This window comes from Mus caroli, unplaced genomic scaffold (assembly GCF_978045245.1).
Source record: "Mus caroli unplaced genomic scaffold, Mus_caroli_1 scaffold_16, whole genome shotgun sequence".
In the NCBI taxonomy this organism is placed as follows: domain Eukaryota; kingdom Metazoa; phylum Chordata; class Mammalia; order Rodentia; family Muridae; genus Mus; species Mus caroli.
In genome coordinates this window covers 41,230,726-41,519,083 of record NW_028227271.1, presented here as the reverse complement: position 1 = coordinate 41,519,083, position 288,358 = coordinate 41,230,726, and the positions used below count along the sequence as shown (strand labels likewise).

At 38.2% G+C, this 288,358-nt stretch overlaps 1 long non-coding RNA gene and 1 pseudogene across 3 annotated transcripts; one reads left to right on the top strand and one right to left on the bottom strand.

Annotated features, from left to right (window-relative positions):
* Nucleotides 1-98,950: 98,950 nt before the first annotated feature.
* Nucleotides 98,951-286,192, bottom strand: LOC110311057 (uncharacterized). Of its 3 annotated transcripts, XR_015045551.1 has the most exons (5): nucleotides 285,951-286,192; nucleotides 280,719-280,819; nucleotides 269,420-269,536; nucleotides 118,688-118,820; nucleotides 98,951-100,005 (listed from the first exon to the last, which is right to left on the bottom strand). It is a non-coding gene; the product is annotated as an uncharacterized LOC110311057 (long non-coding RNA). The 3 variants fall into 3 exon arrangements; XR_015045550.1 differs by lacking the exon at nucleotides 280,719-280,819; XR_003834997.1 differs by lacking the exons at nucleotides 98,951-100,005; nucleotides 118,688-118,820; nucleotides 269,420-269,536 and adding exons at nucleotides 262,971-265,681; nucleotides 280,019-280,058.
* On the top strand, nucleotides 199,013-199,126 carry LOC115029494 (small nucleolar RNA SNORA17; annotated as a pseudogene).
* Nucleotides 286,193-288,358: the final 2,166 nt, after the last annotated feature.

Sequence of the window (288,358 nt, the reverse complement as noted above, 5' to 3'; positions counted from 1 at the left end):
CCTTCTCCTCCTCTCTTCCCCCCCCTCTCTCCACGTGACCATGGCCAGACCTGTCTTTCTACCTTCTCTCTTTCTCTCTGCCTTTCTACAATAAAACTCTAAAACCATGGACCATCTCTGCTCATCAAGACCTGGCATGCTTAAACAATGGAATAGGCCTTCCCCTAAAAAGCTAAAAGGCCTTCCTGCACTCCAACCAAGGGCTCTAGCCTGCATGTGACCGAGCTGCCCCCAGGACCCTCACTTTGTTCTCAGCTCTTCTGCAGTGTCCAGTGCCCTTCGATGCCCAAGAGCTAGACCCTGTCATCTCTGGTCTCCATGAGGCCCAGAGACCCTGGATTGCTCCCTCTCTACCCCGTGGACTGGGGTTCCATGGTTTCTCACAGCCAGACGCTCACCTGGGTGTTGTAGAGAGCATGCAGCAGTCCCTCCGTATCTACCTGACGGGATGCGGGTTCTCTCCCACCCCCCACCCCCCTTTATTTCCCCACATCCGTTGCCTGACATATAACTTTCAATGTGGTGGTTTGAACATGACATACTCACCCCACCTCCAAGATATACACAGAGTCTTAAGTATGAATGCATGCCACCATTTTTAGAGACTTAGGTTACTTCAAGAAGTAGGACAAAAATTGGAGAATTAAGTGGGAGCATGCCTTTCTAGCTTCTGTCTGATATCTAGAATCTTCCTTACTCTTTTTGATTGCTGGCCAACATGTTGCCTGCCCATGATGGACTGATAAATCTAAACTGTGAGCCAGTGTAAGTTTTTCCACCATTACATTATTTCTTGTCAGCTATTTGGTCATAGTCATGCATAAAACAGCTGACTCACCTACTCCAAGTTCACATGTTAAAAATCTTCATCAGTGTGATGAGAATCTAAGTGCTTTGGGGTATGCCTCATGATGCTAGAGATCCTGTGAATGGGAGTGGAGGGTTTACAAGAGGTCAGACATTTACTGGCTTCTCTACTTATTATTTGATGAAACTGACAGAAGTTGGCAATCTGTTCACTCAAGCAAGACCCTCACATAACCCTAATGTGATTGTGCCCTGCTCTTGGACTTGAAGATTTCAGAAAACTGAGAAATTACTTTTTGTTATTTGTAAGTCATTAATCCATGCTATAGTCATCCTGACATATTGTGTTCACCTTCATTCCATCATAGAGAAGTATCTCCCGGAGGCTATGCACATTTCCTTTATCCTGGTTGAATAAGGAGGAAAGGGTGTTTTGAGGACACAGCTTGAGACTTTTAATAAATAGCATAAGTATCAAATCTCAATATTGTAATTTAACAATTTATGACCTTGGCAAGTTCCATAGAACTTTCTGCAACTTGCTTTCTTCTGTGAACTGAGGATAATGGAGCTTTTCCAGGAAATGCTGAAGAGATAGATGTAAAAGTGTTCTGGAGAATCACATTTGCATATTTCTTGGATTGATGCTTCATTATCAACTGCTCTTGTACAACTTGAAGGGATCCACTCAGTATTCCGTATCTCTATGAAAGTCAGACTTGCAAGGACTCTTGAATTTATACAGTTTTGAGAACTATGCTGAGACATGTTGAGCTCAACTCCAAGATACTGGATAACATGAAGAAGTTAAAAGCAGCGGAGACACGTTGGACCTGTGTGGGCTTTCTCATTATGGGTTAACAAAGAATGAGAAAAATAAGAGACAAATAAGCTGATTATGTAGGTCTTTTTAGAGGGCTCAAGGACACAATCTGACACACTATAAAAGACTTTGTGAGGTATAAAGTGCAGAGACTACTACTGTTGTCCCAGGTTGACAGGTAAAGGTACTAATTCTGACAGGGTCTATGTTTAACACCTGCTTGATACACAGATGTTTCATCCTAACAACACCCATGAGAATGTGGTTCATCTATGTTGTGCTTTCTGAACCTTAAAGTACTTTCCTAAGTATAGCTTTAGAGAAATGGTCTAGTATTTTGTACTGGGACAAATTAATTCCACAGTAATCAAGATATGTCATTTCATCCCTATACATCTTCAAAATTGATTAAAATCTTTATTCGACTTAATACTTTCAAGATGGTTTTAAAATTATGATAACTTCTCTCTTATTGGGAAACCAACAAAGAAACAAACAACCCTGAAGCTAGACCACGCTAACTGTGGGTAGACTATGCAGCAAGTTGGTAGCAAGTCCAAGGCTTAGACCTGGTTCTTGTACCAAGGGTTTGTCCTTCCTTCCAGCTGCCCTCCTGCATCCCCAGCCACACATGCCAGGAGTCTCAGTGCATATTTAAAATGATCTTCCCTCTGAGAGGCTCTGTAATAAAATGACAAGGCTTCTCAGCAGAAAGACACTTCACATAATGGCAAGTCTTACTCCCACTGGCAGTTCTTTTTGCTCTGTTAACTTAGTTCTTGTGGAGAGAAAAGAAAAAGGTTGCAATCAGCAATTTTGCCACAGGAGTGGAGCCAGTCCCCTTAGCCAGCTGTGACCAAATGATCCATTATTCATGTGCCACACAGGTCCCTTCATTCCTCACCTGCCTAAGACCGACTCTCATTTCCATCAGTCCTTACAGAAATGTTACCACACAGAGCAAGCCTGTCAGCCTAGTTCTGTCTAACAAGCACTACTCCTTCTTTGACTCTGGTCTGAGGCAGAGGAAAGAAAATCTCATCCATTTCAGTGTCACCTGAGATATCGTTTTTGCTGTTCTTAGCTGAAGATATCTCATTGTGATCCAAAATTTGAGATTTTTATTGTGTGATTTGACCTGTAAGGATGTTAAAAAACAAAACAAACAAAAAACTAGCAAAGGTGATGGTGGGCAGTTCTCAACTCTAGCTGAGCTGGCAGATGTGAGTTTTGCAGGTGCCATACCTGGAAAGAAAATAGAAGAAAGTTCCTCTCCACAAAAAGAATATCCCAGGTAACCGTAAAGCTGTGCAGAAAAAAAAAAAACTCTTTGGGCTGAGAGGTTTCTTAGGCTTAGGAGAGAGAGAGAGAGAGAGAGAGAGAGAGAGAGAGAGAGAGAGAGAGAGAGAGAGAGAGAGAGAGAGAGTGTTAGTTCATCAAGTATAGATTGTTTGTAAAGTTCTGATGTAGGGCCACACAGAACTCTAGCCTCTGTAATCCCATGACAATCATCTTCCAAAGAAGGATTGATTATGGGCCAGCTGGGTGAAATACTTTGATTAAGACCCTACAGCTAACTTCTAGCTCTAAATCCTTTGCTCTTTCTGCAAGTGTGGCTACCAGGGCTTGCAAATATTTGAAAAGGGTTTGTGATATGTTTGCATAAAAGTAATAGCAGTGTTGTGTTTTGTTTTGTCATTGTTGTTGGGATATCTTACTATACTGGGCATTCCTAGGAGCTGTTCAGGTCAATGCAATTAGTAATCAAGAAGAATAAGGACTGTGATAATACAAATTTGTTGGCTTCAAAATAGATGGCCTTTGAGTCTAAAGCCTGGGTGCCTGAAAGATTAATCACTGTTGATAGGCAGTTTGTGAGTTCTGTCATAAGCTCTTATAGATGGCTCTAAATGTGCAGAGATGGCCCAACTTAAGTTGATACAGAAAACAATCAGAAGAGGGTGTAAGAGCAAGCAGTGGCATTAGGAATGCAGAATATGAACATGGAGAGAGAGAGAGAGAGAGAGAGAGAGAGAGAGAGAGAGAGAGAGAGAGAGAGAGAGAGAGAGAGAGAGAACTTCAACCATGACTAGCTGACAATATTAGCATGTCAAGAAAGAGACATTTATTTGCAACCTCATATGTGTTTCTTCAGCTGTGAACTCATCATAGATGTAGGCACCAAACAAACAATGCCAAAATCTCTTTCCTTGCTGGCCACAAAATTTCGATGTAGCACCACATGTGAATATTTGAATTTCTTTTTTATGTATAAGTTTGTATATATTTATGGACATATGCATACACACATAAATGTAAACATTATATGATTAGTTAGTAACATATAATGTATGTGAGTTTGTACAATTAGAACGGGGATAGTGTGTCTTTTCTCAACCAATACCTCTGTAATATTTCTTAAGTGCGAAGTTGAAGAATCCATTAAGTTACTGCTAAGAGGTAAAAGCTGAATCAAGTGGATTTAACCTTTGCTTTAATCTTCCCTTCTGATAGCTTGATTGGATTGAGAGTGGTCAGTCTCCCGGGAAAGTTCCTATTTGAAAAGGCCTTTACACAGCAATAGTCAGCAACCCCTTAGATTGCATGGTTTCTCTTCTTAAAGATTAATAGTGAATCCAGAATGGAAGTTTGAGGTTCTGGCTACATCTTTGATTCTGCCTCTTATTTGCCAAGACCTTCAGAGTTCAGTATAAGGTAACATGAATATATCCCAACAATAGTTTATTTTTAGCAATATAGTAATACCAGATAGAAAGTTCTGCCACTCACCAATTAATTGTGGGTATAGGTATCGTTAAAGTAGCTACATTTCTAGGCATCTTTAGTGAATTAATACTCTAAGTAAAATACTTTATTCAATCTCACATGAATAATTATATTCTCTTATAGTGTGATAGGGAAGAAGAAAAGGATGTATATATAGCATATGACAGTCTCTTACCCATGGAAGTCAACTCATTAATTATATTTATATCTGTGTATGTTTCTGTCATCTATCAGTAATCTATTTATTATCTATAATGTACATGCAGTTATGGTTGGCTAAGAGTCTATCGTCTGTGTTTCAAAGGTAAAGTAATAACTTAATAATAATAATATCATAATCAAGAAGTCTAAGAATGATAGATGCAGGTAGATTGTGAATAGGCAAAATATTGTTTTAAATATCAATCTTACATTTGTAAATTTAAAGATAGGATCTACATAGCACATAGTACTACAAGCATCATATGCAGGCTGAAGAGATGGCTTGGTGAATATGAATACTTCCTATAGAGGCACAAAGACCTGAGTTTGATTCTGCAGTGCCCACACAAAAAGTGGGACACTATTCTAGGAGACAGAGACAGTAGGGTCGATGTAGCTCGTTAGACAGGTGCTTAGATATAGGTTTGAAAGACTTTGCCTTGAGGGAATAAGGACTGTGATAGAACAGGACACCTAGTATCTCCCTCTGGCCTCTGAATAAATGCACCCTTCTCCCACCATGCATATTTCTCAAAAATATAATACAAATAAATAAATAAAAAATAAAAAATCATAGAATTTGACCATGACACAATTTGTAATTTCTAGACTACTTTAAATAATTTTCTTATAAGTTTCAAATATCTAACTTAATTGATCATTGACCTCTAAAAGGATATAACTAATGAGATTGGCAAATTCAACAACTCTTACTATAGAAAATAATAATGATTCTAATGTTTACCTAAGAAGAAGGATCAAAACCATGTAAAGTGGAATAAGTTATTCTGAATTATGGAGTCATTTAAACTCCTTCAATAGGTGCCAGACAAAGGCTCATGGCTGAGTCAAATTCTAGACTCTGTTGTACACATTGTCAAATATTTTCTCTACTTTTATCTTTAATTTTGCTAATTTATGTGTTGGGTGCCTTCTTTGTTTATTCATTCGTATATTCATTCACTGATATTTCTAACTCAATTTTGGGGACATTGAGCTCATTTTTTCCTTAAAAATGTGTTTATTGTTTGTTCTCTATTTTGCTAATAGCTTCCAGCTAATCCTAATGATGTTGGTTCTAACACCTAGTGAGAACTTTGGCTCTGAGGATATTTTCTCATTCCTGCATCCAAACCTTTTGGTTGATGATTCATCTGTGATGTGTCTTGACTCTTAATCATACTTTGGATCCTTTCATTTCTCATAGAGATGACAGATGTTCAGCTATAAGATATACAATGTGGTGGTGGCTGGGTAGATGGCCCACTCTATAAAGGGCTTATCACACAAAAGCACAAGGACCTGAGTGTGTTCCTTAGCACCCACAATATACAACAATATTCTGTATTGTTTGTGTTGGGAAAGTGGAAACAAGGTATCCTTATGTCTTGCTGGTCAGTTAGTATAGCTAATCAGCAAGGTGCACTATTCAGACGGAGACTTTCAGAAAGCAAGGCAAAAAGCAAAAGAGGATCATATCAGACAACAACTTTTGGCTTCTACATGTGGAGCCGTTGGGGACCACTGATGTGAAGGCTCTGCTTACAGAAGCCATGATTTGATACATGCTATGGCTTGGGCAACTAAGATATTTTAGAAGTCCCTGACATCATTCTAGTATGGAAGAAAATTCATTTCTCTCTTTAATTTATATTTTCAGCCCAGCCACTTTTGCTTGAAGGGCAGAAAAGACAAAACAGTAAAATAAAGCAAAATAAAACAAAACAAAAAACTCAAAACGCAAAAATAAAAACAAAAAACCTTAAACAAACAGACAAACAAACAAACAACTGGCACATTTATGTGGCTCTAAAATTCCAAAGATGAAAAAGCAAAACTGAAAAAGAAAGTGGATAGACACAAAAGATGTGAAGTAGAAAAAACTTCTGATACCGCAACTATCAGTCGTTTCCAATGAGAAGAACACAACTGTCACTATAGCACAGTAGCCTTGGCATCTCTTTAAAAAGAAATAAACATAAGAATATCCTCTAGTCAGACTTGGTTCCCCTTTCCAATTTCCCATCCTTCAACCAATCTCATACAATATTGTCATTAATTTATCCAGTAACACTAATGAGACCTATTACTTCATAGGGCTTAGCTCTGAGGAATATGAATCCTTCAAAGGGATCATGGCAAAAGAAGAAAGAAATTATTAGCACCAGGGCGACTCCAATTTTGTCAATGTGACTCTGAAGAAAATGTAGTCCCCAAGTTGTTGGGGCTTCTTATTTGCCAAAACAAACAAACAAAAACGATCGAAACAAATAAACAAAACCCAAAAGAATCCACACAGATAAATAAAAACAAAACAAAACAAAACAAAAAAAAAAAACAAAAACTAGAGGTCTATGGTTTTATATAGGATCTACTTTATTTTATTTTTATTTTTAAGGTTACAATGGACTTTCTCCATATTGCTAAAATCTAGTTTACATAAACAACAAAATTTCTAGTTGCTGGAAATAGTCTTGAGTCTCTTAGGTTGTGAGCACTCTTTTGAACCAAAATCCTTATAAGGATCTCCACAGATGGATTTCTCTTGGTTTTAGTAACCAATTATGAAAGAATTCTTGGTAAACACCAATTATTAAATAATACCTGAACCACTAGGTCTTCTCACATATTATAATTTAGAGAGAGCTAAAATGATGGGCATTTAAATGAATAAGTGTTGAGCTATAATTCTTCTTATTTCCAGAAGCATCCAGAATATTTACCCAGCTGTGATGGTCCTAGGATTGACAGATGTATTCCTGCCTTTGATCTTTCCTAATCCAAATCAGAGAATTTTTAATAATTCAGCAGAAGGAAGAGAAAATTGACAGCTGTCATGTTTGCTGATGCGCAGATGTCTTTGACACATAGGGACTCTATTCAACAGAGGGTGAGAAGTAGACTTCTTAATCTCTTGTCAAATCATTTTTTTACCTCAATTTTTTCCTTTTATTTATGAAACAAAGGTTTTTTAAACTATTTTGTACTGAGTGAGTCATTGCTTTATACCAAATTGTCGGCCATATTTGGGATTTGGTACACACTAAGACATAGAAAGGCAGGAAACTGTGTTATGAACTGAACTTTGAGTGAATGTTTTCAAAAGCATTCCTTCCTACTAAAATAAAGTGCTTTGAAAAGGCAGAGCTGTATGGTGGAGAAGTCAGCATGTTAGAATCCTTGTCTAGTAGGAGTCTAAGTGTTGGATCATAGAAGAAGGGGCTGGTTGGACAGGTATTTAGTGAAGTAAATAAGTGATGACCTAGGAGAGGGACGTGCTTAGCTCTGAACAGGAAGTGACAATAGGCCTTTTTTATTCTTGAGAGCAGTAAGGAATAAGTTGACCAGGTCCTGTATAGATTGATGGCTTATGCCAAAACAATTGACATGTGCTTAAAAAATTATGGAGCAAAACAGGACCCAGTGGACACATCTTATAAGAAAGAAGAAAAAAATTGGGCTACTGGTTTGATTACTGTTCTACTGGTATGAAGGGACATTATTACCAAGGGAACATATAGAAGAAATCATTTGACTGGGGGCTTGTTTGCAGTTTAGGATGGTTAGTCCATGATAATAAATTATTATACTATAATGATTTATAATATAATAACATTATAATATATCAAACAAAGATGATTCTGGCTAATGATAATTTCTCTAATTGAGATGTTGATAAAATTCATATATGTAAGATTTACAATCATACAGGGGGCCATGAAAGGGAAGGAGGGGGACTAAATGAGGGAGAGAGGAGAAACAAGAGAAGATGATGGAATCTATGAGACATGAAGGCACAAGGAAATATTTGGGTACAGTGGAGGCAAGGAAAGAGGCAGTGTGTCTGGTAGGAGGTAGTGAACAACTGTCTAATGATATACATGGACAAAAATGCCATAATGAAAATCTATCACATACTCACTAAATATGAATTAAAGGAAACATTATGGTTGTTTTCAACAAAGACAATGCTGTTCTCCAGGGATTATTGGTATGATCTGCTGAATAGATATACATATTGGATGTGAACATTGCTTACAACATCCAGTGGTAAGAGTTTTTAAAAGCTGCTGAATGTGTCAGATGTTCAGAGCAGATCATTCCCTGCCCTGAACATACACATAAAGAATTATGTGTTTTAAAACATCAATAATGTCAAGGCTGTGAAATCTCAGGTGAAAGTGAACATCAAAAGAAGCTATAATTAATGGGGTTGGGAGCACAAACAGGGCAGCAGCAGGTAGTAGGAACAGAATTGAAGCTGGCAGGCACAGGTATGGCTTTGTTAGAAAACATGCACACATGGATTTTTACTGCAATACAAAAATTATACCTTGAGTATTGGCTTCATTCTTCCTAATCACTCAGTGGCCAATGGTGGCTTCCCATTGTCTATTGCTGCTTAATCAGTCTGACATAGCAACCCTAGCTGTGCATTACCTACCAGAACATAAGCACCAAAAATGTTTGTTGAATAAATAAGTATGTACCAACTTATTTAGAGAAGATGAACTTTGTATTATTATAGTAACTAATGTGCTACTATGCTGTGCCAGATACTTCTTCCAGTATTATATAGCAAAAGCTTTGCAAGGAAATTATTAATGGTAACTTACAAAGGCAAAAGGAGGTGTTGGGTTTAGGCCACTGTCAAGAAATTAAAATGACAAGTGATTATTGGGCACTATTTCCTGTCTCCTTTTATTACTTTGGCATTATTTTGCATCTAAAATGAAATATAAGGAAATTCTATCAGTATGATTGAATGAGGTTATGAGAGAGAGAGAGAGAGAGAGAGAGAGAGAGAGAGAGAGAGAGAGAGAGAGAGAGAGAGGAAGGAGAGAGAAAGAGAGAGATCCCTAAAGCACACAATGATTCTGTCTTAATGAATGCCAATCAATTACAAAGCCAGTGGGTGAATTTCCACTACATCAAGGGTCCATATTTCTTCTCTTATACTTATTCTTCTTTAACACATAGGTTCTGTCCTCAAGGATGTCTCATGGTCCAGTGTGTCAGCTGCAGCTTCAACACAGACACCAGAAGGAAAGACTAGTGAGACAGTGCATCATGTCATAGCTCCCACTTCTTTCAGCTCCTGCTTTTAGTAGTTCTACTAAAATTTCCACCTGACTACTTTTGCTTTCATGTATTTGATCATATTTCTACAGAGGAAAACTGCCACAATCACATATTTGTTTTTTTGATGAGGATTCTGCAACCAAGAATGGAAAGCACGTGCTACAGAGATCTTTGGTGAGTGGACATTCCCAGAAGAAGATCAAGGTGGCAGCTTTTCTGCTAGTCAGTTTTGGAATTAGCAGCCCTCTAAGGTGCCCACTTTGCGCGACTGACCACAATCCCTTCATAGTGTGATTCTGAATAAGGAACGCTAGTCAGTTGCTCCTTTCTTCAATTCTTGGCCTGATTTTCTTCTGTGTCTCTTCATTTTCACACTCCTTCCCTTCCCTATCCCACCCCTTTCCTTTTTCTTTTACTTCTTCTAATCTACTTTTGTCTTCTTGCTCCTATAAAGAAATTCTATGAACTGTGGCACAGATGACTATCACAACACCCTTGTACAACTTCTTTGTCCATTTTTCTGTCTTCAACACTCATTTCTCCTAATTTTTTCAATGGTTCACATAAGTTTCCCAGATGCCATAAAACTTCCACTTCTTATGACTGACTTTAAGTACCCTGGGGTCATAATGTCTACTTGCAATCACATATACACCTATACAGTCATCTCTTTGTTCCTCATTCATTTCCCTGTTTATTGAACACACCTGATATGCCAGATGTCGTCATAGGTTGAGAAAGTTTTCTAAAGACTATACAAAGTGAAACAGACTTGGTTCTCATGATATGCTTTCAGTCAAGGAGCTATCTACAAATCATATGGCCATCACATATTCATAGTTGGGGATTTGGGTAAAACATGCAAAGAAAAGAATGCTAAGAGAAAAGTAAACTCTCTAGATGGGAGAGGTCCAGGAGTATTTGTTACTTAGGATGAAAATAAAGAGATCAAACAGATCTACACAAGCATAGGTGAAGAAGAAATGAGAAGACTATCAGTGCAGATCAATGTTCCCCTCTCTGCTGCTAGGTCTTCTTAGATCAGTAGTAGAGACAAAAATGTCCATTTTAAACAAATTGTACCAGGGTAAAGTACACTGACATTAAGCACAGATAATTAAGGTGGTTTCAGGTACCATTGAGTTGAGCAAGGAAAATAAAATATTTTGTTGGAGGAAGGGGTGTATCTTAAATGTAAGGAATGGCTGGTGGAGGACTGTAAACAAGGGGGAGCGGATAAAAGTATGTTTTCTGTAATCAGATCATCTGGGTTAGGTTGGTCTGTGTGTGTGTGTGTGTGTGTGTGTGTGTGTGTGTGTGTGTGATAATGTGTTTCAGGTCATTCTCTATAAAAGCCAGACTGCTGAAGGTAAACTTGACTTTGAAGCTTAAGGGAAGAATTCAAGGAGGAGAAACATTTAAGCAGAAGCCATTTGTGAATGTGATATTTCCTGGAACTGCTTAGACTCCCTTGGGAGTAAAGAATGGTATCCATCCCTATATTCAGAGAACAAACCAGATTTATGTTTGCACCAGTTCTCCAACACCTTAGAGTCTCATTTTCCTTCCCATGTCCTGAAAGTTGTGATAATTGCTCTGAGGAACATGATGACAACCCAGGGGGCATTTTTACAGTGAGCATGTCTGTGGCTTGCATATCAAGTAACTTTTCTTTTATTGTTCCCACTAGAATATGGAAATCTCCAGTAGGAACAGTTTGATCACCAAGAAATCCATCTTAGATGGAAACCTAATAGATTAGACGATATCTTGTCTGAACAGTACTTACAAAGTCTTGAAGCATTCTTAAGTGGAAAGAGTATATACCGCTGTTAAACTGCACTTTAAATGTTCTGGATGATTTTTGAATTACTCAAAGTAGCATTCTTGTGCTGTAGAATGTTCCTGAAATCTCACTTTTTCCCCCCTGGTATAGCAGAAGAAGGGTTAATTGAACTGGGCCTGGGGCAATGGGGGATTCTATGGTAGAAGTAAGTCTGATAAGGAACTTCTTTAGAAAGAATCTTCAGAAAGGCTTCCCAAATTCAGCTTCCTTCCTATTGTTTCAGTATTTCAACGACATCTAGCTAGTTAACATGTGTTGGCTTGTAAAGCCAGTACCTCTTCTTTTGCTCACATCATATTACTTTTGACCTGTTAGGTATTCCCATCTACACTGGTAACAGTCTCCTACCTTGAACCCATCCATGAACTCTTTTAAACAGCCAGCTTAAAGAAAAACAACAAAATGCTCACTAGAAAAGCCACACATTCTCTGCTTTGCTAAGCTCCATTTTTTAAACATTTGAAAGCAATAAAAAAAGAATTATTTCCAACATCATAGAACTGATTATTCTAGGGAACCAAACAGGTTGTAAAAGCTGACGGGATCTGCTTCCATGAAGAGCAATCTAAGTGATAATGAAAGATTGTTTCACGGAGGAGGGATGACTGGGGCATTACAGTGATGGAACCACTCATTACTGGGGCAATGTTTTCTCAGCTGCAAGAAGGCTATCCTTATTTGGCTTTCTTTCATTCTCCATCTCAAAGAGTATTACACAACCCCGTGTTTATTGCTGAAATTACATTTTGTTTGTAAAGTGCCAAGTAAGAAACAAGTAGCAAGCAGAAGAGGCAAAATTTTCACTTCATAAAGAATTGAAACTAAATTATCTTGATAAAGATTATATCTACTTCTAGTGGGCCATGGGAAGTCACATGAAGAACTTTGAAACAGGAGAAATAAAGAGACATCAGTTGCATAAAGCTTTGCTCCAGGAACTACATGGGCTGGCAGAGACAAATGTGTTTGCCTTCTGATGAGGGGCATACTAATTATTTACCATATATCTTCGATGGTATAAAAACATAACAAGAGAAGCAGAAATCATGGGTAGATAAAGCTATGATTTATGGTAATTGATGCTTGGCATAGAGAAAAAGTACTAGCTTGTACTGTAGTATGCAAAGTTCTGTAAATCTTACCCTAAATTGTGATATGTCATTCATATATTCTTGAAATGATCAGAGGGATAATTTATATCATGCCTTTAATGCACAGACATATTTTGTAGGGAAAGAATCAGAGCCTGGCTCTAGTATTGGATTGTTTCTACCTGCTCAGCCTTACACTTGAGCTTGGGAAGCCAGAGTAGCATGACTTATCTGCTGTGTTTCAGTGCATCTGTAGAAAAATATATTAGGTTTCTTCTAGATTGGCCATGCAAACCTAAAATATGATGGATGAGAAAAAACTCACTGTTGCCAAGACATGCAGAAGAGTCACAGGAAGTGGGGGGGGGCATGCATCATTCACAAAGATATAAAAGCTTAAAAACAGAAAGACAACTGAAATAGAAAATCCTGGTACTTCATCAAAGAATATCAAAAGAACCAAGTGGCATTTACATGACCCTGGGAAAGCAACCCACTGTCTCTGATCTTTGGTAGCCTGTCCAGCTCAGGGGCTTCAGAGATGCTTAGCTTTTAGAGTGCTTGTACTTATTGAATGAGACATGGCATTCAAAGCATCTGCTCCTCAATGCACTGTTTTTTTTCTAGTTCTTTGGCTTGTGTTTTTAAAACCCATTTGATCATCATGAGAACTAACTAGGATAGAATGACGCTGGATCTACCCATCAGGAAACTGAGAAGAAACTCGTTGTCAATTTTGAGTTTCAGCCATCCTTACTAAGGATGTTGACACAGAGCTGCTGTCTTTAGTAATATCTCATCATGACAGTTCTCTATCACAGAAGCCATCCCATCCTCATGAATGTCTCTTTAACTTTTCTATTAGCTTATTAATGGGATTGGGGAGATGGATATCATTTAATAGGACATTTCTCTGTCTCTGTGTAAAGCTTGACATTCATAAATTAAAGAGGCCGTTCATTTGCATCCTGCTGAGGAGGCCACATGTCTGGCTCTGATGAGATGATTTGTAATCATAAGTCTTCCATTGCTATTACATCTGTTAAGTGATGGGAGAAAAAGGAACCCCTGAGATAACTGGGGGAGCAGAGAAGGAAGAGAAAACACGGGAGAGGCAAGTCTGTGATAAAAAAGCTTGCAAAATTCTGATTCTGATAGAGACAGACTGATAGAATGCAAAATGACAGTATGAACCTGAGTCCTGTAGGAAGGATGGATAGAGAACCAGTGTTTTCAGAGAATCACATTTCTTTAGATTAAGGGCTTTGGGGGTGATTGGCAGGATAGGAAGTATTAAAATGAGCTTCAGAATCTGCGGTGTCTCCCTTGTTCTGCCTCCCTGTGATATGTGGGGTATTGACTTCAATGGACTTCATGGAAGATGGGAACTATTAATGCAAGCATATTAAGCCATTGGTCAAGAACTGTAATGGTAGAATGGTTTGTGTTATTTTTATAAGATACAAATCTTGCTGGGGAAATCAGGAATTGTACCAAAAAGGATCTGCCTATCTTATGTCTGTTCACTAGAAGTACAGCTTGCAATAGATTATTTAGGACATATGCTTACAGAAAACAGAAGATATGCAAAACAGAGCTAGAGAGGCAATTGCATGGAGATATCCCTTCAAATTAGACCAAAGACTTTATTCTCTAGAGGCTTCAGCCTTAAACTGCATGGCTTCTTACTCATATGACCACCTCCTAGACATTCTAAAGGAAGGGTCTCTCTGAAAGAGCTTTCTGCATCAGGAAGTTCATGAACATCCTTAGTAGCCAGGGGAAAGTGGGAACTGACAGGTGGGTTATCCAGTAGTATAAAGTGGAATTGGATGGACTACACAAAATGTCTGATATCATGTTATTTGAAGTGATTCCGTCACTCCTGTTGTTTTGGAGGATGTTAGGGCAGTGCACTGAGAAACAAAAGCTTGTGCCAAGGCCCCCAAAGAGCCAGAGGAATTGATCTGCTTTAATAGAGCAACCATTTGGTATAGGTGAGATGAGATAGTGGGTAGTGTAATAGAACATAGTTACTGTAGGCTTGGGAAGGAATGATGCAGACTGGAATAAAAACATCTTGCTGCTGCTTCCCAGTTATGTGACTCTCAAGACCTTAATTCTGTCTTCTTCAGGGGCCTCCTCTATCGAATGGGTATGATAAGCCTTCTTTTCAAAGGTGCTTTGAGAATCAGATAACACAAAAGTAAACAATTGTGTTTGCAACCCAGGCCATGATAGTTTTCAACAAATGCCTGTCACCTTAATTAATACAGAGATGGACATATGGTTCATTTTAAAGATACAACATTCCACTCAAATGGGTTTGGATTTCATAAAGATGATGATGATGATGACGATGATAACGATGACAGTGATGGTGGTGGTGGTGATGGTGGTGATGGTAGGGGTTGTGGTGGTAATGACAATGGTGATGGTGATGATGATGACACCGACAGTAATAACATCATCAGCCTGAGAGGTTAGAACTACAATGTAAAATGAGAAAGCATGGGTGCATTAAAAAAATCAGTCAATCTGTAATGTGTAGCTTACCCTGTGAAGGACCAATTGGTGGGGGAAGGAGGAAGAGGGGAAGGGCAGGAGAATCTGCATTGGGCAAGACGTATGGAGGGTTTGAACTTGTCCAAATGTATGAACTCAAAAAAAAAAAAAAAAAAAAAAACCCTGAGCCAAAGTGGGAGAGAACTGAGTTTCACTAATCATGCTGCATACCTAGATTCTATACAGGGCAGATGAGCCACTTCAACTGCTTACAGAGCAAACTTTGTACAATAGCACTGTGTTTTGGATTAGGCATCCCAGTGGAGAAGGAGCTCTTTGAGATACTACCGGGTCCTGGTACTGATGATTCTATGATGCTTGTAAGTCTGCTCTGCCTGTGTCTGCTGAGTTTCTGTGTACTCAAATTCATTAACAAGGAGACAAAGGAGGGGCATGGGCATATTTTACTTTTGCCATTCTCTGGAAGAGTTTTTCAGGGACACTATCGAGCATAATGTAATCATTGTTTCTGCTGAAAGCCCATATCTACCCAGACTGACCTTGGCTCCAGTCCCTGATGAAAACAGGAAACGTGCTGATTTAAGTTGTATCATAAAGGTCCTGTCGTGCAGCTCTGCTATGGAGGAAATCAATAGACATAGTTCAATATATAGACACAAATAAACACAGCCTGCTCTCCTGTGCTGAGTTCTCACCAGCCTTCGGATGTAAAATGATATAAAAAGCCCATTTTCTAGATCAAACTGAGTTGAGATTCTGTAGTGTCATGTCTCTTCCAGCTGGGACATTCTGTGACTTCCCAAATGATAAATCTAAGAGAACATAATAGTGGTAACATTTATGGGGCAGCCATTCTGTGGAACTTACATAGAACGTCTTCCTTAGGTTTCATGGTCACATTATTCCATAGATACTACTGGAATCCCATTTAACAGAAAGTGATACTGAGTATTGATGAAGGGATACAGAAAAGTACATATAAGACAGAAAAGACTCAGATGACCTTTAAGGTCAGGAAAAGACCTGAACTTAATTTTTTTCTGTCCTTTTTATCTTTGTCATCTTATTAATCTTTGAACATCTTACTTCAGTGGTCCAGTTGGCCATTTAGTTTTCCTATTTCTTTTGGTTTCTAGTGAATAGCCACAATGTTTGTTCTTCCTGTGTGTCTACAGAGGCACAATCTTTTTTTTTTTGATTTTTAATATTTTTATTACATATTTTCCTCAATTACATTTCCAATGCTATCCCAAAAGTCCCCCATAGCGCCCCCCACTTCCCTACCCACCCATTCCCATTCTTTTGGCCCTGGCATTCCCCTATATTGGGGCATATAAAGTTTGCAAGTCCAATGGGCCTCTCTTTCCATTGATGGCCGACTAGGCCATCTTTCGATACATATGCAGCTAGAGACAAGAGCTCCGGGGTTCTGGTTAGTACATCATGTTGTTCCAACAATAGGGTTGCAGATCCCTTTAGCTCCTTGGGTACTTTCTCTAGCTTCTCCATTGGGAGCCCTGTGATACATCCAATAGCTGACTGTGAACATCCACTCCTGTGTTTGCTAGGCCCCGGCATCGTCTCACAAGAGACAGCTATATTTGGGTCCTTTCAGCAAAATCTTACTAGTGTATGCAATGGTGTCAGCATTTAGAAGCTGTTTATGGGACGGATCCCTGGATACAGCAGTCTCTAAATGGTCCATCCTTTCATCACAGCTATGAACTTTGTCTCTGTAACTCCTTCCCTGGGTGTTTTGTTCCCAATTCTAAGAAGGTGCACAGTGTCCACACTTTGGTCTTCATTCTTCTTGAGTTTCATGCGTTTAGCAAATTGTATCTTATATCTTGGGTATCCTAAGTTTTGGGCTAATATCCACTTATCAATGAATACATATTGTGTGAGTTCTTTTGTGATTGTGTTACTTCACTCAAGATGATGCCCTCCAGGTCCATCCATTTGGCTAGGAATTTCATAAATTCATTCTTTTTAATAGCTGAGTAGTACTCCATTGTGTAAATGTACCATAATTTCTGTATCCATTCCTCTGTTGAGGGACATCTGGGTTCTTTCCAGCTTCTGGCTATTATAAATAGGGCTGCTATGAACATAGTGGAGCATGTGTCCTTTTTACCGGTTGGGACATCTTCTGGATATATGCCCAGGAGAGGTATTGCTGGATCCTCCGGTAGTACTATGTCCAATTTTCTGAGGAACCACCAGACTGATTTCCAGAGTGGTTGTACAAGCTTGCAATCCCACCAACAATGGAGGAGTGTTCCTCTTTCTCCACATCCTCGCCAGCATCTGCTGTCACCTGAATTTTTGATCTTAGCCATTCTGACTGGTGTGAGGTGGAATCTCAGGGTTGTTTTGAGTTGCATTTCCCTGATGATTAAGGATGTTGAACATTTTTTCAGGTGTTTCTCTGCCATTCGGTATTCCAGAGGCACAATCTTGATCACTTGTATACTCTTCTGCTCAGAGTGGGAGAATTTATCAACCTCCATCACAGAAATTGTGTGAGCAAGTGCAGTTTCATACTTGTGTCTTCCTCTTACACCATTAATCTAAAAGATTCAGGGCAAGTGCCCAGAACTGAGTTTTTCTCTATTGAATAAATTCTTGTGGAGTCAATGAAATGTTGCCAACATTATTCCTGTGGCTGAACAAAGGTAACATTAAAGATTTAATCTAGAAGTATAGTTAGTGCATTGAAAAGGACGAAAAAACACCTAGAAGGATGGTACCGTGTATGATATCATAGTTAGTCCATGGGTGAGAAAACTGTTTAGACGCATGGTCTTTCATAAGTGTACACGCACATTTGGAAGAATGGTAGCACTTGCAAAGAGGTAGAATTGCCATACGTAAGGAAACCACTTAGATATATAATTCTTGGTAAGTATACATGCGCATTTGTGTTACAGTTCAATTGCTATGCAATGAGAACCTATTATAGATTCAGCATTTTACTTGGAGTTGTGATATAGCTTTAGGTAGGTGCAATTTGATCCATATGGAAGATGTTACCTAACAGGAAATAAAACAAGCACATAATATTCATATATGCCATTTGATAAGTTGCATATGACATGTTTGAATATTGGAACATGCATTTCGTTAGGTAAAAAGATATTCATGTAGATACATGGAACCTATAATTTATTAATCCAAATATTTTGAAAATAATTTTTTCCAGTGCAGGAAGACCTTTAAAAATTATTTCATCTCCTAGATTGGGGACAAGAGTCATTTGATTATAGAACTTTGTTGGAATAAATTCAGAAAGACTGAGTTTTATACATGCTGTGCTCACAGAAGTTACCAGGCAGGTGGCCTTGAGCACATTATTCAACATGTTTAATCTCATTTATAAAATAGATAATTATGCCAAACGCATAAAGTTTTATAAGGATTGAAACCTATTGCTCACAAAAGCTTACTTTAGTAGATTAGAAAGTCCTCAGTACCTGTCTGCTATTGTTATAAAGGCCTGGGCTTAGAGTTTGCTGTCAACCTGTGACTACTGATAGTTTTCTGCTTGAGACCTGGTGGTGACAAACTCCCTGAAGGTTCTTTGTGTCATTGTCTTTCTCAGACAACTCATGGATTCCCAGTGAAGAGCAGTAGAGTAGTAGGTTCTATTGCTTGTCTGCCACCCATAAGCATAAAGCTAGAACAGTAGGTGAACTAGGAACATCTTTCTGCAGAGAGACAGAAATATCCTTACATAACGCCTTTTACCAGGATAAGGTGAAAAAAACTTACTATGGTTTTTCTTGGATGACAGATGAGCAGATCCAGTACAACTTTTAGACATGGGGTAAATAGATGTTCTTAGCTTGTTGGGTTGCATGGATGACACAAGGAACATAGATGCTGAGATTCCCAATGGAAACTAGGAATTAGCATCTGCTTGCTATGACCAGAGAGGTGAGCTGGCTTCCAAAGTGATTCAGTGTCTCCTTAGCCATTTCCTTGCCAACAGAATCTCAGTTTTATGGATAATTGAAGTACTTACATGTGATTGAAATACCTGATGAATATTGCATGAAGAAACTGTCCTACAGAATGCCATGGAAGATATTAAAGCTCGAATTAGACTCAAGTCTAAGAAGAATGAGTCTGTCTGTGACAATAAGGCAGTTACAGATGGGGAGGGAAATAGCATAGAGCAAAGTCACGTAGGCTAGAGAAGGCAGAACAACTTGCTTATTCAACATGTGTTTTATACTTTAATGCATGAACATTGTGATAATCAACCTTAAGTCATTAAAATTGTTCTAGTATAGCTGCAGGGCAAAGTCACTTCACTTAATAAACAGCACTGACAATATATTTTGGGATCTCCTACTGTGTGGCTACCCTATGCTGTGAGCAATAGACATGTAGAGATGGAAAGAGTGTGGAGAGAGAACCTCCTATAGAAGTTAGGGGGAGAGAGAGAGAGAGAAGAGAGAGAGAGAGAGAGAGAGAGAGAGAGAGAGAGAGAGAGAGAGAGAGAGAAGAGGAGAGGAGAGTGAGTTTTCTGGAAAAGATGATATCCTGTTTCCTCTACCAAGGAGTTTTCTTATTCACAGCATTACACTCTTGAAGCTCCCTATTCTAGCATGGAATACCTATTACAGCCATCTGTATAAATAATATATGTTAAGATGCTTTTCTGTGCCACAAATATTGACCTTGTTCAATAATTGATGGTGAAGTTCACTGCTACTGTTGAACTGTGCAGAGATAGGTTTGTGCCCTGTCATTGCTCTTTATCTGTGATTCCCCCCCCCTTATGTTTCAAATTTTCCTAAATTTCTTGACGAAAGAAGACTTTCCCTCAGAGTTCTTATGTGATGTTAGAAACTGTACTCAGGCAGATGTGGCAGAGATAAACAGAGAATTCCCAACTCTCTATGACGAAAAAAAAATGCCAAGTTTATTTTCCTTAAAGAATTTTGAGGTCATATGTCCTCTTTCTCTGTAATTTTTCAAAATTTTATTATAAGCAGAAGATCACATAACACAAGTATGATATAATGAGCATTTACCATGTGCCTAGTTGCCACTCAAGGGATTAATAATTTATTTGTATTACTTCGTTCAATGCTCAGAAGCATTTATTGATTGAAGAATTGCAATCATTTGTATATGACAGATAAGAAAACCTGATATATAGGGAGGTTAGCAATGTGTGTAATATGCCTAGTGGCTGCTGTGGAAAACAAAATTGTATACCCTAGATAATACAATAAACTTCCCCCATCTTTGCATATCCATAAATGAGAAATTCTGAATGCCCCTATCTCTCATACTTATTTGAATGAATAGACATTTACCATTCCCTTATATGATGGTTTGAATGTAAAATCTCTCGCATCGTCCCCAGATGGCAGCACGGATTGGGTAGGTTTAGATGGTGTAGGCACACTGGAGGAAGTGTACCACTAGGAGCGGGCTTTGGGAGTAAAGGGATAGCACTGTGTTCTTCTTGATGATGATGGTAGAGAATGTGAATTCTCAATACCCTGAACTAGTTGCTATGTCTGCCTGCTGTCATGCATTTCCAGACATGGCATTTTTAACCCAATAAACTCTTTCTTAAGTTGTCTTGGTCACAGTGTTTTATCACAGCCACAGGAAAGTACAGGGAAAACACTTAGAAACCATTCCACCTAAGCTTTGTCTCCAGACATTGTTTATAGTTACTGATTTAATGACGTGTCTTTTAGTTAAGCTCGATATGGAGTCAATTGTAAGAGTGATAGCAGCTTTCCACATTACATCAATCTATCAATTTGCAATGTGATTTTGAGGTGTTTCCCCTATAATGTTCCCCTCAGTGCTTTTAATGTAGACCAGGCCTTGTGATTTAGTTTCGTTCATGGCATACAAAGAAGTGATATTTTACTTACAGCACATCTTTATCTCAGACTGTCTTGTGAATTTCCACCTTCTTCCTTCAACTTTGCTCTTACCATGACAACTAGTTAGGACTAATTACTTAATAAAGGGATGGGGCATGCTCATAGAAGCATCTAATTCTTCTAGAGAGTTATTATAGATTAGCTAGTCTGTTACTGCTCAAATGTGCAGAAGAGCCCAAAATGATCATCAGAGCCTCCAGGTGTCTTATAAATGTATGTGAATGAAGTAAGTCCAGCTGAGACTCAGGACAATATCTGTGGCCTCAGGAGCAACAATGAATTTTGATTTCTGTTTGTGAGGCAAGAGTTAAACAGTATTTCTAGCCAGCAGAAAAATGAAAATCCTGCTGTAGTTATATCTGTTCAGTAGAAATTGTTGATGATAAATTTTATCTAAGAAAAACTTTCCATGAAAAATATCACCACCAAAAAATGGGTCTGAAAAGTTAAGGAAAGAGATCTCTTATGACATTCTTTAAGAAGATAGGGAGCAATGACCAACGAAATTAATGATTCTATTAAACTCCAACTTGGCACAAAAGAGAGTTTAGTGGATTTATTTACAGGGGTGTGAATGACTCAAGAGTAGATGCAATACTGAAAATATGATGCCAGTGTGGATGATGGAGCAAAACAGCTGTGTCCATAGAGCGTTTTCCAGGACATCCAGCAAGTCAATGTGCCAGAGTCTCTTGTAAGCAGCTTAGCTGGTCAAAGTGTCTCTTTTGCAAGCAATAGTTTACCTTGGGAAGAAGCCTTGTGAATCTATTTTATTTCAGATTTCAGGCCCAATAGATGAGTTTTATTTACTGGTCATATCTCTTGAGCCACCTCCTAGTAATAGGGAATATTTCAAAACAAAAGGAATTACTATATAATACCACTGAATCTTGAAGAACATTATAACACAATGAAACAATTCCATTTGCTTAAAATAGTTGGTTTGAGAACCCGCCCTTCATAAATAGCGTGTCATGGTTTTTCTGTAGAACATAAAGATCCCTATACTTTTCTGCCTTTCAGATATTTTCCCTGTAATTTCATTTAAAGTTAAATTTACTTCAAAATTTCATGAAGGCAAAGTCAAGAAACAACACAGAAATAAAACTAGGGGCAATCATACACATGTGGGCAGATGGGAACCAAGGTTAGGATCACTAGTTCAATAATTGAACAAGTATTCATAATTGCCAAGAGTGAGGAATTCAGCACAAGCAGACAAAATTTTAGCTTCCAGGAATTGTGACTTCTAAGAAAAGAGATATACAAGCAGCACAAGCTTACAGTTACAAATAGGATAACTTGAAACAATGGTATGTACATTTTAGCACCTAGAGAGAATAATTACAGAAGGAAACTGACTCCTCTGAAGTTGGATTGGGTGGGATGTTCCAGAAGGGTTCCTGGGATGTGATGCTGAACTGCTGAATGAGAAGCAGCCAGGAGCTGGGCGTGGTGGCGCATGCCTTTAATACCAGTACTTGGGAGGCAGAGGCAGGCAGATTTCTGAGTTCAAGGCCAGCCTGGTCTACAAAGTGAGATCCAGGACAGCCAGGGCTATACAGAGAAACCCTGTCTCGAAAAACAAAGCAAACAAACAAAAATTAAAACCAAAAACAACCAAAAAAGAGAAGCAACCAGCCCTAGGTTGGGTAAGGAGTGAGGGAATATTACAACTTCATGTTCATAGCATAAAAATGAGAAGACATGTAGAGTAGGACTTGTGAAGAAATGAGGTTGGGAAAGTTAGCCATGTTGTTGTTGACAGAATACTAAGAAGGTAGGATTTTATTTTCAGTGTGATGGGAATTCACTGATTTGCTGTCGTTTTACAGAATATCAGAGGACATTTAATTCTCAAGTATTAAATTGAAAAAAGAAAGTATCTTATGTGAATAGAAAGATTTCTTTGTAAGTTTCATGGCAGTTCACCTAAGGGGAAAAATCATAAAAATTTATAGAACTGAGTGAGAAATTCTTATAAAATTAAGTAAAAATATTTCACACTGCCACAGAGCCGAAAAAAAGCAAAGGAATGATCAGCATATCATTATAGTAAACACATACAAACACACACTCAAACTTAGTAGATTCGATGGAAATTCAACTGTTATCACCTAAGATTTTAGACACAGTGACAACTTTCTTTCATTTTTATACTCTCGTATTCTGCAAGAAATAAACTTATAAGAAATATCCAGGGCATGTTCATACTTATTTATCCACATGTATTTAGCTCAATAGAAGTTGAAAAATCACCTTCTGCATGTAATTCCCTTTTCCTTGATGCCAATTTATTTATTCAACTAACATCTTACTGAATCTTTAACATTGGCTAAATGCTTTTCTAGAAAATGAAATTCAACTAAACACACACACATGCACACACACATGCACACACACACAGGCTAAGCCTGGTTGAAAGGTCTATGATGCTAGTCATTCTGGAAGACAAGGCAGGAAGGTCACAAATTCAAGGCTGGTCTGGGTTACAGAGTGAGTCTGAAGTTAGGAGGAGTAACATAATAAAACCTTCTCTCAAATGAAGAGCCAAAACATGTCTGAAGATGTCATATAGTGGCAGAACAGTTGCCTACCCATTCAAAACCTTACGTTTAATGTCCAGTACAAAAAAATGGGACAAAAATATTCTTGGTCCTAATTGAGTTCATATTTCATTTGAAAACACAATCTAGAATCAAGAGTAGAGTATAGGAAATTTTGATTGATGATAGGAAGTAGCGGAAAAGACAAGCTTTTGTTGAGAAGGCTCGCCAGTTATATAGTTAAAATCAGAAGCACAGTCCCATGGATGTAAATAATGAACCAAATATTTTAATAGTTCTCCAATGTCCCTTTTGCTAATCTAACTTTAAAAGTCTGCCTTTAAGAACTGCATATATATCCATGGGACTCAATGCTTTTTTTTTTTTTTTGAAATTTGGATACTTCTATTGCTTTTAATTTTGGCTTATTGTATATAATTTTATGTAACTCTTTACAGATAGGTACATTTTTCTTATTTCCTTTATAATAGTATTAGTCCAGATTCTCAAAACTTGCACAAGGATGCCTTCCACCAGCAAGTCATAATACATATTCCAAACAACAGTGTTTGGAAAAGATATGCTGATGAGCACTTATGTGGGGCTCTTGCTTCATGAAAGTGAAAAAAAAGGTTTCTACCGCCGGAAGACTTACTACACCTCTATTTTTAATAAGAATTGCTGCATGACCCACCACACCTAAAATCAGCATTTTTAAGAGGTGAAGTTGACACCCAGAGGAAGCTAGACATTTGGCTAGGTCTTTAGAAAATTAGTGACAGAGTCTGGGTGATGTCCCAAACTATCTAACTCATAGTTCCCAAACATTTGGTTCTACTAATTCAATATATTTTTCTCAAGCAGATATAAGACTGTATATTGTCCAAGGTAATTTCTTATATAAGGAGCAACATTACTTTCCCATGCAGTTGCTCCAAGTGTGTCTTCCAAGGTGTGATTTACTCTCCTATGAGCATGGTCCAGAGACAGCCACCTATATAATTCAGCACCGAGGAGAGCTCCTGCAAATATGTGACCTCTGATGTTCCTCAGGTGTCAGAACTTCTTAGTGGCTGTTCTCAAGGGAAAATTTTACAAGCCTTAAGATATTTAATATATTAATGTAAACCCTTATCTTTTACAATAGTGGCCTATGCCTTGTCTCAGAAACTATTGGCGTCATCTATGCCAAAAAACTAAGTTCTAGCAAATTTCACATAGGTAGAAATTCTGGGTGCTGTCCCCAGGTTTGAGATATTAAAACCTCCTCAGCATTTCCCCCACCCATTGGTAAAGCCACTGAGGGAAAACTTGGAAGAGATCTGTTGTATATAACGGTGATGCCACATGGAACTGTTTAGGTAGCTGGGCAATAAAGGGGCCACTGCTTTTCTGGTTCTCATGAGAATCCCCCAACCCCCCACACATAAGCCGCTGTATTACATTATTCTCATTTGTTTACTTTATCCTAACAAGCACAGAAGTTGTATTCAGTCCTTTGAAACTGCAGTTCACAACAGACTCTGCTGTGCTCCTCAAGTTTCCCCTTTTTAATTTATATCTCTTTTTTTTCTAATGAATCTCTTCTCTTAGTATCTATCTTTTTGCAGTTTTCCCCTGGACATACATCAAGTATATCTTACATTTCTTATTTTTCCATTTCTGCTGAAGGAGATGTTCCTATGTTTTTATATCCTCTCTCACCTTCAAGGACTTGTTGTTGTTGTTGTTGTTGTTGCTATGTAACAATTATCTGCTGTTTCCACTGCAGCATCACCTTCTCCACTTGTGTAGAATTCAACCCTTCTTTCTGTCACAGTGCTTTGCTTTTCCATGTCAGTCAATAAATTATCCCCTCCCCTCTTCTTCTTTGCTTTCTCATCATTATTTTCTTTCTCCTTTATCTTTATTTGTCACCACATTATGAGAAAGCTCAACCTATATGAGCTTCATTGGCTTTCTCTCTGAGAATACTTTTTCTCTTGAGGTTTGATGTATATCCTGCTTTTCTGTCTGGAAATTCCCTTCACAAAGGTCAAAATTATCCCACCAGTGTTTTTTCTGCACTGTACTCTTAACTTCTCATGAATTTTTGATCTGTCTCTCATTTCTTTCCTGATGAAATTGCACACTTCCAAGCTACTAGGATTCAGGATTTCCTACCTTTTTGTTTTGTTGTTGATTTTTTCTCTCTTTGGCTTTATGATGCTTAAAAGTCAATATTTCCTAGGGATCTCACTTCCCTCTGGGTCTGATAAGTTTATTCTTTTTCCAATTAGGATACCCACAACAGCTTCAGACATAATTGAAGATCTACTAGGGTTCAAATTTGAGCAATTTATGTGACATTGCTCTTTTTCCTTTTTGTTTAAATTTTTTAAACTTACTTTATCTCCTGCTCACTGCCCACTCCTGCTCAGCTCTCCCACGGTATTGCCACCTCCCCCCTCCCATTCTCCTCTGAATAAGTAGAGACCTCCTGGGTATCCACCTACCATGGTGCTTCAAGTCTCTTCAAGGATATGTATTTCTTCTCCCACTGAGACCAGACAAGGACTGCCAGCTAAAACAACATATCCCATGTATAGACAACAACTTTTGGAATAGCCTCCATTTTAGTTGTTCAGAATCCACATGAAGAGTGAGCTGCACATCTGCCACATATGTTTGGGAAGGTCTCCGTCCAGTCCCTGTATGTTCTTTGGTTGGTAGTTCAGACTCTGAAAGCCCCCTGGGGACCCTGGACCAACCAAGACTCTTTTGGTCTTCCTATGCAGTTACTGTCTCCTTCAGGACCTGCAATCATTCCTCTTATTCTTTTATAAGAGTCCCCAACCTCCATCCACTGTTTGGCTGTTGGTGTCTGTATCTATCTGAGTCAGCTGCTGGGTGGAGTGTCTCAAAGGACAACATGCTCCTGTCTGTAAGCATAACAGAGTATCATTTATAGTGTTAGGAATTGGTTCTTGCCCATGGGATAAGTCTGAAGTTGGGCCTATTATTGGTTGGCCATTTCCCCAGTCTCAACTCTATCCCCTGTATCTGTATTTCTGATAGACAGGATAAATTTTGGGTTGAAAATTTTGTAGATTGGTTGATATCTTTATTGTTCCACGGGTGTTTTTGCCTAGCTACAGGAGGTAGCTTGTTCAGGTTCCATATCCCCTGTGTAGTGAGTTACAGCTAAGGTCAACACCATTGATTCTTGGGCACTTCCCTTATACCCAGTCTCTCTGTCTCATCCTGGAGATGTCCCCCACTTTCTATCCCTCATCAGTTGCAGATTTCCATCTAGCCATCTCTCTTTTCCTTCCCCTTACCTAATTCTAAACAATCCATTCACCACCCTACCTTCTCCCTCCCGTTTCCCTCCTTTCATGACTATTTTATTCCTCGTCTAAGTGAGATTCAACTTCCTCACATGGGCCCTCCTTGTTTCGCTTTTTTGGGTTGGTGGAGTGAAACATGGTATCTGTATTTCATGGCTAATAGCCACTTATAAGTGAGTACACACCACGTATGTCCTTTTGGGATTGGCTTACCTCACTCAGCATGATATTCTCAAGTTCCATCCATTTGCCTGCAAAATTCATGATATCTTTGTTTTTAATAGCTGAATAATATTACATTGTATAGAGGTACCACATTTTCTTTATCCATTCTTCAGGTCAGGGGCATCTAAATTGTTTCCATTTTGTGGTTACTACAAATAAAGCTGCTGTGAACATAGTTGAGCTCCAAATTCTTGCTAGCATATGCCATCTCAAGGGTATTTCCCACTTTCTCCTCTATGAGCTTTAGTGTATCTGGTTTTATGCTGAGATCCTTGATCCACTTGGACTTGAGTTTTGTGCAGAGTGATAAGTATGGATATATTTTCATTCTTCTACATGTAGACATCCAGTTAGTCCAGCACTATTTGTTGATGTACTAGTTGCTTTTATTTTTCCATTGTATAGTTTTAGCTTTATAAAAAAATCAAGTGTCCTGATGTGTGTGGGTTTATTTTGGGGTCTTCATTCAATTTATTGATTAATCTGTCTGTTTTCATACCAGTACCATGCAGATTTTTCTCCCTATTGCTCTGTAATATAGCTTGAGATCTGGGATGGTGATTCCTCCTAAAATTCTTTTATTGTTCAGGACTATATTGGATATCCTGTGTTTTTTTTTTTGTTTGTTTGTTTGTTTGTTTTCTATATGAAGTCGAGATTCCACTCTCAATGTCTATAAAAAATATGTTGGAATTTTGATGGGGATTGCATTGAATATGTAGATTGCTTTTAGTAAGATGGCTATTTTTACTATGTTAATCCAACCTATGAGTATGGGAGATCTTCCATCTTCTGGTATCTTTTAATATTTCTCCAGGAACATGAAATTCTTGTCAAACAGAGATGTTTCAATTGGTTGGTTAGAGTTACACCAAGATATTTTATATTATTTGTGGCTATTATTAAGGGAATTTTCCCCCTTATTTCTTTTTCAGCCTGTTTCTAATTTGTATAAAGGAGGGCTAGCTAATTCTTTGAGTTAATTTTGTACTAAGCCACTTTGCTGAAGGTGTTTATCAGCTGACAGAGTTCTCTGGTAGAATTTTGAGCATTGTTTATGTATACTATCATATCATCCATAAATAGGGATAGTTTGATTTCTTCCTTTCCAAACTGTATCCCCTTGATCTTCTTTAGTTGTCTTATTACTCTGTCTAGTAGTATATTGACTAGATAGAGAGATACTGGGCAGGCTTGTCTCATCCCTGGTTTCAGTAGGAATGCTTTAAGTTTCTCTCCATTTAGTTTGATGCTGGCTATTAGCTTTGTGTATATTGCTTTGATTATGTTTAGGTATGTGCCCTGTACCCCTGATTTGTCTAATATCTTTAACATGAAGGGGTGTTGGATATATTAAAGACTTTTTCAGTGTCTAGTCAGACAATCATATTATGTTTTTCAGTTTGTTTATATGGTGAATTATGTTGGTAGGTTTTTGTATACGGAACCATTCCTGCATCCCTGAGACGAAGCCTACTTGATCTTGATGAATGATGCCTTTTATTTGTTCCTGGATTCTGTTTGCCAGTATTTTCTTACTTTTTGCATCAATGTTCATAAGAGCAAATAGTCTGAAGTTCTGTTGTTGTTGTTGTTGAGTCTTTGTGTGGATTAGGTGTCAGGGTGACTTTAGTCTCATATTATGAGTTTGGCAACATTCCTTCTCTGTTCCTTCTGTGTTTCTTCTTTGTAATAGTTTGAAGACTATTTGTATTGGCTCTTCCTTGAAATTCTGGTAGAATTTTGCATTAAAACCCTGGCCCTGGGCATTTTTGAGACTTTTAATGACTACTTCTATTTATTTAAGTGTTATGGGGCTGTTTAAATAGTTTACCCTTTCATGATTTAACTTTGGTAAGTGGTATCTGTCTAGAAAATTGTCCATTTCTTTGAGAGTTTTCAATTTTTTTGGAGTACAGTTTTTTTATTTAAGACCTAATGATTCTTTGAATTTTTTCAGTATCATCTGTTATGTCTTCCTTTCATTACTGATTTTTGTTATTTGGAAACTGTCTGTCTCTTGGTTAGTTTGGCTAAGGGTTTGCCTATCTTGTTAATTTTCTCGAAGAACCAGCTCTTAGTTTCATTGATTTTTTTTTGTATTGTTTTCTTTGTTTCTAACTGATTGATTTCAGCCCTGATTTTGATTATTTCGTGCCTTCTACTCCTCTATGGTGTGCTTGCTACTTCTTTTTTTTTTCCCCTAGAACTTTCACATGTACTTTTAAATTGCTGATATGAGAACTTTCTAATTTCTTTATGGAGGCACTTAGAGCTATGAACTTTTCTCCTAGCAGTGCTTTCATTGTGTCCCATAATTTTGGGTATGCTGTGTCTCTATATTCATTGAATTCAAGAAAACCTATAATTTCTTTATTTCTTCCCTGATCCAGAGATCATTGAGTAAAGGGTTGTTCAATTTCAATGAGTGTGTAGGCTTTCTGGTGTTTCTGTTGTTGAAGTCCAGCTTTAATTCATGGTGATCTGATAAGATACAAGGCATTATGTCAGTTTTCTTTTTTCTGTTGACCTTTGCTTTATGGACAACTATATGGTCAATTTTGGAGAATGATACATGAGGTGCCGAGAAGATGCTATATTCTCTTGTGTTTTGATGAAATATTCTATAGATGTCTCTTAGGATCCTTAGATTAATAATGCCTGTCAGTTTCATTATTTCTCTATTTATTAGTTTCTGTCTGGATATCCTGTCAGTTGGTGAGAGTGGAGTATTGGGGTCTGCCCCTATTAATGTGTGGGTTTCAATATGAGATTTTAGCTTTAGCAATGTTTCTTTTACAAATGTGAGTGCCCTTGTATTTGGGTCATAGGTGGTCAGAACTTAGATAACATCTTCAGAAATTTTTTCCTTTGGTGATTGTAAACTCTCCTTCTCTGTCTATTTTTTGACTAATTTTGGTTGAAAGTGTATTTTATTATTTATTAGAATGGCTATTGCAGCAGCTTTTTTCTTGGGTCCATTTGCTTGGAAAACTTTTTTACAGCCCTTTGGTCTGAGCTAATGGCTGTCTTTATGACTGAGGTACATTTGTTTCTCTCTCTCTTTCTCCCTTCCTTTCCTTTCCTTTCTTTTCTTTTCTTTTTTCTTTCTTTTCTTTTCTTTTCTTCTCTCTCTCTCTCTCTCTCTCTCTCTCTCTCTCTCTCTCTCTCTCTTTCTTTCCTTCTTTCTCTCTTTTGAGACAGGGTTTCTCTGTGTAGCGCTGGCTGTCCTGGAACTCACTCCGTAGACCAGACTGGCCTCTAACTCTGAAATCCACCTGCCTCTGCCTCCCAAGTGCTGGGATTAAAGGCATGCGCCACCACTGCCCAGCGAGGTATTGTTCTTTGTATGCAGCAGAATGATAGATCCTGTTTTCTTAGTTTGTGTTTTTACTGGGAAATTGATTCAATTGATGTTGAGAGATATAAATGACCAGCGATTATAACTTTCTTTTATTTTAATGTTGGAGGTTTCTTCTTTGGTTGGAATTTTCCTTCTAGTATTTTCTGTATGGCTGGATTTATGGATGGTTATTGATTGAATTTGGATTTGTCTTGAAATATCTTATTTTCTCCATCTATGATGATTGAGAGTTTTGCTCAAGTAGTAGTCTAGGTTGGCACCTGTGTTTTTTTTTTTTTTTTCTTTTTTTAGTGGTTTCAAAACATCAGTCCAAGCCCTTCTAGCTTTTAGGATCTCAGTTGAAAAGTAGGGTATAACTATGATAAATCAGGCCTTGTATGTTACCTGACCTTTTCCCCTTGCCATTTTTAATATTTTTTTTGTTCTGTAGATTTTGTGTTTTGATTATTATGTACTGTGAACATTTTCTTTTCTGGTCCAGTCTAGTTGATGTTCTATAAGCTTTTTATATGTTTATAGGCATCTCTTTCTTTAGGTTGAGAAAGTTTTCTTCTATGATTTTGTTGAGAATATTTTCTGGGCCTTGGAGCTGGGACTCTTCACCTTCTTCTATTCCTATTATTCTTAGGTTGGGTCTTTTCATGTTACTTCATATTTCCTGGATGTATTGTACCAGAATTTTTTTACACTTATCATTTTCTTTGACTGATGCTATCAATCTTCTATTGTATTTTCTATGCCTGATAATCTCTCTTCTATCTCCTGTATCTCTTGATGCTTATATCTGTTATTCCTGTTCTCTTCCCTAGGTTTTCCATCTCCAGGATTCCCTCAGTGTGTGTGTGTGTGTCTGTCTGTCTGTCTTTTTTTTTATTGCCCTCATTTCCACTTTCATGTCTTGCACAGTTGTATTTGTTCCTTCACCTGTTTAATTGTATTTTCTTGTATGTTTTTAAGGGATTTACTTACTTTCTCTTTAAAGATCTCTGTTTGATTCTTTTTGTCCTGTATTTCTTTAAGGGAACTATTCATTCCTCTTTAAAGGCCTCTATCATCCTTATAAGATTGGTCATTTTCTCATGTTTTGGTTGTGTTTGGATATCTAGGACTTGCTGTAGTGGGCAGTGGTGCTTTGTAGGTGTCATATTACCATGACTTGTGTTGATTATGTTCTTTTGAGGGCCTTTAGTCATCTGGATGTTCTTGATGTAGTAGCTATTGGGGGCAGGTTAAACCTCAATGGTCCTTGTGTGGCAGGCCTCTGATGGCTATCTTTGTGCTGTATGGTTCTGGACCTGCAAGTCTGTATGTTTCAGGAGATTCAGGTCTGATGAAGGTGGGCAGAGGGGAGGCAGAAGTATGGAAGTCTCCCTAGCAGGCTGCTCAGGGCAGCTCAGCTTGCCCCAGAGGGTTTATAGAAGAAGGCAGATAGGTGAGGGAATGGAAGCTTACCTGCATGATTCAGGAGTCTGTTGGAGGTGGAGGGGAGGAACTGGGAGGATGGGGTCCCCCTGGGATGGCAGGCTGTTTAGGGTAGCCTGGCTTGGCCCAGACAGTTCATCAATCAGGGAAGGTAGGTCTCTTTTTTGCTTTTTTTATCATAATTTTCAGAGTATAATACTCAACCTTGTGACAATAAAATGTTACAACCTCTCCAAAGCTTTCTCCTAATCCTTGGTAAGGATTATAAGATGATAAGAATTTTATCCTTGAGCCTTATGTTTTGTTTATACCTATAATTTGAAGTAATTTTATTGTAACCATATAAACACTATAGGACATATAGTTGTCCTTACCCACTAACACCTTCCTGAATGGGAAAGAGAAACAGGAAGGAAGTGACCATTTTTCCTGGAAGCTTGTGGAGTGCTGCAATTAAATATAACCAGCAGAGCCTGCATCTGTTAGGGACTCCAATATAAATTTCAGCTTACTCGTTTGTACAAGGCCTATGCATCAGCTCTGAATATGGCTCCTGCCATTTTCTACTTTTTTCATTTTTTTTTTTTGAAAATGATAAATCAGACTCATCACAGTATTCAATTAATTTCACACAGTTGGTTCCTCAGGGGGTTTGTTCCCAATGTCCTCTAGCTGATGATCAATCATGCTCCTTTGGCCGTCCCTAAGGCCAGAGGCAGCAGGCCCATGACATGCTCCAGGTTGTCGAACAGAATGTGTTCCCTTCTAAGCAGGAAAGGTTCCAGTGACCTTTGATGGCATTTGAGAGAAGTCATTTGCTCTGGCTTTTCTGAGGCCATATTGATCTCTGCCCAGGATTCAATTTTAGACAAACAGGCGACATAATTTATGTAAACTGGGCAGGTAATTAAACTCTCCTCCCAGCCAAAAAGGTCAGAGAAGAATATTTAAAGTTTCATTTCTAAGTGGAAGGAGAGAGAGAGGGAGAGAGAGAGGGAGAGAGAGAGAGAGAGAGAGACAGAGACAGAGACAGAGACAGAGACAGAGACAGAGAGACAGAGACAGAGAGAGAGTGTGTGTGTTATTAAGTTATTAGGCCCTGATTGTTTTGCTTGAAGAAACTAGAAAAGGAAAGAGTACTCATTAAATACAAGGATTACATAGTTAGGATGAAAGATAAAAAGACATGCTACATTGTGATAAAACTTCAAAGACATTTTCCAAGTGATTTTAGAACAATATCAGCCTTAAAAGTTGCAAGTTTGACACCAATATTTACCTTATCTCTCCCTGAAACATTTGAGAATAATTTTCAAGCATGATACTTTCCAATAATTCAGTGTTCATTTTCTATAAACAGTACTGTTCGGCTCCATAATCACAAAGCACCTATCAAGATCGGAAGTTAACACTGATCCATTGCTGCAATTTAATCTTCATTCTCCACTTAAATTGCTCCAATGTCCTAATAACGTGCTTTTTGCCAAAGAATGCATTTTAATGTTGTACTCTGATGTTATCTTAAGTCAGTCTGGAGCAATTCTTCAGCCTTCCTTTGACTTTCATGACTTTGACTTTACTGAAAATGTATCAGACAGGTATTTAGTAGAAAATCTGCAGTTTCTTCATGATTAAACTCTGTTCTTCACATTTGGTAGGAAAATCACTGACAGGACACTGAGTCTTTTGACATTTTATCTGCTCTGTTCTCACATTATCTCTGTCCCATTTTTTGTGATCAGTGTCCTTACTAGTACTTTCTAGACTTCATCTATTATAAAATTATTCTTTTCTTTTTGTGGTTAAAAAAATGTATTGAAGTAGATACTACATATAAAATTACATAAATGTTCTATATTCACCAATCCTTCACTTTATCCTTTCCTAGGTTTGTGTTAGGATGAGAACTTGATTTCTTGTTTTACTAAGCAAGTTATAATTCATTGTTCTCATTAGGTTTTGCCACTCTAGTTATCTTTTATTGACTTGACCCTTCAAGTTCACACATGCCTTGTCCGTGTACCCTTATCTATCTTTGATGACTCTTTTCCATGCTAATGAAGGCACATGTTCCAGGCTTATCTGTGCTTTCCTTTCCTTCTCCCAGAGCTTTTCTTCTCCTCCCTTGGGATTAGCTGTAGATCCCACACCCCTATCAGAGGAAAAGTGATATTTAGAAGCCAAGATGTCAATGCAATCTATATTACAATATGTATTCCTTTTCATTTAATTTACTCTTCATAGTTGCTCTATATGGGTCAATCTAAGGACATTCTGATAGGTTGTTTGTATGTTTCAAGTCAAGTCTCACTATGCAACTCTGGCTAACTTGAAACTTGTTATAGAGACCAGATTGGCTTCAAATTCAGAGAGTTCTGCCTGCCTCTGCCTCCTTTAATCACAGGCATTAATGAAATTAAAATACATTACCATGCCTTGACATAATATTCCATATTTGTGTATTCTAGATATGCTTATGTACACCTTTACATCTATTGAAAAACTATGAAATTATGTTAACATTTTTAGCTTCACAGCTGTACCACAGGATTCATTCTGGTTTTCTCCCCCTTTGTTATCTTCCATTCTCAAGGATAGAAATCCTAGCTTTAATTATCCTTAATATGTTTAGATATTTGATTATTCTCTTTCTGTGAAACCAAACTCCCCTCACTTCTCCATCATTCTTTTTGGAAAGACCACCTACCCATCCTGCAAGGTGGTGATACTCTCCAAAGACTGGCTGTCATTACTATCCTGCCGTGTTTTGTGGACAGCACCCTCATGTACATGGTACCTGACACACCTTCCTACTACCATTGTGACTCTCACCACAGCATGGTTGCTGTTTTTCTCCTCATGTGGACTCCAATATTGCAGACTCAGCTTCTTGTGGGTCTATTTCTTAGTTGGATACATTGTTTCCTGTGCAAAGCTCCAAAACACTGATACTTGTGTTTAATAAGTATCTTGTGTTCGTATCCACAGCGTTGCTATATACTTTTAATACTGTGGTTAGGAAATAGTTGTATTTGGCTGTCTTGCATGGCAGACACTGTCCTAACTCTGCTCAGCTTTTATTCACTGTAGTGGATAACTTCATTTGACTCCTTTTTTTTTTTTACCACAGACCTGTGTTCTAGTTAATCTCTTCACTTTTGCAATGAATTATTTGGGAAGAAAACAGGAAGAAAAAGGCTATGATAAATGTGTTTAAGGATTATGGTTATTTGGTAAATAGTTAACTGGACCATGAATAGTTCTGACATGCTTGACAGAAATTGGGTTTAAGAAACCATCTTCTTTTTAAGTTTAAAAAGTTTATATATCTTCTTTCTTCTGTATTTATCATTTAATAGAAGAAGACATTGTAGCAGTTTTTCTAGAGTTTGTGGATCCTATTCATGTGCATACGCAAAATGTTTGTTGATGCTTAGTTATGCTTAGTGATATCAGATAGTGGATTCTAGCCCAAGCACCCTTATAATTGTCTCCATTTTAAGGACATCAAGATTTGGCTACTTCTGCACAATGTGGGAGGCAGGGCATTAAATCTTAAGGATGCTCCAAGAGTGAATCTTTCTCCTGGGGCTCTTCATGGCATTGGGTGAGACTTCATTAGTTCTGCCTTGGAGCAGGAGACCTGTTCTACTTCTTCCTCCTAACCAGACTTGCCCCCTCATCCCATAGGCCTGTAGCATAGGTCTGCTGCAACATCCATTTTGACAGGACTTTCTTGTTAGTGAAACAGTAAAGAGACCATGGAGAAAAGTCCAGGCTTTAGATAACAACATTCTTTCATAAATGTAGCCTATGCTATATGTCTAGGACTACGCTAAGTCTAAAGAGAATGAAGATGGATGATACAAGGTTTCTGTCCCCATAGACCTCATTGTGTTACAAAAATTCATATACATATCTGTAAAAAATGATAGAGAAGAATTACTTAAACATTTTAACTTTATTTTTTTTCACTAAATGTTTAGAAGCTTAAAGATAAAGGTGACAATTCACAAATATATAGTAAGTTACAGAAAAGTGGAACCAGGACTTGAAAATGATGACTTTTCATAATAGAATAAAAGTTCTTATGTATGTGTAATGCCACTGTAGAATAAGGAAGAGATTAGGGCATGAAACACACCTGTAAGGAAAACTTAATGATTTTGTTACTTGAATTCAGAACAAATCACTAACACCATGTATATCCTCATTTTCACATTAGAATTGGGATATTGATGCTGACAGACCACTTTTCCCAGTTGTGGAGGTAGCTGTGAAATGTTTGACACATGAAGAAATAACACGCACACCAAGAATTTTAAGTCATGGTCAATCATATGGTTTGACTCTTCTCCCCCAGTAAAAGACTCACTCATTAAGGGAACTTTCAAAAAGATTAATCATATTTAACTCAGAGAAATTAAATAGTGACAGGTGGGAACAATTATTCTTACCATAGTGGGGACAAAAGGGCCTCTAAAATAGACTTGTTTATGACCATATTTCAATGAAAAGAAAGATGGCAGAAATGCCCACACCCATTGCATGATACACTGTCTGTCCGCAAGTAGAAGAACAAAATCCTATGAGAGCTTTAACAGTGGGAACTTTATTGAAAGATCACTGTTTTCACTCAATAAACATGCTAGTCTGGAATAAATTATAAATTTACATAAATTTAATGATGTCTGCCATAGTCTTCTACTGTAGAGTTATTATTTTCCTACTTTCTGTACTTGGTATTTTTTTTGGAGTTACTGTGAGGTCATGAAATAAAGTCCCTCTCCTACCAGAGAAAAGGTATATCTACTTGGCCCTTTACTTTAAATATCTTCCATACTCATTACATCAGAACAACAAAGGGACAAGGCAAGAACATGAGAGGTAGCTCTGATCCAATCATATACCTTGTACATGGGTAGTGAAGTACATAATGCATTCAGTTAATATATATCATTACTGTACATCAGGCTGGGTGTATAGCTTACTGGTAGAGAACTTATCGAATGTATATGGGCTTTGGATTTGATCTCTGATATCACAAATGAACAAGCATATATAAATCGTTCTAATTTAACAGAAACAATACTGCAAAAGGGGAAGAAAAGACAAAAAAGGAAGACCAACTTGAGTACCATCTCAGAGATGATGTAATATTTGCACGGAAGTCTGAGATGACTGACATAACAAATGGCAGTTATAATAACAGAGGATTTTAGTGTCCAGGGATTCATTGTTTGAACCAGCCTCTGTTTCACACTTCTAATATGCATTTCACTAATTTTAACTCTTCCTAGTTACATGAGGTTCTGGATCCTTAGAGATCAAGGCTTTGCAAATACTGATTTGAACAAGGGATTAACTAAACTTGTCAGACTCAGTCCATGCCTAAGCAATACTTTGGGAACTTAAAGAGTTCATTAGCAATAGGTGACCAAACTGAGGGCTACAGAACAGCAGAGACATAGGGTAAATAATCAACTCATGATAGAAACAATGATGTATTTGGCAAGAAAGATGAACAGGCCAAACTTTTATTCATGCAACTAAATCTTTCTATTCTCCATATACACATATCTTTCCTTGCTTTCATGTCTGTCACAGTACTTGAAAGATATTGTATTGTTCTTTCAAAAGTACTATCTATTTTGTTACTCTTAGTTATATAAGTAACAGTGTTCAGGTCTGGACAACTTCCACATCTCCATAGCTAACATGGTTCCAATATTTTCTCAGCAGTTCAGCACCATTTATTGAGTGCTGCAGTTGAAAATGTAAGTGGTTATTAAAAAAAAAAACCCAAAAGAGAAGTTTTTTAAAATGAGTGCATCAAACTAGTTCCTTAGTTTCACACAAGTGTCATCGATATTGAGATGATTTCCATTTCACTTAAACAACAGTCATCATTTTGTTGTTGTTTAAACTGGAGACAAACTGTCTGAAAACCCACAATAGCACTATGAAATCAAGGAAGGAATGCAAAGAGACCCTACTGACTTGGCTGACTGGAAGTACGTCAGAACAGATTTGCCACTGGGAAGACCGATAGCTACACTGTCTTCTCAGTGTTATTGAAACACTGAGTAAATGAAAACTATAATTATAACTTCCAATATGCAACTCCCACCGTTACCCCTTCACTTACCACCATCATGAGTCCTCTTCATGTTCATCGGACTGCATATCAATTAGTATGGCTGAAATATTTGGTTATGACATGTTCAGACTCTAGCTATGGATTCCCAACCTTCTCTTCGCTGTAATTTCTCCTAACATTCATGTTTTTCTTTGATATTATTCTGTTTCTAGTACAGAATTGCATACTCTAAAATGATCATAGTCCCTACTATTTAAGTCTATCTAGGGTATGCTTATTTGTAGTCTTTCAAGGTGTTTTGACCTCAAGTTGTAATAATATAAATGGTGATGATAACTAGAGAACTGCATTTTAGGAAGAATAATCATATATACCATTGTCTTAGTTGAGGTCTTTATTGCTGCTACAGAAACCCTAGGAACAGAAAGTAAGTAGGAGAGGGAAGGGTTTGTTCAGCTTAAACTTCCAGATCATAGTCCATCAATGGGGAAAGTCAGAAGAAGAACTTAAGCAGGGAAAGAAGCTGGAGGCAAGAGCTGATGCAGAAGCCATGGAGAAGTGTTGCTTGCTGGTCTACTTCATACAGCTTTTTCTGCATGCTTTCTAATAGGACCCAGGACCACCAGCCCAGGAATGACATCACCCACAATGGGCTGGGGCCAATTCCCACTGATCACTAATTGAGAAAATGCCTTAAAGCTGGTTCCTCACTGAATCTCCTTTCACTCTGATGACCTTAGCTTGTGTCAAGTTAACACAAGTTGGTTAACCAGTACAACCATCTCTGGGCTAAGGGAAAGTTTCAGGTACATTAGGTTATAAGAACAGTTATACTATGAGAACCAGCACATAAAATACATGGATAAACTCTCATCTCAGGTTTTAAAAGATATAGAAAGTTTCAATAACGATGCTTTTACCAATGTACAAGAATATAGTCAAAAGAAGGAGACTCCAAACAAGGGAGTGTTAAAGAAATGGTTTAGAGCAAATACCACATGATGATTCATATGGTTATGAAAATATTTTGTCCAACTCTAGTGGTCCCTTTCCTGGTCCGTATAGGATTCTTCAAAGCTACCCATCTCCATTTTGTTTCACATCAGACACACCTGGATTATTTTGGACTATGTAGTTATCTGTTCCCTGAAGTCTGTGATAGTTGGACTTTGAACTGTAACCCACAGGCTCAAGAGTTAAAATCTAGCTCCATAGCTGATGATAATATTTGGGAGATTAGGAAACTGCAAGAGGCAGAGGAGGCCTAGACAGAACAAACAGTTCATTGAAGCATCAGCCTTGGGACATCTTGTCACCTGCCATTTCCTGCCTGCCTGTCTCTGCCTGTCCCATAGCCTGTCCACTATGAGGTGAAGAAATCCTCCTTGTATTGAAAGTTCATGGAGTCAATGATCCACAAACTAAACCTTCAGTCTGTGCACTACAATCAATTTATTTTCCTTTAAGTTCTTCATGGAAGCTAATTTGTCACAAAGACTCAAATTCTTATTAGCAAAGAATCATATTTCATTGACCTAGGATTGACCTTGGCCTGTTATTTTTTTTTAAATGTTCCTCTGGAGCCTTGATCCATTAAAATTATTGACTAGAAGAAGAAAATAACATTTAATATTCACTGTATATCCATTTTCCTGTTGTTTCTTAGGTAAACAGGTGATTTCCTATGAAGTAGAATTAACTAAGGTCAATTTACTCTTGTGAACTGAAATACTGTGAAGTAGGTAGAATAACAGATTGCTTAAAATCACTTAGTAATGACCTTGGCTATGGTGCATTCTTAAAGCATGAAGATCTTTTAGAATCAGGGACTGACAGACAGGATCTGGGTAGGGAAGAGATGACACATTCAATAGGGCATGTCAAAAAATGTTTGAATAGCTACTTGCAAGTATTCTAGAAATGTGGGATAAAGCCTTTAGGAACATTGATGACAGTAGGAGCCTTAGCACTCACAGGCCTATGGAGCTAAATAAAGGATCATCAGCTGGAAGCCAGAAACACGAGAGCATTAGAACTCTCAGTTAAAGGGTGCTCTCCGTCCTTGTCCACTCTGAATAAATGAAGGCAAGGAGATGTGTTCCTTGACTTTGTCCTTGTGCCTCTTTCTAATGTCTTACTGATGACCTCAATTTATGAAAACTCACCCAAATTCAAAAGTTATGATATTCCATTGATAAAGTCCAAGTAGTTACATCCCATGACTTCCTGATCTGGATGCAGATGGCGAGTGAGGGATGGTAGATCGGGCAGGGAAAGTTGAAGACAACCACACAGAGACCAAGAAACTTCTCATGTATTTGCCCTTCCTCTGCCCAAGACCTATTGCTGATGCTTACACTGATCTCAGCAAGAACTATGAAAATTCTTTTGTTAATGACAAATGACCAGTAGAAGGAACATTTAATTGGTCACTTCCAAATGACTTGGTGTTGTTTAGTTTTATTAAATCTTCCAGTTATTATTGTAGCCAATATACAATGGAAAAAATAGCATGTCAGAAAAGTTAAATCATTCAATGCAAATGTACCTGCTGTAGACAGTCCTGGAAAGGAAATTAGCTGGCTGGCTAGAGGTTTAAGCTTTTCCCCTGACACAGTCCTCTTAAGCCAAATGTAAGTAATAGAATGTTGATTGACCCTTCTCTCTACCTAGGTCAAAATCCAGACTGACTTGACATCTGTTGTTATGTTACAAGGATGGAGAAGTTCATATTTTCCCGCCTGACAGAATTACATGTTAGAGATATTTCAGCCATTCATGGCAAAATGGCCACACAGCTGTCTCAGCTTTAAAAAGAAAAGCTGTAATTCATTATTCATCAATTTATTCATTTATTTTTTCTACATACTCATGTATTCAGCAGTGATTGACTTTGTTCTAAATCAGGGCAATATGTCTATAAATAATCAAAAGTCATTAATCGCAAGGCCAAAACACTGGACAATAAAGCCAGGAAGTAGTGGTAAGTGTTAACGAAGAGAATGAAAATGTGTGCTGAACTGAAGATTAACAGGGAGCTATGTTAATTGGGTAATCAGGACAAGCTCTTCTGAGGACTTCTTTTCTTTTGTTGGTTTTCTGAGACAGGTATGAAAGGACATATCTGGCCCTTCTAAGTATTTTTAAATGCTAGCTGAGATTTCTCAGGTCTGACTCAAGGAGCCGGCTAAAATGTATTAAGTGTAAGGGAGTTCCCAGAGGATCAGACAGAAAACTGAAGAAGCAAAATCACAGTGAATTAGCAAATCATTCCAAGACATGAAATGGGAAAACATGCAGAGGTTAGATCATAGGGGATTCCATCATGTATGCAAGGTCACAAAAAAATGTAGAAAGGCTTGGAGCAGAATAGAATGAAGAGATTCATACTTTGAGAGTAATTCTCTGGCTGTCTCCTGGAAAATAGAAGAAAAAATGGGATCAAAAATACCTGTTACAGGTTTGTTTGTTTATTTACTCATTCATTCATTCACATTATATCCTGATCACTACCCCTCTTCCAGTCCCCCCTCATACAATCACTCCTAAATTCCCCTTTCCCCTTCTCCTCTGAGAAGAAGGAGTCCCCTCTACCCCCAGGGTATCCCTTTACCCTGGCCCATCAAATCTCTGCAGGGTTAGGTGCATAGTCTCTCACTGAGTCCAGACATGGCAGCCAAGTTAGGGGAACAGGATCCACAGATAGGTAACAACTTTAGGGATCCACCCCACTCCAGTTGTTGTGGGACCCACATGAAGACTGAGCTGCACATCTGCTGCATATGTGCAGGGGCCTAGTTCCTGCCTGTGTATACTCATTGGTTGGTGGTTCAGGCTCTGAGAGCCTCCAAGTGTCCAGGTTTGTTGACTCTGTTAATCTTCCCAAGTAGAGTAAAAGATACAAGAGGGGTGAATGAGGCTGGTGGTAAACAGAAGTAGGTGAAGGCTACAAAGTGGAAGGTAAAGGATTCAACCAGACTTGTTGGTCAATGCATTGTGAGACATCAAGGAGACTGGAATAAAGTAGAAGACCCTCAGTGTGAGAAAAACCAAGGAAAGAATAGATTTGGAGATAAGAATTTGAACAAAACCCCAGAATTTTGTTTTGGCCACCTGAAGCTGGGACTACGAACTGAAACTGGAGTGGAGGAAAAAGCTGAAAGTTGCATGCAGATTTCTCAATGCCAAGACTAAGGACACATTTTGAGCTCTCGCACACAGACTATGAAGAAGCAATAGAACTAGATGGGCTCCCCAAGGAGGAGATTCACTAGAGGAGACGCAGAGTCCTGAACACAGTTCAGTGTGGTGAGGCTGAGCAGTTTATTAGCCAACTGCCAGCAAGGAGAACATCAATCACCTCATGTATGTGTCACTGCCCCTCCATATCAGGACACAGAGGCCTATGTACATGCTAAAGGAATTAGTCGTCTGTCAAATTTACAAGTACCAAGACATCTTTCTTTCTGTCTCGAACTATATTGTGAGCTATAAGGTAGAGTAAAATTCATCTTCCATTTTTTGAACAAAAGTTATACCTATAAATACACAGTCATTTGTGAAGGATTCTAGAATATATCTATTGCTTGTCATTGTTTACAGCATTTAAAAATTAGGAGTCACTTATTTATTTTACATTTTGAAAACGTTTTCTTGAATCTGCTGGCTTAATAGAAGTAGGGAAAACCAGGTAATAGGCAGAATCAAAGGGTTTGCATGTGATAGACATGTAGTGTAGATTACTTTCCAGATGTCACCGTTTCCTATACTTCTTTATTCTGAGATGTTCATTTTTGTCAGTCTAGTTAGATAGTCTCAGACTATTTTGTTATGTTGTCTTCTTTTACTCTGTCTCAGAGGACAATGAATGTCAACTTTGAGGTTTAGGGACTTTGTTGTGAATTCTCACTTTGCCACTTCTTAGATATATAATGTTCCAAATATCACTTAGCTTTCTTGGATTTTTGTTTCTTGTGGAATGAATTAAGATGATACCACTCCACACTGGCTGGTTATTGGTATGGCTTCTCTGTTCCTATTCTATTCTTCATTCCCTTCCTACAACAATAGAGATAGATAGCTCTATCCCACTCAGGCTATTGTGGCTTACATTGTCTCTAGATTCCCACATCAGGTCATGACAGGATTAAGGTTTTGCTAATCAGTAAAAACTAGTGCATTATATTTATCAGTCATTGAGAATTGGATTAGAGCTACTTACATGATGCAATCAGACCATCTAAAACCATAAAATGTAACTCTATTGAGTCTTTTCTGAAATCAAAGAACTAGCTGTATTGGATGCTATAGTTATTCATGGAGTTAGAATCATCAGAGTTTCTGAGAATGGGACCTATCTAAAGGATCAAGGTTGAGACAAGGTTGGAAGTGTCATCCAAGTCCTTGTTTGAAGTATGTCTAAGTCTCTCTATTTTAGCCTGGACTTTTATGCAAGTCAATAAATATTCTTCTTTGTCTTTGTCAGAGTTATATTTTCTGTCAATTGCAAGTGTTAAGAGTTTAAAGTGATGATTTGAAAAGGTAATAGTGGGAATATGATTAACAATAAGACATAAGTATGGGAGAGCTGGCCCTGAAACTTGTATGCTCTGCAGTGGCATGGGTGAGGAAGAGATGCCATCCTCTTACCCCTTATCACCCACAGCATGCAGAAGAGCTGTCCCTGATGTCACGAAAATTGGAAATCTGGTCCTGCCTCTCACCAGCTGCAGCATTTGGGAGTGTGAGTCCAGTATCTTGCCTGGGTATCAGAGTAGAGCTAGCCATGCTGGTATGGGCATAAAAGAAAGAACAGGAGAGCTGGCTCTTTCCCTTGTTGGTATTAGGTGACCTAGCTTGAGTTGTACTGAAGAGCTTGCCATGGGGGTGTGGATGCAGAGGAGCTGTCAGGCTGACCAACTTAGATACCACCCAGGTCAAGATCCAGGGATTTGATTTGACATGTGCCCATCTATAAACTGCTGGAACATATAAAGGGGCCAGTTTTACAAATCTTTATGAACACTACAACAACAGGATATCTGAGAATAGTCCAGGTGAGGGTGATATTGTTAGTGCAGTAGAAGCTAGAGGCCTAGAACCAGACCAATGACTCAGTGCAATGAATATTTGCCAATAAAGTCGTGTGGACAAAACCAAGTCCTTGTTTGAAGTATGTCTAAGTCTCTCTATTTTAGCCTGGATTTTCATCCAAGTCAATACATATTCTTCTTTGTCTTTGTCAGAGTTAGATTTTCTGTCTATAGTGTGACACACCATGACACACTCACTATAGCTTCTACGAGGAGATTTTTTTTTCTTTTGGGAGGGAAGGTTGCAAAGGAGGAATTTGGGTATGGAGGAACAGGGAGATGGGTGGGATTGGGGTATATTATGTGAAATTCACAATGAATCAATAACAGGTTAAATAAAACATCATTCTGACTACAACTAATCCCACTGGGCTCCCAGTAAGCAGCAGCCACTATGGTGGTTTTATGTTTTTTGAGATTTTCTAATAAGCAGCAGCCACTACAGTGGTTTTGTTTTTTTTGAGCTTTTCTAAATTCTATTCTCTCTCATTATAATGTTTGATCTCAAATATTAGAAACTGTAAAAAGATTTAAGCAGAATAAGGTAAAATAAATTTTCAAAACTCTTAATGCATCAAATGAAAATGCCAGGTACTCTGACTGAGAACACACACACACACACACACACACACACACAAACATATCATACAAATGTATAAGCTTCCCTAAGGCAAAACAGTACAAAAATAATATATCCTATCAGCTTAATTTAATAGAGTGTCCACAGTAGATTATGTTAATTCCAACAGTAATTTTTAATATTTGTAATGTAATATATTACTTGATAAGATTGTGAAAACTTCTGACAGCTTATTAGCCAGTGCCATTAAAACCAAATGTCAACTTTATCAACTGCTGTCAGTGAAATTAGCAATGAAACAGTCTCTAAGGAATGGAAGTTCAATTTGTGTTGGGTAATAGCATGAATAATCATTTGGATTTATATAGCACCTTTTCTCTGAAGAGTTAAAAGAGTTTATATGCTCCCTTGAATGGAGAGAATGGCCAAGCTTACTGTTCTTGTGTGGTTTGTAATCACACTGCAGTCTTCAGTTTATGAAGCCAGCTCTTTCAACAGGCTTTCCGTTCTCCTTCTGTAGCTTTGCAGATGTTTGTGATATTATGCCATCAAGTAAGAAGAGATATCTAAGTAGAGTAAAACAGTCATAGAAAGCAGATGATGTAGGCTTTGAGAATTGCCTAGTGGGCAGAAATCCTGTGCATAGGTTTGAAGACCTGAGTTTGATTTCTGGGTCTTATAAAGTGGCAGGAGAAAACTGACTCCCTCTGATCTCTATGTATGTACGACTATAATCACACACATGGACACACATACATAAACCAATATACAAGACCCAAAGAATAGGGATGCAAACTGCGAAATGCTACCTTCTGTAAATGTTATGACAACCACAATAAAGACCTAAAGGCCAGAAAATTTTTCTGGAATAGAAGCTCTCCAGGCTTCATCCCTTACCATGGAGTTATTGTTAGGACATAGCATCTTAGGAAGGGAGACTGGAAGATTGGCCTCTGTTAGATTTCCTATGCTCTAATGGATGGACCCACGTTTATGCATAGATGGGAACCACTAATTGAATGTAGAAGTTGTCCAAAAATTTTAATATGAGGTTGGTAGGGGTTGTGCTGAGGAAACAAGAGGGCAATTAGAGGGGGTAGTGAGGGCCAAATATGATCATATTTTATTGTACATATATATGAAATCCTCAAATATAAGGAGAGAAATAACAGAATGCACTACTATCCTTGCTTATTACACCTACAAAGGGAGCTGGAACTTTGTTATATACAGTTACTCACAAAGAAAAGCTATGCACCTTTATTTATGAAGCTAAACATATACTTAAAATGTATTTTGAATAAATGAATATCACCAACTTATTTATCAAGTCTGGAAAAGATCCCACTCAAAGTTTGCCTTGTTGAGAGCATTTTGGCTCTGTGAGTGATGTCTTTGCCTATTACTCCAGTCGTTCACTCCCCCTTCTAGATAGGAAATTGTATCTGTTACTTGGGAAATCATGTTTCCTGATCTGTAGCCTTTAAAATTTTTTAGCAATGATTCCCAACCTAATTCCCAAGGTGAGAATATGTATAGCAATGAAATTTGAAGACATGCTAAGGTAGTATGATTCTGATATGCATGGAAATGATTATTAACCCTCCTCTACAACAAACAAAACAGAAAATAAAACAATAGGATGTTAATATTTAATGAATATTTGATGAAGGAAAGACCTAAGAACAAAAAATGCCTAGATAATTTCTGATGAAATGGGTACATAAATATATACTACAAAGTGGAAGGCTCCTAGAGTCTTTATCATTGATACATAGCATTTCTTTCACTCTTTATTATGGAACTTTGTTGACTCTTATTAACATGATAAGCTGCCCCTGCTTTATAGGTTGTTACTTTGAGACAATAATATAGGAATAGTAGACTCTTAGCTTACATGCAGATTGGGCTTTAAAAAGATTCTGATTACTGCTATGATGTATTTCCATAAATACCACTGTTTAACTAGCATAGCTGTTTTAGATAAATATTAAGAAGGAAGTAAAGTCGTGCTGATTTCCTCTTGGAATCTCTAGAGGAAAGTCTATTCTCTTTCTTTTGCCTGCTTCAGAGGGCAACCTTTCCTTGGATCAGGTCCTGTTTCTCATTCCTCAAATCAGCTAGTCTGCATGCCTAGTCACAGCTGGCAAAAGACCTTATTTCCAGGTTTTCTTGTGATTAGAATTGGATTGTATAGATGATCAAGTACGAAACTCCATCTGAAGGCCCTGAGAGTTTGACTGTGCTCATCTTTGCTGAGGGCATCATCTCACCTACCATAGGGTAAGGTCAGTCCAAAATCCCCACAAAGCTGTGACATTTACCCTCAAAACTACCTAAGACCAGACTGACCATATCTGTCACTATTTATGAAAGATGGAAGTAAATTTACATACTAGCCAGATCAATGTTCTTGTTTAGTTTTACATATAAAACAAAATTCTCACTGAATGTTTGATACTGAAGTACACAAAGAACATATATTATCCAGCATGTTCAGAGTTGGTGATGCTTATTAATTTTATAATTACCAATGCTCAAAACTCCACTTCACATAAATGCATAGTATAAAATAGTAAAAATATGGGTAGAGTCATACTATATATTAGTAAAAATTCTATCCTAACCGTGGAACATAGACCCAAGGCTGTTGTGAAACTGTGTGATACAGTACAGGAAAACACTGTCAGAAATATCTCAGGTTCAACTTGCATTTAATTTTGAGCCAGTTGTAATTATTGTGATGCAGGAGAGCCATCAGTTTCACAAATTACACATTCAGAAAGTTGTTATTATTGACAGAAATTTGTGACTTCCATATTTAGGAACAACCTCATGTGGGATAATGAACTATGGTGTGAGAAACTAGGCCCAGCCTGTCAGAATCAACATGAGATTTTAAACATCATACTACATAACACAGGGAAAACACATATTAATACAGTTTTAATCAAACCGATGTTTAGAGCATCTTAAATTGAATTTCAATGATTTTGTGTGTGTGTGTGTGTGTGTGAATGAGTGAATATGTAAAAATTTTCTGAGTTGGAGATATTATTCTAAGAACATGCATATGTTCACATTAACTAAAATTCATTGGCTGTGACTCTCAGAAAATTACAAGTTTTTAAAAGTCCATCTCAGAATTCTAATGAGTGAAAAACCTTTCATATAACCATCTTAAAACCTCAATTAGAAAACATGTTGAGTTTGCTTGAGAATGTTGCTTTACTTTGTAGACAAACTTTCTCATGAGTCTAGTATTTGTGAATATCAAACTTAGAGAACATGGATCTGGCCATATAAATTCAATCAAACATTCAATCCACATACTTTGTTACTTGAGGATGTATTGGAAAAATATTTGTTAGGACTTCCTTGCTGTCTTCATAAATAAAGTTTTCAGAAGTATCACCCAAGATACCATTATTGGTGGTTGAATCATGGGAAGGTTTGAGTAGCCATATTTAAATAATATTAACAATGATGCCAACTCACAAGGGAAAGGAGGAGTCTGACATGGTGGTTTAATAGTTCTATCTGTTATTTGGGAGGTTCTATAGAAAGAGTACATTTGGGAGAGAAAAATATATAACATAAAATGAGCTGATGGAATTGAAATGCTGGGGGGGGGGTGGATTCCAAACCCAGAGAATGAATTAGAAAGGTGAAATCCAATATTTAGGATGATGACAAAATGTTTGCATGAAAACACATTAAGTATGGAGTTAATCATTTTTATTTGTAGATTTCAAATATATAGAGTCAACTAAATGCAGATAAAATGCTTAAATACAAATTGCATCTGTATACACCATCAACTAACTTTTTGTCTTGCTATTTCTTAATGAAATGTCACAAATATTTGCATACCATTTTTGTTACATTAGTATTATATGCAATCTAGAGATATTTTAAGTTTGAAAGAGAATATGAAGAGTATATGTGGATGTTCACAGTGTGTGTGTGTGTGTAGGAGATTTGAATGTATGGCCTGGGAACCTATGGAATATTCTAGAAACAATCTCCCATGGATGCTTCAAAGTCTTATGAACTAACATCTCTGAATGTCAAGAAAGCTCAAAAACTTATTTGAGAAGAAAGACTGAATAATCAGTTATGTATTTGCTGAAGAAATGATAATGTTTTTCTCTGGGCAATTAGATTTAAGATCTCTAAGGTCTTACAAGTCCAGACATTCTAGCCAAATAAGGCTCCCTTGTTCTTAAAAATGGGGAATGACTATAAAAATCTGAGAACATAACTCTTGCCACATTCTTTCTTGTGGCCTTTGTTAGTCTCAAATGCTTTACATTGAACTAGATATTTGGTAAATAGTTCTTAAAAATATATATTTGTCGTTAAATGCCAACATACGGTCAATGTCTATATAGCTTTTATAAAATAGGCAAAGTATTAATTTTATCATACAGGTAATAAGATTTAGTCAGAGGGAATTAAAATATACAGGCATAAGTGGGCACTGGGTACATGGTGATACTTTAGTCCCCTTACCATAGTCTCTCCTCTTAATTTCCTCTTAACTTAATTTCCTATAGTGTGTTGGGCTTGACATTCACAGCTGTCAGGAATATCAAGATTTTTGTTGTTCTTGTTTATCATGAGCCACTTTTGCTGCTTTAACCCTTTACACTCTTATAACACCAAGACAAATGCCTGACCCTGGCAAGCACTTGTCAAGTAAATATCAATGAGAAATGTATAAAACCATTTAGTGGGCTCTCAGGAGTTTCCCTAAGTGAATCAGAGGAAACAGAGAAAGGGATGTCTAGCTGCCCATTAGCACACACTTTGAAGAGTCACAGATGTGATACCTTATAAAGTAGATTTGCATTCATTAAAGGTCACTTTCTGCTGAGTATTTGCACTTAACATGTAAGACATGAGAAGACCTCTCTACCTCGTTCCTCCAATTTGTCTGCTCCATGATCAATATTGAAGTCTAGACAAAGACAACTGTAGAATCTTATCACTGCTTAATTCTCCATAAGATTGACTGGACTTCCTGGACATCTGGAGTTAGCAGCAGTGAGCTGTGTGCAGGAGTGACAAATGTCCTTATGACACATGAAGATTCAGTTATGGAACAGAATGCTTCCTGCTATTTTTATTGGCTATTTGACTGAGATCTTCCAGAGAAAAGTTTGTTTCTTACCAAATAAAAGAAATGCTACAGGACTGACTCATGGAGTTCAGTTCTTGAGAAAAGTCAGGGATGCATTTATCACATCACACTCTGATAATGGTCTTGAATCATCCTCTTCCTGCTAGGATCCCTATCTTCCATGGAGCCCCTTGCCTTCCATCTAAAATGCTGCTCAGTTTCGGTCATGTGTAGTAAAGCTATCTTTATGCTAGAGGTTTACAACCCCCCCCCTTGGATAGTCTCTGTGGGGATACACAGCCAAGTTGTCCATTCTGCCTCCTGATTCTTACAAGCCCTTACTATATTTTCTTTTAAACATAGGGCTTCAAGAGGCCCAGGCTCTACCCATTCCTTAAACTGTAGCCTGATGCTGATCATTTACCTTTGATTCTCCTGCCTCTAACACCAACTAACTGCTGGAATTCTAGATGTGTACCACCAAGCACAAGTGTCCTCTTGTTTTGTCTGTAGTACCTGTAAATGTGCCTCCATGTCACCTTAACTACGTTTTAATTCAGAGCTAGGTTTTACATATTTAATTTCTTTCCCTCTTAATATTAATTTCTGTATTTGTGCAGACTAGTTTCTTTGGGCCCCATCTTTAAGTACATATGGATATTTCTCTTATTTAGTGAAAGTGTATTTATAATGGCCTATATTTCAGACATTGTTCTAGCTAACCTTTTGCAGATACAATGCAACGAGAGGGAAATCTCTTTCATGGATCTGTTGATTTATTTGAAGGAGAAAAAAATAAGCATATGAATTAAATAAGCAAGACAAGAAGCTTAAAGATAGACCTCTGTGGTGGGCATCAGTGGAGCAGAGAGTTGACCAGCAAAAGAGAATGTGATCAGGTAAATAAAGGATAAAAAATCTAAAGGACAAAGGCATGGCAAATGAAATCAAGGAGAAATAATTTGCTTTTCATGTTTGAGGAAATTTATGAGGCCAGTATGGCACAGCCAGGAGTAGGAGAGAAGCTGGAGTTGTAACTCAGGGTTCTGATCTGATTCAACTATGTAAATTCCCTGAATCTTGTCCAAGGCTACACAACTATGAAACAGGAAAGCTCACTTTCAAAGCCAGGCAAGCCTGAGATTCTTTCTCAAATTTCATCATTTGCAAATGGCATAAGTAGATTAATATCTTTCATGTAAAGTAGGTACACCATTGCCTATATGGTTTGAGTATGAGTGTTCTCGATAGGCTCATGTGTTGAATTCTAGATACTTAGCTGATGGGGTTACTGTGGGAAGTGGTAGAGATTTAGGAGGTGAGGTATAGCTAGGGCAAGTTCACTTAGAATGAGCCCTTGGGGTTATCTTGTTCCTGGACCCTTTCTGTCTACTCCTCTGCTTCTTGCCTTTTGTAAGGTTGCCTTGCTGCCACAAGTGACTGATATTTTCTTATGTGTGTGGGGCTACAAGGCTGTGTGAATTTCTGAAACTGTGGGTCAAATGAATATTTCCTCCCTGAAAGTGTTAATGTTAATTGTACTATTATAATGACAAAGAAGATAGCTACTTTGTTGCCAAGAGAAGCAAAAAACTAAAATGCACGCAAAGCCACACACATACACACATAGACATACAAACCCATGCACACATGTATGCATATATGCACATGCATACAAGCATACATGTGCACATGCACATTCATGTACATACACTGTCATATTCTCTTCAAGCTCTTATGCAAAAATAAAATAGTTTGAGTGATTTAAAGAACATAAGTTTATTTTTCATAGATCTTAAGGCAGGTAGATCCAAGATCAGTTTACTCTACCCAGGTAGGGATGAATTCCTGCTCTGCAAATTGACACATTTCCTGTACTCTTTATATCTTCAGGTGTGGAGAGAAGAAAAACAGAAAGCAGGAACTTACATATCTTTATGGAAAGGCACTAATTTCTTTCCTGAGGGTTCTACTTTCATGAATCTTCTGATCTCAAGATTGTACTAGCTATCAAAGACTCAACTTCTTAATGTCATTAAAATGGAGGTGAGAATTTCTACAAGTCAACTTTCAAGAGATACCAACATTTAATTTCCAATATATTAAATGGCTAGAATATTTCCATGTTTGTAGACAGTACTCAAAATTTGGCTACAATTAATAATCTAGCAGGAAAACTATATTATTGCCCATTTAGCATCCCCATTTGGTTATGCATCTTAAAGTCAACTGGAAAACCATTCTCATAAGTTCTCCATTCTTCTCTTTACTCAGTGTCTTCTCTCTGCATACATGGTATTGTATTGCCTGCCATTAACTTTTCCAAGTTGACTCCATCTTTTCCTTTAATTCCCAAGCTTAGTTAACTACCAAGCTTCCATATGTCTGTTTGGGGGCAAACATGTCTTTTAAGTTAGCCTAGAACTGTCTGGATTTTGGTTATGAGAGCTGCTTAGCCTGGGTAAATAAAAAGGTTGGTCAATTTATGCTTGTCTTCAAAATAGCTTTCAAATAATGTTACTTCTCTTCATTCCTAATTTAATTTACTTCCCCTCCCACACTAAGACCATTGCTAGTAGTTTTCAAGTAGCTCCCAGTTTCTACTTTGGGCCTCTTTATTTTATTATGGATTATACTCAGAATAACATTTTGCATGATGACAAATTTGATTATGTAATTACCTAATTACTGTCATTTAAACAACTTCAATGACTTCCAGTTTTTCTGTATTATAAAACAAAATCTTTAATTGGTTAGTGTTTCTCTACTATGCCCAACTTCCTTCTTTTCAAAGAGCCATCTTATTTGACGAGCCTTTTCTATCTCCGCAGCAACTAAACGTTTTTTTCTAACATGACCGTCTCTCCTTGTTAGGTCGTGCATCTCTTTTGAGACCAATATTCTCATTTAGCTTCCCAGTTCCAATCTGAGCACTTAATCCTGATATAGTATTGTGGGCTTCACTCTGAAATACCTCCTACACGGTTTTCTTTGAATACTTGTTTCCCAACTAGGGTCACTGTTTTGGTAGCCAGTGGGAAATTCCGGAGGTAGGGACTCGACACTGGGGACAGGGCTTTGAAGGTGATAGGTCTACCCTGTTTCTAGTCCCATTATTTTGTTTCCTGCCTATACCAGGGACACAACTCCCAGGACACAGATAAAGCCACAATTACTGCCATGTTTTTCCCACCATGAATGATTGAAATCTTTGTAAAACCACTGGTTCAAGTAACCTTTCCTCTCTTAAACTGCTTCTGTCAGGTATAAGAAAATAATTGACACAGGTTTCCAGGACCTTTGACATACATTCACTAAGATTTTCTATTACAAGATCTAAAACCCATCCGAGTTTCTTAAAAACATATCTAATTGAATTTTTGAGTAGTTTTTTTCTCTTGATAGATTTGAGAACTCATAAGAGTGAAGATCAGAACTACCTTACATTCAAATAAGTCTGCATTCTTTCCCCATGCATAGTTATCAAATAGTAGCATTTGAGTGAACACTGATGAAACCTTAGCTTTGTCACACTATGGACCTGGATGTTGCTGACATGCTCCACAAGCATGTCACTCAGCTCAAGCTGCCACTGCACATACACCTCATGGCCACTTTATAACTGTGTGGGTTTTATCTTAATTTTCACTATATAAAAAGTAAAATGGCTTGAGATCAAATCCTGGGCCAATCAGGATACGAAAAATCCCCAAGTTGGAGTGGTTTAAACAAAGTTTTGCTCTCTATTCATCTGTACTACCCAGCAGGTCCAAGGGAACTCTTACATTTGTCATGACCCCTGGATTTCTGGGGTTTGCTGCTTTCATTCTGGCCCTCAGCCACTTCCCAGAGGAGTAATATTCCAAAGAAGCTTATATTTAACCAAGTCTTAGACTAGTTAGGATAGTCTGGAAGGGACACCTAGCACTTATATCCAGATGACCATCTAGAATAGTGACATGACAATGTCCAGCTATGGTGATAGTAGAAGAGTATGATCCTTTTATGTTAATGGAAAGAAAACAGATCAGGATGTAAGAATTAAGTAAGTTGCCTGATATAGCTGTCTCCAGAGAGGCTCTGTGCCAGTACCTGACACATACAGAGGTGGATGCTCTCAGCCAACCATTGGACTGAACACAGGGTACCTAATGGAGGAGAAAGGAAGAAGGAGCTGAAGGGGTTTGCAGCTACATAGGAGAAACAACAATATGAACCAACCAGTACTCCCAGAGTGCCCAGGGACTAAACCACCAACCAAAGAGTATGCATGGAGGGACCCATGGCTCCAGCTGCATATATAGCAGAATATGGCCTAGTAAGACATCAATGGGAGGAGAGGTCCTTGGTCCTGTGAGTGCTCAATGTCCCAGTGTAGGGGAAATGCCAGGACAGGGAAGTGGGAGTAGGTGGTTTGGTGAACAAAGGGAGGGGGGATGGGATAGGGTGTTTTCGGAGGGGAAATAAGGAAAGGGGATAACATTTGAAATGAAAATAAAGAAAATATCTAATAAAAAGGGAGTTAGGTAGGTAATTTGCAAAAAAAATGCATTTAGGGCTATTGGGATAGATCGCTTGAAAATTAAACATTACTGTCTTTCATTGAAGCATGTGGTTTCCTAGTCAATGGATACCCAGGGTTTTAACAAACCTGAATGAACCTTTAACATGAATAATATTTTGTCAGATGGCAGATAACTGGAATATGTCTTTCAGGACACTAGAATTAGGTATTTACCTATTAATTTAATGAATGGTATATTTGGTCAAAAGATTATTGGTCTTTATATTGATTGAGCTGGGATGCAGTGGTAAATTCTACTGATACTCTGTGAGAGCCCAGTTGTTTATTATTGATGCCAGGGCAGTGTCTCCAATACTGGGGAAGATTGTGTCAATCTTCCATCACAGCCTCATTTTGAGAGGCATAGGAGAAACAGCAATGTTTTACAAAGTGTGTGTGTGTGTTCACAAGTGGATGGGCATACATGTGTGTTCAAGTTTGTGCGCCCATGCATATACATATGTGTGGAGACAAAGGATGAAGTCAAGTGTCTTCCTCTATCATTGTCTACCTTATTTACTGAGGCAGGGTCTCTCACTTGATCTCAGAGCTCAGAAACTTGACTAGTCTTGCTATCTGGCTCACCCAACGATCCTTGATCCCTGCCTCCTGAACACTGAGATGGTAAATAGACTATCACACTCTCCAGGCAATTATGTTGTTATTGGGGATCTGAACTTATGCTTCTGATTTACCCATTCAGCCATCTTTCCAGCTGAGTGTCTATCTGTGGCAGTAACTGAATAGGTGTAGAAACACTATGTGATCATTGAAGGACTATAGAAACATATACCTTGCATCATTATGCACTAGTTACTAAAAGAAATAAAACTGAATCCTACATAGACACTAGACGAGAGGCTCAGAATAACCTTTTTTTTGAGTATTCATCTAAGTGTGCCTCTGTTGATTTGTATTCCTGGAAAGAGGAACATGAAGGCCACTGTGTTTAAGACATATTGATGCTATTCTCCATTTGCATATTATGGATTGCCACCAACAGGCATTGAGTGGAAATCTTTATGAAAAAAAAATGGTACTGTCACAGAAGGCTGTGCTGTAACAGTTTTTTTTTTTTTAAACCCTCTTTTCTGAATATTTCAGCCTTAGTCTCTAGACTGGGGGAATTGAATTTCAAGAAAGCAACTTTAAATTGCCATGCAAAAAACAACAACAAAACACATGACAAGTAGATCTTGTTTAGTCCTGATGCATGCAAGCCAACTGTAAAATCCCATCGAGAGAACTGAATAATTAGGACCATTTGAATACAGACAGCACATGAGATGAAATTAAGAGTTGTTTGTTGGGTCTTTTAGGTGCATTACTGTCATGGTGCCTAGGGAAACTGTATAAAAAAACATGACCTTATCAGTCAGGAATTCAGGCTGAAGTATTTGCACCCAAAATGACCTGGCATCTGGGATTTGCTTTAAGCCATCAAAACAAGTAATAAAATAAACAATCAAGACTGAAGAGATGGAGTTTCATAGATCAAAGATGATATTGGGAAAATCCTTGCTACCAAAGATGGGTACCTGAGACACGGGGATTTATCGGGGATATCTGTGCTGCTTTTAAAACTTGCATAATACAAGAGATGAAAGAAGTCTAAGAAATTGCCTTGTAAGATGAAGTCATTCCTGGGATGTGGAGGAGCATCAGGAAAGTCCTTTTGAACAATGAGTACTTTTGGAACCTTCCCATAGGAGGTTTTTGCCAAGAGGGGGATGGCTGTCTTCCACTGAGAATCTGTTCCTTTTGTGAGTAGAAATGAGGGTTATATCCAGATCGGGGTGGTTGTTTTGTTGTTGTTGTTTATATGTCTGCATGTTTTGTTGAACTCTGAAATGGTACCAGCAGATACCATTTCATGTACCATTCTCTACACAAAGCATTTTCAGCACCAGTGCCTCAGATGGTGAGTGATGCAGAGGAGATGGTCACAGCACAAGTGTTCTTCAGGAAAAATGTAACTTACTCTAATAACTAGACAAAGAAATAGTAAGAGTCAGTAGAAACAGGCAACTAACCTCACTGCAAGTGATTGGAAAGTCAAGGTTTGTTCTAGTCTATCTCTTCCTTATCTTCTATTCTGGCTCAGACTCTTGAAGGCTTTTATATCCAATATGCAAGTATATCCACACATCTCTTTTTGACTCACAACTATTCTTTTGTCAAGTGATGTAAACAAACGGCTCACCAAAGCTGTCCAAAAAGCCTTGGTGATTATAAGGAAAGCTAATAATAGGAATTACAACCAGTGTTGTGAAGTGGATTGCTGATGATTCGTTCTTCTATTGATTGGTTCTATCATTTATTCATTCAGCTAAATCTGAATGTATCTATCCAAAGCACTAGAGTAGGCACAGGGACTCCAAGGTACGTCACTCAAGGAATTTGCAATTCAGTGTATCAAGCACTTGATACCTTGTTATAAATAAAGACTGAAGAGAGAAATTGGTGATTGTGGTAGAGTTTGTTAAATCATATACTGAAGAAAAGACAGATATTCATAACACTATTCTGCAAATTTTTTTCTGTCTTTGGTAATTGTTGCCATTTTATGTTCTTTCTTTCCTAGCTTGGATCTATAAGGATATGTCATCCTTCAACTAGGCTACAATTGTTTTCTATGTGTATGTGTCATCTAATTTCCCACACTCAGGAGGGCCAACTCTTCTCTATTCTTCAATACCTAATTTATGCATCACACCTCTCAGTGTGTCTGTGGCATACATTTCCTTGATTCCTAGAGGGAAAAGATACTCTTTTACAGACATCTGTCATAGTATTTAAGATGGGGTGGTTGTTTTATTGTTGTTGTTTATATGTCTGTATGTTTTGTTGAACTCTGAAATGGTACCAGCCAATACCATTTCATGTACCATTCTCTACACAAAGCATTTTCAGCACCAGTGCCTCAGATGGTGAGTGATGCAGAGGAGATGGTCGATAAATATTTATTAAACAAATGAGCGAATGAGGGAGCCACGGCAGCGGAAGCTCTCTGTTGTAAAGGATTGGTCCTTTTATCCCCTGAGAGCAATATACAGCAGTTCCTTCCATCAGAGTCATGGGATTTCAAAGTTGGAAGATATTTTGGAGATCATTTATTCCAAATCATAACTCAGTATATAATGCAAGGAACTGGGCTTTCTTGATATGCACTGAATAAATTTCCTTATTCTGTGTTGGTCCAGAAAGAGAAATTGTGTGGCCAAAGTATATGATAGAGCCAGACAGGGAGAAGACTATGAAAAGTTAAACATTTCACAAAGAGAATTATCTGCCTGGGACAAAGGGTCATATTCTTCTTTAATGTCCATAGTATGTAATACTACATGCTCCTTTCCCAGTTTTGTATTCCTGTCACTTGCTTTAGTTTTTAAGCTCTTCCATGGTACTTATTAATTTATAATCTGCCATTCATTCCATCTAATCACTTATCAGATACATTCCTTATTATCATCTGGCTTCTGACTCCATGTTCCCTTCTCTACACAAACATATATCTCACTCATTTGCTATGTTTGCAGCAAATACTTAGCCATATGCAGTGCTCATTAGACCTCCTAATTATATTTATGAAGAAATTGTAAATGAAGGATCTAGATATTGCCCTACTGTGGATGAACAGTTTGTGCCATGTGTCCTTCCTTATACATGTTCCACACTGCTGAAGTGCTTTGTATTCTATTCACTGAGAGGACACTGCTGAGAGCACTCTTGGATGCCAGGCAAAGAGCAAAGAGCTATAAAGTTTCCCAGTGCTCACTGACAGCTTCTATTCTTATCTCATCATGAACTGCCAACAAACAGGTCATAGGCTGGACCACATTCAGAGGAACACGATTTACAAGGCTGGACTCCAGAGTTCCTGGCCCAGATTTGAATGTTCTCTGTCGTCTTTACTAACCCCGTGAGTTTGAACCAGTTTTCCTAACACTGGTAGCTTTCAGTTCACTCCCATTCAAAATGGAGGCACTTAAAGGCAACTAACGAAATGTTGCTTCAGATACAACATGGGTTCCTGCATACGGATGGCTAAGAACACACACAGCTGGCACAGTCAGTGCTTGCTAAATGTCAGCTCTTATTATTACCGCTTGACATTTCCTCAGTCAGGAACACACTCTTCACATCCGGGCTCATGAATTTCAAAGCTTCAGTGTCATCCAAGGATGCCATCCTGGGAAACCCAGCAAGCTGTGAGGGAGACCAAAGGACCAGTATACCTTTTCAGGCCATGGGCAACTCTTCTTTCTTTTGATGTTTCTGATAATTAACAATGGGGGTTATTTTCTTCTTCTAGCCAGAAAAAGAAAGAAGACCTAAGATAAAAAGGGGTATCCTACTTGAATGAAGTTTTGGTTGGTTTGCTCTATCTTCTCATGAAGTTTGCACTTTTATGTGGCATTGAACATGTCCTGAAAGACATGAGAATGTGAGGAAAAGGAGCATCTAGCTCAGTGTCTGGTGATGTCAGAATCTCAGCATTTGCTATAACATCCTGTCTTGCATCAGCACCTCAGTGGAGCAGGTTTGATTCCTTCCCTTCCCTTCCCTTCCCTTCCCTTCCCTTCCCTTCCCTTCCCTTCCCTTCCCTTCCCTTCCCTTCCCTTCCCTTCCCTTCCCTTCCCTTCCCTTCCCTTCCCTTCCCTTCCCTTCCCTTCCCTTCCCTTCCCTCCCCTCCCCTCCCCTCCCCTCCCCTCCCCTCCCCTCCCCTCCCCTCCCCTCCCCTCCCCTCCCCTCCCCTCCCCTCCCCTCCCCTCCCCTCCCCTTCCCTTCCCTCCCCTCCCCTCCCCTCCCCTCCCCTCCCCTCCCCTCCCCTCCCCTCCCCTCCCCTCCCCTCCCCTCCCCTCCCCTCCCCTCCCCTCCCCTCCCCTCCCCTTCCCCTCCTCTCTTTTCTTTTCTTTTCTTTTTTCTTCTTTTTTCATTTTTCTTTTCTCTTCTTCCTCTCTTCCTCTCTTTCTTTCTTTCTTTCTTTCTTTCTTTCTTTCTTTCTTTCTTTCTTTCTTTCTTTTATTCTTTCTCTCTTTCTCTTTCTCTCTCTCTTTCTTTCTTTCTTTCTTTCTTTCTTTCTTTCTTTCTTTCTTTCTTTCTTTCTTTCTTTTTCTTTCTTTGAATTCCTAGCAGTAATGTCCCATAAAGATGTCCCATAAAGATATATCCTCTTGGATGTGGAACATATCTAATTTATAAAATATTTATTTTTGCTAAGTGGAATCATGTATTAAAAACTGCAAGAAATCTCCCCAGGATATCTGGTAAATATATTACTTTCCCACATTAAACCTGCTGAACAAATTATAACAAATAGGAGTTAGATAATAGATAGGAAGCATAGACTTGGAGAGATGGATCAGTCTAGTTAAAGGCTATACATTATGTTGTAATTTGGTTAGCTGATTTAACTAACATGTGAGAAATAGTAATAAATTATTTGCATCCATATCACATATATACATTACCATCTCTTGTATACCACATTCCAGATACTTTTCAAGGTTTTCTTATGCTTTAAATAATTTGTCTGCACTAAATGCACTGAGAGATATCAATGCTATTCCTATTTTCAGAAACCACTACAACAACCTAAAATGAAAGCAGGTTAATTCTCCAAGGTTATTCAGTTTACAAGTGTCAGGACTAGACTTTCTTTTATTTTTCTATTCCATTTTTGGGTATTTCATATAATATGTGTTCATCATATTCTTCCTTTTCCCCTATTTCCTCCAAGATATCTCCAGTATACCTCTCTGCCCGCTCAACTTCATGATCATTCTCTCTTCTTTAAAAATATGCCCAAACCAAACAAAATACAGTACAATTTGCCACCACTCCTTCACAAGGACCCAAAACAATGGAATATGATTTGTGTTGAACATAAGACCTGACCTGTAGTACAGTTCATATACACATCATTGAGGAAAGCTTATTTTTCCTGTGTCAGCAGTTATCAATTGCAAATAACCTCCTGTACAGGGGTAGATTTTTGTGTCCACTTGCCTTTCTAGAAGGTGATATTTTATCTAACTTGAGCTTGTACATATCTTGTGCATGATTTCACAGTCTCTGTGAGTTCACAGGTCCACAAGCTCTGTTGGATCTGGACAATGTTGTTTTTACATAATTGCCCAAGGCCTCTGGCTCTTACAATCTTTTCACCTCCTCTTCTGCATAGATCCCTAATCTTTGAGAGGAGGGGTGTGCTATAGATATTGTACTTAGTGTTGAGCACCCTGGTGTCACTTATTTTCTGTACACTGTACAGTTTTGTGCAGTTGTGTCTGTGTTAATTACCACCTACTACAAAAAGCCTCTTTTGATGATGGTTGATTTATTGGTTATAACTGTATATGATTAGGACTCATCTTATTGTTATAGAACTGAAATTTAAACTCTGTTGCTAAGTTCTGTATTCTCTACTACTATGATCTATAAGGTGGTCATAGATTTATCTCAAGCAAAGTCTACCAAGAGAAGCATGATGAGTACATTCATTTGATGGTCATCTAGAAGGCATGGACTATTTGATATGTATGTTGTGTAGCTCTGGATTGGTAGCTTCCCATTCATACCATAGTTTGCGGTTCTCATAAATGCTACCTGATGAAAAAAGTCTATTCACTGGTGTTATATCAAGGTGCAGGCTTTTCTGCTTCTAATCACTCACTGTTCCTCAGCTCCTTTTCACTGACTCAGCTTGATTATGCCATCTTTTCTTTTCCCAGAACCTTCTGCCATTCACAGATGCTCCCATTCCTTTCTCGATTTCTCATGCATCAAGATGGAAGGAACAGTCTGAGTTGTTTCTACAAGAATGACAGTAAATCCACCATGCACAGTCCTGGGGCAGTGGACAACACTGGCCATTCTCAAACCAAACAAAATTCGTGGATACTACTTACAGGAGGATTGTTTCTTAGCTCTTTATACAATCCTGATGGGAAAGTTTAAAATCAGTGAAAATTCAAAAATTGAAAAGCAACTGAAAGATGACACCAAATCACAGTCCTGTAGAATTCTGGGACTGTGTTATGTGACATACATGTGCATCCCAGATATCCAGCACTGCTGTATCCTAAACACATTTTCTTATCAAATAAAGGTTCCTTAATACTCTCCCTGTTCTGTGTGTATTCCAAAGACAACCAATGCTCATGTAGTAATGTTGAGTTTTAGATTTTTCTCACTTGATTCTTATTAGACTGTACTGATTCAAAATAAATCCACTAATTTTCTACTTTAACTACTTTCTACTTTCTTCTTCAATAGGGAACACATTTCTGTTTTTCTGTTCCTTTTTCTGAAAACACAACAGAGTTTCATATCAAGAAGCTTTTTTTTTTTTTTCTGGGGGTATTTTTGGCATCAGGATTTCTCCCCAGGCACTAAACCCCAAAGAATACACCATCCAAAAACATTGTTAGGTAGCAGCAATTCTATGATTCAGTTCTGCCTGACACAGGGTAGTCAGGACTTCCTCATAATTTTGATAAAGATTAGCCTTGACACTGCCTATTTTTCAAGTCACCTTCAAATTGAAAGGCAATAACAAATCTCTAGGTGTGATTAAGAACCTTTTAATAGGGCAAAGTTTAGCAGGAACACACAGTCTGCATAAAACCATAAATAGTAGTGGTTTTTCAACTTTTAAAATTTCAGATTGCTAATCAACTCCTTGCCCAAGGATGGAAGGTGTACTATTTGTGTATGTGCCAGTTAAACTGTGCCAAACGTTAGGCACACACAAGACTTATCCTTCTGCAAAGTAAATATGGCTTGGTATTGGTTATCACTCCAACTACAAAGAGTTCTAAACTGAGTACTATTGATTCAGGTAAAAGAGATAAAACCCAAAGGACTTAGTGTGCATGTTCTTTTGCTTGAGGCAACTTCCTTCCTTCCCAATGCACATTTCACAGCATCATAAAATGGTCAATGGGAATCCCACATGACCACGACAGTTACTGTCATTGCCAATAACAACAACCTCTGAGAGGCTGTGGGGGAGAAGTAGGTACAGTATTTGCTTTGTGCAAGGAACAGAGGCTGGGGAGCCAGACAGGTTGATTTCTTCAAATAGTATTAGTGTTGCTGCCTCTTTTCCACTCTGAAACCTGAATAATACAATCCTGAAGCTATGTTAGTATCCACAAATATAGGATAGTCACATTTTCCTGTTGAACTCAGCTTTCTATGATTGCAAAAATGTCTTTGAAGATAACTCTAATGGGCCCAATTTAAAGTCAATTCTGCCTCTGTTTAAAGCTGCTAGTACCATATCGGGTGTCTTTTGATGTATACATGGCGTACCTTTTTCGTGACTTCAATTCCACAGCTTTGATATCTTTGTAAATGTGTTTCACAAAAAGCCCACCAGTGGGTCATTTTTAAAACTTTTCTTTAAAATCTAGCCTGATAAGTTTTGTCAATGAACTTGGAAGAACAGTAGATTTATGGGTAATTTCATTATTAATAAATCCATGCATAAACCCTTGTCTTGATATTCACTACAACTTGTCATAGCTTCTCATTTTTCCTTTTATATTATCATCTTGATTAATCAAATATTTTTAATGACTATTTTGTTTCTAAAATCTTTTGTAGGTATTTTTTCTGTCACTCTGTTTACCTCTTTAAAATTTTAATATAAGCAGCATCTAAACAAGGAAAATACCTACTGTGGAAAAACTGTAGGTTCTTTTTCTATGGAAATTCTGTGGAGCACAAGCCTCTTTTTGTTGCTGTGGTATATGCATGTGTTGTCTAGATATGAGCGTATAAATGTGCTTGCTTATTTGTGCCTATCTGAAGGCTGAACCAGAGAATCAGGTGACTTCTTTTGTTCTCACATTATTACCTTGAGACAGGGTATTCTGTGGTATCCAATGCTCAGCATCTTTGACTGTGCTGACTGGTCAGAATCTCCGAGGACCAACATGTACTGTTTTCTATGCCGGAGTTACAAGAACATGCATCTATGTTCAGCTTTTACATATTTACTGGGAACTGAACCCATGTCCTCATACTTATAGAATAAGCACTCTAATATACTAAGCATCATCCCCAGACCATATATCTAAAAGTTGTATTTGAAAAATCCTCATGTCTCCTTATCATCTCTGGTAGTTGAGGATCCTCTGCATTGCTATAAGTCAGATATTAAACATGTACATTTCTGTTTTCTTCACTGAAGACCACTGGAATACAAAAGGCCAAGCTTTTGCCTATGTCCTGGATTTGCAAGTGCCTTCTGAGAACAAATGATAGGTTTTCAGTTCATCTTAGACATGATTTTCTCTCTTTAGAATTCTGTATTTCAGTATTCTGAGCCCCCCAGTTTAGGAATGACTTTACGATTGTGTTATTTTTATAATTCATCATTTTAAGTGGGGCAATGATTGCCACTCCTCTTTCAGAAGCAAACATTGTGACTACAATTGCACATCTGAGATGCAAAGGCTTATCTCAAGGTTAGAGGGCAGGGTTGGATTGCGCAGTTTACATTCCCACTGGGCCCTGGGCAAGTGATTTAACCACTGAACCTTTGTTAATTCTCTTGTAAAATAGGATTAATGATTCACTGTGTCTTTAAGGTCATTGTGAGGATATAAAATAATGAATGCATAATATTCCACATGATGCCTGAACATAATGATTTTTTAAAGGTTAGTTACTATTATGACTTGGATATGCTTTGAGTTTATTCCCTAAGGGTTTGCATGTTGGGAGCCTGGTCTTCAGTGTGTTCATTGCCTTAGGAAAATGTGAGAATCTAATAGGAACACAGTGGGAGGTATTCTGTTTCTTCCTGTCTGGTGACCTGAATTCTTCCTCTCCTAGGTTCTCAATTATGTCATTGGCCTTGAAGTTTTAACTGGAGCCAAATATGGTAGACTGATGCCCTTAAAACTGCCAAACTATGAGTTAAGGAAGTCTCTATTCTTATAAAGAAGTATATCTTAAGTACTTTGCTATATTGTTAGAGCAACAGAGAGTAGACCAGCATACCTTTTATTAGACAGTATTGATTATGCTAGATGAGAGCCCAGACATCATCAATTTTGAATCAGATATCACTTAGGAACATTGTGACTTTGAATAATTTGTTTAACTTCTTTATAGCCATTGCTTCATTGTGAAATGTAGCATTAGTGATAATATGTCATAAGTGGTTATGTTTTCATGGCATAGAGGATAAGGCTTGCTTTATGAGGGGTCCAAATGAGAACAATATTGACCTGTAAATGCTGGCTAAAGTACAGTTGTAACTAAAGTTTAGGTCATGAGTGTGAAGCTGAGATCACATCTCTGGGAAATTTAATTGATTGCAAAGCATTATTTTCATTCTCTTCATATGAAAATGGATGGCTCATAGTGGCACATCAGATGATATGGTGCCATGTTATTTTACTTACTGTGTCAGGGTTGTACATAGGCTTCTGGATCTTAAGCAAGTTTCAAAAATAAAAAGGTGTACATGCTAGTGTCATCAGCTGCTAATACATGCTGAGAGATCTATCAGTTGATTTTCATTGTCAATCTGAGTGTACTTAGAATAACCTAGGAGACACTATCTATGAGTTTATTTTTGTGAGCCTTTGTAGAAAGTTGTAACTGAGGAGAAAAGATCTACTCTGAAAGTGTGCGATACCGTCCCATAGGTGAGGACCCTAATATGCAAATTTATCTGGAATTACAGAAAACCTAGAATAGCAATAACTATTCTCAACAATAAAAGAACCTCTGGTAGAATCATCATCCCTGACCTCAAGCTATATTACAGAGCAATTGTGATAAAAAACCAAACCAAAACAAAACAAAACAAAACAAAACTGCATGGTATGGGTACAGTGACAGACAGGTAGATCATTGAAATAGAATTGAAGACCCAGAAATGAATCCCCACACCTATGGTCACTTAATCTTTGACAAAGTAGCTAAAAGCATCCAGTGGAAAAATCACAGCATTTTCAACAAATGGCGCTGGCTCAACTGGTAGTTAGCATGAAGAAGAATGCAAATTGATCCATTCTTATCTCCTTGTACAAAGCTCAAGTCTAAGCAGATGAACAACCTCCACATAAAACCAGAGACACTGAAACTTATAGAGGAGAAAGTGGGGAAGAGCCTTGAAGATATGGGCACAGGGGAAAAATTCCTGAACAGAACAGCAATGGCTTGTGTTGTAAGATCAAGAATCGACAAATGGGACCTCATAAAATTGCAAAGCTTCTGTAAGGCAAAAGACACTGTCAGTAAGACAAAAAGGCTACCAACAGATTGGGAAAAGATCTTTACCAATCCTACATCAGATAGAGGGCCAATATCCAATATATACAAAGAACTCAAGAAGTTAGTCTCCAGAGACCCAAATAACCCTATTGAAAAATGGCAAATAGAGCTAAGTAGAGAATGATCAACTGAGGAAACTTGAATGCCTCAAAAACACCTAAAGAAATGTTCAAAATCCTTAATAATCAGGGAAATTCAAATAAAACAATCCTGAAATTCCACCTTACACCAGTCAGAATGGCTAAGGGCAAAAACTCAGGTGACAGCAGATGCTGGCAAGGATGTGGAGAAAGAGGAACACTCCTCCATTGCCGGTGGGGTTGCAAGCTTGTACAACTACTCTAGAAATCAGTTTGGTGGTCCCTCAGAAAATTGGACTTATTACTACCAGAAGATCCAGGAATACCATCCTGAACATATACCTAGAAGGTACTCCAACATGTAATAAGGACACATGCTCCACCATATTCATGCAGCCTTATTTATAATAGCCAGAAGCTGGAAAAACCCAGATGTCCCTCAACAGAAGAATATATACAGAAAATGTGGTACATTTACACAATAGAATACTACTCAGCTATTAAAAACAATGAATTTATGAGATTCTTAGACGACATACTGATAGATCTGGAGGATATCATCCTAATTGAGGTAACCCAATCATGAAAGAACACACATGATATGCACTCACTGATAAGTAGATATTAGCTCAGAAGCTCCGAATACCCAAGTTGAAATTTGCAAACCACATGAAACTCAAGAAGATGGAACACCAAAATGTAGATACTTTGATCCTTCTTAGATGGGGAAACCAAATAACCATGGGAGGAGTTACAGAGACAAAGTGTAAAACAGAGACTAAAGAAAAGAGTATCCAGAGACTACCCAACCTGGGGATCCATCCCATTAACAACCCCCAAACCCAGCCACTCTTGTGGATGCCAACAAAAGCTTTCTGACAGGAGCCTGATATAGCTGTCTCCTGAGAGACTCTACCAGTGCCTGACAAATACTGAAGTGGATGCTCACAGCCATCCATTGGACTGAGCTGTGCCACAGTTCTCCATACCCTAATCCCACAGGGAGAGAGCTGGTCTCCCAAGAGTGCTGACACACATGAGAGCACAGGTGAGACCACCACTCCTGTTCAAAAACCTGGACTAAGATGGACCCGCCTGGAGTCCTCAGGACACAGGAACTGAGGAGTAGCTTGGAACAGGATTTTTCCAGTTTCCATCTGTGTCTCAGAGCAGACAGTGTGCCACACCTCTCCATACCAAATGCCCCCCAGAGAGAACTGGTTTCCCAGGTGTGCTGACACACAGGCTTATAGTAGAGAAAAGTCTCAGTCAGAGACAGCAAGACCAGCTAACACCAGAGATAACCAGATGGAGGGAGGTAAGGACAAGAACATAAACAACAGAAACCAAGACATCTTCAAGGCATCATCAGAACCCAGTTCTCCCACCAGTGTGAGCTCTGGATACCCCAATACAGTAGAAAAGCAAGAATATGATGTAAAATCACACTCATGATGATAATAGAGGACTTTAGGAAGGACATAAATAACTCCCTTAAAGAAATACAGGAGAACACAGATAAAGAGCTTGAAGCCCTTAAAGAGGAAACTCAAAAATCCATTAAAGAATTACAGGAAAATACAACCAAACAGGTGAAGGAATTGGGCAAAATTATTCAGGATCCAAAAATAGAAATAGAAACAATAAAGAAATCACAACCCTGGAGATAGAAAATCTAGGAAAGAGATCAGGAGTCATTGATCAAGCTTCACCATCAGAATACAAGAGTTAGAAGAGAGACTCTCAGGTACAGAAGATACCATAGAACACATTGACATAACAGTCAAAGAAGATGCAAAATGCAAGAAGATCCTAACTCAAAACATCCAGGAAACCCAGGACACAATGAAAAGACCAATCCTAAGGTTAAAAAGTATAGAAGAGAGTGAAGATTACCACCTTAAACGATCAGTAAATATCTTCACTAAAAGTATAGAAGAAAACTTCCCTAACCTAAAAGAAAGAGATGCCCATGAACATCCAAGAAGCCTACAGAACTCCAAATAGACTGGGCCAGAAAAGAAATTCCTCCTGACACATAATAATTAGAACAACAAATGCACTAAATAAAGATAGAATATTGAAAGCAGTAAGGGATAAAGGTCAAGTAACATATAAAGGCAGACCTATCAGAATTATGTCAGACTTCTCACCAGAGGCTTTGAAAGCTAGAGGATCCTGGGCAGATGTTATACAGACCCTAAAAGAACACAAATGCTAGCCCAGGCTACTACACCCAGCAAAACTCTCAATTTCCATCGATGGAAAAATAATAAATTCCATGACAAAGCCAAATTTACACAATATCATTCCATAAGTCCAGTCCTACAAAGGATAGTAGACAGAAAACTACAACACAAGAAGGGAAACTATACCCAAGAAGAGCAAAAAAGAAATATTCTTTCAACAAACCCAAAAGAAGACAGCCACACAAACATAATTCTACCTCTAACAACAAAAATAACAGGAAGCAACAATCACTATCCCTTAATATCTCTTAACATCAATGGACTCTATTCACTAATAAAAAGACATAGACTAACAGACTGGCTATGTAAACAGTGATAAAGTAATATCCAATATATACAAAGAACTCAAGAAGTTAGCCTCCAGAGACCCAAATAACCCTATTGAAAAATGGTAAATCGAGCTAAGTAGATAATTATCAACTGAGGAAATCTGAATGTCTGAGAAACACCTAAAGAAATGTTCAATATTCTTATTATATTATCAGGGAAATGCAAGTCAAAACAACCCTGAGATTCCACCTAATACCAGTCAGAATGGCTAAGGTCAAAAACTCAGGTGACAGCAGATGCTGTCAAGGATGTGGAGAAAGAGGAACGCTCCTCTATTGCTGGTGGGACTACAAGCAGGTACAACCATTGTGGAAATTAGTCTGGCGGTTCCTCAGAAAATTGGGCATATTACTACCTGAGGAAACAGTTACACCACTCCTGGCCATGTACCCAGAAGTTGCTCTAACATGTAATAAGGACATATGCTTCACTATGTTCATAGCAGCCATATTTTAATAACCGGAAGCTGGAAAGAACCCAGATTCCCTCAACAGAGGAATGGATATGGAAAATGTAGTACATTTACACAATTGAATACTACTCATCTATTAAAAACAATGACTTCATGAATTTTGCAGGCAAATGGATGAATCTATAAACTATTATCTTGAGTGAGGTAACTCAGTACAAAAGACCACACATGGTATGTACCCACTGAATCAATAGATATGAGGCAAAGAACATAGAATACCCATGATATAATTCACGGACCACATGAAGCTCAAGAGGAAGGAAGACCAAATAGTGGATGGTTCAGTCCTACATAGAAGGAGGAACAAAATAATTGAAGGAAGTAGAGAGTAGGAGGAACTCGGTAGGAAGAGACGGTAGGGGGAAGAGCAGAATAATCAGGTATAGGAGGAGATGGAGGAGATGTACAGAGGGTCAGAAATTGAACAGAGGTGTGTAGTAATAGGGGATGGGGAACTAGGGGTAGCAACCAGAATGTCCCAGATGCCAGGAAAGCAAGAGCCTCCCACCACCTCTCTAGGGATGACATTAGCTGAAAACCCCAAAAGGGGAGGGAGAACCTGTAGAAACTATCCAGAGCTTAGGCATGGTCCCCGGTTGAGGGATGGGGCCACCCGCGCATCTCCAAAATTCCAACCCAGAATTGTTCCTTTCTAAAGGTAATACAGGGACAAAGAGTGGAGCAGAGACTGGAGGAAAGGCCACCGAGAGATTGCTCCACCTGGGGATCTATCCCACATGCAGATACCAAACCCATACACTATTGCTGATGCCAAGAAGTGCTTGCTGACAAGAGCCTGGTACAGCTGTCTCCTGATAGGCTCTGCCAGATGCAGATGCTTGCAGCCAACCATCAGACTAAGCACAGGGACCCCAAATGAAGGAGTTTGGGCAAAGTATGAAGGAGCTCAATGGGCCTTATCTGGCATCAATGGGAGGGGAGACCCTTGGTCATGTGAAGATCTGATGCCCCAGTGTAGAGGAATACTAGGGTGGTAAGGCAGGAGTGCATGGGTGGGTGAGCACCCTTATAGAAGTAAGTTAAGGTCAGATGGGATGGTGGGTTTGCAGAGGGGAAACAGGGAAAGGGAATAACATTTGAAATGTAAACAAATAAAATATTCAATTAAAATAATCCCTTGCTTTTTTAAAAACAGAAATGATATTATATAGTAGCTGTCATGTTTTTATTTTAAATATTCTTGCCCTAATAAAATCTTGAAAATCTTATAAAATCAAAATTAAAAATCAGAGCATTTAAATTTATTTTTTTAATTATAATATGATATATTGTCCTCCATCCTTTCCTTCTTTCTTACAAACTCTCCTATATACTCTTCCTTGGTCATCTTTTCAAATTCATGGCCTCTTTTTCACTAATTGTTTTATATATATGATATATTTGTCATGAATGTAATTTAAGGCATGTATAACTATATAAAGGCATAACCTGCTTAGTCTATATGATGTTACTTGTACATATGTTCTCAGAGACGGCCATTTGGTATTGGGTAACCAATCAGTGAACCCTAAAACCAAAGCCTGCGATCCACTAAATAAAAAAAGGTGAATATTTGAAAACTTCACCTTGGAGGTATTATGGATTTAATTGATGCTTAACTGTGTTCTCTCCTCTTGATTTGAAATATCACAGTTACCAAGTGCCTACATGTCAAAAATCCCAACTCTCCTCTCATATTTCAGCACAGTAAATGCAGTTACAAGAGACTGCTGATGTTTCAGAAATGCTAAAAAACTTGTTACACATTGATCCATTAGTAACACTTGTCCTATTATTCCAAATCGGAGAAACTGGATCACAAAAGAAAGAATTTAAATGACTTGTTGGAGATCAACGTATAAATTAATGTTTATTTCAGAGTCTAATGTATTCCAGGTGAATGTGTTGTCTTATTGTCCTGCAGGCAGGGCAAATGTAAAGAAAGGGAATAAATCTCTTCCCTTCTCCATCACACTTGCACTGGACCCAGAATCCATACCAGAAAATTTCTATCGTTCTGGGTGGACCTACTACTCTATAGCTATTCCATAGCTAGGCCGTTTTCTTTCCAGAGGCCACCTTGATTTTCACCCTTCGTTCTCACCATGGTTTCAGGAGAAGCACAGAAGATATTTTGTGTGTCTATGCTGCACCTCAAAGGCTCTCTATTTGTCCCGTCATCAGCACAGACTGTTCATCTACTTTGAGCATACTTTGTGGTTTTCTCCTGTGGAACTTGCAGCCCCCGGTAATAAAGCTAGCGTTCAAGGAGGAGTAGAGTGAATGTGACTCTTTCAATGAATCTCAGAAGCACAGCCCTTGCTGGTCTCCTGAGGTTGACAGCTGCATTTTTCTGGAAGCACTCTGGACTGTCTGTGTTTTATTCATGTGGGCCTCACACGATGAGATAGATTTAATCAATGGAAGTCAACTACCACACATTAGATCCTAGAAGTTTCTGTTCTTGGCACTTTCTGCACTCTGAGAATTGTTGATTTTTTTCAAACAGGAGTGTCAACATTTGTTTGGTTAAATGTTTTGTCCTTGAGGGAGCAAGTTATAACTGACCCTCCTAGGGATGAGTCAGCTGAGCTTGACTAGGACAAAGTTTCTCCATAAGGTCTAAACAAGCGCTGGAGAAAGAGGAGGTGGGGCTCGGTTAGATTTGGTTTTTTCTCTCAGGTAAAATATTATGTGGAAACTGAAGTAAATCTATTAAAGGAATTGGGGTGACAATGTTGCATACCTTTTGACTTATTACATTCATTCTTACTGTCAATAAATGCTCCAAAAATTCTGAAGCTTTTAAAAAAAAAAAAGAAAGAAACATGTGGAGTTGAAGATCAGAGATGATAATTACTTCACTTTAGAGGCAATGTTCAAATACTTTTTGGCTGTTCCTTCTTGTTTTGTTCTGCTGTGTCAAATAAGTCTCCACTCCATGGAACAAAAAATGTAAAAGTTCTAGTTAAGGAAAGGATTTGGCTCACAATTTCCTTGAATTCTTTGGTTAAACTGAATAAGAACTTTGAGTCTTAGTTGAGTCACTGTCGTCTGAAGACTCCCCGTATTCATTATTATAAATACATCAATTAGAGAGACCCAATGCCTGTAAGAACAAAATAAAAATATGATCCTCTGGTGATCTCTGTAACCTTTAACATCTACGGTTCTTATTGAAACAATTACCCCATCTGTGATGAAAATAGTAACTATCTATTATCTTCATATCTTCTGGATGCTCAAATACAATAGAAATGTGCAACACAAAGAGACACTTGTTTGTGCAAATACATATAGTCCTACAACCCAAGAAGTATAGACTTCAACTAATAATATTTCTAATGAATGATTTGTTCCCACATATTTTGATTATATGCACAGGGAAAGGAATAGCGATTTTCTTCTAAATTCTGTCACAAATAGCACAAGATCATCCTGGATAGGGCCAATGAGATTTCAAACTCTTAAGAAACATGTTTCTGTTTACCTGCTGCTACTGTTATAACAGTTTATAAATATCCCTGACTAAGCACACATACCAATGGGTGTTTGAGTTCATTGAATATATATCATTGGGTCCAAGTTTTAAAATACTGAGACATCTCTGGAGAGTCTTTGATATGGTCTGTCCTCTGGCTATTCTGAGTAATGTCAGTTTCTCTACTTGTCCTACACTGTCTATGGTGCCCTCTTCTGTATCCTCACTCTAGAAAATTTCTTGTTTTATCACAGTTCTTTAGGTGTCTAAATCTTATTTTATTGTTCCAGTCAAAAATCAGTTCCCTAGTTTGGAGTGCCCTCCTACCAAAGAAACATTCCTTCCAAAGTAGCTCTTTCTATGACAGTCACCATCTATTATCTCCTCAGCACCATGCCTTGCCTGTAATTATGGCAATTATGTATATCTTCTCTCACTTTATAAAATATATTTCAATGGCAAAGAAACTATCTGGTTAACTGCTTCAATTCAGCAGAATACTCTTATATATACTGCTGTTTTAATATTAGGGTTAGGGTTAGGGTTAGGATTAGCATTATTCCATCATTATTATTATCATAGAACTATCACATTTAGGACAAAAATTGTGTTCAACCTTGCTGTACATGTTTTATAAAGCATAGTATATGGTACATGATCAACGACTCCCACTTGCACTATGAGTTTTTGGAAAGTAGTTGGGCAGTTAATTAGGTAAGGAATATGTCTTGAGTGTTCACTTCAACAGCACATATGCTAAAAAGTATGTATCTCAGATTGGAAATCAGGAATATTTGGTTCCTATTTCAGATCCAGTTGTGCAGTAGATCAAATATTCCTGAATGGAGTAGGAAAGTTACAAGCTATCAGCATATGTTTTGTTATGTCAGATAACGGAATACTTTCAGACAAAATTTATTTCCAGAGATTTGCAAAGGTGCTCAGAGTCAATTAGTGTTTCAAAGCATTAACACATAAAAAGAGTTTGTTGTTCCATGAGAAAAAGTTGTTCAAGTAAGCAAAACCTCCCAAAGCTATGGGTAGCTCCTGCTGCAAATGTTTGCTTGTCTCCACAAAGAGTGCGTAAGATGTCCTGGCTTGCCAGTTAATATCTATGATCCTAACCCTCTCTGAAGACAAGTGTTCTGATGTATAAAATATAGAATATGATATCAGTACTTTATATCCAAGTGAAAAAGTTAATAAATTATTTTAAAGTACAATGATCAAAGCATATGTTATCATGTCAATGAAACAACAGCCTAACATATGGCATGAGGGCTGAGGCATTGCATGAAATATATAAAGAGCTGGGCTGAACCTTTCCAGATCCCCTAAGACAGAGATATAACTGTTCCTGACTTTGTCTCCATTTCAGACCTTGTGAAGTGATACAATAACGGTTGTCTTGCTTCCATTCCAAAGGCACATAAATGCTACTTTCTGTAGGGGCAGCACTATGCAAAAGTGAGAACTTTGAGAGGTTGTCTGAAATTAAGTGGGGGCTCTTCCCTGCCCAAGTGGAAGTCCCTTGAGAAGTAGTCAGAAAGTCTTCTTTTTGTCAACTTGCAAAATGATATCCATATGATCCTAGAACTCCTGATCTGTTTATATATATGAATGAACAGATATTGATGGCAAGAATGAAGGGAGACTGGGACGAAGTGCATTTTGGCAACTACTATCTATCAGATTGCATCACATGATGACATTTCTTTATCATGCCATGTTAGTTTGTTTTCTCTATTGCTGTGGTAAAATTTAAAAAGCTACAAAAACATAAGAGATAAAGAGCTCTGTTTCCAGATGATATGTTCCTTTATAGCTTCTTTTGCATAGGGTAAAGAGCCAAAGGGAGGGTGAGTTTTCACACTACATGGACAGATAGTCAGAAGGGAAGCTGGGCTATAAAACCCCAAGGCCCACTTCCTCCTCACGTGATGCCTCACCCACCTGAGGCTTTATAACCTTCCCAAATAGCTGCAACCAAATTTTCAAACGTGTGAGCCCTAGGGAATGATACAAAACCAAGACATTACTTGGTTTGCAAAACAAGTCAGAAAAATGAAGGCTAAGAGGGTTTACATATTCTAGGCAAAGAACATCATGGGTACATAGGCTTACAGGATTCCCACTAGAACTTAGGATCCTATGAAGCAACACTAAAGAGGCTTGCTTCATTTGCCAAGGAAGACTTTATGCCCTCCTTCATCACCAACTTAAGATTATGAGTAACATTCCATCGTCCTTTCTTCTGGAACACACTCATCCTTGCCTGCATGCTATCTCACAACCATGGAGACCACTTCCATGGTTAACTGGAGAAGGGGAGAAAGTGTGTCTTCATCTGGATTCCTGTCTTATGTGTCCTTCACAACTATGGTCTGTGGTCTGCTTATGTAGTAATAAAATAACCTTAAACTGAATTCCATCCAACATTCTCAGCAATCTTGAGACCCAAACGTATCACCTGTGGTTTGGCTTAGGCATGGGTTGCTGTGGCAGCACCAGTCCTGACCATTTATCTTTCATTGCATTACATGAATAATTCTTGTCCATGTTTCAGGAACTTGGCTAGCCAGCTCTCTTAGGGTGGTGTGAAAGGGGAGATCTATTCTGTAAATAAAAAGTATAATTCTAAGAAAGAAGGACTTCTTTCAAGTTGCTTCGAAATTAAAGGGATGGACATACAGCTGCAGAGAGCCTTTGAAGATTCAAATCTCAGTAAGAATCCAGTCCTAGTGGAATTCAGTGCTTGCTGATTTTCAAATGTTCCTTTTTTTCTTCTTCTTTGTTGGCAAATGGGCTGGAATTGATGACTAAGCAGTTCTTTTATCATCAAGGACTATTATTTTCTCACAATGACCTCAGAGTAACCATGGCATTTATGACCTTATTCATACAGGCTCTCTGCCCAGAAACATAAGGGAATGAATCTTTCCTTAAAATGAAAAGTATTACTGACTTCAGGGTATTCCAGTTCCTAAGATAGGTTAGACTTTTTTTCTGTTAATGCCACATTTTAAATACATGTGGGTTTCCCTTACTCTCTGGCATTCCCTATCAAATGGCTTGTCTCTTTATTGGCCTTCACAAGACTAGGAAAAGACAAAGTATGGCTTTCCAAGTGTTTCTGAAAGTTTTTCCTCTGAGCCTGCTAGGGAATAGAAAGGTCAGGCTGAAGTTCTGTCTGACTACCCTCAATGAGAGTTCCTAGTTATTCAGGATTTGGTAGCTTTCTCAACAAAGTTATTATTATTATTTTGTACTACTCTAGGTAAGAAAAGCACAGTCAAGATATATGTCTTCTGAGGTCTTGATAAACTTGTCTTCGTCACTTGTATATGACATAATTTTAGACATAATGCTAACAGTCAGTGTGAGCTTTACACGCCCCAGTTTTCTATATGTATAAACAGAGTAAATGTAGTTCCTTTAAGGTATGATGAAGATCACACCAAATAGTGATAAAGAGAAGGGAAGTAGGTTAAACCGTGTACCTCTTAGATTCATTTGTTGAAGTCTACTCTCCAATGTCATGGGATTTGGAGGTAGCATGTCCTGGAGCTGATAATGTCATGGAAATGGAGTTCTCAGAAATGGATTAAAGACCTTATAAGAGATCTCTGAGAGTCCCCTTCCTTCTTCCTTCATGTGAAGGCATAAAGAGAAGTGAGCAGTGTCTGTGTTCTACTGTGTTTGTACTAGAAGCCAAGTGTTTCAGTGATGTAATTTTGGTCTTCTCACCATGAATAGTAGTAAGTTTCTATTATTGATGTGTTACTCAGGCTATGGTATTAGAATACAAGTTACAATACAAGTTACCTGAGGATAACTGGATTTTTAAAAGGATGTAGCGAAACCAGCTTTAATGGGAATAGGAAGCATTTGTTGCTCTTACAGAGAACCTGGGTTCAGTTGCCAGCACCATCATCAGCATCTGTTGTCTCCAGTTCCAGAGATCACACCACCTTCTCCTGACATCTGCATGTGCTATACACACATGGTACACATATAAACTGGCACATGTGCATATACTTGATAGACAGATATATGAGAGAGAGAGAGGGAGAGAGAGAGAGAGAGAGTAAAACCCTTGAGCCAGTTTACAAAAGTAATGATTCCTGCATTCCTGCTTCTGGTTTAGGAAGAATACTCCTTCCTTACTAAATAGAACTCAGGAGCAATACCTGTCCAGTATATGCTAGTGCCACTCCCATTGTTTATGATAGTTAGTGTGATCAGAATGGGTAAAGGCATCATAGGACTTAAACACACTGAGGAAATAAGCAGACACATTACCTTTTAAGATCACACCACACTGTAGTGTTCACTGGGCATGACTCTTCCTCTGTCTATTCATTATTTTCTGTTGGGATAGACTATCCGGATAAAAAGTAACTAAGAGAGAAAGGGTTTATTTTGACTTATAGTTCTATAGGAGATATGATCCTTCATAATGAGGAAACATAGCAACAAGTTGCCTTGGTCATGTTGTTCCTTCAGTGCAATGAAACCCTTACTGAGACCACTGTTATTTCCTATTCCATTTTTTGTTTCTGTTTTTTTTTTTTAAACTAGCTTCTCAATCATCATCTGGAAAGAAAACATTCTGAGCAACATCATTAAAAACAGCTCTGATAAAGCACGGTCACTACCACGTATCATAAAGCAGATACAAGCTATTTTACATTCACTGAGGTATGATACAGTACTGTCCTACATCTATAATACTAGAGGATACAGGTGCTTTCATGTGCCTGTTCTATATGTTCAACATAAGAGTTATTGCAGAACAGAAGTATTAAGTCTATAGCAAAAATACATGCAAGATTCTTAGAGCAGGTTGTAATGTGTGCTAGAAGCTCATGGAAGGTAAACTGAGGCTCAGTGAAGTGTAATGGTAACTTAAGGAAACCTCATGTGTCCAGGACCTGAACATAGAGGTTTCCTACCAGAGGCTTCTGTTTCTCACCTCTGAGCCTCAGTGCTTCTCTACACCTTTAGAAAACACAACCTGTTGAATATTTCTTTAGGTACTTCACAACCATTTGTTATTCCTCAGTTGAGAATTCTTTGTTTAGCTCTGTACCCCATTTTTAAATAAGGTTATTTGTTTCTCCAGAGTCTAACTTTTAAAAAATTGGATATTTTATTTATTTAGATTTCAAATGTTATCCCCTTTCCTGGTTTCCCCTCAAAAAAACAAAAACAAAAAACAAAAAATAACAACAACAACAAAAAAACCCTTCCCCTATCTCTTTCCCCCTCCCCCTGCTCACCAACTTACCCACTCCCACTTCCTGGCCCTGGCATTCCCCCACACTAGGGCATGGAACCTTCATAGGACAAAGGGTCTCTCCCCCCATTGATGTTCAACTAGGCCATCCTCTGCTGCATATGCAGCTGGAGCCATGAATCCCACCATGTGTGCTCTTTGGTGGGTTTGTTCCTGGGAGCTCTGGGGTTACTGGATTCTCAGGAGAGAGCTATATCAGGCTCTTGCCAGTGCCTGACAAATACACAAATAGATGCTCAGAGCCAACCAATGGACTGAGCACAGGGTCCCCAATGGAGGAGCTGGAGAAAGGCCCCAAGGACCTGAGTGGGTTTGCAGCTGCCCCATAGGAGAAACCACAGTATGAACCTACCACTACCCCCTGGGCTCCCAGAGAATAAACCACCATCCAAAATGTACACATGGCTCCATCCCCATATATAGTAGAGGATGGCCTTGTAGGACATCAATGGAAGGAGAGGTCCTTGGTCCTGTGAAGGAAGGTTCGATGCCCCAATGTAGGAGAATGCCAGGACATGGAAGCTGGAATGGGAGGGTTGGTTCACAGAGGGAGAGCGGATGGGATTGAGGGTTTTCGTAGGGGAAACGAGGAAAAGGGATAACATTTAAAATGTAAAGAAAGAAAATATCTAATAATAAGAAGAACACAACCTGAATGCTCAGCTATCTCCACCTTTGTGGATAAAAACAGATGGGCTTAGGAAATAGGAATGACCCAACCTCATGTAGCTCTGAACACTCAGAGCCCTGTGATTCAAGATATGTTCCATTATATGCAGACTGATTCTTGGGTCCTGACCTGGGTTCACAGCTGTTTCCCCTACTTGAACATAGACCAGAGGGCATATCTGAGGGTGAAGGAGTGACAAAAATCAATTCTAGTGCCTACTTTTCATGACATCCAAGTAGTCAGCTTCCTACTTGTGCCTTAGACTCATCACTTATGAAATTGGGATATGGTTTTTATAATCCCCTATTTACCTTCCAGTGCTATCAAACCTTTCCCCCCAGGGTTCAGTTGTATATAACTTCTCATCTAGCAAAAGTTAATACTTAAAAATGTATTGATTCCAGCATCTACCACAGCTCAATGGCCACGTTAAAGAACTAGTGAGCTAATTAGATTAATCTGAAAACAGATACGGGGTTTAATAAAATTCCTTTACTTCCTGCCTTAGGTAGGAGAAGTATTCTGAACATATTATCTGAGAAGGTGATGCCTGGATTCAGGGCCACAAAAAGGGAGCAAAACCCTCCTACAGTATGAAGTCACTAGGTAGGCAGTCTGTCCAGTGATATCAATCTCAATTTCTGGTACTATGATTCAGCTATCTCTAAATGGTTTACACCTGTTGTTACTATATGTGAGGCTAAGGCTTGGATACTCAGCACCAAAACAAGAATGGTTGCCTAGATACAGAACAAAGACACAGTATCCATAGTCACTTGGGTCAGGGTTGTGGAGTGCTTAGCCACATATCAACTCAAAGAGTCTACAGGTACACTAGAGTAAAAGTTAAATGAAAGAACAAAACAAAAAGCCTAGACTCTTACTTTTAAAGGAACATAACTTACCTATAAGCTACCTTTTTTTTTTTTTAAATCTCCTATCTTCTAGCCAAAGATGTGCAAAGCCCCTATTGAAATGTTCCCTGGAATGGGAAATTTACTGTTCCTGAACACCCTCCAAAGTCTAAACAACTCTGACTTCCCTATAACAGTTTCCACTGAGGTAGCACTCCCACTCCGATCATTTGTCCATGTCTATGTCAATTCTTCTCAATAGCTGTAAGATATCTGCTAAATATGCTGGCATTCACCTGTAATTTCAGCACTAGGGAGGTAAAGGCAGGGGAATCAAGAGTTCAAGGCCACTCTCAACTATATAGAGAGTTTGAAAACAGCTTCTGCTGCTAAGGAACCAATTTCAAATACTAAAAACTATATATATGTATGTACATATGTACATATCTCTTCTTCCATATACTTTTGCAATATTTTACAATATTTCTCATCTGAAGAATATCAAATTTTACAAAGATCATTGTCAGTGAGAAAGACTAAATCTAGTTTAATAATTCAATCAATCATCAAACATAAATGTTTAGGAACATGACACAATTAAGATATTACAGAGGACTAGGAATTGAGCAAGAATGCTTTTCTTTCTAAAAGTTGTGTCATCTACTGTCTGTGAGTTGCAGTGAGTAATTAAAATTCCCAAATTCATTCTCTGGTCTTTAAGATGGTACATTCGGCAGTCTTACTGTGATTTTTATAAGACTCAGATACAGCAATGTACATAATGCTTGTTGCAAGCTGAAAATACAATATGTCTACTGATTATCTCTACTAGAGGAGGAAGGAAGATGGCAAACTGTCCTGTTAGGGAGAAAGTAATCATCATTAAAATAACTACTGCAACATGCTAAGACGGGTAGGCTATATGCCAAGGGAGAGCCAAGGCAATGCTAGGAATTTCCCTATAGTTCCTTCTAGAGAAGGAAAGCAACAATTACATTTTTATTTTTGAATATTTCATACATGTGTACATTGTACCTCACCACCCAATTGATCCTGTCTTCCTTAGCACATCACTCTTTCAATATTTTCATAACCTATTTAAAAATGTATTTTATAATCCTCTTAGTCCTATCAGTAATGCTTATATACTTGTGGGTGTATAGTCATTTAGGCATGGACAACTGACCTGTGTCTACCCCTTTCCCCAAAGTAAGTCTTCTTCTTCCAATAGCTATCAACTTGTAGTAGCACTTCAGCAAATGGTGGGATTTGGAAAGCCGTGATCTTGTGAAAATCTTGTAAAAACAGATCCAGTGAATTCATGTGTGTAAGAGCATGACATGCCCAGAAGATAGCATTTCACAGCACCCATCATCATCCCCCAGTTCCCAGATTTGTACTAGTCCCTCTTTCACAATGGTTTCTGACTTTGGTAGATAACAGGATATTGGTACAAATATTCCAGTTTATAGCACTTACAATCACATATTCTTAGCAGTCTGAACAGTAATGTGCTTCTGCATCAGCCACTTCCCCTTCTAGTAAGGAAATTCTCTGATCAAGGTTAGAATAGCATGATTATACAGTGATATTCAGAAGGCAGTTTGTCAACGTAACCAATTAGCAAAACATTAATAGGACCTATGATTTTCAGAGCTATGGGTTTTGATCATGATCACAAAATGAGGCATGAATTTCCTTCTGTTGAACAGGCCTCAAGAGTGGTATATCTGGGTCCTCAGGTAGTACTATGTCCGATTTTCTGAGGAGCCACCAAACTGATTTCCAGAGTAGTTGTATCAGCTTGCAATCCTACCATCAATGGAGGAGTATTCCTCTTTCTCCACATCCTCAACACTATCTGCTATTGCCTGAGTTTTTTTTTAATATTTTTTTTATTACGTATTTTCCTCAATTACATTTCCAATGCTATTCCAAAAGTCCCCCATACCCTAACCCCCACTCCCCTACCCACCCATTCCCTCTTTTTGGCCCTGGCGTTCCCCTGTAATGGGGCATATAAAGTTTGCAAGTCCAATGGGCCTCTCCAGTGATGGCCGACTAAGCCAACTTTTGATACATATGCAGCTAGAGTCAAGAGCTCCGTGGGTACTGGTTAGTTCATAATGTTGTTCCACCTATAGGGTTGCAAATCCCTTTAGCTCCTTGGGTATTTTCTCTAGCTCCTCCATTGGGGGCCCTGTGATCCATCCAATAGATGACTGTGAGCTTCCACTTACATGTTTGCTAGGCCCTGGAGTTTTTTATTTTAGCCATTCTCACTTGTTTGAGGTGGAATCTCGGGGTTGTTTTGATTAGCATTTCTCTGATGACTAAGAATGTTGAATAATTCTTTAGGTGCTTCTTGGTCATTCAACATTCCTCAGTTGAAAATTCTTTGTTTAGCTTTGTACTGCACTTTTTAATAATGTTATTTGGTTCTCTGGAGTCTAACTTCTTGAGTTCTTTGCATATATTGGATATAGGATTGGTGAAGATCTTTTCCCAATCTGTTGGTTGCCCTTTTGTCTTATTGACAGTGCCATTTGCCTTACAGAAGCTTTGCAATTTTATGAGTCAATTCTTGATCTTAGAGCATAAGCTATTGGTGTTCTGTTCAAGAAAATTTCCCTTGTGCCAATGTGTCTAAGGATCTTCCCCAGTTTCTTTTCTATTAGTTTCAGTGTATCTGGTTTTATGTGGAGGTCCTTGATCCACTTGGACTGGAGCTTTGTACAAGGAGATAAGAATGTGTCTAATTTCATTTTTCTACATGCTAACTGCCAGTTGAGCTAGCACCATTTGTTGAAAATACTGCCTTTTTTACACTGGATGGTTTTAGCTCCTTTGTCAAAAATCAAGTGACTATATGTGTGTGGGTTCATTTCTGGGTCTTCAAGTCTATCCCATTGATTATTCTGCATATCTCTGTAACAATACCATGCAGTTTTTAAAAAATCACGATTGCTGTGTAATAATGCTTGAGGTCATGGATGATGATTCCCCCAGCGGTTCTTATTGTTGAGAATAGTTTTTATTCCTGGGCATATGCCCAGAATATGCTTCAACATGTAATAAGGACACATGCTCCACTATGTTCATAGCAGCCTTATTTATAATATCCAGGAGCTGGAAAGAACCCAAATGTCCTTAAAAAGAGGAATGGATACAGAAAATGTGGAACATTTACAAAATGGAGTACTACTCAGCTATTAAAAATGATGGATTTATGGAATCATTAGGCAAATAGACAGAACTAGAAACTATCATCCCGAGTGAAGTAACCCCATCACAAAAGAACACACATGCTATGCACTCACTGATAAATGGATATTAGCCCAAAAGCTCCATATAACCAGCATATAATTTATAGACCACATGGAGCTCAAGAAGAAGGAAGACCAAAGTGTGGGTGCTAAAATACTCACAGGAGCAAATATGGAGATAAAGTGTGGAGCAGAGACTCAAAGAAAGGCCATCCAAGAACTGTCCTACCTAAAGATTCATCCCATATACAGATACCAAACCCAGACACTATTGTGGATGCCAAGAAGTACATGCTGAAAGGAACCCAATATAGCTGTCTCCTGAGAGGCCCTGCCAGAGTCTTACAAATACAGAGGTGGGTGTTTGCAGCCAACCATTGGACTGAGTGTACGATCCCCAATGGAGGAGTTAGAGAAAGGACTGAAGGAGTTGAAGGGATTTGCAACCACATAGAACAAACAATATCAACCAACCAGACCCCCCCCCCCCAAGAGCTCCCAGAAACTACACCATCGACTAAGGAGTACACATGGCTCAAGCTGTAAATGTAGCAGAGGATGGCCTTGTCAGGCATCAATGGGAGGAGATGTCTGTGGTCCTATGAAGGCTCGACAGAAGCTCCAGTGTAGAGGGATCGAGGTCAGGGAGGTGGGAGTTGGTGGATGGATGGAGAAACACCCTCAGAAGCAGTGGAATAGAGGATGTGATAGGGTATTTCCGGGAAGGAGAGAAACCAGGAAATGTAAATAAAGAAAATATCAAAAAAAATAATGGAACTCAAATTTAGTCAAGAGAGTGGTTGGTAAACCTGTAAACATTATTACTACTATTGCATCACAAAGAACATCTTGCTTTGCAGTTTGGCAATTATCCTGCCAGGTTCATACCTGAGTAAGACAATTGATTTGTTTTGTTCATTTGTTGGGTTTTGGGAGTTTTTGCATGTTTCCAGGACCAAAATATCTAGCATTATGAGAACTAGGCAGCAGTAGTTTCCTGATCAACTGAGGTTGGTTTCTCTATGTCCTGCAGTCAAATTATATGAAGTTGTCAGCAGTTGAGGCTTACTGTGTAGTTTCTGTGGGTAACTTAGAATAATGAAAATAGTAGGTATTGTTTTAAATGGCTCTGGAGCTCTCCTGATGGATAACTAATAGGAAAATAACCTATACCTGAAATGAGATTTTCATGTAATAACCCATAACTTAGAGCAGCTCTATTCATCCATGAGGAGCGCCTGTGTTTTAATTTTTTGTTATATTTTTGTTATCTTATAGTATAGAGAAATCTGCATAAAGTAAATACACTAAAATTTATTCCATAAAGGAACTAGAAGCAAAGAATGGCTTAAATGTAAATGTATCATTGTATGTCTGTCTCTATATATATCTATGCATTTGCTGGTTGACAATCATGTACTCTAAGCAGAGGTTGTATTTATTTCCATGACATGTCTTAAGCTCTGCCTGTCTAGGATGACAGGGTGATTGGCAGATGACTAGATGTACTTTTGAGATTACAAAGGGTGGCTTTATTAATGGTAACAGGATAGTGTATGTGTATTGAGATACCAGCTTTATGTAGTCATACACATATAAGAAAATTATCATTGGAATTAACCTAGGCAGGGTTCTCTTTTAGTTGCAAAGATTAGGGGGTATAGCAATGTTGGAGTTGTGTCATTGGGGGAACACTTTGATATTTCAAAATAATTTAATCCCTTCTGGCATGTTTCCTCCCTCTGCCTCCTACTTGTAGATTAAGATGTTACTGGTCAGCTGTTTCTACCCCTATGCCTTTGTTTTGCTATCATGGAATCTAACCCTCTTAAACCATAAAACAGTTAATAATTTTTTAAAGTTTCCTTACCAGGCTGTTTTATCATAGCAATAAAAAGGTAACTAAGACACTGACCCATTCCAGAACTTTGTTTGTAAAATAGGTCCAATAACAGCAATTTCAAAGCTGCGTTATAAGTATTGATGAGGCAATACAGGCAGAAATCTCAAATTCAACCATATTGAAGAGGGTTTGTGAAATTTGTAGATTTTCTGCTTGCTTATTTTGGATCATCTGAGTCTGATATTCTTAGGTCTCTGGTTCTACATTCAAAGTAACGGGATAAGGTACTGATTCTGAACTGTAGCTCAGTTATGGCTGAGGGAAGTTAAAAAAAAAAAGGCAGATCTATAGAAAGAGGTAACCCATTGTTTAAGACATTCTACCAATAGAATGTGGAATTTGGGGATGATGAAACATAGATTGCAATAATGAAAGAAAAAATAAAAAGAAAAAAATTCTAGTGTTCATTTAATTATCATTTGTTTGTTAGAAGAAGCAACTGCACATTATGTTCCCAATTGTAAGTGTGGAAAATATGGTGGTAGTTGCCTAACATTTTTAAGACTCTGCCTTTATGAGATTCTTGATACAGAGTTTCAACCATGCTAAACGACACAGAATTCTCCATGAATGTGTCTAAGAAATTTATAAAAATAGCCAGTGTGTCCAAAGCATTCTTTTATAGCTGATTTTTTTTTCTTCTATATTCACAAAGCTGTTGATGAGTGCGTAGAAGTCTTATTCTGTTGAACTGTATAGGAATTTCATGGCAATCATTCATCATAGTAATCAGCTAAGGGCATATCTTCTCATCTGGGGCTACTTTTGTAAAGGAAGCTTCATTGGAGCATGACAACATCAAGTTGTATACATATGGCCTGTGGCTTCTTTTGTATAGTGGATTCGAATTAGTTGGAACAGAGATCTTAAGGCTCATTCTGTAAAGTATTTACTATCTAGCTTGGTAATAGAAGGTTTCCCAATCTTCCGTTCGAATGCTCTTGGCACAGTAAAAGCCTTCAAGAATCTCATATCCAAGAAATCTTTAGTTTTTAACTCAGAACTTCGGGGTAGGCAACTCCAAGTAGGAAGTCAATGATGCCTAACTCTTGTTATTCATGTCCTTGTGTAATATTCTCCAATAAGTTTGGATCATACTGATTTGCTTTTTTAATGAGGAAAATAGAGAATAAGGACATGCCACTTTAGATATTACCATCATGGGGAGTGGTATCTTTCTCTGAGGCACTCCCTGCTTCTTCCCTGGTCCAGAGTTATCAGCTAGTGTGTTAGAAATGTGTAGAAGTCTCTAGGGAAGACCATGGGGTAAGAATCCAAGTCCTAAAGTGACAACTTGTGCACAACAGAAAGTGGAGCTGTTTTGCCTGCCAAAAGTCATGTGAGTTGAACTTGGAAACTCACTCTCCAGTCTCAGTTGAGCCTGAGAGGACCGAGGCATGACCAGAAGCCTCAATGCCTCTCATGAGAAATCTGAGCCAGAGACATTCTGTTAACCTCTAGCTTTGTCCCTGAGCACCAGAATCTGGAACACAAAAAGAAAAAGACCTGTGACTTTAAATTTCTAAGGTTTGGCTGAGCAATGAAGCAATGGGTGATTAAACAACCTGAAAAAAATTTAGCCATGGCAAAATCCCTGGCGAAAAGATACCATGTCAAGGCAACTTATAAAATAACACATTTAATTGGGTCTTGCTTACCATTTCAGACGTGAGTGAATGGCTATTATGTCATCATGTCCGGAAACATGACATCAGATGGATGAGCATGGTACTGGAGCAGCAGGTAAGACCTGCTTCAATCTTATCTGAAAGCTGGAAGAGAGAGGGGGAAGGGAGAGAGAGAGAGAGACAGAGAGAGAGACTGACTGAGACTGCATTTGGCATGCCCACCATCTTGACTCTCTTTCTTTCTCTCTCTTTCTTTCTTTCTTTCTTTCTTTCTTTCTTTCTTTCTTTCTTTCTTTCTTTCTTTCTTTCTTTCTTTCTTTCTTTCTTTTTTAATTAGGTATTTTACTTGTTTACATTTCCAAAGCTATCCCAAAAGTCCCCCATACCCACCCCCCCAATCCCCTACCTACCCACTCCCCATTTTGGCCCTGGCGTTCCCCTGTACTGGGCATATAAAGTTTGCAAGTCCAAAGAGCCTCTCTTTCCAGTGATGGCCGACTAGGCCATCTTTTGATACATATGCAGCTAGAGACAAGAGCTCCGGGATACTGGTTAGTTCATATTGTTGTTCCACATATAGGGTTGCGGATCCCTTCAGCTCCTTGGGTACTTTCTCTAGCTTCTCCATTGGGGGCTATGTGACCCATCTAATAGCTGAATGTGAGCATCCACTTCTGTGTTTGCAAGGCTCCGGCATAGTCTCACAAGAGACAGCTATATCTGGGTCCTCACAGCAAAATCTTTCTAGTGTATGCAATGGTGTCATCATTTAGAAGCTGATTATGGGATGGATCCCTGGATATGGCAATCACTAGATGGTCCATCCTTTCGTCACAGCTCCATATTTTGTCTCTGTAACTCCTTCCATGGATGTTTTGTTCCCATTTCTAGGAAGGGGCAAAGTGTCCACACTTTGGTCTTTGTTCTTCTTGAGTTTCATGCGTTTAGCAAATTGTATCTTATATCTTGGGTATTCTAAGTTTCTTGGCTATTATCCACTTATCAGTGAGTACATATTGTGCGAGTTCCTTTCTGATTGGGTTACCTCACTCAGGATGATGCCCTCCAGGTCCATCCATTTGCCTAGGAATTTCATAAATTCATTCTACTTAATAGCTGAGTAGTACTCCATTGTGCAAATGTACCACATTCTCTGTATCCATTCTTCTGTTGAGGGGATGTGGGTTCTTTCCAGCTTCTGGCTATTATAAATAAGGCTGCTATGAACATAGTGGAGCATGTGTCCTTCTTACCGGTTAGAACATCTTCTGGATATATGCCCAGGAGAGGTATTGCTGGATCCTCTGGTAGTATTATGTCCAATTTTCTGAGGAACCGCCAAACTGATTTCCAGAGTGGTTGTATAAGCTTGCAATCCCACCAACAATGAAGGAGTATTCCTCTTTCTCCACATCCTCACCAGCATCTGCGGTCACTTGAAATTTTGATCTTAGCCATTCTGACTGGTGTGAGGTAGAATCTCAGGGTTGTTTTGAGTTGCATTTCCCTGATGATTAAGGATGTTGAACATTTTTTCAGGTGCTTCTCTGCCATTTGGTATTCCTCAGGTGAGAATTCTTTGTTCAGTTCTAAGCCCCATTTTTTAATGGGGTTATTTGATTTTCTGGAGTCCACCTTCTTGAGTTCTTTATATATATTGGATATTAGTCCCCTATCTGATTTAGGATAGGTAAAGATCCTTTCCCAATCTGTTGGTGGTCTTTTTGTCTTATTGACGGCGTCTTTTGCCTTGCAGAAGCTTTGCAACTTTATGAGGTCCCATTTATCAATTCTCGATCTTACAGCACAAGCCTTTGCTGTTCTATTCAGGAATTTTTCCCCTGTACCCATATCTTTGAGGTTCTTCCCTTCTTTCTCCTCTATAAGTTTCAGTGTCTCTGGTTTTATGTGGAGTTCCGTAATCCACTTAGATTTGACCTTAGTACAAGGAGATAGGAATGGATCAATTCGCATTCTTCTATATGATAACCACCAATTGTGCCAGCACCATTTGTTGAAAATGCTGTCTTTTTTTCCACTGGATGGTTTTTGATCCCTTGTCAAAGATCAAGTGACCATAGGTGTGTGGGTTCATCTCAGGATCTTCAATTCTATTCCATTGGTCTACTTGTTGTTATACCAGTACCATGCAGGTTTTTTTTTTTTTTTTATCACAATTGCTCTGTAGTAAATCTTTAAGTCAGGCATGGTGATTCCACCAGAGGTTCTTTTATCCTTGAGAAGAGTTTTTGCTATCCTAGGATTTTGTTATTCCAGATGAATCTGCCGATTGCCCTTTCTGATTCGTTGAAGAATTGAGTTGGAATTTTGACGGGGATTGCATTGAATCTGTAGATTGCTTTTGGCAAGATAGCCATTTTTACTATATTGATCCTGCCAATCCATGAGCATGGGAGATCTTTCTATCTTCTGAGATCTTCTTTAATTTCTTTCTTCAGAGACTTGAAGTTATCATACAGATCTTTCACTTCCTTAGTTAGAGTCACACCAAGGTATTTTATATTATTTGTGACTATTGAGAAGGGTGTTATTTCCCTAATTTCTTTCTCACCCTGTTTATCCTTTGTGTACAGAAAGGCCATTGACTTGTTTGAGTTAATTTTATATCCAGCTCCTTGATTGAATCTATGCTGGAGCATAGATATTCAAAATTGAGAGTTCCTCTTGGGAGATTTTACCTTTGATGAGTATGAAGTGCCCCTCCTTGTCTTTTTTGATAACTTTGGGTTGGAAGTCGATTTTGTTAGATATTAGAATGGCTACTCCAGCTTGTTTCTTCACACCATTTGCTTGGAAAATTGTTTTCCAGCCTTTTACTCTGAGGTAGTGTCTGTCTTTTTCCCTGAGATGAGTTTCCTGTAGTCAGCAAGATGTTGGATCTTGTTTGTGTAGCCAGTTTGTTAGTCTATATCTTTTTATTGGGGAGTTGAGTCCATTGATATTCAGAGATATTAAGGAAAAGTAATTGTTGCTTCCCGTTATTTTTGTTGTTAAAGTTGGCATTCTGTTCTTGTGGCTGTCTTCTTTTAGGTTTGTTGAAGGATTATCTTCTTGCTTTTTCTAGGGCGTGGTTTCCATCCTTGTACTGTTTTTTTTTTTCTGTTATTATACTTTGAAGGGCTGGATTCGTGGAAAGATAATGTGTGAATTTGGTTTTGTCGTGGAATACTTTGGTTTCTCCATCTATAGTAATTGAGAGTTTGGCTGGGTATAGTATCCTCGGTTGGAATTTGTGTTCTCTTAGTGTCTGTAGAACATCTGTCCAGGCTCTTCTGGCTTTCATAGTCTCTGGTGAAAAATCTGGTGTAATTCTGATAGGCTTGCCTTTATATGTTACTTGACCTTTTTCCCTTACTGCTTTTAGTATTCTATCTTTATTTAGTGCATTTGTTGTTCTGATTATTTTGTGTCGGGAGGAATTTCTTTTCTGGTCCAGTCTATTTGGGGTTCTGTAGGTTTCTTGTATGTTCCTGGGCATCTCTTTCTTTAGATTTGGGAAGTTTTCTTCTATAATTTTGTTGAAGATGTTTGCTGGTCCTTTGAGTTGAAAATCTTCATTCTCATCCACTGCTATTATCCGTAGATTTGGTCTTCTCATTGTGTCCTGGATTTCCTGGATGTTTTGAGTTAGGATTTTTTTGCATTTTCCATTTTCTTTGATTGTTGTGCCCATGTTCTCTATGGAATCTTCTGCACCTGAGATTCTCTCTTCCATCTCTTGTATCCTGTTGCTGATGCTTGCATTTTTGGTTCCAGATTTCTTTCCTAGGGTTTCTATCTCCAGCGTTGCCTCACTTTGGGTTTTCTTTATTGTGTCTACTTCCCTTTTTAGGTCTAGTATGGTTTTGTTCATTTCCATCACCTGTTTGGATGTGTTTTCCTGTTTTTCTATAAGGACTTCTACCTGTTTGGTTGTGTTATCCTGTTTTTCTTTAAGGACTTGTAACTCTTTAGCAGTGTTCTCCTGTATTTCTTTAGGTGAGTTATTAAAGTCCTTCTTGATGTCCTCTACAATCATCATGAGATATGCTTTTAAATCCAGTTCTAGTGTTTCGGGTGTGTTGGGGTGCCCTGGACTGGGCGAAGTGGGAATGCTGGGTTCTGATAATGGTGAGTGGTCCTGGTTTCTGTTAGTAAGATTCTTACATTTACCTTTCGCCATCTGGTAATCTCTGGTTTTAGTTGATACAGTTGTCTCTGTCTAGAGATTGTTCCTCTGGTGATTTTGTTAGCCTCTATCAGCAGATCTGGGAGACTAGCTCTCTCCTCTGAGTTTCAGTGGTCAGAGCAATCTTTTCCCTGAGATGAGTTTCCTGCAAGCAAGCTCTCCTCTTTCAGGGAAGGTGCACAGTTATCTGGCATTTGGACCTCCTCCTGGCTGAAGATGAAGGCCCAAAACAGGATATTTCCGAGAAGCTGTGTTGCTTTGGCCTGTCACAGAAGCCATTGTTTCAGTAGTCCACACTCTCCCCTGTGTAGACTACTTTCCTCGGAGTCCTGAAACCAAGATGACTCCCGCGGATCCTGAGGCAAAGGCCTCCCAGGCTGGGTGGACACCTGTCCTCTGGCCAGGAAGGTGGCCGGTTGTCTGGAGCCGAAAATGGCCCAGCCTCAGAACTTGACTCTCTTTCAACAAGACCACACCTCCTAATCTTTCCCAGAAAAGTTCTACCAACCAGGAACCAAGTCTTCAAATATTCAAGCCTATAGTGGCTATTATCATTCAAACCATACCATTCTCAATTCTTCCCACCATAGCTTGACCCTGTTGTATGATCTCATGGATTACATATTACCTTTTCTCAGATTTCAAGCCTTCATAGTTTATAAAGAAACTTCATCTTTAAAACTAAGAAAACGGAAAATTTTGATGCTGTCCTGACCATGGATTAAAATCTGAAGGAGTTAGACTAATTGTCATTTATCTGTTGAAATATGAGTAGCCATGTTAGAAAAATGGCTTCTTCTGGTCACTCTATTATCAAGAATGATGCTTATGAAGAATCATTATAAATAACTAGGGTTATAGTCTTCAGTTGGTCATCTGTATCTCAGTGAATTATTTTTTTCTTGCTTTAGGAGCAGTGGAAATGTGAAGGGACACAGAGTCAGAAGCCCTGGCAATATCCCTGAATGTACACCTAATGACACACAATATAACTGACACTTGTTATTTTCAGGAAATGCCTTGGGTGTGCAGAAACTTGCATTGCCTTATTCTTTATCTAGCCACTGCCTCACAGTTTTTAAAAATTTGTCCTGCCAATTCATTGATCTCATGCATTAGTGATGTACTTTTTCCATATTACAAAATCTTTTTAATTGAGTCAATCTACATTAATCAACAGCACAAATGACTGGAAATCACAATACAAGAATTCCCCAAAGCTTGTATGTTAGTTTCTGTCTTCCATTGGGGCTAAACATTGAGCAAAATATTCAACCCAGTGATGTCTTTAGTAGGCCTTTCCTTAGTTTCTATGTGATGATCAGTTTGGGAGTTCATCTGAACGAGCATTCCTGTTAGGAAGAAATGTTAGCTCATACCTGAGTGGACCCTAGAGTGGACCCAATGAGAAGCCAATGGAATCTGCACATTTGGAATTAAAGAACAGTGAGTTCACATAGCATAGACACCATTTTTTGGTTGTATGAACCTGAGCATGAATCTCTGTAAACTAAAAGCCCATTTCTTCATCAATAAAAAGAATTAAAAATATTTACAATATCTCCCATAGTGCCTGAATCACAATCAGCACTGAAAAGGGAGTTTCTGATTGTCTCACTTCCTTCAATCAGAGTCCACCTTAGAGGGACTGTATTTAGCCACTTTTATGCTTATATCCAATTATCTTTTTTTTTTTTGTCTTCTTTCCCCTTCATTCTTTCTCACTTCCTTTTCTTTAATATTCTTGTATTTCTCTTTAAACTAACATGGATTTTCTTTGACCTGAATGATACAAACCTTGTAATTTTTATATTCTTGACTAGGATGTCTGGAGGTTATTTTAAAAATCCAGTGTTGAAGACTTAATTGTCAAGTGATTATCTGGAAGCAACCCAATGTGCAGGAGAGTTTGGCAAAGCTAGTTGCTCTCAGTGTTTGTAGTTGAAGTTTTCTTGAGATTCAGCTATATACATTTATCTATGTATTGCATATGGCTGCTGTTCCAACACAAGGGCACCACCAAATAATTAAAATAGAGTCTATATAGTCTCCAAAATAATCCCTAAAATACTTACCATGAAAGTACTTAGCTTTCATAGAAAAATGTTTGCCCACTCTTGATCTAATGACTTGATCTCTAGAGGCAACTTCAGGAGACAGATCTCTCAAAGTCTGAGCTCAGATATAACTTTTATATAAGTATGTGAAACTTGAAAACACAACAAACAGAAGCTGTCATTTCCCACCAGGACATGGGAAAGATCACTTTGAGAATATAGAAGTATGATCCAAATTTAAGTAAAATTAGTTAACTAAGGCAAGGAGCAGATAGGCATAAATTTAAGACTTGGAGTAAAAATACATAAATTTGTTTCATAGTTGTATGGTTTTCAAAGGGGGTGACTTTGAACAAATGATCTTCTCATTGAATTGGTCCTTTAACCTATATCGTAATGATTTCAGTAATTTTTTTTATCAGAGAATTTTTTTTGCAAGAGTAAATGAGATAATATACTCCATAAACTTTAAAACTTCATATACATGTTATTTTTGTGATTAAGATGTAGACACTCAAAATATGTTTGTTGAAACAATTAATATAAAGATTACATCAATAATACTGTTGGCAGATTTCCAGGCATGTACACCATGGGGCATGTTGATTGAAGAGTCAAGAACAAGTTAAATTCTTTCTTGCCCAAAGCCCCCATTACATTTTTGTTTTTACTCAAATGGTACATTAGGCCTTTAAACTTTCAGGCCAACTTCCAATATAGACATTTTGTAATTCCTGTACACTGTGCTTTGTGGGCAAATTATTGAAGTCAGGCAATGCTATTGTATTTACTCCATCCTGGATTATAGGCAGCAGAATTTACTCTACCTTGCTCTCCTACTCGAAATATTCTTTGAGCTTTGAGCTACCTTCCTATCTCAGAACTGATGAGAACCATAGTGAATACAGTATTTTTCAGTCTTCTTTAGTATATTATGTCTAATACATAGGCAGCTTGGACAAACATTTCTGCTTTGTCCCTCTTGTCTCTTCTGGACTTGGTGAAGTAGTGGCTCTCACCATGTTGTTAAGCAGGAGCCTATATAATAACATTCTAAGAGAGGCCCAGGAAGGATCCAGTTTTATGCCACAGGAATGGGTAAAAAGAGAAAATCAGTTAAGATGAAGGCAGAAAAGGAAGTCTGCCTTAAAGAGAAGAATGGTGTGAATGTAAATGAAAAATTATGATTCTGGGAAGATGCTGGCAGAAATCCCAGCTCTCCCTTTGTGTGAATGGTGTTCAGTTCAGTTAGGCTTCTAGCCCATGATGGGCTCCAACTGTGATGTGTGCCTGCCATGTCAGTGATTTACTCGCTGCCACTTCTAATCCACACATTCTCAGGAATGGTGACAACACACCCGGGCATCCAATTTGCAGTGACTGATGTCATTCTGACACAAAAGCATCATCGAATACAAAGTGGCCTGCTGAAAATTCTTTATGTGTATGAAGTGTAGAAGACCCATCTAAGATGTGATACTCAAGGAAGATCTCTGCCTGGGGGTGTGAAGCATGCACAGCCTCTGCTCTTTGCCTCACATTTAATTCACAGACTATATATGAGTACACATTGTTCTAGGAATTTCAGGTAGTAAGTGTAAAACTAGGGAGAAAACCCAGGTCTGCTCACACTGTTTCTGTCCTACTGTGCTTGTTTCATGAGTTCTGAATTAATTTGAGTGATTTCTTATTTGTTTGCATTTTTTTTCTTTGTTTTGTTTTTATTATATTCTTTTCCTAGTACCCTGATTTCTTCCGGCTTTGCTTCTTTTCATTTTATTTTTTTTAGATATTTTCTTTATTTACATTTCAAATGCTATCCCAAGAGTTCCCTATACCCTCCCTTTGCCCTGCTCCCCTACCCACCCACTCCCACTTCTTGGCCCTGCCATTCGCCTGTACTGGGGCATATAAAGTTTGCAATACCTAGGGGCCTCTCTTCCCAGTGATGGCTACCTAGGCCATCTTCTGCTACATATGCAGCTAGAGACATGAGCTCTGACTGTACTGGTTAGTTCATATTATTGTTCCACCTATAGTGTTGCACACCCCTTCAGCTCCTTGGGTGCTTTTTCTAGCTTCTCCATTGGGGTCCCTGTGTCCCATCCTATAGATGACTGTGAGCGTCCACTTCTGTATTTGCCAGGCACTAGCATAGTCTCATACGAGACTCAATTCCCCAATAAAAAGGCTTCTTTTCATTTTTAAAAGAAATTTTCTTTTGTAATTATCTGGGTTCCATCTGCCACCCTTCAATAAAGTACTTTTTTCTTGGTGGTATAAGGATTTGAAATGGGAATAAGAACAACATACTCTGGCTCACTCACTGCCTAATCCCAGGGTCAAAATTTAATCACAGAAAGTCACTGAAATAACTTAGGCATCTGGCTTGATGCACCAAGGAAAGCCCCTCTATAAGAGCAGAGGTTTGTTCAGTTTTCTCTTTGGAGAAGCAGAGAGGAATTCTTTCTGGCTTGGTTGGCTGTGCAGAATGTGTTACAACTACTCAGAAGTCCTGCCAGAGTTGGAGAGCTGTTGTCAACCATCCATAAATAAAAGTGCAAGGCTATGGCCAATAAAACCTTATTTACAATATAATCTTCGTGTTAGATTCAGATATCAAGCCAACATTTGACAACCTTTTGTGCCATGTTGCCTTCATCAACAAACATTTGATGGGGGACTTCTCTGCCTGGGGACCAGCCAAGCCAAGCCAAGGATACTGATGGGAGAAACATCCGATTGGCACCTGGGGAATTATCTGACTAGCAATAGAACCACTAGAGGTCCTAGGTCTCTTGGAGTTTGGCTTATGTGGCCAATGGGAAGGGTTGTTGGTGACTGCCATTAGTCAAAGCCAAGAGCAGTTGTGCCTGTGATATGGAATCCAAAATCTTATAGGTGATAGACCTTGGTGATCAGTGTCAGAGCCTGAATACTAGGTTGAAGAAATACCAAAGATAGGATAAAAAAAATAGCAAAACAGTGATGGTGGTGATGGGGCTTAGGGTTCAATTAAAAAAATATAAACAAGTTGTCTCTCCTTTGGCACCAGTAAACACAATTTACTTTGAAAACTGACATACTTTATTTTTACCATGTTCTAACCACTGGGATAATATTTATTCATCTATATAATCACCCCTCCCCTACTTTCTGACTAACATGATCATTTCTTTATTTACTCTAGTCATATTATATGATATGAGGCTTGTGTTATCAGACCTCGTTGTCCTTTGGCTGACTGGTGGCACTAGATTGGGAAGTTGAAATATAGTGAATGGAGGAAGAAATTATCTAGCTGAAACAGTTCAGAACAAAGTACTGCTCAACGTTCAAAAACCCAAGAGAATAAATGATGAGAACATGAACTCAATTCAAGATGGTTTCTATCCAAATTCATCCCGGCACAATCACAAATAAGCACATTGGACAAATGCTGATCTCATTCTCACCTGGGTCTTAGGCAGATCAGGCCTCAATGCAAACTGATCCATCAGGGTGCCAACATAGAAAAGTAAAGGCTTGCTATCTTCTATACCTTCAGATGTGGGAGGTGCCTGTGGATAAGACTTCCATGTGTTCTTTAAGACTAGCATCTGCAATGGTCACAATCTCCTATAGTATCACATACCTTTAGTATAAGAAAAAATAAATGGAATTCTCTTTTTGCTCTTTTGGATATGAACTGTCTACCAAATAGTCCCCAGTTGATGGATCTGGTCAAAATGTTATCAGACTATGAGAGTTCTACTCAATCAATGCATGAATCCACTGACTGATAATCATAATCGGATGAACTAAGAGACATTGAAAGCTGGTATTAGGAGCCTGATTGATTAGAGGAAGTGGGTTGTTGAGGGTATGCATTTGAATGATAATATCACTTTCTGGCTTCTTTACTCTCTGCCTTATGGAGCTTAAGATGAAGAACCTCCTTGGTCCACGTGTCCCCACCATGATGATGTTCTTCTTTCAAGAGCTCCATAGCAATGGATACAGCTGATGAAATCCTTCCTCCATTTAAATGAAAAGTCAGTCTAATACAATTATTTTGCGCTTTTCCTAAACATAGCTTATTACTAATATATTTTATTATCAATGCCTTAATGATTGTTCATACAGTGTATATAAAGGAAATTTAGCAGTTTGAATGATTTTATGTCCATTATCTCCTTTCTTTTGTCTGCACAGCAATCTTATAAAACTGGGGAAAGTAATTGGAGATTAGAGATATGCATGTAATATGTTTGATGAGATGATAGAACTCATTAGATGCTGAAACCAAATTTCCAACTTAATTCCTGTATGAATTGAAGATGAAAGATCCCCTATAGTCCCACATGTTTGGATATTTGTTCCCTAACTGGTAGCCCATTTGATAAAAACTTGGAACCTTGGGAAGGCAGAGCCTCACTGAAGGTGATAGATCATTGTTGGCAGGCCTGGAGGGCTTATAGCCCAGTTCTACCTCTAGTTTATTCTGTGCTTCCTTGTAGTAGAAAATATTTAAAATCTCAGCTCGGGGATTCTTCCTTGCCTTAAACCATTTATGTTCCCGAATGAAACACACACACACACAAACACACACACACAGCCTTTATATTTCTAATATGCTAGACAGATGACTAACCTTCATGCTGTAAGAGTCTACTTTCTATTGATAATTCAAGTTATTACTTACTAGGTTTCATCTGGGTTGCTCTTAACTCCAATTGGCTAGCCAACAAGGCCATGTTTTTAGGGCTCAGTTATCCCATGTAGGCACTCCTCCATCCTGCATGTTCTTCTTTTATTCCATGGCAGCTTCTCTCTCCTCTCCTTCCCTCCTCATGGTCCTTTGTGACCAAAGCCCAAGAAACCTCAACCCCACCTATGTCTCTTCTGACCAGCTATGGGCTGTTGGCATCTTTATTCACCAATCAGAATTAACTTGAGAGCAGAGTCCCAGGGGCCATGTACAGACTCTGCGTTTGGGGGGGGGGCTCATATGGCATTAGAATACAAGCCGAAGTAGGCTACCTACTACACTTCCTGATGGCAGATACAATATGATTAGCCAGGCTTCTAGTTTCTGCCACCATACTTTCCCAACCATGGTACTGAAAGTGTAAGCTCAAACCTACTCTCTTTCCTTTAATAGTTTGTGTCAGGTGTCTTGTCACAGCAGCAAGATAAGTAACTAATGTATTTCTCCAACTACAATTCCTGGTTAAGAACTCCTATGAATACATCATGATAGTTTCAGTTCAGTTGTTTCCTCTAATGAAGCTATTAGGTAACCAAGAAGTATCATTTAGTAGGATAATGCAATTGCAGGAATATAGAACTCCGTGGAGCTGTAGTACAGAGGCAAATCAATTGTGAGGGTTCTGCTCTAATAGCCTTGCAAAAGGGAAGGACACAAATAAAGATTATGTCTCTTACCCTTCAAGAGACCTCAATTGGTAGGGAAAATCTGAAATTCCTAAGGAGAGAACAATTTCATAATCTGGTACTGATGATGTATTTTACAATTAGCAATAGTAAAGGTTAGTTAAGGGGATTATCACATATTGCATGGTTACTCTGTTTTCTGCATATTACCAGGAGAGAGTAGTAGACACAACAGAAATAAATTTCAGACTTCTCTATGGTCTAGGTAATATCTCAAATGTGTGGGGCTATTATTTCCAGTAGAAACCACCATTTTCAGACAAAGAGCTGAGTGCCATGAAAAACATTCATATTTATTCAATGAGCAATATATATAAGATCTGCCCCAATTTTACCTATAAGCAACGCTATTTCTTTGCTTGCAATGTTTTCCACTACACCAACCAGTTTGTTTTATCTTGTCTCAGTAGGAGTGTCCCTTTTAGCCTCCTAGAATTTCAGTTGTTCTACAATTGTACAAAACATCAGATTTCTGGATCTTGTCCTCTGTTCTGCCTTGCTGAGTAGCCCAAGTGCTCCCTGACACCTATCATATGCAAGGAGAGAAGTTTGGTAACTATGAGAAACCTCAATTCAACAACAGATTGAAGAATACATGTGTATTAACCACAAACATAGTGCCTAATGAGTTAGAACTATGACATTTATTATTCCATAGGGCCTGGCTTTAAAATGTTTAAATGTTAACCCTGGGGAGATTTGAATCCTAGGAATCCAATATTATGGTACTTAAACAAGACAAATGAAGCCATGTCTCAGAAACAACTGATTCAAGGCTACAAACTTCAGCTTCAAGATCAGTTGACCATCATTTCCCAAATCAGTGCACAGGAAATGATAGTCATGAGGTGCAGCAATTGGAAGGAAAAACTATGGCTGTCATATGGACCATGAATAGACCTTATAGCATGGGATGTGTGAATGAATAGATCCATTCTCATTTCTAGAGGTGGATTTTGAGTACAAAGCATAATAAAAATGGATTATCTAGTCACTGTTAGGAAACTCATGATGTATTTGTGTGTCTATTCTGGAAAGGGAGAGGCTTCAGCAATTCATCGACTTCCACCCAGTTAGCTTTAGTGGACAAGTACGAGGCTCCTCACAAGGCGCTTTGAAACTTTTAAAGATCTACTTCCTTTGACATGACAAGATGTTAAACATCTTTTGGCTATTTACAAAGGTGACTATGGACTCTACTGCTAACTCTTGCTTTCTGCTTCTTGCAGAGTATTTGAGGATCCAGTTTCCTCCTGCAGAAATCCATCTACAACTTCAGAGATAAATGCAATCTCAATGGGCAGGCATGCACATTTCTTAAGAGCTCATCAAAGCAGAGATGAGTCTGTTTGAGTTAAACAAAAGGAAAAAGAACAAATCAAACCATGCTGATGTTTTACAGGCACTTTAATGTTATAGGAACATGAGTTAGTACCTTTGATCCCAAAACTAGATAAGAAGAGCCCTTTATAGAAATATAAGTTTTGAATAGTCTAGAACCTCTGTTCTCCGTTCATAAATAAAGTCAGTCTGTATATCTTTATACATTAAGAAGTTCTCAACTTTGGAAATCACACTTTTACAAATAATAGCTATTTGTATTACAAAGTAAAACTGAGCAGGCCCTAGCTTGAAGGATGGAGAGCAGGTTCCATACTGACGTTGTTTCCTATATGCATAAGTTTGCAGAGGCAGGCCATGAATGATCTTTCTAAGACTCAGGTCGCTTCTTTATGAAATGAAGATGATCATATTTATCCTCAGAGTTTAAACTGTGATAAAAACGAGTGCACCCAGTGTTACATAATTGGTTCACAGATTGATTATAACCTGTGTCAACAATGTGAGGACGTCATTCTTCACTGAATGGACCTTGAGCAGGCCTGGTTGTGGGAAAATAACTGCATTTGTATTTTGAGACATTGAGATAAGTTGATTTCTGAGAGTCCTTTAAACTCTAGTAATTATGTAAAATTACTTTGTATGTAAAGCCCTGTGCATATATATTCACACACACTTTCCATATATGCATACATAGTATCTATATATACGCATCACTTCACTTAATTCTCAGCATACTCAGGGAATTTGCATATGTCATATCTATTCCCAGAGGAAAGAGCCAAGCCTGGCAGAGAGCTAACAGCATCCAAGGTCACAAATTGAAAAGTAGAACTCAGTAAGATATGAATACAACCTAGGAACTTCTCAAGAACCCTTAGGGACTCACCATGTGGTACAGTCATCTCAAAAGCAGCACCATAATAGGGTGAGAGGCACTCTGGAGACTTCCCAAAGGCACTGATGTCTCTGTGTCATGCCCTTATAGTGATTACAGCAATGTCTACTAAATCCAGTCCTGTGAAATATAGAAAAACGTGGACACAAATGTAAATAAACAACTCATGGCCTCTTTCTTTTACTTCATTTAAGCCAAGAAATAACTAACAATTGGCTATGTTGTCTCCAGAGAGGATAGAATCTTTTACCTGCATCTCTTCCATGTATCAGAGCTCCATGAATCTTACTTTAAATTGAACTGCTTTTTTAAAAAATAAATTTACATTTATGTATTTATTTTGTGTTGTGTATGTGTATGCACGCATGAATGTATGTGCATATTGTATGTGGTATATATGTGCGTACGAGTGTGATAATGTGAGGCTGTATATGGCATGCCATAAGTGTGGACATTAGAGAATAACTTTCAGGAGTTGTACTTCCTTCCACCATATGGATTGATCAGGGTTGGCAACAGACACATTTACAACTCAACCATCTTGCCAGCTCTCTAGAGACTTTCTTAGCTCTTGTTAATTGCTCTATTACTTTGGCCTTTTGGACTGGAAATCACTTAAATCTTAACATACAGGAGATAAAAAGAAAAAAAATGTGTCAACTGAAATTAACAAATTTGTAGCATTTATTAATTATACACGATTGTGTGTCTTCTGGTATCTCATGTTTATAATGCATTTTGACGTATTCTTTTCCTGTTATCTTTTATCCACTTCTCACTCCCCTTGACCTTTTTGTCCTTCCAACTGGTCTCTGTATCTTTTCATTGCTGTGGTAAAAACATCACGGTCAAGTCAAGTTATAGAAGAAAGTGTTTGACTAGGCTGACAACCCAGAGCCATAAAGTTCATAATTGCGGAGAAATAGCATGATGGCAACAACAGCTGAGTGTTCATATCTCCACCTGAAAAAAGAAAGCAGAGAGCACCAGCCTTTACTAACCTCAAAGCTGCCTCCAGTGAAATATCTCTTCCAGCAAGGCCATACCTCTTAATCCTTTTCAAACAATTACAACAACTGGGGACCAAGTATTGAAACATAAGTACCTACAGAGGCCATTTCCATTCAAACCAACAGAGTCTCCCTTCTACGTCCATATCTTTTCTTTTTAATCATCCAATGAGTTTATTTAGTGTTGATGGCAGCAGTATGGGTAAGAGGTAACTTACCACTTACCAGTGGCTACACTATTGAAGTGTCCTTCCTTAAACTGCCATTAAATGCCTCTTGATCCTCAGAAAGGGGGTAAAACTTCATAAGCTCCTCCTCCACTACATGACAGAACCTTGACTGGCCCAATTATGTACAAGTCTTGCACAGATGATCATGGCTGCTTTAAATTACTGGGTATGATAGTCATACCACACCCAGAGAATAGCATGAATTATGATGCTTCCTTGTTCTCATTGAGCAAGCACATGACTAGGAATGTCTGTTCTTCCCTTAAGAGTGTGGTTCCTCTTGCCCTGTTGAGGCTGTCCTTCCCTTATTCCCATGACCTCATCTATCAATGCAGCACCTTTCCTCTGCAGTTGGTAAGGAGTGCATTTGTCCTATGCCAATGGCTGATTATTCGACTATCGGGTATACAAGTAAGCTCCTGGCATAGATGTTCCTAATTTTTATTTACAGCACTTCGTGATTGGCTTTAGTTTTAAAGCTGCTTTAGCCAAATGACACACCAGCAAAAAAAATCAACTAAGTAAGAAGTACTCCTGAGACAAAGAAGGACTCCAGGGAAATGGGAGGAGAACAAGACTGAAGGAATAAAATATGTGCACTAATATTTTATTCATTTATCTTCAGCGAAAACTCTAAGTGGGTTATGCCATGTTTTAGCAAAGCAACTTTGGCAGTGAGGTAGCTGTCTCTTTTATAAAAGGAAGAAGATATCTTTAATCTCATTAGGATTGGGCTTTGTCCAAGGAGGGCTGCCTTTCTACTGTCAGCTGAAAGAAGATGTATAGGACAGAACCTATTTATAGCTTACCCCAAGGCACTGGAAATGATCTTACATCGAGAAGAAGAAAAATGAACATGTATAGTGTACCCATGCTTCTTTTAAGGTAATGGGCCAGTTACCAAACTGACATGCCTGTGAGTGTAGTTAGTACAACTTAAATTAAAATTTCAGTGCATTGTGTAATTCTCACAAAGATTAAATAAAATTAGCTATATAAGTTCTCTGAATGCTTTCTAGCAGATGGTAGATGCCATTGCCAATTGTTATCTCTTACTCTACTCAGGGTTCTGGAGCATGGGTGTGGAATTGGTGTCTTTGAATAGGAGGGGTATGCTGGAAGTTCAATTTCAGAAATTCTTTCTGTTTGAAGTGCAAATAGAAGCCGGTAGAAAAGAATTTTCTCTATCTTGTATACCACTAGTACACAGCTTGAGAAACAAAGCTAGACCTGATACTTGTAGTAAGTTGCACAATTTTTAATAATTACTGCAAATAATGCTCAGTCAGTTATTATCAGCTCTAATTCACAGATTAAGAGACTTTCAATCACTTGTGCAAAATAAGAAAATCTATGATGCCATTCATTGCATTTGAGTGCATAGATTTTTTTTTAATCTCTGTGATTACTATTCCTTTTGCTCTCTTCTATTTCCTTAATGGGGTAAACCAATATATTTATATCATAATTTAATATTATTCCAACTGGGAAGAAATAATGCCTAACTTATAGTTCAACTGTTGAACTTGAGCAGCTTCAGCTCTGTGAAATGTTGTTAACTATCTGGAGGAAAATCTGCAATGATAATCACCATGTCTTCTTTCTTTTTTTTATTTAATTTTTAATATTTTTTATTACGTATTTTCCTCAATTACATTTCCAATGCTATCCCAAAAGTTCCCCATACCCTCCCCCCCACTTCCCTACCCACCCATTCCCATTTATTTGGCCCTGGCGTTCCCCTGTACTGGGGCATATAAAGTTTGTGTGTCCAATGGGCCTCTCTTTCCAGTGATGGCCAACTAGGCCATCTTTTGATATATATGCAGCTAGAGTCAAGAGCTCCGAGGTACTGGTTAGTTCATAATGTTGTTGCACCTACAGGGTTGCAGATCCCTTTAGCTCCTTGGGTACTTTCTCTAGCTCCTCCATTGGGAGCCCTGTGATCCATCCAATAGCTGACTGTGAGCATCCACTTCTGTGTTTGCTAGGCCCTGGCATAGTCTCTTCAGCACCATTGTGGACAAAGAATTGAGCTCAATCCATGCATCTACTGTAGTGCTCTACAGTGACCAGAGACCACTTTCAGCCTCCAATACATAGCAGTATATATTATCCAGTGCCTAATTTGCTCTAGGTTTACATTCACTTAATCAATAACTGTTTCTTGACTCCTTTCAAGGACAAGCCATTGAACTAAGACCAAGAACACAAAGGTAAATCTTGTCCTCACGACGTCTGTTTAATGTGATGGATTTATATAACATTGCAATCTATTGAGAGAAGAATGATGACAGTAGAATTTGTAGGTTACAAGGAAAGCATAAAAGCAGAGGAAGTGGCTGTGATTTAGGGAGTCCAAAGATGCTACCATCTTTCAGGATGGGTTTGGACATTTATCAAGTATACATTTAGGGACAGATTGTAAGGGAAGAGAGGATGGCAGATACAACATATTAAAGCCAAATAGGCAACTTCCACCACTGATCAAGCTCTAAACAAGCATGTGAATGGGAGATGGGGGCTATGTAATGCTACTCAGAGCCAAGTTCACAAAGGGAATATAAAGAAAAAATTCATCATTTATTTGGTAGTTACCTAGTAACTCTGATCCATGGCTGAAGGGTGTGAGAGTAAGATTTAGCAGCCCATCAACATCTGAAGTAGACTCCTTATTCAAGAGTTATCCACAACCCACGCCCACTTCCAGATGAAGCTCCCTTCCAAAGGCATTCAACTGCGAGAGATCACTTGGTCTTCAATCCTAGAGACAATATTTGCTTCAGGAAACCCCTACCTAACGTCCTTCTGAGTCTCCTTCTGCACCCATCATGTCTAAAACTGAAGCAAAAAATAATAAAAAATAAAAAAATCAGGCAGTAATTGCCTCACTAACAGTGAAAGTAGGGTTAGGAAATGCCAGCCAAGGGAATGGTTAAAAGACAGATTGGCAAGATGGTATTTCCTGTAGAAGACAAAGAGATTTGTGTAAGATAGAGTTGGTAAAGAAATACAGAAAATTCCTACACAATCTTGGTGTCCTTGGAACACAAGGAACGACTGATTGTTACATCATGGCCATAGTTGCAAGCATGGCTCAACAAAAATTGTAGCAGGTGGATTTTATAGTTCACATGCTCTGGCTCATAGTGTGTGTGCTTCTGTCTTCTCACTATACCCAAGGAGAAAAGGCAATGCATAACTTGTATAAGTAAGTAACTTTTTCACCTGCAGAATTTGGCTCCATGTTAGTTAAATGTTCTGGAATTTAAAGTCATCTCTTTTTTTCTTTTTTTTTTTTTAATGTCTAAATGCTGTGTTGATAAATGTCACATAGAATAACGAATGTGATGGAATGTGTTAAGGATAATGGGAGTTACTTTCTAGTTCGCCTGAACCATGACTTGTCTGCATTTAGCAAGAATAATGAATGTAATTTAATACAGCACCTTTGCAGAGAAGTGACTCAAAACACTTTCAAAGTGAATATTAAAATGCTGAATTATGCAATAAGGACACAGACTTAAGTCGATAATAATAGATCACATACAAAATGACACAATGGAGCAGAAGGTACATTTCTAAAGTAAGCTTTATATAGTGATTTGTAAAAGGATGAACACAGAGAAGTTGACATGGAATGAGGAAATCAAAGGTCAGATAGAGAGTAAGTATCTGTGGTAATGATTGGAGTCAGCACAGGGCATCTGCAACGGGTACATATTGGAGCCAGTCATGTGGAACAAAGCTTGATTTATAATCTGTATGGTTACAAACAAGCTCATTTCAAATTTGATCTTTAGGGTCCTGCATGTGATTATGATATATTTTTTTCTAGAAGCTCATGAATTGTATACATTTTAGAAGATCCTCCAATAAAAGGTAATTTCATTGTTACCAAAGTGAAATAATAGCCTCAATTTCTTCTATATATTCTCCTGCTGATATACACACATATATATCAGGGACATCACTATATAAACCCATTACAATCCTCTTTCTCCATCCTAAGAGATGCAATCATGTATCACTTGTAGAACTGGAAGAAAATTAGGTACAAAGATTGTATAGTCCAAGAGCCTTGTTTTCACCAATAAATGGCAGCCTGATACTATGACATCATAGGTTTGAAATCACACAGTTGTAGCCACTGTTTTGTTCTGGGTACTCTACTAATTACTACACATGCATTATTTTATCCTTATAATATCATTATGAGGGCTATATACTGAAGTATGACTGACAAACTGTGTGGGGCACACACAAAGGAAATAGTTTGTAAAAAGACTCAACTGGGTTTTCATACCTAGCCTGGGGAGTCTCTAACTCCCTTCCCACTTTGTACTCCCATTCTCTGTTGTCTCCACAGGGCTAGATGGGGGATCAGCCTTACTTTCCCAGAACTTACATAAGTAGACTATGCCATTCTTTTTTTCCTAAGATTTTCTCTGTCCCACGAGAGATGGGGAAGTTGTGAGGATACTGCAATTCAGCAATGACTTGTTTTGCTAAATGTTAAGAACTTTTGCCTGGGATCTTTCCCAACCGCCTTTGCTGCTCTTCAACTCTGAGCCAAGAACTTGAGTCAGAAAAATCCCAATTGTAATCTGTGTCCTTAAGCAAGACTTAAAAGGCGATTTGTGTCTTCAGTTTGTTCATATAAAATATAGGTTTATAATAGTAGCTGCAGGTAGTTTTCCTGAGTATCAAATGATAAACAAGTAAATGCTTTGAAAACCAAAAGTGCTAAATATTACTCACTTTTGATATACCAAACAGAGGTAGAAGCTATGTCTTACAACTCATAGTCTTTGAGAGATTTATAAATGTTAGAGAACTGATTCTTGAAGCATGATCACTGTGCTGGCTGCAAGTTTTTGTTTGCTCTGTTTTAATACATGTACAAGCAAACTACTGGTTATTTTAAAATGGTAGGTAAGGAAATGATTGAGAACACAGAACCTTTTTTATCAGATCACCAATAGGACTTCACCAGCCAACTAAGTCCTTGGCAGTAGCCTCATCCAATAAATCGGCATGTCAAAAGAAACAATGAGTCCTCCCCAGGAACAAGAACAAACCCACCAAACTCTTCAAGATGGACTTAAAGCAGAAATCTCCAAGAGTGCCTCCCCACATTTCCCTCCTTTTCCATTCATAAAAGAAAAGGGCCTAGCTATGGATAATGGCATTCCTTTGACCCAGTGAGTCAAGAGGCTCATCTACCCAGAACGACCCATAGAGATCCAGATAAGATAATGATTTGACTGCCTATTGTATATATAAGCATTTCTTGTACAGCCAGCCAGAGTAATTTTCTAATCTGAGATATACTCAGAATTTTTATTTGGGCTGGACCCTAGGAACCAAATAATAAACAGAATAGTTAGTCCCTGGCAACAAGGAGGGTTGGGTAGTTTGCTATCAGAAATGTAAGAGAAAGCAGATCAACTGTGTAATGCTAGGTTTGGTCTTAAAAGATCTCAGAGATAAAAAATAATGCCTACCAAATATTGCCCTACCTTATTTTATCCAGACAGAAATAAAGACTGAAAAGGTACACAAGGTGAGATGTTATGGCCAGAGCCATAGTCACATGACCAAATGGTTGCTCATTTCTTTGCACCTGTTTCTGTGCTTTCCCCATAGCAGCTTGGCCACTCTCAACCTGGTTTGACTCAGCACTCATTCCTCTTATATGCTTGCTATATCTCCAGAACCAGGTCTAGAGTAGAAAATGTAGGAAGCCATCAACAAAAGATCTATTTACAGGTGCATCCTGCTTCACCTAATCCTTACAAAAACATTGTGAATCTGAGACCCTTATCTCAAAAACAAAAGAATAAATGAAGCAGCATCTATATTCACATCCCATAGAGCTATGATTCTAGTCTTAAGCTATTAGACCTCTCATTCTGGGTTTTCCAGCCAGTACCAAGTGATCTTCCTCACCACATATCTTTCTTTATTCTTTCCTTGACAACTGTTATACTCTCTTACATATTTATTTCCACAAGCCTTTGTTGTAATTCAGTTGTTAGGGATGGACAGTGATCTGGGGAACTTAGAAAGTCACTGATCTCAGGAACTAAGAAGGCCCATAGACCAAAGACCACACAGAGGCTATAGATTTTGCAGATCAGTTTTTTTATATGCTAAGAATGAAAATGGAGCAAAGTAAAGGAGAGGCAGACTGACAAGAAGAAGCCTCCTTCTCAATGAAGTATCCAGGGGAAACTCTACTGAAGGAACATTATCTGAATGTAGGCCTAACATTGCGAAGACCATGGATAGAAAGGGGAAGCCAGGCAACAGCCTTGGGTCTACCTTGAGAATAGAAACACAAGTCAAGACTTGGTGAAGGAGTCAATAAACTGTATCAGATAAGAACACATGGGCAGACATCAATCCTGCTGGTAGGAACTATATTCTGAGCTAACAGTTGGCTTACTCACATAAGTAGAGTCATTCAAATCCTCTCTATCTTATTCTGCTCTTTTTTAGGAGGTTACGGATAAGAGTATTTACTTCTGGGGTCATGTGAGGATTTTAAATTGAAAGCAGTACCTGGCACAAATTCAACAAGTACCCACTGTTTCTCACTACTTGAGAGCTAATATCATCATTGATTCTGCTTTTATACTTTCTTCCTTTGAAAAACAGCAGGAGCTTGTTATGTACTTATTTCTCCAATAAAGTGTGAGGAAGGCCAATAAAATAAAATCAATAAAAGAGGAAGCTGTTCTGGCTGACTCAAGGGAGTAGAAGGCAAGCACACCATCTGGTCAACCCCACCCAGGCCCCACGGTGGTCCTGAGGATGCCCTGGGCTCCAGCACTCACAGCCAACTACTTTCCTGTGAGAGCTCAAAACATAGAGATTAGCATCAAAAAAAAAAAAAAAAGGCTAGATACGTCAGTATCAACAAATGAAAACTGTAAAGTAGAATATCTTGGTTCTTTTAAACAAAACCTTTTCTTCTCTGTCTCTCTGTGCCTCTCTGTGCTCCTATCTCCATTTCTCTAGGTCCCTTTGACTCCGTCTCTCTCTCTTTTTCTTCTTCCTTCCTTCCTTCCTTTGAGAAAAGTGATTACCAGGCCACACCACCAAAGCCACCCTTCTTGAGGTGGTTTCTGGAGCTTGTTTACGTTGCTCAAACTTAGTCACAAGTTCAGAACATTCTGTGGGTTTTACTGGAACTCAGTATCATGGCTCATCCCAACTCAGCTCGCTCTGTCTGAGGCTGCCAGTGGCCTCCCATGGGACAATGGCTCAGAGTCTCAGGCTGCACACACGAGAAAGCAGGTCTTGTGGTTCCTCATAAGCCTTAGGAATGGCCTCTCTATTTCCAAAGGCCTGCAGTTAAACTTAGGAACCAGAAGAGGTGTGTTGACTCATATTTGGTGTTCCCTGGGGACACACTTCCTGAAGCCTAGTAGCTTGTCATTTTGTGTTCCTAGATATGTTTCTCCCATCCAGAAATCCACAAAGTTATGGTATTATTCCTTGTATGTACCTTGCAAGCTGCTGTAGGAGTTGGGTGTGGTTAACCCAAATACAGGTTTGATGGTTTCTGACTGTTTACTTAGCTTTAGTTCACTGGAGCACTTAGCAACACTTCATCTTTTGGGGGTTTCTGAGCCTCACCTTGTGTGCCCAAAGACACTTCTGTTGTGTGTTTTCTTACATGTAGATGGAGCACAAGCACTTTCACACCTAGAATCTTGTGTGAATCCATCAGCAATACTGTGAGGCACAATTAAAACTCTTCCTTTAGGAGATGAAAATGGGACCCAAAGGCATTAACTAAGTTATATAGGCTCACTCAGTGGATGGGCATGAAAACATCCTTAGAGCTACATCAGGTGGACTCCTGGTCCTCTTTTCTATTCACTTTGCTCTGTTTTAATGTGGCAGCCCATCAGATTTTAACATGAAGATCATTGCATCTCTCATAAGATGTTTGCATTCTTGATACTTTTGGTTTACTTAGTTGAATTTTAAGATTCAGTGGGAGAAATAAACAAACAGAGAGAGGGAGGGAGGGAGGGAGGGAGAGAGAGAGAGAGAGAGAGAGAGAGAGAAAGAGAGAGAGAGGGAGGGAGGTTAGGGGGACACTGGGTGCTTATGTGCATGTGTAATGTGTATATTTGTGTCAATGTGTAGAGAAATGGGCATAAAAAAATAAGAAGTTAAATTTCTGCTTGATCTGGTTTCAGTTTCCAGAGCTATCAAGTAAAAGGTGTGTAAAGAGTACTTCTAAAATCCTTATGAGCTTATAATACTAAACCTCCATACTGTAACAAGAGGGATAGTGATGTGTCCTATTCCCTGTCACTCACTTTTATACTTAAAGACCTTTGTTTCTCCCAAAGTTAAATCGATTGAAGAGAAAAATCTAGTGGGGCACCAGGACAAAGGGCTAGCTTTTGATGTACACACTACCAGGAGGAGATGTGAGCCTAAAAGGAAGCTGTATTGTTCTGTGCAAGTTTCCTCTGATGTTTCTTTGGTGGTAGGGTTGAGCTAATTCAGCATCACTGGTTTTCTAGTTGTTCCAAATTCCAATAGAAACATAATGGTCTGAAGATGCCTGGTTGGATCTGAAATGATGAGTATATGAGGTTAAATTTCCCATGCCTCAGGGATAGTGTTTGGGAAGAAGCAGTTTTCAGGACAGAGCTGAGGGTTTCTAACTCACAAGAACTTAGACATCAAGAAGAAAACACAATGGACGAAGCAAGTGGAAGTTTCATGAAGCACCCACTTTGCTCTTGAACTGAACATTCAGAGTAGTGGTCATTTAATAAAGGAAAAGAGGAGAATCAAAGCTTAAAGAACAGAATTGTAGATACCAATAACTATACTTATACTAGGGATATTCCCTGCAAAAACTGATCAGGAATTATCTTTCACACATAATTCAGGAAGGTATGGTCTTATGGGTCATATCAAGCCAGATTTGGCCAAAATTGATTATTTCTTACCCAGCATAGAAAAAAAAAATTTTTTTTAAACAAGAGTCAATGCTGGAAAGGGCTTTAGAGCCTACTATATCTAACTTCTTTTAAAACAAAACTGATATAAAAACCTCATAAAGTAGTGAATATTTCCACTATTTTTCAGGCTTTTAATTTCTCTGAAGACCAGTAATTAGAGCCACAGCAAAACAATATGAAAGGGTTTACAATGACAACTATGATATTTATTTGTTATATGGCCTTGTGTGTTGGGGGGTGGGGTGGGATCTAGTTTTATGAGCATTCGTTTGTTTGTTTTAAAGAAATTGGAACTATTCCAATTTTATAAGGGACATTGTGAAAATTAAATAAGATTAACACATGTCTGACACAAAGAAAGTATTCAATGAATGTTTACTTTTAATATGTTTTATGTAAACATATCTCATTTTAATCCTGCGGGGAGCATATGAGTTAGTCATTAGTATTCCTATTTTATGTATGAGCAGATTGAACCTAAGAGAATTTAAATTATGTTGACCACGCTAACAAAACTAGTGGATAGCAGAGTTGGGAAAAAGAGCTTAGCTTGATCAAGCTGCAAAGCCCAATTGTTTTCAATTAAATCATGGTGACTTCATGCTAAGAAAAGTTAAGCTTTTTAGCAACTGATAAATGGCATAATATGCCATTTAAGCTTATGAAGCAACACTATCTTTGCAGCATTATGAAAATTAAGTGAGATAATAAAAATAAACATTTTTTCCACACTGGGCACATAATAGTCACTTGTATGGGCACAGAGAAAATATTCAATAAATAGTAACTAAATAATTGATGGCATTTATTTTGCATATTAGAAGCAGTACAGAACATCTCTGCTTCTACCTTAGCATTCTACAGGTGGACAAGGATACTCCTTATCCTCTTCCAGTTGCTCCTTCCCTTTCTCAGTGTTCTCTAGCTGCTTGTCATGTCTTCAGACATGGGTCACGTGGGTACTGCACAATCAGAGGTCCCCATCCTTTGATCAGCTAGCTTCATTTCCAGTTTTCAAACACCAAATGAGATACTACCTTGAATTTCTGTTGACTTTTAAGAGAGAGCTTAAAGGCATGGCTAAGAAACTTAACTTGAGGGAGGCCCACGATGAGGAAACACTGGATGAGCCCATAACACTTTCACTGCAGTCCAAGCACAGCGCATATGCAATGGAAGTGTATTTTGAAATTTCCTCCAAGAGCTGCCTCCTTCAAATTTTGGTCCTTTAATCTTTTACTCTCCATCATCACCTCACTATCCTGAGACCTTTACCCCATATTGCTCTTTCTCTACCCATTTTAAGAAACATGACCGTATGGTTATGTGCCAGTAGTTGCACATTCTTCATGGAAGTGATAATACCCTCTAGTGAGTAGCAAGCAATCGCCTCTGTGATTTCAACACATGACCAGTATCAGTGAGAGAGAAGCCAGAATATCCCTAGGTTAGGGATGCTCTCTCCCTAGAGCTTGAATACCAGCTAAGTCCCACATGCTTTTGCTCATAAAATAAAACCAAATTGCCTCCATAGTGAGAAGACATTGCTCTTTACAGTAAGCAATGCATACCCCTTGTATGAACTGTTAAGACTCTTTATTTATTCATATATATATGTATACATATATATATACATACATACACACACATATACATCTAGCAAGTTTTCTGATAATACTGATCAACATATTTGAAGATTTTTGTCTGATTTTACTCTTTCAGGCATTGTGATGAAATATTTTTCATAAACAATTTTATTTCATCAATATAAAACTTTTAGGGGCTAGGTGTTAGTAACGACTCTTCTCATGGAAAATCTGGAACACAGAATACTTTTTCTTACAAATCCTCCAAAGTATAAAAAAAGCTAGGACTTGTAATATTTGTGGTAATTGTCAAATTCAATTCAAGTATATAAGAAACTCAGAGTCTCCTGGATGATATAGAAAAAGGTATGAGTAGATAAGTGGATAGAAGAAACATATCTTTAAATGGAAATTTAATTTTAATATCAAGGAAGACAAAGGACATCAGTGCAGCTTCATATTAAATATATTTATGCATATATAGGTTGTTAAACATTTTAATATATGTAGTCAAGTGTTTAAAAATGTAAATCTCCAAATATTTAATATTAAGGTAAAATTTAAATTAGCCACAAATTGGTGCTGTAGCAGTGTATGAATGGACACCAGCTAGAGGTCTAGGCTTTCATCATTGATAGCTGAAGTTATAATACCTCTTGGCATGGGAAAAAACACCAAGCTTTCCTCTAATCAGGATTTTAGAGCTAAAACATATGACTTTCATGAGAAATGGAAACTCAGGAAAATGGATCTATATTTATTCCTATGTAAAAACTAGGAGTAGATAAATAAAACAACGGTTATTGACAGGGAAGAAGATATGAAATATTTACAGCTTGTCTTGACTGATCCTAAAAAGAAAGAGACAACCACTCCGCTCCTGAAATGAGTTTCCAACACAAATTATGACCACAGGAACTGATATAACACAAGGGCATTCTAGTAGCTACAGCTCATTTATGACAGGGTTATAATACATACAATACAGCAAAATAATCTGAAAGAATGCAAAATATGTTAACTAAATTTATCAAAGCGAAAACAAAACAAGTTATAATTAAAAAAATCAACCAACCACAATCACCACCCCCACCCACCCCCAACTAAAACAGTGTGAAATGGCTAGTACATAAAATACATAGAGGAAATAAAAACACCCCAACAAAAGAACAAGTAAATTATTTAACCTGGCAATTTATCTATATGGAGAAATGAATAGTACATAAACACTAAAATTCCCATTCACATATTTTAGTACTGACATAAGTTAACAATAACATCATATGCCCTTTAGAGGAATCTATGGATAGAAATGCTTGCCTCCAAACATGATGGCCTGAGTTCAATCCCTGATAATCACATGGTGGAAGAAAAGAACCAACGGCTACAAATTTTCCTCTGACTTCAGCAGGAGTGCTGAACCTACCTGTGTAGCTACCTGGGTACCTGGGTACCTATCTGCCTCTTTCACATACACACATATACACAAAAGAAACACAGTGTTTGGAAAATGACAATTATTGCTAAGTATATAAAAACTGACAGCTGTCATTTTTCTTTTTTCTATTGATGGGATAAAATACTCTACAAAAGCAACCTATAGGAGATTTTAACCTTCAGGTCAAGGAATCATTGTAGAGATTATGGTATCCTTCTGCTCACATGTACGCATGAGAGAAACCAAGAATGTTAAGCATTTAGGCTTGTCTCTTCAAATGGAAGGGTTATGTGTACCTGTTTCCCACCCAGAAGGCTGGGTGTTAATAGCCTATTAATCTGTGCGGTCTGTAATGCTGGGCCACACTCAAATCCTAAAGACTATTATATTTATTCCAGAAGCTCCCTGCTTAGACCTTTATTTTTTGTTTTGTTTCTCAGTCAATAGAACCCATCTTCAGGGGAGATGTCACATGTACTATGTAGTTAGTGATCTCTATGATATCTGAGTGACTGAAACCATACCTATTCCTCCTCTGGGCCCTAAAATTGCATTAAGCATTTGTTTTTCTGCACATGGAATTGAGAGAATAGTTTTGAAGTACCATTTTCCCCAAAATTGTACTGTATTTAAATGCCTAAATAAAATCTCCCCAGTGTCAGACTCTAGAACTTCGAACCAGCACTGGCTATCTAAGGCATGCTGAACAGGGTTTCTTTCTTGCCTCTCTGGGATCATTCCTCTGCCAGACATAAGCATTTGCAAGGACTCCCCACAGTATTATAATAGGAAAATCAAGGGACCAGGGGCTTTGAAACAGCTAATCATATCATGTCCACAGTCAAAAGAAGCCAATGAATACATAATCTTAGTTCACTTTCTCTATCTTATTCGGTCCAGGAACCCTTCACATGGAATGGTTCCAACCTCAGTGTCCAGAACTTCCTACTCTATTTAACCCAATAAAGGTAATTCCCAAACAGGCATGTCCAGATACCCATTTCCCAGAGAATTCTACATCCTGTCATGTTGACCATTGTTACTATCATAATGGTCCTCATTTGCTACTGAGGGTTCCTCCTTTCAGATAACTCTAGTTATTGAAGCCCAATTAGCCCCACTCTCTTGCTGTAGTGATAAATTTGAATAGGTGTCCATGATGTATACATATGCCCCCTATATCAGGCAATTGGGAAAACTGACTTTATCTTTAGATCAAGGGGAGAGGTATGGGGCACAATAGTAAATAGTTAACATATAACTCTCTTTCCGTAAATAGCTAGAGTATTTCAGCAACAATCAATTTGCTGAAGCCATGACTTTCACTTGATGTGCTAGTGTGCATGTTCATTAGCCAATGGCAAACATTTTAATATCTCTAGGGAATTAGCCTGACAATAGTGGATTCACTGCTGAGCAATCAATGTTGGAAAAAATATAGAGAAAGCAATTCCTGGTCCTGTTTTAAATGTCTCAAAGAATACTTGCCTAAAATCAATTATACCTGGAACTTTTAGTCATCATCTGAATCAATTGATCAATAAGTTAACAAACACCAAAACCCTGTCTGGTGCTATTTACATCACTCTAAAGTTTGATTGCAGTACTTGTTCATCTCCATTCTTGTATCCAACAGCATCCTGAGATAACCAACATTTAACAAGGGATAGAAAAAGTAGGTAAGATGAAGTATGGAATATACATATACATATTTTGCTTTGAATATGCTTTACCATAACATCTTGAACTGCCTAAACTTATTTGTCTGTACTGGCTATTCTTTTGTCAACATGACACACAAAGTAGAGTAGTTATCTGAAAGGAGTGGACCTCAATTGAGAAAATGCCTTCATAAGATCCAGCTGTAAGGCATTTTCTTAATTAGTGATTATTGAGGGAGGACTCAGCCCATTGTGGGTGGTGTCATTCCTAGGTTGGTGGTCCTGTGTTCTATATGAAAGGAAGCTGAGAAAGCCAGGAGAAGAAAGTCAATAAACAGCACCTCTTCACAGTCTCTGATTTAACTCCTGCCTCCAGGCTCCTGTCCTGTTTGAGCTTGTGTCCTGACTTCCTTAGTGATGAACACTAATGTGGAAATGTAAGCTGAATAATCCCTTTCCACCTTCACTTGCTTTTTGGTCATGGTGTTTCATCACAGCAATAGTAACCTTAACTAAGACACCATCCCTCCTTTCTCTGAGAAGTGATAAAAATCTAGTTTAGCACTGATGCCATCAGACCAAGCCCAGTACCCAGCCCATGTCAGATATGGTAAATACCTATTGAATTAATATTGATCAAAATGAAAAAATGCAGAGCCGATAGACACCTGAACATCCAACCATCAAGAATATCCACACAGGTGCTAAGCTTTATGGGACTCACACATCCTGGCTTAGAGAATGTAAAATTCGGAGGAGGAAAGCAAGTATGAGCTCACACATAAGTTTGTTCAAGAGGAATGGGATTAACATTTATATAACAAGGATCATTTACTCTGGCATGACATTAAATACAAGATTTATGCCTTGCTTAATTTTCCCGTCAACCCTACAGGTTGCAATAGAACCTCGCTAAGAGTAGGTGTTCCATTTACTTATTAGCAGCACATAGATAAATGGATAGATCAAAGGTCTGCATTCTTTCTCCCTTTCATGCTACTTTCCATAAACTGAGCATCAATTGAGTAACTCTCATGAGTAGAAAGTTATCGGAAATCATTGGAAATAGCATTGGCAGATAGTGTTCCATTGCTAGTGAACACCTGTTTTCCCAGTTCATCGTGGGGACACTCTACAAGCCTCAGTTGATATTTCTCACACAGTTTCAATCACAAAGAGAATGGTAGATATGACCTTCTGCCTTCTTAGAATTGAGAACAAAACACCCATGGAAGGAGTTACACAGACAAAGTTTGGAGCTGTGACGAAAGGATGGACCATCTAGAGACTGCCATATCCAGGGATCCACCCCATAATCAGCTTCCAAACGCTGACACCATTGCATACATTAGCAAGATTTTGCTGAAAGGACCCTGATATAACTGTCTCTTGTGAGACTATGCCAGGGCCTAGCAAACACAGAAGTGGATGCTCACAGTCAGCTATTGGATTGATCACAGGCCCCCCACCCCCAATGGAGGAGCTAGAGAAAGTACCCAAGGAGCTAAAGGGATCTGCCACCCTATAGGTGGAACAACAATATGAACTAACCAGTACCCCGGAGCTCTTGACTCTAGCTGCATATATATCAAAAGATGGCCTAGTTGGCCATCACTGGAAAGAGAGGCCCATTGGACACGCAAACTTTATATGCCCCAGTACAGGGGAACGCCAGGGCCAAAAAGTGGGAGTTGGTGGGTAGGGGAGTCGGGGGGACGGTAGGGGGGACTTTTGGGATAGCATTGGAAATGTAAATGAGGAAAATACCTAATAAAAAATTTTACAATAAAAAAAATACCCTGACACAAAGTAACTTAGGTAAAAGATTTATATTAGCTCACAATTCCAGAATACAGTCCATCCCTGCAGTCAATGCAGCAGGAACTTGAAACAACTAGCAGCATTACATCTACATTTGAGAGGAAAGAAAAAAAATGAATGTTTGCATGTTTGCTTGCTCACTTGCTGATGTAGAATTTAAGCCCTGGTTCTTCCCCCCAGGTCCATGCTCAAAGAAATAAGACTCAGAATAACAATATATTTCCAAATACATTGGCCATATTGCTAGACTCTTCTCTGACTAGCTATGACTTAAAATATTCTATTTATTTTAGTCTACATTCTGCCTTGTTTCCTAGGTATCATGCATCTCTCTTGTCAAATATTTTCAGCAACACTCTCATCTTTTCTCTCCCAGAATTCTTTCTTTTTCCAGATGCCCCACCTTTATTTCATGCCTAAGCCATAGGCCATAGGCTTTTTACTTGAAAGGTAATATATCCATACAGTACACAAGTTATTTTCTCTATAGCTAGTAGTGTTCATGTGGCTTTGTCCTTTCTTTTATAGCCCAGAACCACAAATTCAAGGAATGGTGACATCTAAAGTAAGGAGTATCTTCTAGTATTATGTCTGAGTTAAGATTTTCATTGGTGTGAAAATGCACCATGACCAAGGCAGCTCTTACAAAGGAGAATATTTAATTGAGGCTGGGATACTGTTTCAGAGTTTTAGTCCATTATCATCATGGCAGGAAGCAAGGCAGCCAGCAGGTAGTCATGGTGCTGGAGAAGCAGAGAGTTCTAGGTATTGATCCAAAGGCAGCAGAAAGAAGACTGAGTTCCACTTGGGGTGGAGCTTGAACATAGGAGACCTTAAAGCCCACCCCAACAGTGGCACACTTCTCCAACAAGGCCACACTCCTAATAGTGCCACTCACTATTGGCCAAGAATTCAAACACACAGGTCTATGGAGGCCATATGTATCAAACCAGTATGCTTCACTTCAAGTGATCAAGAAAATACCCAAAAGACATGCCCATAGGCCAATTTGATCTGGATAATTACTCACTGTAACTCTCTTGCCAAGTGATTCTAGGTCGTGTCAAGTTGAAAATCAAAGCTCACCATCACATTTGGATAGACATAAATAATCTTCTGTCTTGAATAAACCAATGAAGAAAGATTTTGGAGGATAATATGAATAGACAAAATGAACATAGGATAGTGGATCTAATTAAATGTAAAGTATCTAATTAATAATAGTTTAAAAGTAGTTAGCTATGTTCTCAGGGAGTAGTAACCTAGAAAAGACACTCTTTTTATGACCATATTCTTTAGAATCTATTCAGGAACTTGGTAATGGGACTAAAGAAGAAATAAATACAGATTCTATGGAGAAAAGTATTAGAGGTATTGCCACAGACAGTAAACCATGGTAGGTGGGAATGCTGACTTCTAGGTTCTTCTATTCCCAGTCCCTTAAACGAGGGGAATTGGTGAGGCTTTCTACACTAGGGTTAGAGTGAAATAAAGAATTTCCTAGAACACAACCAATGCCTCAAAGTTGTCAGCTGTGATTGTTTTGAGGCAGGTCTCTGAGGAACAAGACATACCAATAACGATCAAACAAGTTAAATACAAGTCACTAAGAAAAATATAATGAACCCAGGAGATAGATCTGGAGCAGAAGAGGAGCTGTTGGCTTTGGAGTGTGAGGATTTAAATGTAGTACATGTTTAGACATAACTGCATGCTTAGCTCCCTGCCAGGCCCAGAAGTGCAGAAAAGGAAGTTGGGGCATTCAACTCTCAGGCCAGTAGCTCTCAGAGGCAATTAAGGGCTGGCAGCCTTGGAATTAGCATCAGCTGCCTCTGTTGCTCAGTGTTCCCGTTACATCCCTTAATGACATCTGTATCCCTCTCCAAAACAGCTAATTTTTAATTGGGTGAAGGTGGCAGTGATGCTGAAACATATCGTTTCAGATCTCCAGTGGTCTGAAGATACATTTTAAAAAGGTATTTGTCATACTATCTGGCACACACATTAAGACATGTACAGAAGCAATGCTAACAATAATGCACATATAAAAAACTTACAATAGTAATGGGTCAACATTGGAAGTGCCACCAATGGCCAGTTCACTCATATGTTCACACGGAGGTATCATCTTGACATCTTGAACAGTCAGGAGTTCCCATCTCTAACCCCGAAGCTATCTTCAAGTGTCAACTGCTTGCAAAGGAAAAAGAAATAGATTTTTCTCCGTTGGAATCTCTGAGTATACAAAACTGACTTGAATTCTGATATTTTAGGAGGGTATTTTTTTTAAATTTTCGCTCTTGTGCATTTGTTTTAACCTTACTGCTCTTTTGTTCATGTATTATTTTTTCTGACAATTGTGTTTTTACAGGCTGTGTGTGTGTGTGTGTGTGTGTGTGTGTTGCATATATATGTGCATCTTGGACGTTTTTCTATGTTTCAATTTTTTCTGTGTGTTTTGTTTTATTCTGATTATCTTTCACACTTTTTTTTCTATCTTTTTTCCCTAAAGAGTAAAGGAAGGAAGAAATGGAGTTGGATTGGTAAAGAGATAGGAGGGGGGGGGGGAGTTAGGAAGAGATGAGGGAGAGAAAAATCCTTAACGACATTATGTGATAAAAATGTTATTTCAGTTAATGAAAGGAGGGCTTTATGCATGCCAGGCAAGCACTCTACCAACTGAGATACAACCTATCCTTCTTCTGCCCTCTCTGAATGTAGGTCTCTAAGGATCCATATGGTAGATCTCTTCTACTGAATAACGTCAGGCCCTCCTAGTCTCCCATTGTATGTGAGTGAAAAATACAAAGTTTAAAGATTAGACATTATAGTCTCAAAAGACTTTTGATACCATGGTTAATCTACCCTAATCTAGTTAATGACTGTTAAACCTTTCCTTGCTCATTGGTAAAATCGAATTTTCATGTCAATGGAACCCTCACTGTGGCAGGATAATTGGTGGATTTTTGTTTTAAGAGAGTCAAGATTTTTCCTCAGTAATGGCCACGTGTTTGCAGCATATCTCAGAAGGAGGCCGAGTTTCTGGATGCTGGCAAACCAATTTAAAACATTTTTCTTCTGGCCTGTGAATATCTCAGAACTGTATATGGAGTTTATGAGATGTAGAGAGGATCCTGTTGAAGTTTCTAGGAAACTTTTTTTTATCATGAAAAAGTGACCTGAAGAGGAACACCCATGTCCTTCTGCAGAGTGTGATACTTCCATCTGCCTTGCTTTTTTTCCCCCATTAAGAGAAAAATTGAAGACAATAGCCTACAGGCTAAAGATGGCCGAATGCCAAAGGCATGGTGCCAGTACTTGGAGTATCCAGCCAGCTGAAGCATCGTTGGTGAGGTGAGAAGATTGTCTTTTATTTATAACATTCTTAGCTGGTGCTTTCATTATTTAATGGGAAAATCATCCTAACCAGTATTTTCATTGCAACTAAAATAATCTAACTGCAAAGCACCAGTCAGGGCTCCAAAAGCATTGTCCACACGATGACCATGATGAGTGCTATCCAAGTCTGGTTCTCCTATTCCCAGATGAATACCTCTGACCTCATTGTCCCAGTCAATAGAAAAGGGAGTCAAGGATGGAACTACATGTGTCACAAAGGTTGAATCACGGCCTGTGAAAGACAATCAAAGAACATAATCTCCTTTATAGAAACTGAGTCTGTCAAGGCAATTTGGTGGTAGATGATGCTAGGATGTGTCTTCTAAATGATGAGATATTTGCCAAGGAAATGAAGCTTGGAATAAAAGGTGTCCTACACAAATAAGGTCATTACTAGGTAGAAAATATTTAACCAACACCCCCTCCTTATCACAGGTAATTCAAGGCAATAGAACAAAATAGTACAGCTCTTGGCAAGAAACATGTGGGAAAGCCTGGGATCCTCACATCATTTCTACTGATTGGTAATAGGAATTGACAGAGAGCCTCTCATCATCCTGCATTCGGCCTGTTTAGTCTGATAAAAAGGCAGGATGCCACTCTGTGAAAGATAATGCCATATAAAGCCATCCTTCCTGTCTTCATTCTGGGAGAATTCAGACAGGAGAATCAAGCTGAATATGTGTGACCAGATTCTAGATGAACTAAAATGGCTATTTCCTTGTCCTCCAATGACCCAAAGGATAAAGCTACAAGTAACAACAACAAGAGGAAAGAAGGGGAGTAGATGGAAAAAGAACAGACTTTCTGTGCTTCTTTCCTATTTACCAGTGTCTTTTATGTGTGATGTCTTTTTACAACTTAATGCTTCAACAAAGCATTAAGCTAGCCCCCATTAGCAACAACCTAGAGGACTAAGAGACTGATACTGAAGTCAAAGGCATTTCTCTGATATGTCAGCCAGATCCCTCAGCTCAAACTACATGTGCTTGCTTAACCAGGCTGTTTTTCAATGTCTCCTCTCTAGGGTGAAAATATTGGGTGGCCCAAACTTCGTATTCAAACACAGTCCTATAGTCACCCCACCATCTGGTGAGCTAGCTCAGACACAAGAGGTGCATCATGGAGAGTGAAGTGGCATGAGGTATGAACACTGTGAGAGAAGATGGGTACCAGGGTTCTGGTAAACACCACCTGGGTGCAACTTCTGTGAATGTCCTCATACTTGAGATACAAAAGTGGTTTGGAAGATCATGTCTCTGACTTTTATTTTTCAAAAAACAACAAACAACAACAATAAACAACAAAGGAAATATGTAACAAAACTCTTGGTGACCAGAACTGTTTATGTTTGTCTTACAGTCATATATATATATATATATATGTGTGTGTGTGTGTGTGTGTGTATACACACATAAATATATTTTTATATATACATATATACTATTTTATAATTGTACTAATATATATTAATAAATATGTGATGGCAAATATAATTTTAATAGATGTTGCCAGTTGCCTTTTTATAGATAATGAAGACTTCTGTTTCTTAAGATGTTCATAAGGAAAAGCAGGCCTTTGAATGTTTTTACCGATCACATTAGCTCTAGAATCAAGTCATACAATGTTTGAATCCACATGCACTTCTTTCTGCCCTAGTCCCTTCTGCCTATATACTTTTAAGGGACAATGATTCTGCTGGGTCCCTTACTCAAACTTCACGCTAGAATTCCAGCTGTACTTGTGATATTTTCTCTCAGATAATTTCAATTTCTTTCTGCTTCTCTGGCCCCAGATACACTCTTTGACCCATCTAGCCATAAGGTAGATTAACGTACAGCCTTTCTATCCCCCTCTGAAATGCTACTTCTCCTAAACTCTGAGCAGAGCCCATTTATCTCACAAACTATATCTGCTGTGAAGATACGTATGTTCCCCATTTGTTCTATAAAACAATCACATTGGTCAGGGATTGATGGTTCCTATGCTGTGGATAAGAAAACAACTCAGAGAGATTACATCAGAGGTCCAGAATGATGACTGCTGTGGATATTGGCAGATTGGGCTAACCAATCTCCCTGTCTCCACGTTATCATGATTTCTGGGCCAGCATCTTGCCACTTTATCTATATACACTGCTACCCATGATAATAATCTTCCTTCTAGGAAGCTTTAAGTAAAGATGCTTTTAAAGAATCCAGTGTCTCTGTGCCTCAGTTTCCCCATGTATTAAAAGAAAAACAACAAAACTGAATTACCTATGTTTGGTTGGAGGAGGTAGTTTTATTTCTTCTCTGAAATGAGATGAATGCAAATTGCCTTGTTATTTCACTAATTAATAACATCTGCTTGGAAATGCAGCTATTAGCACACAATAAACGATATGGGTTATAATTATGGATGGCAGTAATTGCTTCGCTTTGCCTTACCTTCATCCCAGTTTATCTCCCTGAACTATAGCTATCCTTGTAGGGGTTAGGGAAAATATATTAGAAGCTAAACAATGGGTTCTTTTCCCATGGGTTTGGAAACTGATGAATCAGCATACTTTCTTTAGGCTTCAAAAGAATATGTTCCTGCCACACTGAAGCTAAGTGGGCTGTTCAAAACATCAGGTGAGTCCAGCTCCATGCTGCCTTCCTGGGGTATGACCTGTTCCACTCCCCTCCTGAACCCGTGTGCCCAATGTCACCTGGAGCCTGAAATCTGGAAGCAGAAAGTCCTTGACTGGAGTCAGTGGAGAGAAAATCGTCACCTGCTCGGGCACAAACATACATAGCAACTGCGTCACTGTTTGTCAAGTGGATCAGCTAATAGTTGTTCAGCGGACCTTCAAAGCTCCAAGGCAACACTGCCTTTAAATTCCATCAATTCACTCCCTGGGCAGAGGCCTTGGACTTTAGCTCTCAAGGGCTCTGAAAGCATTTTGAGCCTGCTGACTGACGGCGGGGTGGACCTTGGTTAAAGTTTAGGAGAAAAACACTAAGTTTATGCTTCATCACCGCTGGCGCAACCACGTCCCTCACCCCCCTGTGCTACAGCACTTTGGTGCTTCCTGGATTCCCTCCCCTGGGACACTGCCCAGTACTGACTACCAGTAGGACTTTCTCACCTAATGACCTACCTACTGATGCCATCTCTAAGGACCTTGACGCTCATGCTACCTTCTGACCTTGTCCATTGTTCCTCATGTTCCTAACACTAGCCTGTGTGTTTGATTTTTTTTTAATATAAATGAGCACAAGTACCCAGAAGGCATGACCAGTATCTATTTCAGCCAGTGCTTTTTCACTGATCCCTGAGAAAGTGTTTGAATAAGTCAACAGATGGGTGGAGGAGTGATTAACCCCTTCTTACAAGTGCATGGACCGAGGAGTGGAGAGCAACGATAGGCTAGTCGCGATCAACAGTATTTAGGGACAGAACTAGTGTGATAACTAAGAATCTGGAATAGTTTTAAAATATTTTTTATATGATGCCCTTCCCCAACTTTGCAGCTAATGCAACTCTCTCGATTCACCTTCCTTCTGGTTTAATTGACTACATGATGCCTATATCTAGGAGATTTAGGAAGGAAAATTCTTTATTATCCAGGTTCTTATTAAATTTACATGTTTTAAAGCTTCCTTTAAAAAAAAAACCACCTGAATGTGACGCTATTATATTTTAAAACATGCTCAAACATGAGCAAGCTTTATCATTTATTGTATAAGCATGTTTGCATATATATGTATATATATATATATACACACACATGAAAATCCCTAGAGAACTCTATGATCTTGCAGTATATTTCACATGTACTTAATAATTAAAATTGCACTAAGCTCAATTTCATAATCTTTTTCATGTGTTATAAACAGTTTGTTATTTTTATTATTAATTCATGTATTTATTTTTTATGACAGAGTCTCACTATGTGGTTCTGGTTACCCTGAAATTCACTTCATGGATCAGGCTGGCCTGTGACTCTCAGAGATCAATCTGCCTCTACCTCCTGAGTGCTGGGATCAAAGGTGTTTGCCACTACTCCCATCTGTTAACCAGCTTTCTGATGTCATTAAAACTAACAGGCTTGGGAGTTGTGAATATTTCAACACATGCCTGTGTCATGATTTTCCCTACTCACTTTCCTGTTGAGATGACAAGCCTCCTTCCATTGTTTATTTACGTGATTTTTAGGTTCCTGTCCTATTTTATATGATTGCTAATACAATGTTAATGTTTCCCTGCTTTTCCAAGCAAATATATATATATATATATATATATATATATATATATATATTTTATGTTTTGCTAAAATTATAAGAAATAATCTTGAAAATCTCAGGAAATAGCTCAAAACTTCTCTGTCCCAGTCACCCCTGAAGATTTCTCTCATTTGCATTTTTAGTCTTTGAAGCTGAATAGAAGGTGGGAGTCTGTTTGAGGGGTGGACAGGAAACATTGGCCAATTTGAGAGCAAATAGAGGTTTGGGGAGTGTGTTTACATTTTGTCCCACGTGTGGGATCCTGGCCTTTGTAGGCAGGCGGATAAAAATGCAGGCCTGGCTTTCATGGCGCCTGAGGACCTCTGTGCTTTAACAACACAGGCACAAGTTGTTCTGGGAGCTGGTCAACATGACTCAGCCACAGAAACATAGCAGTTTGCAAGGCCAGGACCTGTTCTTCCTCCCAAGTTCCATGGAGAAAGAAAGGCCAGCAAAGATCTCCAGTCTGAGAAAGAACTCTGTGTTCAGAGTGTCTGGACCCAGCAGGCTATTCCAGCCATAATTCTGGCTGGGGAGATGCCCTAGCCACATGCCTACCATACTTGTACAGTTTAGATGGATGCTCTCCCTCTCACTGAAGCCCCACATAATCGCCACCATTGATTGGATACCTCCTGTGTGCCAGTTTCTAAGCCATGCACTTTCAATCCTCAAAATAACACCTCAAGGCTAGTATTGTTGACTGTGTTTTCGAAATAAAGACACTGAAGTTCAGAAAGATTAAGAGAGCTGCCTGAATCATACAGAACTGGGATTTAAAACTGGCGCGTGTGACTTTAAAGTGCGTGCTTTGGACAACACTTGTGTCCTGAAGAATACAGTCTGTTTGCCCAACATCCATAATTCTTGCAACAGTAGTCCTGAACTATATTGTATTAGAATGATCCATTCATCAACACTACAGTGAGTACTTACTTTATGTCAGGTTCTATAGTAACTTTTATTGTATAAACTGAAGTAGCTGTCTTCACTGTTGCTAAGGGAAGATGAAGGAGTGGAGTCAGGAGCTGGACCTGGATCACTACTTTCACCACAGGGACTAGGTGATCACAGAAACAACACAGTAAATACCTCTAGACCAGAAGGAGTCAAGACTGGGTGATACATTGTAAAGCACTTGAAAGCTAGTCTGAAGACATTATTCTTAGGGTTAGTTTGTACTGGCTGTGAAATAGTCAGGACTTGTGTTGAGTCTTTCTGCAGTACCTCCTTCTCTGTAGGGGAAGACAGTACCAGATCATGTGGATTCAGTGGATCAGAGAATCCATCACAGGTATTAGAGCACTCAGGAAGAATAAATGTCAATTGAATATATGTTTTATAATATATGTTGGTCAGTTTTGTAGATAAATCTTTATCATTTACTACATATTCCATGCTGAACTAAGGGCTTTAGAAGTTCTATTCATCAACTTAAGACAGGTACATTGCAGAAAAGCACCGGGGCAGCTGGGGCGCAGGGTTGGCTGACACTCACCAGCTACCCACAACACCCGCCACAGGATCTTAAGACTTCTGGTGAGTGGAGCACAGCTTCTGCTCCAATCCAATTGCACGGGACCTGAGACTGCATTAGTTAGGGAAGCAGAAACCGGCCTGAGTAGGGCCACAGGCCTCATCCGGCTGGATCAGCGCCAGGGTAGCGGGAGCGCAGGGTTGCCTGACACCCGCCAGCTACCCACGATCCCCGCCACAGGTTTTTGGGACTGCTGGTGAGTGGAACACAGATTCTGCTCCAATCTTTAAACAGTGACAACGATAACAACTAACCCCAGAGATTACCAGATGGGGAAAGGTAAACGTAATAATCTTACTAACAGAAACCAAGACCACTCACCATCATCAGAACCCAGCACCCCCACTTCGCCCAGTCCAGGGCACCCCAACACACCGGAAAAGCTAGACACGGATTTAAAAGCATATCTCCTGATGATGATAGAGGACTTCAAGAAGGACTTTAATAACACACTTAAAGAAATGCAGGAGAACACTGCTAAACAGGCAGAAGACAATAAAGAGGAAGCACAAAAATCCCTTAAAGAATTGCAGGAGAACACTGCTAAAGAGTTACAAATCCTTAAAGAAAAACAGGATAACATAATCAAACAGGTAGAAGTCCTTACAGAAAAACAGGAAAACACATCCAAACAGATGATGGAAATGAACAAAACCATACTAGACCTAAAAAGGGAAGTAGACACAATAAAGAAAACCCAAAATGAGGCAACACTGGAGATAGAAACCCTAGGAAAGAAATCTGGAACCATAGATACGAGCATCAGCAACAGAATACAAGAGATGGAAGAGAGAATCTCAGGTGCAGAAGATTCCATAGAGAACATCGGCACAACAATCAAGGAAAATGTAAAATGCAAAAAGATCCTAACTCAAAACATCCAAGAAATACAGGACACAATGAGAAGACCAAACCTACGGATAATAGGAGTGGATGAGAATGAAGATTTTCAACTCAAAGGACCAGCAAACATCTTCAACAAAATTATAGAAGAAAACTTCCCAAATCTAAAGAAAGAGATGCCCATGAACATACAAGAAGCCTACAGAACTCCAAATAGACTGGACCAGAAAAGAAATACCTCCCGACACATTATAATCAGAACAACAAATGCTCTAAATAAAGATAGAATACTAAAAGCAGTAAGAGAAAAAGGCCAAGTAACATATAAAGGCAAGCCTATCAGAATTACACCAGATTTTTCACCAGAGACTATGAAAGCCAGAAGATCCTGGACGGATGTTATACAGACACTAAAAGAACACAAATTCCAGCCCAGGCTACTATACCCAGCCAAACTCTCAATTAACATAGATGGAGAAACCAAAGTATTCCACGACAAAACCAAATTCACACATTATCTCTCCACGAATCCAGCCCTTCAAAGGATAATAACAGAAAAAAACCAATACAAGGACAGGAACCACGCCCTAGAAACAACAAGAAGGTAATCCCTCAACAAACCTAAAAGAAGACAGCCACAAGAACAAAATGCCAACTTTAACAACAAAAATAACAGGAAACAACAATTACTTTTCCTTAATATCTCTTAATATCAATGGACTCAACTCCCCGATAAAAAGACATAGACTAACAAACTGGCTACACAAACAAGACCCAACATTTTGCTGCTTACAGGAAACTCATCTCAGAGAAAAGGATAGACACTACCTCAGAATGAAAGGCTGGAAAACAATTTTCCAAGCAAATGGCATGAAGAAACAAGCTGGAGTAGCCATTCTAATATCTGATAAGATTGACTTCCAACCCAAAGTCATTAAAAAAGACAGGGAGGGACACTTCATACTCATCAAAGGTAAAATCCTCCAAGAGGAACTATCAATCCTGAATATCTATGCTCCAAATACAAAGGCAGCCACATTCATTAAAGAAACTTTAGTAAATCTCAAAGCACACATTGCATCTCATACAATAATAGTGGGAGACTTCAACACACTACTTTCACCAATGGACAGATCATGGAAAGAGAAACTAAACAGGGACACAGAGAAACTAAGAGAAATTATGAATCAAATGGATCTGGCAGATATCTACAGAACATTCTATCCTAAAACAAAAGGATATACCTTCTTCTCAGCACCTCATGGTACCTTCTCCAAAATTGACCACATAATTGGTCACAAAGCAGGCCTCAACAGATACAAAAATATTGAAATTGTCCCATGCATCCTATCAGATCACCATGGACTAAGGCTGATCTTCAATAACAAAATAAATAATAGAAAGCCAACCTTCACGTGGAAACTGAACAACACTCTTCTCAATGATACCTTGGTCAAGGAAGGAATAAAGAAAGAAATTAAGGACTTTTTAGAGTTCAATGAAAATGAAGCCACAACATACCCAAACTTATGGGACGCAATGAAAGCATTTCTAAGAGGAAAACTCATAGCTCTGAGTGCCTCCAAAAGGAAACTAGAGAGAGCACACATTAGCAGCTTGACAACACACCTAAAAGCACTAGAACAAAAGGAAGCAAATTCACCCAAGAGGAGTAGATGGCAGGAAATAATCAAACTCAGGGGTGAAATCAACCAAGTGGAAACAAGAAAAACTATTCAAAGAATCAACCAATCAAGGAGCTGGTTCTTGAGAAAAAAAACAAGATAGATAAACCCTTAGCCAGACTCACTTGAGGGCACAGGGAAAGCATCCTAATTAACAAAATCAGAAATGAAAAAGGAGACATAACAACAGATCCTGAAGACATCCAAAACACCATCAGATCCTTCTACCAAAGGCTATACTCAACAAAACTGGAGAACCTGGATGAAATGGAGAAGTTCCTAGACAGATACCAGGTACCAAAGTTGAATCAAGATCAGGTTAATGATCTAAACAGCCCTATATCCCCCAAAGAAATAGAAGCAGTCATTAATAGTCTCCCAACTAAAAAAAGCCCAGGACCAGATGGGTTTAGTGCAGAGTTCTATCAGACCTTCAAAGAAGATCTAATCCCAGTTCTTCACAAACTATTCCACAAAATAGAAACAGAAGGTACTCTACCCAACTCATTCTATGAAGCCACAATTACTCTGATACCTAAACCACAAAAAGACCCAACAAAGATAGAAAACTTCAGACCAATATCCCTTATGAATATTGATGCAAAAATCCTCAATAAAGTTCTTGCTAACTGAATCCAAGAACACATCAAAACAATCATCCATCCTGACCAAGTAGGTTTCATCCCAGGGATGCAGGGATGGTTCAATATATGGAAATCCATCAACGTAATCCAGTATATAAACAAACTCAAAGACAAAAACCACATGGTCATCTCGTTAGATGCAGAAAAAGCATTTGACAAGATCCAACACCCATTCATGATAAAAGTCTTGGAAAGATCAGGAATTCAAGGCCCATACCTAAACATGATAAAAGCAATCTACAGCAAACCAGTAGCCAACATCAAAGTAAATGGTGAGAAGCTTGAAGCAATCCCTCTAAAATCAGGGACTAGACAAGGCTGTCCACTTTCTCCATACCTATTCAACATTGTACTTGAAGCCCTAGCCAGAGCAATTCGACAACAAAAGGAGATCAAAGGGATACAAATTGGAAAAGATGAAGTCAAAATATCACTTTTTGCAGATGATATGATAGTATATATAAGTGACCCTAAAAATTCCACCAGAGAACTCCTAAGCCTCATAAACAGCTTCGGTGAAGTAGCTGGATATAAAATTAACTCAAACAAATCAATGGCCTTTCTCTACACAAAGAATAAACAGGCTGAGAAAGAAATTAGGGAAACAACACCCTTCTCAATAGTCACAAATAATATAAAATATCTTGGCGTGACTCTAACTAAGGAAGTGAAAGATCTGTATAATAAAAACTTCAAGTCTCTGAAGAAAGAAATTATAGAAGATCTCAGAAGATGGAAAGATCTCCCATGCTCATGGATTGGCAGGATCAACATTGTAAAAATGGCTATCTTGCCAAAAGCAATCTACAGATTCAATGCAATCCCCATCAAAATTCCAAATCAATTCTTCAACGAATTAGAAAGTGCAATCTGCAAATTCATCTGGAATAACAAAAAACCTAGGATAGCAAAAACTCTTCTCAAGGATAAAAGAACCTCTGGTGGAATCACCATGCCGGACCTAAAGCTCTACTACAGAGCAATTGTGATAAAAACTGCATGGTACTGGTATAGTGACAGACAAATATACCAATGGAATAGAATTGAAGACCCAGAAATGAACCCACACACCTATGGTCACTTGATCTTCGACAAGGGAGCTAAAAACATCCAGTGGAAGAAAGACAGCATTTTCAACAAATGGTGCTGGCACAACTGGTTGTTAACATGTAGAAGAATGCGAATCGATCCATTCCTATCTCCTTGTACTAAGGTCAAGTCTAAGTGGATCAAGGAACTTCACATAAAACCAGAGACACTGAAACTTATAGAGGAGAAAGTGGGGAAAAGCCTCTAAGATATGGGCACAGGGGAAAAATTCTTGAATAGAACAGTAATGGCTTGTGCTGTAAGATCGAGAATTGACAAGTGGGACCTCATGAAATTACAAAGCTTCTGCAAGGCTAAAGACACCATCAATAAGACAAAAAAAACACCAACAGATTGGGAAAGGATCTTCACCTATCCTAAATCAGATAAGGGACTAATATCCAATATATATAAAGAACTCAAGAAGGTGGACTCCAGAAAGTCAAATAACCCCATTAAAAAATGGGGCTCAGAACTGAACAAAGAATTCTCACCTGAGGAATACCGAATGGCAGAGAAACACCTGAAAAAATGTTCAACATCCTTAATCATCAGGGAAATGCAAATCAAAACAACCCTGAGATTCCACCTCACACCAGTCAGAATGGCTAAGATCAAAAATTCAGGTGACAGCAGATGCTGGCGAGGATGTGGAGAAAGAGGAACACTCCTCCATTGTTGGTGGGATTGCAAGCTTGTACAACCACTCTGGAAATCAGTCTGGCGGTTCCTCAGAAAATTGGACATAGTACTACCGGAGGATCCAGCAATACCTCTCCTGGGCATATATCCAGAAGATGTCCCAACCGGTAAAAAGGACACATGCTCCACTATGTTCATAGCAGCCCTATTTATAATAGCCAGAAGCTGGAAAGAACCCAGATGTCCCTCAACAGAGGAATGGATACAGAAATTATGGTACATTTACACAATGGAGTACTACTCAGCTATTAAAAAGATTGAATTTATGAAATTCCTAGCCAAATGGATGACCTGGAGGGCATCATCTTGAGTGAAGTAACACAATCACAAAAGAACTCACACAATATGTATTCATTGATAAGTGGATATTAGCCCAAAACTTAGGATACCCAAGATATAAGATACAATTTGATAAACGCATGAAACTCAAGAAGAATGAAGACCAAAGTGTGGACACTGTGCACCTTCTTAGAATTGGGAACAAAACACCCAGGGAAGGAGTTACAGAGACAAAGTTCGTAGCTGTGATGAAAGGATGGACCATTTAGAGACTGCAGTATCCAGGGATCCATCCCATAAGCAGCTTCTAAACGCTGACACCATTGCATACACTAGCAAGATTTTGCTGAAAGGACCCAAATATAGCTGTCTCTTGTGAGACGATGCCGGGGCCTAGCAAACACAGGAGTGGATGTTCACAGTCAGCTATTGGATGTATCACAGGGCTCCCAATGGAGAAGCTAGAGAAAGTACCCAAGGAGCTAAAGGGATCTGCAACCCTATTGTTGGAACAACATGATGTACTAACCAGAACCCCGGAGCTCTTGTCTCTAGCTGCATATGTATCGAAAGATGTCCTAGTCGGCCATCAATGGAAAGAGAGGCCCATTGGACTTGCAAACTTTATATGCCCCAATATAGGGGAATGCCAGGGCCAAAAGAATGGGAATGGGAGGGTAGGGAAGTGGGGGGTGGTATGGGGGACTTTTGGGATAGCATTGGAAATGTAATTGAGGAAAATATGTAATAAAAATATTAAAAATAAAAAAAAAGACAGGTACATTGTAGATGAGAAGAGTGAGGCTCAGACCATTTAGAGGGCATGCTAGAGGAGATACATGTGGCAAGGAGAGAAGCAAGAGTCAGATTCTCATTGCATGATGAGGTGTCCCACATAAGTTCCAATCAGGCCACTAGAAACCTTTCTCTAGGAACATAAGGTAAGCTGACTTCTGGCAGATAATGTAGAAGCAGTTGCCGGATTTTCAATCAACTGACAACAGATCTACACTGCATTCTAGCAATCATACCATGAGATTGAGTCTCACTGCAAAGGCATTGACCGGCATATCAAATACCACCTACACCTCCACAGACACTGCAGACTGGGGCACAGTAACTGGAAAATAAAAACAACCCATGGGGTCACTGATGTGTGCATGGTTAAAGAAAATGTTGTACATATAGCCAAAAACTATTACTTGGCTCAAGGAAAGGAGAAAAGCCTACAATCTGTGACAGTACAGAAGGAAGTAGGGGTGGGGTATAAAGTGAAATACATAGAACAACAAAAAGAAATGCCACGTGATATTATTCACACATGAAATTTGAAATAGTCAAACTCTTAGATAGCTAGATCATGGTGGCCATTGGTGATCAGTTGAGAGGTGTTGGTCAAGATATCAACTTTCAATAGCATAAGAGAAATTAATTCCATAGATTTATTGAAAAGCATGCTTACTCTTGGTAATAATAATACACTCTATTCTTGAAGAGGAATGCTAACTGAATAGATTTTAAAAATCTCCTCAGATGAACAGTCATGGCACAATCCTTTAATGCCTGCACTTGGGAGGCAAAGGCAGGCAGATCATTGAGTTTGATACCAGCCTGGTCTACAGTGAGAGTTTGAGACATGTGAGGTCTGCCTCAAATACAAAACAAAACAAAAACAAAATAACAAAAACCAAAGTTCTCACTAAAATATAACTTTTCAAGGTAGTACATGTGTCAACTAAGTCAATTTAGCTATGCATATTTTAAAACACCATGTCATACATGGTAATTGCATGTCAGGAATTTGACAATACATAGGGCAAAATAATTTTGTTTCTCTTCAAAACAAAAAGAAGTAGCAATGTGGTGTTGAGTCACTGGTTGGGAAGCCAACCAGACTATACTACTTGAGAAATCCCAAAGCTCCTTGGCTCACCTTTGGGTTATTAATTCTCAATGTGGTTATTTCTGGGTTCAAGGCAATCTTGCTACTGTTCTGTCCATGAAGATATGAAGATATATGCCAAGAGTGTGTGTGTGTGTGTGAATGCTTGTGTGCCTCCAAAAGTGTTTCCATTGTGTGTCTTTTTTTAAATTAGGTATTTTCTTCATTTATGTTTCAAATGCTAGCCCAAAAGTCCCCCATACCCCCCCCCAACTCCTCTACCCACCCACTCCCACTTCTTGGCCCTGGCATTCCTCTGTACTGAGGCATATAAAGTTTGCAAGACCAAGGGGCCTCTCTTCCCAATGATGGCCAACTAGGCCATCTTCTGATACATATGCAGCCAGAGACACGAGCTCCGGGGGTCTGGTTAGTTTATATTGTTGTTCCACCTATAGGGTTGCAGACCCCTTAAGCTCCTTGGGTACTTTCTCTAGCTCATCTATTGGGGACCCTGTGTTCCATCCAATAGCTGACTGTCAGCATCCACTTCTGTGTTTGCGAGGCCCCAGCATAGCCTCACAAGAGACAGTTACATCAGGGTCCTTTCAGCAAAATCTTGCTGGTGTATGCAATGGTATCAGCATTTGGAGGATGATTATGGGATGGATCCCCGGATGTGGCAGTCTCTGGATGGTCCATCCTTTCGTCTCAGCTCCAAACTTGTCTCTGTAACTCCTTCCATGGGTATTTTGTTCCCAATTCTAAGAAGGGGCAAAGTGTCCACACTTTGGTCTTTGTTCTTCTTGAGTTTCATGTGTTTTGCAAATTGTATCTTGTATCTTGGGTATTCTAAGTTCCTGGGCTAATATCCACTTATCAGTGAGTACATATCATGTAAGTTCTTTTGTGATTGGGTTACCTCACTCAGGATGATACTCTCAAGGTCCATCCAGTTGCTATTAAAAAGAATGAATTTATGAAATTCCATCATGTGTCTTGAGCAACGAGAGTCCCTGTTTGGGATCCTGAGATTTTGCAGAGATGCAGTCTCTTCTGTCTCCCCTGATAGCTTCTCTCAAGTCACAACCTCTCTTCCCAGATTTTTCAGTCTTCTGTTGAACATGTCCTCTGCTCCTGCATCATCTCCTGGAGCTCTGTCCCTAGAGTGCTACCTAGAGTGGCTCCTGTTGAACACTGTTGAGTGACTTCATCTTCTCTGTGATATTTATAAAATAAAAAGTTATCCTGTTTACTAACTTGAGCTCTAGCTCCTGATCCTAGCCTCACTCCCAAACATCTCCCTTTGGTTCTATTCATGCAAGCTATTGGAGCTTCTTGTCGAATTCTCCATACTCTCTGACTATTCCTGCTTCTCTGTTCCACTTAGCCTTTTCATGATTATACGAGGATTTGAAATAGTCGAGTTATAAAAGAGCAAACGTTTAGTCTGGCTCATGGTTTCACTGGTTTCAGTCCATGGTCACCTGCCCATATTGCATTCTGTAGTAAGGTAGGTTGGGGACATGTTACAAAGCATACCTGTTCACAAGCCATGGAGTAAAATGAGAAAGGCAAAAACATCCCACTGTTCTGTTTGAGGGAGGTCATGCCCCAATGATCTAAGGTCTAGATTCTACCTCTTAAAAATCTTACCACCTCTCAATACCACCACCCTGGAATAAGACCTTTAAATCAAGTGCGATTAGAACATTTACTCAACATCTAGCTGTTGCTTTGCCAGGTATTCTGCTATTCTTTTCAAGCATTATGATGTTGTCTTGACGTTCTAGTTCTCTTTCTTTCCTCCCCCATCATTCTGTGGTATTTGGTGGCAAAGGTAATTTAGACATATCTTCCATCTCTGTCTTATTGTTTGTATAGGTGACTTTCCTTTTTTACTGGATCATGAGCCCTGCCTGGATAAACATGGCGCTTTTTACATGTTGACTGCCTGGAATATAAATAGCTGGTATATAGTAAGTGCTCAATACATACTGGTAAACTTTAATTGAATGAAGAGACTCAGATAAGAGGTATAACGGGAGATAGCTGTGCAATACTAAGAAAATAGCTCAGAGTCCCCAGCAATCATTACTGATCATGACCCTTGAGTGATGGCCATCGTGGTGAGTTGTAAAAGATAAATCTGACAGTATTAGAATACCCACAGCAAAACATACAACCAAAGAGTTGCAAATGAAAACATTTTTATTCTTTCCCTAAGACTTCCAAGAAATGAGATTTCTGTTATCTATTTATTGTGCTACTGTGGGAAGCTAGGACTTGGTACTCTGCCACTGCAGTATTCTCTGAAACTACCACCTTCATGGTTTTGTTTTGTTTTGTTTGTTTGTTTGTTTTAACATGCTTCCTACAGAAGGCAAAGTACAGGGAGAAGATGTAGCAAAGCAAGAGAAAATAAATGTGTAATTTATGATATAACTGACTAACTGTTTGAAACTAATAGACAATCATGTTTAATATTGATATCAAGGACCTTGTTATTGCTGAATTCATTTTAGAAAGTCATTTTGGCAATTTACATTAGAATACAAATGAGAACAGCTATATAGCTACCCTTGCCAGCACTGGTATTCTTTTTTTTTTTTTGGTTTTTTCGAGACAGGGTTTCTCTGTATAGCCCTGGCTGTCCTGGAACTCACTTTGTAGACCAGGCTGGCCTCGAACTCAGAAATCCGCCTGCCTCTGCCTCCCGAGTGCTAGGATTAAAGGCGTGCGCCACCACGCCCGGCTCTGGTATTCTTTTATTTGAAAGAAAGGAAGCTAGGTGTGGTGTGCTGGTTCTTTTCTCTAATCCCTGAATTTGGGAGGTGGATGCAGGAAGATGAGGAGAAAGAATATAAAACTTCTACTGAAAGCTTAATATACTCTGAGAAAGAGAAGAACTAAAATGTCTTCATTTTCTGTGAATCTTGACAATTTTCCTAGTCCTCATATTTTTTTTTAGATGAGCTTTTCCCCCATGACCTTGAAGCTACTCTTTTGATCAGTCTGTATAGATGCTTAGAGAAACAATTAATTAATTGCAACTGTGATCATTGCTAAAAGCAAGAAATGAAGAGTGACCTGAACTGTCTAGTACAATCAGCAAGATCAAAGAAGATGCCTCAGTAGTGACCATGACATGTAGCCCTGAAAGATAAATAGTTGAGTTCTCTAGAGCTTACTGTCTCAACCATGTGCTATTGACATTTGAGGCTAGGTAATTTTTTACTGGGAGATGCTTTGTATATTTTAATATGTTTGACACAACCCTGGCCATGACCTCTTGGAAAGAAATATTACTTCCACCTAATTGTAACAGATAGAAATATCTCTGGGCATTTGTAAAAGCCCCTGGAGAAAACACTGACAGAGAGACACAAATGCAAAATTCTCAGAACCAGGACTTACATATGAAACTCCAAGGAAGGAAATACAACATAACCTAGTGAGACAGTAGGCGTCATCATTATTTTCTGTCATCCAGGTCCTCCACAGGCTGTACAACACATTGAATCTGGTAGAGTGTGATGATACATTCTGGGCTAAATGCCTCATCACAATGACTCTCTAACCCATTGCCTTATTCCTTTAGAAGGACCCTTTCTTCCTGTGAGTTTTCTGTTCACTTTTCCTAGACAGAGATGCACATTTGGTAGAGTACTGTTGTCATTTGTTTTCTGCAACTGAATGCTTACCACAAGACCCCCGTGTCTTCCTTCCAGATTAGTCAAGATGAACAAAAATCCAAGTATATACATATAAGTATACAGTGTGTGTGTGTCTGTATGTCTGTGTGTGATCTGCTACACAACCATCCACCTGGATGAGTATTTAGGCTAAGGTAGTCTGTGGTAGGGATCAAATTCTAGTGTTAAGCCCTAATATGGCTTCCTCATTGCATGTTGGACACAATGCAGGGTTGAAACAGATCATGTGTACCATAATTATTTACAAACTCTTTAGGGTTTTTTTCAACAGGCTTTATAAAGACTCTGGTATAATAATCACTACCCACATCAAAAATACATTCTTGTTTTGTGCATGTGTGATACTTTTATCTCTCTTGTCTTGTCTTTGACATTTTCTTTTAGTTACTAATCACATTATCAGAACTCACTCATTGTTTCGTTGCTTGCTATCATTCATATTTCAGAAACTGGCTCATATCTGAGCCCAGCCAACCATCAAAAGATTAGAATACAGTTGTTCCTCAGCACATGAACTGCTAAGTACAATTTGCAGTTATGTCCTTTTGTGTGTACTGCACATCACAATGCCAGTGCAGTTTCCAGTGTCTGAGCAGAAAAATGGGTAAATGATATTTCTGAGTAATAGTCTTTCTCCTGAGCTTGGGGTCAGAGTTTAATATACGGACTCATTTTTAACAAAATCACAAAGAGCTATGATTAGTTTCTTAGAAAAAAAAACATTGTTTTCATTAAGTTTCTTTTTTAATTAACTGGTTCTAGATTAGGTATGACCTAGAAAAGTTTTCTAGCAGTGTCTGTAGACATGTTAGAATGCCAATTGCATTTAGTTATCACTCTCTATGATAAAAATTAGTCCATGTATTTATTTGTACAATGTAATAGCTATTCTCATGCCTCATAGTTGGGTTACCTTGATTTAATTCCTGACTGGATTAATAAATGATTTTTTTCTTTGTATTTCTAGGGATGGAAACCAGGACCTCATAAATACTAGAAAATTATATTATCACTGGCTATATACTTTCATGCTGAATGATAATTTTTAAATTAGTTGAATTATGGATGCATTTCATCTATTTCCTCATTTGTAACGTGAAAATATACTAATATATAAAGTAGTGTACAGGTAGTTTCCTCAAGATTACACAAACACACAGATACATATACACACACACAAACACACACCAAAAATAGAGGAGGCTGGAGACTAATTACCAAGTCAAGCTACTCTCTAGAACATATCTTGAAAACTAGAAGTCACTCAAGAAAAGACCTCAGTGTTTTCAAGTGATGGGCTCTGTTCTCCTAGATGAACAAATAGATGGTAAATCCTACCTTTAAGTTGTATGAGTTTTAGGAAAAATGCAGGATTCATAATTTTGCAATGAGAAGTAAGAGATGTTAGGAAGGAAATGGTGGAAAGACAAAGATAGAAGAGGATGGAGGAGAAAATAAAGCAGGCAACATTCTTTACAGGAAAATTCATGTGGTTAGAGCCACAATTTGACATGAATGACAGGAGAGTAGGGTATGGATGAGAGAGGAGTCACAAATAATCTAGGAAATGAATGAATGGCAGTGAAAAAGAGTAGACACCCCCTTCCCTAATTCCTCGGTTCCCCCCTAAACATAACCAAGCCCTACCTGTAGAACAGCATGGGATAAACAAATGGGAGAAGGCATTCTTGGCTTCCCATTCCTCTAACCTTTCACCACTGAGCAGCTAAGCTATTCCAGCTCTCAGGCTACTTTCTTGCTTAGCTTGCAAGTGCTTTTTGTCACAGTAAACTGTCCCCATTTCTGTTACTACGAATGCATTCCTTGCTCAGTTCCTTGTTCTGGCATTAAGAACCTGGAAATTGCAGTAGGTGCCTTCTAGATCGTAATTCACATTTATAACTGCTGAATTGGAGAAGCCAATTGCTATGATTTAAGTGAACTGTGATACATCTAAAGTATGGAATATATCTTTACCAAAAGGAATGAGCTACAATGCTGGGAAAAGCAAGGAAAGATGCTTAACATCATATGCCAGTGAAAGAAGCCAATGTGAAAAGCTTCACAATAGAGTGGAACCTTGTTAGAGTTTTGGAAAGGATGTGTTTTCAGTAGTTGGAAAGGTAGAAAGCATAGAGGTTTGAAGCCTCTTAAAAACCTTGCCATGTCTCTGTAATGTTGGATGGATGCATGACATAAACATGTCCAAGGCCATAAAACCCCCAATGCCAGAGCAAACTCTGATGTGCATCTGACTCAGGACTCAGGTTGGTAAGAAAGCAACATGAGCCAATGTGGTCAGGGATGGGGGAGGGTGTTTATCGAAAACAAGGGAAGCTCTGCTTCTCTCAGGGCTGGCTTTGCATGAAAAATCCAGCACCTTCTGCTCAATGTAATGATGAAACCAAAATTATGAACCAAATTATGTAATTATGTAACCAAATTATGAACCAAAAACCAATTTCAGAACTAAAGCCTGCGAGAAGAAAATCAGCCGGCCTTTATGTATTCATTCTGTTGAGTACACCAACCACTACTACGGATATTTAGAGAGTTTTCTATGTATTAAATACTCTATTGAATGCCTTTTATCAAATAGCTCACTCAACTCTCACAAGACCAAGAGAAATGTTCTACTGCTTAGCCTTTTATAGGTGGGAAAGATGCAGCCTAAATATTATAAGCATCTTTTCTAAGGGAAGAGTTTTATGCTAAGATCTTATGACATTTTAGAGTAGATCATGAAGAATCCATAACAGTATACATGCTGAAGGACATAGGCCAATAACCTGCCCCGAGCTCTGAGCTATCTTAGTGAGAAGCCCCTCGAATTTCCCTAGAACATGGACTGGTTAGTCATGACATCTTAACTCTATGTTAATGAAAGGAGTTGGCATTTTTGAGTCATCTAAGCTATGAAAATCATTGTAACATAAATTAGCATATTTCTTCACAGCTGTAGTCTCAGGGAGCTGGCAAGCCACAGATGAAGAAAGGTCAGAACAACCTGAGCAGTCACAAAATGTATCTTCAGAGATACAGCCTTGGGGGTGACACAAAATGTACCCTCAGAGATACAGCCTTGGGGAGTGACACAAAATGTATCCCCAGAGATACAGCTGTGGGGGTGACTTAACGTGGGGACTTTCAAGGGAATATAGTTAGTGGGTATAGGAAAGGCCTTGCAGATGACAAGAGAAACAGAAGCCAAAGCATGATGGTGGGAACAGGTCTGATTTTTAATAGCCATAAATAAACAAACAGAATGGAAAAAGATGGAAAAGAGACCCACCTCACCTCATTTCTGCTGCTCTGACAAAACACTGCAAACTAGGTAATTTATGTAAAAAATAGAAATTTATTTCCTCACAAGTCTCAAACCTGTAAAGCCTAAGATCAAGTTTGCAGGAAGTTCTGTGCCTGGAAAGGGCTAGGTTTCTGCTTGCAACATGGTACCTCAAATACCTCGAACACCTTGAACTTAATTCACTGTTTAAAGCTATGCTGCAGAGTTCAAGGGAGAATCTCAGAGCCCATTCAGAAACCTATCACTTTCTAGCTTTCAGAAAATGCAAGCAATCTAATTCTCTGATTTCCTAAGCCTCAAAATTTGACAGACAGACTCAAGAATTTGATGTTAGAGACAGGTCTTCCTTCTTAAAGGAAGTTGAAAAAGCTTGCTGCCACAGGTTTGATCACTGGGGAAAACAGGCCAACTTATGGCTTTAATCTGATCTTTGAGCTCTCTCACTCAAAATTATGTTGGAACCTGATTTTCAAAGCAATAAGAGGTTGAGCCTTCAGGAGGCAAAAAGACCACAAGGTCTCCACCTTCATGTTTGAGATTAGTATTTGGAGGAAACTTCCTAGGCACATTTGATTCCTTTGCATTAAGTCAAATGCAAGCATAGTGCTCAAGGTGCCATGTCAGAGGCAGAAACCTGGCCCTTATCAGACATAGAACTTGCTAGAAACTTGATTTTAGATTTTCCATGTCTGAAACCTGTGAGGAAATAAATGTACACTTTTTTTTTTAGTCGGCATTGTTTGTTAGAGTAGCCCAAATGAGGCAAGGTGGATATCTTATCCATTTTTAAAGGGAGAGTTAGCAGAAGGGTGCTATTATGAATGGCATAAGGAAAGGTACTTGCAAGGTAATCAGAGAGGAAGATGTTCAGCAGGCATTTGAGTTTGTCACAGTAGAAATTGAAAATAAGAATAAACAGGAGGTTTTGTAGATCGGTGCCTAAAAGAAGTCCTAGGAATAATGAGAGTGGAGAGGTTTGCCCAGGAACTTTCCAGTTACTCAGCAACAAAGTATGTCAACTCGAATAAATCTCTAAGAAAATCAACATAAGAAGGTTGAGGAAATTCAGGAAATCAAGATGGCCTCTCTGCTGTCAACCATCTTCATGATGCCATGCAGCTCTGATAAGCGAGTCTTCAATGGTGGTAGAATAGGAAGATACTGGGGGTCTAAAGTATCACTGAGCTCTACCCATTCTTAGTACCTCTAGTTCTGCCAATGCAGCAAACATCTATATTAATGCCTGTCCAGGGTATTCCTGGGTTGACCCAATCTTAATTTATAGCCAACAAAACCCCCTCTGGTATTCTGATTCTCTATTATAAGGCCATATTTCTGTCACTGTGCTAGAGCTATTGATTTTGTATCTGCCTTAAATGAAGGCTTGTCTTCATTAGTTTTTTAAGCTTTTGTTCACTGATTAGCTTCATTAACAATAAAAAAATTATGTTGTAATCTATTTCTTAAATTCAAGAAGTCAAATAATTCATGCTGACTATTTTCATTATTTCCAAAAATTTTCATTAAGACAGCTATTTCAAGGGTAAAGTGGTTGCCTTCTGAGTAATAAAATATGATTTTTAATTGTCTCATTCATAAACAGGTTCTAAAAGTTGGCCATCTTCAAGAAATTATACTGGGAGATGTGTATTCAGGAATGGAAGCAGAATAGTGTCTCCTGCCATATACTGAACTCTCAAATGGATAGTAAAGCTGTCTAATTATAATCACTGTAGATTTTATGGATGCAAAGGACAAGTTCCCATGTGTGTGTGGGGGAACCCCAAGGATTTATTATTATAGGTGCATGAGTCAGGGCAAGGTATCTTCTCAATGAAGTAAGAATAACATGAATGTATGAGTAGAACCACTTATGAGTAAGTGAAGATGGGTCTAGGGGAGAATAAAGGTGATGTGAGGTAAGTGAACGAGCCATGGAATGAAAGCAAGTATATGTCTGATGATCCAAAAAAAGGTCCAAGTCATCAGACAAAAGGGAGAGGCCAATCTGTATGTTACTATTAAATGAAATGCATCAGTTCATCCAGACTGATACATCATACTGCCAACTGCCTATCTACAAAATGCAATGGCAAACTCTTAAAGGATTTTCAGCAAGAAAGTAAATTTGGAGTTAAAAAAAAAAAAAAAAAAAAAAAGATGAGCATGGGAAGTCAACTAGAAAACCTCAATGACAATGCTTCATTTAGAAGCACTGATGGCTTTCATTAGAAGAATAGCAGTAGTGTTGGAAAATTCATGCCAGGCTCCCAGTTCAGGTACTAGTGAAGGTATAAGTGAAGGGATCAACTGGTTTTATTTTTTATTTTTTCAATTAATTGGGAAGTCAGAGGAAACTGTGGAATAGGAACAAGGTTTTGATTATTTAAAAGTAGTTGATGGTTTTCAACATGGAGACACTTAATGTGAAAATCCGTAAGTCATAATAACATTCTTTAACCTAGGAAGTTGAACTTCAGACTAGAGATGGAAATTTTGGATATCTTGGCATGAACTTAACACTGCAAGTAAGTAAGTAAGTAAGTAAGTGGGTAATGATGTCCAGGAGTAAAGAGCCAAGAAGTTCATTGATGTCAAGACCTGAAGTTGACCCTATATTAATAAATTATGCAGTAGACATGGTTGGGCAAAGAAGTTGATATGGAAGAACTGGAAAGAAGGATAGAGGAAAGCACTCAGGCTTTGGTTTTACTAAGCACAAGACATAAAGTTTTCTAGATTAAGGTTGTAAGGAAATGCTACTTAGCATTCACCAGGGAAGTGCTGGGTCCACATTGTAGGATTCTGAGATCTTCCTGCCCTCACATAATAGATTCATCTTTTATTCTTGCTGAGTCTAGGAACAAAGAGGAAAGAAAACCTCATTGCTTATTACAAATTATGAAATGCTTTTCAAGTAAATGATGTCATAATCATGCAGTGAAGGAATCTCACCTTTTCCATTTTCCAAATGAGGAACTAGTTTCTTGGAGAAGATAACTTCCCTTTCCTAAATAAAATACCTGGTATTACAGTATAGCTAGACCTAGTCTACATTCTGTACTAATATATCAGTGGTTGGTAGATGACAGAGATATGAGGTCATATGCTAGTTCACATATATTATCTATAGCAGTGGTTCTTACCCTTCGTAATGCTGTGATCCTTCAATATATTTCTATGTGTTGTGGTAAACCCCAATCATAAAAGTATTTTTGCTACTATTAGTAACTATAATTTTGTAACTGTTAAGAATCACACTGTAAATATCTGTGTTTTCTGGTGGTCTTAGGTGACCCCAATGAAAGGGTTGTTCACTAGGGTTCTTTAGGTTGTGACCTAAAGGGTTCAAAATCTATGGGTTGAAAACCACTGAGCTATACAAATATATGTACTTTGGAATGTATTTGTATAGTCCTATGTGTATGTGTATGTGTGCACCTGCATTTCCTCAAAGTTGAAGCATAAAGATAAAGTAAAATTCAGCGTGCAAAGAGAGTGGCCACATTTCCTAGAATAGAAGAGGATGTGGTCCCATATTGTGTTAAGGTGATTGATGGGAGGGAAGAGCCTGACAGTGTCAACCAATAGCCATAGAGGATTGACAGTGTGTGAGGTTATGTTCCAGCATCTGTCATCGTGAGAACTGGTCTCCAAATGCAGATGTTTACAGAAGACAGGCTCAGAGCCCCTCAGTATGAAGCAGCTTCAGCTGCAGATCAAGATTTCTAGGTATTTCTCCACAGTAAAAACAAGTGAAGCAGCAGCGACATCTACATAGAGAAAACAGGAAAATCTAAAGTGGAGGTTTGAGTCCTTCTTCCACTTCTTTGCTCACATTAGTCATATTCAAATATTTATATATACATGAGTATTGCATTTACATAATTTTCACCTCTCTCCTCCTCCAAATCCTTCCCTACTCTCTCTCGAATTCATGACCTCTTCTCTTTATTTTATTGGATATTTTCTGTATGTACATTTCAAATGTTATCCTTTTCCTGGTTTCCCCTCCAAAAAACACCCTCCCCCCTCCTCCTGCTCACCAACCCACCCACTCCCGCTTTCTGACCCTGGCATTCCTCCACATTGAGGCATATAACCTTCATAGGACAAAGGGCCTCTCCTCCCACTGATGACCAAGTAGGTCATCCTCTACTGCATATGCAGCTGGAGCCATGAGTTCCACCATGTGTGCTCCTTGGTTGGTGGTTTAGTCCCTGAGAGCTCTGGGGGGGGGGTACAGGCTAGTTCATATTGTTGTTCCTCCTTTGGGGCTGCAAACCCCTTCAGATCCTTAGGTCCTTTCTCTAGCTCCTGCATTGGGGATCCTATGCTCAGTCAAATGGATGGCTGTGAGCATCCACCTCTGTATTTGTGAGGCACTGACAAAGCCTCTCAGGAGACAGCTATATCAGGCTCCTGTCAGCAAGCACTTGTTAGCATCCACAAAAGTTTCTGGGTTTGGTAATTGTAAATGGGATGGATCCACAGGTGAGTCAGTCTCTAGATAGTCATTTTATCAGTCTCTACTCCACACTTTATCTCTGTAACTCCTTCCATGGGTGTTGTGTTACCCCCTTCTAAGATGGATATAAGTATCCACACTATTATGACCTCTTCTCTAATTATTGTTCTCTCTCTCTCTCTCTCTCTCTCTCTCTCTCTCTCTCTCTCTCTCTCTCTCCTCTTCTCTTCTCTTCTCTGTATGTAAATACAACATTCTGATTTCATTACTGTTGCTCATATGTGCATGCATTTAGGGCTCACTACTTCAATTTGGATAACATATTAGGCAATTATTTACTATGGAAATTGATTTATTCTCCTGCCGCTTTGTCCTTCAATTGCATGTATATCTGTTCTCCCTCCATCCCTGTCTGTCAGTAGCCATTGCTTGACTATAGCTCTTCATCTTCATCATATGAGTGGGATCTTATGAAATTTACGACATCCATGTTGTCATGTGAACTTCTGTGGTCACTACATAAGTCTTATTTAGGCAACCCTATTGAGATTTTCTGAGTACAGCTTTCCAGCCATGTCTACATGACTGTATCTCTCAGCAGAGAGCCATAATCTTCTGTCACTTCTTCCATAATGCCCCCTACACCTTAGGTATAGGTATTGTGTTATAGATGTACCTATGGGGAATGGGCGCTCCAGCATAACTTGTTCTCTCCATTTTATTAATGGGTAAGAGATTAGCAATGAGGCAATCACCCATTTTCCATGACTTCCTGTTCTACCATCCTTAGATCCAGACGATACAGTCCCAAATGTGGGTTTGTTTGTGGTACGTGTATGAGCTGTAAGTCTTATGAAACATTTCAATTTGATATAGAGACTCAATACTCATCGTTAGAAATGACTTCTTCTATAATTTCTCTTCTCTAGCTTTTTCTTTCCTGACTGATTTTGGATTGAATCATCCCATAAAGACATTTTTTTCTAAGCCAGATGCAAAAGGAGGATAGGTGTTTATTGTTTCCCAGAATTTTACATGACTGTTAAGTGCTGCCTATATAGAGTTCCCCTGTGATTCCTGTTACCCACCTCCTTAGAATATGAAGCCTGAGGCTCACCCATAGGATATTTCTAATTTCATCCGCTTAGGATACTAGTGAGGCTTTAAATAAGTAGAAACACTGAAAATAAGTTCAGCATGAGCTCACCTCTGTATGTACAGTGGCTTTATGGATATAGGTTATGTTTCCTTTGCTGTGCCTCAAACAACATAGACACTGGGTCAGTGTGATGAGTGAAGAGTAGCCCATCTACTCCAACATACAAGAAGAGCAGTTCACATTGTGCTATAAGAAAGTAGGTTCAGCAAACCCTGAAGGGCAAGCCAATAAGCAACATACTGTCATGGCTTCTGTTTCAATTTCTTGTGTCCAGGTTCCTGCCTTGTTTTCCTGCCAAATTTCCTTTCGTGATGGATTGTGGCATGGACCTATAAGCTAAAATAAACCATTTTTACCCCCCCCCCCAAAAGAGCAGTTCAGTTACTCCAACATACAGGAAAAATGCTAAGAAATTAGCACACAGTGGCAAGCTGAAAATATGTCAGGTAATACTTTCCAGCATTTGTTAGTCCTTGAGTGGTTGATTGTAGACAGGCTTTCACTGATGAAATATTTGGGATACAATCCAGGCACAAGTCTTTTCTGGCTCATGGCTCACTTCTAAGGCATTCTTATATGATGGAGTTTCTTTTTCTTTTTCTTCTTCTTATTTTTTTTTTTTTTGGTGTCATGAAAATGTACCCAAATTGATTGAGGTGGGCATTGTAACTCTGTGAACAAACCAAGAACCACTGGACTATGTTAAATTGGTGAAGTTTGTGATATTATAATCTTAATAAAACTATTTTCCAAAAATATCATGTTTGAAAAACAAGTTACTTGTTTTTATTGCATACTTCCCAAATGTCATTGGCCACGGGACTTTTTTTTTCTTTTAAATAATAAGGTTTTTTTTTTTTTTTTTTTGTATCCTACTGAATATAGATTTGGCAAAAGTACAGGCAGTGGGCAAATTTGGGTTCAAATAAGTGTTATGTCTTTTTCTGAGTCGTTGCCCTAGATATTCACAGCTGAGTGAGCTTTGACAAGTCATTCAGATCTCTGAAGCTCATGGTAACAGCCACATATCTCAACAATCATCTCAGAGATGAAATGAGATAACAAATGAAGTATTAAAGTATTAATCTCAATACTTGCCAGTAAGAGCCTACCAACATAATTTGACTCTGATTCCCTGTGTGAAAGAAACAAAATACAAACAAAGTAACAGCCTTTGGTGCTCTCAGAGTCTGAACCATCAACAGAAGAATATAAGTGGGCTGGGCCTAGGACTATGCCCACATTTGTAGCAGATGTGCAGCTTAATATTCATGTGGGTGGGGAACAACTGGAGCAAGGGGTACCCCAAAAGCTGTTGCCTGTAAATGGGGGATGTTCTAGCTGTACTACCTTGTCTGGCCTCAGTGGAAGAGGATGTGCCAGGATGAAGGATACCCAGGGGCCCCCCTATCTTCTCCTACAGGAGAAGGGGAGGTAAATGGGGAGAGAATTGTGGGAGGGGATGACCAGGAAGGGGCAGTGAGCAGAGTGTGAACTGAATAAGTAAAAATATTAAATTAAATTAAGTTAAATTAAATTAAATAAAAATAAAAGCAAAATAAAACAACAAAGTAACCAAAGGCAATTCTCATAGTGATAAGGACATCCTGAAGCAGCAAACAGTAGGCACAGTGAGACCCTGTGTCACTATTTACTGTCTACTTCTGGGTGCCAGGTGTTATAATCAAAATGTTTAAGTAACTCAACATGTATGTCCTTGAATGCTTTCAGGCACACTGAGGTGCTAGGTCACCCTGAACATCAAAAATTCAAGGCTCTGCATTAGGCTTCTGGAAACACCATTCTACAAGGCTAGAGAATCCCTTCCAAAGCTCTCCCAGGGAATGTCAATAAATTTCTGGGAATGTTGAATCGAATGCTATGACAATGAATTATGACATTACTGCTAGATCTGGCAGGTGCTTAACATTTATCGTATGTTGCATGCCACTGTTAAAGAAAAAAAGAAAGACTTTTTTGTTGTTGTTAAGAAAGTTCATATAGCCTGACAGGTTCAAGTTTGAAAGGAAGTATGATTTCCACCATTTTTTCAGTTGGAAAATGATTTAATTGTATTTGTCCATTTCATATCTCTGATGGGGGCTCACTGTGTTTCTTAGGCTAGTCTAGAGCTTCTGGCCGCAAGTGGTCATCCTTCATGAGCCTCCTGACTGGGTGTGACCACAAGCACATACCACCACATGTAGTTCTTTCACTTTTAAAATACATATATGCATTATTATTTTTCTTTAACCAGCAAGAAAATGTTTTCCACCAGCTTTAAAACAGAATCTCTTTACAAGAGGGAAGTCCAAGTCAGTCCTGTACATGAAAATTAGCATGCACTTACCAGACTTCCGACCAGACTGGAAATCCCTAACTGATCTTTCAACCGTACAATATAACTTGGCTTTGAAAAGAAAACAAGCCAGCTTTCTGGGAAGGGTTATCTTGTCCCAGCTTGAAAGTGGAGCAGATTAGTCACTATGTTTCCTAAATTCTAGGAGAGCACCTAGCAAAATAAACTCTCTGGTTAGTCTACTTAATTTGACTGGAAATTGTCAAGTCAAGTCGTTGAGAACAGAGTGAATCAAGATAAAGACAGGCTGGATTCAATAGGTGAGAGTATTGTTCAATAGCAGCTTACACTGTCAAGCATTTCCAGTAAGAGAAGGAGTGATACTTTCTCTAGACAGGTCTGGAGTCTGGAAAAAAAATGACTCAGATTCATAAACTCACTCTGTCTCTGTCTCTTTCTCTGTCTTCTTCCCCTCCCTCTCTCCCTCTCTCTCCCCCTTTCTTCCTCTCTCCCCCTCCCCCATCTCTCAACTTTCTTGTAAGGCCATACATGTGAAATATGAGACTCTATATCCTTCCTATCAACAAAGAACCATGTCAGATGCAGGAAATGAATTTGAGTCTAATCCAAACTTTGAAACAGTGCTTCAAGCATACATGGAAGCTGAAGCTCATGTGTGGTAGACAATAATCCAGTCTATACAGAAGTCTAAGCATTGGCAATGAGCACTCATTGAACAAATGGTCTTGACCTAAAAGTCCCCTGTGAACTGCTGTTACTACTGTCTTCCGCTTAGATCGGTTCAAAAAGGCAATGTCTTGGAGCAAGGAAAAGTAACGTGGATGAGGAGACCAATATTCATCAGCCTTTCTTCACTCTCTGGAGGTGTTATGTGAGTTAATTTGCATACCTGCTTTTATGTGTATCTGACAACATGTTGGGGCTGGCACCATCATTGAGTTTTTACAAAGAAACACAGAACATAAAAAAAAGATACAGATTCCCCACTGGGAAATTATAAATCAGGCTTTTCCTTCCCTGCCTCGTAGTATATTTCCATCACTTATTTCTTTTATATAACAGGTTTGAGCATTCAGTAAAAAAGTCATACTTGTGAATTCTCTCTGATGACTTTACATAGCATCTGTTATGGTTTTATTCTGTTGTGAAAGAAAACACTCTAAAAAGTAAGTTATAAAGGAAATGCTTTATTTCATCTTAAACTTCCAGGTCACAGCCCATCAGTGAGGGAAGTTGACAAAAATTGAAGTCAGGACCTGGAAGGCAGGAGTGAGTGACTCTTATCCTATGCATGATTATTTCCAAGCCTGGGATTCACTCACAATTAAGGGAATAAAGCAGGAAGTGTAAAGGAGGATGCTTGCTAGTTATAGTCTTCCTATAACTAACTCCACTTTCTTGTACAACCTAGGACCACTTATTCAAGAACTGGCATAGCTCACAGTGGGTTGCCCACAAGAATTAAAATAATTATGAAAATTCCTCAAAGACATGTCCACAAACCATCCTGATAAAGGCAGTCACTCAATTGAAACTTTGCTTTTGTTGTGACCCTAGGCTGTGTCAAGTTGATAATTGATGCTAGCTTATGACAGCATCTTTCCTTCCTCGCAGTCAGAGAAAAAGCATGAGAGATAACATTATTAAATGACAGAGATTATGGTGGGAACTTTACATATGTAAACTCTTCTGATCTCCATCATAATTCTAGGGTATCATTTAGAATTTTACTCACAGATGAGAAAATGTAAGCTCTCTGCATAGTAGGCTCAGCATTATACAGTTTGAAATGACCAGCGCCATTTAACACCCAGGCAATCTGTCACCTTGACAAGTCAAATATATATACTTTCTGTAGGGGGTGTACTTTATAAAGTTATTTTATATTCTATTTAAAAACATAGTTTTACTACCAGTGGGTCTCATAAATAACAATTATTTGCCAACATAAATAATCAGGATGTCTACTTGTCAAATGATTAATTGGCATCCTGAGAATATGGCTGCTTTGTAACCAAATGGCTAATTCTCCCTGATGATACCTTCACTAAACTTTTGTCACCAGTCTAAGGAATTGATCTGACATTTACATATTTTATCCTGATACACCAATTGCCCCCAAATACCAGATATTATTCAAAGAATTTTGTTTACTTTATTGGAAGCCAATGAACTTCAGTGGGTATCTTCCATGCTCTTTCTCACATACAAACCATAACACGACTACATTTAACTACTACATGGCTACAAGGAAAGAGAACATTTAATAGGAGGCTTTCTTACAGTTTCAGAGACTATGTTCATTATCATCATGATAGAGAGTATGATAGCATGTACAGAGTTGGACAAGTAGCTGATAACTTACATCCTGATCTAGCCTAAGCTGCTACAAGGGCTTACATCCTGATCTGGCCTAGGCTGCTACAAGGGCTCTGGGGTAGGCTAACCTTAAAGCCCACCCCTAGTGACATATTTCCTCTAACAAGGCCCCACCTCCTAAATGTTTTCAAATAGTGCCACTCCCTGATGACTAAGTGTTCAAATGTATGAGTATGACTGGGCCATTTTTATTCAAGCCACCACAGAGATACATCTTTGTTCTTAAATATTTTTTAGATTTCTCCAGAAGAACCTTATAGGTGCTTCTGCTCATTCTTTTTAGAGTCTCTATAACTTTTCATAGTGTCTTAATCCAAATTCTGCACCATCATTAGTGGCATTCCTACCTGAACATGGGGAGAACACTCAGAATCAATGTTAGTTATATGAAGTTGATCTCTAATAATAAGATAGAAGAGCTGACAATAGACCAGTAGCTGGATTTTTCACTGAAGGTAGGCCCAGAATAAATGGGAATTCCCTATTCCTTTGTCTTCAGGGACTGATCCTGCAGAAACAGCTCCCTATGTGCCATGAAGCCTTGGACTCTGAAATAGAATGAAGGGCTCAAAGCCAGTGGACACTCTGAGCAATGGACAGTGGTAGGATTGGAGTCATTTAATTTAGGTCAACTGACTTTATCAAGACTTTAAGTTGGCCACCAGTCTACTATTGTTATTTTTTTTTAATTCCAGCACTTGCAAATATAATTAAATATAAATTCAATATTATTTTATCCTAACTAATGTGCCATTTTTCACAAATCAAATTCTTGAATAGCAGTCATCCATTTTATCCTATGTCTCTTGCATCTTTAGTGCTGAGATCCATGGTCGTCAACAGCCTGCTGTCAACCACACACACCTCAGACCAGCATTTGCTGCAGCGTATTCCGTCCCATCCCATGGAGAGCTACCCAGAGAACTGGGCTAATAGCCATTCTAAACACAATGCAGTGTGGAAGAGTTTTGATTCTTAAATGGGACCGTTTATTTTGGTGAAATTATTACAACTTTTAAAAGTCTTTTGTTGAGTTCCAAAAACTCAGCAACTTTTAATTAACATAATTAGTTTTGTTTTCAATCCCATGTATGCATCTCATAAGAAGTATTTTGTTTCTACAGTTAGACAGGTTGAAGCCCCAAAGAGACAAGAAACAGAGCTTAGCTGACTCTAGCCTCCTTTCCTGGCTGCAGCAGAACTCCGTGTGTGGGAATGACTAACTCACTCACCCTGAGGGAGAACAAAGAGACTTTACAAAAATGAGATCTATAGATCACAGCAGAAGCCGCTGTGGTTCTCATTTCCACTTCTTTCCCAGGACCTCTTTAAAGCTGGTCCGCAAGCTGCACAGGTTCAGAGAAGGAAAACAAAAAGGAGATGAAAATTTCTCTGAAATGAGGTAGGGAAGTGACTAGATTTGGGGTTGGACAAAGCAATGCTCTGGGGAATAGCCTTGCTCCCTAATTTTTAACTGTGTGAACATGGTGAGGTCACATTATCCAGTTAGATATTCTTTCCTATTCTGTATGGTTGCCCCTTAAGGTTGCTGCCTGGAGCAATTGAAATATTATTAGATATAATCACAAAGGTTGTTCAGTTGGTCTCAACAATGCTACGCACCGCGTACAAGCTGTACCCTTCATATCTAGGTGTGGCTAAGTGATGTGAAGGGGTGCAATTCAACCTGAGGTCAGTTGATGAAGCCAGGTATTCCATCATGGGACTGTAACACTAGTCATTTATAATCATCTACACAGATGGACTATTTATTGGAATCACGGTGGTACAAAATAAATCAGGCATGTTCTGTAAATATTACCTCAAATGCCTTTATTTATACTTCAATTGCACACATGGCAAACTCTAGGAGTTACAGTCAAGGGATCTGGACACTAGTCCTGCCTTACTGGAAATCAATAATTTTAAGCTGTCTCCATAGTTACTTTGAGCTCCCATTTGCTCATTTTCAGAATAAGGTGGTTCCCTTCCCTCTAATCTGGTGAATTCCTGTTTCTTTCTTACTCCAAAAAAGGGCACATGTTCATTATTCAATGGCTGCTCTAACTGCATCTTATCTTCTTATCCACCTTATTAAGACATTCCCGACAATCTGTAATTGGTTCCTAAGATCAACAAGCATAACTTTTAAAATGCAGAAAATCCATGTAGTCAGCGGCTGCCTGGTGTAAATGAGGGAGTGTGTTCTTTATTCACGGCAAAATGTGCGTGCTCATCCTCTATCTTCCTTCTCCATCATGTTTCGTCTCCATCTTCCCTTACTCATCGCACTCAAAAATTACTTGCTTGCTATGGTGTAAAGGGATAATTGATTTAATTATTTTTGCCTAAACAAATAAACCTAAACATTACAAGACGGAATTACCTGCCGGCATCTTCAAGGCCAGATGTTCTTCGGCTCTCTATTTAAGTTGAACTTCAAACAGTAGGTTCATAGACCCACAGGGAGTGTGCTGAGAAGGATTCTATGGAGGCACCAAGAACAATGTTTTTGTTGTTGTTTTGTAGAAAAGGGGTTGGGAGCCCAAGGAGAGCAGTGACTGGCTTGGGTTACTTCCTTGTGAGCAGAAATATTTGAGTAAGGAAGCAAGTCCTTTATGGCTTCGGGTGTGTCATAGATGCAATGGCATTTCCAGTCCTGTTTTGCCAGCTATATGAGTTGCTAGTCTGCACCTTGCTTTTCAAGATCCTGCATCTCCTAAGCTGTATCTAATAACTGGGCAAATTAGGAACCCGAACTCACAGGCATCCTCAACCTATGGGTTGCCTCCTTGGAGGTTACATATCATATATCTACATTAGGATTTATAACAGTTGATAAATTAGAAGGTATGAAGTAGCAATGAAATAATTTTACAGTTGGAGGTCACCAACTGTATTAAAGCACCAGGAAGGCTGGGACCCATTGATTGCCCTAGATGATTACACACCAAAGGATATGGCTTCATATACAGACACTCAGGCTGCAAGTGACCATTCTATCTCCCCATAAATTCCCATGAACATTTAATACTTTTCCAGCTATAGTCTTCGGTGCTCATAGTGTTCTAAAGTACTATCACTACATTTTAATTTCTTTATAATCCTCACTAATATCTAATAGTATGTTTGAATTATTCATGTTATACTTGAAATAGCTTTTTTTTTTTTTTTCTGCTCCCTCTACCAGACAGAGAGGTCCTTGAGAACAAAGCCTTTTCTCCCTTTCTTTATAACTTTACTCCCAGTTCCTAGAGAAGTGTCTGGCAGATGGTGGGTGCCTCAGACCTTGCTGTGGGAGAATGAATGAATAAGCAAAGGCCTGGTTTCCAGAAGGTTCTATTTTGCATTCTTAGTAAGGAAGCTTCTTGGTTTGGGTGCTTCTAAGAAATCTGATTAGCATAATTGAAGCTGTGTAACAGTCTTTGAATGCCAGCTTTCTCTTCTTTCATTCACACTAAATACATTCTACTCTTTACTCTGGTGTTACATGGTAGGTCGGTGTATGGGGTCCTGAAATCACATGCTCGTTTCAGGTACAACAATAGATGTAGAGGTCACTGTACTTAGTGCAGAATGCTTCAGACTGACTGAAAGCTTAGCTCTCCTTTGGTAAACATTTCAAACTATGGATACTTAGTTTATACTCTCTGCTGGCAAGGATGCTCTGAACTGTGGTTTTCAAGACCATTGAGGTCTTGGCAAATGATGTCATATTAATTACATTGTCCATTTCAAGCCTAAGATATTGATGGATGCTGGGCTAAAGGTCCCCATGGAAGCACACTGGCAAGAATTTTCTCATTATGACATTTTCATTTAGCTCAGTCTTTATTTTATAATCTATTTCCCTTAGAATTTCTTCATGTAAGGGGTTATTATTCACTGCAAGGATATTTTCTTTCAAGGTGGCAGAGAAGTATTGAGCTTACACTTGTGCAAAGGCGAATTCAGAAGCAATCCAAGCCATACTCTGGCCTCTGTGCAGAATCAAATCCATCATACAGAGGAGACAAGACAGTGAGTGATATACTTTAATTAGTTCTACCCACAAAGTGTGGTTATTGGGATGTGTGTGTGGGGGGGGTTGGGGTGGGGGATTGTTGGTTTCTTTATACAAGTGCTTTCACGTGTCCTTCAGTAATTTTTCTGTAGTCTTGAGTGAAATTTTACTTGGGCATTAATCTTCATATTCAATTTGACATAAAATGTTAAACGCATATATCCCCCTTTGTTAAAGACCTCATTTACTTAGACATTCATGAGGCTGATATACAAGACCCTCAGAAGGCATAAAATAAACACCATCATGAGTGAATCATGTGTATACTCCATATGCTTTCTGAGATGCAGTAGGGACCCTCTACATTTTTATGTGTAAATGAATAAGTTAGTAAAGAAATGTATGAATGAGTAAATAACATAAATCAGTCATATTCTTACCACAGGAATAATTGTAATAAAAATTCATAAAACAATTTTGCTTGTATAATTACCTGAATATATATCAGCCCTCTGACTTAATCTGGGACAACTAAAGAAGGACTGCCTTTGAAAATCAACTGGGGCCTCCATTGTATGGGCACCAGAGTTCACCTTCTCCTCCTACCTTATCTGCTATTTTAAAATAATTTTAGTGTGTATATTTATATGTAGACACATATATTAACAATTTCATTTTATTTTGTATATATGTGCACACATTTTTGTACATATATGCCTATAGTATATTAAACCTATTTATTTCATTTAGTTTTGCTCGTATTTACAGTGTACAGGAAAAACAGCTTGAATTGGATAATCTATGTGGGAGTTTGTTGCTAGAGAAATTCTTTCTCCCTCTAAGCAGCCATTGAACACCTGTATCTCTTCTATGGGTGGGATCATTGAAACTTTCTCTTGTCCCTATTAGCATGCCAAGTGATGTTGCCACTATAGTTTAGAAAACCATACTTCAATTCGCTCTGTCATATCTAGGCGTGATTATCTATCAACAGATATTCTGGACCTCTGGCCCTTAGAATCTCTGTGGCCCCTCTTACACAATTTACCTTAGCCTTTTGTGTACAAGTTGTGTGACAGATATATCAATTGGTGTTAGATACTCCACAGTTGTTTATTCTCTGCACCTTGGCCAACTGATTATATCTCTAGAATACTCTTGATCTGTTACAAGAGGAATAGATGAATGGTGAAAGTTACTCTTATCTCTGATATAAAGATAGGTAGTTAGAAACAGTTAAAATTATACTGGCAAGGAAATTGACAGTAATGGATTCTTGTTTTAGATCTATGACTTTTCCAACCATTCATGGGTTTTTGGCTAGATTTACTATATTTTGTATGAATTCCCTCTTGTTGAATATACCTTAAGACCATGAGAGATATTTGTTACCACCAAGGTAAAATTACCACTGTTGTCACTGTAAATATGTCTCCTGTTCTGACATCATTGCAGATTATGAAAGCATACAGGTTTTGCATTTGTGTAGGACTACCAATTGTTTCTCTCCAACAACAACTTGCATAGCACCTTCTGATAATGAGACCTAGTCCTCATCAGGAAGGAATCTTTCAGGTCAGATCCAGGCTTGATTTTGCTCAGTTCCATGGTTGAAGAGTGTGTATCCTCAGGAATGTGGTCTTACTTCCCATTTCTGGCAGGCAATCTAGGACACTGGCAATAGCTTATATTGTTTTGGGGGTCTCTTGATTCTCCTAGTGTTTCTTGTCTGGTTATTGTGTTTTCTATTAGAGAATGCACAGGATTTGTATGTGTATGCGCGGGGTGTCATTCCAAATGGAAGGACTTTCTAAGACTCTATGTATCTATGTATCTGTCTGTCTATCTATCTATCTATCTATCTATCTATCCATCTATCTATAAACATTCTATATAATTCCATGAAACATTAAAATGATCCCTTACATTTGAACATTTTTTGGCGTAATTTCTTTTTCCTCTTTCCCATTCCAACTACATCGCTTTTCCCATCCTTTCCTCAGTTAATGTCCCCAGTTCCCCCTTTCCCCCTCATAGCACCAATTATGCTCAATTCTTTTATACAGAGGCAAGTCTCAGATTAACTTCCTGATAGAACTCTACCATATAAATCGCTGCAGCAAAATCTGCCATGAGGAAGCCAAATTTAAAGTACCATTTGAGATGAACTTTTCTCATTTCTTAATACATAACTGATGACTTATCCTACTAGATTAATGTAATAATTAAAAGTATAGAAAAGAAACATACTCATTGGTCTTCTGTAGGTATTAATTTGTATTCTTTTTTCCTTTTTATCATAACCTTGACTGCATTCTAGATCTTCCGCTACCACAAATTAAGTGGCCACACAGAATCATAGCATGACAGAAAACTGTAAATATCACTTTGTGTGTTTTTTTTTAACTTGGAGAGTTGATAACATGGGGAAAGGTCAGGGCACTAAAGGGTCAGGTCATCTCATGTGGACTCTGCAAATATAGCCTGAAAGTTTCTGTTTGGCAGCATTTGCTTGCACTAAGTTCAGGTTTCTTTCCTTCTTAAACACAAAGATGAGGAAAACAAACAAACAAATATTCCCTCTTTGCCTTCTCATGGGCACTGCAAACATTTTCTTCCTCCATTTTCTCGGGACTCAGAATAGCCTCATTAGTAAAGAAACAAATTGGTTAAATTCACAGTAGTGATTATGAAAGCTATTCTAAGAATCATTTGATCTCTGCACAACTATGTCCTCAGACACTTTTGTCTATATTAGAAAAAACGTCAATGGGAGGAATCATTTCTAAAGACCTCCCTCCCTCCTCTTTGCAAGACACAAAGAAGACTGTTGAACTTTCGTTGCATAATGAATACCATTTTGTATATTTGACCTTATGGCTCTTATATGTAGAAGTGGATTCTATGTACCATGCTAAGTCTCTGTTCTTGTATTTCTTACGTATAATACAGCAGTAGATACTATTTTTGTAAGAGAAGGGTAAAGAAGTTTGTTTAAATACAGGATAACCAATTTATTCAACATATACCTTAGCTTTATTGGCTTCTTGATGCCAAAACAAGAAGAAAAAGGAGAAGAGGGAGAAAGAAAAAGGCAGGGATGAAGGCAAACCACTTCAGGACATGGGTCTGGTGTTCTTGGAACCAAGGGATGGGGTTAACATATATTTAGAAGAGAAAATAAAAAGGAGAAGGAACAAGGAAAGGGAAAAGGGGGAGGAGGAGGAAAACAATGGAAGTGGAGGAAGTACGACTGAAGGACTGTGTCTGTGGAACCAGTGGGTAGTGTTATTTGAAGAAGGAAGAAGACAGGAAAAGAAAGAAGGAAGGGGAAGAATGAGTTACCATTTAATGAGACTTTCTTATATTAGAACAGCATATTTTGTTTGAGTTAGCTATTGCAGTAATACTTCACAAAAGAGAATAAACTCAAATAAAAGGGCTATGAACAAAACATAATTACCCCTGTGACACACTCTCATTTGACTACTGCAGGTTGAGCTCAATATGCTGGCTCTCCTTCAGGTTAGAGGTCGAGGGGTAGGATCAGTGCATATTTTGGTTTTGTATTCTTAAGGCTTCCTATAAAGGGTATGTACCCACCTGAGGCAATTCTCTCTCAACAGGGAAACTTGGTGAGTTATATTGTAATTCTATAGTACTTGCACTTATGTTTTATAATAACCTACTCATGTTCCCATAGAAATGATCTGTTAAACCTTGTCAATTTGAGGGCCAGTGGGTCCATCTTAATCTCGGGATAAAATGCTCCAAAAATTTCTTTGTAAGCCAAAACACCCATTACATAGTTTTTAGTTAACAGATACATAAATGAAAAAAAACCCTACATGAATATGCACCAATAAATTCTAAAATGACTGTACTCAAGTAATGAATATTAGAGCTACAGTTATAATTAGGACAAACTCAACCTGCTTGGGCAGTTGCTGAATCCTTTGAAGATGCTAGCTATTATGGAGTACAAATGACAAATAGAGCTTTCATGTCAGCACTAGCTCTCTGCACTGGTGGCTTGGACCACTGATCTGACTTAGGATGCTTTCATTGTATATTCACTCATTAGCATATGTTTAAAGAAATCAGAGGATTCAGTGTCTACCCAGTATTATGAGTTCTTCAAAAGATGACATTTGGAATTATTTGAAAAAAATTATTTATCTACACTGTTAAACAAGGAAATATCCCAATGACCCAACCACTTATGCTATGGAAAGAATTAAAAACAAGAACAAAAACAAAAACAAAAACCAACCAAACAAACAAACAAAAAAAACCTTGTACAGTGCAACTAAATGAAGGCAGTCAAGCTGACTTATTGAGGCACAGTTCTGATTTCCAATGTTGGGAAGTGTCTATGGGAATAATGAAGACATCAATTATACTTGTGTCTTCAGCATTCAGACACAAATTATGCTGGGAATGTTGTTGCCTTTTTCTGCATCTAACATTTTTTCTTGGTAATATGGAGGTAATGATATCTAAAGGCTAAGTTGATAACAGATACCCAATATATAATCTCTGTATGTACAGACAATAAGATTTCCCCCCCTTTTCTTCCTCATTTCCTCTCCCCTACCCCCTTTTAATTGATGTTGATGCCTTCTCTTTTTCTCTTCCTTTCCTCCTTATTCCTATCATTCTTATGTAAGATCATTTGAAATTAGCTCTTATAGAAGCACAAATGCTGTGACCATTATCTATTAGAAGGCTATAGTCCCCAGAAGAAAAATCCACAGTGTTCACTGAGACTGGTGGGAATAGAATGAATGGCTCTCTTTAATATTTATTTTACCATTTCCTTAGTTTGCCAAAGAAACACAAAAGTATTTTTACCATCTATCAGTTTATTAAGTCTTTTAACATTATGTTGTGGGTAAATGACACTAAATTATTAAATGATCTGAATCCTATTCCATTTATGATCAGAAATAAGTTACATAAGTTACTTAGTCTTTTTGAGTCCTCATTTCCTACAGGATGTCAATATTTATAGTTTATTGAAAGCCTACAAATCTATGCCTTCAATGTCTCCCTGTTTACTTATTGATATCCTGTTACTTATTAATCCAGCCATCTTCCTACCATCAACACTCTTTGTGCCACCCATGAAGTTAATGTTTTCAATAAACAGATAGCTAGTCACTTCAGTTTGAGGCTTTAGATGAGCCTCTGATACTAGCAAAATCTTTGCTAAAATTAAGGTAGTCAGGATTTATTCTACAACAGTGAAAGAAAGTTTATGTATAGCAGAATATATTTAACCAAATAAAATCGAGTCCCTGGCTAGTGGTTGGGGAGTTAGCTCAGTGGTAGGGCGCTTTCCTAGCAAGTGCAAGGCCCTGGGTTCGGTCCTCAGCTCTGGAAAAAAAATTGAGTCCCTGGCATAAGCACATAAAATATGCTTTGAGTTAAACCCCAAATCCAAAAATGTAGATTCATCAACTAAATGAAAGAGTTAATATCTTTACCCAGTCAGGGGTGAATATTTGAAATCATAAAATGTTTCACCATATTCAACTATGAATTACTTTATACAAATCTACCTATACATAGAATAAAACATATGTCCCATATATTAATGGAGTCAATCTCATTAATAATTGGTCATTAAATGGGAGCGATGTAAAAGCATCTATTTTTACTAAATATTGTTTTAGATCTTAGTTATCTATTTGTAGCCTTACAAAACAACCCATTCTTCGTTTACTTCCTCTTCCATTCATTCTAGTCTCATCAGTCTCAGCGAAGTGCACTACAGCCTTCTAGTTGGTCGCCTTGACCGTGAGTCATGCTCCTTCAGTTTCATGCAGCATCCAATCTGACCATCCTTAAAGATGCAAAATTGACCATCCAATCCAGACAAAGACTTCCTATTTCCTCCCAAATAAGGAAAACATCACCTAGCATTACATGCAACATGGTTCCAGCTTTACTTAACTCTCACTCTTTCATAGTACATCAAGATAGTTGGGAACTGAATTTTATCCCTGCTCCTGTAACTTCAACATATTTGTTTGTTTCCATAGGTTTTGTTTTCACCCAATAGAAGGCATCCTTTGCTCCATGGACCTAGTTGAATCCACATGAATCATTGGCCTGAGGTTTTCTACTTTAGAAATCTAATTCCAACCTAACCACACACTTACCGACAATCATTAGTGCTTTATGACAAGGTACCTACCCTTGCTTCACGGACCATTTTGTTGAAGTGACTAATCCTAAACACTATGTATTTGATGAGAAAATATTTCTATATTCCATTCTATGCTAAGAACAGCTGATCATAAAGGTCCATCAGCCCAGCGTCATGCACATATCGGCATGGCATTTGGCAGACCTTTGTGGAATCGAATGAGTGAAATTTAAATAGAGAGAGGAAAATTATCGTACAGGTTGGTTTGTCTTAGTGCATTGTTTCCCTGTCATATTATGTCAGAGATCAAAAGATAGCTGTTTTCTCTTCTGAACATTCAGAGCAGCTTTGTTTTCACTGCTTTCATGTCCCCTGTATTAAAGGGAGCTTTAGTGGTTGACTTTAATATAATATGACTGTCCCTACCTTCATATCCCTTGATACCTTGCTTTCACTACAAGTCAGCATGATCAAAATCTTTTCTTAATTATCTTCCCTAACTGCTGCAATAGCTGTTGCTGGGAATGTGTCACTGGCCCAAATGATTATGCTGGTGGTAACGGCATACATTCCTGCAAGGCAGGGTGGTGTGCTGGACTTCAAAGGGCCTATGCCAAGTGGTGATGCATATTGTAGTCCCATTAAAGAATAATTACAGTGGCATGCTATATTCTGATTTCTGCTTGTGTCATAGATAATACATCCCTATATTACATACTGTTACTTTCACAGATGCTTCTAGGTCATACAGCAGAGCAGAGCTCAAACTGCTCCAGTGTATATCCCTGTGTGATGCCACCAGGTGTTTAGTGGGCACCAGATTCCTTTATAATATTTATGTAGTAAGTTGGGTTCAATGATAAGTAATAACTTGGGCTCAATATCTCATTGATGCCTAGAGGTAGGTGTTATAATTCTCAGGTATCCTAAGGAAAGATAAACTTCAGGAAAATTCTGTGCTATGCCCAAAGTCATGAGCACCATCATACCTTGGTTCAATTTCAATAGTGCAGTACTTATATAGGACGTGTAGCACAGAGAATTGTACTTATAATTACTTAACTTCAAATCCAAATCATGGTTACACTTCTTCTTTTTCTCCCTCTCTAGAAGTGATCTGGGGGATAAGGGTGCATAGTGGAGCTCACACTGTGATTATAGCCAATCCTACATCTATCAAGATGCCTGGATTTTCATAAATCCATTGTTTTTAATAGCTGAGTAGTACTCCATTGTGTAAAAGTTCCACATTTTCTATATCCATTCTTTTGTTGAGGGTCATCTGGGTTCTTTCCATATTCTGGCTATTATAAATAAGGCTGCTATGAACATAGTGGAGCATGTATTCTTATTACCAGTTGGAACTTCTTCTGGGTATATGCCTAGGAGAAGTATTATTGGATCTTCCGGTAGTATTATGTCCAAAGTTTGAAGCTAAGATGAAAGGATGGACTATCCAGAGAATACCCTACCCGGGGATCCATCCCATAATCAGCCACCAAACCCAGACACTATTGCATAGGCCAGAAAGATTTTGCTGAAGGGACCCTGTTATAGCTGTCTCATATGAGGCTATGCCAGTGCCTGGCAAATACAGAAGTGGATGCTCACAGACATCTATAAGATGGAACACAGGGCCCCCAATGGAGAAGCTAAAGAAAGCACCCAAGGAGCTGAAGGGGTCTGAAATCCTGTAGGAGGAACAACAATATGAACTAACCAGTACCCCCAGAGCTCGTGTCTGTAGCTGCATATGTAGCAGAAGATGGCCGACTAGGAAGAGAGGCCCCTTGGTCTAACAAACTTTATATGCCCCAGTACAGGGGAATACCAGGGCCAAGAAGCAGGAGTGGGTGGGTAGGGGAGCAAGGCGGAGGGAGGGTATAGGGAACTTTTGGGATAGCATTTGAAATGTATATAAAGAAAATATCTAATAAAAATGTTTGATGAAAATTTAAAAAAAAAAAAAGATGCCTGGAAACAGATTTTGGGCACATTTCTTTCTACCTGAGTCTTATAGGAAAACAAAGAAAGAAAACCAGAAGGAAGAGCCTAATAGATAAATATTCTTGTGAGTCTATTGAGAGATTCTAATAGTTTCGGCATTTTAAATTGCCCTTTGTTCTGGCTTCTCCTATCTCTGCCCAGGGTTTTTAAAGTTAAACTCTCTGTTAACTTGTTCCTGTTTCTAGCTGGAAAAAATATTTTCTCTACTTAAAAGTCTCTGATTTTGCTTCTCTTAAACAATTCTCTTGCTTTAACACCTTCCTCACATCAGTTTCCAGGCAAATGATTTCCTCCCTTCTACAAACCTGACTATAGCACACATGTGAACACTGATACAATTTTGAGGTCCCCTAGATAAGCTTATTGAAAAGGTCCCTAGACTACCACACCTGACATCCCTACCCAGGAGGAAGCAGGAAGAAACTAGGCCCCTTCAAAAGAAGATCATTTATTGTAATCTCGATTTATATTTTTGTCCACAAGCCAGAATTTCCTTTGGTGTTACCTGGGCTTAAAGCCAAAAGTTGACAGAATTGCTGGGGGTGGGCGTCTGATTCTTGATCAAATCCAAAGTGAGTTTAGGGTTACCCTTTCAGAATGTTGAATGTTGTAACATCTATTAAGAAAAGCTATTTCTCTGGCCTGATTAGAATCCTAATATTGCAAGCTACCCAAAACGTAAAAGTATTCATCTATTTGGATCACTCTCTGAGTGTCCCTCTGGAAAGTGGGACACTTAAGCCATGCTCAATAGGTAGGAGAAATAACTATTTAGACTTTAAGGAAATATTATATTATTTTTTCCCAGAATTCTCACTTGGGTAACACTATTCCTGGGAAGATATGAACAAACATCTCACTCCAGATAGAGAATTGATGACAGACTAAAACACACATACAAAATCCAACTTGATGACTCAATAAGTTTTATATTGGGATTGCTTACAGGAATGTAGATGAAAGTTTACTTAGAAGAATAGAAGTGATAAAAAACAGCAGTGTCACCAAAGCTCACCCCAGCAAGAGTGACATTTCACACATATTAGATACTTAAAGCACACTTCACAGTCTGGAGTCAGATCAACAGGTTAGAGAATGTCATTTACAGGTGACTCTGTTGATCAGAGCTTTGGCTCTTTTTCTTCCTTCTAGGCACTTCTATTGGTGTCTGTGTCTGCCAGGCTGTTTAGCTGGTCTTTGCTGTTTCCAGGCAGCTGTTTTTATCTCAGGGTCGTTCAGCACTCTTTATTTAGTATACCTCTTGGGAAGGGAAGGATTTAGAGATCTGATCAGTTTCAGGGACTTCCTGTTGTTTACTTGCAATACTAATGAGCCTCCCTACAGGATGGAATGATTCAATCTCTGAAGAAACACTTGCTACCTCCTAGTATAGTCACTATGAGTGACCATGATGCTTTTTAAGGCCAGTTCATATTTTTGAGTCCAGAATCTGAAAGGTTTTATGGATCCTCTTTTCTTTTCTTTTTCTTTTTTTTTCTTTTTTTAATTTTATTAGGTATTTTCTTCATTTATATTTCCAGTGCTATCCCAAAAGTGCCCCATAACCCCTCCACTCCCCTACCCACCCACTCCCACTTCTTGACCCTGGCATTCCCCTGTACTGAAGGAGCCAACTTTCAAGAGCTGGTTTTCTCTTTACACTGTGGGTTACAGGGCTCAAACTTGAGTCTCCATGCTTGCACAGAAAGCATTTGTATCCACTGAGTCTGATATATATATATATATATATATATATATATATATATATATATATTTTATAGCTTCATTATGGTACCAGACCCAGACTAGAAGCTGGGAAAGTAGATTAGTACAGAAGGTGCGTACCTTATGAGCATGCAGACTTGAGTTTGAATGCCTCCAAACCAAAGTAAAAAGCCAGGCATGGGGACACACATCTATAAAAGAGTGTTAGGGCAGGGACAGGAGCAGAATCCTCCTTTCTTCTCGTCTATTTTTCAGATGCTGGTAAGAGCCTAAGTATACTTTCTCTAGTTATGTTTTAGCTACCTTTTTCTTTCTTTAAAGTTCTTCTTCCTGCTATGTGGCTGACCTCGACACTGATTTAGCACAAACAGCATGGCTTTCCTCTTCCTCACATCCATCTTCCTCCCCTAGACTGATGCCCAGATTAACAGTCTGCCTGCCCTGGGGTTTTCTTTTGAATTCTCATAAAAATATTGTAAACTTTCACAAGTTTCCTTATATTGTGAGCAGAATTGGAACTACTGCATTTACCACTGATTTGCATAGAGTTTACACTAATATATACTTACAAACAATAAAGTCCATGTGTCTGTGTGTGAACATATTTATACATACAACTTTGTGAAGTGCATGCCTATGTGTGTCTATAAAGAAAGATGAATGATTGACAGGTTTTATTCTTGATATTGTTTTACAATTCACTGCCATTTTATTTAGTTCCCAAAGGCCTCCAAAGTAGGAGTGTCATCTAGCTTTCTACTTTCCTCAGGCTTAATGATGCATTAACCTTTAAAAAAATACTATGTCCATTCTACCAAGAAGCAAATGGAAACACCTGTATTTGGTAGGCCACCAAAGTATTATGACAAAAGCCCATGTTGACTCAGCTCTTCTCATGGCTTAAGTCATACAAAACTAAAGCATGGAATGAAAGATGTAGATGTGGAGGACGGCTTTGAAGCTCTCCTGGACAACTCTGCATATGTGCGCACATGTGCGTGTTTGTGAGTGTGCGTGTGCATGTGCCTATGTGATATGTAGATAGCCCTTTTCTAAAAGAAAAAGTTGTTTCCCTATGCTTATGGCCATAGAATAAAAAACTGGAGAAGTATGAGTTTGTAACCAGCTCTATCATTTAATACTTGTACAAGGTAAAATAAGCTCAAGACCAATGTAGGTTTTAAATTTATCACTAATAAAATGAAAATGAGATTAATACAGAAGACATAGGGTTGTGGAAATGGTTAGATGAGAGATTTGCATTGAAGGCTGTTTGCATTACACCTTTTTCTCAGAACTTACTCAACATGGCTACTGTTGTTGTTACTCTAACTTCCTCTTCCTACTTTCCTTTAATCTCATCTTTTCTCATGCTTGGCTTGCATACACACTCTTCCCTACCCTTTGTCTTAGCTCAGACTTTCAAATATTTTTAAGGGTGATTTCCTGCAACAGAAGAAGTGAGTAGACCCACAGACCCTATGCAGCATACCTCTACCATTCATTCTGCCTCTATCTTTACATTGCTATCAGATTCACATTTCAAATACCGAGCCATGTCTGACAATCCTCCTGGGGTTACAATATGAACTTGAACATGGCCTCTGTGCCCTGCTCAAGATTTCTTAGTTATCATGATGTGCCTGACTTCAGAATAGACAGGGTGCTGTGGGTAAGCAGTAGCAAACCTTCAGAGCTATCAGCATGAAACTAGGTTAAGTTGCATGGAAGAGAGCTCTGAATGAGATCCTATCACTTCCTGTCTGACAGATAGTCTACCACACTGGAGTGGTCTCTATAGCAGTGTTTGGGTCTCACAGTATGTCAACAACCTGCATGCAGGATCCTGTTAGTGTCAATAGCAAAAGGGCAAGATTTAGCATCAGGAACCTGATGAAGCCCTGCAAGGTGAAGACTGGATAATGGCGGGTTAAAAGAAAAAGAAGTAGGAAGTAAGAGAAGGGACAGTTTGACACAGATAGCTGTCATGCGAATACTTGTTAGTGTGGGACTAGTTTCTAGGTATTTATAATCTGTTAAGAACTTTCTTTTTCTTTTATGAAGCTGTATCATCTTTAAAAATTTCCAAATGCTTAATGAATTCTCATAAATGATCCTAAAAGTAAGAGACAATGAATGATTCTCAATTTCCATAGAATTATAGCAGCACTTAGAAATTTTCAGATGGGGTGAGTTTTCATATATCCAAAATTTACAGTAAAAACCACAGTTTTCTGGAAATAAGTGACTCCTCTTCGTACTTTAGTTCTTGGTGCTATGAGATGCATTTTTTAAACCTAACATATCTCTCATATTTCCTAAACATTTGGGATGATGGCAGCGATTTAATTCAATAATTTGAATCCTTTATCAATTCATGAACATGCTCAGTATTATGATCAATTTTAATATATATTCATATTCATATTTATGCTAATGCAATATATACCGGCTTAGTGCTTCTTATGCTTGATTTTAATCTATTTCTTTCCTTTACTCTCAGAAAGGCTCAAAGCAATTACACATTGTTTTGGACAGTATGTCTGCCTGAATACAACCTTTGAGGAAAGCCTGTCTGTTAGAAGAAATAAGTTAAAAACAAGATTGACAAGCCTGAATTTATTTTTGTTGCAAAGCTGTGTTGAACATTTACTGTAGACCAAGTAAATGAGAAGAGTTCCAGATACAGAAATGAATTGTCCCAACCAGACATCTGTCAAACCAACCATAATGCACGATACTAGGATCCCAGTAATAGTGGGAAGAAAGTGTTTTTACAGGGTTCATAACCCACAGAGAAGTCAAAGTGAGGAGTCTAGGTTGTATAAGAGAAGAGAGAATGCTCCTATGGGAGAGCCAGTTCTAGTATTCATCTTTTTTTCTTTATACTGAAATGGGGAATCCAGAGTGGCCAAGCTTTAATATTTAAATTATAATTTTCTCATTTTAAAAATATTTGTCAACTCCTTATCAAGGGCTATTTCTTTTAAGACCCCTGGGTAATCATGAGAATAAAGTAGAAAAGATGCTTAATTATGCCTGCAAGGTCAAGGCATATGTTACATCTGAACTAAACCTGAACAGCTGAACAAGTGGGAAATTACATTCTGTAGACTTAATTCCCTCTATCTGCTCTAACATATGTTTTATTCATCTATATGTCGCTTCTCTCCATGCTCAAGGGCTAGGTTCTGGGGTACTCAATAAGTACCAGTGGAATACATTTTATAAGTCTCAGAAAAACCTACTCAAATATAACCAGAATAGAAAAAATGTATACTGTGGTATATACAAGTGTTTAATTTGTTTTATTGTTTTATTTATTTAATAAATAAATGTTGAGAGTCGATTTGGTTTGTGAAAGATACTAGGAACAGAGTAGGACAACTCTTATCATCATGGCATTTATATTCTAGTGGGGAAGATATAAACAATAAACAACGTGTGTGTGTGTGTGTGTGTGTGTATAGATAGACACTTGTATGTAAATGGGAGTCATCATATCTATTGTGTGCTATACACATTGTCTGTACCATCACAGTTAGATATTCTCTCTATGTGTCTGTTTCTCTATCTCTATCTCTATGTCTATCTATATGTGTGTGTGTGTGAATGAATATGTGTGTATACACAAGGATGTGTATAATCATCTGTGCATTTTTATGTATCAATACTATGTGTATATTTGTAAAATACCTGTTATGGTGAAAATAAATCACAAAAATATAAATTGTACCATGGAAATCATGGTTGTATTACTCTTAAAAATAGCTCAGGATGCATTTTATTACCTCAAAGGGGGATATATGCATACATATAACTATGTATATAATATATAACAATATATATATAATGACATACGTATGATGTTCATATAATACATGATATATAATGACTTTATATATATATAATGACATTCATTCATATTAATGACATCATTTTATATGTATATGTGTGATGGAGAGGCATACAAACAGATGAAGTGAAAAGTGTTCAGAAATACAGAATGATCAGAAAGAAGGAGAGCAATAGGAAACGAGGTCTGAGATCTGAGGTCTAGCAGAGAACACATCAGTTAGGCATTGTAGTGAGATGAGAAGCTGATGGAAGCTACTGAAGAGACGAGTGATGTGATCTGACTTGCACTTTAAAGGGATCACTTTGAATGTCACTTTAAGAATATGATATAAATATCCAGAACAGAAGGATGAAGGAGAAGTTGTTAGACGATCTTGGAGACAGCCTGGGGGCATGAATGATCCCACTGGAAGGTTAAAGAAGAACTGGTCAGGTCATGCATCTATTCTGGTTCAGATTTGTTGATGGGTTGAATGGATATTGGGTGTAATGAAAAAGAAGAGGGTGATGCCAAGGGTAGAGTTATCATGAGCTGGGACATGGAAGTTTGTGACAAAAGCTAAGTAAGGATACATGGAATTAAAAGTTTCATTTTGGCTACACTGAACTTGAAATGCCTGTTAAACATCCAGATGGAGAAATTAAGTAGGCAGGGGATATACAAGTCTGGTGTTTGGGAGAGATGTCTGAACTAGAGATGTAAATATAGTAGTTATTAACATGTAGATGGAATTTACATTTTTACATCTAGTTAGGCCACTGAAGACTAAGTTTAGATAAAGAGAAAATCTGTGAAAATAAATGCTTGGGTTCCCCCCAACTAGTCCAAGTACTGGAGACAAACATAGACCCTGAAAATGAGACTGGAATAGGAAAGCAGCCACGTTAGTGACTTCCTGAATGTCAACTGAAGACTGTTTTAAAGAGCTAGGGGTTATCAAGGTGTCACACACTGTGTTGTAGGCTGAGTGAACTGACAAATGAACATTTTTAGTGACCTTAATTGAAATTTTTTTTTCTTGTGGACCAGATTGTGTAGAGCGCCAGAGACAAATTGAGATACGCTGAAAACAGATTTTCTGAAAAGGAAGTCAAAGAAATGATGGGTGAAAGTGAGAAATAGAAAGTATTTTCTTTTACAGTATACATATGGCTGATAGGAATGAATCTGTAAAGATGGTGTGCAGGAGAACAGAAATTTCCTCCGCTGACATCCCTGAATAAGGACAGGTGAATTGTTTAAGGCACACGTAGAAAGGATATTCTGAGACTGTGAAGTGTGTTCACCAATATTACCATAAAATTTGTGAACAGTCCATAGACTCATACAGATGATTTGAGGTGTTAGTGAATATGGTAGACTGTTACAGTATGTCTATTAAGTGTTCATCTCAAAAGAGCTCATGTGTTGAAAGGTCAGTTTGCAGTGCAATATTATGAGTTTGGACTTTGAGAGCAGAATGGGCTCTAACCTAATGAACTGACTGTCCCATTGGTGACTTCTTATTGAGATGTGATAAAGATCACAAAATATGATTTAGGTGAAGGAAATTGATAACTAAGTAATTGCCTTTGAAGGTTGTACCCTGCCTCCTATTCACTTTTCTTTCCTTAGTCTTCAGACAATATGAGGCCAGTATTCCTCTGCCCTGTGCTCCTATTGTAATGATATTCTTCCACAGCATAGGCCCATGGCAATAAAATCAGCCAATAAGGCAGAAGACTCCAGAACTCCAAGTTTGTTCCAGTTGATTTGCTTAGGTGTTACATCACAACAGTAGGGAAGCACACTAACAGCTGGACCATGGAATCTCTGCATTTACCCTCTCTCATCCTAGTGTTTATGTGTGCAAGGTGGGGACCAAAGAGATGATGGTACATGTATTTTTCTAGGAGAGAAATGATGTCCTGGAAGGTATTCTCTCCCAAACTTTAGTCATTGAATGCACCATCAAATAGTTGTCATATAGTTATACTCCTAGTTAGTAGAATCTTTGCTTTAAGTATATACACATTCACTTCTTGCTATTCTTAAGAAGATTTTTTTCTGCCAACTTTATGCTTCTAATTTTCCATAAAAAGAAAGTAACTGTTAAACTTAGTAGAATTCTAATAGTAAGTGATACGATAATATTCAGTCCTGCTTCCTCACATGCTCAAGGTTCCTATCCAGGAGTTAAAATTTCTTTCATTACTAAGGGAAACTATCAAATAGAAGACGATTGTCAAGCACAGACTAGCACAAAGCCTTTTCCATAAAGCCATCAGAAGAGAACAGAAAGGAAAATTTTACCCATTATCATTAGTATTGTGTATACATCATAGAGGTCAATATAAAAGTAACTCTTCTCCGTCAGTTGTGGCCCATCCTGGGTTTAGATAAATGCATATTTCAACAAGAAGGCACACTCATAGGCAAGCATAACTCCTGTGCCATGAGATAGGACATAGGTCCCAGTGGAGCACAGGTTTTGAAACGTGTAAACCAAGTTAGTTGAGTTTATCATGCATTTAAAAGTAAAGTTTAGGCAGCAGAATATGGTTTTAGTTTGAATGCTGAGGGAATTGTGCCATAACTGAGTTAGAAGCTAAACCTCTAATGAGTACACATTGTGAGAATCTGGATGGACAAGGTAATTTATTTATCCACTCTGGCAGAGCTGACCATAGAAAGCTGCCTACCAGCATGGAATCTCTATTATTCTATTTCATTAGGACATGAATTTACTATCACATTTAGTCTTCTTCTTAAGGAAAGAAATGGTGAGGCAGAGAGGCCAGTTAACAAGAAGTAACCCAAGCAGCAACCTATAGTGCCTAAGTTACTAAAAGTTGGGAAGGAGGGATATTTGGAATTAACAAACATTTGATTCTAGAACCCACAAACCTTGATGATAGACAAGTCATAACTTGTCCTTCTGAAGGATTAGCCTAAAATGACAGTAAGATTCTCAAGCATGTAAAAATATGTCAAATGTCATACACAAAATCAGGAAAATCTCTTTGTTGAGCTTTGTAAACTAATTACATTGGAAAAATCTAGGACATAGTAAAACTAATCTGTTAATCTGTTGAGATATATATATATATATATATATATATATATATATACATACATATGTGTGTATACATATATGTGTGTATGTATATATATGTATATATATATGTGTGTATATATATGGAGAATAATTTAAAATATTTTTCAGATATTGTTGTATCACCTTTGTATTAGTTGAACTTTGAAGCTGACTAATCAATTTTCTCCAGTGTAAATTATCAGGCGATACAGATAGCTCCTTGATGTGCATAAATGTTTGACAAGCTATAGTAGAGTCCTAGAATCCATGTTAAACATTTGATTTGATAGAACCCATTTTTAATGATAGTCCTTTTATAGCAATATGGGAGGCAAGAATAAAAAAATCAACTGGAAACTTTTGGTCCAACTATAGCCTGGAAAACACAGGGCAGCAACAGATATAAGAGAGAAATTATATCTTTATCTGGGCAATATAGAAGGCTAGAACTGACCTTTCCAAATGGTTTTCTGGTCTTTTGACCTCCACATGTAAACCACAGTCTGTGGATAGCTGTGCATATGCACACACATGCACACACACACATACACGTGCACGCACGCGCACACACACACACACAAAATAAAATAAATAAATAAATAAACGTTAAACTACTTAAGATTTTTCTGCTAAACATCATGTAGATACTGAATAGTTTTATGATCAAACAAAAATATCTTGTCTTCACAGGGGCACACATGTAAATTTACAATTTCAAGTGCGATTTCATGCTACTAAGAGAGTGAGTGAAGTTGTCAGGAAAACAAAAATTCATCCACCTGGTAATCAAATAAGTATGCTGTGAACCCTATATAATTGTACTGTGTACTGACAACTCTTTCTTGGGTGCCAGGGATACAACAGTGTGTAAAAGTAGATGGGCTTTAAAGGAAACTACAAGATTAGGGGGCAGAGACCTGGCTTGTAAGGAAAAGATTTCCTTCTGAAGAGTGGGAACATGACTTTGAATAATTACATGGAAAATGATCTGTTTAAGATTTCTGTCTCCATTTCGCAAATGCATAGCCCATCTCTGTACAGAACCAAGAAGTAATAAAGAAAAATGAAAGATTCCTAACTAAATCAGTTCATTGGCTATATTTGGAAGCACTAAAAGACAGTCTAAGTGTATGTATATTTTCCCAGTGTTGTTCCACCCGACTTAAAACATGACACAAGTCAATTCCCCAGACTCACACTTCATGAAAGTCCATTTGCTTAGAGCTACTATGTCTTGTTCTTATATGTGCAGTTATTCATTCCCCCTTTTGTTCCATGGTCTGAAGAATCCACCTTTGCAACATACATTTGTATTGTTGTAAGCATTCTTTGAGATATCTAGAAACGTGAAAATCAATTTCCTGGAAGTTTTCAGTCATCATCCAAATATGTATTTGGATGGATTTCCCTGTATGGGTTCCAGGCTGTCTACCAGCAAGGGCAGCTGGATGGTTAGCAGTACATCAGCTTGTTGGGTAACTGGTAGGAAGCTTAGCCATCCTTCTTCTGATCTCAGTTTTCTCATCTGCGAAACAAAGGGCATGCTAACCTTCTCTGACCCCTCAAAAATGTTAGAAAGGGGAAATGAGTTAATATTTAGAAAGGCCTGGGTGACCCTTCAAACCAAGACATTATCAAAGTACAAAGTAAATGGTAGGAACTGTTTGCTATCCCATTAGTAACTCAAATAGTACACAAGCTCCTCCTGTCAAATTCTTGTAAGGCAAGCTTCTAACATACATTTATTCATTTACCAGGATGGACATGGGAGTAGAAGGATTGAACTCTCTGAGTCTTGCACAAATTTTAAAAGAATGCTTCTCGGGAAAATATGGGTACAAACAGATTCCTCTTCATGCAAGAAACTAGCCCCAGTGTCCTTTTGTTGTTGTTGTTGTTGTTGTCTCAGGATTCTAGAAACAAGGTAAATGAGTTTGAAGCATAGCTTAAGGTCTTAGGGCTTTTATGATGTAGGAGCCATGGTATTATTTCTGGTCATGTAAATTGAGAATCACTACCCTCATTCCTAAAAGGCCAAGATGAAATTTATAGGTGGTTACCTCTTACGATGCTAATCACTCTATTAATACTGTCTCCTTAAATTCCCACAAAAGCTTGTGAGATGTGATCTATTATTATCCTTAACTGTCATGTGAATAAAATGATGTAGCAGAAAATTTTATAAATTAGCCAGCTGAGGTTTGTGTACCTGAGATTCCCCACACATCTGTCTGAGCTTCGCTTCAGCTGCCTGAGTTCTGTTTACTAGACCCGGCACAGAGTGTGGTCTGTACTCCAGTGATACACACCTACACAGCAAACATGCATTGTGATGTTTTTCTTTTATGTACAATTTTATTTAATAATACCCTTTTATTCTTACAGTACTTAACATTATAAAACCCCAAATTTATATTTGGTGAATATTTTGAGTACAATCCATGGATTGTATTATTTTTCTATGTAAAATTCTAATAATCAGATCTTCTTTAACAATTATAATTCTTTTCTTTAGATCTTTTTCTTCATTTACATTTCAAATGCTTTCCCAAAAGTCCCCCATACCCTACGCCCCCCACTCCCCTACCCACCCACTCCCACTTCTTGGCTCTGGCACTCCCCTGTACAGAGGCATATAAAGTTTGCAAGACCAAGGGGCCTCTCTTCCCAATGATGGCCGACTAGGCCATCGTTTGCTACATATGCAGCTAGGGACACGAGCTCTGAGGGTACTGGTTAGTTCATATTGTTGTTCCACCTATAGGGTTGCAGACCCCTTTAGCTCCTTGGGTATTTTCTCTAGCTCCTCCATTGGGGGCCCTGTGTTCCATTCAATAGCTAACTGTGAGCATCCACTTCTGTGTTTGCCAGACACCAGCATAGTCTCACAAGAGACAGCTATATCAGAGTCCTTCACATGGGAAGAGAGTCTTGTTCCCCCAATACTGTTTCTTTTTCATTTACTTTTGGAAAGTTAATTACAATAGGACATGGAGAAGTTCTCTGACCATGCTGATTTGAGGAGGGGAAGTGAATGCCCTATATGGATAATTATATCTAATCCAAAACTTAGGAAAATGTTTTATATTTGTTTAATGAATATATTTCCCATCATATACATTTGCACAGAATGTAGCTCCTCCCCTACTTACCCATTTTATGTCTAATCTCTTTATGATGTCTCAGAGATCTTATATAGAGTTCTGATACATTCACACAAGAGTAAAGAGTTGACTATAAACAAGAAAATTATGGCTGCATTGGGAAGAGAACTAGATTTAGCTGCCTGTAGATATGTCTATGGGTGATTACCTTAATTAAATTAATCGATAAGGGAAGACTCAGCCCATTGTTGGTGGTACCATTCCCGAGGTAGGAAGTCTTGAACTGTATACGAGTATTGAAACTGAGTGGGCACAAACATGAAAGCAAATATGCAAGAATGTCTGTACTTCTCTCTGATCCTGACTGTGATTGAGAGGTGACTAGCTGATTAAAGTTCCTGCCTTGATTTTCTCACAATATTGATTGTAACCTGGAATTACAAGCTGAGTTAAACTGTTCTTTCCATCACGCTGTGTTTTATCAGACTATTTTTATCATAGCAGCAGAATTTGATATTAAGCTGGACAGTGTGTTAATCCAATTGAAGTTAAAAATATATGTATTTTTAGATTAATATAGCTGTTTATTTCTCTTTGATGCCAATTCAGCCTGATAAACTAGAATGCTTTTTCCCAAAGTTGGCGGCACAATTAACATTTCCAAAAATTCTAATTAGATATTTATGCTTATTTAATATTTATTTATATCTACATGAAAATACAAGTGAAAACAATGTTATAATTTACAAACCAGCATTGAAATGATGATATTTGGGCTCATGTTTACATTTATACAGACCCAGTGAATTCATGAGCTCTTTATGTAAGATGACAAATGTTTAGATCCTTTACATGCTTACTTACCACTGGATAGATAGATTCAGAGTAAAGTATTCTTTCTACCTCACATGAGAGAGTTGATGGTTAGTTTGTAGTTGTACCAAGCCTGTAATGGACTCTCTCAAAGAATTGCTTAGACTCTCTTGTTCTCTTAGCCTTTAGTGTTAACACAAATTGGAACTACTATAGTTTCCTATGTATTTAAAACGTCAATGTCTAAGCACTAGAGATGCAGGTATTCTGAGGTGAGTGGAGGTGGGGAGGTAAACATTCCTGGTCAGCCTTTACAGCAGACTTCAGAAGCTTCCGATGCAGCAACCTGCATTTTGTAGAATTAGAACTCATACTCAATTGTAGGAACAGAGTCTGACACATCATAGTAGAAAGCTCAAACTCCTCCCTTTAGCAGCTGTAAAGGAGGAAAGAACACATTAGATAACCTGTTTGTGAGAGGGAAAAGACAGTATTTAACAACTGATGCTTACATGGATGATTTAAATTTGCTCAAATTTTATGTTTACTCTTTTGGAAGGATAAGAGAGAAAAGTGAAAGAAATGAAGAAGACAGAAGAATTCTTTTTTTTCAACTCCTAAACTTAGGCAAGTTTACTTTGCTTACAGTGAAAACTCCCATGAGCATTAACCTCATAGCAAAACTCTATTATCTTCAGGAAAAACCACTAAATTTTTCACAGTATTTCTCCCATGTCAGTAAATACAATAATAATGCCAAAATCATCTTCTACATATGGGATCATGTCAAGAACAGAAAGAAAGTTACATCCTTTTCTCAAAACACAAAACAAAACGAAATACTCCCACAACAAAACACACCATAAGGCTGTTGGAACTACTATGCAATAAAATAAATGTCAGGCACCAAAGTAGCCATATATCATACCCCAAATTATCTTTCAAAGTTAAAACTGAACCCTTTGATAATTCTTTTTCATTCATTTCACAAATGTTTGCTGGGCACTTATGATTGTTAAACATGTTAGAAATGCATTAATAATTCATAAAAGGAAGATCTCTTTGACCACAGAGTTTTATTTCACTGGTAAAAGTAGGAGTTAAATAAATCAATACATCCATAAGCAAGATGTTTTTAAATAGAAAAATACAAAGGGGAAAACAACATTGAGTAGGAAAGAAATGGCTGAGTCTTTTTCAGACTGAATTACAAGAAACCTGCTTTCTCAGAAGGTGATAATTTGCAAAGATGTGTCTGGCGACTAGGAAGGAACCAGGATCTGACAGATGTGATGCAGAGGGACCAGAGGCAAGGACAGTCTTCTGAGCAGGGTGGTACTGAGTTCCTTGAGGAATAAATGGAATCTGAGTAGAGCCGCAGGTACAGAAGTGTTAGGCCCTGAGAACACTCATTTTCAGCATATGACATACTTTTTGATCTGCTTTGGCAGACTCGCCATCTCATTTCTCAATCTATGCTCTTGCTCTTTTCTTCCTGACTTCACTGACCTACTTTACAGATTCGAGGTGAATGTACCAAGTGGCTCATTCCTCCATTTACCAGTAATCCTTGTTCTCCTGCCTGAAATGTGCTTATCTGTTCTGTGATCTGTGAGTTGTACTCACCTATGAGGATAAGTCTTCATTTTTGTCCATGAGAGTAACAAAGGGCGGGCATGGTTAACTCTTTCATATTATCAAATCTCTATTGATAATGACTTTCTTTGTAGAGCCTAAATTTCAAATCAACATTTTATGCTACTTTGGACAATTGTAAGGCTCTAAATAATCTTTTAGGTCATTTACTCTAGAAAAAGATGCATGTGTTTTGTGTAGTATGGACAGATTACTTTGGGATGGTTGTAATTTTCAGTGGAAGGCAGCTTGACAATCATATCCTGGGCCATGGATTTAATCTCCAGCATCAGCAAAACAAAAACCGTGAATACAATTTAGGACATAATGTTGACAAGATGGATAAGAGAGGGTGAAAGTGTTTGGGGCATCTGATCACAATGGATCTGTACTCAGGAGGCATAGGACAGTGGGTGATACAGCTAACTTTCTGCTTTTTTTTTAAACATTCCAGCCATTGCCCCCATCCCGGTCCCCCATCCCACAGTTCTTCATCCCATTTCTCCTTCCCCTTGCCTCTGAGAGGGTGCTCCCCCTACCAAGCCTTTTCCTTCCTTGGGAACTAAAGCTCTCAATCATTAATCACTTCTCCCACTGAGGCCAGACCAGGCAGTCCTCTGCGATATATATGCTCAGACCTCTGTACCAGCTCATGCGGGGGATGGGGACTTTTGGGGGTGAGGTATGCTGCCTGGTTAGTAGTTCAGTCTCTGGGAGATCCCTGGGATCTGGATTAGTTGTGACTGCTGGTCTTCCTATAGGGTTGCCCTCCTGTTCAGCTTCTTCAATCCTTTCCATAATTCAACCATAGAGGTCCTCAAATTCTGTCCAATGGTTGTGTGTAGGTATTTCTGTCTGTCATAGACAGCTTCAGGTAGGGCCTTTCAGAGGAAAGCCATGCCAGGTTTCTGCCTGTAAGCAGATCATAGCATCAGTAATAGTGTCAGTATCAGGCCTTGGTGTCCCTGCCTCTAAGAGATGGATCACAACTTTGGGTGGTCCAAAACATACAGTGGGAAAATGAAAGCATCTTCAATAAATGGTGCTGGTCTAACTGGCAGTCTGTATGTAGAATGAAAATAGATATTTATCACTTTGCACAAAGCTCAAGTCCAAATGGATCAAGGAAAGTGTAAAAGAACCTCAAACTCATTATCACAGGGGGAAATTTCCTGTGATACCAATGGCCTAGACTCTAAGACCAACATAAATAAATGATAAATGGAACTTCATAAAACTGAAAAGTTTCTGTAAGGCAAAAGACACCATCAGCCAGACAACTTTGCAACCTTAAGATTGGGGAAAAAACATCTTTACTAATCCTAATCCAACCAAGGGTTAATATCCAAAATATATAAAAAACTCAAGACGTTAACCTCCAAAAACCAAGTAACACAATAAAAAAATGGGATGCAGAGCTAACCAAGAGAATTTATAAGAGAAGAATCTCAAATAGACCAGAAGCCCTTTAATAAATGTACAACATTCTTAGTCATCAGAGAAATGCAAATCAAAATGACCCTGAGATTCTACCTCACAGCAATCAGAAAGGCTAAGATCAAACTCCAGCCCCAACATATACTGATGAGGATGTATTGAAAGAGGAACACTTCTCCATTGCTGGTGGGGTTGCAAACTGCTACAACCATTCTGGCAATCAATCTGGCAGTTCCTCAGAAAATTGGAAATAGAACTACCTGAGGAACCAGCTATATCACTCCTGGGCACATACCCAGAAGATGCTCCAACATGTAATAAGGACAGTTGCTCCACTATGTTCACAGCAGACTTATTTATTTATTTATTTATTTAACATTTTCTTTTTCTTTTTTTTTTTTTTTTAGATATTTTCTTTATTTACATTTCAAATGTTATCCTCTTTCCTAGTTTCCTTCTGAAAATACCCTATCTCCTCCTCACTCCCACTGCTCCCCAACCTACCCACTCCCACTTACTGACCCTGGATTCCCCTATACTGGGGCATAGAACCTTCACAGGACCAAGTGACTCACCTCCCATTGATGACCGACTAGGCCATCCTCTGCTACATATACAGCTAGAGCCATGAGTCCCACAATGTGTTTTCTTCGATTGATAGTTTAGTCCAAGGGAGCTCTGACAGTACTGGTTAGTTCATATTGTTGTTCCTCTAGTTCCTTCATTGGGGACCCTGGACTTCATCCAGTGGATGGCCAGAAGCTGGAAACAACCCAGATGTTCCTCAACGGAATGGATACAGAAAATGTGGTTCATTTACTCAATGGAATACTATTCAGCTATTAAAAACAAAGACATCATTCTCACCTGAGGAATACCAAATGGCTGAGAAGCACCTGAAAAAATGTCCAGCATCCTTAATCATCAGGGAAATGCAAATCAAAACATCCCTGAGATTCCATCTCACACCAGACAGAATGGCTAAGATCAAAAATTCAGGTGACAGCAGATGCTGGCGAGGATGTGGAGAAAGAGGAACACTCCTCCATTGTTGGTGGGATTGCAAGCTTGTACAACCACTCTGGAAATCAGTCTGGTGGTTCCTCAGAAAATTGGACATAGTACTACCAGAGGATCCCGCAATACCTCTCCTGGGCATATATCTGGAAGATGTTCCAACCGGTAAGAAGGACACATGTTCCACTATGTTCATAGCAGCCTTATTTTTAATAGCCAGAAGCTGGAAAGAACCCAGATGCCCCTCAACAGAGGAATGGATACAGAAAATGTGGTACATTTACACAATGGAGTACTACTCAGCTATTAAAAAGAATAAATTCATGAAATTCCTAGGCAAATGGATGGACCTGGAGGGCATCATCCTGAGTGAGGTAACCCAATAACAAAAGAACTAACATGATATGTACTCACTGATAAGTGGATATTAGCCCAGAAACTTAGAATACCCAAGATACAAGATACAATTTGCAAAACACATGAAACTCAAGAAGAACGAAGACCAAAGTGTGGCCACTTTGCCCCTTCTTAGAATTGGGAAGAAAACACCCATGGAAGGAGTTACAGAGACAAAGTTTGGAGCTGTGACGAAAGGATGGACCATCTAGAGACTGCCATACCCGGGTATCCATCCCATAATCAGCCAGGAAATTCTGACACCATTGCATACACCAGGAAGATTTTGCTGAAAGGACCCTGAAATAGCTCTCTCTTTAGAGGCTATGGTGGGGCCTGGCAAACACAGAAGTGGATGCTCACAGTCAGCTATTGGATGGATCACAGGGCTCCCAATGGAGGAGCTAGAGAAAGTACCCAAGGAGCTAAAGGGGTCTGCAACCCTATAGGTGGAACTACAATATGAACTAGCCAGTACCCCCCAGAGCTCATGTCTCTAGCTGCATATGTATCAGAAGATGGCCTAGTTGGCCATCATTGGGAAGAGAGGCCCCTTGGTCTTATAAACTTTATATGCCTCAGTACAGGGGAATGCTAGTACCAAGAAGTGGGAGTGGTTAGGTAGGGGAGTTGGTAGGGGGGTATATACAGGACTTTTGGGATAGCATTTGAAATGTAAATGAAGAAAATAACTAATTTTTTTCAAAAGTGAAAAAAAGAAAAAACAAAGACATCATAAATTTTGCAGGCAAATGGATGGAACTATAAAATATCACCCTGAGTGAGGTAACCCAGACCCCAAAGGACATGTATGGTATGTACTCACTGTTAAGTGGATATTAACCAAAAAGTACAAAAAACCTAGGATACAACCCACAGACTGTAATAAATGTAAGAAACAGAAAGGCCCAAGTGAGGCTGCTTCAATCCCACTTAGCAGGGGAAAGAAAATTGTCAAGGAAGGCAGAAGGAGGGAAGGACTTAGGTAGGAAAGGAAAGGGGGAGGACTGGAGGTGAAGAACAGGACTAGGTGTGGGGGAGGGTCAGGAGAGAAACCCAGAGGACTAGGAAAATGAATGGAGATATGCAGCCTGGCTGATGGGGAGGGGTCGTGGAGAGGACACTCTAGAAAGTACCAGAGATGCCAAAGGTGAGAGACTCTTGGGACTCAATGGGGATGACCTTAGCCAAAGTGCCCAAAAATTGGGAGAGGGAGCTCGAAGTGTACACCTAATCTTTTTCTTCTTCTTCTTTTTTTTTTTTTTGTTTGTTTGTTTGTTTGTTTTTTTCGAGACAGGGTTTCTCTGTATAGCTCTGGCTGTCCTGGAACTCACTTTGTAGACCAGGCTGGCCTCGAACTCAGAAATCCGCCTGCCTCTGCCTCCCGAGTGCTGGGATTAAAGGCGTGCGCCACCACGCCCGGCTCATCTTTTTCTTCTTATGCAGCCCAAGCCTTCGATGTTCAGAGTGTGTTTTGCCTTCTTAATTAACCTAATCAAGATAATGTATCATAGGCAAGGCCAGAGACAAAAGCAACACCAACACCCTCACAAGTGTACCCAGAAGTTTGTTAACATTAAATATAATAGTTTGCTAAGTCTTCATTCGGCAGAAGACAGATCACGGGGCTTCTCAGCCTTGGATTGTATGAGATAGTCCCATAATGACAAATCTCTCCCTGCTTTCTTCCGTCACTGGTTCAGTCCCTCTGGCAAACATTGACTAATAAACAACATTTCTATTTCTTAGATAATTAAGTTATTTCTATAAGATGAAACTATTATTTGAAATAGATTAGTGTCTGGGACACCTTATTTTCCAAACTCCTGATAAAAAAAATTCCTTACATAAATTTTCTTGATTTCCTTAAGATATTTGTGTATTGAAGATAAATAGAGAGCTCAAATATTATCAGGAGCTCAATACTGGTTGACCACATCTATTGAAGAAGATGCTTTCTATAAACCGTTGTATGACTATGGTGGTCTTGATTGTTTCTATATCATTCTGAGTGTCTCACTTCTTACCTGAATATTAATATTAGTTATCTATAACATTTATTAAATTATCATAATCTGACAAATTTTATTGGCATCCAGATAGCCCATATTCTTGTTCTTTTGTCATCTTAGGCACGAATGTACTATTGGGGACTTCAGAAAGCCTTGTTGGTGGTTAACTATATGGTTCACACACAAAGGTCACATAGACAGTCTGGCTTAGGCTGTTTTCCCTCTCAAAAATGTTTACACTAACTCAAACAATTGTGCAATGGAGACGAAATATGTATGATGAAAACATTTTCTAAAATTAAAAGAACTGTATTCTCTAAGAAAGACACTGTATTTTTCTCTTGCTTGTTTTTAACTTTTAAATGTCTATATTACTTTTTGACACTTTCACACAAATATATAATATATTATGATCACATGCATTTCTCATTCATTCTCTGACCACTTCTCTTGCTCTCTAAATTCTTTCTTCACTACTCTCCCTCCTAATAATCTAATGCATTTTATTTTATTTTATTTTATTTTATTTTTTTATTTGGAGTTGTGTGTATGAGCATAGATTGGATAACTTAAGAAAATCTAGCCAACTTGTCCATGGCTTCACTGAAAAAAAAAATACACCCTTGCCCCTGTTAACAACCGCTCACTCCCAATAACCCTACAGGGAGAGGTGGGCCTCATGCATTCATTTCCTCATTTTTTTATGTTGGAAGGTTGAAGTACACAGGCTTTTTCTGGTCTTATAATCAGAGCTTCCATGTGATCATGACAGAAAGGGTTGTGTCATACACAGAAGAGAGCATGCCATAACACGTTTCTGCTCTAATGTTCTGTCCCTCTTCTGTACTGCTCCTTGGGGCCTAGAGGAGGTGACATAATTCTTCCACTTAAGGCTAAGCACTGGCATGTTATTTGTTCTACACACTTTGATCAGTTGTAAGTTTCTTCCTTAACCAAAGAGAAGCTCTTCTCAGCCAAGCATTGAGCATAGTGTTAGTCCATGTATGAACATGAATGTTTAGAAGGCAATGTGAATATATGCCTATTCAGCAAGATAATAGCAGTAGAGTCCCTTGATGGGGCTGTGGGTTCTCCAGAAATAGTTAGACTATCTTGTCTAGCCGATATAGGATTCATGACTGAATAAATTTGTTAATGATTTTTTTTTCAGCTAAAAGTCTGCATAGAAACTTTGTGGTGATATAAACTCTAGCCAGCATGTAGGGGGCTTTCAATAGGATTCCACACTTATTTCCCTGTGATCTGTATCCAAACTATGTTGTGACTTCAGCAATAAGATCTTATCCTTTAGGTAAGTAACTTTTGTAATGGCTATTAATAGTCTCTATCATCTTTGGAGCCTCTCTTGAGTCCTTATTCCATCACCTGCCACACCAAAACCTTGAAGGATTCTTCTGAGGCAAAGTCTAACTTGGTTCCTCCTGGGGTCTTTGTTTTTTCTATGGGACCTCTGAAGGTATCACTCTTAACCTCCCATTGTTCAGTTTGTCTGTTTTTCCCCCTTTCCTTATGACTGAGTGTTGACCTGTTCACTAAAGGGGTCAGGTGGCATACCTGAGATTTGTTTACAAATCTGTGACATCTGGGGCATTATCTACCTATACAAAGTACCTTACTTTGAGGTCTTTATAATTTTAGTTAGTTTTTATAGTTGTATGTTGCTGTTCAGCTTTTTCATTAACCCTTAGTTTTGGTTAAAACTCCTATGCCCACCATCTTCTTCTGTTATCCCAGTGCCTTACCTACTCAAACCTTTCCATACTAGCCATACTGCCCCCACACCCACAATATTTTCACATGGTATGTGTTGTACTCTTCTTCTGTAACATCTCATTTCTCCCAAGATCTCTTTTCTTGCCTCCAGGTATTTATAGTCACTCTAACTCATATATTGAAATCTAAAATCCTGAAGATAGGCTCCACATATCAGAGACAAAAATATAGTGCTTATCTTTTGGCCAGTGTTAATTCACTCAGTGCAGTATATTCTAGTTCCACTCATTTTCCTGCCCATCTCATTTGTTCTCAGAGCTGAATACAATTCCAATGTATGCATGCCCCACACCTTCATTATTCATCCATAGGCTGATGTGAATCTAGGTCACTTCTATTTCTTAGCTAATGTGAATACAGCATTGATGAAGATCTATGCGCATCTTTGACAACATTTGTTACTGCTTTACTTATTAAGATTTTGTTATTCATTTTATGTGTGTGTGTGCATTTTGCCTACATATATGTCTATGTATTTCAACCACATGCATTCCTGGTGCCTGATCAGGTCAGAATCAAAAAGGTTGGATCCCTTAAGACTGCAGTTAGAGATAGTTGTGAGCTGCTCTGTGGGGCTTGACTTGAACCTAGTCTTTGTGAAATGGCAGTCAGCACTCTCTCTGGCTTATATTTGTTGCTTTTCTAATAAGAACCCTTCTGACCACTGTGAGATGAAAATCTCAAAGTACCTTTAATTTACACTTCTCTGACAGCTACTGATACATTTACTTTACATTTACTTTAAAGATGTGTATTAGTCAGTTGTATGCCTGCTTTTGACAACTCTGCTCAATTCCACTGTATTCCACTATTTGAAAAATTAGGTTGTTCATTTTCTTGATATGTAGTTTGTAAGTTCTTGGCTTACTATAGATAGTAATTGTCTATAGGCTTCTTCTTCACTCAGTTGACAATTTCCTTTTCTGTGTGGAAAGTTTTTAATTTTAGTGGGTCCCACTTATTGATTCTTAACCTTATTTCCTGGGTGAGCATGTTATATTCAAAAAGCTATTGGTTAGATCCATCTCTTGTAATGTGTTTTCTACTTTGGTGAGCTTCAGATTTTATATGGAGGTCTCTGATCATTTTTTTGTTGTTGTTGAATTTTGTTCAGAGTAAGATATAAGGATATAGTCTCATTTGTCTGGATACAGTTATCCAATTTTCTAAGCACCATTTTTGAATATGCTGTCTTTTGTTGAATGTGCTATATTTTTAACTTTATGAGATACATTTACCTTATTCTACCTTCATACCTGTCGATAACAGATGTAAATGGCAATTGAGAGACCACTACCTATTGTTACCTTTCAAATCTCTGTTACACACACACACACACACACACACACACACCACCACATCACATCACATCACATCACATCACATCACATCACATCACATCACATCACATCACATCACATCACATGTATTTCTGTGCTGGGAAGGGAAACCATAGCTTCATCAATGCAAAACAAACATTGAGCCACTGAGCTATATCTACAACCCGGACAGTAATTTCTCAAATTATTTTCTTTACTATTTTAAAGATAATTTTTGTATTTTCTCACAGGCCAAGTTTATTGTAACTCTTTTGTAGTTCACTCATTTTAATTGATCACATTGTTATTACTTTAAGCCCTTCAGAGTAGCATGTTTTCTCTGTTAATCTGAATTCCATTTAATTACGCTCAGTACAACTGCAATCAACACTGAGTACCTATTTTGTGATGGATACTGTGCCTTATTGTACAAATTGCCATTAAAGTGATTCCTGTGTTTTCTTAAAGTAGCCATAGTCTATGAAAAACCAGGTTTGTACATAAGTAAATGCTTTGTTTTTTAAATCACTGAGATAATTCAAAGAATGTTTGAACAATGTTAAGAGAACTCTGCTGTCTGGAAGCAAACAGAGTCCATGGAGCAAAGAGAAAGTACTCGGGGGTAGCACAGCAGATGAAGTAACACCTGAGGTAGATGGCAAAGGTTAATTCATTATTTCACAGAAAAGAGTCACTTTCACCATAAGGGTCAGTAGGTAAAACAAGACCAGTAGATGGATATGCAGTGTTTAGACAGACACTCTAGCATTTGGACACAAAGGTATGTGCCATGTATTTGTTCAAAGTTGATTTTGGGAATTCCAACTCTAACTTTAAACACCTACTCAGCCTCAAAATTGTCAAGGTTTTAGAATCCATGTTCACTAAAGGGCAGTTTAGACACTATATTTTGTCACGTGATCATGCTATGCAGGGAGCTTCTCTTTCCTGTCACCCATGGAACTAGCCCACATCTTCTTTGTTATCTTTCACACCATCCTAAGAAGAGTGGTATAATGAACGCAGTTTTCTCAATCTGATGACACGTGCAGAGAGGTTGAAATCTTCTTTGAGATTAAAGTCTTCAGTAAGTGTAAAGCCACTAGCCTGTTAAACCTAGCTTCACTGATTCTGGATATGCAAAGAAAATTCTCTGTGACCCGTACAATCTGTTTCCCCTTCATCAGCTCAGCTACTTTATCTGACACTGTGGCTACTGAAAGGAGCCAGATACAAATGGTCAAAGACTATATGACCTTATATATATGAAGCATCCAGAAAGCAAATCTGTGCTGTCTAAGTATATAAGTAGTTTCCAGAGGCTGGAGAAAGGGACAAATGAGAAGTAACCGTTAGCAATGCAGCCTTACTCTTTATTTTTTCTATTTTAAAATTTTTACACTGGGTATCATGTAGTTCCCACCAGCTTAAACTTAGGGTGTCGTCAAGAATGACAGCGAGCTTCTGCTCTGCCTGCCTATACCTCCTGAGCACATGGATTACAGTCAAGCACCACCATGCCAACTTATGCAATATTGGGAGCAGGACATAGGGCTTCATGCACCCAGACAAATATGCATATCAATTAAGTGGCTTCCAACCCTGGCCTTAATTTTCATTATATTAAGTACGGCACTTCATCTTAACATCTCCATATATGTATGCTCTATTTTAGTCTTAACTCCTTTCCCCTCCCATTACACTTCATTACTCCCTTACCTTATTTCTACTTCCACATCACTGATAACACCTCCTTCTTCATATTGCCACAGCCCTTTTCCTCCCCAGAGGCTACACATGGGAAAAACCATGTGATACATCTATTTTATGGACTTCCTATTTCACTTAACATAATGATCTCCATTTCCTAAAAAACGATAGGGCTTCGTTATCCTCAGCAGCTGAGCAAAGCTTTATTGGGCATATGCACCATATTTTCTGTATCAGTTCATTTGCGAGTGGCTAACTGGGCAGATTCTACAGATCTGATATGGATAGTGCATAAAGACACATGGGCATGAAGATATCCTTATAGGAAATTCATATTACTTTTTAAGTGTATTTTTTTGAGAACTATGTATATTTTCTTTTTGATTGTTTTAAGAACCTCCATATTGATTTTCATTGTCAGCTATACATTTTAAGATGATGAAAATGTCTATAGTTGGATAAAGGTGATAATTTAAGCTTGTGAATATAGTAAAAATAACTATAAATTAATTAACTGTAAATGATTTCTATTGCAAGGGTGAACTTTACAGTGTGTAAATAACATCTCAAAGTATATGTTAGCCTTCATTACCACTGAAACTTGATGAGCAAGTCAGCTTTGCTTTGTTTTAGATCAGACTTTCTCAGGAATATTATAGGCAGTCACAAACATTTTGGATTTAATCTTCTGTTTTCTCACAAGCTGCAGACCACAATTATTGCTCCTTATCCAGTGGCTGGCTTTTCTAGAAGGAAGAACTAGATAATTATTGGGAAATTTGCCAGATGGGTGAATTCACAAATTACGGAAGATATTCTTTTGGGTTTTGAGCCTTAAGAAATGAATGATAAGTATATTTATCTCTGTGGGCTACATTTCCATTTCAGCCAGCAGTGTAGCTTGAGTTCAAGTGATTTGGCTATGATACAAATAGCATACATTATATGCAAATTTCCCAAGCATATGAACACAATCACATTCACAGTTGGAAGAAAGTGAAACAAAAATCTATATTTAACCACACAGTCACTTATGCTAAAAATACCATCTTTCAAGACACATCTCATTTTTCCAGCGGTTGGAAAATAAACCTCATAGTATGCCCTCCGTGGCATTGATGATCAATTGTAAAATTATGGCATAAAATTTTAATCTGCTATTTTCCTCCTCTGAGCAATTGATTTTTTTTCAAAGCAGAGAAACTGTGGCTTTCTCCCATTTCCAGGCCTTTGAGCTAGTGATTATTCTAAACACCTGTTTTGCTCTAAAAATAAAAAAAAAGGATTCCAAAATATGTATGGTGATGCATAACTGCTTGCTATTTAGTACTTGTGTATGTTGGGGACATATCCACTCAGATGAAACCTGGGAAATGCATTTGTTTTTCTTGTTCAGCCTCCATTACTACTGCTCTCCCCTTGAGATACTTCAAAGCTCATCTGCTAATAAAACTCAGTTTTGACAAGGGGGGAAGTAAAGTATTATGCTTTTAAATCTTAATATTCCCAACACCCGTTTGGCTTTATCCTCTTCTGGCGAGAGAAGCAATCAAAACAAGTTTATGGTTTATAAAGACACCTCCACGCTGCCTTTAAAAAAAGGATGCTGTAGCTGTGATTTAGGATGCTCTTTGACTGAAGATGGGACCACAGAATACTCTTTATATAAATTCTGGATGGCAGTACCTTTAGAAGCCTTTGACAGTATGGCAGGTGGTAGGGTGGGGATGGAAGACTTAAAGTATATTAACATATTGAAGTCCTAAGGTATATAAGAACACCACTTTTTCATGTTTAGGGAAGTGACTAATAGGTTAAAAAAATCAAAAGTATGATCTTGGCACCAGAACCTAATGGAGATACTAAAGTTTATGTTTCTCACTGTATCTGTCCATTAATATACAAAATATATCTTCAGGATCCATGTGAGTCTCAATTTCATTTGTCATTTTTTTGAAGTTGGAAATGTTTTCTCTTCAGGTATTTTTTTTCTGGATAATTTAGTCTACTCTCCTAGCCTTAGGAATGTATGTAACATAATATTTTAGGCATGATTCAGGCTAATTACTTCTTGTTATTGGTGAAATACAATTCTTGTTCTCAGTAATTTCATACAAAAAAGTGTTCTTGTCATCGTCACGATCATTGTCATCATCATTGTCATTGTCATCACCATCATCATCATCAACATCATCATCTGGGCACTTTCTTTCAAAGAATAGTCTAGGAATTCCATCCCCTTATGTATTTTGGTTCAAGTACATAGCTATAAAATGACTCTCCCATGCTGCTTCCTAGTGAAAATGAATCTGGAAATATGGCGCTCTTGTCCTTGATAAAGGGTAAATGGAAACTAAAATGGAGCAAACTCTTGGATTTATCCTTTTCAGTCTCCAACAGTCAACTTCATTCCTCCTGTTTAACATAAAATATGGGAGTGTGTGGGTGGGAGGGGAAGCACCCTCTTACAGGCAAATAGGAGGGGAATGGGGTGGGAAGTTCATGGAAGGGAGACTGAGAAGGGAGCCAATATTTGAAATGTAAACAAATAAAATGACAAATAAATAAATAAATAAAAATATGCTGGTCTTCTCCCTACCAGGCACAGTTTAATGTCCTGTTCAAAGAAACTGTATCTCCAGATGATGTGCAGGCTTCTCCATTCTTCCAGATGTCTGCCTTCATGAAGATTATCCATGAAGATAAGGTACCTTCTCCTCATCATCCTTCCTGCCTCCCAACAGCTATTATACAATAGTAGACCTTGCATGGTTTATAGAAACATGTAATCTCACTTATGAAGGGGAAACATACAAGAAATATAAACCACTAGTTACAATAGACACTTGGGTTTCCATCCCAGACCCCCCTCAAGGGCACTAACTGCTTATGCTCTCAGTTCTTAGTTCTCAGCTCATGTTCCTTCAACAAATTCCATTTAAGGACAGTACCTATTTTGTAGCAGCTTGCATCCAGTAATTGATGTAGGGTGTAAAGACATAGCCTGTTGCATCAACTGGGACATTCGGGAAGAAATTTTCCAGCTTCTACTCTCCAGTGAGATTGGCTGAGTCCTTTGTTGTGGATATTTTATGGTTCAAGTGCTTTCTTAGCATACTTCTGATGCTTCGCTCCTTCCTTGGAATGATTTCCAGTGGTGTTTTTCAAGTACCCTTTTTTGCTTAGCTTTCAGATCTTAGGTCATGATCTGAGGACCTTGAGTTCAGATACTGGTCATCGTTGTCCTGACATTCCACAAGATTAATCTGATGAGGTTGCACTAATGTGGATACTTAGAAAGTTTCTTTACAGGCCCCAATTCTGTTTTCACTGGTAGAAAAACACCCTTTGTGTGTATGTCTGTGTGTGTGTGTGTGTCTGTGTCTGTATGTGTGTGTGTATACTTAATGACCTGTGGTTCTATCTTTGGGTGCCTTTGTTCTTTTATCAATAGCCATTTTAGAGGACATTTTAATCAGTACCAGTGTATATCATCCTTAAGGGACTTACAATTTGTGTCCTGTTGTTGTTGTTGTTGTTTTTAAATACTAAAATCCTAAAGATGAATTAAGTCTAAAGGACTTATGCTTTTAAATGAATTTAAAGTTTTAGTGAATTTATGCCAGTATAATATTTCCAACAGTTTTGTACTTTCTAATTGATGTTACATGTCAATTCCATGTATGAAAACACTCCAATCTGTTTCATAGACTTGGTTCTCATATACACTTTTTAAAATTAATCAATTTTATGTTTCCTACTTTTAACTTTCAGTCTTTGCTAATGAAGTCCTCAGGATTAAATAGGTTGATTAAAACATATTTATCATTGTCTCAGTTAAGAATTTTCTCCATCCTATTCCATTTAGGGACTTGCAAAGTCCTGGCATTATTAAACTTTCCAACTTAAAAAAATTAAAAAAAAAACCCACATTTCTGGTCTTATTTCTCTTTCATTTTCACATACAAAATATCTGTTTTTATCCTTGAGTGTTAACATAATCCAAAGGCAGCCATGTGCAGTCAATGTGCAGTAATAGGGTTCTCTTGCTACAGTTTTTAAATACGATCTTGGTTTGCCAGGCATGCAAATTCTACTGTAAGCACCCACAAGTTGGATTGAAACCAAACTTTTTGCATAATCAAATGACCTAACCCTCCTTCTTTTATTAGTTTTGTTCGTTACGTTTGCTTGCCAATTAATGCTTTCTTTTACCTTTTTGTTACAGAAACATCCAACATTGAATTATCAAATTCCCTCTGATGCTTGATGAACAGCATCCAGTCCTGAAATTTCAATGATCTAGTGAACAAGATCAACAATCACTTTCTCATATCGGAGCTTATTGTAGATGCAATTGGTTTCTTAGATTTTCCTCAAAGCCATAAGTGTGCCAGTCTGTAACCACATGACTATCTCTTGAAGGGTTTTCTCTGTCTGCCAACTGAACATTAGGAGAACAGAGAGTATGTGTTGAGAACCTTGAGGAGATGCTAAGGGCTGGGCTTGGGGGTGCTCTACATTACTCATGTGCAGGTCTCATTGCCTGGAATTGTCATAGGGTCACAGAGAATTCTGGGATATCTAAACTGTATTTGTTCTCAGGAGAAGGAAGAAGGATTGAGGAAACTCTAGACACTGAACTTTTGATTTGTGTGTCTATCCTACATATTTCTCTTAATAGAAAAGATTTCTTAATGAATACTTAAGATTTGCAGGACTTCTTATGTGTGTGTTATGTTGCAGCCCTCTAAATATCTTTTTGATATTATTTTTATTCTCTTTGTTAGGTGGTAAAAGAGAGGCTTATGAGTTTAATCATATCACATATATAAACCCTGTTCAGTTTTGGACAAAACGTTAGCACCAAACTGATGCATGTTTTTGTTATGCTTATGTACAAGTACAAGAAGGTGACTGAGCAATAACCTTAAAAAATGAAAAATGTGTGTTGTAAATGAGATTTGGTCTCTGTAAGAAGGAAATACATGCTAGGTAGCACAAAAAGATGATAAAATGATACTATGAAAATAGCATCACAATGATGGTTGTGTGGCTGTGTAAATACCCTCCCATGGGTGTTCACTTTGATTCGCAAGTTTGAACAACATGTAAATCCTATCTCAATAAAGTTGTTAAAAGGAGAATGCATGACAGCAAAGAATATCAGATGCTTCATCCATCATAATGTCCTCTCTTCCCAGTCCTGCAGAATATGAGAAGATTGAAGACTTAACAAAACTTTCTACCTTTTCACTCAGTTTTCATGACTTTTATTAGCAAGAAATAAAAGCAAAACAACAACAAAAAAAACCCTATACTATGTAGAGGAAGTCCATGAGAAGCCACTGAATATATTTTAAATCATATCCTATTCTTGGAGTGAATTACATTCATGATGGTGGACCAGAAAGGTACATTCTCCCCTTGATCACTTTGCAGTAGCAGAAACAAAAACACATAGAATTCTTTTTTCTATTCAGCTAGTCTTATGTTTTTTAAAACCACAGGAGACAAGAATAAGCCTGCCCTATGGATCTACTTAGTGGGGTCTTTGATTTGATTTGAATGTTCTTTACCATTCATGAGATAATTTAGTAGTAAAAGACAGTGAACATATATCTCCAAAACCTGCAACTTTCCCCTCACTATGTCTACTTAAAGTCTCATATGAAATTTCTTGTATTAAGTGGACACCAAGGCTGACTAACCAATGACTGTGACAGACCAGTGGTCTTTCAACATTGATCTTTGCCCATCCTGAGCCAGAAAAAAGCTCTTGGGAATCAGCCTTGCTCAGCCTGGTTATGAAGTTGAATTTGAGATTTGTTATCATTAGATAAAATAGTCTTCCTTCTTCCCCTTCCAAGAGACAAGTGGGAACTGGCAGAGGTTCTGACATGGTTGGTATGGTGAGGGTGAGAGAGGGCAACTTAAGATGGGCACAGAGAGAATAATGGAAGTAGTGTATCTTATTCAAAAGTTCTGTGAAGCTTTGCTGAATTGAGGCCCTGTACTCAAACATTCAGCAGGGGGTTTCCCAATTCTGCCCCAGCCATCTGGGAAATTCTCCAAAGCCACCCAGTGACTTTCTACCTAGTATATGAATGGGGTTAGTGGGTGAGGGAGCTAGCTGTTTTTCCTTTATATGAACTTTAGTGCAGACATTAAACAGATGAACCTTCTACATACAAAGATCTTATGGTTGTACTGCAATGCAATGTTACAAGATTGTGTTCAACCTCTGCAACAAAGCTTTTTAATATATAATTGTCTTTCTTTTACTAATGAAAGACTTTCCTATCGAGAAACTTAAGCATAATGACAGATTTCACAGAGAAAATAAAAGACCTATATCTTCTTAATGTTCTAGTACTTTAATATTCAATGCTGACTAAAACATATTTTTATAAATGAGAAATCTTAAAACAAACATTGTTATGTTTTGACAAAAATTAATGGTGTAATCAAGCATAAATAGTATCCAATAACTATCTACTGTGTTTCGCTTTCTACATATGAGCAAGTAAGTGCTTTAAGAGTAGGAGAAAGAAAGCTAGAGAGAGGTAGTAACCCTCTCATTCAAACTCCTCAGGTAGCAACACGAAGGGGCAGGGTTAATTTCAAAGCAGAAATATCAAAACTTACTAATCTCATAGAGACCCAAATGCGCATCAAATAGGTTCTTTTGAAAACTGTTCAGTTTTGCTAGAGGTGCTGGGTAGCATCAGAGGATAAGCTTTGAAATCAAAGGACTTAATGGAGCTTCTCCTAAAATCTTTCCAAAGGATATATATGATAAAATGGCCCTTACTGAATGTTGGTCTATTGGAAGACACAGAATATTTCAACTCTTCTTATAAAGTATCTTGGGGTCAATTCTATAATTCTTTATTAACAGTCCACATGTATAATATATATGTATATATAAGTATAATATATGATAAAAGCAGTAAAACTTTGTATCTGGTAGAGTTTACACATGGAAAGCACAGTCTCTGAACTCTAAGATGATAAGTCAGCCTGGTTAGTCATATGGTATGGATAGAAAAAGAACATGAAAATGGATAACATCCCCTTAAGAGAATGTCCAAAACTAGAACTTGCCATGCCTTTAGTAACTCGTGCTTACAGCTCTCTCACATCACCTGAGTCCTCCCCTCCCCTCAACCTCCAGCAAATTCATTGTTTCAGCAGTATGGGAATAGAATCAGAAAGCCTTCACATCAGAGAGAAGAGCAAAAGTCATAGGAGAAAGCCAGAGAGAAGTTTGGTTTGGGGGACACTGGGGTAGTTAATATTATTTTCACATGCAGTCCCAAGTTAAAAAAAGTATAGCAGGTGAAAATGAAACGGGTTCTAATAAATTGCACACATGCCTCACTCTTTGCTCTTTGTGACACACTGAATACAGTCATGTAAGTGGTGTAGTCTCTATGAAGCATCAACAAATTGTCCCCACATGGAAAAACAGGCTTACTATTACTGTCAGATAAAATGTGTTGAAACCATATTTTCACACAGAATTTCCTGACTTTTAAATGTCATCTCGATTTTATTTTTAAAAACACCTAGCAGACTAAACTATGAGGCACCTGCTCTTCAGCTCTGCCTTCCAGTCTTATTTTTCCTATTTACAAAATAGGGTTAACAACTTGTAATTGATAGTGTTGTAAAGACTGAAATATTTGACATCTAAGGTTGCTTTATATAAATTACTTTTATGAACTATATGCACTCTATTGTGAACTATATTTATTAGTGATTAAATAGTGAGGATATAATAAATTAGCCATGTAGATTAGGTTCCACCATAGAAGTGACTAAACGCCTTATAACTTCCTGTCTAGAATATCACTGAATTCTTTGGATTTAAGGTTGAAGTCAATCAAAGACAGATGATCTTATCTTTGCCAGCATTTTAACTTGCTGTGCCTTCCTGGATAAGTGCCCTGTATTTGTAATGACTCTTAGTGATAAGAGGCTCTCGCAATGGATTAATGATGCCTACCAGAGTCTCAGTAAAATAAGTGTCCATACACACATATATCCACTTGCCATCCTTGGACTAGTTGAGTTTTCAATTCATGGTCAACTCTAATAGCTTACAAAATGAGAATTGACCAAGTCTGGCTTGTGTTCAGTATGTCATAATGCATGCTGTGATTTGCACTCTGAAGATCACTTTGGCAATAAAACATTAACTGATGGAATTTGTATGTGATAGACAACCACACAAACCAGTTTTGCTTCTTCTTATTTTTATGCTGGATCTAGACCCAGGACTTCACAGAACAGGTTGTGTTATCTAATGTCATCATTTTACAGTATACATGGTAAGTGCTTGCCTACTTCATCTTGATTGAAGTAAAAAAAGAGGAAATTTCATCTTATATGTGAGATGTTAATAATACCACTGTGTGGATTTACTAAATGTATCACCTAGCATTTTCATTAATACAAACAGAGAGAAAATATATAAAATAGGAGAGGTGAACAATCCCAGAAGTTTCTGTCACTGCTTCTCAAATGTTCCCACTAAAATCCAAGGGGAAGATTGCCTACATCATAGTATCTGAAGCCAGGCATAAGAAGAAATGTTATTAAGGGAATCTTATTTCATATCTTAAGAAAAAGTTAAAGTACTCTCCATAGTAGGACTCTTTTCTAGTTTGTAGAGCTTTTATAGTAAAATATTCTAGTATAACTGCTGGACAAAACAAAAAAAAACATAGAAGTTTCCCTATGTATTTTTGGATCTCTAAATGCTTATAAGGACACACGGTCCAATAAATACACAGGAAGTCTAGTCGATTAGCATTTCTGAATGCTCACAGAAGACACTATGAGTATTGCTAATGAAGAAGAAAAAGAGTAAGCTTCACAGCTGAAATCAGATATGAGTGAAGGGACAGAATTATAATATTACCAGAAGAGTCTGTGCAAAGATTTGGATATATTCCGTTGCACAGTATCTCTGGGATGCTGCAAATAGTTTTAATACTGTTGGATATGAGGTTTCCAGACTGAGTGAGGCCAGAGTAATGGCGGTCCACTGAGTATAAGAAGCAACTGTTAGACACATCATCATCTTCTTAAATATGTATTCCTCATTATTCTTTTTAATTGCCCCTGTTCTTGCTTAACTTCCCACTCACAGGCCAAAGAACAGGTCAGGTGGAAGTGCTTATAAAAAAATTATTATTCATTCATAAACCATACTTTAAAACCAAATCATCTGTGACAAACTCTCTCCTGGCCTTGGCCACCTATCAAAAGGATCCCTTTACTGGTGATCGGTGGTTCTCCAGGACCTGGAATGGAGCCAAGAAGGAAACAGCCACTGATGAAAGAGTAGGGTAGCAATTCAGGGAGCCCAAAACGTCTTCTCCAGAGTAAGGGCTGAAGGGTTCTTTAATAAAAAGCATTCTGTCTGTTCAGGAATCATTCAACAAGTACACCCCCCCCACTCCGCGCCCCCACACACACACTTCAGGGTGGAAAAACCTTCTGAAAGTTAATAACAATCCACCTTCTGTGTGTAACCTTGTGATCCTTTTGAGGAAATATTTACAATAGAAAGCTATGCTGTGCCACAGAACACCAGCTCTGTTTCTGGGTGCCTGAGGACCAGCATGACTTTGAAGATGCCTTTTCCTCTCTGCTTCCTCTGGAGACTACCTGAACAGTGCCTGTCTTCTTGATCCTAGTAGCCCTACCACGGGCATGAACTTTAAAACATTTTCACATGCACAAGCCCAAGTCAACAATGTTGTTCTTGCTATGAATTGTTGGACATCAGAAAACATTTGTAATGCACTTCATCTTTTAACCATTCTGTAAATATTCTACATGGGGAGTGATAGGCTACACTTCTAAATTACCTTGCATTATACCTATATCTTATCCAATTTTGAGACTGATGTGGTGGTATGGTAATGTTTCTGGGAGTCATGAAGCTGACAGGAGGAGTATTTGTATAGTGGTCATGTCTCCAAGTCTACCATACTATGGAAAACTTCTATTCACTCTCCTTTTTGCTTATGCTGCCCTAGATAAATTTCCTAATAAATCTCGCTTAATCTATACTTAACCTCACCAGTCTACTAAGAAATGAAATAGTATTTCACACATCAGAGCTATGGGTCTTGAGGCTCAGAAGAATTTATTCCCCCAAATTTGAATCACCACCAATAATGGAGCTGGTTTAGAAGCAAGGGTATTTGTTTTCCAAGAAATTGTCCTCAAAGTCCACTTATGTCTAAGACTTTTGCCCTTGGGGTTCACATTGTCTGCATTGCTTCTTCACCCCTGATTCATGGTCTCCTTGTTGTTAGTTGGTTTGGGGTTGGTACTTCCTTTAAGCTTTGAGGTTGAACTAGTTGCAGTGGCTCATGCTTTTAATCCCAGCACTTGGGAGGTCGAGGCATGTGGATCTCTATGAGTTTGAGACCAGCTTTGTTTACATAGTGAGTTTTAAGATAACCAGAGCTACATAGTAAGATCCTAACTCAAACAAACAAACAAAAGATATAAACTTGTCAGCAACTCTCCACTGTATCCCCAGTTTTAGGCTAGGTGGTTGGTATCTACTATCTGCTTTATAGACTTTATATTGTAAAGTCTGACAAGGTGTTCACTATGGCCTTTATCTACCCATGTGACACAGAATAACTATCATAAAACTGCTGTTTAATAAGTTTTTAGTCATTTAATTCAGTCCATCATCTATTTTTGCATTTCTGTGATACTTAGTTTTACAAACGCTTCCATGTAAACTGGCTTGTTAAGTGATATGCAAAAACAAGTAGGATCAGTAATTTACTACACCAAGTGAGACATATGATTAATATCAACACTGTGGATTAGCTACAAGAGTCTGATTAACACTAATGTGTTCCTACATATTATACATATGTAATGCTATCAAGTATGTTAAATATTAAAGCACAGTAGTGAGTTATTAAGAGACCAACAATATCATTTTTAAATAAAAGTGTTCTCCAGCAGTGTATATAAACTCTGTATTGGTGGTAAAATAGCACATACTAGTCCCTGCTGTATGAATGAACCAAGTGTAATTTTTCAAGAGATTGTCCTCCTGTTTTGCACAAATGAAAACTTGATCCTATTGATGAACTCAAGATGTTTTCATCTGATGGTTTTACTTTTTAAATTTACCTTTATTTATCCTTCTGTGGATTTAGTCCACTCTAGTCCTTTAACATCTTAAAGGATGAATTTCCTCATAAGAAATAAGAAGCATGCATGTGGTCCTGCCATTTCAATAACACCTGGCAATCAGTGTTATCTTCCTGTGATGTATCAATTGAGCTTCCGGACTCCAGCCCTGATGCCCATGATCTCAAATTGTGAGTATACTTGGAGAGATGTCCATTAAGGAGGCAAATATGTAAAAAAACATGATGGCAATAAGACAGAATTAAGTCCTGACTGGTACCATTCTACAAAGAGTAAATTTTGACCCAAAGAAAGTCATTTGGGATGTGCTCCCACATAGGAAATGCCCAGAAAGACACTTGAAAAACCTTGTGGCTAAACTAACCCTACTGATGATTTGTAATCTAACCTTCAGCCCCTAGAATGCTCAGAAAGTAGGCTTGTGCCACTGAGATAAACTAGTCTGTAGTACTCTGCTATGAGAGCACTAAGAGACTAAACAGAATTTTAGTGACAGCAAGTGAGTGCCACTGTCACAAGTGCCAAAAATATGGCAAGTGTTTTAGCACAGACTAACATGTGCTGGCTTCTTTTATAAATATGTAAAAAAGGCCTAGGATTCCTTGAAGAAGTTGGTGGTAGACATAAAAACAGGAGGTACTTCTGTTGAACCTCACTTGGAAATGAACATGTTGTTGAAGAAAGGCAATACTTGCTGTGGAGTGGCAAAGAGCATGGCTAAATTACACTCTACTGATGGTGGATAGTCTGAACCAAGAAATTTAAGCCAGCAGGGTTCTAAGTAAAATATTAGATAATGTGTCTATATACAAGAACGTGTAAAAGGAAAACTACACTATGAAGAAGAAACTGCTCCCAGAAAAGGGACCAGAATGGGAAGATTTGGAATGTTCTTAGCTTATACATATTGAAGAATGTTAGGATGAACCGTGCTGAATGCCATCCACAACAAACTTGGGTGAGGTCAGAAACTGTAAGGTGCTGGTGGGCTGGGCTTAGGGTTTTGGGCTACTTTGATGAGGGGTAACTTTTCTGTTGGTGCTAGGCACTGGTATATTTCTTGGATTTTCTTTCTTGCTAACCATGCCATTTCTAAAAGGACAATTTTAGATTTTTTTAAGTTTTTGTCTGTGGCATAAGAGTCTTGCAATTCTTTAATCTTGTTTATGAATTTCAGGCTAGAATCACCAGCCCCAGGATGAAGAGAAGTATGAGATCTGATCACAATTGTAGAAAGATAGAATTTGGTCTCCCATCCATGAGATGTTGTGTATATTTTCTTTGAGATCTTTATTAAGTAGAGAAACTTCTTTACTAAATGTCTTTTAATAAGTATTGTGGGGGGTTGAATCATAGAAATGTCTGTTCCTCATTGATAGAGTACTAAAGTTGTATTCCCCCTTTTTAAATTCCTATGGTTTTGGTTTTAGGATAATGTTGTATTTAAATCAGTTGGGAAATATGCCCCTAATGATATTGTGGGTGTAGCTGCTGTGTCACATGTCCTTCATTTAGTAGAGAGTCTATGTCTACACTCAGTGATCTGACAGGTGAACACTGGAATTGTTAACATTTCCTGGAAAGAAAGCAAGCCTGAGATGGCCACCAGTCTGACACCAAGGGGCTTGAACAGGAAGCTATACTGGGAAGACCACCTATCTGATGCAAATGCGAGCCCTGTCGGGCTCCCAAGGCAGGGAGGGAGCTCGAGACTAGAGGAACTCAGACTGGGACTGCGGGGGGTGGTGGAGATGGTCAGGAGTGGACTTGGATGACCTTTGCATGGGCCCAAGCAAGGAGCAAGCCCAAGATAACCACAAAGGCCTCGGGAGTAAAGACAGACCATGTCCAAAATGACCTCTGGTGCAATATTGCACAGGAGTGTAGCACTCCTGAGACCATTCCTAAGACAATCCCGGGCACTAAGAGACCCCGGGTACCACTAAGAACATCTAAGTGGTGGAAAAATGAAAGAGAAAGAGAAGCAGGATGTGAGCACAAAGAAGGGAGGCAGAACTGGAGATGTGAGGATAGTAAGGAACAACCTGATGTGAGTCAGGCTGTTATACCTGAAGTCAGGCTGGGGTCCTAGCCTATGCTGCCACCGGGCCATGTCTAGGTCCATAGCCCTGCAGTAGGAGTGGTCTATTACTACCAAAGACTAGGCAGATGTCCCTGGACTGGACTGCAGCCTGAGGATATGTTGATGTCTGAGAGTTGTACAGAATTGGCTCCACCCCCCACACGGGCACTATGGGAAAGCTGGCCCTGTGAGTATGAAAGCAGAAGAGCTGATCCCGTTCCTAGCCATCTCCAGTACTCAGAAAAGCAAGTACCTCATCTCGCCTGGGCAGCACAACAGAGCTGGCCCTGAATGCTAGGGTTGCAGGTGGGCCAACCCTGAGGGCATGAGTGAAGAACAGCACACCCAGCCTCTTATGGTACAGATGATGGAGAGTTGCCCTCCTCTCTTCTATTGTCCTTCACTATCTATGGCAAGCAGAAGTAGGAGAACTAGCCATGTCCCTTGATGGCTGCAACACATGGGAAAGTGGGCCCTGAACCTTGCCTGGGCAGCAGGACTGCTCCTGGTTGCCAGTTGTTCCCAGTAAACCAGCCTCAGGGTGTGAGAGTGGGAGAATCTGTGGGCTGACTGGCTCAGTTACCTCTTAGGCCCAGATCCAGAGCTTTGAATTAGGCTACCGCAACATCTACCCCATAGATGAACAGCTGTAGTACACAAGAGGCCATTCCTACAGCTCCAAAACCTACAGGATTTCCATGACAGGGCAACAACAGGATGGCTGCGAGGAGTCCCAGTGAGTTTCCAGTATTGATAGAGTAAGAGAAGCCAGAGGTGTTGACACTTTGCCACACTATAGCTTCTCTAATGAGATTCTTTTCAATCTGTTGAGAGGGAGGTGGCAAGGGTAGAAGGTGAATCTGAGGGGTAGGGAAGACAAATGGGCCTGGGGTGTATGATATGAAATTCACAAAGAATCATTAAAAAGCTAAAATAATTGGGAAAGAGTCACTAATTTTCCAGATTCTGGGAAAGGTTGAACAGAATTGACATCAGTTCTTCAATGAAACTCTGAGTGGATTTTCTTGTTTTTGCCAATTATATTTGTTCTCAAATTCCATATACATGTATAATTCATTCAGATTTCTGTCTCCATATGTCCTCTCTGTTCTCCCTCCCAAGTTCTCTTAACCACTCCTCTCATCCTCTCTATTAATCATGTTCTCAGATTTATGACATTCTCTCTCTCTCTCTCTCTCTCTCTGTCATGTGTGTGTGTGTGTGTGTGTGTGTGTGTGTGTGAGAGAGAGAGAGAGAGAGAGAGAGAGAGAGAGAGAGAGAGAGAGAGAGAGAGAGAGAGATTTGGTGTAACAAGGATCATGTGTGTAAGTACTGTTTTGGTACTATCCATTACTATTAATGGAATCATCTATGGAAAGAACAACTTCCGTCCTCCCTGAAATTATCACTACCAAATGCTTCATCATGGAGGATGAAAGCCCCTTGAGTCCTTCCTGAACCCATTGTGTGACTACTGATGGGCTAAGCTCATTTTTATGACTCAGTACAGAATTATGCTACTGCTGTGTACTTAACACTTGTAACACTGTCTTTCTCAGAAGATGGTATTTTGCAGCCCTTTTCTCAATTCCTGCATCTCATATTCTTTTCACTACTTCATCCACAATATTCTCTGAGTCTCAAAGGGAATGCCCACTCACCCACCACTCATCTCCAGGATCCTGTGCTGCTACCAGTGTCTGCATTTACTATCATTCACAAGACATAGATCCATTTATAATTAAGGCAGAGAGTAGCATTCTCCTACAGGTATTAACATGAATATTTAAAAGACACCTTGACACTCTGCCAATTTGGTAATTAGGTTCAGTTCTGAAATAGTGCCTTATAGCCTCATCTCATGTTGTTTTTGAAAACAGATTTACAATACCAGGTAGATATTCTAAGGGATGCAACACAAACTCATCGAGTAGTAGTTGGTTATCCCAATAACAATATTGCCAACTCTGAACAAGTATGCATATTTTATCTGGTGAGATGGTCCTCTAGTTCATAGAATTTAATAGCTGTGTATGACATTTGATGCTTTTTTTTTTTTTCTCCACCAGAAGCCTCCCTAGAGTCTCTTGGAATCATGAAAGGTAGTCCAGGGAAGAGGTTCCAGCTCAGATTGATTTCTTTATAATATGCAATCAATGTGTAGATGGTATCATCAACAATAGGGTCTTCTTATCTGGTTCAGAGCAGAGATAAATGAAATGGAAGAGAAAGAAGACGTAGTGAAAATGTTTAAGGAGGGAGATGGGTAATGGGTTAGACGGGGGAGCAATAATCTAAATAAGGGACATTTGAAAAAAAACATATGGAAGCCTCCCAACTGACAGAATCCTAAAAGGATATCATATATAAAAGAAAATCTGGAGATATACCATGAATAGCTGGAAAAAGCTGCTTCAAGAAACTGTGGACTAACCAGTACCCCGGAGCTCTTGACTCTAGCTGCATATGTATTAAAAGATGGCCTAGTCGGCCATCACTGGAAAGAGAGGCCCATTGGACTTGCAAACTTTATATGTCCCAGTATAGGGGAACCCCAGGGCCAAAAAATGGGAGTGGGTGGATAGGGGAGTGCGGGGGGGTATGGGGGACTTTTGGGATAGCATTGGAAATGTAAATGAGGAAAATACCTAATAAAAAATATTTTTAAAAATGTGGCATGAACTTAACAGTTAAAAAAAAAAAGAAAAGAAAAGAAACTGTGGCTTAGTAAACAAAAAGCCAGTGCTGGGGATAGGGTACTTCCTTTTGTGCTATTGGCCACGGAAGCCCTAGAGGCCTTCCAAATGGCTCTTGCAATTTATTATAGTGTACTTTACAAACTTTATTATTAAAAGACACACAAATAAGAAAAATAACACACTGAAATTAACTAGTCTATATTTCTCCATGAGCTTTCATACAGTTAGAATAGCCATTCTGAAGTGGTGGAACTCCAATTTAGATTTTACATTCTCACTACCAAATATATTTTCTGCACTTACCCATCATTAAAAATGAAAAACAAACAATTATAACTAGAAAATCACTTAAATTTATATATTCCTTCACAATTCATTTCAAAACTATTTCATGCATTAGGATTTTCCTCATCCCTCATATGTAGCCTTTCTTTTCCTTTCTTTCTTTCCTTTTTCCTTTTTTTTAAAAATTGGATATTTTCTTTATTTGCATTTTAAATATAATCCCCTTTCTTGGTTCCCCCTTCCCAAAAACTCCCTATTTCACCCCCTCCTCCTGCTTCTATGAGGGTGTTCCTCCACCCACCCACCCTATTTCCCACCCTCCATTCCCCTATACTGGGACATCTATCAAGCCTTCATAGGACCAAGGACCTCTTCTCCTATTGATGCCTGACAAGGCCATCCTCTGCTCCATATACACTGCACACTCCTAACAAGTTCTCAAACTTGGAGACCCACTACTCATTTCAATATTGGATGCCACAAGGTACTGTTAGTTTTAAGATGTCCAGGGTTCCTGAAATACATTAGTGTGTTTATTTATAGCTCTCCTCTCTATAGGTACTTCTCACTTTCTTCCAGTTTTATTATTTCCTCTATTCAGTCTAAATTTTTCTCACGTTCACAGATTCACAGGCAGCTCTTTGTCTCCTTGTTTTGTCTTTGGAATTTGTAGCTTGATTTCAAGCAAATGCACATGTACCCACATTTTTATATTCAAACATGTAAATACATATCTTTGTAAAATTGAAAATAAAGTAATGTAATTTCTTCTCCTTGACACTGGGATAGAGAGAATAAACCTATATGCTATTGTCAGACAACAAACATGATACTACATAGTTTGTAAATTCTTCAGTCTTATTTAAAAAGTTAAAAGCTTTTGGAGCAAAGTATTTAAAACATAGAGTTTCCCAATGATCTTTTTGGATCTATTTGCATTCTTCTATATGCAGACATCCAGTTAGACCAGCAACATTTGTGCAAGATGCTTTCTTTTTCCTACTTTACACTTTTGCCTTCTTTGTCAAAGATCAAGTATCTGTAGGAATCTCCAGTTGATTACATTAATCAACCTGTCTCTTTCTATAAAAATACCATGCAGTTCTTATTACTATTGCTCTGTATTACAGCTTGAATTCAAGGATGGTAATACCTCCAGTTCTTTGATTGTACATCATTTTAGTTATCCTGGGATTTTTTTTTCATATAAAGTTGAGAATTGCTCCTTCAAAGTCTGTAAAAAAAATATGTTGGAATTTTGATGAGAACTGCATTGAATCTGTAGATTGCTTTTAGTAAAAAGACCATTTTTACTATGTTAATCCCACCAGTCCATTAGCATTGAAGATCCTTCCATCTTCTGGTATTTTCATCAGTATCTTTCTTCAGAGACTTGACATTCTTGGCATACAGGCCTTTTACTTGCTTGGTTAGAGTTACACAAAGATATTTTACATTATTTGTGGCTATTCTGAAGTGTGTTGTTTCCCTAATTTCTTTCTGAGCACATTTATAGTTTGTATAAAGGAGGGCACCTGATTTTTTTAACTTAATTTTATATCCAGTCACTTTGCTTATTGTGTTTCTCAGCCATAAGAGATCTGTGGTAAAGGCTTCAGGGTCATTTATCATATACTTTGTGACTAGCAATATTTGACTTCTTCCTTTCCAATTTATATTGTCTTGATCTCCTTTAGTTGTCTGATTGCTCTAACAAGGACACTTGCTCAACTATGTTCATAACAGCTTCATTTGTAATAGCCAGAAACTGGAAAGAACCCAACTCGAGACCTATTCAATGGACAAGAACCAATCCCTGACATTCTTAATGATACTCCGTTATGCTCTCTGATGGTAGTCTAACATAACTGTTCTCTGAGAGGCTCCTTCCAGCAGCTTATTGAAACAGATGAGAAGATCCACAATAGATAGAACTCAGGGAGTTTGTGGAAGAGTTGGGGGGAGAATTGAGGGACCTTAAGCGGATAGGGACTCCACAGAAAGATCAACAAGGTTAAATACCCTGGACCCTTGGTTTCCTTTATAAAGTATAAATAACTATATAATACATAAATAAGTATAAAATATAAATAAAATATAAAATTTTGTTAACTTGACATAATCTAGAGTCATCTGAGAGAAAAGCTTCCATTTATGCATTTTCTAGGCTAATTGGTCTGTGAGCATGTTTATATATAATTATCTTGCTTATTAATTGGTTTATAAGGACTCAGTCACTGTGGACGGCAGTATCTCTACTCACGTAGTCCTGGGACATGTAAGAAATCTAGCTAAATATTAGCCTGTTAATAAGTGAGTTAGACAACAAGACAGAAAGCAACCTTCTACCAGATTTTTTTCCTTGAGTTCCTACTTTGACTTCCTTCAGTGGTGGAATATAACCAGGGTAAAACAAGTAGGGAATATAGATAATAATATTGGTGTTGGTATTTATTGACATATATGTATAAATAGATATACATATACATGTATGTGTATGTATACATAAGCCCTAGGGAAGTTTTATTTGCAGACAATAGAATATAAAATGTAATGGATTAAAATTTATAGTTGAAAAATAACACCTAAAAATAGATTCCTCGAGGGCTGGGGTCTACTATTACAGTGATTTTTGTTTGCCAAACTTATCCAGAGCCAGGCCCAAGGAGAGGTTTACAAAAAACTTTTGCCAGCAGCCCTGCTGTCCAGGCAACTCACCAAGCCCCACTCTCATGGGAGGTTTTGTAGTCATGATTCTTGGCCAAAGGAGAATTTTCAAAAAAAAAAAAAAAAGACTTTCATTTTCCCAAGTTGTATTATATATCACATTTTCAAGATCAAATCGTCTTGAATTCCTTCTTGTACTTTCCTTGACTCGTATGGATGTCACAACACTCTGTGTTTCTTCCATCTTGATCTTGACCATAGCCGTCTCTCTGTAGTTTTAATGTGGACTAGAACTAATTACTTTAGTTTTGGTTTGCTCATTTCTAATATTGGCAATGACCTTTGTGTAATTGCTCCTCCACTCATGTTCCAAAAGCTTTATTTCATCTCTCTTCCCTAGTACCTATGATGTGTCATAGCCAGCCTATCTCTTAGCCCTTCTCAGACAAGAAACTTCTTTTTTCTTTTTCTTTTTTATTGGATGTTTTCTTTATTTACATTTTGAATGTTATCTCTGGCCCCCTGAAGCCCCCTATCCCATCCCCCTGCCCTGCTTCTATGAGGGTGTTCCCTCACCCACCCACTCCTGTCTCCCTGTCCTAAGAAGCTCTTTACAAACTGTAACACTTTTTACAAATTGTAAAATGACAAGGATCTACCACTCACATTGAATAGATCAAAAAAGAACTTGTCTGTCGATTATATAGTTTGGCTATGGAGGAAGTTTGCTGTTTAATTTCCAAGATAAAAGATACACTCTTTCAATGTTAAGTTTTAGTATGGATTCCTTTGTACAAATTTGAATTTAAGATGTTCAATACCTCTCAAAATTAAGGAAAGGATGAAATTTCCCACTAAAAGTTAAGAACTTGTTCTGTTCTAGTTTGTTTGACTTTCTTTCACTGACCACTGAATATGAAGAAGACATAAAGACCATCTTGCATGTCTTTAAATCTCAGTAAGCGAACATGTCTGTAACAAGGAAATTAGATGTAAGCTTGAATACTAATTCAAGTTGGACATTTATTCTTGATCATTTCGTTATTATTATTTAGGAGGTTTTCTTCTCAAGTGATACTTAAAAATTTCAAATCCCCATTTATGTGAAAGCAGTGTGGGTGTGCAGGAAATTGACAGAGATGAAAGATGCTGATGTGTTTTGGAGGCGGGACCTGTTGCCACGGCCTTCTCAGCATTAAGAACCTAAAGACTTAGGGCAACTTGCTGAATCTAGAGGTCTTTAAGAATTTTCTTTTTATTCTTCTTTTCTCTCCTCATTGATTGTTTCTTTCTGCTCTAGAGTATATATTCATATAACCTGTATTGAGTTTAATTACCCAAACTTAAAAGCAAAAGTTATAAGCAATAGTAATGTTAAGGTGTGCTGTGATTCCTCCCATCCCCTTTCCTTTCTCCATTTCTCTTTCTTTCTCAAAGAAATAAAGATGCAATTAAGCACAAACACAGAGACTGGGGAAAACCCATTTCTGAAGCTTGTAGTGGTAGAAAGCTGTGGGCTAAAGTCAGCTCCATTGAAAAGAATAGGGAGTGACAGAAAACATTACACATATTGCAAAAATTACTCACTAAGTTAACTGGTGTTATATTCAATTAAACCATGTAATTATATTCCATGATATTTTACAGGGGAGCAGGTCTAAGCAGGAATACATGTAACTCTGGTGCCAGTCTATAGTTAATTGGTAAATCTTCCCAGAGCGAAAAACCTTGACTGAATCCCCAGAGCTTTCAACTGCCACAGGTCTCTTTCACTTAGACTTATTCAAGTGATTTCTCAAATTTTTAGAAAGAAACAAAAAGAAATAATCTGTTGAAAATGTCAACTTGCATTAAATACTTACATATAGCAAACACTGCTATAGGCATCTTATATGTATGCTCACTCTCTTCTTCTTCTTCCTCTTTTTCCCTCCCCCTCTGTCCTCAGCAGCCTGCACAGCATCTTCTGGCACTATGTAAGCTGACCAGTAGGAAAACAGTTTCATGGTCATTCAAGGTTTATTTCTCTAGGTACTGCATCTGAAATATATGGTGTATTCAACCAAAGGTTTTGCAATCTAGTTATGCTAGGCAATGACATTAGCCTGCCTTGTTTTTGAATACCTGGTGCTGAGACTGTCATTTAGTAACCCATGTATTCTGGGGCAGCATTGCTCACCAAAGCAAGACACTTTCTCTCCAGTTAAACAAATTGGATCCTGGCTAAACGAAGTAAATTGTCTTACTAATGTGAAAGATACAGTTCTAAAATTATACGTTGACTTGTATACTCCACATTCACACATCTATACCATTGTCAACGGGTGTCTTAGCAGGAGAAGAAACAACCAGTTTCTAGGTGCCTATAGTGACGGAATGTCCCAGAATCACAGTTCAGCTTTAAATTGTGGAGTGTATGGTATATCGTGGGAAAAACCTGGATGAATTATAGAAGATATCAATCAAATCTATATTAGAACCTTAAAGATAAATTTGAAAATGTGTTATTTCCTTCTGATCAGAGAGTTCAAAGAGATACACTTATGTTTTACCTGGGATTGTCTCTGTCCTTCCTCCTGATGAGAAACATAAGCCTTGGTCATTTCCATGTGACGGGCTTCTACATATGCTGATTATTAATGAACTAGATGCTTTCACTGAGTAAGTTAGTATAAGTAGCATTGGATTCAGGAGTTCAGTGCCTATAGATATGAACTCACATTAGAACTAGGGGACCCAGAACAGGCTGACCATTTCCCTCTAGTGTGGAGACTTTTAGGACTCTATGTAATTTTCTCAATTTATTTCAAAGTTGGTACTTTAAAGATATTTCCAGGATTATTCCATCACGTTTATTCTGATTGTTTTTGGCTGTTTTACAAATCCACACGAGTGCTTGTGGTAGGAACTTTTCTCAAAGCTCTCACAATGTGAAATTGCTGGTACAGCCTCCATCCTCTACCCCATTGTGAGTATGGGAAGTTATTCAAAGGCTTTTAGGTTGGCTGTCTGCCAAGAGAGGATGACTGTTACCTGTCATCAGATTCTTCAAGCTCATTTCAATCCCCCCTAAGTAACCTACAAATTGTCTTTCCAGGCAAATTTAGGAATGATTGTCTGGAGCCATTCTAAAAATCTTGCTAATTTACTGATCCACTTCTGTCCTGGTTAGTTTATTCTTTATTATTTTTATTAATAGCACTTAAATTCACTTTGAAACAGTGAAACTGAAAAATTTCCTTACATCAGATGAGTGAGTCTATAGTTTTATCTGTGTCAGATTGTCTTGGTTAATAATCAGTATGGGAGAACCCAGTACACTGAGTGGCACTATCCTTAGGCAGGTAAGGAAGCCAGAGACTTAACCTGTAAGTAGTACGACTCTATGGCTTCAGTTTCTACCCTGACTTTACTCAATTATGGACTATACCTTGGAAGTATAAATCAAATAAATATTTTCACCCACTCCCCCAAGTTTCTTTTTCTTAGACTGTCTTGTTACAGCAGAAGAAAAACCAAGCTTGAAGAAGCTCCCAAACGTTTCTCAGAAATGTAAAGGTGTCATTGGACATAAAGACAATTTCTAATGAGCTTTTCAACCCTTTGATTATCATGGATCATTGACAAATTGAACAAAAAGAGCCAAGTGTGCTTTATATGTAAACAAAATATTGGAAGAGTGGATTATTACAGCTTTCTTAAAATAGAGTTTCCTGGAAGAGTTCTGTGGAACATATGTATATTTATCTCAACTCTCATTTGAAATCTGAACTCCAACATGATGTCAGTTTGCTTAGGTCATTTATACTCTCAAGGCCTGTGCATGAGCATTTTTAGAGTGAGGGGCAATTGAGGAGACCTCTGGCAATTTCTGTGTTAGCTATAACATTCAGTGATTCTAGTCTTTGGGATTCAAAACCATTTCTTTGGATTTTGTTTTTCTTTTACTGAACGTTCCACCTTACCCTGCAAAGCTCCTCAGCCAGAATAGGCTAGATTTAAATTTGTAGGCTTATAATATTTCAGAGTTCAAAGGCACTGTCAGGTCACAGAGCTCAACCCTATGGTGATACACAATACCTTCTCCAACACCTCCACCAAGTGGCCAAGCAGTCTGTATTCTGCAGGTGGGAGCATGTCTGTTGGTACTCACCTCATCCATTCTATGCCAAACAGCATTTTCTCTCAACCTCCCTATGCCTTTGAAGTTCTCTCTTCAGTTTTTCCCAAATCAGTTCTCTCTTGTTTCACAAGGACACCTAAATTCTACCTTTATGACTCAATTTACTGTGTTTTGTTTTGTTTTTGAACAAAGCATTTCTTCAGTCATTTGAAAATGATTGATCCAAACCCTTAGCTCTAGAATAGGTAACTCGGCTCTTTGGATCTTTGGAGCATCCTTATTCTGAGTGTGACCCTAGTTCTGATCACTGTCTTCTTAATTTGACACAGATTATCAACTTCCATTTGACTGCCTCTCAGTAATCAGTTAAGTATCCAAGTAATTTGGGATGACAAAATTTAAAAGCTGGCTTTCAGCGAAAACAAAAGAATCTGATAGGAAACTGGAACAGAAGCTGACAAAAATATAGAACCTAAGCAATGCTAGGAGCAGAATAGTCATTTCTGTTGGGTATCAACTTGAAGTTGAGCCCCAACTTCAGTGCATTGCCTTCAGTAATATACTAACTCACCCCCGCATGTGATGTTTAAGTTACCTTTAGAAGACTGACATCTAAGGAATTTAAGGTTTTTTTTTTTTTCAGGTTGAAAAGTAGTTTATCAATACCTCAAATGGAAGAAATATTTCAGAAATACTGTATATATAAGAAATGAAGTTATGGAAGGACTGAGGAGCTGAGGGGAACTGCAACCCTATAGGAAAAAAAAAAAACAGTATCAACTGACTGGTCTCTTCAGGGACCAAGCCAAGCGAAGAGTATACATGGGTAAGTCCATGGCTCCCACTACATATGTAGGAGAGGATTGCCTTATCTGGCATCAACAGGAGCAGAGATGCTTGTTCTTCTGGAGGCCTGTTGCACCATCGAAGGAGGGTGCTAAAGAAGTGAGGCAGGATTGGGTAGGTGGGTGGGAGAGTACCCTATTAGAGACAAAGGAAAGTGAAGATGGAATGGGATGTTTACAAAGGGGAAACGGAATGAGAACGTTTGAAAAATAATAATAAATAAGTAAGCTAAAAATCACTCTCTTTCTACAAATAAATGGAAAGGATAAAAAAATCTGGCTCCCTAATTACTTTTCAAGAGAAACTACTTTTGAAATTTCTTTAGAGAGGAGATTTCCAGACTGGGACTACTAGACAGAAATACCACCGAATGGCAGAGTGTTCTCATGTCCCTCTGTAGGAGTATAGACGAGTCTTCTGTGTTTTACTCTTTTTCCTATGGTAGTTCATCCATCTGACAAGGGACCTTAGAATGTGTTTGTTTTAGGCTGATGTACAATGCATATTAGGTCTAGGAGTGCTTTATAAATGAGAAGTCTGGAGCATCATTGTTTTCTAGATAAACTGATTTTTGCACATATCTTTTGCTTTGGCTGAGTCTCAACTGCTTCTATTCTTTGAGTATATTCTCAGAATAGTTATTATTTGAAACATCTATCCCATACCACATACCACAAAGCCACATACTCCAGGAATAACCACTGTTATATATGACAGGTCTATGATTTTTGAAAGCATCAGGCTGTGAGGGGAAAGCTTTTCGCTCAGTATACTTGGCAATGTGCTCAGACTTCATCATTATTGCTCCTGAAGCAGTCCATTTAAGCAAAGAGAGAGTGATGAGCCCTGTGAGACTGTCCCCAGAGCAAGATTATAATGATCCTTAGAAGTCAGAGTAAGGGGAAGGCTAGACTTGTAAAACCTTTCTTGACTGTGAGCTCTCCCTTTGTAGACAAAGTAACACAGGGAGGTCCTTTCTCATTTCTAAGCATCCCTTTGGACTCCACCACAACCCAGAATACACTGTAACCTGAATTCTCCTTCAGACTTAAATCCTCAAATGATCACTGACAGATTACATGAATTTTTTAGCCTCAGTATGTGAAACAAAAGCGAACATGTCATATAGATTAGCAACCATTGGCTCTTTACTTACAGTCTCATTTGTATACCCCAGGATCCAAGGAACAATCCTTTAATGAACCCCCTTAAGAAACTGTCTTTAGCTTGGTGGTGATGGAATACAATTTTAATCCTAGCTCTAGGGGTGGAGAGGCAGGCAGATCTTTGTGAGTTTAAGGGCAGCCTGGTCTACAGAGTTCCAGGACAGCCAGGCCTACACAGAGAAACCCTGTCTCAACACCCCTCTTCCAAAAGATGAAAGAAAGAAAGAAAGAAAGAAAGAAAGAAAGAAAGAAAGAAAGAAAGAAAGGAAGAAAGAAAGGAAGGAAGAAAGAAAGAGAGAAAGAAACCCCTTTTAGAGAGAACATAATAGAGCACATATAAACATATGATATGAAAATAAAAGGAAAGATTATAGGAGTTAAAACTTTAAGTGGATATGGGGGAAAAGGTAAAGGAAGAGGAGGGGTGGATATTGGTTTGAAAAACACTAAACAAATATGTAAAACCTCAATAGAAACCCACTTTTTGTAAACTCATTAAAATATAATTTATAAAATAGGAGTTTGCACTTGCATGCACATATACTTGGAAGGGCATAATGATTACTCTAGAAGACACAACTTACTAAATTAAAAACTTAGTACCATGTCTGGGATATTTTACCATGAGTTATCAGTCAGAGAGATCCTAGAGTTCCCTCTGAAGGACATAAACTATTGCCACTGCTCTTGTTTGCCAATCAGAACTAGATGGGGAGAGTATATTGCCGAAGATACAATACACTTCTGTTGTAGAACATAGAAAAGCAAGTCTGGAACTAACCTCATAACTTCCTATTAATTTGCTAATATCTGTAATGCTATGCAGGCCACTATGGGAGAAAAAAAATCAATGGTATTCCTGCTGCCAACTCTGTAATCTACAGACCTACTAGCTAAGATGTGTCTGCTGGTACAATAGTGGCATGAAGGTTATAGGAGTAACATATGACATTTGGATTGGATTTGAGGATTCCATAGTAATGAATTCAGGCCTGCTACTGTAAACATTGTCAAAAGCCTATGGCTCAGGGGGTCACAGAAGAAGGATCCTACTACTGTTGTTTTGTTAAACCACATGCTGTCAAATTGCCATCTAAGTATTTACATTTATACCCATAACCTATGGTTGCCTTTATCCTCGGCCAGAGATTGCTTCTCTATGTGGAGAGCAGTGGTCAAAGTAGAGACTTGCAACTGGTCAAATTGCTGAAGATAAATTTCTACTGGATGCTAAACAAGAAGAGGGATATCTGTACTGCCATTCTCAAGGCTCAAGTAAGATCTTGGGAGAGTGACAGAGAGAATATATAGAGTTAAAGGATAGGAAATAGTGTTGTAAAATGCTGTCTTTAGGACATGATGTGGACACTGTACTGGTGAACTCACTGCAAACGATCAAGCCAACACAATGGGTCTACATTCTAACAGCCAGAACCCACTGAGATCAGGGGGTTAAGGAGACAGTGTGAAGTGGGGATAAGAGAGTACTGGGAATAGGTACCTGGGGGAGTTGGGAAGGAGTAGTTGGGCATACCTGCGGTAAGTAGGAGGGAACAGTTAAGATGCATATGCCCAAGATGCATCATTTCCATGCATGAATCTGTCACAAGACAAATCAATGATATTCAATTTTAAAAAGAAACTTTCAACCAAAGAGTACCCATGGAGGGACCCATGGCTCCAGCTGCATACATAGCAGAGAATGGCCTTGTTGGGCATCAATGGGAGAGGAGAGGCCCTTGGTCCTGTGAAGGCTCGATGCCCCAGTATTGGGGAATGCTAAGGAGTGGGTGGGTAGTGAGAGAGCACCCTCATAGAAGCAGGAGGGAAGGGCTTGTAAAGTGAAAACTGGGAAGGGAGTTAACATTTGAAATGTAAATAAATAAAATCACCAATAAAAAATAAAGAAAAATAAAGAAACCTTTATCAAGGCATGCACAACATGTCTCCATCATTAAACTTACCTTCCTTTGCCAAAAAGATTCATGAGATAGTGATCAGCACAGAGAGAAACACAAAGATGAGTAAGATGAATGTGTTCATGCACACACACACACACACACACACACACACACACACACAGAGGCAGACAGACAGACAGACATAGTATTATATAATGTGCTGCATGATGCCTGGTACCAAGATCCTATCTATTTCCCAAGTGCACATGCACACTCACATGATCTCAATATATAATCTGCTTCTGTTCCTAGACCTAATATGTACCATCCACTAGCCTAAAAGCAAACACTTTTTAATTTCTCGTTCTGGAAAAATAAAACTAATCTAGGAGACAAAAGACAATACAGCAACATGGAGGACTCATCTACTTACAATTAGATATAGGCCATGCTTTTTTAGAATTAATATGCATTTCACTAGTGCCCAAAATGAACTGACATTCTAAAGCTGGGGTAGGAGAAAAAGAAAGGGGAAGACCCCTGAGACCTGTGAATGACAAGGAAGAGGTGTGTTTGCACTTTTCACCAAGAAAGGCTTGAGAGAAGAATGCAAGCAATCCTTCTTGTGGAAACAAGGTAGTTCTCTGTGGTAAGTCACCTGCCTGGGGCTTCCCCAGATCAAGAACACCCAGAAAGAGTTGCAAGCCCTTGAATAGAAAGACCATATTAGGGCTGAGGACCTAAAGTCCATCTGAATCTTATTGCTCTTATTGCTATTACATGCTCATTTGAGGAGAGATTGTAAACATCAGAACAATCATATTATCCCACTACCTCTTGGAACAGATTATCTTTGCCGGTTGAATGTGTGTGTGTGTGTGTGTATGAGTGTGTGTGTGTGTGTGTGTGTGTGTGTGTGTGTGTGTGTGTGTGTGTGAGTGTGTGTGTGTGTGTGAGTGTGTGTGTGTGTGAGTGTGTGTGTGTGTGAGTGTGTGAGTGTGTGTGTGTGTGTGTGTTTGTGTTTGCATGCACATTTTAGGAGGGTTTATTTACATTGGTGACTCTATTCCAGTGCATTTGACTCTTCTGTGATAAAAGAGGAACAGAAAAATGAGACTGAGAAAAGATAAGGTAAGAGTTGTCAGATCATCATTCAGGTAATTCTTCCTTCTAGGCACCAGGCAAGGCAATGCACTTGGACCTAAAAACACACAGATCAGCAAAGCCTATTCTAAAGGCATCTATGGTCTAGATAGAGTAACCCAGGGCTTAGAGAGTATTATGAAAACGGTATCTTTATTCTTAGGAATAAGGAAGGCACAGTGCTTAGCACTGCATAGTTGCCCTATAGCAAGCGGAAACTAATCAGTACACTGCCAAAAGCCACAAATGGCAATCCCTAGTTAGGGGATTCCCTAACTAGTTTGCTTTAGGCCATTACCTGGGTCCAGCTGGCCCAGCTGGCCCAGGTGTTGAGGTAGGGATGCATAGACATTCCTGTTAGTGCTTCCTTCATGCAAATTCACATCCTCTCTTGATTTAAAAAAAATCTCTATCAAATAAGTCTCTTGATAAATAAGATTTTTTTTTAAAGCAAATTCCATTAAGGAAATGGATCAAGGTATACTTCTAAACAAATAAAAAGTGGCGAAGTGACAATTTAGTAAGATATTAAAATCTTCAAACCCATGAACTTCCTGTTTTACTTTTCAAAAATGAATAAAGAAGACCGTGGTGTTGGAGACGATAATGATAGCCACCACGGTGTAGATAAAGCCAGTAAGAATAAGAGGTATCAGAGGCATCCTCAGAGCTTCCTATGTCTAAGAATTTTGTATGCATTTCTGTGAGACCGTTATACTGTTTCAGTTTTGCAGATAAAGAAACCAGGGCACTTGTTTGCCTAAGATCACACACATTTTCAAAAGGAGGACATGTGTTCAAATCTAAATGTGCTTGACTGCAGAGTCTAAGTCCCTATCTGTTGTCTGCCCTGTGTGTGAAAGGAGATGCTGAGCTCTACTCCAAAGATCTCCACTACCTCATGGAGAAGTGAGGAAAGACAAGAAGGAAAATGAGGGGCAAATGTCCTCTCAGAAGGGCAAAGAGGTAAAAGACTACATACACTGCTAATGACTTCTATTACGCATTGCAAATCATTCCCCCACCCCATCCCAGACTCGAATAGTTTGTCCATGTTCATGGTTTGGTCTCCTTGAAAGGTGTTTTTCAACCCATCCATCTTCTCTCTAATTGGGTGTCAACTAAAATATCAGTTAGCAACTTCCATTAATAGACAATATTGCAAACTACAAAACATCTTTTTCTACTCTCTAGCTTCAGGCATGCAGGTGAGTTGCACTGAAGACCAAATATGAAAGAAAGAGAATCGCATTTACCCAGCTCATGTAAAATGGGCAAATGGCTTTGCAGTCTCCCTCTGCTTGTCTGGCTCCACATGACATCTTCCTTGTGGAAACTGCTTTATATATGTCACCCTGACCTACATTTCCTCCAATCTACTATGAAAACTTGCTTAATGAGATTCCCGCCAAAAAGAAAGGTTATCTAGAACTTCAAAATTATTAAGAAAAGGAAGTTTGATGCGCTTGTGGAGGCTTCTCTTAAAGTACTATATATAGCAGTTGCTTTTATGTTCATAGCTACAGAGAAATACAACTTCCTGCTTTCTCTGAAAAATGGTGTTAGAGCTTGCAAGCTGAGGCTAGGCTCTAAAAAAAAATACTTGCATCCAGATCATCAGCCTATGTGACTCATTAGAAGTCTGTGACTATGCGAAGCAAAAATGAAATTATTTTTTTATCATGGGCCTCAGTTAGTCTTCACCTCAGTTTTCTAATCCCATGGAATTGCATATATTTTGTCTCTGAATTACTATTTTAATAATGTGTTAACAATAGAATTAGTCTGTGACTTTCATCATAGTTTCATTCAATGATTTTTCTAATATGTATGACCCATCTTGCCATTATTTCTGAATAAATAGGCAAAGACAGAAGGGAACTGGTATTGAACATGGAATTAGAATCTTTTGATCTTTGTCAGCTTACTCGTGTTTTTTTTTAAAGATTTATTTATTTTATATATGTGAGTACACTGTCAGACCACACCAGAAGAGGATATCAGAACCCATTACAGATGTTGTGAGCCTCCATGTGGTTGCTGGGAATTGAGCTCAGGACCTCTGGAAGAGCGGTCAGTGCTCTTAACCACTAAGCCATCTCTCCAGCTAGTCTTGCTTTTTCATCTGTACACAGACCTTAGGAATAAGCAAGTGTTGATAGCGAGACATTTATTAGTAAGGAGTCAGAGTTAATTGAACATCAACAAAATTTATTTTCTGCATTATGCTCTGAGTGTCAAATAAATATTTATTCCTACAAACATGAAAGTCACTTTTCTCATGCATTTTCTCATAATGTGTTATTTTTCATGGGTGGCAAATAAGTTGTTTAAATTGCTGAACTACTTTTAATTAATATTTTTTAAAAACTCAGCTGTTAGTAATGCTAACTTTGAGTAATTGGATAAAGTGTGGTGTCAGACTTCATCAGGGCAAAGTCCCTTTTTCTCTGATTGTGTTTATTAAATTATCTGTTAGAAAACAATGCTGAAGTTGGAATGAACTGATAACAGGTGATTCCTAATGAGATATGCTGACATTACTTGGGAATGCTTATGTCCAAGATGTGTAAATGAAATCTAATTACTAAAATATATGAGGCTGAGGAGTCAACCTCTAGAGCTGTATACAAAAACGAGTGCTTAGTATTCTCTAAAAGGGTTGGTATTGGTCTGGGAAAATGACTCAGTGAGTAAAGGGCAGCCTGATGAAGCATACAGACCTGTGGTCCGATCATTAGTGCCCATATCTAAAGCTGGCAGCCTTGATGATTATCTGTTACTGCAGCACTGGAAAGCAAAGACAGCTGAATTTCCAGCTGAAACTCTGGCCTCCAGGTTCATTGAAACACTAATTAAATAAAAATTTGGAGAGAAATAGAGGATGACACTGACAGTCTACCCCCAACCTCTCCTCTACATTTGCATATGTGGGCAATCACATGTGCCCACATATGTATCACTCACACACACACACACACACACACACATACACACACACACACACACACAGAGAGAGAGCCAGTGATAGAAAAAAAAACAGGAAGGACTAGGGACCATTCCCAAGTAAGAACAAGAAGAGACACAGCACATAGCATCACAATATAATATTATTATTATAGGTCTAGGTCTTAACTTAGATCCTAGACCAGGAATAACTGTCATTACAACATATTAATAGCCAGACATGTAGCTAGCTTATGCCTCTAAATCCTCACATTTGGGAAGCAGAAACAGGTAGATCTCTGTGAAGTCCAGGACAGTCTAGTTTACATAGTGAGTTCTAGGCAACCAAGCGAACACAGAGAAACCTGTTGAAAGAAAGAGACAGGGAGATATTTATTGGGAGAGTTGGTGAAATCAAAATATAATCTGTTAGCCATAATGCTGTGTTGTTGTCAAATGTAATGTTTTTCTTAAATGTCCAATGATATGGAAGGGAATGCCTTTCACTGTTACGAAGTCAGTGTTCTTGTTCTTAGGAAATGCTTGTGTAATATTTGGCATCTTACTATTACCTCTTTCATGAGGGAGGGAAGGGCAGAAGAGAGGGAGAGAGGCAAAGAGGAGAAAGGGAGAGAGGGGTGGGATACAAAGGGAGAAAAAGAAATATAGAAAGGAAGATAAGGGGGAGGGAAACAAAAGGAGAAAGAGAGAAAGGAAGGGGGAGGGTGATGGGGAGGGAGAGAGAGAGAAGGGAGGAGGAGGAGGAGGGAGAGAAGGGAGAGGGAAGAGAAGGGGAGGAGGAGAAGCAGGGAGAGAAGGGAGGGGAGGAGGAGGAGGACAAGGAAGAGGAGGAGGAGGAGGAAGAGGAGGAGGAAGAGGAGGAAGGAGACTGTCACAGTAGAGCACACCAGTACCTCAGTAACTGAGAAGCTAAGAGAAGGATAATTCTGAGTTCAAATACTGTCTGAAGTATTTACCAGATGAGGTTCTATTGTAAGAGAGAGAGAGAGAGAGAGAGAGAGAGAGAGAGAGAGAGAGAGAGAGAGAGAGAGAGAGAGAGAGAGAGAGAGAGAGAGAGAGAGAAATATGAGAAAATAGAAAAATGAAAACAATTTTGAGAACTGGTAGTCTGGATTAACAGCATATAGGGTTTTTAAAAATATATAATTCCTCTAAAGATTTTTGAGTACAAAATTATTTTAAAACAAAAAAGTTGGAACAATTGAGTAAGAAACAAATCCTCCAGGAAAGAGGAGCTAAAATGAAAAATCAACTTGCTATTATGTTTTTAAGTGCTCGAGGGAATTTAAAGTTTTTCTTTTTTTCATGCCTTTCCTTGGCTGAGACTATGGCTTAATTGCTGTGCTAATCCTCTCATGTTCCACCCGGCTAGAGCTTCTTTGACACAGATGGTGACTGAGGCAGGGCAGAAAGCCAGAGAATAGTCAAACAGCTTTCTGAGCTTCCTCACATAACGTTGACACTTTCCTAACAAGACACATCACCAAGTAATCGAGACTTATTGGACATTTCTTGTGTTCTAACAATCTTTATAGGTTACAAAGATGTGTATAATGTGTCTTTCCTCAAGAAATTTATAGCTAGGTTTGGGAGGGACTCATGTCATGTGTAGGCACAGCTGCAAAAAGCCAGTATCCCCTTGAGATAAGCAAAGGTACTATCAAGGAAGAAAAAAATGGACAGATTTATTTATTTATTTATTTAGCAAGGAAATTGTTTTGCTGTGTGAATATAGCTGTAGTAGATGAGAGTGGCTTTCAGACCGAGGAAACCATGGTGGTATAAACTATCACTGTCCATCTGCCTAAAGGAATTCACTGGGTGTTGATGCATTTCAGAATATGCAGAGAACAAGAAGACAATATTAAGGTGAGCTTTCATCAAAGATCTTTGTATTTTTTCCTTTATGCCTCAAAGTTCTCATTGTGAGCCAGTTACCAGATATCAGAGGAGCTTCAAGGCCTCCAGCTTGATAGGCTTCTGTCACCATTGCCTACTAATGAGATTCAGAGGGCCAAATTGTCTCTATTTGCATGACAAATTCCAGTCATGACCACTAGACAACTGTCCTATTAAGTTGGTTTAGATTTCTATCAAAGAAGGGCACACATTTTGTCCAGAATTCTTTTGTCCTGAAATTCTTTCCTAGATTATTGCTCCCCAAAATTGTGGCTAGGACTAGACAGATAGCTCAACAATTAAAAGTACATTACCCCAGCATAGGGGAATGATAGAGCATTGAGGCAGGAGTTGGTGGAGGAGCACCCTTATAGAAGCAAAGGGGAGGACGGATGGGGGGTAGGATGGGGGTTTGTGGAGGGGTAACTGGGAAGGGGGACATCATTTGAAATGTAAATGAATAAAATGATTAATAAAAATTTACATTCCTCTAGCAGAAGGGCTCATACCCACTTTGGTTACCTCACAGCTGCCTATAACTGCAATTCCAGGAGATCTGATGCCCTCTGCTGGATTGCTCAGACACCTGCACCCATGTATACACATAAACCACCCTATATATATACATAAAATTTAAAATAAAATAAAATAAAATAAATCTTTAAAATACTCCATCTCTTCTCATCTTTGTGGCAACTGAAGTGAGACAGTTAATCCTGTCTTTATCAAAATTCTTGAGCAAAGAGGGAGACTTCCATTGTTGTTGATTCTACAGACCACCTCTTTCCCCTTGGAATTGATTAATAAGATTGCAGTTCCCCCAAATTCTATAATATTTCACCTAAAAATAACACTCTTTTCTCTTCTTTTTTTCCCTTTGTCTTCTTCCTCCCTCCTTCCAGCTCTCCTTTGGTCTCTTTCTTCTTCCCCACTTTTCTCCCTTCATTCTTCCCTCCCACCTATCCTGCTTGCATGCATACTAAACTAGGCAAACACTATACCGCTGGACTAAACTTCCCACTATAGGAATTATTCATTAGCTTGTGCTTTCCTCCTGGATCCTTTGTCTGTCATATCCTTTTGAACCTCTGCAAAAGGAAAACTATTTGAGATTTTCAAATTAATATATAGATAATAATTTATTTTTGAAAATTTTATATTGTGCATACAGTTTATTTTAATCATATACACCCACTACTCCCCCTTCTTCTCCTATATCCATCCTTCACTTTCCACCCTTTGCAAACTCATATCCTTTATTTATCTATTTATTTTTGTTAAAGCCAAAGATGGAGTGGAAGCTTTGAAGCTGCAATCTTCCACTGAACATGGCTTTCCTTCTATTTGGAAGAAAAAGAACAATGTAAGTGATTATCTTTCCAAAAGGACTCATGGTGAACAAGTAGACAGAATGATTTCTTTTTAAAAGAACTATTCTTGTCTAAAAGAAATGTAGGGACAAAAATGGAGCAGAGACTGAAGGAAAGGGCATCCAGTGTTTGGCCCAACTTGGGATTATATGCAGGCATCAAACCCTGACACTATTACTGCTGTCATGTTGTGCTTGCAGAAAGGAGACTATCGTGGCTGTCCTCTGAGAGTTAGGGGAAGGACTAAAGGAGCCGAAGGGGATTGCAACCCCATACAAAGAACACCAGTATTAACTAACCCAGACTAAGCCACCAACCAAGAAGCATATATGGGTTGGTCTGTACTGCCCCCAGACCCCCACTGCCCCAGAACATATGTAACAGAGGATTGCCTTGTTTGGCCTCAGTGTAGATCCCATTTCAAGGAATAGTGAGGCCCCCAATCAGTATGTGCCTTCCATCTCCAATGAAATATTTCCACACATTTCTTTATAGACACATTCACAATGGTGCTTCTATGACGATTGTTAGTCCTCTCATGTTGATAGTCAAGACCAAAGATCATACATCTCCTCCTGGCACACTTTCTGTCCACAACATTATACCCCTTTTTCCATAATATCTTTTCATTTCATTGTACAAGAAGTACTTGGTCTCCCTCTAAAAGTCCTCAGTTTTTAGCAGGGTCAACACTTTCTAAAAGTTCAAAAGATATAAAACAATTTCTAAAATGTGAGGCCCTGCAAAGTAACAAAATAAAGTATATATATCCAACACTTACTGCCATTGAGTAAGCAGTCTTATTCCAAAAGGGAGGAATCGAAGTCTAACAACAAACAAGACTGAAAACTAGATGGGCAAATACCAGATTCTATAGTTTCATGTAAATCATGTGGGACTTGTGATAGAATCATCTGGGATTTGAAGAGTTAGGAGAGCCCTTGCCTCTTCAGATCTGCTACCTATAGCATATGTAGCATCTGCCTTGGACCAGTCCACTCCTGGTTGGCAGCTTTCTTAAGCAAATAATACATTGTTTTGGTATTTCTAACATATTGTGGTGTCCTTTATTATTTAAGCTTCACCTTACATCATTAGACAATGTATTGGGACTTTTCTGTGCAGGCACTCTGATCCTACCACCATTTGCATTAGTAGCTCTCTGTAATCTTGGCACACACCTCTGTGAATCTGCAATCTTGAATTTTCTCATACTTACAAACCCAGTCTCATGTGAACATTGTTCATAAGCTCTGCTGAGTTGTAGCCTTTCTGGATCTTAGCCCCATTTCCCATTTATATTCAGTGCAGGGTCCTAGCATAATATGGGTATCACCTACATTAAGGGTATATCTTTTAATCAAGGTATGCTTTCTAGGAATACTTCATAGATATAAACAGAGGTGTGTTTCTTTGGTAATTTTTAATACTGTCAAATTAACAATGAAGATTAAAAGCACATATATAATATTTCATTTGTTGGTGAATTAAGACAGGTATTATGTCCTTATTTCATAAAGAAGGATGCTGTAAAATGGAAGCATTGACAACTTCCTCTCCCAGAGATATGTAGCCGAATTCACATTGATCTCAAGCTCTATGATCCTCTGTATCATCTTTGTACATGTTTGGAGTTTTATAACAAAATGCAAGTGGACTTCCTGCTTTTTATTGGATTTTCTATAACACATTTTTGTTTGAATGTGTTTGTGTGAATGTGTTTAGAGGCAAAATTTATACAAATATAAAGCCAACTTTGTCACACTAACATTCAGAATCCTCGGTGTCTTTTCAGAACACTTCGAAGAAAGCACTTGTGCTGAGTTTTGTCCTGTATGTAGACTATAAATAACATCAAAGTCATCAACCAAGGTGTATAAGGCTCTGTACTCGAATTCGAGTTAGCGATTTACCTGCACCTCGACAGTTTTTCTTTAACATTTCCTTTTCCTTTCAACTCTTGGTCTTTGTGTTCAGCAGAGTCTTGGTGAGTTTTCCTTGGGATTTTTTTTATGACTGACTCCTAATTTCATTCATGTTACAGGCTATTAAGCCACCATTGCTTTGCCTCACTGTCATTTGTAATTAGGTATAATGAGCAGGTTCATTTTGTCTTTTTTTTTTTTTAACAATACAATGAGGAACCTAGAAATAGGCTTTTTGAGAACAAGAACATCACTTTTGTTTAGTGCTGTATTAACAAATACTTATAACTGTGTGTAGCATTCATTGCTGTTTAATAAGCATTTGTTGAATTATTTGAGCGAAAGGCAGCAGTCTTACATTATTCAAAAGCTGAGCATAAAATGTTATCCTATAAATAATCTTAAAGCATTCTGAATTTAAATAAATTTAAAGCATATATGAGTTTTGTGAAGATAATGTTTACATGCTAAGTCTACATGAAAGACACTTCATAAGTAAAAAAAAATATTAACTTTAAATACTGTATTAAATTATCAAATATTGAGTCTTAAATGTATTAAATGTATCCCCAAGGATGGGGATACATTTTCTAAAGATCTATCATCTCCCTATTGAGTTTGGAAATCTCTCTGAGATTCTCCATCCAGATAACCATGATATTTGGTCAACTTAAATCTATTGTACTTAATACTCAGTATTTTCCATGACAACCCATTTCATTCCTGGTCAGAAGAGCAAGCTATTTTATCTCCAGAGAGCCATACTATTGTTATGTATAAGAAACATTCTGGACTCTATGCAGTAGGGTCTGTATATTATAGTACAAAGTTCAAATTCATCTTACTTTTGGAAAGAAATGAAGAATACTTTATGTTCTTAAAATTATTATTATCTTTAAAAAGTTTTTTTGATAATAGTAATTGGTTTTCCCCATGGCTATGATGTGTATAGCCTCAGGTTGACAATTGATAGCAGCTAGGAGAAGAAAAATCAGCTTTCTTCAATGGGTGATACTGAGTATATCAATCACACTCCAGGGTAAGACACATGTTCGGGACCAACATGCTAACACAAACTAGACTTCATATTCTGGTTGTTTATTAAGAACCAACATGATGTTGATTTTAGAGGGAGGTAGTGCAGAATCTATAAGGAGTTGGGCAAGGGGAATGAATATGATTAAAATACATAAAATTATCAAAGACAAAAAAAACATTATTTTAAAAGTTGTTTCTGTAAAAAATATTCTAAAAATAACTCATGCCCATTGGTAATAATACCGCCCCCCAAAAAAAATTCCACTGAAAGAAGGAAAGATGTATAATTTAGTTTCAGGAGATCCAGTCCATGATGAGTGTGCATGATAGCAGGAGCAGCTCACAGCGGTGTCTACAGAAGCTTGTTCTCATCATACTGGATTGGGAAGCAAGAGCTGGGTTCAGAAGTAGAACCAAACTGTGAACCTCATGAGTTCCCCGATTCATCCTCCAGGCTCCACCTTGGAAAGGTCCCACATCTCCCCAAACAGTACCTATGTGAAATGTTTAGACACATGACCTTCTGGAAACATTTTACATGCCAATTAAAATAATTTTGCATGCATTTACATGTACCAACTAATGAAATTAAATGTAAAAGTCATGCATGGATTATCATGGTCACTGATGACCACCTAGAGACACAATGACAACATACAAAAAGGATACATTTTCACAACCTACTATTTTTAGGCAGATAATGCCATGCTTGACTGCAGTGCCTAAAATTATGTACTCATTTTCATAGACAATTTTGTTAGTACATTTGCATGTGTGTGCCTGGTTTTCCCTTTGATTATGGCCTCATAAGTGACTTTTATTTTTATTTGATTATTGTGATCTTGGAATTGTTGTTGTAGTTAGAGAAGTAAAAACAATATGTACCTACCATTGTTTTATTTATAGGAATAAAATATAATTACATCATTTCCCCCTCCCCATTCCACCCTCCAAACCGTTGCATATTACCTTCCCACTTGAAATCTTTCAATTTATGGCCTCTTTTCCCTGCATATACACATAGGTGTATGGATATACACATATATTCCTAAATCCAACCTGTTCCTTCTGTGCAATGTTACTCATATGTACCTCTGGATCACCTTTAATGCATTATTTGAAACAGATGTGTTCTCATTGTTAAGATGGCAACTTAGAAGAAATTCAGAAAATTCTTCTGGGAGCAGGGAAACGGTCCTTTTCCACAGAACTAACTCATAGTGAAAGCCAGTCTAGCTCTGTTAATGGTTCAAGAGACAAATTATTCTGTATGAAATACAGATCAGCCACCCTCATATGTGGGGATGAGGGCCATTGGTTTTCACATTCTGACCAAGAACTACGAGTTCCAGTGAAGAAGGGAGGAAGCCTGGTGGAAAGGCCGCCACACAGGAAGCAGGGTGCTTCCCTCAGTCCTGTATGGCTTCTAAGCCCTGGAAACCAGTCAAGACACTTAACTTCTTGATCTCAAATTTCCTAACTTTCAAAATTAAAGGGTCAGTTAGATTTGTGTCTTTGTACTTTGTAAAGCAGTGGATTCCTAGATAAAATAAAAAATCTCAATTCACACATAAAGGGTAGACCTGAAGGGAGGAGCTGTGGTTGAAGTGAGGGACTCTGCACTGTCATTTGATCCCTGACAGAAGTTCTAAAGCCCTTCCTGGGAGGTGAGGACTCTTCAGAACATCCTGGGGATTACAAGAGTTTTTTTCTTTCTTCAACAGTTCTTTTTTACCTACTCCAGAGAACTCATGATCCTGTACATTTTTATTCGCACACTCAGTAATACACTGGATTATAATAAAGATAACAGCAACAACAACAGAATGTGCTCTTTTTTTCCTTTTCTTTTTATTTCTTTTTAAAATTTAAAAAAAATTTTTTATTAGACATTTTCTTCATTTAAATTTCAAATGCTATCCCAAAAGTTCCTTATACCTTCCCCCTGGCCCTGCTCCCCTACCCACTCACTCCCACTTCTTGGCCCTGGCTTTCCCCTGTACTGTACTGACGAAAGGATGGACCATCCAGAGATTGCCCCACCCGGGGATCCATCCCATAATCAGCCACCAAACACAGACACTATTGCATACCCCAGCAAGATTTTGCAGAAAGGACCCTGATATAGCTGTCTCCTGTGAGGCTTTGCCAGTGCCTGGCAAACACAGAAGTGGATGCTCACAGTCATCTTTAGGATGGAACACAGGGCCCACAATGGAGGTGCTAGAGAAAGTACCCAAGAGCTGAAGGGGTCTGCAACCCTATAGGTGGAACAGCAATATGAACTAACCAGTACCCCCTAGAGCTCATGTCTCTAGTTGCATATGTAGCAGAAGATGGCCTAGTTGGCCATCATTGGGAAGAGAGGCCCCTTGCTCTAGAATGTGCTCTTTTAAATAATTATGTATTCTGATAGCAGTAATAGTTTAATGTTTTACATATTAGATAATTCTTGGGGATGGAGGGGGAGTCTTATCATTCTCAGCCCTACTCACTGTGATGGGAGACACCACAACAAAATAATTATGCAAGTGATTCAATGTGTTTGGGCTATATGGCTCACTGTTGATGTTCACAGCTCTCCCACAACTACACTTAAGTTCTGTGAAGGAAAAGCCAGTTTCTCCATCTTCCCCCAGTGAATTGAGATTTTCATTCATGTCTAATAACAGAAAACACCCTATATATGTCAAGAGACTGATATAAAAACTAATTATTCTAGTCAGACAGTGATGGTGCACACCTTTAATCCCAGCACTTGGGAGGCAGAGGCAGGCAGATATCTGAGTTCGAGCCCAGCCTGGTCTACAGAGTGAGTTCCAGGACAGCCAGGGCTACACAGAGAAACCCTGTCTCGAACAACAAAAACAGCAACAACAACAAAAAAGTATTCTGTACTTTCTGTATCAACTGTAAATCCATACAAGACAGCTGATATGTTATCAAGAACGTGTAGGAGGAAAACTGATCCAATTGGATAGCTATGGATTAAAGTCATCTAGCAGTATCCCAAGCTATCCAAAATATCCAAAATATCCCTAGCCCAGAATTGCCACTTATACGTTAACTTCTCCTACCCTCAGTGGTTCACATTTATAAAATATTAGTTATATAACTTCTAAAGGTTTTTCCTAGTGTTTCTATAAATCTATTATTAAAATACTAAAAAAAAACTAAAAGTTTTTCTTAAAAATATTTAATAACTATTTTAAATGGCTATATTCTAAATGATGTCTCCATGGGAAACTCTCAGAATTCTCCCAGCCCAGCTTCTCAAAGGCTACAAAGTGACATAAGGTGACCTCCTTTTCATCAACCAAATAATGCCCCAGTCCTGGTGTATTCATTTTGATTTTCTGTTATATTATATGAGGCTGAATAACAAACAGAACAACAACAACAAAGACCAAGAGTGATAATGATGAGGGGGGGAGAGAAAAAGAAAAAAGACAAACATACAAAAAGGCATGAAACCTGGTGAAAAATATGAGATGTAAGTATTGGCAGAGTCATCACTGTGGGAACACTGGAGCATTGTAGAAACTTGTAAGATTTTATCGAAGAGAGTAGTCTAAACATATGATTTTAATCAGGGCTGTTTGTGGGGAAGGAAGCAGAGCCCAGCACTTCCAATGCAGCCACAGCATAAGCCTCACATCATAACTTACTTGTACCAAAAAGTGAAATAAAGGTTTCTATACATTTTACGGTTTGTTTAGGATCTTCTACATAGGAAGAATTGCCTCTCTGGCTTGTGATACAGCTATTTTTGACACTTGAGACTGCTACAGAATTCCTTTTAGAAGAATAGTTTTGGAGTAAACATTTCACACTTTCCTCTGCTCCCTTTTCTTCTTTCAAGTGGGACACCATTAAATATCATGCATCTTCCTTTGATTCTGCTGAGAATAGGTATGGATATTTTCCTGTTCTCCAGTCTCTGCTGCTTTGTTAGAAATGGAAACTCTTTCCCAAATACCCACCATTTACTTGGAATGCATCCAGTATAAAATATGGATAAAGCATCCTTATTCTTGCTTATCATGGTGACCAAGTACTTATCAGCTCTGCAATCTAAATCAACTCATTGCCCACCTTCATTTTTTTCCATGAAATGGAGGCTGTTTTGATCTAATGATTTGACAAACATTAACCACTAAGCCAATGTTAATTGTTACTGTTCTTAGTAACATTAAGCATCAAGCCAACAACCACAAATTTAAAGGCATATGGTGTACAACTGCTTATTAGCCCTATTAATTTTGGGTGAAAGTCTTGATGTTCTATTACCAAGGGTGGTGTTGTACACACTAGGTTGTTGTAAGGATTTGGGGAGTCATTTAAAATTAGGCACACTGAAGATCACCAACCTAGTAAAATTCTCGAACTTTCCTAGTCTCAGGATTGAAAACCAGTAACCCAATGTCTATTGATAAGCCATCAACCTAATACATTGTTTTTGAGAAACTTAAGGTACTTTCATCTTTACTCTGGTTTTAAATCATTTCCTTGTGGTCTCATACTAATTTCTTAGCACTACATGGTGAGAAAGATCATTTCAATACTGACTGTTACAATAGACCTTCTAGGGGATTCTAACTGTTGGACCATTCTACTTTCTAAATTAATCAATTCTAATGTGATGTGTCTGCATTGGTGGTTTCATTGACCAGTAAGAGGACAGTCCCTTACCAGGAGCTCTCTACCCCATTTGCTCACATAGTCATTCTGTTCACAAGGATATCACATATTTAGTTTTGCATGACCTTGGCCTTTACTGTGATTAGACCTCCAGTCAAAAAGTTCTTCCATTTCCTGTGGGTATTTCTTAAGCTTAGCAAATACTTTACCATATTGACTTCAGTCTTTAAACTTTCTTTCAAAAGTTTGGAACATTTGCAGTTATTAGTGTTCATATTGTCTAATGTGATACACTGGTAGGATTTTTTTTGGAGGGGTATAGTAATTTGGATCAAATGGTGGTGGAGAAAAGTTCCTTCTATGATGTGTGGACATGCTAGTCCACTCTACCTGATTCTTGTTTTTCCTCTTTTCTTATCATGCTTTAAGAGATTTTTGCATATGTGTTTCCATTTGCTTACCTCCCAGTCTATGCTGATTTTCTCTGCATGTAAATTCTTAGCAGCCAATAGAACTTCAGTGACACCCATTCCATCAATTCCATGCAATCTGTGATCTTTATAACATCTGGCAAGCCTTGAACACTCTTGATCATCTGCCTCCTTAAGATAACTCTTTGAATTGCCTAATCCCATAACTTCCCTTTTCTAACTGTGACTTTGGACACAGCTTGTCCCAATCATCCTATTTGACATCTAGACCTTTAGAACTCAGGTTTCCTCAGGGACTTTGCACCCTCTTGGTTGAAGGCTTCTACTTATTTTATGTGTTAGAGGATTCATTAATACCTCAGAGACTATGAATTTCAGACTCACATTGCCAAATTAAGTCTCTTCTATTAAGATATAGATTCCTACCCAGATATCCAATCACTAGTACAGCATAGATGTCTGAGTGTTTCATAGATAACTCCAAGCTAATATACTCAAACACCCCTCCCAGTTATCAGCTGTATATCTCTCTAGTCATTATCTCACCAGATAGCATTTCCAACTATCCATTAATCATATTGGGCATCTCCTTCATCCTCAAGGGTATATCCAATTATTAGTAAAATATCAGCATAACATTCCCTATTTTCTAAATCTGGTTACATAGTTAGAACATTGCGGTCATAATTTTGTTTCAAGATACCATGGAATCTCCAAAGTATTCTAACTAGTTTTCACCCTTCTGCTCTCCTTCTCCTCCCTCCTGTTCTCTTAGCGAATCTGATCTTTTAGCTACAATTCTGACTGTAACTCTCGTATACACCGTGTCCTTTTATTTTCAGAATATAAACCAGCTATGCTATGGATTTGGGTTAGTTTTATAATTCTATTTCTTTCTAATATGCCAGCTGTGTCTCATGCCCTTTTCTTCTTCCTGTGTCCTCTCATTAATCTGAGTCTTTATTCTCCTTTATACTGCTGGGTAATGAGTTTTATCAGCATCTCCCCTTCATACTACCTCTTGCTCGCTTATCCATCACATCTTGTCCTAATTTATGTCTCTTCAGTAGGACTTCTAACAAGCCAAATGGGATATTTCATTTGTACACTCTTCAGTGTATGTTGAGAGTATTATAAGCGTCTAGCATATGTGTAATATCTTATTGTTATTTTCTATTCCCATTACACAATATAAAGATTTTTATTGAATAAATAATTTCTACACAAACTGCTGTCTAAATTCTTTAAATTTATAATAGTAAAAAATATTTTCCCTAATTTACAACTCTATATGTCTGATTACAAGATAATTCATATCAAATAGCTTTATCAGTAGTAATTAAAATTATCACACACATATTCAGAGAATGTCAGACAAATGAATGCATAGATGAAGATGGTTATAGAGAAACAAAATCATGACACTCTGGAATCCTCCACCATGGAACTGCCATTAAAAAATAAAAAGTGGACATCTTTAGCATCAAGACTAGAATAACAGAGAAGATATTTTAAGAATTAATGTCAATGTGTCTCTACTTGAAGAGAGCATATTGGCTGGTAATTTGCCTCTAAATGGGGCATAGTGGACATCTTAAGCCTTCTTGCTTTGGTCAACAGGTTCACAGATAGGTTTCTGAGATCAGGTCATAGAATAACAATGGGCATTTGAGAGTGTCACAGACCAAATACAACTCCACTTCCTCTTTGATTACCTCATCTACCATAATTTCCTTTCCAGGGACAGTGGTGAAGACCAATGCATGAGCACTAGGGTAGACAAACCCTAACATCTGGTGCTCTCTCTCACACCCCTGCAGAGGGAAGGCCAAGTGCATTTCTAGGAAATAGCATTTTCTGAATTGTATTTCTGTCATGTATTACAGCCACATGTAACTGGAAGAAGCAAGTGGTAAACAACCACCTTCCCACTACCTTCTCACTCGTGCTAAGTATTTTCCTTTCTTTGAATCAATTATCTCTTAGCTTCCTCCTTATTTCCTTCTCTCTTTAAAATTCTTTATCTTTATACATGGCTGCTTACAGAAACATCCTTACCACACTCCACTTTCACCCTGCGCCAGTGAGGCTGTATTTTAATTTCATGAAAAAAGAAATAGAGTCAAAAAGGATATGATTACCACACAAGGTTTTTGAGTAAGATGAGTTTTTTTATTCTCTCCTAACTTCTAAATACTTTTCAACCTGTAAGAAGGTGGCATCCACAGGCAAAGGAATTTTAAATATATACATGTAGTGTACATGTATATGTATATGAATGTATGTGTATATATGTATATGTGTGTATGTACACACACACACACACACACACATATATATATATATATATATATATATATATATATATATATATATATACACACACACATATATATATAATCAGTAAAACCAGAGGAATTTCAGGGAGAAGAGTGGAGCCAGAGTTGCTGCACAGTCCTCAGTACATCTAACATTGCTGACACCTACACCTACACCTTAGACACTGAACACATCTAACTGTGAGACAAAGCCTGTCTATTTTTAAACCATTTGCTGACTAGCAGCCCTAGGAGGCTAATTCAGGCCAAACGTATTGTATGGCAAAAGAATTGCTTATGAGATAGATGTGGTGAAGTTATTTCCTTGGCTTCAAAGGGGTTTAGTTTCATAAAGAAAACACAGTATACTTCCCCAGTGACTTAGCACATAGTTATCACAGGATGGATGTGTGTGGATTTTTATGGCTTCTCAGGATGTTAATTTCCATAACATGTTGTCTCAATCTCTTTTCATGCACTGCCCTGTAATATGTGTTATTTATTGGTCAAGTTCATCTCTGTGCAATACATTTGGAGCAGGAAAAGGTCTGAGTCATGAAGGTAGGAAGCAGGGCAGAATGAAAGAACAGAAACAGAAGACAAGTGTTTTCTGTGGGTTATAAAGGATTATTCTTATGTTCTTCCCAGGAAGCTACCACACGTGCATGTATAAAAAGATGGCATATTCTTCCACTACCTAGCTCTCTAGGTGATGGAAATTGTTACCAATTTTGATCTAATTTTATTTTTTGGAAACTTTTGAAACCTCATTTGCACATAGTCTCACTAGAGTTCTGCAAAGTACCACATTCAAGTGCTTTGGATAATTCAGAACTGAACAACAAATGACTACAGAGACTTCCTTTCTTGAGATTTCCCCAGCGCCAGACCTTCAGTGCCTTCAGAAGCAGTTCACACTAAAAGGAAAGGGCCCTTTTCCTGACATTCATTCACTTGCAGGGAACATCAAAAAGGTGCTGTTTCCTCTGCAGAGAAAGTTTAACCTTCCAAGGGAGAGATGGAAAATGTGGGACTAGTGTCTTGCCACATCTGATAATCACCACCCCAAGTAAACTTTCCTCAGCAACGACTCTGATTCGTTCTCTTGTTTTGATGTTAAGCCTGGTATTTTGAAGTGAGATGAGGGTCCTGACTGTATTATATAACAACTGGAGACATACTCTGCCCAAATAAGGTCTATTCAACAAGAGTAGGAGCCAGCTGGCACATGGCTTTGGGTGCCAGTAGATGTAATCATGCCAGTCAAAGGAGCTTTAATGGGCAGCTGTTGCCTTGTCCAGCTGTCCAACAGATGAAGAGATGAGCACTGCTGATCTCTAGCTGGCACCAAATATTCCTGCCTCCTTCTTGTGCTATTTGAAAATCAGTGAAATGAAATTGACAAGTGATGATATGCTTAATAAAAGAGAAGCCCTACATCACCAGTAAGATTTCCCTTTAGTTAAGACTAGTGCTTAGCCTTATCTCCAAGTGTCTAGCTTTAACTTATGTAACAGGCATATGAGAGACTTAACACACACACATACACACACACACACACACACACACACACACACACACACACACACCTACTTTCCCATGGACTTTGTCCATTTCTCTATTCCAGTACTCATATTTCTATATATGCATAAATGGCCTTCTAAGTAGAAAAAGCAGAAAATATATTTAAAGACTGGCTTTGCAGCAGTTCAAGTTGACACTATAAACTACCTCATTAGAATAATGGAGTAAGACCTGTGGAGACAGCACAGTTAGTAAAGTGCCTGCCTCCTAAACATGATGACCTAAATTTAGTTCTGTAGTGCCCATGAACAAGAGATCCATGAGGGCACGAATTTAGGCACTCACTATTCAGCAAGTCTAGCTAATCCAGGTTCAGTAAGAAATTCTGTGGCAAAATATCAGTGTGGAATTGTATTAGGAGTATAGTCCTCACAATGTTAACCACACAAACTGATATTAGTTGGTTTATAAAAAAACAAAAACAAAAGACATGAAGCATGACATTGGAATGAAGGGTAAAGACTGGGGAAAGAGTAGAGGGTGAATTTGATGAAAATATATTGTATGCATATACAAAATTCTTAAAGAATATTATATTAAGAACACTAAGATCAAGAGTAACTGGGGAAGAAACCCAGTGTCAACTTCTGGCATGTATAACCTCATGTGTTCCTGCTTGGCACACACCACAAATATACACAATGATTCTTAAAAAAATAAAAAGATACTAGAGTCACTATCGACTCATAGATCATGGAGCAATGTGAAACTCAGAGCAGTTCCATATTGGGACTCTGGTACTTATCACCATGCACAAATCAATCCCCTCTTTAGGCTGAAAGCTCCCTGGAGCTGACCACAATTCTTATTGCTCTGCACTGCCAGATTTAACTCTCACATCAATCCTATAGATGTGGGAACATTGATGGATGCTATACTGTCAAATCTAATTGGAAGTTTCAATATCTTAACAAAAAAAATGGAGTATAGAAAAATCCCTACACATTGGGGGTCTCTTTTGGGACATGATAATTTAGAAGATAATTAAAAATCACCCTTTTTATGGGACAAACATCCTTCTACTCAAAGCTTCTGCTCTCTCTCTCTATTGCTGGGAGGAAACAAATAGTTGAAATGAACACCATCAGAGAAGTTTTTTGCAGTCATAGTATCAGTCTATATAAAGATTTTATTCTGTGAAATCCAAACAGAGATCTTTATTATTTCATCATTGACTGCTGAGACAAACCAGTATGAGATATGAAGTGTTCTTTGTCAGAGAACAACCAAGTTTAGCACATAGTTTGCAAAAACAGTTTCAATAGTTTCTCATATCTTTGCAATGGGACCATTTCATTTATATGGATATACATTTGTGCATGTACATATGGTGCAAAGGTGTACTGAATATAGGTTAATATCAGTATACATGTGCCACAAGTGTGTGTGTGGAAATCAGAGAACAAGATCAAATATAGGCCCTCAGCTTTTTACATTGTTTGAGACAGAACCTCTGTTACATTTCTGCTCTGAGCCCAGGCTAGCTGGAAAAGGAACTTCAAGTTCACTCATTTCTGTCTCCTGCCATCTGGAAGGATCACCAGGGTTAGAGCTGCTCATGTTATATGCCTGGCTTTTCTCTGGATTCTGGATATCTTAGCTCAAGTCCACATACTTGTGTTGCAAGCACTTTTACCCACTGAACCATTGCCCTGCCCTACATATGCCTATTTTCTATAGCAAATTATGATTGTCTGTCTCCCATACCATATAATTAAGGCAGGTCCTAAGATTTCTCTGTGAACAGCTGAATGTGTCAGAAGTGACATCTTACAACTTGCAAATCTCTGGGGGCGATTTTAGGCTCATTTTGGTTTTCTCTGGTAATGATTCTACTCTCCCATGAAGAAGGACAGCTTTAAGGAAAATCAGAAATAACATGGAGTGGAGATAGAACATCTGAGCTGAAGACCTAAGAAAAAATTTTCAACAGCAGTTTTGCTTGCCTAAAGCATGTACAAGAGAGGCAAGCTTGGACCACTCACCCCCTATGGAGATACTGGGCTCCACAAGGCAAGCAGAAGTACCTCCCATCTGAGAATACCATAATTTCAGAGAAGGAAGAATCATGAACACTTTACTGATCACTAAAGCCAATGTTTCAAAGTGTTTTATACCACAAGCAGGTGACCAATGTATGAAGTGATATAGGTTGGTCCATTACAATAAGATCTGTGACATGTCAGCAAATATTTATTGAAACCATAATGAGGAAGCACTAATCATTCACAGTTAAAATAAGTTTTCATTGTGTCTTAATATTTTGATTCCTGTAGTGGAATCAATCACTTTATAGTTAAAAAGCTTGGTATATGGGAAGGTAATAAGAACTACCAATAAATTTGTTTAGTTATTCTAGCATGGTCTCTTTGACAACCAGGCAAACTGTGAAACTCTGATTTTTGTTGACTTTTTCTAAACTTAATGTTCTAACTACATATAAAATTGAATCAGTGTGGTGTCCCATGCTTAGAATGCCAAGAAGAATTCACTTACATAGAAAGAATCTGTGACCATGGCCACTTTCTCATGGTACTTCTTAGAAATCTACTGTGTGTCACCAGGCCCTAGGTATACTGCAGTCATAATCTTTCTTACCAGTAAACACAGGTCAAGTGTGAGATATGAGACTTCCTATGTTAGCAAATGTGATACATGGACAGAAGATCAAATGGAATGGAATAGAAAACATGTTTAAATGGAGAGGAATGACAGGGATTATAAATGCCAAATAGATAGGTATGTTAAGCTAGGTCTTTTTAGAAAGCACAAAATTCTCAGCCTGGTTTAATCTATCTTCATGTATTTCATTTCTATGCCAAAATGTGAACATCCTAAAGATGAAAATGAGACAAAGAAAAAGAGAAAGATGGGCAAGGGCAGAATAGAAGATCCTGTAAGCTTGACTCTGACTCTATTTGTTCTGTTTGGGAATGCATCCTGATAAACACTGAATACTTAGAAGTCTGACCATCAGAGAGGAAGCACAGAGAGAACCCAGAGTTTGGGTTCTATTTCTCCAAACCCTTAGTGAAGCAGTGTGGGGCTGGAGAAATAAAGCTGGAACATTATTATGGCGTGTGCCCTCCATCTATGTAGATCTATCATCTTTAAGACTTCCAGTAATTATTTTAATTTATACATGAATGACAAAGACTATACACATTTCTATTATTAGGTAATGAAACACCTTGGAATGTAACAGCTTAAAACAACCATTTACTGAGTTAATGGTTCTATGGAAAACAGAGATTTTTCTTCCCTCCTGAAGTGACTTGAAGTGATCCTGAAATGACTCCTGAAGTCATCCCTACTGGAAATTTTCAGGAGCCTTCAGTAACTGGTATGTCACCTGGTGGTTCGATGGTCTGGAATGACTGCATTGATATACTCAGGCAACATTCATACCTTTAATAACTTCAGGATGGAGGTTGAGGTTATTGTTTCTGGTTTTGGTCTCAGATAAAGGGATTTCTATATATGTAAAGAAGGAAACTGAATATGGTCCTGAAAAGGAGCCAAGCAACTAAAGCAATGTCCCAAAGTATTGCGCCTATGTGCTCTTCTATGTATGTGTTCCTATTTCCTGTTGTAGAGGGGCATATTTTGCATCTTGAGTCTCAAGGGTCTATACTATATGAGTTCTTAAACCTTAAATGTGTTTGAACTACACTATTGGTATATTTCCTGATACTTATGCTTCCTTCCTCTTGGGTTTTCTCATTCCATGTCTAAATATGTTTTCTATGATCCTTTCTTCCTAAAAACCTGTTATCTTTATAAGACACGACAAAAATGCACAGAGTATCCATATTTTCCTGACTTGTTATGTTATGCTTCTCCAACTTTGAATCTGTAATCATGGCATATACTAAGCTTATAATTTCTTGTGGATACTTTACGAACAGTACTTTGAATGCAAGCCCTGCATTTTAAATTTATTTTTCACTTTTTGATAGTTTCATATTTGTTTGAAAGTAGTTTTATTCATTTTACCCCATTATCCTCTCTTGCCCCCCCCCTTGCTGCTTAAATCATTCTCTTTCCCAATAAGTCCCCCTCTCTTACTTTCTGTCTGGTGTGTGTGTGTGTGTGTGTGTGTGTGTGTGTGTGTGTGAGAGAGAGAGAGAGAGAGAGAGAGAGAGAGAGAGAGAGAGAGAGAGAGAGAGAGAGACCCACTGAGTTTAACTAGTTTTCTGAATGTGCACAGATGGGTGCTTATTTACAGAAGCAGAGGTGACTATCAGTGGCTAGAGCACTGAAAAGAGTCATACAACCTTACAGAGACAACATTAACTATTGATGATCCTCAAGGGATAGGTGGGTCCCCATGAGCCCTTCCCCTTTTTCATGATGAAATGTTGAGAGGCCCAATCTTATGCAGAACATGTATGATCATAGCAGCACTGTGCTCACAAATACAATGGCCATGTCCTGGGCAGATGATTTTTTTGAAACAAAACTCTTCATTCCCCAGCTCTCATATTCTCTCCCTATTCTTCTCTGAATAGGGAATGTTACCTGAGCCTTGGACAGGGTGATTCAGATGTTCACTCTAGGGCTTTTAGTTCTTGTCACTTAGGCTATAAACATTCACAACTGCAAAGAAGGTATTTCCTTATAGTTTACACTCTCTAGTTAACTTGTAATATGTTTCAGAGAACACTAGGTAAACGAAAATTCTACACAATGATTGCTGACCTGGACTGAATTGAAAGCTCAAAATATTTAAGAGGTTGTGTATTCATATTATTTCCCTCATTTTATTAGTTCTTTAAGATGGCATGCATCATATTTCAATCATAGCCTCATTCTCCTCAATTCCCATTTCCACTCCCAAATGTGTTTAATTTTTTTAAAAACTGTCATGTACAATTGATGATGCTCACCTACTCTTGGATATGTGGACATCAACCGTAGTATAGTCAACTCTTCAGAGACCATCCTTAGAGCAGACTGTTGTTGCCTCATAGCTACAAATTGCCCCATAGATCCTAACCTAGAGATTGGACTTCACATCTACCTTCTGTCTCCATGGTGAGATTTAGTTTAGCTTGTGTGTCCATGTTGTCTCCAGTATGCTGTAAATTGATCTGTATGATCAAGCTGCTTTGTCTTGACATCACTGTTTCCTTGTAGGTACCCAGCTTCTCGAGCTCTCATAGTTTTCTGCCCCCTTTTCCATATTGTTCCTTGGGAATAGGGGGTGAGAAACAGATGTCTCCATTACAGCCAAGTGTTCTGCAGTCTCTGCCCTTTCACCAACTGTGTTATATTATTATGTCTTTCTTCAGTAAGGTCTGTCACTGTAAGTTTTCAATAACAGCAAAAAATGTATGATTGAAGATAATATTTTCCATCCGTTTGTTAGAAAACCATTTTAAAGGTATTTGTGAAAAGAGGTAGGAGGGGGAGTGAAATCTTTTGACAGGAGCTACAAAGGTGCTGTCCCATTTCCCTGAAGCCTCAAGACTGACTAATTCCTGCTCCTAATCTTGGGCTATCACACCCACCCCATGTCTATCTTCCTTGAAGCCTCCTCTTCATAGGCAGAGCTCGGTCTCATTTCCTTGCCTCATTTGAAATCTCTGAAAAGCCATCATGTTACTTGGAAAAGTTGGTAGGTAGGAGAATGCAATGAATCCCCCTATCCCATTCTTGGGTGTAAGATGAGATTGCTGGAGTAATAAGAAAAGAACCATATTTGTGTTTGTGAGTGTGTCTACAAGAAGCAACCCTTCCTAAAATGCTACAACCTAGAAGGGATTATATTTAATAATACCCATTTATAGGATCAACTCTGCTTATATAGTTACATCTATAGTCACTAACTTTGGTGCATAATGTCCTATTTATGCCTCCACCAAAAGTGCTCTTCATATAATTCTGTCCCTGCAGTTGGATGTTTCTTTATGCTCTCTCTCTCTCTCTCTCTCTCTCTCTCTCTCTCTCTCTCTCTCTCTCTCTCTCTCTCTCTCTCTCTTCCTGTTTTAGGCAATATAGCAACCAAAGGACAAAGTTACATTTTGTTTGGCTTTCTCTAAAATGTTAACTTCCAAATAATGTGCCACATTTCCTGCTGAAGTCAGTGTGGTAGTGCCCACTTGTGATCCAGCCACAAGGGAGACTGAGGCAGGTAGATCACATCAATCCAGGGCTATAAGATCAGCCTGAGAAACATGGAAAGCCTTGCCCCAAGCCCACCACATTAAATAATGTTGCCAGGTCTTGGTTATCTCAGACTGATCAGGGACTCCCACATTTTCTCTGCCCCTTCCCATTCACTAACATTTTTTGTCTACTGCCACATAGGTGACCATCCTAAAATGCAAAAGTGATCATATCCCTAAAAAGGCTAAAACCTGTTATTGACCTCTTGAAGTAAGTAGGACACAGTATACACTCTTTAGCCTGACCTTAAAGCCCCTTCAGATTGTGACAAACCTACTTCAGCTTCTTGCACATCTTGTCTTGCAGTGGTCCTGGATAATTGCTTATTTTGTGGTGGCATAATGGAGTACAGTGCCCCTCCCCTCTCGTTTGCACAGAAGGTTTTCCCGCCTCTAAGCCTCTTCCTTTGCCCCTTAGTCTCATGTTATCAAAATCTGCTATATAGACACTTCCTTTAATTATAGTAATAATAGGTAACACATACTAAATATGTGTCATTTGCTTGAAATTACTGTTTGTCAGTTTGTTCTTGTGCCAAAAGTTTAACATCTTATTCTTTCTAAAAATATCTTTCCCAGGCAGATTTAGCATCCTTTCCTGTGCTTCTCTGTTCTTTGGTCTTAGTCTATTTGTTATTGTGACAGAAGAACAGCGATAAGGTTCATGATAATGTTCATTTTCTGACTTTATTTACATGCAAGTCTCATCTTATTACATTTCTTTGTTTAAAACCATTTGACTTATAAATTAGTAGTTAGTAGTTATTTTTTTCTAGAATAACTTCAAGTTCTGGTAATAGAATTATCTTAAATTTTTGTTGTTATTACTGACCTAAATATGCATGCCTTCATCAATTTAAAAATTGCTTGAAGAAGAGACTGCCTGTACTACTCATATTTTAACTCTAGTTACAGTTGTTTAATGGCTCAGTAAACTAGTACATTTGGCTTTCTTCTCCCTCAGAACCTCAATCCCTGCTAACAACTGTGATAAAGTTAGCTGAGCATGGTAGTGTATACCTTTAATACCATAACTTGGGAGGCAGAGGCAGGTGAGTCTCTGTGAGTGAGTTCGAGGCCAGCCTGGTCTACAGAGTAAGTTTCAGGGAAGCTAAAGCTACATAACGAGACCCTGTCTCAAACAAAAATCCAAAGCACAATAACAACAACAAAAAAACCCAACACACAACACCCGCTCCCCCCACAACTTGATGATAAAGACATTATGACAAATATGAGTGGAAAACCATCTTGGGATGAAAAATCACTCCTTAATAACCAAGTCCTGAAGCCACAGAAGCCTTGCACACTCATCCCATCAGTTTCACCGATAGACCACATCCTTCCTTTCCCAGGGGCCAACAGTCCCAATTTGATCTGATGCTGACTTACTTCAATCTAGTATCCAGAATTCACTGGTACCTAAGAGAGTGGGTAGAAGAGCCAGCTAGCAGGGCCTCTACATTTGTTGAATTTCTTTTAAAAATCTTGTTATGCATGGGGGGTGTTTTCATGTATGTACTTGTGTAGGGATTTGTTCCTGTGATTACGGGCAAACACTAACATCAGTACAACTTTTGCAATGGTTCTTCACATTATTATTTTTATTTTTTGAGGAAGTATCTTTCCCTAAACCAGGAGTTCACCATCATGGCCAGGCCAACTGGCTAGTAAAATTCCAGGGATTCCCCTGTCTCTAACCCTCAGAGCTGGGAGTACTGAGTGCCAACACCTGCTTTTACAGCAAGCACTTTATTCAGAGTTCTCTCTCCATTCTCACTATTACACGAATTCTAAAGGAAAATTCTGTCATCTGTGGAGTCCGGCCTAGTGCCACACACAAGGAATCATGAACAAGCTGTAGGAAAGGAAATTCCTTTATCTCAAGAAGACAGAGCTTCATCTTTGGCCCTGGGTAAGGGAAAGAAAGAAAACATTTGGTCAGACATAAGCAAGGCACTTAGAATAGGTAGATAGGGCTTGAAAATTTTTGAGAAATGTCAAGCATTTATATATACAGATTATTCTTTGGCACCTGCCATCCTTGATGGGAAGTCAAGAAGCTGGGAAGAATGAGATGATCTCACAGGTATATTAGGGGAAATATCCAGAGTATATAATCTTAGGTATGTAACAACTTCTTATGTTTGATATTTTTTCCTCAGCAAACAGTCTTTAATTATGGTATGTTTCTACTTGAATATAAAAATATGGACAATTTGTTCTGTGTTCACTGTAGTTTTGCCTCAGGAACTAAATGACTGTTCAGTTTATGGATGGGGAACCTTGGTGTTAACTTTCAAAAACTGATTCTGAAAGAGCACTAATCAAACAATTATTTAATCAAGTTTTCTTGAAACTTTATATTGTCTTTCATAAGTGTATTCAAACTATTAGTTATCAGTTAAAAATTTAAGAATAAAATAATTGCATGTTGGTAAATTAACATCCCATGAGTCAGTGATCCAAGTACATTTAAGATAAATACAAGTCCCATTAAAATATCCCATGAAAGGCGTGGAGAGGTGGCTCAACAGTGAAGTGAGGTTGTTGCTCTTCCAGAGGACTAGATTTCAACCCCCAGCACTCAGGTAAGGTTGTTCACAACTACCCATAACTTCAGCTGCAGGAGATTGGGTGTCCTCTTCTGATTTCACTGATTACCACACATTTGTGCACATTCACACAAAGAAACAGAGACACATGAATACACATTTTGAAAAGTTTATTGTCATAAACCACATCTGATAAAAATAAATAAACATCAAACAACATTTTATGAAAGAGAATTCATAATGAGCTCCATGCCGTAAATATTTGTAATGTTTTTCTGTCACACACAATCACATACACACACACACACACACACACACACACACACAGAGTAACTACCAGTTTGGGACACTCTTAATGTGACATATTTAGTCTTTTTAAACATTGTCTTTTAAGTCATTTCTATTCCTCACTGGGTAACTATGAATGTGCATTTCCTACTTCATATCAAAGATGAACAAATGGCGGGAAGAGACACCACACTGTGGGCATGAATCAGTAGTGGAATCAACACAGGAACTGAGGAAATGAAGAATCTACTACCTTTTACAGGAACCTCCAACAGCAAATTTGGATAGTCTGACTCTGCCTATCTCCCATGGGCATCACTTTCTAGTAGACTTCCACAAGTGGTAGACATGCCACAGCGTGACAGTTACTGTTAGCATCTAACATTCAGACCAAGGTATTTTCATTTGGTCCTCATTTTCATGGTCAAATAATTACCATCTTTCTTCCTTCTGATCCTTATATTTAGTGTTCACAGAATGAACAAAAAAGTGGCCTCCTTGATTACTTAACAAAAGTGGACACGTTCCTCCTTAGAATTTAAAGTTGAAAACAAAAGACTCCTTTTCTTTTAAATCAAATGATTTCTGTAGAAAAAGGACTTGAATAGTGTCCTAATCCCTATAGCTGTAGGGGTTATTCATTCATATTCATTCCCTCTCCCCCTCCCTCTTTCTTTCCCCCTCCCTCTCCCTCTCCGTCCCCCTCTCCCCCTCCTTTCTTCCCTCTCCCTTTCCTCCCCCTCTCTCTCCTTCTCCCTCCCTTCTTCCCTCCACTTTTCTATTTTTTTCTCCATCTCCTTCTCTTCATTCCCCTCTCTCCTACTTCCTTTAACTATATCAAGAGAAAATTAGTGACATTAATTCATAGAGCTAAGAATTAAATGAGTTAAGTTGGGAGAGACTAGTGTAGTGTCTGACATACTAACTAAATGCCTAAGTAAACACCTTATTTTAAAATTACCATTAGTTACCTACATTGTTACTATTACTTAGTAGGTCAGAAGATGTGAGTTTGAATTTGAATGTAGGCATGGCCCAGACACAACGATGTATTTTCATTTTATAAGAAACAGAAAAACCTTTTTAGACTGCAGCCATTCGTAACTCTTTCATTTATTTTATTTAAATTATGTCCAAAATATTGCATTGTAAAATTCTTTTAAAATAATGCTGGAAACTTTGTTAATCTACAAGATGTGAGATAGTTTAGTAGTAAAGTGTTCACTGCATGAAAGATGTTTTTTGCACTCTGAGTTGACTAATTTTCTCAGGATTAACAGAAATAAAAATCTAAAATCCCCAACTTTGCATTTATCATTATGAGAAAAAAATCTTGCTGTTAAGCTGTGTGACATTTGATGACTCATGGTAAAAAAATGTACAAGAGACCTGTGCTCTTCTGAGTGACTCATAACTTGCTTTATAGGAAAAAAAAAACAGCATTCTACAAACCAGAGCAGGTCAGAGACAAAGAGAGGATGGATAACAGGTAACAACAGGAAAGGCTGTTTCAGGGCTGCCATCCAGGCTTGTTTCTGCTGTTCACTGTACTCTCATGACTTAGACTCTCTTTTTGTTTAAAACACTGTCTTTTGTGTAGCTCAGACGGACTTGTACTGATTCTTCTGATTCCAAACCAGCACCACCCCACACAGCTAATTCCTGTTCATTTGTTTGTTTACAGTCTAAATATTGCCCCCTTCCAAACCCCACCTCCAAGAGTTACTCATTTCATGTCCCCTCCCCTTTGCCTCTGAGAGGGTGCTCCCCCACCTCCAAACCCCTCATCCATCCATCCATCCTCACCTTCCCTTCCCCCAATTCCCACACCCCATTCCTCCAATCCCCCTTCTAGAGAGCTAGAAGTCTCTACAGAATTAGGCACATTCTCTCCCAATGAGGCCAGGCAAGGGAGTCCTCTGCTACATCTGTGCCAGGGGTCATGAACCAGCCCATGTAGTAACCAAAAGAGCTAATTCCCGCTTACACTAAGAAGGAATATGTACCATTCTCATCAGACCTTGTGAAGATTATGCTTTTAAGAAATAATACATGTCCTGATGTTTAATTTCAATTTTATTGCTTTTTGAACTAGAAAATTCTAAATAAAACTTCAATCCCAATGTCATTCACTCTGTCTCAGTAATCTTCCCATTCAGTCCATGGATAATTAGCTATTACACTGAAGCCCATGTTTCTCCTACAATGAGTTGGGACTACTTTATACCACCTGGAAGACTAGGGAGACCATGGCTCTCTTTCAATTGCTTATATAAATTGAATGGGACAAACTTAAAATTCAGTTTTGTTTTAATATATATGTTAAACTAAATCATATACTATTGCTGCCAGTCAGATGACTTTCTAATAATTTCAGCCATCACTAAACATCATTTATTAATTATCCTCATCTTAATCACCATTTTTGTATTCCACAACTTTAAAACACAACATGTTTCCATTGGGGATTTCACCTGCTTCTGTTCTTATTGTCATAAACTATGCAGCAATTAATTTGCCTACCACTCTTGTCAAGAACTGCTAAAAGTTTGGAAATGTATCTGGTATGAAAGCTTACAAGTTCCAACTTTCATGAATTCAGACAGAAGACAGGAAGTGCTTGACTCAGAGACAAGGGGCTTTATTACTCATGATGAATGAACACCATGGGAAAGGGCACATTTGAACCAATTTCCCTTCTTTTGGTAGAGCCTCATGGAAGCATGCTGTTGAAGAGCACCGCACACTTAGATGTGCATGTAATCTGAGGATTCTGCAAAGCCTGTTAGGAGTGCATTTACCAATGCAGGACACTGGCAATCCCTCTGCTCATGATTCCATAACGTTCTTGGTTCTGAACAGAAATCAAAAAACGGCCTCTGATCATTCCCTCTTTTCCAAGTCTGTTAACCTTAAAATATCCCTGATGCTTTCAGGTAACGTTCTTGATTTCTCAGTTAAACATTCTAATTCTCTCCTGATTTTCAACCAGCTTACCTTTGGGGATTTCATCATTGACTGATAGCTAAGCATAGACTAAAGTGCAAATTAATTTTTCACATTTTAGAATTATTTCCCAGTATTGATAGCACCCTACAAACTGTGAACTTATAGTACTATTTTCAAAATGAAATATATGTCCACTTTTTTTTCAGTATTTATTCTCCTGCACCCACTAGTGACTCTTGTTTTAATTCTCATTGATCAAATGGCTATCAATATTTACTTTCTTCTCATGTATAGTAGTCACCCAGGATTCCTTACTTATCAGTTTCTTTTCTGTGTGTCCATATGTAGAGAGATGTGTGTGAGCATACACACAAAGATTTGTGGAAGTCCCAGAACAATTACAAGTGTCATTCCATAGGCCCAATCCCCTTGATTTTTAACATAGAATCTTGCTGGCCTGAAACTCATTAATTAGCTATGTTGGCTAAGAAGCAAGTCCCAGCCACCTGCCTTTCTCTGCCTCCCTAGAATCACAGATCATAATGATTTTTCCCTCAGTTCTAGGATCAACACATATTTTCCTGCTTAAAGGCAAGTGTTTTCACAATTAAGCTATATTCCCAGATCATTCATACATGCATCTATATATGCATCTATATACATTATGTTTATATAATTTCTCCCCTACCTATCCTCCCTTCTACCTCTCATATGTCTGTCACCCATTCCCTATGCTCACACATCCTCTTCCTTATCAATTGCTGTTACATATAAATAATTTTAAAAAATATTTTATTAGGTATTTTCCTCATTTACATTTTCAATGCTATCCCAAAAGTCCCCCATACCCTCCCCCCCACTCCCCTACCCACCCACTCCCACTTTTTGGCCCTGGCATTCCCCTGTACTGGGGCATATAAAGATTGCAAGTCCAATGGGCCTCTCTTTCCACTGATGGCTGACTAGGCCATCTTTTGATACATATGCAGCTAGAGTCAAGAGCTCCGGGGTACTGGTTAGTTCATATTGTTGTTCCACCTATAGGGTTGCAGTTCCCTTTAGCTCCTTGGGTACTTTCTCTAGCTCCTCCATTGGGGGCCTGTGATCCATCCAATAGCTGACTGTGAGCATCCACTTATGTGTTTGCTAGGCCCCGGCATAGTCTCACAAGAGACAGCTATATCAGGGTCCTTTCAGCAACATCTTGCTAGTGTATGCAATGGTGTCAGCGTTTGGAAGCTGATTATGGGATGTATCCCCATAAAATACCAAGTGCTGAATCCTCTCACCGTTGCCTGCACATATGTTTTCAGGGTTTACCTCTTGTTGTTGGATCTCTTCCTTGTGGAGGACTACTTTCTTCTATTTCAGCAGTTGCTAGTTGTTTGTAGGCCTACATATAGGAGTCCAGTTTCCATCATTTACATGGAGACATCAATTGTCAACTGGTGTTGGAGTTGTTTAGAACTTGTTGAAATTTCTTGGGTGCAGCTTTTCTGTCATAGCTAGAAGAGGCAATCATACAGCACACTTCCTGGTCCTCTGGCTCTTACAGTCTTTTTAGCCCCCTTTTCTGTGATGTTCTCTGAAACTTGAGTACAAAACTTGTGCTGTAGGCACATCAACTGTGACTGGGAACTGTGTATCCATATGTATAGAGATGTGTGTGAACATATATGCATAGCCTGGTGGAGGTCCACAAACAATTGTTGAGTATCTTTCCACAGTTAATTCTCTGCATTTTGAATGTTGTAGCTTTCTATAACAATATTCTCTGATAGAGAAGAAGAAGAAGAAGAAGAAGAAGAAGAAGAAGAAGAAGAAGAAGAAGAAGAAGAAGAAGAAGAAGAAGAAGAAGAAGAAGCAAGTCCCAGCCACCTGCCTTTCTCTGCCTCCCTAGAATCACAGATCATAATGATTTTTCCCTCAGTTCTAGGACGATGATGATGGAGGAGGAGGAGGAGGAGGAGGAGGAGGAAGAGGAGGAAGAGGAGGAGGAAGAAGAATAATCAGCAGCAGCATCTTCTTTGGTGAGGAGTGAGCTCTACACCTCCATCTCAAGATTTCCCTTTTAAATGTTTTGCTATTTCTTTCTTTGAAAGTAATTAAAATTTAATTGGCATGTAGGCATTCTGTGTCTTACGCATTCTAGATACTGATCCATCTTCTTCTCAGTACTTCCATGTGTTTTCCTAAGACTAACATTTTTTATCGTTTATTTTTGAGTTTTACTCTAAACATATTTTAACCATTTGCTTAGTTTGCTAAAAGAAATTACAAGTCTAATCTTGTTTATCATTCTTACATATTTTTGAAATGGTATCTTACTGCATTACCCAGTCTCACCTGAAAGGTTGGGTCTCCTGACCTAGTTTTCTGAGTGTCAGTGTTAAATGTGTAGATCACTATGTTCACCTAATCTGACTTCATAAATACATCCATTATATTTTCTTCCATAGGTTATAAATATTTACATGCAGAGCTATAATAGAGATGCTATTTATTTGAGGATATTATATAGGATATAAATCTAACTAGACTACTTTTTCCAGACAGGTGACAACATGTCTCAGTACTATTTCTTGGCAGGTCTATATTTATCTGTCTCTCACATACTAAGACCTACTGTTCATCAGAATAGTGGCCCCACCCCTCCTGATCCTTTGTCATTCTTCAGAAATACTTTGGTAGTTTCTTCTACCATGGACATGGTAGGTTAAACATGCTTTAACAACATGAGTTTTTCTGTAATTGTATTCATATTTGGATAGCTTCCAATGTTAATCCGTGTGACAAATGAAGCAGGACTCTAGCATGATTATTCATGGTCAATTTTTACGTGCATATCTGAGAACTTTTGCTATGTGTATTTTAAGACTCCACTGCTAGTTCTTAATTCTATTATTTTTTATAGAAGTTTTGCCTTCATATTTTACTAAGTATACCCTCTGTTATCTTTGTTACTTTGTTTCATCATAACCGCAAATTTTAAGTCCATATTCAATTACTAAGCATCACTAATACTATAAACTTATTTTCCCAATGTCAGCTTCTGTGTAATTTTTATGCTTCATATTGCTCCACCTTTTGTTGTTTACTTAAGTTTCCCTTCTTTTAACACCTCATATATGATTATGTGTTTAAAAAAACCCACATTTGATTGAACATTTCATCCTCTGAAATATGTTATAGATTGGATTATTGCCCCAAGTTCACACATGGAAGGCCTAACCTGCTCCCAATGTCTTTATCAAGGTAATTGAAGTTTAATGATGTGTTAGAATTAGAGTAATAATCCAGTATTAGTGATGTTCTATGAGAGGAAGGGATATCCCGTAAGGAATGGAATTATGCAGCAAAAAGAACATGTGAGGTTATTACATGAAGATATCAACCTTCACAGCACAGAGAGGGGCCTCAGAGGGAGTCAAACCTGCCGATGACTTAATTTTGGATTTTCACTCTCCAGAAACATGAGAAAGGTTTGTTTCTATTGGCATCACCCACCAATTTAATATATTATTATGGTAACTGTAGAAATTAATATAAGTTTTGAAGTCTGTTATTTGCTGGGAACCCAAGTATTCTTCATTATCTGTATTTTGAGGGCAGTAAAAGCTGGGCCGGGGCCTAGCAAACACAGAAGTTGATGCTCACAGTCAGCTATTGGATGGATCACAGGGCCCCCAATGGAGGAGCTAGAGAAAGTACCCAAGGAGCTAATGGGATCTGCAATCCTATAGGTTGAACAACAATATGAACTAACCAGTACCCCGCCCCCCAGAGCTTGTGTCTCTCTAGCTGCATATGAATCAGTCATCAGTGGAAAGAGAAGCCCATTGGACGTGCAAACTTTATATGCCTCAGTACAGGGCAACGCCAGGGCCAAGAAGTGGGAGTGGGTGGGTGGGGGAGTGGGTGGGGGAGCGTGTGGGGGACTTTTGGGATAGCACTGGAAATGCAAATGAAATAAATACCCAATTTTAAAAAAAGCTGGGCGTGGTGGCACATGCCTTTAATCCCAGCACTTGGGAGGCAGAGGCAGGCGGATTTCTGAGTTCGAGGCCAGCCTGGTCTACAAAGTGAGTTCCAGGACAGCCAGGTTTCGAAAACAAAAACCAAAAAAACCAAAAAACCAAAACCAAAACCAAACCCAACATATAGGAAATGTATTGCAAATGAGGTTATTAAAAACTCCCTAATTACTAAACAAGGCCTAAATATAGAACAAAGACTAATAGATGTCTAATGTATGATACCACTGTTAGGAAATTCATCTGTCAAGACCCCTGCTACAGCCTGGAGCTATCCTTCTACACAGGATGCTGCCAGGAACACAGAGAACAAGGAACAAGGGTATGCTTCTATCACTTAGGAAGGAACATAAGAAGAAGTATGCTCTTTCCAAAGCTCAGAACATATTTTCACACTTGTTCTTTCTGTTACCAACATTCTTCCCTTTCAGGATGATAGACTTTATTTCTTACTGAACATAGATTTTTATGCAACAGAGTTTGGATATGGTTTCCTTCCCCAAGCTCCTGCAAGATCCTCCCCTTTGTGCACTCTACCCAAATCCACACCCTTTCTTCTTCTATCTCATTAGAAAACAAACAGAAAAGAAACATGCATCTAAAAGTTGTTAAAAGGATAAGAAACTAAAGTAAAAACAAACTTGAATACAGCAATACCAACAAATAAATAGAAAAGAAACAGAGCCAAGCATAAAGCACATGCAGACACAATCACAGACACACACACACACACACACAAGAGAGATGGGGGCAGAGGAAGGAGAGGAGGAGAGGGAGAGAGAGAAGAAGAGAAAGCTGGGGGGGGCATAAATCACAAAACTGGAAAGCATAATATACAAGGAACATATCTGTAAGGTTAAATTTAAAAATGACCATATGTGTGTCTGAGTGTGTATGTATTTTTGCATATGTGTGTGTGTATGTATATGTTAGTGCCTACAAGCATGTGTATATACTACTGTTTCTGTGATAGGGAGTTGATTGTTTATTGTACAGAAATATTTAGATTTTGGATGTATTCTAGTTTGTTTAATAATCTCTACATTGAAGGATATCTTGAATATTTGAAGATTCAGATGGTAATCCATAAAGTATCAGTATTCATGTATAGTTGTACTCATACATCCAACAGAAATGCTAAGGCCAATAAATGGGAGTGGGGGGGGAGGGGAGTGGAGGAGGGAGGGTATGGGGGGACTTTTGGGATAGCATTGGAAATGTAAATGAAGAAAATACCTAATTAAAAAAAAAACGAAATGCTAAGCAATAACATACCCAGGCGATATAGGACACGGATGTTTAGGCTTTTAAAAGAAGAGATACAAAGCTTCTTGCGTTTGGTGGTACCCATCTGTTTATAGTATCACATGTGTTTGTGTTCCACATGTATGTTCCTACTGTATGTGAGTGATACACAAACAATCCAGTTTCCCTGCAGCATCTCCAGCTTTTGCAGTTTGACGGGTTTTTTTAGATGAATTTCCTTAGATCAGTTATTTCCTTGGACCAGAAAATTCTGTGCCATTTCCTCAAGTGATGGATGGCTTCTCACCAGAAACTGTTGCCAACTAAGTAACTGTTTCCCTCTTGTTTCTCTCCGGACACTGGGAGGTTTTCCTTTGTATTTAATCTCATCATTTTATGAATTTGACATGTAGTTAGTGGGCTGATCTTGTGTAAGGTTCGCTCAGTATCCTGAAACTCCTTATTGTGTATTTGTTGACATATCTAAAATGTTGCCAACCATTATTTATATGATCCAAGAAGCCCTAGTCTTCTTCATTTTATCAGCCACATAATACGATGGTTCTCTCTTTTGTAAATTTCTCTCAGATCCTTGACAATTTCCATATTAGTTATTTACATATATATTTGTCTCTGATCAGACAACTAAGCGCATTTGTTCATTCTTCCAGCTTTTTTTTTCATTCCCTTTCATCTTCCTTCTAGGCTCACCTACTGAGCTTTTAAGCCCAGTTATTATATTTTTAAGTAGGGACCTTTTAATTTGTTTCCTATTAGTGTCTCTTGTTTCCTAGCTGAATCTTTCTAATGCTTTGTGCAGAGTTCCAGTCTTTTCATTTTTGCCAAGTATGTTTGTAACCTCTTCTGAAACTTTATTTATTTATTTACTTGTTTTTCCTGTGGCTGTTTTAAATCTTTCTTGGATGTTCTTACATACTGTTTCCTCTGGGCAAGCGTGCACTTGCTGCACTGTACTACTTTAGATCTTCCTAGCTTTTGTTTGGTTGTTGTTTGCTGGTATGATGACAGAACTCTTATTTCACTCTTATTTTATTCGAGGTTTCTGGCAGGAGATAGAGGAACACTGCTACGTTACTTTCGGAAGAAGTTTGGCTTTCCCATCTGACCTCTGTTGGGAGCTGCTGAGGTATAAGTATTGGATGCCAGAAGATCCTCCACTGGCAGCACAAAGGAAGGAGACTGCGTTACACTTGAAGGGGAATGAATGCTCTCTGACAGACCCTCTTTGACAACACCCAGTCATGTCCTTGGAAAATTTGCTACATTCTCATGAAACAGTGTTCAGTATTTGTTTGCTCTATTTCGTAACTAGGCTTTTGAAGGCGTGATTTCGAACTAAGGCAAGGGTCCCTGATGTACTTGGCTTGGAGAGAATCATTATTAAACAAATGTTTAGGGTCTGGGTGAGCCTGTTGTTTCCCCCCATCCTTTGGAGAGAGACTTTTGATGAGATTCTCTGTCCAAGGGACCTATATCCATTGTCGTTTTCTCTGTGGTGGATTCTTTGTCATTCCTCACAATGCAATGCTGTTAGCAGATACACCTTTTCATTTCAGCCTTCCCGCACGTGCTTTGTATATAATCTAAAAGATTTTGGCTGCCTCAAGCACAAGTATTAAGAAATATATGTTTATACCATTTTGTGGAAGTAGAAGCTCCTGGACTAATTTGCAAACAACCTAAATAGTTAATATAATGTACACATTTTTACTAAGGAAATATGGTAGGTAACCCCCTTCCCCATACACACAGATGTCCTCTGGCCCACACACAGAAAATTTGGAAAGCAAGCAAATCTCCAGCTCCCTAAAGCAATTATCACTGGTGAAATTATGTTCCCAGAACACAGTGTTTACCATTGCCAGAAAGTAGAGCAGCAGAATCTCGGATGCATAAGAGAGAAAATCATGACACTGTCTCGCCATAATAATGTCTGTCAACTGATGTCAACTTCCCCGAATTTCTGATTTGTGAATTCAACCTAAGCTGGGAAAAATGTCCTGACCAACTCTGTCACTGTGTGTCTACCTATTAGAAAACACTCTGAATGTTCTGTCTGGATCCTTTCTCTCATGTCATTACGTCTTATCCCCAGTTTCTGGAGAATGACTGTTCAGATGGAAACTCCTTCTTCACTACAGGGATGTACCTGACAACTGTCTCACTTGGGGACACAAAGTCCTGCTCTCTCACTGTACAGTTACACTTGTGAAAGGCCATGAGAGTTAGGTCCCTGCAGGACCTGAAAAAGCCGTAGTTGCAACCACACTGAGGGGAAGGTTACTTCTATTCAGAGTTCAACCGTCTGTGCTTCCCTCTCCGTTAACTTGACGATAGCTATTCTTTGTATATTTTGCATGCATATTTTAACATCTTTTCCAGAAAAAATGATGAGACATCATTATCTTTCTTTTCTTATTAGAAATTTGCATTTCTCATTTTGGGTGTCATGAACTGAGTACAGAAATAGGATCAATATCCACTTGTGAACAGAAACTCACATTCTGATACCTCAGTAACCCTTTTCTGATTATTTGACAGTTTTGGATGTATGTGTACGTAGTGTTAATCAGTAAATCTTTGCTAGTTATGATGGTGTTGGCCCTAGACCTCAGCAAGCTAAGTTAAGGTGATAACATTTCATAAGAGTTTGAGTTCAGCCTTATTCTACCTAAAACATGTGATTCCAGCTTGAACTACAGAGTAGGACCCTGCACAAAACATAAACAAACAATAAACAAAAATTTAAAGAGGATGCACATGTTTGAATTCAGGAAAATGTTCATAACTTACTTGATTATCTTCTCAATCCATCGCATCTATTTGCTTTTCTCTAAAACTTGAACTGCATACATTTCTTATCTCTCCCATATAACTGCCACCACTTTTAACAATTTTGCTTATATACTTACATTTTGTTCAGTTTTTATCTACTTTTTCGGTCTGTTGCCTTTAGCTTAACTCTCTTTGCCAATGCATTATTTACTTGTGCATAATCAGTGCATTCAATGTAAAATTTTTAACTTTAGCATAACTGCTGAGGAATTAATTTCTTTACTTTCAAAAGGACACAGCACCTTTGTGAATAGCCTCAGGGTGGTAACCTTGATAGTATTTTAATATCTCTTTCTACAGAAATTACCATTATCTAGTTCTGGGTCAGTTTCCTATTGATTCTTTATTTTTATGGCGTGTGTGTGTGTGTGTGTGTGTGTGTTTGAGTGTGTTCCTAACATATCTATTCCATTTTTCAAAAATGTATGATTAAATGGTATACATGTTATTTTCAACACTGAAGTCTTTCTTCCATAAAGTCTTGCTTTACCTAAAAGATATGACATGAAATTCTAAAGAGATGAAATTGCAATATTAGAATTTATATTTTTATGGAAAGTAATGAGTCAACAATGAAGCAATAGTATTGTTGAAATAGCAATAGTGTCTCTGGGCATTGAACACCTTAAACAGTTCTCTTTTAAACCTTTCTCTCCATACCACTGTCATTTCAGACTTTCAAGATCTTATTTCAGGTCTCTGTAAGCATTTTGGGAGTCATTAAGTCATTCATTTTCTGTGTGAGAATTTTTCTGTAAAAGCCTGGTGCAAAAAATAATATTTTTATACTACATACAGGTAAGAAACTTATTCAAGGACAGTAAGCTTGAATTCCTTCAAGATTACTTTTAGTAGTTGTCTGAACCTGATTCCTTACATCCCAACAAAAACACACACACAGGCACATGCACACACACACACAATCACACTTTGCTACTAGAATATAGTATTTTATAGAAAAAAACCTAACCATTAAGTATTTCTAGTTGGCATCATATTCCTCTAGTTTCTTAAATTTTATTCAGTTATTTAATTGCCTAGGCAAAAATTTTAATGTTTCTATTTTAATATACTTTTGATCAAATAATAAATTATATTTTCTCTAGCTTCAAAATTCATTGAGAATCTATCTACATTGACTGCCACTAATTTTAAAACTATATACCATAGTCTATGTCATTATTTTCCAAACTGCTTTAACCAAGGACTGTGAGGACATACCTCAAATCTTTGACCCTGAAGTATAACTTTAAATAGATCTCTTCATACTACAAATTAACCAGTTGAGATAAGAGACTATTAGTGCTTAATTTGACTGTATTTTTATGGTTGACATGAGAATTTCCTTAGGAAAAAATGCTTTAACATTTTTACTGAAGATTTCATTAAAAAGTGAATAATGACATTATTGTATAGAACGGCTGTCAATAGTAAGTTCTCTCCCAATAGAACACCATAAAAACCTCTGGCACTTCTATTCACTACTGGAAAAGCTGTAAAGACTATGGAACAAGAATCATAACTTTTTAAATCATGTTAATGTTTTCACTTCCTAATATTTAATCTTGTGAAGAGTTTTCACCTCTAACTGGCTGGCTGCAAACTATCAGAGATAAATATTATGAGGCTTTGATAGGAAATCTAAAGAAACTTCCTATTTTGTGTGTGTGTGTGTGTGTGGGGGTATTTGTGTGTGTGTGTGTGTGTGTGTGTGTGCCATTGCTATTGTCCTATGAGAAAGGATGAAAACCTAAATCAATAACTAGAGGATTTCATTACACCTAACTCTAACTCTAAAATATTTCTTACATAGCATTCCAGGGTCATTTGTAGTCTACTCCAGTGTTGGTCAAGATGCCTACTAGCAATTCCTGACTTAAAGGCATGCCATTGAGAAAAGTGTAAGCAAAGAAACAGGGTTAACACACAATAGCAACAGCTACAAAAACAAAAATCAGGTCAATTATCTATACTCTATGACAATGAAAGGAAGTAAGATCAACATAAGAATTTGAGTTACTGTGTCTAAGAAATGTTATGGCCTTTGGTAACAGAAAGGACATTTCCTGTAGCATATTGAATTTTAATTATACACTGCCCTAAGTCATGTGCTATTGCTTTTTTTTTAACCTTTCTTCATACCTTAGCAACAACGGAGGCTACTGATCTTGCTTTCTGACTGGCAAGGACCCAACAAGGTATGAGATCAAACTGTAGTTAATGCATAAGTGACTCTAGGTAGTGCTCTGACTTATAAAAGGTGGCTTTGGTACCTAAACCCAAGCCTCAAGGATCCTGATAGAAACAATTAAGAAATATGTCTCTTGGCACCTTACCTGGAGAGTGTAGTAGAGTGGGACCTAGTGGCTTGGGTATAGGAGAGCCAGTTTTGAGGGCATGAAAGTGGGAGAGCTGGCTTGACCTCTAGCTGGGACAGAGCTGGAGAGCTGGCCTTGGTGGTGTGAGTGTGGGAAATCTGACCTAGATGGCATGAGCACTGGAGAGCCAATCCCACCCCTTGCCAGTTGCCACAAGCAGAAGAGCTGGCCCTGTCCTTCACTTGAGCAAAGTGGGAGAGCTGGCAGGGTGCCACCACCCAGGTCTAAGTTCAGCACTTCAGTTGGCCTAACCCTAGCATTTACCCATCTGTGAACTGCTAGAGCTCATGAAGGGGCCAGTACTACAGAACCAAAGCTACAGGATCTCCATGGCACAGGTAAACAACAGGATATTTGAGAGGAATTCACATGAAGATCCAGTAATGATAGAGTTTCTGAAACCAGAGGCTTTGAATCAGAACAATGACTCACTGTAATGAACATTTGCAAGTAAAGCTATTTGGGCAAAAGGGTTTACTATTTGACATACCACAGATTCTATAGCAATGTGTTTTTTTTGTTTGTTTATTATTGTTATTATTGGAGTTATTATTATTATTATTATTATTATTATTATTATTATTATTATTATGTAGAGAGGTTGCAAAGGAGGAGGGTGGCTTTAGAGGGACAGAGAGATGAGTAGTTTGGGATGGATGTTGCAAAATTCACAAAGACTCAATAAAAACTAAAAGAGAAAAAAGAAAAAAAGGAAAAAGAAAAACAGCTCTCATACCTGAACAAGTAGCTTTTGGCCAATAACACACAAGAGACTGGACTATGCCACAAGTAATGTGAATTTTATTTTCCCTTCTTATATGTACAAATGGTTCTAAAACACAGCATTATTCAATAGACTCTTTGAAGTCAGTTATATTTGTTACAAAGCAGTGGCTGCTAGGCAGATGCCAGCAAGAGCCTGCTGATAGGAGCCTAATATAGCTGTCTCCTGCAAGGCTCTGCCAGTGCCTGGCAAATACAGTAGTGGATGCTCACAGTCATCCATTGGACGATGCACAAGGTCCCCAATGAAGGAGCCAGAGAAATACCCAGGGAGCTGAAGGGGACTGAAGCCCCATAGGAGGAACATCAATATGAACTTACCAGTACCCCCAGAGCTCCTTGGAACTATACCACCAATCAAAGAAAACACATGGTGGGACTCATGGCTCCAGGTGCATATGTAGCAGAGGATGGCCTAGTTGGTCATCAATGGGAGGAGAGGTCCTTGGTTCTGTGAAGGCTCTACCCAGTATATGGGAATGTCAGGACCAGGAATGGGAGTGGGTGGGTTGGGGAGCAGGGGGAGCAGGGAGGGGATAGGGGATTTTTCTGAGGGGAAACTAGGAAAGGGGATAACATTTAAAATGTAAATAAAAAACATATAATTTTAAAAAAGAAGTGTCTGGTTTGGTGATACACCACTGAGTTTGTTCTCCTTCTGTTTCTGTAAGTTCCTTTCTCCCTCACCCATTTCCTTCTTCTTGCTAAGAATTACAACTACCAGACAGCTATCTATGTGGGTCCTATTGTTTTCTTTACATTTAACTAGCTCAGAATCAAATTTCTTTCATGCATTTTATCAAGCAACATAAAACAAATCATGTTTTAAGTAGTCCCTGCATATAGACACTGTATACAAAAACAGAATAAGATGTGCCAACTTCTGCTAGATGTTACGGGTAGTCCCTGATACCAAGCTGTTTTTCATAGAATATGTAGCAGAAGATAGCCTAGTCGGCCATCATTGGGAAGAGAGGCCCCTTGGTCTTGAAAACTTTATATGCCCCAGTACAGGGGAATGCCAGGGCCAAGAAGTGGGAGTGTGTGGGTAGGAGAGCAGGGCAGGGGGAGGGTATAGGGAACTTTCAGGATAGCATTTGAAATGTAAATAAAGAAAATATCTAATAAAATGAAAGTGGAAGGCAAAAAAAGAAAAAAAGAAAAAAAAAAGAAAAGAAATGATTTAATTTTCTGACATTTTCTCTACCACTACAGAAAACAGAAAAGTTCTGACATTACTATTTGATGACTGACACCCTTGGCTGTCATTGGAAAAGCAAGGCTACTAGATGATTAACACAGGAAGGAGACCAAGCTGTCCACTGCTGCAAATGAGAATGTTTATCGTAAAGCCAGCTAAAGTGGCCATTTGTCCTGTGATTTTCCATAAAAAGACACGTCAAATGTCTCTTCCAGAAACATGGGGGAAATTCTGTGACAGAGCCACAGTGAATGTGTGATACTCTGCTCTGCTCTTGTTCCCTGACCGACTTCCATCCTCAACATGTACCTCAGAGCTAGCCCATTACCTTCAGCATAAGCTCAGCATTCACTTCGAAAAGCAATCCAGTAAACAAGACCGATCGTTACAATAAGCATAAGAAGTCATGATAACATAACCTCTACATTAACCAGAAGCAGCACAGAATGACTCTTTACCTTCATGAAACCTCCATTTTATTACCTAAATTTTTCAGATCTAATAGTAGGTCCTATTGAATAGAAAGGACAAATGATCTGATTTAGACATACTTGGACTTTAATTGTATTTTTATTTTACCGAGACTAATTTTATTAGCACTTTTATCTTTCTTTATCTATAAAACTAATACAACAGTATCCACTAAATTGGTTCTTTGTGGAACAAATATATAATATATAAATAGAGATATAGTAAACTTGCCACACTTGATAATTATTAACAATAACTTAGCATGTTATGGTCTTTGAGAAAATGTTTTGAAGTCATGTGGCTACAGTCGGGACTTTAGGTTATTTTCTCTTACCAGCACTTGAGGTGCAAGTATTATATGACCCCTTAGAGGCTCAGTTTCTTCCACTGAGTAAGGACATACTGTAGGGCATCTCAGATGTAAGAACCATTTCATGTGTTATTCTTTCATCTCCATCTGCCAGGAAATGACTTTCACAGATTTATTTTGAAATCATCTATCATTAATTCATGATGAAGCCCACTATTCTTCATCTCATAAGCATCATTTCTGCTTCCTTTATGGGGATAAAAGAAAGCCAGAATGGCCTATCTCATTCTGGCAGTGTTCCAATCTGGATGTCAATGGTAAAAGAACTATCAGTGACTTGGAGAAGGGAACTATAGCAATCTTTTTTGTTATATAAGTTATTGATGTATAGATCACTTTAAAGTTGGTTTTAACAGTTATTTCTAACGAACTCATATCACTTAAAAGTTATAGAAGTTTTGTACTTTTAATATGTATATCTCTGATATTTGTGAAGCTAAAACTTGTGAAGAGAGAGAAAACTGAGTTTCTTCATCTGCCTTCTTCACACACTTTTCACACATGAGAAGCCTTCTGTGATTCCTAGATGCTCCTACCAATATTTGAATGACCCAAATCAAAAGTCTTTCCTTCACCATATCGCTTTCTATGACCTGTTTCCATTTTAGAGGATGTCAATATTCCTAATCTCTTAATTTATTATTAAGGCTCCAGGGTCTCTATTTTCTTGAGACCTTCAATCTGATCTTTTGTGATCAGTTTCTGTAGAGAGAAAGGAGCACTTCTAATTATACAGCCTGTATCCCCACTCCAGAGATTAGAAGGAAAAATGATGGTCTAAAGTCTAAAAAAAAAAAAAATCACATAAAGAAAGAAAGAACCCCTAAGATCAATGCCCCTGTATATCTAAGACATACTAATATATTCAACATTTATGTACCTGCTGCCTTAGTTTGCAGTGTTACATTTTCTGAATTATCATGTGTTGAATGGTACATTCTCATACTACTTTCCCCATATAGCTATCGTGTTATATAATGGCTCAATTACTTACTTGTGAGCATGGTTTCAATAAATATGCAAGTATATATGTATATACATATACATACATATACACCTGCATGGTTTACACACTCCATACACATATGTATATATTCTAATGTATTTAGATTGAAACCAGAAGAATGTTTTCTTGATCTTTAGATAGAGATTTTGAGATTATGTTGGGTAGTAAGAAAAATTGATTTCCAAGAAAAAAAAACTCTCCATTCATCATCCTTTTCTTTCTTTTTTTTCATTAATTTAATTTTTATTCACTTTACATCCCAATCACAGCCCCCTTGCCTCCTCTCTACCCAATCCCACCCTAACAAACCTTTCCCTTCTTCTCAGAGGAGAAGCCCCTCAGAGAAGAAGAAGGTAGCCCCACTTGATGTGTCAGAGTGGGGGTACCAAGCCACTCTGGTACACCAAGTAGTAGCAGAACTAAGTACAGTCTCTCCTACTTGATCCAGACAAGGCAGCCCAGTCAAAGTAAGGGGATACCAAGACAGGCAACAGAGGCAGAGACATCCCCTGATTCAATTGTTATGGAACTCACATGAAGACCAAGCTGCACATCTGCTAAAAATGTATAGGTTGCCTAGGTCCAGCCCGTGCATACTCTTTGCTTGGTGGTGTAATCTCTGTGATCCCCCATGGGCCCAGGTTAGTTGATTCTGTAAGTATTCTATGTGGCATCTTTGACCCCTCCAGCTTCCTCAATCCTTCCCTGCACTCTTTCTGAGATCCATCTTATGTTTGGCTGTGGACCTCTGCATTTGTTTTGTGGATGCATGCTGCTGGATGATGCCTCTAAGAAGACGGTTATGCTAGGCTACTGTCTGCATTCATAGCAGAGTGTCATTAATAGTACCAGGGCTTGGCTTTCTCACATGGGCTCTGTGTCTCAAGTTGGGCAGCCATTGGATGGTCATTTTCTCAATCACTGCTCTATCTTTATTTCAGCACATCTGTAGGCAGGACAAATTTGGGTCAAATATTTTGTGGGAAGTTTGGTGTTCTCCCTCCACTGGAAGACTCCTTCATTGCTGATGGGAGTACAAATTTGTTCTTCCACTTTGGGAATCAATTTAGTGGTTTCTCAGAACATTGAGAATAATTCTACTCTAAGACTAGTTATACTACCATTCCTCGCCATATATCCAAAAGATGTTCCACTATGGTGCAAGGACACTTCGTCAATTATGGTCATAGAAGCTTTAGTCATAAAAGTCAGAAACTGGAAACATCTTAGGTGTCCCTCAAATGGATAAAAAAAATATATATAGTGTATTTATTTACACAACCGACTATTTCTCAGCTATCAAAAAACCAAAGATATCCTGAAATATGCAGACAAATGGGTGAAACTAAAATATATTATCCAGAGTGAGGTAATCCAAACACAGAAAGATATCCAAGGTATGTACTCTTATAAGTGAACATTAGCCATAAAGTACAGGATAACAATTTTACAATCCACAGACACAAAGAAGCTAAATAACAAGCAGAGCTTAAGGCAGGATGTTTGAATCTCACTCAGAAGGGGAAACAAAATAGATGTCAAAGTGAATGAAGGGAGGGAACTGGATAGGAGAGGGGTTGAAGAGTAGAACTGGGGTGGGGATAAGCTCTGAGGATAGTGGTGGGGGGCTATGAGAGAGAATGGAAACTGGTGGGGTGGGCATCTCTAGGACAAACTGAATACCTGGACAAGGGAGGCTCCCAGGAGTCTATAGGGGTGAACACACTAGAGTCTCCTAGTAGCTGGGGATGTGAAGACTGACATGACTACTTCCTGTAGCCAGATGGGTCATTCTTCTCTTTCATCCTTTCAGAAGAGACATCAAACTCTTCTGAAGAAACCTATAGAAGTTAGGTTCATGTTCCCCTTGGTTCTTACAAGTTAACCCATTAACCTATTTTTTAGGAGTTAATAACTATTACTCTTTCTTTCTCTTCCCCTCTGTTGCCATCACTTTTCATACACACAAGTAACACATACTTTTACATATACAAGTGCACATACACTCACATTTACACATGCATGTATTTTTGTGTGCTTCCATCCACACACAACATCCCATATATAACAAGGAAAATTGCTTTGTAATAGTTAGTGGCTGAGCTTTCCAACACAAAAGTACCATACACATAGATCAAGTGTTTAGTTAATCTGTAGGCCATTTTAGTAGTCTTGCTAGTACTATTTTTATAATGACTTTATTTTGGCTTGGGATTTGGATACAATTTGCAAAACACAAGAAAATCAAGAAGAAGAAAGACCAAAGTGTGGATACTTCATTCCTCCTTAGAATAGGGAACAAAACACCCATGGAAGGAGTTACAGAGACAAAGTTTGGAGCTAAGATGAAAGGAGACTACCCCACCTGGGGAGCCATCCCATAATCAGCCACCAAACCCAGACACTATTGCACATGCCAGCAAGATTTTGCTGAAAGGACCCTGATATAGCTGTCTTGAGTGAGGCTATGCCAGTGCCTGGCAAATACAGAAGTGGATGCCCACAATCATCTATAGGATGGAACACAGGGCCCCCAATGGAGGATCTAGAGAAAGTACCCAAGGAGCTGCAGGGGTCTGCAACCCTATAGGTGGAACAACAATATGAACTAACCAGTACCCCCAGAGCTCATGTCTCAGCTGCATATGCAGCAGAAGATGGCCTAGTTGGCCATCATTGGGAAGAGAATCCCCTTGGTCTTGCAAACTTTATAAGCCCCAGTACAGGGGAACGCCAGGGCCAAGAAGTGGGAGTGGGTGGATAGGGGAGCAGGGCGCGAGGGGAGGGTATAGGAAACTTTCAGGATAGCATTTGAAATGTAAATAAAGAAAATATCTAATAAGAAATATCTCTAGTTTATTTTTCATGGTTTTCTATTGTCCCTACATCTTTCTAAACCAAAAAAAAAATTTTACCACTGCTTCCCTTACATCTAGTGCCTACACAAAATGGTAAATTTCAGATCTTTGTACACAAAGCACTTATCTATCTGAAATACTTCATTCTTTTATTCCTCAAAGAATTCCCCCTTAAGAGGAAGGAAGTTGAAGCTAAGCTCACAGCCTTCCTGCTCCAGCCCCTTAGGTATTTGGATTATAAGCATGAGTTATCACTGAGGCTCAGCAGTTCATTGTTTTACATATTTTTATTTATGTACATAATTTTTGGGTGCATACTCATGTACACATAAAATTTTACACATTTATGTGTGGTAGGGTGGAGTATATATGTACATGGCCTGTGTATGGATACTCAGAGGTGCCAGAAGAAGAATTTATAAGCAGATTTTAGCTGCCCAAGTTGGGTGCAGGAATTCACATATTGTCCCTTACAAGGGCCATTTCTCCAGGCTTTAACTAACCAGTTATTTAGGGATCACTATGAATGTCACCTTCCCCCTAACTATTAATGTCACAAATGACTGCTTATGTTCACCTTTTTACTTGAACTCTGCTTAAATACTTATTCACCCTACTACATTGATTGTTTTTGAGATTAAAAAAATCACATTCCATTGTTTATTGATCACGGGACATAATTAATAACCAATAAAACACTTTTCTTAAACAATTAGTTTGAAATAAAACTGAACGTTGAGAGCAACAGTGACATACCTCTGGATGCTTCTAGAATGGACACTCATAGTCATGCTAGAGGAGGAATTCGGTCTTCTGTATTATATCTTCAGGGGATGTATAAAAAATGTTGTGACCATTTGTTACATGAGTGGACTACAGCTAAAGTCTTGTTCCACTTAATTTTAGCCAGAGACCATCTAGAGAAGAGGGTGGTAGCACTCCCGAGTCTACATCAGCATCCATCTCCTATCTTCCACAACTCAAATGACAATCCATGCTCTTCAGTTCTAACAAATATCAAAGAGATATGTTTACCATATCTCTTTTCATCTTCTATTGCTCAAAAGCAGCAATGTGACCAACCAGAACTGATGTTATAGTCTTTACTCATGAGACTTCAGCTTAATTAAGTCAAGTTGATATAAGAGCAAGAATTTGTGGACAAAGGTATTTACATCTTGTCTTTCTAGTTTGCTGAGTGACCTCAAAAAGTCACTTCTTTTTCCTCTGGTTTCATTTCTACATCTTGTTTGTAAGTAGAAGTTTTCAGGGTGTTTTTTTTTTCCATTTCTGAATGGTAAGAACACAACAGCTTGCAGTGTAATTAGAGAAAATGTAGGTCCTCTGCAATAAAATTACCAATAAAAATGATAATTTTGGGAAACAATTAACTTCAATGAAACAGTGGGTTCGGCACACCCCTTGCCAGCATAGGAAGATGGCTTGTACATTCCTACTTGCTCTGGTATTAATCTATAGAGCTACAGAAAGAGAGCAGCTGTTGTAGTTTTGGAGAAAAATCAAACTCGGTGCTAATTTTCAATGACAGAAAAATATGATCATGGTAATTATGGCATAATTACAATGCCTTGAATCTAATTTTAGCATCATAGTAGAATAAAGAATGGAAAACCAATATAAAGGATGACAAAAAATACATCAGTCTTTTACTTTCTAAAGATAATAGGACTGTAACAAAAAGAAGTGTTAGTTTATGGGGGGAAATCATTATCTATAAGTTGCATTACAATGCTCTCCAAATTTTCTTTACTGAAAATCATTCAATAATTTTAGGCTAAATAAAATATGCAGGAATTTCTTTAAAACAGAAACCAAAAATACTTAGATAGTATACTACTTTGACTGAGGAGATGGCCCAGTGGTAAAACTGCTTACTATGCAAGAATAAGCATAGGAGTTTCCCAAGTAAGAGCTAGGCATGGGAGCATATGTCAGAAACCTAATGCTTGGGACCATGGAAGTTGGAAGCCAATGAATCCTAGGGTCTTGCTGGCTAGCCATTCAGTTCTAGATTTAGTGAGAGCCACTGTAAAACTAAAATGGAAGAGTGATATAAGTACACATATAAGCCTTAAGTCTTCAAAGATGCATGCACACGTAAGCTCATCAATAGCTGTGTCTGTACAATCGCATGTACATACAGTGCACACATCCATAAACACACGAAGAAAGCCTCCTGCTCTTGGTGGGAGACAATTATGAGCCCAGATGTATCCAAAAGATCTTTTCTTTTTTATGTTAAACGATTTTTGTTCTGCATGCTGATGTCCACATGAACATCAATCTAAAAATAAATTTATGAAACATAAAGAGCTGAAACTTTTGTTTCAAGGAGAATCAAGCACCCTGCTCCTCAGAACTGAGCAACATTTCAGCAAATCTGAAAAAAAAAATGATGTGAAGAAAGAACTAAGGAGAACACACATTTAAAACCTTGTTTGAAATCTTGTATCAGGTATAGAACTGCAATAAAAGTTCTTACTTGTAAGGTTCTTATAAATCATGACTATTATACTGCTAGTTTGGTAGTTCGGAATCAGCGTTTTTTATTAATTTTTATTTATTCATCTCTCCATCAAGTGAGGATTTTCCAAAATTTCTTCTTATAATCAATCACTTTTATAAGTATCAATGGATCTGCTTCAGAAAAATAAGGATGGAATTTAAGACAGGAGTATAAATCACTTGTGCTGTTTGTTTATTTATTTATTTGGTCCTTTGAGATCACTGGTGGCTGACCCACATGCTAGGTGATACTTAAAAGTATAATCTTAGGTTTACAACTCAACAAGGACTCAAAGCTGTATAACCAGACCTACCACTTTCTAGTCATTCTTTCAACTACATATACGTGAAGATGAGCAGAGGCATATCTACACATGTTATATTTAGCAAAGGAAGTCATGTTTCTCTTATTACTCTGAACAAAAAATTCACATTAGTTCTGGACTATGACAGTTCTCAAGCTCTATGACCAAAGTGTGTGAAGGTGAAAAGAAGGCAATGTAGGGAGAGTTATCAATTTTCTCCTTTGCATCTTTAGCCTACTAGGCTTCATGTTGAATACTTTGCATTGCCTTTATTAGAAGCATGAAAATATTCTTGGCTTAGAATTTTTACTTTTTTACAGAACCAACATAACACAGATATAAATCTAAACATCCCAAGATGCTTGTAGAAAGCAATCACATTTTTGCAAATAAATTAAATAATGGCACTAAATCTTGGTAGTATTTGGAATTTAGGGGTTTTATTCTCTGCTTTTACATTGAACATGCAATTCTATTTGAACAGACTTCTTTCTTCTTTTCTCTTCCTTCACCCACCCAAGTAGTCAGCTTCCTGGATTTTCTGCCCTTTCACACATCACAAGCAGTCCATCCACAATAGACTAAGAACATAAGATGGGATGTGTTTTTTGATTGCATATTTTTCCACATCTGTGCCCCCTACTCAACTTCAATCTGATATCTCTTTCCTCAAACATAAGTAACAGCAACATCAGAAGTTAAATAGAGGCAAAGAACAAACATTATTTTGAAACAAAAGTGATCCTTGATTCTTAAAAATATTCTAACATACACAAGCTTTCCCTAAAAGAACAGGAAATGTCATGAGCTTTAAACTTTCCTAAATTTGGCTGATATAATTTCCTCTGTGAATAACATCCCTGACTTCATGGCCAACATTTACTTCCAGAAATGCATGAACACAGCTTCTGGCAGTCATAACAAGGACAGACTTTGGTTGTAGGATTGTTCAGAGCAGACTTCATTGAAGAGGGTGTTGGATTGTTTCTTTCCACTTTTTGGCTGGAAGATCACTTGCTGCCTTCCAGGCAATGAAACACTGGGTTTTCTTTCAAAAGAAAGCATTTAAGGACTCCTTCAGATAGATTGACCCTCCCCACAACTCCACCCATGGCCTAAGGCTTTCACTTGAGTTCCATTTAGGTCAAAATTTACTATCATAAAATTATACACTCAGACGGAACATAAAAAAATTATTTTTTGCTGACATTTTACTCCAAACTATTTGTTAAAGATGAGCTCCTAAGGCCTGTATGACTTAGATTCCAGTTTGTTTCTAGCCTATTCTGTTGAATTCACAAATGTATCCATTCTCTTTTCATACTGTCACTCATCAAACATTCAATGATATTTCAGAGACAAGCTAATGCAGATTATGTCTATGAAGTGATGTTGATAGTATAGATAATAAATGCATGGGTAACAAATATTATAGCATGCTATTATATAATATTATATATATATATTCCATTGGGATGTGTATGTGTATATATATATATGTATGTATATATATGTGTGTGTGTGTATGTATGTATATATATATATATATATATATATATATATATATATATATATATGTGTGTGTGTGTGTAAATATATATATTCCATTGGGATTTTGGTTGTTCAAGGTTTATCCTCTTCATGGCACACTGTAAAAACCTTAAAGCATCATAAGAATAAAAAAAAACAAATCCTACAACCCACACCTGTGTCTATATTTGATATACAGTTTATCTATCTATTAAGGTATTAAGCAATAAGTGAGAGCTTGTTCTAATCCTTACAAGCCTCACAAATAGGATAATAAAACCATACAAAATATATCAAAGAGAACACCCCTGACAAAAGTAACTTACATAAATATATCAGAAGTACAAGTCAATTCTGCTATTCTCAGATTTTACTATTTATTTATTTATCCCACTCTGGTGACCCTTCTCAGTATTTCATGAATTATTCTCATTTTTATTTCAATATCTTCATGTTCTTTTCTTTCTCATATTGTTTAACTTATGACTTTATTTCTTGTTTCACTATTCCAACCATCATTAATTTCTTTTGGTACAACACATAGGTTCTACAGTGACACATCGTTTTCTGTGCCAACTTATTCCATTCTCAATAGCCATAACAGTATGGTGGGCTGAAAATAACATCATGTTACATTTTTAGATGAACGATTGCATTCACACATTATGTCATATAAGATATTGCCAAGATCATGATATGAGTTATAATGTATTGATGAAGCTGTAAGGCGTAAAAAAGTCAATACATATAAAACTTTAAAAATTTTGCCAGAAATGTCATTAGAGCTCATCAATGTTATACATAAAAGTAAAACTTGAATCAAGATTTTATGCAAGTTTTTTTGTTATGGTTTGGTTTTTTGTTTTTTGGTTTGTTTTTTTTTTTTTTTCGTTTTTGGTTTTAATATAGGAATAGTTCAGTTCCAAATTCTGCCAAAACTCAGAGCTTTTATTTAGTTTTACTTCTTAAACCGAATTTCATTCTGTGATATAAATGTACTTTACTCAAATAGATTAGATAAGAAAATCCTCCTGCCATATAATAATCAAAACACTAAATGTATAGAACAACAACCAAAAAAAGAATATTAAAAGTTGCAAGGGAAAAAGTCCAAGTAACATATAAAGGCAGAACTATCAGAATTGCACCCAAATTCTCAACAGAGACTCTAAAAGTTAGAAGGTATTGTAGATCATAAGAGGCCACAGATGTCAGCTCAAACTAATATACCCAGCAAAATGTTCAATCACTATAGATGGAAAAATCAAGATATTTCATAATAAAACTAATTTCAATGAAATTTTCCACAAATCCAGCCCTATAGAAGATACTAGCTAGGTAACCCCAACCCAATGGCTAACTGCACTTAAGTAAATACAAGAAATAAATTTTTTCACACTATGAAAACCAAAAGAAGAGAAATACACATAAATACACATACACACATACACGTACACACACTACCACCAATATCAAAATAACAGGAATTAATAATAATCATTGGTAATTAGTGTCTCTCAACATCAGTGGACTCAATTCTCCAATAAAAAACACAGGATAACAGAATGGATGCATACACAGAATCCAATCTTCTATATACAAGAAATACATCTCAGCAACAAAAATAGACATTACCCCAGAGTAAAGGCCTGTACCAAGCAAATGGTCCTAAGAATCAAGCTGGAGGAGCCATTTGAATATACAATAAAATAGACATTCAACCAAAACTAGTCAAAAAAGACAGGGGAGGACACTTCATAATCATCATCAAAAAAAAAAAAAATCCACCAAGAGGATGTATCAATTCTAAACAACTATGCCCTAGATGCAAGGGCACCCACATTCGTAAAAGAAACATTACTAAAGCTTAAATCACACACTGAACCTCACACATTAATAGTGAAAGACTTCAACACCCTACTCTTACCAATGGCCAGGTCATCAAGGCAGAAACTAAACAGAAATATAGTAACTAACAGAAGTTATGATGCAAATGGACCTAACAGATATCTATAGGGAATTTCACCCAAACACAAAAGAATACACTTTCTTCTCACCACTTCATAGAACCTTCTCCAAAATTGACCATATAATTGGGCACAAAGCAAGCCTCAACAGATGTAAGAAGATTGAAATAACCCCTTGCATCTTGTCAGATCACTGTGGATAAATACTGGACTTCAAGAATAGAAACACTGGAAAGCATACATGCTCATAGAAATTGAACAAGTCTCTACTCAATAATCTTTGCGTCATGGAAGTAACAAAGAAAAAAATTAAAGTCTTTCTATAATTCAATGAAAATGAGGGCACCACATACCCAAACTCATGGTACACAGTGAAAGCCATGCTAAGAAGAAAGTTCATAGTACTAAGGGCCTTCATAAAGAAATTGAAGATTTCTCATACTAAAGAATTAAAGAACACTTGAAAGCTCTAGGAAAAAAGAAGCAGACATATCCAAGAGGAATAGACTGTAAAAAATAACCAAACTTAGGACTTTAATCAATCAAGTAGAAGAAACAAAGAGAAAAATACAAAGCAAATACAAAGAGATGATTCTTTGAGAAAAATCAACAAAATAGACAAATCCTTAGCTAAACTAACTAAAAGGCAGAGAGATAGTATCCAAAGTATCAAATTTAAAAATCAAAAGGGAGTTATAACAATAGACACCCATGAAATTCAAAGAATCATTGGGTATTCCTTCAAAAGCTTGTACTCCACAAAATTGGAAAATACAAATAAAATGGATAATTTTCTTCACAGATACCAATTACCAATGTTAAATCAAGATGAATTAAACTATCTAAATAGTCCTCTAAAACATAAAGAAATAGAAGCAGTCATTAAAAGTCTCCTGACAACAAAAAACTTAGGTCCAGATGGTTTTAGTGCAGAATTCTACAAGACTTTCAAAGAAGAGCTAATGCCAATACTTCTCAAACTATTCCACAAAATAGTTAGGGGAGCAGGGCAGGGGGTGGGGGGCTTGGGGGGACGGGGAGGGTATAGGGGCCTTTTGGGATAGCATTTGAAATATAAATGAAGAAAATATCCAAAAAGAAAGAAAGAAAGAAAGAAAGAAAGAAAGAAAGAAAGAAAGAAAGAAAGAGAAAGAACATTGCCAAAATCATTCTATGAGGCTACAATCACTGTGATGCCTAAACCACACAAATACTCAACAATGAAAGAGAGTTTCAGACCAATCTCTCTTATGGAGACAGATGCAAAAATACTTAGTAAAAATACTCACAAACCAAGTCCAAGAATACATCAAAGCATCATACACCATGATTTAGGCTTCATTCCAGGGATGCAGGTGTGGTTCAATATATGTAAATCCCTCAATGCAATCCAGCATATAAACAAACTGAAAGGAAAAACCACATGATCATCTCATTAAATGCTGAAAAGCCTTTGACAACATCCAACACCACTTCATGTTAACTCTTGGAGAGTTCAGGGATACAAAATTCATACGTAAACAAAATAAAGGCAATATACAACAAGCCAAGAGCCAACATCAAATTAAACAGAGAGAAACTGAAAGCAATTTCACTCAAATCAGGGACAAGACAAGGATATCCACTGTTTCCCTATATTTCTTTTTTTTTCTTTTTTGTTTTTTGCTATTCATTTTTTCTATATTTTCAATATAGTACTTGAAGTTCTATTATAGCTAGAACAATCAGACAATTGCAAGGAGATCAAAGGGATACAAATTGGAAAAGAAGATATCAAAGTATCATTATTTGAAGATGATATGAGAGTTTACATAAGTGACCCCAAAACTCTACCGAAGAAATCCTATACCTGATAAACCATTTCAACAAACTAACTGGGTACAAACTTAACTCAAAGAAATCATTAATCTTATTTTATACAAATCATAAATAGACTAATAATAATGTTAAGGAGATGATATCTATACCTCACAATAGCTGCAATAATATAAAGTATCTTGGTGTAACTTTAATGAAGGAAGTGAGGACCTATATAACAAGAATTTCAAGTCTCTGAAGAAAGAAACTGAAGAAGATATCAGAATATAGAAAACTTCCCATGCTCATGAATCAGTAGGATTAACATAGTGAATATGGCCACCTTACCAAAAGCAATCTACAGATTCGATGCAATTCCCATCAAAATTTTAACACACTACATTACAGATTTTGAAAGAATAATTCTCAAATTCATATGGAAAATAAAAAATCTGGGATAGCTAAAAACATCCCAAACAACAAAAGAACTTCTGGAGGTATCATGACCTCATGCTGTACTACAGAGTAAGAGTAATAAAAACTGCATGATACTGGTATATAACCAGACAGGTTGATCAATGAAATTGAATTGAAGATGCTAAACTAAGCCCACATACCTATGGACACTTGATTTTCGACAAAGAAACCAAACCTATAAAATAAAAAAGGGAGAGCATACCAAAACTATACAATAGAAAGGGGAGAGCTTCTTCAACAAATGGTGTTCATAGCCTCATTATTCCTAATACCAAAAAATGGAAACAAATCATATGTCCCTCAACTGAAGAATGATAAAGAAAACATAGTTCATTTATACAATGAAGACTACTCAGCTATTAAAATCAAGGATATCATGAATTTTGCAGGGAAATAGTTGGAACTAGAAAATATCATCTTGAGTAATGTAATCCAGACACAAAAAGACACACATATATATCTTCACTTATATGTATTCACTTATAAGTGGATAACAGCCTGAAAGTACAGGATAAACATACTCTAATCCAAAAACCCAAAGAAACCAAATAACAAGGAAGAGCCAAGAAAGGGAGCTTGAATCTTTCTCAAAAGAGGAAATAAAATTAGAGGTAGAGGGAAGAAGGGAACAGGGTGGGGGGAGGAGATGAGAAGGAGAACAGCGTGGGGGTTCAGGGAGAACAATGGAGAAAGAACAAAACTCAGAGGTGGGTGCAGGGGGCAGTCATCTCTAGGACAGAGACATGAGATCAGGACAGAAAAGTGATAAGCACATCTATGAGGGTGACTGTAGCTAGGACCCCTAGCAGTGGGGGATTTGGAACCTGAAGTAACCACCTCCTCTAGCCAGGAAGGACTCCCAATGGAGGGATAAAGACAATAAACAACACTCCCACAAAACCTTCATCTCAATATAAGTCCTGTCTATAAGCTATGCAAGAGACAAAGATGGAGAAGAGACTAAGGAAATGGCCAATCAATGACTGGGCCAAATTAATACCCATCCCATGGACAAGGACCAGTTCCTGACACTATGTATGAATGATGGTCTCTTATGCTTGCAGACAGGAACCTAACATGACTGTTCTCTGAAAAGCTCTATGCAGCAGGGGACTGAAACAAATGCAGAGACCCACAGCCAAACATTAGATAGAGATCAGAGAGTCTTGTAGAAGAATTGGGAGGATTGAGGAACCTGAAGAGGATATGGACTACACAGGAAGACCAACAGAGGCAACTAACATAGACTATTAGGGGCTCCCAGAGCCTGGACTACCAACCAAAGAGCAACCATGGGCTTGACCTAAGCCCCCTTGCACATATGTAGTAGATGTGCAGCTTGGTCTTAATGAAGGTCCTCCAACGAATGAATCAGTGGCTGTCTCTGAATCTGTTGCTTGCCTGTGGATCTGTTCCCCTAACTGGTCCAATAGGTCTGTCCTCAGGGGGAGAGGATACACCTAATCCTGCAGTGACTTGATGAGTAAGGTTGGGGTGATATAAATGGGGGTTCCCCATTCTCAAAGGAGAAAGGGAGGATGGTTGAGGGAGGAACTGTGTGAGGGGTGCTGGAAGGAGGGGAGGCTGATATTGGGGTATCAAAAGTGTACAAAAGTGAAAGTAAAGATATTCTTCAAGAAGGAAAGCAATCACAGACAGAAGAAACAAAAAGTAGATAATTTAGGTTCATTGTAAAATACAGACCCCAGTACACTGAGCAACAGAGATGTTTTTAAACAGCAAATATGCATTTACTAAAAATCAACTATATCACAGGCCATAGAGCTAGTCTCAAATAAAGGCAGATTTAAATTACATGGGGTAGTCACTGGAATTGAAAAAATTAAGCTATAAATTAATAACAGAAAGTCACAATTATATGAACTTCTCATAAGAGTCACAGAAGACATTAAGAGCTATACTACCTATTCTGAACTCAGAATTATTGTATAGAGGAATTATTTATTGTATAGAAGAGAGAATTACTATGATAAGACCAAAAAGCAATATATGCAATAAACCAGATAATAAAGTGTCTTTATGAACTCCAAATGTAAGCAACACAAGAAGAAGAGCAAGTAGCTAATGAAGGCATCAGGTACACACCTGGTGCACAAATATACATGCAAGTCAACACTCATACACATAAGCTCATAAAAAACTCAAATCTCAGTAGAGTTGCAATAAAGAAAGTTGTAGCCAGAAGAGGGCATTGGAGATACCCTAGAACTGAAGCTACAGTTGTGAGCTGATAGGCGGGTACCAGAAATTGAACCCTAGATTTCTGAAAGATCAGCTTGTGCCCATAACCACTGAGCCATCTCCCTAGTCCTCTACAGATATTTTTTAAATTAATATATTTTTAAAGTTATCAGGTATCCAAATATGACATGTTGCACGTGTAAACTCTGTGACTAAGAGAGAGAAAAGTAGGAAAGTTACATCAATCTACAAACATATATAAGGGGTTTCTCAAGAAGTCTATAATCCCTAGCAAGAAGGTCAGGAATTGACAAGTGAAATCCATAATTTTTCAGTTATAAAATCGAAAACCAGCGAAGGGAAAGTAAATGTATTGAAAAGGAAGATGATCTATTAAAATTTAATTATGAAATTTACACAGCCTGGTGTTACCTAAAAAGGGAGTCTCAGTTAAGTGTTGGCCAGGTCAGATTGGCCTTTGGCATATCTGTGGGAGATTGTCTTGACTATTAATTACTCTACAAAGGCGCAGTCTACTGCAGACATCATCATTCCTTGGTAAGATAGTCTTGACCTGTATAAGAAAGCTAGTTAAGCATGAGTCTTTGAGTAAGTTAGCAAGAAACATTACTCCATAATTTCTGATTCAAATTCTTGCTTGAGTTTCTGAGTTGACTTTTTTTCACTGGTGAACTATGCTGTGGAAGTGTAAGTCAAATGAAGGAAATAATTTTCTTTTGGTCACAGGGTTTGCCACAGGAACCAAATGAGACTAGAACAAAAACCTATAGAATGTAAGCAATGAGTCAAAGACCAAGATCTAATCATCCCTAATTTGGTCCAATAAGAGTAATGCACGTCTGAACTCTAGCAGGGTAGGATCAATTTACACTGTTTTAATTACACTCTGTGGTCATTGCTATATCAACAACTGGAAGCTAACAGAGTAGAGGAGTAGAGGCTGAAATGTCTGGGGTGCATACCTCTGTGTGTGTGTGTGTGTGTGTGTGTGTGTGTGTGTGTGTGTGTGTGTGCGCGCGTGTGCTCATGCACATATGCATCTGTTCGGGGGTTGAAACAATGGAGGTGATATGTGATAGTGATGGAAAGAGTGCTGGGACTCACTATGCAAAGCTTCCTAACAAAAGAAGTCTGAATTTTCCCAATGGAATGCGATCTTATGAGAATGATCTTTGTGTAGAAGTTGGCATTCCATTTGCCTCTTTGTTCTCCTGGTTTTCCCCTTCAAGCTCATATTTGACAGCTTTACATCTCATCCTCCTACACAGATGGAGCTCCATGATAGATTCTGAGTTCCCTTTGCACTCCACGAGCCACTGCCACTCTAAACATGCAAACACTCATTCACATACAGTCATGCACATACAATTCACTATTGTTTCTTCCATGTCGTGATGTTTTGAGTTGCTGAGCATTTCATCCACTTATAAAATTATAATGATGAACGTTGAGTAAAACAACAAAACAAAAGATCAAGTTGTACTGGGAGAGATGAATAAAAAGCTTTACATAGAATTTTCAAGACAAGAAAGGTCCTCCAGAGGTCTCTCTCCCTATTGTCCAGTCCTCTATCATCCTGTGCCAATCACCTTTTTGTTCCTAACTTGTCTTTCATCACTTTTGTTAAAAGAAGTGGTCAGAACTATGATAGGCAGGCTGAGTGGGTGTATTTAAAGTCCATCTTTACTTTCCCAACCATAGTCTTGCTTCATTTGTAAAGCAGACTGCTGGCTATGTGCATGGCTAATATTCAGCATCCATGTACACTGTTAGAGAAGTTTCCAAAATAGCAAGCAGACCACCAAAAAGCTGGGCCTGGGAAAGGAAGGAGAATATGTGATACTAGAAATCCTTGGAAGCATAAGAAAGAGTCTTTATTTTTTTAACGTCAGCAAGATTTCTCTGGATTAGGGCTGATTGCTCTGCTGTGTATAGCATTGCAAAATGCATTGAGTTTCACAATCTCTGCGTGGTTTTCTGTGAAGTCACTGGTGGCCTCTACTCTCCAAATCAGTTCACAGTGAACACTTTGATCCACTATGATATCAGTCTTGAGCTTCTAATTGCTTCCAAGTGAATTCTGGATTGCCAAGAGTCTGGGTGGTGTCTCCCATCTGATTCAGTTCTTTGCTCTGCACTTAATATTTCTGTGTTCCCAAAGTCCTCTGAACAACTTACTATGCTAATCCTTTCAATATAACAGAAATAGCACATGTATAAGTTAACCTGAAAATGAAAGGTTAGGGTCCTTTTCATTCATTAACGAATTGTAGGGGACACACTAAAAACACAGATCTAATATGTTGTTTTCTGCCTTGAAGACAATTGTCTCTGCTTTGGATGTCCAGGTTGTTATTAGATAAAATGTGTGAGATTGGAAAAGCATTGCAGAAAGGACCTGTAGAAAGAAATACTGCAACTAAATATCTACAGATATTTAATGTATTGTTAGCTCATCCATTTCCCATGCCCACATCCAACAAATGAACACCCAATTATGTATGACTTGTGTGTCCTCTTTAATGTACAAAAATGTACAACAATGTCATTTTGCCTACCCTTCCTATATTCAGTATCACCCTTGTAACAGGCATCTTTCTTTGGCCTTCCCTACCACTTTAAAATATTTCTTAATTTCTAGAACTTCCATTAAACTTACAGTGTCAACTTTTCTTTCGTTATGTTAATAAAATTAAACAAATCAAATGCTATTATAACTAGGCAAATGCCACAGATGAGTCCCCTAGTACATAGATATCATCCCAAAGTGTTTTTTCTTTCTTGCTTGTTTATTGGGATCACATTCTCCCGCTCAAATTTCTAAGATTAAAAAAAGTGGTCGTATCTCTAGACTCTGATTCAGGAAACTAATGCTCATTTTTCTCCAAGTGATGGAGCGTAGAGAACTTGGAATGGTAGAGTCTTCAGCCCCTCTCCTAGCTTATCCTGCCATTCTCTCATATATATCTTCACTCTATCACCTTAAGTTAGGTTTAAATTCCAGACAGCTTTGCACCCTGTGCCCCTTAGCATGTGATGTCCTCTTCCTCTATTGAACTGAGTTCCTGCTTAGGATTATTTCAATTCCCAAGTCTCTAAAATCACTGTTAAGTCAAGCCAAAATGCTGATAAAGTCTCAAGTGTTTCTTTGTGTTGTTTCATAACTGTTCCTGGGAAGACATGAGTAAGGATCTATTGACTCCAAATACGACACACACACAGACAGACAGACACACACACACACGCACACACACACAAATAGGAGCATGAGTGAGGGTTCCCTGCAGGAGCATGGGAACTTCAGCTAGCTGCATCACTGAAAATAACACTCCAGCTTGGGAGCTAACTAACAAAAGTCATACCAACTAATTTCTCTGCACTTAGAGGCATCTATACCAAAGAATCTCAAAGTCAAAGCTTGGCTGATTATGAGTCTCCATAATAAGCAACCCTCACTATAGAGAAGACACTCCCTCCAGAAATGAGTTTCACAGCAGTATCATTCCATGAGTCTAAGTGCAAATTCACCAAAGGCATCTTGAAAATGACACCACATCAATTTAACAAAACAATCGCAGTAGCCCCTCAGAAATATGGAAGCTTCTGCCTTGGCTTACAGAAATAAAATAGGTTCCTCCTTAAGGATCAGGCCTTAAGTCCATTCCTAAGGTGGTTGGATGCACTCACAGTGACCATGCCACCAGTCCACCAGTCTGCACATCTTTCCTGGCACGTTGATACCAGTATAGAAAGTAGATCTCAAAACTAAGCGAGGCTGCTGTTAAGAATTCTCTTACTGTAGCCTACATTTCTATGTAGTCTATACTCAAAATGTGTGGTGTTTTCAGCAATAGAGATTTAGCATATAGCTTTAGAAGGCAATAAACTTTCGTAAATGATAAGAAAAATCACCTTTATGGTTTATGAGAGGTAGCTTACACCAAGCACTGTGATTTCTGCCAAAAATTTAAGGTTCCTGGAAACTACTTTTGCTATCCACGTGATACGGCTCATCAAAAGCTTTAAGAGTTACGTCTTTCCAAATGCTTTCCATCGAGATGGTTGGTATATAATGAAAGATCTTCAAAGGATAGACAACCTCTCTTTAAGTTCTTTTAACATCCTCTCCAAGCATGTCTTAATTGACTTTGGGATTCAAAAACTAGGCAGATACTTTTAAAATGTTATTAAAGCCCAGTATAATGAAGATAACACACACACACACACACACACACACACACACACACACACACAAAACCTCATCATTTCTATCAGTTTTTCTATGAAAATCAAAAGCATGGTTGAGAACTACTGACCTTATTTAGATCTCTGTGATTTTTCTTGTTTCCTGTCTCATCATTCTGGAAGCTTCCACAGACTTTAATATATCTGATTAAGTCTGAAGGACTCAGCAACTTTCTTGAGTTTTTTACACTAGGCTGGAAGACAGTCGGGGACTGGGCCATGCTCTTATTTGACATGTTTGCTATCTGAGCTATTTCCCAGTTCTGAAAGGTTTCTGGCTAGAATTGCAGCAGACAGCCTCTTTGTTGGGCACACCTCATCATGGAAAGTGTCCAAGGCCAACCTCTAATAACTTTTTTGAATGGGAAAAGCATATACAACATACTGTGAGGGAGCAGTAATCACCCAGCCCTAATTTTATTTGTAGCATCTCATCTACCATTAAGTCATTCTTTTAGTGACCTGCTATTCCTGCCATAAACCCTTCTAGAGACTCATTTAGAAAGCATTTGGATTTTCGCCATTTCCCTCCACCAACATCATGATACAAAGCTTGCCGAATTTGCTTTTGGGTGATATGGCTAGAACCCATTGTCTCCTGACTTTTTCTTGCCTTTTTCTGGTTGTTTTAGTATTTTTATGAACTCAGTTTGGATACCATTGTAAATCATTTTGATTATTCAAACCCTTTCCTATCTCATACTAACCACAGAGCCTTATGAGGCTCATCATTGCTACCAATGTCCTAAAACAGTCTTGAGTTTCTGAATGAGATAACATATTTCTTAAATTTCCTGTGAAAATAGTCCTATCAGGATCAGTGAGCATCAAACACCCTTTCTCCTATTCCCAGGTTCCTTTAGAATGTCTGTCATCTTTCTCTTATCTTCTAGCCCTTAATGTTCATGGGGACCTCAGCTAAAAGCAAACAATATATCTCTAGTTTCCCCAAAGAGCCAGCGCCTTAGGAAATAGTTTATTTTGTACTACCTGAGCTTCTTTGTCTTAAGGCAGAATAAGTATAGTTTCATTATTCATTTTTCTGTTTTATGGCACTCAAGATGATCCTATGTCCATCCCCATGTTCTGGACCTTCTCAAGTGAGGCTGTGAGGATGTGAGGGGCTATTTCCTTTCTTGTTTGGTAGTTTTTTCTCTATTCAAGCCATTTACATGTAGAGTACTTCTTTTTTATTATTATTGGGTATTTATTCCATTTACATTTCCAATGCTATCCCAAAAGTCCCCCATACCTTCCCACACCCACTCCTACCTCTTGGCCCTGGTGTTCCCCTGTACTGGGGCATATAAAGTTACTTAGACAAGTTCTTACTGGGTAGACAGCCCATCATCACCAGTTTATGACTTATTTCAGCAAAGCCTTCAAAACGATACCACAGATGCTTCACATTTCTGCTCTACATGCTTCCTTCAGAAGTTGAATATACTTTTGAGGCCATTTGTCATTTGAGGGGCGTAAATTCATGACTAGATCCCCTACTTGGTAACATAGCAAGTGTTTCATGTATCTAGAAAGAGAATAGAGAGAGGCAAGTAATTTTCAGAGATAGGATTATAAGACTCTATCCTGAGGAATGCTTAGACAACAGATAGTAGAATGTCCTAAGTCCCAACACATTTTCTATTCAGTCTGTCAGAAACTTAAAGCTAGCTTGGCGGTAACAAGCTTGTTGTTAAAATATATTAGCAATAACCCAGGACAGAAGAATTCTTGCTTCCATCCTCTAAAACGGTCCTTTGTATTCTTTTTGCTTTCCTCTTGTAGTATGTAAGGTTTAGCCTTGTTCTACTGTCATTTAGAGGTAATCTGTTGGAATGGCTTATTTCACTTTCTAAGTATGATTTGGATTCCCACTGAGAGGAATGTAAATGTGATTTAAATATCTTCAAATTACTTTCTTTGTCAGATTTTTAAAGCACTTCTTAAAATCCAAGTCTTCCATTTGTTTACTCATTGACCTATGCTTTATTCATTTGTTTGGTTGTATATTTATTTAACCTAGTCAATAAGCATTAATTAAACTAGCTCTCCAAACTCACAGCTTTTAATTAACCTCTCTTCTAAAGTAGATTTTATTTTCAAACTGAATTTTAAACTCCCTTCAATATAAATGACCAAACTTGCCTCTCATATTGACCCCAGTAGAAATACTTAATGCTAGAAATTCACTAGATAACTTCCTACATGCATGTTACCTAACAAACAAGCAGTTCAAACTGCAAGTATAGATTAAAGTGAATTTCTATTTATAAAAGTCAGAAGTGATCAGACAGACTTCTTGCCATTTCATCTCCATGGAAACTTTTATTTTGCTTGGCTGCAGATAAGAAAGCACTGCAGTAGGCTGACACAACTTTGGAACAGATCTTCTGTCAGGTTTGAGGACTTATTCACAATCTCTGGCATAAGGACTTAAGTCCCAATACTGGGAGTATTGGGAAATTCATAGACACAGGTTTTGAGAAGCCAGAGGATTGAATAAATATCAACTTCATAAGGCAATGATCTCCCACATGAGGACGTGAATTGTAAATGAAGCATTTGAAAATAAAAATAAAAATTTGCAACACAGACAACATAAGAGGACTTATAGCTTATTAAAAGAGTGAAGGAAGAAAATAAAGACACGGGGCTCCAAACAAGCTTCAGAAAGCAATTTAAATTCACTTTAATCTATACTTGCAGTTTGAACTGCTTGTTTGTTAGGTAACATGCATGTAGGAAGTTATCTAGTGAATTTCTAGCATTAAGTATTTCTACTGGGGTCAATATGAGAGGCAAGTTTGGTCATTTATATTGAAGGGAGTTTAAAATTCAGTTTGAAAGTACTTCTTTGTTTAAAAATGTGGAAGTGGTCACTCCTGCAACCAGGTGGAACTTTTAGTGGAGGAAGGGGGGACATAAACCTACCCACAACACCTTCAACCCAAAATTTGTCCTCCCTATAAGATTCACAGGAATAAAGAGGAAGCAGAGGAAGCCAACCAATAACTGGTCCAACTTGAAACACATCTCAAGTAAGTTAGTCAATCCCTGACAATATTAATGATACTTTGCTATGTTTGTAGACAGAAGCTTAGATGTCTCCTGAGAGGCTTCATCAAGTAGCTGATGGAAAAGGATACAGAGACCCACAGCCAATCATCAGACAGTCCTCATGGTGTCCTGTGGAAGAGTGGGGTAAAGGATTGAGCAATCAGGAGGGGTCAAGGACACCATGAGAATACCTACAGAGTAAACTAACCTGGGCCATGGGGAAGAGGGCTCACAGAGACTGAACTACCAACCAAAGGGCATGCAGGGGCTAGACCTAGGCTCTCTACACATTTGTAGAAGATGTGCAGCTTTGTGGTGATGTGAGTCCCCTAAAAAGTAGAGTGAAGGAGGTGGGGGCTGGCTCTGACTCTGTTCCCTGCCATTGGGTTCCCTTCCCCTAGCTGGACTGCATGGTTGGGCCTCAGTAGAAGAGGATGTTGTTAGGCTACCGCTACTGAATATCCCAGGGTAAGGTAGTATGAAAGGGAGGCTTACCCTTGTCTGAGGAGAAGAGGAGGTGGTAATGGGTGAGGAATTGTAAGGGTGGGGCTGGGAAAAGTGGAAGGACTAAGGTGAAGTGTGATTGGGTTGTAAAGTGAATGAATGAATAAATAAACAATGTTGAGTGGTTTGATGCTCAATTCAAGAGAACCAGGGACAAGATTCAGTCAAATTAAAGAACTGCTTATTACTGGTGAAGTTTAACTAGGAAGACAGATGCAGAATAGGAATTAAGACTGAATTAGGGGAGTGAAAGACTTGAGGAAGAAACAGTAATTTCATACCTACCTGTGTCAAACTTTCTATACATTTAACAGTATAGTTCATACAGGAAAATTCTCAGGCAGGGAACTCTTCCATTATTTGTCAGGTGGAAACAGTACTAAAGCCTGAGAAAAATTCCCAAATACCTTATTAGTATATTCCAGAATCTATTTCCAAATATAGATACACAAGATATGAAAACCTATATCACACTTATAACCTCAATTTTCCCCTCTACCTTGCTCAGTATTTTGTAAAAGAGGAGATAGACAATACCACAGAACAGAATAGTCCTAAAGTATTTTGAACTAATAAAGAAAAGTGTGCACAAACACAAGACACCCAATCTGATGGACTGCATTTAAATGTTTCAGTAAGGATCATGGATGAAAAAGCATTTATCAGAAATGACAGTAAGGGACAGGAAGTACTGTCTAGGAAGGCGATGTAACTGGGTCTAAAAGGAAAAGGCTTTGGATTGGCTTAATAGGTGAAGAATTAAAGGTAGATCATCATGATTGAAGAAACCTTGTACAAACTTTGTTTAAAGTAGACGCATGGCTAATTTTGGGCAGGGGCCACAATGTTTTTGGAAAATATAGAAAGGTCTGTTCCCCTAAATTCCTATTCTTCCTCTCAATAGCTAAAAGAAAGCTTCTCCTATTGTTGTTTTCGTAGAAAATGAATGTTTCAGGAATACAAACCAGACGTTTCATTATTGCTATTTCTCAACCCTAATAAGCTTGGAAGAAATGTCATAAATCAGGCATTTGCTATTTGTCTGAACTGTAAATACAGTAGTCAACAGAACTGTGCATGTGCATACCCATGTGTGCACAGTCGCACACACACACACACACACACACACACACACACACAGAGAGAGAGAGAGAGAGAGAGATACAGCACACACACTACATTCACACATCCACACCATACACTTACATCATAAACCCCACACAATGACACACACAGAGACATACACATACTCCATACAAACACAAACATATAGATCATAAACACAAGACAAAGATATACCCAAACACACAAACACACATAATATACAACACACACATTTCACTTATATACCCACCACACCATACCACAGGTTTAAGAAATAAGACACCAGATAAAATTCTATACAGAGGAATAAAGGTCACCACAAATGATAAATATGGGAGAAATATTTCAGGCTTTTCCCCTTCTATCTTAAATACTTTGTAGTATTAGGACTATAGTAATTTTATAAACCATTAGAAATATATTATTTAATGTTCTCATATTTAAAATGATATGTTATTCTTAAAATAAAGCAACTGTAATGACTTTAAGGTATATATTCTAAGGTATAGAGCAACCTTTAAAAGAATCAGGGTAGCATACTTGAAAAATTAACAGAAAATTAACTTAAATAGTAAATATTAGTTGTCTCAAGACAGGGAATTGACAGGGAAAATTAGAAAGTTACACATAAGACAAATATAAACAAAAAAATCCTTGGTATAACGGCTTTGAATCTAACTTGATTTATGAACATATTAAATATACATGGTCTAAACAGATATTCAGTAAGGCACAGACATATCCAAATATTTTTTGTCAACAACAAGTATTTTACATAGACATGAGTAAATTTCAAATAATGTTAAAGCATTCCACACAGATATAAGTCCTGATGATCATGAGGTTACCATGTTAGTGTCATACAAAGTACATTTCACAACAAATATATATCACGCCAAGTTGTTTTATGAAGATGAAATATTCACATTTGTGAAGCGATAACTCTAAGTATATGTCTAGTTTGAAAGAATGTATTCAAACATATAAGGACCAGTGAGCTGAAAAGAAAGACAAATCTAGAGTTTTGCATTTTGCTGGTTATAGCAAAATAGATATATAAAGAAGTTGAGAAAATAGACACCAACAAACCAAGTAATCCAAATAAAAAATGTGTTACAGAGATAAACTGAGAAGTCTCAAAAGAGGAATCTCTAATGGGTGTAAAGTACTTAAAGAAATGTTTAACATCCTTAGTCATTTGAGAAATGCAAATCAAAATGACTCTGAGGTTCCAATTTATATCCATCAAGATGGCTAAGATCAAAAGCTCAAGGGACAGCACATCTTGGTAAGGATGTGGAGCACGGGGAACACTCCTCTATTGCTGTGCATACTTGTTCAACCACTTTGGAAATCAATTTGGCAGGTTCTCAGAATATTGGGAATAGTTCAACTCCAAGACCATGCTAACCACTCCTGGGCATATACCCAAAAGATACTCCACTATAGCACAAGGACACCTGTTCAATTATGTCCATAGTAGCTTTATTTGTAAAAGACAGGAACTGGAAACAACCTGGATGTCTCTCAACTGAAGTGTGGATAACTAAAATGTAGTACATTTATACAATCAAATACTATTCAGCTATTAAAAACAAAGACGGGGCTGGTGAGATGGTTCAGTGGGTAAGAGCACCGACTGCTCTTCCAAAGGTACTGAGTTCAAATCCCAGCAACCACATGGTGGCTCACAACCACCCATAATTAGATCTGATACCCTCTTCTGGTGCGTTTGAAGACAGCTACAGTGAACTTATACTAATAAATAAATCTTTAAAAAAACAAAACAAACAAACAAAAAAACCAAAGACATCTTGAAATCTGCAGGCAAATGTGTGGAACTATAAAATATCATCCAGGGTGACGTAATCCAGACCCAGAAAGATATCCATAGTATGCACTTACTTATAAGTGAACATTAGCTATAAATTACAGGTTAACCAAGCTATAATTCATGACCCAAAGAAACTAAGTAAATAAGGAGGGTTGAAGAGAGAATGCTTGAATTTCACTCAGAATGGGAAATAAAATAGACATCATAGGTGGAGGGAGGGAGGGATTCAGGTGGGAGAGGGAGTAAAGAGGGGAACTGGATTGGGGATCAGCTGTGGAGATAGTGGTAGGGAGAGAGGTCTGGGAGAGACAACAAAATTGGTCTAGGACATTTCTGGAATTAGTAGAAACCTAGAACAGGGAGGCTTCTGGGAGTCTATGGGGGTGGCTAGCTGAGACTCCTAGCAATTAGGGATATGGAGATGAAAGTGACCACCTACTGTAGCCAGATAGAACTTTCAGTACAGGGAGGGGGAATATCAATGCACCCACAAAATCTTCCACCCAAAATTTGTCCTGGCTACAAGGTGTCAGGGATAAAATTGAGGCAGAAATTGTGAAAATGGCCAACCAAGAACTGGCCCAACTTGAGACCCCATCACATGCAAGAGAACCAACCTCTGACACTATTAATGATACTCTGCTATGCTTGTAGACAGGAGCTTAGCATAACAGTCTTCTGAGAGGCTTCATCTAGCAGCTGATAGAAACAGGTACAGAGATCTGCTGCCACATACCAGGTATTACTCTAGGAGTCTTATGGAAGAGTAGGGATAGGATTAAGGGAGCCAGAGGGTTCAAGAACACAATAGGAAGATGTACAGAATCAACTAACCTGGGTCTGGGTGGAGGGGGGTTCACAGAGACTGGACCACCAACCAAAGAGTGTGCAGGGGCTGGACCATGGGCCCTTACATAGTTGTAGCAGATGTGCAGCTTGATGTTCATGTGGGTCATGGGTCCCCTAACAATTAGAGGTGGGGCTGTCTCTGACTCTGTTGCCTGCCATTGGATCCCCTTCTCCTAGAAGGACTGCCTGTTTGGGCCTCAGTGGGAAAGGATGCACCTCCTTCTGCTGCAACTTGATATCCTAGGGAGAGATGGTACCCACAGGGGACTTCCCCTTCTCTGAGAAAGGGAGGGAATAATGGAGGGAGGGGTTTGTGAGTATAAGGCTGGGAGGAGAGGATGGATGGGAGTTGCAATCTGAATATAAAGTTAATAAACAAACAAACAAAGAAAAGAAAAATTAGCTGTGAAGATTAGTTATAGATCATTTGAACAATACAACACAGCAAGCTGAATTAATTTCTGCTTTTAAAATACTATAAGAGCCAATGAACATTCACCAAGAAAGACCATCTGCCTAATTACAAAACACAAATGAAGTAATATTTAAAGTATCAATTATTCAGAATATTATTTATTGCTCTAAAATGAAAAAATATGAAAGATAAAATTGTGCATGTAAGAACTTTTTGAACAATTCTAAATAGCTGCACAAGTATAGTAGATAAAAAAGTAGAGTTGAAGCCGGGCGTGGTGGAGCACGCCTTTAATCCCAGCACTCGTGAGGCAGAGGCAGGCGGATTTCTGAGTTTGAGGCCAGCCTGGTCTACAAAGTGAGCTCCAGGACAGCCAGGACAGCTATACAGAGAAACCCTGTCTCGTAAAAACCAAAAAAAAAAAAAAAAAAAAAAAAAAAAAAAAAAAAAAAAAAAAAAAAAAAGTAGAGTTGAAATCTAATGTTCTGCATTAAGAATTGGTGAAAAGTATAGGAACAGAAATAATGTCCACAGAAATGAATAAAACAGAAAATAGTAAAAAACTAAACAAACTAAAAAATCTTTATTAGGATAAAATAAAGTTGATCAAATGTCAAGGAAAACTAATAGCAAACAGAGAAGGAATATAGAGACTAAATAGTGATATCAAAATGAAATGAAGAATGATTACTATAAATACTAAATGCTATATTAGATAGTTAAATAATTAAATAATCTAGTGACGATTAAGATGAAATGTAGAGGGTTCTTATATTGTCTGAGTTTCCACAGATGATAAAACAAGAATTAAAATAGTTACAACTTTTAAGTAAATTGAACTAGTAAATACAAGACTTACTACAGAAAATTTCCAGTCCTATAATTTGTACTAAACACTTGAAGATGAAATGCATCCATTTACAAAAACTCTGAAACATGCAGGTTGATTTCTTAAAATAAAATCACCTCAATGCCTTTGGCACACAAACATCCTATACCAGAATAAAGTAACTATAAACAAATATGCTTCATAAAAAATAGAAAAGAATATTTTAACTGTTAACCAATAAAATCCAACAAAAACCAAAATTAAAATGCACTACAATTTAGTCAAAGTCAATCTCTGTACCCATAAAATAAAAGAGAAACCCCACATGATTATCTCCAAAAGAATGAAAAAAAAGACATTAATAAAAAATTCTCAGTAAACTATACATATAATTATCTTTAATGTCATGTATCATGTTTTACAGCTGAATACTTTGTCTGGAGCAACAGAAATCAGAACAGAGTAACCATTCATACTACTACTTACCAGCAACAAGACTAAAACTGTAGCTCTGTTCTTACAGTGTAGCCAAAGTAGAAAAAAGTCAACATGTTGAAAATAAATAAACAATTGTACTCCATGCAAAAGTCGAAAATGTCCAGAGAAATTCTAATGAATATACACAAAGAGTTATAAGAACGCAAGTATCAGACCGGTAAGTCAACAAACCAAGAGTTCAATATGACACAGCAACTTGTGCAATGAATACTAGTAGCCAATACCTGAGATTTAAATTGTACCTACATTTCATGATAGCAGGAAAGCATGGAATATTTTAGGACAAGTTGTGTAAAGTCAGATATGCAACCTCTGTACTCTAAAAGTTAAAAATTAACATTGAGTGGCAACTAAGAGAGACATAAGCTTGGTGGAAGCCACTGTACTGGTGGATTGATACATCGATGGTCTCAGTCAAATTCCAAATTCAAGCAAGGATATACACAGTCATACAAAATGAATATGGGCAATCAGAGGACCTAAAACAGGCAACACAATTTTGTAAAAGAATAATGTCGGAAGATCACATAAAAGAACTGGTTTAAGGAGACCCCTATGGAAGAGTTATGGGAAGGAAAGAAGCAATTGAAGGTGATAGCAAACCCACAGGAAGACCAATAGTGTCAACTAACCTGAACCCTCAGTCTCTGAGCTCCCAGAGACTGAGCCACCAACCAAAGAGCGCGCACAGGCTTATCTGAGGGCCCTGGCACATATGTAGTGGAGGGCTGCCTTGTTAGCCCTCAGTGGGTGAGGATGCGTCTAATCCTGCAGAGACTTGATACCCTAGGGCAGGTGGATGCCTGAGGCAGGACACCCTCTCAGAAGTGAAGGGGAAATGGAAGAAAGAACTCTAGAAGGGGGAACTGGGAGGGGAATAACATTTGGGATGTAAAAAAATAAATTATTATTAATAATTAGTAATAATAATAATAATAGAGGCATTCAGCCTTTCTTCTTAAAAGACCCTTCTCTGCTTTGACATAACAGTCAAGTATCAAGACTCACTAAAAATATAGTTGAGAGACTGGGTCAGCAAATTTGGCTACTATGCAAATAAGGAAAGCAGCTGATTTTTTTTTCATTACATAAGATTGCATTTGTCATACAAACACACAAAGCACTTCAGAGCCTCTAACTTCCATTCCTCTCTGTTTGTTCTCCCTCTCCCTGCTCCTTCTGTTAGTTATCCTTCCTCTCCAGAGACTTTGCATCTCTGTGTCACCTGTATGCTTCTAATTTTATGTATCTATAAATACTAGAACCCCCAAATTACAGATCACATGATACTTACCTATCTGAGGCTGATTTAATTCGCTTAATTAATAGGTGAATGTGTCAGAATGCCACAAAAGAATATGAGCCCTCTTAAGCTTCCTGGCCTGAAGCTCAGAGTGTGATAAATGGTCCTCAGGCTGACACACCCAGTCAACTTTGCCACAGATAGCAAAGTGACTGAGGTGAGAGTCTCCCCTTAGGGCCCTATATGAGAGTGTCACAGGACTGCACGCATCCTGAACAGACCTTCTAAATTTTCTTCCTCGCCTCCTACCTAAAAATGTGGAATCAAGACCCCACAGCAGTGACTGACCCATGGACACATAGCCAAGAGGTCAGCATTATCCCACTTCATAACTCACTTCCTCTTAGGTCCAATGAACTTCAATAAAAGACTTCTGAAGTGAAACTACTGAGTCCCAGTTTATTTTACCAGTCTCTGCCATTGTATGCTCCTGTTTTATGAAAGTCAAGGTGATTTAGACATAGCTGCAAAACCTGTGAAGTCAGGTGGCTTCTTATCAATAGCCTTATATGGTGATGGCAGAGTCTTCAGTTTATTTTCTGTCTGCTGTGAACTGAATTGTGGCACTTTCTCAAGAACAAGGGCATGGCTTCCTGAGGTTACATAAAAGAAGTTCCTTAAGAGATATCAACTGGTCTTGCTCTCCCTTATTGTCACAGTACCACTTTTCTGAGTAAAAATAGCATCTCTTGGTGCTCAGGCACCAACACTGCATTATCCTGTATGGCCTTAAACCTGCCATTACCTGCATGTGTGGTTTTGAGGGGGTTTGTCTATTCTAGCTAAATTGCATTCTTGTTGCTTGTGGGCACAGGTGTCATCTGGCTCCTTATGATCTGTTGCTGTAATTAAAACCCAATTCTTGTACTACAAACTTCCCACATTTATTTTTATACCTCAAGGAACACCCACCTCTTCATATATCTTAACACATCTGGTAGGTGAGTAAGAGAGCTTTTAGGCTTGTTCCAAAAACTAATGTACAATTATCTGATCTAGAAACTTTGTTAACATATAGCCATATCTTCTTTCAACGTGTCCTGTGTTATATCAGCAGGGTGTTTTTCCCTTCCCTCTCCTATTCCTGAAAAGG